Raw genomic sequence first — 288,358 nt, forward strand, 5'->3', positions numbered from 1 at the left:
CACGTCCGACCAGTAGGAGGCCTCGGAAGACCCAGGACACATTGGAGAGACTATGTCTCTCAACCGGCCTGGGAATGCCTCAGGATCCGCCGGGAGGAGCTGGACGAAGTGGCCGGGGACCTCGGATAAGTGGTAGAAGATGGATGGATGGATGGTTAGCACATCACTGATTACTATTTATCCCGGCTATGCCTTTCCCATGATGTCAGCCTATAACGATATGAAATGTGTTAAGCATGTTGCTTCATCAATGCACCTCTCAGTGGCCTTTATTAGCCTGCCATAAATAATGCAAACAAATGATAGAACATGAAGGTCATGCTGACACAAGGAAGCATGTCACATGTCACAGCGCTTTCTTTTGTGATGACACAAGTGTTTTAGCATTCAAAAGGTGCTCTTATTATGACTGAAATATGCACTTGTTCCTTCACAGACATTAAAAGCGCAAAAGTCAGAGTTTTCATGAAAATGTCATGGGTATGCAGGATGAATAAAGCACTGTTTAATTCATGGCCCTGACATCAGTCCGCATAATTAGGAGAAGCCAGGCCTGTGAGTGCATGAGGACGTCTTGTCCCAGGAATAGTATTATTAATAGCAATATTAAGTCCAGGCTCCCTGTGTCCATTTTTCAAAGTAACTCGGACGCCTGGATGAAAATTTTAGTGGCACTGGAATTTTTAAAAAATGTACTTCCAGGTCTTCTTGTGTGAAAATGACAGATCAATTGCAGATTTGGTACTTTGTCTTTTGCCAGTAAATATGATTCATTTGGTTACATTTGCAACAAGCTATACAGCAACTCCAAGCTTTACCTTTGTTTTATTTCACCTTTAGATGTTTTTGTTATTAATGCTGTGTCCACTCTGCATGGGCTCTTGTGAGATGGCATACATGATGATACCATGCAGCAGACTGAGTAAGCACGTGTTTGGTTGGTAATCACATCAAATCCCATCCTCCTAGTGGTCTGTGGATAAACAAGCACTTGTTGTTTATGTCGAGATACATGCGTATTGTGTGTGTGTGTTAAACTGATGAAAGGAGTGCTATTTTGCTTCGAGATTGCATGTGTTTTTGCTCTTCAGCATGACTGCTTGATGAATGTATTCATGTCATCGGACATGGAACAAACAGGATGAAGTTACCTCATAGAATCAGCGTATACGGTATGATCCATGTAGAGGGAAAGACAGCCTCTTCAAGCAGTGGGATACGTTTCTAAGGGTCATTCTGGGCAGAGAATGCTCAAACAAAGTCATTAAAAAGCCTGAAAGCCCAATGGGGGGCTGAGTGCATAAAGAAGTGGTATGCAGTGTGCTTCAGTTGAACAAAAAATGTAATTGACGTGAGTTGTGCACCGTCCAAGTGCAAAGGCCAGCATGTACGTCATCTAGCAAAGGCCCGAGGATGTTTTGGTGTGAATTTTAACATCAAATAAATAATGGAATATTCCTTCAAAGGCAGGTTTCATACATATTGCAATGTTATGGGGTGGTAGGACACCGCATGTACACAGCTAAATCTCACCCATCATGTTTCCTCCTCACTCCTGATGTTCCAGTAGTTTTGGGTTCTTGGTGGTTTCTGAACATCCTAACCTTTCATCTGACGGTGAAAGTAGGGGTCATCTTCCAGACCTTGGAAAAGCGGTGGCTAGTTGGAGCCACACTCCAACATGGCAGGTGCAGTAACGCGTTTCAGACGCAACACCACCATGCAGACGTGTCCACTGTGTACCAGAGTTTCACATTGGACCTTGAATATTGGGCCCATCCAGCAATTACTATCGTGTTGAAGAGAGTTTGTTTAAAAAGATGTCATGTATTCTAAATCACACCACAAATGGACCTATAACCATGGCACATGATTAGTCCTACCCTACAAATATTTTGCGCGCCCATTTTTTCAAATTTTACCTTTTATTGGATGGACTTTTATTGGGTCTTTTATTGGATTAGGTAGCTGACTCACCGAGGTTTGTTCCAAAAGCCAAACAATATTGTTGCTCATGCTGTGGAATCAAAAAGTACATGTGGCAATACTTTAGTGACATTATTTAAAATCTTTCAAAAGTTAGCTTGTCCAGTCATATTTTTTCTTTGTCTTTTCTGAAAACGAATGTTAAAATCTTGTCTCGTTTTGGTGGACCCAATCTCGTGCGTCGTTTCGTCTCGTGACACCGCTGCTTCTTAGCATATCTACATGTGTTGGTTTCCAAAACATCAAAGTGGCCCTTGCATCCTTTCATTTTTAGCACGCGGGCCTTGAACACCCCTGATCTAGAGATCAGATCCAATTCAAGAAAATGATGCCTTTGCAAAGATAATATTACTCAGTTTTGATGGACACTTCTGTTTGGACTCTCGTGTCTTGCGGTGTGACGCCGTGTACCTCAGAGACGTCATATTTCTTCCTAATCTGCGGGTGCAATATTTTTGAGAACAGATCATGCACAGCTGGAGCTGCCGGCGGCTGAGCACAACACCTCACGTGGAAGATGATAACGCCTGCGGAGCAATTACCTTGGCCACACCGTGGTACCGGGACACGTTGTTGCTGTACAACACACAGTCGCATGAATTGTTCCAACACTCGTGCAGGTCTCTGCCTCTTCACTGGAGTACGACTGGAAGCAGCAAGCAACGTAAGAGCTCGATGGTCTATTCTTATTCTTACGCTTGATTACATTTGAATAGCAGAAAAAAAGTTCTGTTCTCCAATGTGATAAAATTGCTCCCGACCAATTTGACACACCGTAAACACAAACAACGGCGGTATTAAGAATTAACGCCTAATCAATTGATGAATCAGTCAGGGGCGGGGTTAAATGTCCCTTAGTTCCCTCTTGAGCTTTTAATGCAGCTTTCTTTAACATTTTCACTTCCATTTTCGGACAGGCCATTTTCTGTTCCAGCATGACTGTGCCGCCGTGCACAAAGCAACAATTGCAACAAATCCTCCTCCAAGTCCAATGTTTTCATTTTGCCCGGTTTGACCCCCAGCCATCCACTTTGCCGGACAATTCAGACAGGAAAAAACCCAAAACAAACTCTGTAAAGATAAAATAGAAAATATCAAGAAAGGCACGCAAACACATCCCTAAGGGGACTAAAGGGAAGGGAAGAAGACTGAATGCACTCTCATTTCCTCTTTGTTGTTCCATGATGGGCTTTCATGGTGCGTGTGAAGGAGTTGTTTTCAGTCCCAAACAAGGCTCACTGTGACCCCGGCATTGAAAGACTGCATCCAATCAGGACAAATTCCGTAGTTCATCGCTGTATGTATGTCATACGTAGTGGAACCTCTGTTTTTCTACACCCTGGTCTTCATAGGATTCGGTTTTTGCGAGTGCCCAAACGAAGCAGCCAAACATTGGTGACTCGGTCCCTGTGAAGAATGAACAATGGTCCTTTTAGAGTTGGGACACTACAGACTGATTCCGGTCAAGGAATCCTTTAGTCATTATTAATATCAGGTGGTTTATTTGTTCATAGAATGCACACAGAATGATGAACAACTCGTATCAGTCTCCTTTGTTGCTCCTCATGAGCACCGAGGCATGCCCTAACGAGGTGTTCAGGTGCACTGCACATTTCGATGAATCTGTGCTTTTCTTGAAATTAAATACGGATGCGAACAATATTGCGAGTGCCGGCATTTTAATAAAGAAGTTGAGAAACTAGAGCCTGGGAACTCCACGGTGGGATCTCCTATGTCTGGAGCTGATGTTGCCGAGGTGGTTAAAAAGCTCCTCGGTGGCAGGGCCCCGGGGGTGGATGAGATCCGCCCGGAGTTCCCTAAGGCCCTGGAAGCTGTGGGCGTGTCTTGGTTGACACGACTCTACAGCGTTGCGTGGACATCTGGGGCGGTGCCTCTGGATTGGCAGACCGGGATGGTGGTCCCCCTTTTTAAGAAGGGGGACCAGAGGGTGTGTTCCAACTATCCTGGGATCACACTCCTTAGCCTCCCTGGTAAGGTCTATTCAGGGGTTCTGGAGAGGAGGATCTGCCGGATAGTTGAATATCGGATTCAGGAGGAGCAGTGTGGTTTCCGTCCTGGTCGTGGAACTGTGGACCAGCTCTACACTCTCAGCAGGGTCCTTGAGGGTGCATGGGGGTTTGCCCAACCAGTCCACATGTGTTTTGTGGACTTGGAGAAGGCATTCGACCGTGTTCCTCGATGAATTCTGTGGGGAGTACTCCGGGAGTATGGGGTAGTGGACCAGCTAATTCAGGCTGTTTGTTCCTGTATGACCCATGTCAGAGTTTGGTTCATAGGACCCGTTTCCAGTGAGGGTTGGACTCCGCCACGGCTGCCCTTTGTCACCAATTCTGTTCATTATGTTTATGGACAGAATTTCTAGGTGCAGCCAGGGCGTTGAGGGGTTCCGGTTTGGTGGCTGCAGGATTGGGTCTCTGCTTTTGCAGATGATGTGTTCCTGCTGGCTTCATCGAGCCGTGACCTTCAACTCTCACTGGATCGGGTCGCAGCTGAGTGTGAAGCGGCCGGGATGACAATCAGCAGCTCCAAGTCCGAGTCCATGGTTCTCACCTGGAAAAGGGTGGAGTGCCATCTCCGGGTCGGGGATGAGATCCTGCCCCAAGTGGAGGAGTTTAGGTACCTCAATGTCTTGTTCACGAGTGAGTGAAGGATGGAACGGAAGATGGACAGGCGAATTGGTGCGGCGTCTGCAGTGATGCAGACTCTACATCGGTCCGTTGTGGTGAAGAGGGAGCTGAGCCCAAAGGCAAAGCTCTCCATTTACCAGTGGATCTACGTTCCTACCCTCACCTGTGGTCATGAGCTTTGGGTCGTGACCGAAAGGACAAGATGGCGGGTACAAGCGGCTGAAATGAGTTTTCTCCGTAGGGTGGCTGGGCTCTCCCTTAGAGATAAGGTGAGAAGCACTGTCATCCAGGAGAGACTCGGAGTAGAACCGCTGCTCCTCCGCATTGAGAGGAGCCAGATGAGGTGGCTCGGCATCTGGTCAGGATGCCCCTCGGACACCTCCCTGGGGAGGTGTTCAAGGCACGTCAAACGTCAAACCTAGCTAGCTAGTAAATTTACAAAGCTTATTTGTAAATTTACTTCTCCTAATATTATTAAATTCAATTTGTTTATATGGCGCCAAATCACAACAGACATCTCATGGCGCTTTACACATGAAGGTCACACTCATAAAATGCCTTTTATGACCCACATTTGAACTTTCTCCCCAGCCTGATTTTCCAAAAATTACAACTGTTTGTTTCTTGCAATATTACTACTTTTGGGAAAAAAAAGTATTTTTCAACTTGATGCTATTAAAATGACATTATTGTACCGCATTATATTTTGAGTTTATTTTTGTAAAACGTAAAATGTTATCGTTACAATAGGACTTTTTCCTTTTAATATTTTGACTTTATTCTCGTAAAATTACTGCTGTGTTGTCCATTTGTGCGTTTTTTTTTTTACATTTTCCAACCATATTGCATTACAATTTTTTGCGCAACGTAGTTTTCCAAAAATGACAACCTTGTTCCTCATTTGTTTCTCATAATATGACCTTTTCTTCAATATTGCAACTTTCTGCTTGTAAAATGATTATTATTTTTCCTCACAATAATGTTATTCTTGTATAATTACTGCAGATTTTTCCAATTTGGCTGCGGTTGTTTTTTTTTCTTTTTTTTTTTGTTAAATTATATTTTTAGAACGTGCAAAAACAGCCGCGGGAAGCAAACTTGGACATCCTTGCTGTCTCTCTTCCTTCTCCTGCTCTTTGTTAACCAACAAGTCTTCAATCAAGGTAAAAGTGGTGTTAAATGTTTATCTGTTTGACTCGTCATTTCTAAGTACTATTATGTGTTTTTGTGTATTTGTAAGACATTTATTTATGAATGTACTCATTGTACATGTATTTCTTACCACCAGACCCCACAATGACTTGGAAGTTGTTCATGCTTGTGCGTGTTTGTCCAGAAGGTGTCAGTGTTGCCTAACAACGTGGTGACGCAGCTGCTGTATCTACGGTATACTTCTCCCCATTATTTGATCATGTGTTCCTTGTGTAAAGTTTATGACCATACGTATGTTGCACCGATAAACCATCTGAACTGAACCTCGAAAAAAAATTCAATGTGTTGAATTCAAATGAAGGAAGGTGAGAGGAGATGCAGCATCAAATAGGTTCATTGAGGATCTGCACCTGGAAAACAACATCATCTAGCTAATAGCTGAATTTGTAGTTTATCTGGTGTTTCTGGAGGGGGGGTCGATGTAACATCCTTGGTAAGTCCTCTCTGCATGAATCTTTTGCTGCCATTTCTCTGCTCCCAAGGTCGCAGCCCATCTTGTCAATAACAGACATGATTCAGCACGAAACAGCACAAGTGAGAGTGCATGATTAGTGGTCATTTGACAGTTTGCCTGAAAACACGATGAATGGCAGAAAATACTCTTTGTCATAATTAGGCCTGTCACGATAACACATTCTGCTGGTTGATAATTGGGCTACAAATTCTCGTCGATAATCAATATTATCGACAACATTTTTGAGGCCATATTTTCATTAATTATTGTCATAGGAGGTGTAATTCACATTTGAACCAGTAGATGGTACGCAAGTATAGCGTACTTGTGTGAGACACATTAGCTTGACATAGAAGTTGCCTGTATGTATGTTGTTGGCTGAGTTGCAAGCTGTTGACAGGCAAAGACGTTCGAAATCAACCACGTTGGTGTTCCTAATGTTTCACGGAAACATCATAATTATACGGCATGAAATTATAATATAACCATACTGAATCATTGCATTTCTTTTGCAATGTAGCGAGTGACACTGTCTGTGAGCACGCACCATTTTGCACTGTTTTGTTTATATTTACTTTGCCGACCAAACACCTCAGTAAGCGTTGACTGTCGGGACGAAGGCTCTGCTGCACCGCCACACTGGAGCTGTGGCATTTGGGGCTCACTCTCTCCGCTCATTCCACTATAGAACCAATTCACACAAGCAGAGTGAACCCTCTTGTCATCCAGCCTGTGTGGAACAGAGAAATGATGACAACAAACGGGCATACATGCACATGTCAATTTATCGAGGCGGCAAAATTATATATATATATTTTTTTTTATTGTTGGATTCATTGATTCATTATCGTGACAGGCCTAAGCATCACACACCTCAGCCTCCATGGGAAAGACTCCAGAGGGCTGGAGAGGGGAGTGCAGCTGGTAATCAAACCTCGGGTACAGGAGGTGCAATGTGGTTTTCTTCCTGGTCATGGAACACTGGAGCAGCTCGACATCTGTTCCAGGGTAGGAGGGTCATGGAAGGTTGTGTTTTTTGGACTTGGAAAAGGTATTCAACTGTGTCCCTGGTGGCGTTTTGTGGAGGGTGCCCAGGAGTACGGGGTTCAAGGCAAGCTACTAGGTGCCATTCTGTCCTTTTACAATTGGAACATGATCTTGGTTCACAGTTCATCAAACCACTTCACAATCTAGCAAGGCCTCTGCCAAGGCTGCCCTTTGTTACCAGATCTGTTCATTTTGTTTATGGACACAATCTGGACGTGCAGCCAAGGTGTTCAAGGTGTCCAGTTTGGTGGCCTGAGGATCCCATCTCTGCTATTTGCACATGGCGTGGTCCTGATGGCGCCCCTCGGGCTATACAATGAACCTGGAAGCCTTGTTCATGAGCAAAGGTAAGACAGATTGTGAAATAGAGATAGGGTCATGCCCAACCCAGGTTGACCCAGGACACACTTCAGGGACTTTGTCTCACAGCTGGCATTTGAATAACTCAGAGGTGGCCAGAGGCAGGGAGGACCGGGCTTCCCTACTGAGACCTGGACCCGCATAAGTGGAAGAAAATGGGGCACTAGAGTTGGGAAACACGATGTCAAGACAAGTTGGAGCGAGAGAGAATGAAAAGCAAAGTTTATGATCTTTGACTGGAAAAGCAGAGATGTAAGCGGGTGACGGTGACAAGCAGTGGCATCAGTAAATACGACAGACTGATCTCCATGTCACAGTTCAAGATTGACGTCCCCAATGGACGTCTGTCTTCGTCTGCCATCTGCTTTTGAACAGATTTGTTTTGTGTCTTCCGACTTTCAATCGCTGAAGTGTTTTTCTTGCTGTCAAACAACCAAACCCAAACTTCTGAAACAGTGCTAGAAAAGAATGTTAGCTGCAACTGATGTTGTCATGCTTCATTCTCTTCCTCACAGAAAATACGCCTGCACTCAGTGGAAGTTAGCATGAAACGGTACATTGTGTCGAGTTGGCCTGGACTGACCCTTCCCCCCATGGAGGTAACCTCTACTCCACTGTATACAATACATGTTCTAATTATGTTGGAATTCTTCCCAAATGTATTTAATGGGCTTGAAGTCAAGGTTCTATTCGACATGATTAGTCTTATGATTGCACTATTAGTCTATCAGTCTCATAGCTCAGTGCGTTGTCAGTCTGATTGCTTCTCACAATACACACACTCACATAGCACAATCAGAGTTATGCAACACGTAGATATGACAAATGGAAAAATACTGCAAGAGGCAGAAACACAAAAGATGCATTGTTTTCACGTCCTCACACAAGCTTAGCTTTCACGTTCACACAAACTTAACTTTCACTTTCTGGCGGGGCGCCGCAACTGCTTTATACAGTATGCTCTGTACATCTGTCATTCTGGGCTCTTCAATCCCATCAATCTTCCTCGTAGATGCTAGAGTCCAGGGGTGCAACCAAATATATTGCTCTCATTGTTTAAATACAATTTGAAAACCTTCTAAAATTGTGCAATCATTGACTACTCCTCCTAAGAAGAACAAAAGCTGAGGAAATTAAATAGCTTTTATAGTTCTGTGAAAGTTCTTCCTCGACTGAAAGTGTGCTAATAAACTCAATATGAAGTATAGTAATCTCGTTTATTGTGGTTAATTGGTTCCAGACCTGACCGTGTTAAGTGGATTTCCGCAAAGTAGGATTCAGCATTGATAAACGGAATATTTTCATAGTAAGAGCCTGTGTAGGACTTTCTAAATATGGGTTGTAACATTAGAGCACTGTAGACATGAAACATACACCTTAAAACACGCTTACACTTTATTATTCTTTTTTTGCATCACGTTGTGTAGGCTACGGGATCACTGCAGGGACAAAAGACAGCTGCCTCTAGCGTAGCAAGCTACTGAGCTAACTAGTCAGCCTCTCCAATTGACTTATTCTGAACTTAAAGTGTTTCAAAGGGAGTGGGGAAGAAGGACAAAGAAGCCAACAAACGTCCCACTTCCACATGAAATGAGAGGAGAACCTTTTTTTCCCACCCTCACTCGATCTCAGCCATGACGGCTCGGTTCTGCTGGCTCAGTAGCCCGTCTCCATGCAGTGTGAAGGGTAATGTAATCTACCCCCATGTCTCACACATAACATTACTGATGCCTAGTGATCAGAATGCTACATATATTTCAATATTTCAATATTTTTGGACTGATAATAGGCCATAGTCAACCACGAAACAGCCATCATTTATTAATTAATTACTTTTTGAAAAACAGTGATATAGCGAGGGACAACTGTACAAGTCATTTGTCCGTAACTTACAGTAAATAATTTCATTGACAATCAGTAAATAGCTGAGTGCACTTGTAAGAGGGCTTCACAAGCGAATCATCTCATGAATTATTCACACAGCGAAAATGTGCTGCTTGATCATGAATGATGACACAGTTGCATGCAAGCTAAAGCAAAGACACAATGCTTACAAACCAGTTTGATTAAAATGGACCAAAGGTGTTCTCGTGTAAACCACTGTAAGATTGAGGGGGGGGTGAGGGAGCTCGTCCAACACCTGGTTGATGTGGTTGGTCTCCAGATACTTGGTCTATGTATTGTGAATACGTTTGTTGTTTGGTTTGTCTCGTATGTGTACACCTCATCAATTGAACTGATGGCCACCTGCTGCTCTGTTGAAGCAACATCACCTTGTTCTCGCTGTCATCAGCTGCCCTGGCATGTGGAGCCCAGTCACAATCACTGGACCGTTCCAAATCATCAGTCTTACACATCATTTGTGACGTAAAGTGATCCTGTTCGTCATTTTGCTTCTTTAAAGCAGCCAGTCAGTCTATCAATTTGTTTACAAAGTGATGCATTACCAGTCTTTAATGAAAAACGTGTTTCGTGAGTATATTTCATGTCGTCATGCCGTTTATCTAGTTTGTGGTTTTTCAGTCGGAAACCCTCCGGGTTGGGAATGAGGTCCTGCCCCAGGTGGAGGGGTTCAAGTATCTCGGGGTCTTGTTCACGAGTGAGGGAAGGTTGGAGCGTGAGGTCGACAGGCGGATCGGCACAGCATTCGTTTTCTGACCATTACGAACACTGATAGTCAACGCCTTTTGAAGATCGGACGGTTGCAAGTGTTAGCTTGTCTTGTTGGCGATTATCGGCACTCGTGACTGTTTTTCCCCCGATGAGTTCCTCAGGCCAGACGGCAAACAGATGTGTAATTATGATCGAGATCAGTGGTCGAGTCCAAAACTTCGAAAGTTCTTTTCAGTCCGTCTTCATAGGAAGTAACATGAATTAATCATGATCAGTATTTTAATATCACCCTCACGGGGTTTTGGTAGACAACAAAAGCAATATGTGAACAGAATGGTTGTTTTTCCTTATTTAGCATTGTTTACCGCCGTTGAGTCACATGGAGTGTGCGTTTCTTTTCCATGAGATCCAATGGCTTTCAGAGACGACTGTACAAGTTCCCTTCTCTATGACACTGACCCACATTCACTGCCTAAGTCTTTACATTGTTAGATGGGGATAAATAGATTTGCCAAATGTATTTGTGGCTTCAGTCTGCAGAACAAGCGAGAGGTGATATGATAGCAACATGGCATGAAGATGATGGCAAAATGGCATGTTGGTCTTTCTAGGACCACTGCTAATCTGATTACTGAGTTCGTGTGTATGTAAGTCAGGGTAAGAGTGTTGTTTTGATGCCTGCCATTTTTCTGGGTGTGGGGGCTATGAGGGATGCTATCAGTGAAGACTAACTAAACGGCATTTCATGTTTAAATGGTTTATTTAGCGTCTTCAGTGGACAAACTGTATCAAAGTGGCCCCGTGACAATTGTACATAATGGAGAATTACCTGCCAGCAGTTTGCTGTGTTTTCGTGTTTTCTTTGAAAAATGTGTCGGCCCTTTTAGGAGCATTTATAGTGATGTCTCAACAGCACACCTACAGGTACAGAACCAGCTCGGAACCACAGCTGGCAGCTTATCCAATTACGACCGCTGAAAGGTTTGCTCACAAGGGAGTCGATGCTGAAATTGCCTACGGAGGTTGGACATGGCCCACACAACATGTGTAAAATTGACAGTGTGGCTCTCCGTAGACCTTGCCGCACGCTTTTTCAGAAGCCGGGCTCTGTGCCAGATGAGGGAGGTGCCGCAGACTGCCGGGCCTTCGAAGGCACAAATCTTGCGTGAAAGCCGCTTAACAACCAAGGGTGGTTTTTATGGATGTCTTTATGTTGGGGATTGTAAACAGCGCTCCTCATCCCATTCATTCTTAAATGAGATTGGGCCTAAATTGATTCACAATTGAATCTGACTGCTCATTTCATTTTAAGACCTAATTAAAAAGGCATTTCTTGTAACGAGCGTTTTATATAATTACGAAAGCCTTAATTGGGCGTTTACCACCATCAAATATATTTACAATTTTGTATTTCATTTCCTGTCATGTTTTAAAAAACCACATATATTAAATCACTCACAAGCAACAGCATATTTAGTCAGTTAATGATCTGTTATGCAATCGGCTGTTCTGCCCCTGTAATGATTGTTGTATCAATAAGAATGATCCAATAATGCAACACGCAGGGTTTGGTCTGCATCAGACTACGTTAGTTTGAATTCAATTACAGCGGAACCTCCAAATGGCACACAATGTGACCTGGTTGACTTCCAAGTTGTTCTAATTATAAAACCATAAGTTCCCATGGAAAAAAAAGGAAAATAAAGTCATTTGGCCCCAAACCGATCATTAAATTGAATTGTTTGTGGGTATATAATTGATTTCGGGGCATCCCGAGTGACGTCATAGTACACGTTACTGCCTTTCATGGCAGAGGGCGTGGGTTTGAGGGCATCCGGCGTAAAACTAAACCAAAAACCGTTCATGCGGTTTAGAATCTGTGACAGTGTCTGAGTATTATCATGGCTGTCTCATCAGGCAGACTGTTTAACAGGGCTGTCGCAGATGTGCCTACCGTCGTGGCTGGTGAGTGATAGATTTTGCTTGTTCATGCTGACTGAGGCATGGAAAACAATGTCCCCATTGATTGGTTCATCTCACACAGTCGGTAGTGCATGTGTCAAGATACATAATTGATCACTCAATGCTGATTTACTGTCACTTTTTGTTTGTGCTGAATACTTGAGGGAGAATTGGGGTACCCCGGCCTTGCTATTGGTGCGTTGGTGGTTAACCAGGCCAACCATGCCTTCTTTGAATTTCCCTCAGGAGCACTAAAGTGCGTCTTATCTATTTATCGCCGTGTTTTAACAGTGCTGATGTTTCACGTTTTCATATTCCTCCGCAAGAAGGGCCGGGGTCCAACACAGTTCATCCCAGATGGTCAGATGCTGCGGCAGCCATCAGAAGTGTCCCATGATCAGATTTCATCCGTCAATGTTTCTTCATTAATGCAACGATGATTAAAAAGCCAAAGGTTTGCAGTGAATCTAGAGAATGAAGACCTGATGCTGGTTTGAGTTTTGCAAGTCTGAGCATGATTCATGTCATAAAATGCAAACGATGCTGAGCAGCATTCCCAATAAATCACATAAGAAACAAGACGGGGAAAAAACACTCCACACATCTACTAAGTCAAGTCAGTCTCGTGTCTTATGGCAGCCATCTTTTTTCATTCATACGTTCACAACGAGTGGATGCCAGTTGGACGGTCCAAGCGTGACATGATTGATCTTGGCTCAGGAGGCTATTTGCTTGTGATCCATGAATAATTATATGTGAAGCCAATCATTCCTGACGGTCTTTCTGTTTTGGCTGCTTTACCTTCCGTGCTGATGTTTCAACGGTTGATTTCCAGGCTGCAGGTTTAGGCGAGGGATGTCCCGATCCACGTTTTGGCTTCCGATCCGATTTTTCTTTATAGTCTTGCTGATCCGATCCGATCCCGCACCGATCCTTTTTCTTTTTTTAATATCTTTTTTGTTACAAACGTAAATTTGTGGAATTGAATATGGTTATGAAAATAGCTCCTCAAAGCATTAAAAATAATCCAACTAAAGTATTGCTGAACTGACTTTTGTGTTACAAGGCATGACCAACAATATTGTTTTCCTTTTTAACAAACCTCTGTCAGTCAGCCCCCTAATCCAATAAAAGATCCAATAAAAGTCCGTCCAATAAAAGATAAAATTGGAAAAAATGGGCGTGCAAAATACTATTAGGGTAGGACTAATCATTTGACATGGTTATATACTGTATATACTCTCTTCAATGCAATAATAATTTGACGGTCAGCAGTTAGAGCAGCACTTCCCGTGCCAGCTCCCCGCACCATGACACAGCAGTCCAGGCACAGTGAGGGGGCGCTACCGCTGCAGCTACGGAGCCAAATATCCAACGTCTTACGTGAAACTAACTTTGCCACGGTACACCACGGGCATGTCGGTCGGGTGGCAACCAGCTTTGAGGCGCATTACCGCACCTGCCATGTTGTGAGTGTGGCCCAGAGTTACGAACGTTATACGCCAACCGGATCAGCCCGATCTCGTGGCGGATGCCGATATTATCCGATCTTCAAAATACAGCGGATCGCTAGCCGATCCCGATCCTGAAGATCGAATGGGGACATCTCTAGTTTAAACCAACGTGCATGACTTTAAAATCCAAAAATGGCCAGCACACATGGAAGGAGATGACTTTTATGCTTAGTATTCGTTTTGGCTGTTTTTTTGGCTGTGATGCCCACCTGATTGTTGTTATGGGCGGCCTGTGAGTGAAAATGACTTCAGTGATATCCAGGAGTCGTGGATAAGCTTAAAGCTAAAGATACTGTAGGCCTGTAATGAACATGACAGACATGATAAAGAACTGTCTGGTGTGTCAAGGCACGGCAGCAAAATGCAGCAAGCAAACTGAACTTGTTTTTGACCTGAGGCAAATTCTATTCTGGCAGGCAAAAAGCGAAGTGTCAGTGTAAGAAATATAAACACTATTAATATGTACAGTATATATAAGAAACAGAAAATGCAGAAAATAATTCACAAAGCAGTGATCTTAAACATTAAGTGGAACTGAATACACGCACAACTCAACACCACAAAAGACAGAGGCAGGCAATGAGAATGGATTTTCCAGCAATCCCTCGTTTATCACGGTTAATCGGTTGCAGACCCAATCGTGACAAGTGAATTTCCACAAAGTAGTGTATATAATAGCAGTATTTTTGGAGTTACAGCATACAAAACCTATTTACAGCCTTCTAAATATAGTTGTTAACATTATTAGAACCCTCTAGACATATTATAACACCCCTCTAGTCCCCTTGACACTCATATCACCCAATATAGTAGACATAATAAGAGTAAATGAGGCATAGAAGTAGGCCTGTCATGATAGCAAATTTTGCTGAATTGTTTATTGATTTTTAAAATTATTATTACCGATAACGGTATTTTGGACTAAACAAGCGGGCAAACGCAAGCCAAGGAAAGATGTTGGCAAAAATTTGGGATGTTAACCAAAATGCGCGCTAACCGGGGCGGATGTTAACCAAGGTACGACGCTATACTGCATATATATGCAGAAAAAAAACAGCCTGCACCTCAGCTTTGTGTTATGGGTGACTAAGTGTATTACTACCTTATCTCCACTGCTCATTCTTCCATTCTTGCTGTTGTTTTGTAATTTTACAAATATTTCAACTGTCGTCTTGTATTTTTTTACTGTGAGTTTATTTCCATACTATTTTGATGTAATCCTTGTAGTATCACAACTTTTTTCCAACCTAATTAACGTTCTGCTTTGTTACAAATTTTTGCAAAAAATGTATTATGAAAATTAATTTTTTTCCTCATAGTTTTACGATATTATGTTTGTCAAATTTATCTTAGAATTTTTTAATGTTATTATGATGACTAATGAAATATGTCTACTTCATTATTTTGAATTCACTGTCCTTTTTCCATTTTTTTTGTTAGTTTTCTTGTTTGTGTTTTTAAAATGGGCCGAGGGCCGATAAAACAAATTGGACACGGGCCGCAAACGACCCCCGGGCCACACTTTGGACACTCCTAGTTTAGAGGATCAAAAACTGGCAATTTTAGGGCATTTTATGAGTGCATTCATAATTCGTGGGGGGTCCAGCGGGGGGTGTAGCGCGAATCTCATGTGATATTATGGCAGGTGACATTTCAAGAAGGTAACTGCTACTGACAGAGCTTTTTTCTTATCGTCCACTTTACAAATATAAAATGGAAAACGGCCCAAAAAAAATACTATGCAGACATGACAGTACCGGTACGAAAATAGTCACACTTATCCATTTCAATAACACAAAAAATGTCAAGCCCATATGCCAAAGAGCTTTTTGATCACGTTTTTTGCATCTGTTCTTCTTAATGCTGATATCTATTTTGGGGGAGGAACCGGACGGTCTCTTTTTGCTCTCGTTCGACCCATGTCGCTCGCATCTCCCTTGCTTTCATAAGGACTTTCAAAGGCGTTAGTGAGACCTCAAATCGAAAGACACCATTTGAATTTCAAAGGCCTGACGGAACACGACACTTCTATCAGCAGAATGAAGGTCCTCTTGACAAGAGATGCCTTCAGAATTAATCATCCATGCTGAGAAGCCTCCTGGATGCTGCTTCCTCCGCCTGCGAGGCCAAGAGCCAAGGAGGCGGTCCCGGAGAGCATCTTTAGAGCCGACTTGGTTTTTTTAAGTCATCTTCCTCGCATTGAGCTCTTTATTCAATCTGTTGTCTGCATGGGAAAAAAATATTGAATTGCAGAAGACAGAAAACAGAAATAAAACCAAAACAGCAACCAGAAAGCAGCCACCATTTCTGTGAGCTAATTAGGCGTCACTAATGCGACTCTGCTTCCACTTTTACTCACTTTGATTTGCAGGGCCCCGTGCCCAAACATCTCCATGGAGATGATCTTTAGGGCTGTTGAAGGCTGCACACTAAATGATCCCATTAAAGAGCATTCATGCCTATTAAGCATCATCAGTCCACGTCGGAGGGGAGACCTGCATGCAAACTGTTGGGGCCGTATGTTCTCATCATCAGCCAAAATATTCCGTTTTAGTGGTCACACTCGTATGGGAAGCGAGGCTTTGCAGCAATAACTAAATCTGTGAACTGGGGTGACATAAATGGGGGAATGTGGAGGTAAATGAAGAATGGTTCATTTTTAGTCGGGCCTGCAGCAGTAGCCTCATTCTGCAGCACCGCTGGTGGCTGTGCGGCCAAACAACCGTCGAATTCTGACTCTGAAGAGGAGAGTGCTTAGGAAGGCGTGTACTTTAAAATGACAAAAAAAACACAATTAGTTTTTGCTGGTTTGGTGATTATCCTTTTTTCGTCTAGCTTATAAAAGAGCCTCGCTACAAATGCATGTACAGTATTTGGTAGTTCATTATTAACATGACTGTTTTTAACATTAATTGATATTGTTTGGGCTTTGAATCTCGTAGTACCTTTTTATGGAGAGACTACGTTGCCATCCGAGTAGTTGCTTAGGATGAAAACAAAAATGAGAGTTGAGGGTACAGCCCTCTGGTTGGAAGGTGGATCTCGCTCGTGATGTTTTCATGGCTTCAGGTCTTTCGATGGTGAGGTCGTTTCCCAACTCGATGGTCGCCGGTTCGATCCTGGATCTCGTCAAATTCAATAAATCATGACATTGATAAAATGACCTTTTATTTGGGCGACACTAAACAGTGCTCATGACTCGTAAGGACTCAAATATGTCAAGCCCTTGACTTCAGACTTGACTCGACCTAGCTGTTCTTGACTCGGACCTGCACGTTATTACTTGAGACTTGGCTCGAGATTAAACTGACTTTCTCCCACCTCTGTTTGCTTTCCAACATTTCAAATTCCACCCTTTCTAGTCTGCTAAAAATGACTGGGCAAATTAAGTAGTGCCCCCCACTGGTGAAAAAATGAAATGTCCCGTGACTGAAACATTCTACTTTTTCTGCAGAGTGACATGGCTCAGGTGGTAGGTTGGTAGTCTCCCAACCCGCCGGTCGATCCTCGTGTAATCGTTCAACATATTTATACATTTCAACAATCCATCCATCCATTTTCCTGCGCTTATTCAGTTGGGAAGCCCAGACTTCCCGGTACCCGGCCACCTCCTACAGGAGGGCACCAAGGCGTTCCCAGGCCAGCTGTGAGACATAACCCCTGCAGCGTGTCCCCGGTCTGCCCCGGGGCCTACCCCTGGCTGGGCATGCCCGGAACATCTCCCCAGGGAGCCATCCGGGAGGCACTCGGACTAGATGCTTGAGCCACCTCAATCGGCTCCTCTCCAAGGAAGGAAGGAGCAGAGGCTCTACTCTGAGCCCCTCCCGGATGACTGAGCTTCTCACCCTATCTCTTAGGGTGAGTCCCGCCACCCGATGGAGGAAACTCATTTCAGCCGCTTGTATCCGCCATCTCATTCTTTCGGTCAGCGTTTTTTTGTCCACTAGCACCTCCCACATTTCTCAACCAGCTCATTTGGGACATGTAGGCTGTCTATCAGGACTTTTTTAAAAGCTCCCACATAATTCAATAGTTTCTGTCACATTTCTCCCATTGAAAATGAATGGACAATTTCAATGTCGCCCCCTATTGGTGACAATTCATCTTACATTTAACATCACGTGTAATTCTGCTTATTCTGTGCAGGGTGACACGGCTCAGGTACGTAGTAGTAGAGTGGTTGTTTCCCAACCTGATGGTTGCTGCCTCAATCTTCGGCCGGTGAATTTGACATTTTGACATCCGTGCTACATTTCAGTTGTTCAAAAAAAGTGATCCTAAATAATCGTTATGTAATAAGACATGTATAGTAATCACAGTACAGTGCATTACTGGAATTACGACATGAATGCCTTCTCTTTGTTAAGGATTACAGCAAACATTCTTCATATGTACTTCATTGTTATAGCCTGATTATTAAAGACGGATAAAGTGAGGAAATAGCATGCACTTTTTGCATAAATACATATACATTTGATGGATGGAAGCCAATCAATTGTCAAGATAACTTTAAAGACAGCCCCTATGCACTGTGACAACATCCCAGTAAGACATTCCGCAAGGACGCCTGTCGCCATATTGTTTTCTGTGTAATCGCCTGAAACATCACGAGAGTTTTACGCGAATATCTGGAAGTTTTTGGAGAGAATGCCAAGACTCCGTGTCGCGGGAGGGTGCAGTAACGGCACGGCTCACGGTGTTCGTCTTTTTTTTAAGTGGTCGTTGTCATGCTCGGCGCATTTCAATGATGATTGCTTTGACGAAGTTGGCAGTATCGCCAGCCAGCTGGGATACAAGGCAAGACTGAAGCCTTCATGCATACCTTCGTACATTACAGCCATCTAATTCATGTGTCTTATGTAGACAGTAACAACATCCAATTAAAAGCACAAAATGAATACAGACCCACCATCCACCAGTACAGGCCTGGACTTTGTTTTTCCAAAGAGAAGATTATTACTTTGCTGTTTGATGTGTGTGGTAAAAGGCAGTGTGCTTGAATGAATTAAATTGAGGTTGTGCACCAACACATATGCACATTAGCACCCAATAATGTCATCAAAACTTACCTTTATGCATTCCCACACGGTATCAGCATTTGAGACAAAATACGAGGTGAAAGAAAAACGGTAAAATTACAGTATAGTAGTCTATCTGTGCAGCGTGGGAAAAAGTTAGCACACGCACAACGGTGCTTTCAAGGACCGTCGAACAAAGTGGGACGTGTCGCTGTTCGCAACAAACAACATATACATGCAAAAACTATGGGATCTGTAACTGTATATTGTTTTTTAAAGAAAATAATGGCCCATATTTCCAAAATGTACAGGATCAGGCAAAATGATCTGACACATTTTTTGGTTAAACAAAAGTGTTTTTATTTTCAAAAAGTACATATACAGTAAATAATCCGTTCCGAGAACCTTTATGTTACAGGGTTTTTATGTTATACGAAGCGTAAAATATATGTAAATAACCTAATCCGTTCCAAGATCTTCCCAAACTCACCCCTTTGGCCCTTCAAAATATTCAATGTCCACCAAATATGGTGGGAAAATATAAGAAAACGTTAGCATAAACATAGTAGAGTAACATTCCAATATAAAATAAGGTAATAAATAAGATTACTATAAATGAGTAAAGCTGAAAAACAAAAACAATCTTACCGTTCAGGAGATGTCTTGATCAGGAGCGCAAGTGGAGGCAGGAAGGAGGAGGAGGACTAGCCTGAGTCGAAACGCGACTCAAAGAGTCTAAGAGTCAGCTGGTCTCAGACAAACGCACACGCACTACACGATAATGCTGTGTGCAACATTTTAATTTGTAACTTAACGTAATTGTTTAAGTTAGTTTCAGGGGGACTACGAAGAGGAAGGAGGTTGAAGGGAGAAGCCTGTCTCTCACACAAACTCACATACGTGCTGTATAACTCAGCCAATTAGATGAGAGCGTAGGCGGTGCCCCGATAATCAGCCAATGAGATGAGAGCGTAGGCGGTGCCCCGAAAATCAGCCAGAGAGCGTGATGTGTCAGAAGGCGTCACCAAGTGTTAGTCTGAACTTGCACCGATTCTTTACGTTCAGTGGAATTTACGTAGAAGGAGGTTTACGTTATGCGAGGTACTACTGTAATGCCATTTTTTTCATATAATGCCATTTTGCTTTGTTTCTTTATAATGCCATTGTTTTTCGTTTCTTTTTCAGTCGTTGCCATGAATTGGACTGCTGAGCATCACGCTTTCATTGTGGAAACGTTTATCAAAACAAACGAATCTGTAACTGCAACACAACGAGCGTTCCGTTTGCACTTCAATCTTGGTAGACATGATCCCGTACCAGCTCCAAACACCATCTTGTTATGGTGACCAACTTCACAGCTACTGGATCTGCATTGAGTGTGTGGACAAGAATGGATCCCATTGGACTGATTTCATTTTGAAAACATAATGAAACAGAATGGCATTATATGTACTTTTCCAAAATAAAAACACTTTCTTGTTTTACTTTATTTGCCTTTTATTTAACCTACAAATGTGTCAGATCATTTTGCCTGACCCTGTATATGCATTTACAGAATTTGTTTTAATTATCCCAGCCCAGTGGTTGGGGACCTCCCCCACTTAATAAATACACCTACCAATTTATGTTTTGCAGACGGCCACTTCTCCCATCGTCTTTGTCCCACGTGTCAACCCTCCCTCTTCCATGTCACTCTCGACTATCTCTGCTTCAGACTGATGCAGCTGTAGACACGATTCCCTGCCCCCAAAAGAGCCAATTTCTGTTGCCTTATCAGGGAGAGACATTTCTTCTTCATAGTCGGCTAAAAAAAAAAAAAAAAAATCGGCGGCGTCAGACAAACTATCTTCACTAAAATCACAAGCCACCAACTTTTAAATGAAATTGCTGAAGTTCCCGGCGGCAAACAACATTTTGGAACCTGTTTACATACAGTATATGTAGGCAGGTACTCAGGTACTCAGTATGTGTTTTATATACTCAGAAAAAAGCTTTAAAAGTCACATAGAATAGTTCTCATCAGGCGAATGCACCAGACTTTTGTAGCCAGGCTGTAAAGCAGCCAACATGAGTGTCCTTCCCCCAAGTGAAGAGATAGTATTGATTATCCTTGAGCTTGCATTGCTTGACTCTGATGCAGTGATTGCTGTCTTGGGTGTCGATATATACACCTAATGTGGATGTCCTTGCGTCCAACTGTCAGTGTACTACAGTGTAGTGTAGTATGCAGTATAATATATGACACAATAGTGTTTTGAGTAATAACTGAGGGGCATCAAGTGTTGAAGTGTTTTTCCCATTGGAATTTCATGCTTTTCATTTACCATCTGCCATAACTCTGAGGAGCAGCATGGAGGCAAAATAATTGCAATAACAAACGTCCTGGTTCGTGTTGTGGGTTGATATGACCTTGACAATAATTGCTTTCCAGAATTCAAAATTGTCTTGTGATGGAGGAGACGGATCAGACATGCTGTTCATACAAAGGAGGCCCGTCTACTCTCTGCACTGAAAAAAAGCCAGCTTTCAAAATCAAGAGAAAGTACTACAAAAACAGTCGGCATAAAATTAGCACAAACAATCTGCCAGCACAGCAAGAAAATACTAACACAACTCACGACGTCAACATTTTTGGGTGAAATTTCAGGATTTATCGGTCCATTCGTGGATCACACACCACTAAGGTTGAATCTGAACGCACATCACAACATAGGAAGGCAGTTCCTCCGGACCCACAGTCAGCAGTTTATGTGCATCTCAGAAAGAAGGGACATTTCTTTGAGGACAACTACTGTATGTCCAAATTCTGGATGGGGAGGATGGATGGCTTGACAGAGGTGTGAAAGAAGCCATCAATGTCAAACTAGAAGGGTCGTCTCTAAACAGAGGAGGTTTGCCCCATCACCTGTCGTTTGCTTACAACGATGTCCTAACATCTCTCCCCCAAAGATTGTCTCATGCCACAGGAAGCATGGCCACTAACAAGGTGAGAATTTACGACAGCACACCCTTCTTGTGAATTTTTGCTGTTCGGCTCTTTGTTAGAGACCAGCAGAGTGTGGTCTATTATTAGTCGAAACATACTGAAACACAAGCGATATGTAGTATTCTGACGGCAGTAATGGCAGAAAACATTGAGATACTAGCTTACATGACATTACCTTAACAATGCATGAAGTCAGCCATGGCATGTCCAACATGACAGAGTGAAAAAAGGTTGTCTTGTTCCGTGTAAGTGGTAAGTTTTTGGCTTTTTAAGTTTAGACAAAATAAATGAGGCTAACTGGTTAGCCTGCTAGCGCCCATCGTGAGTCCTTGCAGCCTAAGAGTTGCGCAGCCTAAGAGGTGCAAACAATGAATAATAGGAGTGTAAGCGTGACTATAGGCTTGTTATTTCACGTCTACACGGCTCTGATAATGTTAAAACCCGTATTTAGAAAGTCAGAAACAGGTTCACTCCAAAAGGACAACAAAAAAATATTCAATGTATTAACACTGAATTCTATATCGTGGAAATTCAATTATCGTAGTCAGGTCTGGAACCAATTAACTGCAGTAAACGAGGGATGACTGCAGTACATTTTAGATTTTTCCTGAAATTTCCCCTTAAAAAGGTAAAACTGCACTTTTTGGGGGGAATTTTGCCCATCATCCACAATCCCTATGTGAGACAAGAGCACACGTGTTCCCCTTTTCTGTGCGTCCTTGGACGTAATGAGGATTCACCTATTTTGCCTACAAAGCCCTCTAAAAAACAGTCCAAAATCCGCCAACAGTGCTCGAGTTACATGCCGTAACCTGCACATTAAGCAAGCTATAAGCAACATTGATATTGTAGGAGCTAACACAGACGAACTACCGTGCTGGTGTGGTGACACCGTATATGTGGTACTATGTGCTGCATGTATCAGAATCAATATCATGGTGACTTACTCGATGGACAGTTGTCCATCTGGTCCAGCTGGCCTGCGGCGTCATTTCCACTTGATTTTGGGTACATGGGAAAAAGTTTTTTGTTAGCACAAACAATTCTTTGTTCGTTGTGATGCAGTCTCTTGGAGCAGTGTCTTCCTCGCCTGATCGCCTTTCCAATCGATGGTGACTCTGTGTGCCATTCAGTTCAGCAGAAACCCCCAGTTTCTGTTGGCACGTCTTGGCAAGCTCCACATTTACACCACCAAGTCATGCCGGCGTCCCAACTCTCCCGGTCAGCTTCTAAAACCTGCAGCTTCTCCTCCGTATTTTCAGCCTCAGAAAGATAAGGTTCTGGATCCGCATTTGTCCCAAAGTAATAGTCAGCGGCGGCTCTCACAAAGTCTGCCATGATTTGTGGCAGCAAACACAGAACACGTTCTCTATGCTGCCGAAATCAATGCACCCAGGCCAGAAGTTCCAGTCATGCATCATGACCAAAGTGTTACGTATTATCGTGACCGTGCTGTTACTTGTTACAGTTGTTGGAGATTTTTGGATGTTTTTAGAGGGCTTTATAGGCAGAATAGGTGAATCCCCATTATGTACATTGTTAGTGAAAAACTGCCAGCACGAGGCGGCTATCTAGTACGTTATGTTCTTGTCTCTCATGGTGACTGCGGATGAGCAAAATTCCGGAAAAAAGTGCAGTTTTCCTTTACAGCCTAATAGTAGTGTAGATTTGACTCTTGGTAATGTACCAAAACATCAACCATATGTACTGTTGATGTATAGATAAAAATGTATTCTGCAGCGTACTGCGAGTCTGCCTGGACTTGAATTTTAATGACACTTTAATAATTGCTGTGCAGAGGCAGACATGCTGTAGCCCCCGTTTTCAACTCTCAATCAACACTCGGGTTGTAACTTAACACCTCCGGCTATTCTCATCACGTCGACATAAATAAATTCTAAACTTTGCTCTCATTTTTCTCCTCGTAATGCCACTTAAACCTCCATTTTCTGTCTGTGTGCGCCCCTCCAAATAATGCGATACATCGGCCATGTAACCCCGAGAAGTACATCAGCTGTGTGGTGCATTTAGAACAAAAGTCATCTTGAAATCATGGTTTGAAAAATAAGATGAAAGATGATTTTATTTCATTTATTCCTCAATAAACAACATGTTTGTGTGTAAACCACAAAAAAGTAAGTGATTGTAGACATATTCTAGCAAGGTAAGAAATATTCAAGATGTATAAAGCCTTACAGTACATCAATTCACCTAATTGAGAACATTCGTGTTTCTGCTGCTGGTTTACAGGTTTAGTTGCTCTGCAAAGCCTAACTCAAACATGATTATCAATGTACAAAAAGTAAATGAAGTCATTGATACAACATTACATAGAAACTGCTCACGTTGTTCAATAGACAGAATATCGAGTCTAAACATACTTTGTCAGCTTACATTTGCGTTCTTCGACAAGTCGGTGTATATATTTCAGTGCACAACTGTCAATAGTGAAACGGCTTTACAAGAGAAGCTAACACTCCTGCTAGGGAAACAAGTTAGATCAGAAAGTGTGGAATTAACACGTCTACTGAAACTGTGACAATATCTCATGCTGTGTTCTCATAACCCGTACTAAAAATAAAACAAAGTGTCTACTTTATTCAGTCAGACAAAGAAAGCTGCCAGTGCCTGTCAAAATAGGCAGGGGTTAAAAAGGCAATGTGTTAAACTAAGGAGCCGAAATGACTGAGAGAACCAAAGAATATAAAGTATGAAAAAGATAAGGTAGTTTACGCTGACATGCACATATACCCCATGTGCTTGTGACAAATGTCTCTCAAAAAAGGAGCGTTCGCTCTCACCACATGTAGTAGCTGCGTGTGGTGTCCACCTGGCTGAGTTTGCTCTCGGAGGAGCCCTCTTTCTCTTTTTCACTGTCCGCCTCCCACAGGTTGATCAGCGGAGGATACAGTTCATTCAGGGGTATTGACGAGGTTTTCTGCATGTACTTTTTCAGGGAATGATGGTAGTTTTTCCTTTTCCACCGCTTAGCGATGTATACACACAAAGAGGCCAGGCTGATGATGGTAAACATTGTCCCCATAACTGCCGCAAGAGCGTTGTTGGTCACTTGGTCGGATACCTCTACGGCGAAGGTCGTTTGTTTTGTCGTCACGTTCACACATGACTTCTGTGTTTGTTGGTGGATGTTGGAGACAGTCAGGCAAACCTCGTACTCGGTTGCTGGTTGTAAATGTGTCAGGTTGTACTCATGTACATCCACAGGTACTTTGGCAGTGTATGTAATGTGTGGGTTGTCAATTTTCATGGTGGCAGATGACCACTTCAGATTGGAGGTCATCACATTGGAGTTAACCTTCCAGGAGACAAGAATTGAGTGGGACTCTGCCTGTTTGACATACATTTTCATAAGCTGAGTGCTGTCCAACAGAGTGCCGTTCACCCGTATGGCTGTCACTCTGGTGTCAGCTCCTTCTGAATTCTGAGCCACACAGGTGTACCTGCCAGAGTCTTCAACTTGCATATGAGAAATCCTCAATGTACCTTCACTGCTGAGACTGTACTTGTCAGACGGCGTGTCGATCATGACTTTGCTCCCAGTCGGTGTCACCCAATAGATTTCTGGCCCGGGCTGGGACATGGCTCTGCAGTCCAGATCTACAGTCGTACCGATATCTGCGTTGAAGTGACTGGGAAAGGTATCATGGCTAATCATCGGCAAGCACTTGTTTGCTAAGCTCTTCTGCAGAACCTCCTGCACATGCCTACCCCTTACCTCTGCTGGCAAGGCACAAAACATGGATAAAGGTTCCATGAGACGAACGGTAGTCTTGTTGACGGCCATCCACTGAATAACACAATCACAGCGAAAGGGGTTGCTGTGGACGCTGATCTCACGCAGGTTGGGAAGAGAATCTACAGTGGACTGGTAGAGGGCATTTAGGGCGTTGTTGTTCAGCATTAAACTCTCCAAGGCTGGGACATCATGGAAGGCATGACTGTTGATGAAGGAGAACTTGGGATTGTTTGTCGCTTCCAGCTTAGTGAGCTCAGGAAGATTATCCAGAGCACAGCGGTCTATTGAAACCAACTCACCCATGTTGTTTATACCCAGCTCTTTTAGCTTTAGCATGTTCTTGAAATCTCCTTCCTGGATCTTGTGCACAGGATTCTTGTTTAAATCCAAGAATTTGAGATTAGGTAGTTTTTGAAGGGCTTTTTGGGGAATTCTAACCAGCTTATTGTCGTAGAACGAGAGGCTTTCCAAGTTGTCTAGACCCAAAAACGCATTTCCAGGAATGTCTGTCAAATCCATCCCTGCCAAGACCAAGCTTCTCAGGTTGCCCAGAGGCTTGAAGTTAAAATCTATAATTCCACTAACAGGATTTTCCCCAATCATGAGGATCTCTAGATTTGGCGTTGATTCAAACCATTGGCTGTTGATGCTCTTAAGCTTGTTGGAGTTGAGATGAAGCCTTAGCAAATTGTGTAGTCCGGAGAAAGCGTTTGCGGAAATAGTATTAATCTGATTGTGGTTAATGTAGAGCTCCTGTAGATTGCTGAGGTCTTGCAGACAGTAATCGGGCATTTCTGTGATCTGATTCTCTTCTAAATGCAGTGTTGTGAGCTGTGACATATTGATGAGGCCAACATCCCGAATATTACTGAAGTTGTTCTGGGATAGGTCCAGCTCAGTGAGGTTGAAAAGCTGTTCCAGCTCCTCGCTGGTTCTGGCGATGTAGTTACTTTGTAGAAGAAGAACCTGAGTATCACTCGAGAGGTTCCCTGGGATACGTGTCAAATGTAGGTCATTGCAGTCGACAGTGATAGCTTCTCTGTATGTGGATTGTGGGGTGAACCAAGGTCGGATCTCACACACACACAGCTGGGGGCAATCACTGTTTTGGACAAGGGATATCCTTGTTGATACCACAATCAGTACAGCCAAAATCTGGCCCGGACCAAAGCAATCTAACATCCATCTAGCCATGCTGCGGAAGGACAGGTTGCAGGGCAGCTGACTTTTGGTGAGAGTACCTCAACAGTCATCAACCAGATCTTTCACTGAATCCTGAGCGAGTGAAAGTACCAGGAGTACCAGCCAAATGGTGTCTTCAATAGCAGGATTGCGGCACAGAAGACTCTGAAAAGAAAAGACAAATGCATGTCACTAAACCCACATTTTGTGTAGTACGTCATTGTTTTAATTAAAATGGATTGATTAGGCAAGCATATCATGTGTGAATCAAACAATATCATCAGGTAACAACCAGAACAACAATTATTCCTCGGTTTCTTTGGAAGTCTATAAATGATGTGCAGCATCAACAGTTTTCAGAGTGCAAGTTAGCTCATTACGATGCGAGGCCAAAACACCGCAGTGAACTACTTGGAAACTGATCAAATTCCTTAGAGAGCTTTCATCTATCCAGCGGGCCCATAAGGACTTGATCATTAACTTCTCCGAATCATCACATCATTAAACACAACAAGGCATTAGTGTGAACCACACTGAAAAGATGCACAACTAAAATTTTAATGCAATAACATCAGTGTTTGGAATTTAGGGCAAAAAGTTTCCAGCAGAGAACAGAGGTTTTGTTGGAGAAGTAACATTTTCAAAACTTTTGACAAAGCTAACTCAGACCAAAGAGTTTACTATGAGGCGGGGAGTTCAAATACTACACAGATTGGCAGGTGGTTACGACAGATTGTATTTTTTTTTTATATACTGTACCAATCACGTATCATACCAAACATTTTGCGAAAGGAAATTGGGGTATAAGTAATTGGAAAACTGGCCATGACACCAAAGTATGTGTAGTGTGAGCTAAAAAAACACAGACTTCCTCACCATTAAATCTAAAGTGGATATTTGTTTGCCACAGGTAAACACTATACAGACACACTGTATCTATGCAGCAACGTTATCCTTCCCAATTTCCCACAAACAGGATTAGTTTACCAGCACATCGTTAACAAAGCCATGTGCTTGCATTAACAGCAGCAACACTTAAGGGATCCCATTACTCAATTACTTGTATTTACTAAAGGAGTCTTCTCTCCACAGTCCCACGTCTCCATTGCACGGCATTATGGTCAACGTAATCAGCTGGACCTTAAGAGGCTTTCCAACAAGAGAGCTGACTAATTCGTCTGAAGGGAACTTGCCTGGCAACAGCACCAGGAAGACAGGCACGGTCGCCTCCCATACTCAGGATTCCCTCTGGGACTGGGTGCAGGAGTGGCGATGGAGTGGTGTATGTCTTCAAGCTAAAGTTTGTACAGGACATCGTGATGGCTGCTGTATTACTCTGGATTAGGAAAGTATTACTTTCAAACCCAGAGGACAGAAACAGAGTTTGCTCAAGTCAAATGTGAAGACTTTGGCACAAGAATGTCTTGGAATTTCTTTTTTTATATACAGTACTAGGGCTGCCGATCCGCTGTATTTTGAAGATAGGACAATATTGGCTTCCCACCACGAGATCGGGCCAATCCGGTTGCCGTATAACGTTTGGAACTCTGGGCCACACTTCAACATGGCAGGTTGTCCCTCGGAGCTGGTTGCCACTTGACTCCCTCCACCCGCAAGAGGAAGAAAACGCAGCACCATCATGCAGACATGTCCGCGGTGTACCATGGTGAAGTTAGTTTCATGTTGGACGCCGGATATTGGGCTCCGTAGCTACAGCGGTAGTTCCCCCTCACTGTGCCTGGAATGCTGTGTTATGGTGCGGGGAGCTCTTACGGGAAGTGCTGCTCGAACTGCTGGTTGTTTATAGTATGGACCGTCCATAAATTAATGTTGCGTTGCAAAGAGAGTGTAACCGAGCGGCTGAGGATTCCCACTAATGTTATGAGAGTGCTGAGTGGACAAAAGGACAGGAGCCGGAGCTGCAGGAGGCACATTGGGCCTCATTCACGAACATCTTCTTAAAAGTCTTCTTAAGAAGTGTACTTAAGAAGGCGCGGGTTGGAAACTGCGCCGCATTCATGACACGTTCTTAAGTAGGGATAATCGTTCGCACCAGTGTTCTTAGGTTGATGAATGCCAACTGCGATGCCCGTGCATGTGAGCCCTAATTTGCATAGGTCACCGCCTATTATTTCCCATACAAGGTAAAAAATGTGCCGTCGAAACGGGCACCTGGAGGCGGAGATGGCAACGCGCAAGGGCAAGACTGAGGAGCAGCTGGACAACAAACGAAAGAAAAACTTCAATCCTACTGAAATAGAGGTGCTTTTACAAGGAGTGAGCGAACACAAGACCACCTTATTTTCACGTGTATCCACCGGTCATCAGGCCATCCAAAAAGAGTCGGCATGGAGCACCATTGCAGGAAACATAAATGCCGTTTCCATGGAGAAACGCACCACCGCAGAGGTTAAAAAGAAGTGTTTTGACTTAAAATAGACTAAAAAAAAAAAAGATTAGACTGCACCGGAGTGATCTGGAGGAAACGGGAGGTGGGCCATCAATCAGAAACCAAACCATTTCGGAAACTCTAGAAAATATTTACACAATCATGATGGAAAAATAAAGTCAAAATGCATAGTTTGTGTGTGACAATGTATTTTTTCTGTGGTTACATTTGATAAGACGCTGCCTAATTAATACAGCAGCCCCGTGCTCTGGCTCATGACGTGGTTGGGGGCGCATGTCGTTATCTGGGGGTGCTACGTGCGCAATAGACACACCACGTTTCATTGCGATGTTATTCTGATGATCCTGCACACCTGCAAGAACAGAGAGGGAAGCCTGAAGCCTGAAGCGGGACATCAAATATTGGTGGCTTTCAGCAAATAAATCTAATGGTCCCTTTACATTCTCTCTCTGTGCAGCGCACGTCCAGACAGCTACTTTTTTTTTTTGATGAATTGGGATTTGAATATATATTTATTGATGGAGTATATTTTAGTTGTTTTGATGATAAATAATTGTTGGGATATTTTATTTGCACTACATTTTTTGGGATCAGGTTGCAAAATCCATCATGTGGGCGATTGCGCATTGAAAGTGCAAGCTTTGCTTGTGCGTAAGAGTCCTCCTGAGCGTTCGTAGAATCTGTTCTTAGATCTAAGAACTGTGAGTTAAGAACACGTTTCATGAATGCCATAAATCTTCGCAAGAAGGCTTTAAGAACAGATTTGTACGTAAGAACGTTTCGTGAATGAGGCCCATTATTCTTAGCCCGCTCATCTCTCCACTGACCCCCATCAAGTGACCCCAACACACACAAACAACACTTCCGGCCTTCAAAATAACAGCACATCCTGTGGGGGTACAAAATAAGGGCATCACAAAAATAGCTTACATGAGTTTGTTAAAAAAAAAAGGTCATATATTCTAAATCAGGGGTGCCCAAGCACTGGGCCGCGGCCCAGTACCGGTCCATGGGTGGGGCCGAAGAGGACCGCAGGAAGCTTTCAGGTGCAATGATTTAAAAAAAAACAAAAAAAAACACACATGCTTCTAAATAACCACATCAAATTTTATATAAATGCATATCAATTTTGGAAATAAGGGCAAAAAATAATGTTGCAATACAGTTACAAATCCTATAGTTTTTGGCATTTTTATGTTTGTTGCAAGCGGCGACCCGTCCCACTTTGTTCGACGGTCTGTGAACGCACCATGGTGCCTGCGCTAACGTTCTCTCATGTTGCACAGATAGATACTACTGCATTTTTCCCCTTTTGCTTTCACCTTATATTTGGTCTCAAATGCTGATACTGCGTGGGAATGCCAACGCTCTGCCTTTCACCACACATGTTGAACAGCGATGTAATAATCTCTCTGAAAAACAAACCCCAGGCTTGTACTGGTGGATGGTGGGTCTGCATTCCTTTTATGCCTTTAGTTTGATGTTGTTTGTGTCTTAGTTTTACACAATCCATCATAAATAAGATCAATTAGATGGCTATAAGGTACGAACTCCCCCCTGGTCCGTGGGAGATTTGTGGGAACACAAGCCGGTCCGTGGGTTGAAAAAGGTAGGGGACCACTGTTCTAAATCACACCACCCATTTTTCTGATTTTATCTTTTATTGGATTGACTTTTATTGGATCTTCAATTGGATTAGGGACCTGACTCACAGAGGTTCGTTACAAAAGCCAAACAATATTGTTGGTCAAAAAAAGTAAATTCAGCAATACTTTGGTTGCATTATTTTTAGTGCTTTGAAGAGCTATTTTCATAACCATATTCAATTCCACAAATTCATGTTTCTAACAAAAGCTTATTAAAAAAAATACGGATCGGATCGGAAGACAAAAAATGTGGTTCGGGACATCCCTATGTAAATCGGCACTGAATAACTAGAAATGAGGTTAATCTTAGATTCCCCATATTTGGTAAATGGCGCCAGCATTTTCTGTCCTCTTTGTTTGTCCCATTTACACAACAAAACATTAAAAAGTTCCTGACCCGACTTAATAACAGACACACGGACAACATCACAATGTTATAGAAAGCTAGCTTTAAAAAAAGTCAGTTCTAATGTAAGTACTTAAAACATCCCGTCAGGTCCATTGTCCCAGCCACAGGAAACTTTAAAAACACAAACCAGGAAAAGCTGGCGGGGGAAAAAAAAGACAACACCAGGCTGGAAGGCAGGAAACGGCAACGATGCTTTAACTCAGTGGTGTATGTGGACGATGTCTTGCCACTGCAGTGTGTGACACCCCCTGAAAAATGTGACGTCCCTTTTTGTTACTTTGTTAAATGACAGCAGAAATGGATACAGTCATAGTACTGGTACATATTATTATTACTACACCTATAGATTCAGTCTAATAGCTGCTCATGGAAGACCTTGTTGACAGACACACTCACATAGCACAATCGGAGTTGCACAACACACACATATGACTAATGGAAAAATACTGGAAGAAGCAGACGTAGATGCATTGTAGTCACTCTCTCACACAAGCTTAACTTTCACTTTCTAGAGGTGCGTGACAACTGGTTCATAGACTTTGTATACGTTCATTCTGGGCTCTTTTGTCAAGCTTCGTGGATCTCAAATGTTATGCCAACAAAAGCAGTCAACCGTGTACGTCGACGCCAGCTTCAGCGAGCACTAGTGACGAAGAACACAGTGGTCCAGGGGTCGAATTTGACACAAATCTTGCAGAAAAGTACAGAAAGAAAGAGTAGATGAAATCAGACACATGACTCGCGTTTTTAAATCTTATTCAACAACAGAACATAAAATTAGCGACTTACAGGTGTTGGTTTCATGCAGTGGTTGATGTGCGCACGTGTGCCTATTAACACGTGCCTTGTAACATTTGAAAAAAATAAAAACATTCAAAAATGTCCTGGGCTCCATGTAAGTGTGTGCTGTTTGTAAAAATAATGCATACATCATTGAACATCTAAGATCTCAGTACGTCATAGCATCGAGGGAGTTGCCCAGCATGCCTTGCGGGTACATTGAAAACACAGTTAAAGTTATGTGTTTGTTGGTAGTGCTTAGTTGTTGTTACCCACAAAGAATGGTACGTTATTGTTGTGCTTTACCTTACGTGTTACGTCTTTATTTCTTGGTTCATATTGTGAGTAAGGCCGTCATTCAGTTCGCTGTCCATTTGTTGTCAAGCTAGTTGTTGGCTATCTCTTGCACACTGAACAGCACCTTTTCTAAGCGAGCTTACGTGTCACTATGCAGTGCTACGATGACATCTACTGGACTGAGTTGTAACGACAGGCCATTCATTATAAAGCCATAGAGGGCGGGGGGTGAGCAGATAACGTTGAATCTAAAAAAAATAATAATAATAAAAGATGGTGCCAGATCTTTCAGTGGCGGGCGACCAGAAATGAATGAACATATGGGAAACATACATGAGTGTTTTTTGTAGTTATCAGTTCCTGAGCACAGTAAATAATAAAGTGGCAAACAAAGAAGAAGAACTGAGGTTTTGAATGAGCGTGTTTCATCATAGAAGTGATAGATTCTTTGATTATGAAGTGGGAATTCAGTTATCCTCCACTGAGTCGTGTTGCCATGGAAGCTTCTGGTCACACCTCCCACTATGACACAGAACATTTAGGTTGGTGCCACATCACGTCACTCCCATTAGTTCCTCCCTGCCTGAAGACAACATGACCACTAACCATCAGCAACGCTCGTGCTATTGATTTTACAGCCGCTTAATTGTTTGCCGTAAAGTAGGAAACGTACAGCCACAGTAAATAAACATCAGTGATGTGGACAGGTAGCACATACACAAACACTATTTGCCTGACATTCATACTACAGATTTACATCATAATTAATTGATAACGGATCATTAGGAAGATAGTCCCTTGTCTAAAGGTGATAACTGAGTCATGTGTTGAAGGAATTGAGTGCACAACCAACAGAGGTGCTGGTTTTTGCACAACTACTTTGCGGTTGAAAGAAGAAGAACACGATGTAATATAGGGAAAGTCGAGCGACATCCACAAATACCTGTTATGGCACAACTAGGGATGTCCCGATCCACATTTTTGGCTTCCGATCAGATTTTTCTTTATAGTATGAACTATTTGAAGTTTTCACCTTTGGAGCTAAACTGTGTGTGTGCGCGCATGTGTGTGCATGCGTGCGCGTGCACGTGCGTGTGCATGTGTTAAAATTTCCCTACAATGCGTAACCTTCTGCACGCTACACTCCTCCATGCTCTTCCACTTCCTCCTTGCTGTCGAGTGTGTTTTTACATGCAAATGATCCATGCCGAGCACTTATCAAATGAACTTCTGCCACCTTGTGGCCGTTTTTATTGCTTGAAACTGCTCTAAAAGGTGACATCTATTAGTGTTCAGTTGCGTCATCACCTCTTTTTGCCTCTCGCACAAAAAAAACTGAAAAGATCAGACCTTCAGGTTTATAAAACCGTATAAATATGTCTTTAGTATTGAATGAGTTAAAACGAAACGCAACCGATGTCTCACTAGTATTTTTTTTCCTTTACAACTGCACAGATTTTAGTTAAACATCTAATTTTGGGGTTAATGAGTGCAATTTCACCATTCAATTTTACTTTATTTGTTTTTATGTAAGCTGTTATAATGTTCCTCCTAAATTTCTTTAATAATCTACTCTGAGATTCACTTTGCACATGCATCCATCCATCCGCTTATCCTAATTAGGGTCACGAGGGCATGCTGGAGCCGATGTCAGCTGCCTTTGGGCGAGAGGCGGGGTACACCCTGGGCTGGTCGCCAGCCAATCGCAGAGTTTGCACATGCAGTTGTATGTACAGTATTTACATGTCCAAAGATGACTCAAAAATCTGGTTTATGTTTCTTCATTATGGAATCCTATAGCTTTGCTCCAATTTCATGGGGACAAATTGTTTGTTACATAATTCTGTGTTGTGTGTATGTTATGCAAGATTCAGCTTGGTTTGTCTGAGGGCTGAATTGACAACAGCTTAACAATACCAGGTAAGAGTATTGGGACAATGCCCTTGCTTATACTTATGGACCAGTGCATTAGTTAAAGAGTGGCACGATTAAGACTGCTGGCCGCTACAAAAGGATGTTAAATAATGTTTAAAAAATATACAGTTGCTTGCATTTGCAAAGAGAGAACGTTGCATTGAATTTGATCAGAAATGCATAATGATATTTCAAATGAACAAAACTAAATTGCTACATTCTGACCACACACACTCGCATACATACGTACACGTGTTATCCAAAACCACGCTGCAGCACAGGTAAATTAGCCCAGCCAGATGGTACCGACATATCAGGGTCAAACACCTGCGCGCACACACACGCACACGCAGTCCCGAGATTATAACATTTCTTCACTGTTAAACCATTTGAATCGCTGGTGCAGTGACGCCTAAGGAGATGATTGGAGGTGGATTGTAACTACATCTGTTGCCTCTGAGACCTCTAGCCCGCAGAGGACAAAGGGACTAATGCCTGAGCCCTTCTTTTATGAATAATGGTTAGAGGCTTTAGCTCAATATCCCTGCTTCTCCCCCAACAGTCTGGTCACTCTCTGCCTTACACCCACGGGACCTAAATGCTGCTTGGGGCGGTAGAACCCAGCCCCCATGAGTCCTGCTGTCTCCTAACATCCTGATAGAAACAGACACCTGCTTGCAAAGCAGACATGATTAGTCACGGTGTGAGTAAATAACGTGCATAATAACACATTTGAAAAAAAAAATCTATTTTAGTCTAGAATCTTGCCCTTTTTTGGATGGAAAAATCCTAAACAACTATACAGGTGATCCTCAGTTTATGGCGTTTCGTTACCGACACAATCACATAAATGACCTAAAACCTCAGTTTGTGTTCAAAAAGACAACGCTTGCTCAAGAATTAGTTTACACGTCCACGCTCTCCCTCGCCAGCCTCCCACCCTCGTGTGCCGCCCAAAAAAAGGAAAGCCACCACCATGGAAGTGAAGCCAGACATCACAAAAATACTCAGAAAGGGGGGGAAATGCAGATCAACACTGGCTGCGTACCCGGTCCAAGCCTCAGCCGCTGCGACCATCAAGGATGAAGACCGTGGCCTTGAACGTGTGAAAGGCTCTGCTAATTGACAGCCTTTTTAACCTTTTTATTGCTATATTTTATGTAACTTTCATGTGTCCTGTGTGCGGCTTAGGTGTTCATATAGGCATACAGTCGCCCCTCGGAATATCGTGTTTTGTCAAAAATGAATTCATTAATAAATGATGTGTTTTGTCGACTATGGCGTATTATTAGTACAAAAATATTGAAAGACAAAGATTTATGTACTATTCTGACCACGAGGCGACTGTAATGTTCCATTATTGAGACATGACATTAGATTACCATCTTGTCCAACATGATGGAGTGAAAAGAAGTTCTGGTCCCATTCAGTGTGGAAGTGGTAAGTTCTTGGCTTCTTTGCTACAGTAAATAAATCGGTGTCCCTGTGTCCCTGCAGTGATCCTGTAGCCTGCGCATTACAGTTGAGCAATGTGGTGCAAGCAAAGAATAATAGGAGCGTAAAGGGGTGTTATTTCACATCTACAGGGCTCGAATGATGGTAAAGATTGTATTTAGAAAGTCATAAAAATGTTTTCTATGCTATAACTACGGAAGTATTCCGTTTATTATCGAGTCCTACTTTCCGGAAATTCACTTATCGCAGTCAGGTGTGGAACCACTTAACCGCGACAAAAGAGGGATGACTACAGTGTTCCCTCGCTCCATCGGCGATCACCTTTTGTGGACTCGCCGTTTCCGCTTCCACCACGAGATCGGGCCGATCCGGTTGCCGTACAACATTTGTAACTCTGGGCCACACTCCAACATGCGTAATGCGCCTCAAAGCTGGTTGCCTCTTGACACATGTAGATTCATGTTGGACGTCGGATATTGGGCTCCGTAGCTACAGCGGTCGTTCCCTCTCACTGTGCCACGGTGCGGGGAGCTCTTACGGGAAGAGCTGCTCTAACCGCTGGTTGTTTATATTAGCGACCGTCAATAAATTACTATTACGCTGAAGAGAGTTTGTTAAAAAACAAGTCATATATTCTAAATCACACAACATATTGATCTATAACCATGTCAAATGATTGTATCCTTTATCGGATGGATCTTTTATTGGATCTTTTATTGGATTAGGGAGCTGACTCACAGAGGTTTGTTCCAAAAACCAAACAATACTGTTGGTCATGCTGTGGAATAAAAAAGTACATTCAGCAATACTTTAGTTTGATTATTTTGAATGCCTTGAAGAGCTATTTTCATAACCATATTCAATTCCACAAACTCATGTTTGGAACCAAAGCTTTTTCTTTTTTTTTTTAAATGTGGATCGGGACATCCCTACTCGTCACGTGTGTCCCATTCTAAGTAGCCATGCCTGAAGTCAGCATCCCTCCATCACAATAGTGCAACAGCTGCAGCGAGGAGCAGCACAATCCACAATGGACCCCCTGCCAACACACCCCCATCTCCCTAGAGCAGCATCTCGAAGAAAGGGCCTCAAGACAACTCCTCCTCGCGCAAACGTTGAAGACATCTGCCCATATGCACTTTAACATGAATATGCAAATGTCGTTGCGCACGCACGTAGCCCCTGGTGCGGCAAGGAGATCAAAGTTTGTTTTTGACGCATTGCCGTCTCGACGTGTTTCATTAAATTCGCTACTACGGCGAGCTGCTGTCTGATCACTTTTAATAAAAGTCTTGATTGTGAAGTGATCGGCTCGCGGGATAAATGGCTGCATGGAGAAATCGGTCGCCATGCCCTTGAGTTTGTCTGCATCCAAAATAAAAGCCCAACTCATCGCAGCAGGGGACAAACAAAGTGCTTCGTTTCGCGTTTCATTACACAGCACCCCCGCAACAAACCTAACTGTCCAACACTCGCCGCTATTATTAATAGCACAACATTGGTCAAAAACTGTGTATGAAATCATGTTTTTTTCAGGGAGTCTCACCTTGTTGTCTTTCCATGTCAATGTCGTTAAAGGCGTAGATCCTTCATCCCAAAAGGGCAGCCCGATGCCACCAAACGACAATAAATTCTCTAATTATCGTCAACAACAAAAGCAGCATGAACCGTGTATTCCTCTGCTGGCGGTGTGTCTTATCAGCCCCAAGGATGCATGGCGGTCAGCGGAGAGATGAGCCAACCTGCCGTTAGCCTCCACCGAGCAATTGTCACCCTGCTAGCACTCCCGACAGAAAAAAAACACAAACACAAACGATAAAAACACCTGGCGCTGGCCACACCGGTCAGCTGATTTCCCGGCAGCCTATTGGCGGAGAGCAGCTTTCTGTCAGCCACCACCAAGCCAAGCAGAGCACCATCTGCTCCCGCTTGGTGGGAGGAGAACAAAAGGCAGCAGAGGGCGGCGGGGCCAGGGTGGGGTGGGGTGGGGTGGGGTGGATGGACGGGCGGGTACTCCTGTGGAATGACAACAGGAAAAACAAATATACTTTTCACGTGGCCTATACGTCCTCATGAAATGATCCTAAACCAAAAAACACACAAACAAATGCAAACTGAAAATGCTGCTTAGCCAAAATACTACAATCACATAAACATTGTAAGATCCAAAACACAAACACAAACCCTAAAAACAAGCGCATGGGAGAGATGGTGCAAGTGCACACAACAAAATGGAAGTTTGCCAGGTTAGCAGGGGAGCCAGACTTACACTATGCTAGCATTAGCGATGTAAAGCAGGTGCTCTATAACAGATATTTAGGCTTTGCGATGCTATTTTTAATTTATTGTATGTCTTTAACTCATTCAATCCCAGCCAGTTTTTTCAAAAGACAAACGGCCGTTAGCGACTGATCTTTCAAGGCACACAGAATATTGTGTTTTATGGCTCTATAAACATGGAACCTACCAAAAGAAAGATTAGACTCACGTTTTTCATAAGAAAAAAAAGTTTCTTTCTATCTTTTTCCATTCCTTAGTAATCAGCAGTAGAATTTTTGGTGAGTTTCAGGAAAATATTGGTTCCCAACTAAAAAGGGGAGCGAGCATACCAGCTTTTTGTGAAAAGATACATTTCAAACATAACTTTCACTTTGACACTATTTGTCCCGATATAAGTGATTTTGGGCAAAGTCAAAGCCAAATATGCGTGTTTTATTACATTTTTAAAAAAATCTAATAGAAAATATAGAAAAAGTAAAATCTAATTTTCAATCTTAATCAGGCTGCAGTCACTGCCGTCCCTCTGCAGCCGGGTTAGCTCTTCCATCTTGTTGGGGAGAGATCTCACACAACTCACGTTCCCCCTGATGACAGACGGTAAACACGGTTTACGCCGTCTTTTCCGCTGTCGGTGCTATGGGCTCCGTAGCTATGCAGCCTCTCCTCCTCCGCGGCGCCATCAAATGCGGTCTACATTGATAGGAACGATGTGCTAGTTGTTGATATGGTGCGTAAAAGATATATCGATATTATAAAAATATGGAGATATCGCCCAGCCCTCGTGAGCAGCATCCTAAAGAATGGAATGGAACTGTGTAAATGAGTTGAGTGGAACTACACAAGCGCTTAGTTGGATTTACTTTCATCGTGAAGCAGTCCCACAAGAGGCCGAGATGAGGGGCTGAGCGAGAGCGTCAGTCCTCAGTCAGAGGGCTTTTATCTGCACACCTCTTGGCGTCCCACTCATATACCATTATGGCTTACACACGCACTCTTTAACCTTCGCGGTACGCTGCCGCAGTGCCCCAATTACACCGCGTGCATTCACTAGTTCAAGATGCAAACAGCAGTTTCTGCAGTTTTTCTGTCTGTGATGAGTCGTGTTTCTGCAGCCAATGAGAGGCATCCTATATGAACTATATGAATCGGAAGTCTCCATGCAGACTTTTGATCACGGCGTCAACTTTAAAGTCACAAACAGCCGAGCGTCTGGTGTATCTAGGCCTTGCACATTTGCGAGCTGCGGCTGGTTTCTATTTTTAGGGCCTTTGTATGTTTGAACAGCCGAGTCCTGTGATAGCGTCTTGCTTAAAATAACAGCCACTCTCCATTCAGGGTATCAAATACTGCTATTGATTGCCACTGTGGTCTTTCCAGTTGTGTCAACTCTAGATTAGCAGGCCTCGTCAAAACACTGTGCATTGTGCAAAAAACAGGGCTTTTGTGTTTGACGCCTTGTTTGGCGCTGATATCGAATGACTACTTTTTTATGGTGAAATCAAATGATCACAGATATCTGCCTGTACCGATTCACTTCCAGGTGAAACGTGCCACAAAGGTGCTGGTGGTGAAATGTGGTGTGAAAGTGACTGACCGGGTTGCAACGGGAGCCTGACGTGATGTGACATTTGGCTGTGGAGCCTCCTGGGGGTCAGACTGTCGGGACAACTGACAGTCAGCTGGAGTCCTGCCAAGAGATGCTACAGGGGGCCAGCAGCAGCAAGTGTAAAATAGTGGGATTTTTAATTATAGCTTCGTTCTAGCATTTCACCAGATTTTTGTATTAATACATGACTCATGCCACTGACGGACCTCTTTTTGTGGATCCTGGTTGGACTGTCATCAGTGAGGAAGAGTGAGGAAAGATCCCGGAATGAAAGCACACGACGTCTTTATAGCAGTTGCCACGCCCCTCTAGCCAGTGAAAGTGAAGTTTGTGTGGAAGTGAGAGTTAAGCTTGTGTGAGTGACAACACTACATCTATTGTGTTTACCAGTATTTTTCCATCAGTCATATGTATATGTATATGTCATATGTTGCGCAACTCTGGTTGTGCTGTGTGAGTGTGTGTCAAGAGCTACGTTCACACGATTTTTTTGCTCATATGTGACTTGTATCTGTTTTCTTTTTTCATGTCAGCGTGAACAGAACAATTTGTTTTTTTTTTTTCAAATGCGACTACGGCATACATCGTATATATATGTGATGCGACTGCAGTCGGAACAATCAGGTCGCATATATCGGACCTGTACGTCATCGAAAGACAGGTAATGGCGTGCTTGCCGAGACCGTGATAAAGGTTCTCACCAATGTCGGCAAAAAGCTCTTCTTGTCGTCTGAAAATTATTTTCAAAAAGTGTCAGTGAAGCTGCACGTAACTTCCCGAACGACCACATAAAAAATCCGAATCGGGCATCATCGCCTGCAGTGTGGGCGTAGCCAAGAAGGCCTTTCATGAGACGCTGATAGACTGAGCCTATGGGTGTAACAATAACTAACAACAGTCATACCTCTCCTCCGTCATATGCTTATGTTTACCTGTGCCAAGTGTCAGAGAATTTCCTTTATCTTCTGGAAAATGCAAACATCTACAGGTATGCAGATCACATTGTTGGATGTTGTAGGTATGGGCTGCTAACTTAGCAGGTCGTAGGTGGGAACCACGCCTAGGGACTGTTTACTGAGCACATGTTGTGCTTTTACACGTTTAAAGCCAGTCTCATTATTGTCACATCCCCTCATCTCCAGTTGATTCATTCTAGCATGTAGCATGCGTACATGAAAGGTGTTTTATTAGAGCGTCACCTTTCTTGCAATAAGACACAATTATAAAGCCTGCCCGCATTGAAAAAAAATAAAATTCAGACCTGTGGATAAAATGCACACACTACTGATCATGCTCTCACAAGATTTCTCTGTCTGAATGAGAACAGGGTCTGTGGAATATGCATAAGAAAACACACTGAAAGAGGGTTTCTCTGTAGCCTGTCGACCGTGTGCGACGATAACAGAGGAACCATCTGCCTCCGGAGAAGACCTCACTTATCTCCAGAGAGCACACGCCATTCGCACCACTGGAGAAGTGAATTTACACCACAACATGTACAAGAATGCCATCTTTAAATATTAATAACATCTGCCTGGTAACCAAACGTACAGTATGCTCTCTACGGGACACTGTCCACCTAGTAGCTACAAAGAGAGGTCAGCTGTTCACACAAGAGGCTGAGATGGATCATGAACTTCACCTGCATTGATTTATCGCAGGGGTCGGGAACCTTTTTGGCTAAGAGAGCCATGAAAGCCACATATTTTAAAATGTATTTCCGTGAGAGCCATATCATATTTTTTAACACCGAATACAACCAAATGTGTGTATACAGTATTTAAGGAATACTAGCAATTTTAGAATATCAGTCTCTGAATGTATTCTTTTTAATAATGTTGTTATATTGAAGCTAACCAATAATAAATAACTTTTTACCATTAATGCAACTTCTGGTGCTGCATGGTTTTGTGACCTACTCCGTATCTTTCTTTCTTTTCCTTTTTCATCAAAAGGGTTGTCTCTTCACAATTAGCTAGCTGACTATTTGATTAAAGAAGGTTTGATTAAATGAGGGACAACCCCAATAATAATCAAGTTTTGGTGTCTGACACGGAAAACATGGGAAGGACAGCTGGCATTGCGCTAGAAAAAAAAATGGATGGGTTAAAATGCATTACAATGCATATTTTGAATTTTGTAATGTTTTTGTTTCTGTAATGTTTTACTTTAAAATGTCAGGAAAACAAATTAAAATAAACACATTTTATGGTGTTAAGAAATGTCTGAGAGCCAGATGCAGTCATCAAAAGAGCCACATCTGGCTCCCGAGCCATAGGTTCCCTACCCCTGATTTATCGGCTTCAAATTATCGTCAATAATCGATATTATCGACAAGATATTTTGAGACCCTTTTTTTCATTAATTATCGTCATGACACGTGTATTTCACATTTGAACCACTAGATGGTACTCAAGTTTAGTGTACCTGTGTGAGCCACATTAGCTTGACACAGGAGTTGCCGGTATGTATGTTGTTGGTTGAGTTGCAAGCTGTTGACAGTAAAAGACGTTCGAGTTCGAGATCAACAACGTTGTTGTTCTGAATGTTTCACAGAAACATCACAATTAAATGTATGCCATATAATTGTAGTGAATGGTCTGATTTCTTTTGCAATGTAGCGAGTGACACCGTCTGTGCGCACGCACCATTTTGCACTAACCCTAACCCTACTAAAAAGTCGAAATTATCAGATAAAAAGTCATAATTATGAGCTTATGAGCTAGGAAAGTCATACTTATGAGATAAAAAGTCATCGTTATGAGATAAGAAAGTCAAAATTGTGACATAACAAGTCAAAATTATGAATTAAAAAGTTGAAATTATGAAATAAAAAGTCAAAATTATGAAATAAAAAGTCAAATTTATGAGATTAAAAAGTCAAAATTATGAGATACAAAGATAAAATTATGAATTAAAAAGTCAAAATTATGAGATAAAAAGTCAAAATTATGATACAAAGTCAAAATTCTAAAATAAAAAGTTGAAATTATGAAATAAAAAGTCAAAATTATGAAATAAAAAGTCAAAATTATAAAATAAAAAGTAAAAATTATGAGATACAAAGTACACATTATGAAATCAAAACTTGAAATTATGAAATAAAAAATTGAAATTATGAAATAAAAAGTCAAAATTATGAGATAAAAAGTCAAAATAATGAGATACAAAGTCATCGTTATGAGATAAAAAGTCAAAATTATGAAATAAAAAGTCCTAGTTATGAGATAAGGAAGTCATAATTGAGATAAAAAGTAATAATTCTGAGATAAAAAGTCATGTTTATGAGACAAAAAGTCCAAATAATGAGATCCAAACTTCGCACGTGCCGCCTTCTTCAGTGGCGCCTTGGTCACATGGCACTCGGCACATGCGCAGTTTGTAGCTCATCATTTGTCTCATAGTTATGACTCTTTAATCTTAAAATGTTGACTTTTTATCTCATCATTTCAAGTTTTGATCTCGTAATTATGACTTAGCATTGCGATTTCTTTTCTTTCGGTGATGGAAAGGAGCTTTCATACAGTATACTGTAGAATACACCGAATGATATGTTTGGATTATGGTGCTTGTTAAACACATATTAAAACCACATTTTACCGAGGATAAATCCTTTTTGTGGCCAAATGTCATGCTAAAATGTCCCTAATCCATATAATCTGATCAGTACGCTATCATGTAGGATAATACTCCACTTGTAAGCAAACAACATCCACTTTGCTTGTCATTGGTGTGCACTCACACACTACGCTGTTGCACTCATGCGTTACAACAGACCTTTTTTTAGCCATATACTCCATACATGAATTAAACCCAACATAGCAAAAGCTCAGTAGCGTGTTGATTATAAAAACTGAGCCAAAGTGAGCTACGCAGAATTAAGTAAGGCCGAACAAACCAGGGTCTGTATGACCTGCTACAGTTCTGTTCTGTTTGCATTGAGTGGCAGCAAAGCTGACATCTTAAAACAGTGACTGTCTACTTGTTCATTTGCCAGTATAATTCCCACATTTTTCACCGGTATGCCAAAATAACGCCCTCTGATACAACGAAACAACAGCGCAAGAAGAACAAAGAATTCAGAGAAAGTATGTGCTCAGACATAAGAGGGAGGCCAACACTGTGTGACGTTGCATATCCTTACGTGACAAGCACAATCACGCCGCCATTAAGCAGCAAACGCTTCACAAAAGGGGCGATTACACCTGCCGGTCCTCAGTCAGAAGAGCATAATAAAGCGCTTTTAAACACATTAGGGTGACATTTTGAAAAAGAGGATTGTTTATATGTTCCTCCCCCCGTCTCTCGACAAGCGCACTTGCAGGCAGATGGAGCTTAAAGGCGGACCTCATGGGGATCCAGCGTAAGAGTCCGTGCACTAAGCGGCAGCCTGGCTGACAGCGTGAAATCCCTCCAGTAGCTCAGCGGCTCCTGCAAAGAAGGACCATGTGAGCGTGTCGTTATTTTCAGTTTTTAGGGCTTTGTCACTGTCTGTGCATTAAGTGAAGGGTATATCAGTGTTATTCTTCTGCTTATCTTAGAGCAGCATTCCGTAGTTACTTTTATTTGCAACACAACACAGATTGTCCTAAAATTGGAAGCACAATCAATCTCCTCCCGTGTCTCCTGTGTCATCGCTAGCTTTTCTTTTTTTAAAAATTAATAATCTTTATGAACACAATCAACTATATAGTAATAGTATGCAAAAAAACAGAAACCAAAGAACACAGCTAGCGGTTACATCAAATAAAAACATGAACAAATTGTGACTGTTTTAAGAGCCTTTTTGTTGATTTGTTCATAAGTTGAATGTATTGTTCAATGTCTTTGGGGGCAAAAATGAAATTGGTTATATTTACATTTGTGGATGAAAAATGGGGCCAAGATGATCAATAGATTTACGAGAAAAAAAGCCTTTTTTTCTTTCTTAGATCTGTAAAAGCAAAATACAACATTTTCCCACGACAAAACAAAGCCCTTGAAGATGCGATCAATAACGAATCTGCTCAAATTCTTCCACAGCTTTTGTGTCATCGCTAGCTTGCTTGCTAGCTTGTAAATGAATCTTCGGTTTGAAGGAGGAGGACTGCAACAGGATGGGTACTGCAGCAATAGGTTTTAACAAGGATACAAAAACGCTACAGTACAGCAGAACAAGGAGTGAAATACGCCTGAGTGACTTCATCGTTTCTTGTGTCCGACCTGTAGGTTGATCATTCAATTTCAAACGAAGGTTGGAACTTTTTTTTGAGAGTGTTTAAACAAGAGAGAAATGTGATTGGTAAAAAACATCTGACTTTTTCACATCAAAACATTCAAAACAGCATGAAAAAAATTGCCTTGGTGTCCTCCCGGTGGAGCTGGAGGAGGTGTCTACTGCCCCCGCGACCCGGACCCGTATAAGCGGAGGAAAATAGATGGATGGAGTGCGTGATAAGAATATCCACTTCATGTTTTTCTTTAGCTTCATGTTTATTTACACACACACGTTATAAAGCTGTTTTTCTGATGTTGGGAGAGTCCCTGAATGCATCTCGCGCTCCGGTAATGAGAATGAGGAAGTCTGGTTCCCAGGACGAAGCGACTAGAGACGTGTATGAGTTGGAGGTACATGCGGTATATGGCTGTTGATGTGTTCAGGTCACAATGAAGTTAGAAAAGAGCGGCAGAGAGCCGACGTTTTAACGGAATTAGGACGCCGTTCAATTCTGACATGGATTCACCAAGCGTTGGATTGTTCACCCACTCATAGGGAACGTGAGCCGAGGTTAGACCGTCCTGAGACAGGTTGGTTTCACCCCATTGATGATGATCTGGTTTTTCCTCTAAATTTAGTGCCCGTATGCTCACCTGTTCACCCAATTCATAGCATTTTGCTAATCCTGTGTGTTGTGTTGCATGTCTAGCATTGCGCTGAGTTGTATTACTTGCCGGGTCATTTTTAGTTTGTATCCCACCTCCCTGAGTTTAACTTTTGCCTGATAATCTAAGATGGTTGTTTTTTCTGGTTATTTGACCTTTGAAATAGACTGCGTTACCCTTTTGTCTGACATTTTCAGAAAAAATATCGATCTGAATCAGTCTGCCTGTGCGTTGTCAGTGAGTATTTTGGGTCCAACGTGGCATACAAGGCAGATTGTTATTTTTTTTGTTTTCACCACTCAACCTGTCACAAATGTTAACCATCCGATGCAAGAATCCCTTCAAAAGATGGTAGCTCACTTTCAATGCATGGGTCAGCAGGCACATGTCGCTTTAGAGCATTTTTAGCTGAAGTCTTTCCATTTTTTAAGGGTGGACAGTTACTGGCTTTAACAGATTGATGAAGTACTGGCTCAATGTCCACTTTGTGTTGCATTTCTTTTTTTTCCCTTTTTGCCTGTTAGGATGATCAAACAAGAAACTTGGCATAAAACAATTAGATCATTTAGATCAGGAGTCTCAAAGTCAGTTTCAATGGGGGGCCACTGGCCCCAGAGTCTGTGTGAGGCGGGGCCCCATCAAGTATTGGGAGTGCCCAATGTTCTTTGGTTCCAGTGACTCGGCTCGCTGAGGAGGGACGGCGGTAAAAGATTATAGCAGCTATGTTTTAATAATAATAAAAAAACGCTACAAGGAGAGAGCACGTCGCTAATCAATAGTAGAGTTTAATATTGCAGTAGTTTGACATAAAGATGGTTTGTCACACCCCTAATTGGGACTGGTTCTTGGTTTGTAAAAGGTTGCTGACATTATGTGCTTAGAGTTAACATGGTTGTACATTAGTAGCTAGGGATGAGCGAGTACACGCTCTGGATCTGGATCTGTATCCGTTCAATCATCTACATGATCTGTATCTGTACTCGGAGTGGGCGGGTTAGGGTGTGGTTTTACCGGAAATGGGTGGGGCTTAAATCAGTACGTATTTTAAGTCTGAAATTGACATGGATTGATCAGAAGTTGCTACATTAGTTTATTATTCAGCTGTATGTGTACCGTGTATGTGTGGAAGCGATCTGTAAGATTTGACCTGATTCATGCAAACATTCAGTGATGGCAAACAGGGAACTAATCTGTCAGCCTTGTTCACTGTAGTTTTCTCAAAAGCACCGCATTCCGTGCTGCGAAGTGTTTCCAACCGACTTCGTATCACCAGCCAAATTACAAGCAAGCAGACGGGGAAAAAAAACCCCAAAAAAACACCGTCAGTGACTGACGCAACATCAGCCGTTCACAGCTCCGTCTTGTCAAAAGCCCCGCGTACGTGACGAAAAAAAGTCTACCAACTAACTTTAAATATCATACAAACCGAAATAGAGCGAAATAGAGAACGTGAGCTGCAGTCGAGCCAAGCAAGCAGGGAGTCTGTGTGTGAAAGAGCTCTGGCTGTAGCGAGTCTGTCAAGGGAGGGGCGGTCACAGAGCGTGAAGAGTGAATACATAAGTAGCTACCCAATGAGGATTTTCTTTCATCACGATTATGGATAATAACGAGCTGTAAAAGCTGCATTATCCGTAACGTCTGAAAGGAGTGTTTACTCACCTGTTACGTCTTGTGCTGTCACTTTGTGTGAGGTAGTGTTCTGTTTAGTTACACCCCCGGTCTCCATGTGCTCACGGCCCAGGCTGCAACTACGCTACTCTTGGAAGTCAAGTCACGAGGCGCAAAATGGCCCGCAGGCCGTGTGTTTGAGACCGCTGATTTAGATGAAATCCAAACCCTACGACCAACAAGTGAAAGTGATGTCACGTGAGGTCAACCAGATTTGGCCTTTGAGGCAGCCAAAGCGAGGAGGGAAAGAAGCTCGCGAATCCGCATTCGGCTTGCTGGCAGATGGAGGGTTGGTCATCCATATGCATGAGGCAGGCGAGTGCCAGTCTTGCACCTTGACGCTCTGGGTCATGTGACCTTGGACTCAGTGTCAGAGAATGGGTCCAGTCTGATGTGTAGTCTTATATTGGAGCTGGGAAGGGTGGGGGTGATTCATGACTTGCAGGTTTTTATTAAAACAGTGGCGGAATGTGGGTGTGCAATGAAAGTTAATAAATGGTGGATGGAAGGGACAAGACTTAAGACAACATGACAGAAGAACCCTTTAAGAGCCTTCAGAGAGGAAAAGTAATGTGATGATGGGTTTTTTCCGTAAGCTGGGGGGGGGGGTTTTAGAAAAAAATAAAAGAAGTAAAAACAAATATGAAAGCTCTTCTAAACTGTACAGGTGGTCCTTGTTTTCGACGTTTTACAGTTACGATTGCACGGCCAAAAATGATTCATTATGTACAATAAGAAAAAGGAAACTAGTTCCATGCGCACGGTGGTAGAATATGCACGTGCAGCGATCCGTAGGCGGGGTAATACGTACTCTGAGGAGGTCACTTTTGTACTGTCTAACTTTAACCTCCAAAGCTTGTCTCCAAAGCATGCGGAAGTAGCAGACGAGGAAAGCGAAAGTGAAAAGTGATGTGAAGTCAGGGATCATTAAACGTGCCCACACTGATTTCTAACATGAGGTTAGGTTTTAGAGAAAGAGTCTCAAGGTGGCGATCAACACTCTGTCTTTGTTTCTGTGGGCCAGAGACAATGATTTCACTTTTGTTTGACTTTAGCTGGAGAAAGTTGTTTTGCATCCACACGCTAATCTGTTCGATGATCTGTTTGATGTCAGTGACACGTGGGTCCGAGTGCCGTCTGCATAGTTGTGGTAGGACGCATTGCAGCTGCGTGTTAGTTGGCCTAAAGGAAGCCTGTACAGATTGAACAATAGGGGTCCCAGGATTGACCCCTGGGGAACCCCAGAGGTCATAGCCATTTGGTCTGCGGCACAGTTACCAATTCCAATTGTATGTCCTTCATGTGTTCTGTGTACAGTGTGAGAGACTTGGCTGTTAATTTACATCAAAACTCATCTTGCATCACAGTTGTGGGAATTGAACCACCTGTAGCGAACAGTTCCCTCGGCCGGGGGTGTCGCGAGGGCCGCATACGCCACAATGAAAGGACACAGGGGCCACTTTGATATTTTACATCTTGTAAACCGACCCGTTAAATATGTTTTCTTTAATATTTTAACTTTAATATCAGTTTTGTTTTGTTCTCATAGTATTCATACTTTATGCTTGTAGAATCATTTTTTCGGTTAATATCCTGACTTTATTGTAATATTTCATCAAATGACTGCTCTTTCTTACACTTCTGTTATTGTTTTTGATAGTTTTCTTTTTTAGTTGTATTTTTAATGTTGAAATTGATTTCTCTCAGAGTGATGAAACCGGATGTCCAATCTTTCAAACATACGTCCAGGACAAACATAGAATGCTTGAAAGAGTGACCTTTGACCTAGAGTGACCTTTGCATACAGAGGAGGGGAGAATGAGGCTTGGAGAAAAAAAGAAATGTCAGTCACAGGACAGGAGAGAGAAACAAGCACTGGTCTTCCCTCCGTCACTGAGTGTGGACTGAGCCCACGCTGCCTGCACAGAAGTCAGGGGAGTCAACTGCTGCACCATCAGCGACTCTCATTACAGCTTGAACCCCATTGCAGGGATATTACTGGCTATTTCAGTAAAAAGAAAAACACAAGGAAAATGCATATAAGTGGCGTAGTGTTAATCATCTATGAGGAACAGATTGTTATGGTGTTTTCTCTCAGGGCCTAATTAAAAAGTTTCCCTTGTTGCCTGCGGCGTACTGCGAGTGTGAATGTGTGTCGAACCGCATTGCCGACACGCTGGCTTGAAGCTGTTTCCATCTTTAAAGACAAGGTACAGTACTTACTGTTTTGGATGTACAGCGACTGTAGTCAAAGGTAATACAGTCCTGACAGAATGGAAGTGTAGTACAAAGTCACTGCTTGATGCAGGCACTTGAGGGATATTGCAGTGCAGCACAGTATTACGACCCAGTGGTGTGCAGTCAAGGCCTTCTCTGCTGGCCAGAAGCACTGACCTACATTTACAACTTCATTCAAGTATTTGTTCCACGAAATTGTATGAATTTATTCCCAACAGTCTATTATCTTCATCTTGGCTGTACTGCTTTGCAATTCATGTATGTGTATGTTTGACTTCTTTGTCCAATCAGGTTTCAGCTTGTGTGTGTTACCATGTCAATCCTATCCGCCGAGGGCCTTCAAAATCAGGAGTGCTGGCCCAATGACACTAAAACACTACTAGCAATGGTTTTTTTTTCAGATTCACCTCACGTGGTCTACCATAAGTGAAAGTGATATGTGATATGAAAGTGATATTAGCAATTTCCCATCCTCTGATTGGTTGATGTCTGAAACACTCAAAGTTACCCACATGAACACATTCAAGATTCAAGATTCAAGAGTTTTATTGTCATATGCACAGTAAAACTGGTGGTTCTGCTATGCAATGAAATTCTTGTTCTGTTCATTCTCCCAAGAAAAGAAAGAAAACACAAGAAAAAGAATAAGAACATAACAAACATAAATACCAATAAATTAAGCAACAACAACAGAAGAGACATTAATACAGATATATGAATAAATAAATAAATAAAGTGCTATGAGTGTGTGTGTGTGTTGCGTGCGGCGTGTGTGAGTGCTTCGTTGAGAAGCCTGATGGCCTGTGGGTAAAAGCTGTTTGCCAGCCTTGTGGTCCTGGACTTCAAACTCCTGTAGCGTCTGCCTGACGGTAGGAGTGTGAATAATGAGTGTTGTGGATGTGTGCTGTCCTTGATGAGGTTGTGTGTTCTGCGTAGGACTCTAGTTTTATAAATGTCTTGCAGTGAGGGGAGGGCTGCCCCAACAATGTTCTGTGAGGTCTTGATCACCCGCTGGAGTGCCTTCCTATCACGTGTTGTACAGTTACCGTACCAAACAGTGATGGAGGCGGTAAGGACACTTTCCATAGTGCATCTGTAGAAGCAACTCAGGATTGTGGTGGACATGCCAAATTTCCTCAGTCTTCTCAGGAAGTACAGTCTCCTTTGGGACTTCTTCAGAATTTGTTGGGTGTTGTGAGACCAGGTGAGGTCCTCGCTGACATGAACAGTGCAGCGCTTTATTGATCCAACACAAAGAAAAGAGAGAGAAACAGCGTTCTGTGTGTGTTCTATGAACGTGAAACGTGAGTTTATACGGTATATAGGTTCCTAATTGTGAAGCCTTAGCTTGACGCTCCCAATTCTTCCCTCGTGCTCCACTGCTAGCAGCAGCATGCAAAAACACTCCAGAAAACTCCTCTTAGTTTGGTTCACTTTACTTTCACAACAAACAACATTTTATCATGACAAAAATATAAAACGAGAGTTTTTAAAGACAAAAAAGAGAATGAGAGTGAGTGAGAGTGAGTGAGAGTGAGAGAGAGAGTGAGAGTGATGATGACACTCGGTGATGATGTGGCACCGAAAATGTGAACCAGCATTTTGTGTTCAACAAGCCCCAGCTTGTAGTTCTCATCAGGCCCCCAGAGAAATCTGAGGAGATGTGTGTCTTCATCATATACTCTGACCTGGTGAAACATGCTGATAAATTGACGGTCATCCTTAGACATCTCGATGTCTTCATTTTGTCCAGCGTCAGGAAAGTCCTGCTTGAACTGCAGCTGCCAAAGTTCTTCAAGCTTTACGACTGAGATTCTGTTTGCAGTCATTCCTGTTCATTTGTTTGTCGCCGTCCAATTACTTCCACCTCGGAGTGGTCCATTTCCTGTCCAGCCTAATATTGTCCTCACAGCGTATGGTCCATCATCCACACTGTTGACCACTTGTAGCGGTTCCATCGCCTTGGGGACGTGCTATGAGCAATCCCACTTTAGCTTGAACAGAAGGTATTCTCACCTCCTTTAGGTGGGGCCAATGATCAATATCCTCTTGGCGAGGAATATTGTCCTTAGCTACAGGAATGTCCTTCTGTGCGTACACCTCCTTTAGCTCAACAAACTGGTTCCCATCCAGGCTGCTGATTTCCAGACCAGTCATTTCCTGATGTTCGCAACATGATGCTGACATTGCGTCCATTCATGTTCAGTTGGTCTATCAGTGACTCTGTAGCAAAACTAGCTGAGCTACCCGGGTCCAAAAAGGCGTATGTTATCACTGTCTTGGTTCCCTCCTGCCCCTTGACACACACTGGAACGATGGAAAGAGCCCAGTCTTCTTTACCGGCCCCAGCGTCCCCACAAGTTTTGTTTGTTTGTACAAGGGCACTTGATGTGGATTGTTGTTCACACTTGTCTTTCACATCCTCTTCTCCTGAATCTTTGTGGTGAATGTGTAAGGTGGGAACAGTCTGGAACATTCTTGACAGTGAAGCTTCTGTTTGCAGCTGCTACTCATATGGCCGTGCTTTAAACACGCAAAACACAGAGCTTTGCTCCTCAAGTAGTCCATTTTGTCCTTGTGGAGCTTCCTCTTGAATTTCTTGCAAACTGTGAGGCTGTGTTGCTCTCCGTTACAATACACACAAGGTTTGCATCCACTGAGATAGGTTGTGTTGTTGTTATGGTCTGTTGCTCATTTTCCTTCTTGGGGGGCACAACGACCGTTGTGAAGACTTTCTTTGATTTCAGTGTTTCTCCATATTGTGGTTTTGGTTTCTGTCTTGCAGTATCTTTCATGGTCATGGTGGTTTCCTTTTCCTTTATGTTCCCATAGAGTGGATGCAAAAGATATTTAACTTGCCAATTTACAAAGTCGACAAAATCCTTAAACTCTTTTCTTGGTTCTTTCTTGCAGGTCGCAGGCAAACTTTCTCCAAGATCCCTTGAGTTTACATGGAAGTTTATTTGCCAGTGTCTTTATATTAGCTGTGTTATCCAAGTCCTCCATGTACTCAACATCCGTCATCGTGTTAGAGCAGCCAGTCAGGAACAATGCAAAGGACTGTAGTGCAACACCGTCTTCTGGCTTGATTGTCGGCCAATCCATGGCTTTCTTTGTGTAGGCTTCTGCTATTTTGAAGTCATCTCCAAAGAACTCCTTCAACATGTTATCTTCCAGCAGGATGGCGCTCCATGCCATACATCGGTCTCTACCAAGAAATTTCTGCAATAGAAGAAGATCAAAGTTCTCGAAAAGTGGCCTGCACCGTCCCCAGACATGAACATTATTGAGCACGTTTGGGGAAAAATGAAGGAAGACACCTGGAAGACAAAGCAAAAGAATCTAGATGACCTGTGGCAGGCATGTCAGCCCAGATGCCTTCATCAACCAGTTGCACGAGTCCCTGCCCAGCCGAATGTCTACCGTCATCCAAGCAAAGGGAAGCCACCGTCGATACTGAAATGATCAAATCTCTCATGGTAAAAATGTTCAGCATGCTTGTTGCTGATGCTTTCATGTTGTTCTGAAACAAAGAAATGTTTGTTGAATACATTTCAATAAAGTGTAAAACGTGACAAGACTTTTGTCCAGCTAATAAGCTGTCTATTTGGGACTATTACGTAACTGATTAACTGGTTGGAAGACACGTCGTGTCATTTTTACCAGAGAATGCCAAGACTAAAATGATTCATATGAACCATAATTCTCAACAATAGGAGGATTAGTTAGGGAGTTATGAGGTTTTTACTTCATACTGTCTACCGATGACAAGACTTTTGTCCATGACTGTATTTCACATAACTTTCTGCATGTAAAACTATGATCATTCTCTCTAAAATGCATTTTGTTGTTAATATTTTGGGCATCTGAAACAGATTAATTGGATTTGCTTTGGCTTTTGTACATTTCTCTTTCCGTCTGATGTTTTGGGATGAATTAATAACAAAAACAGAGTAACAAAAACTGTATACAATTCAACTACGGACAACAATGCATACCCTAAAACTGGACATGACACCACATGGCATGGCGAGGCCTGTCACGATAACACATTTTGCTGCTCGATATTTGTGCTGCAAATTATCATTGATAATCAATATTTTTGACTACATTTTTGGAAGCATTTTTACAGTACGCCTCAGTAAGCGCTGACTGTCGGGACGAAGGCTTTGCTGCCCGAGCACCTCCATCGGTATTTTTTTCCTCCCCAACTTTTCAGAAAGAAAAGTCGCTATTGGCTGTCCCAGAAGTCGCTAGATTACCTCATTTGCATATCATTTGCATATGATGTTGTACAACACTGCGGGAAAAAAGCATAATCTTGTAGGAGTGTGTAAAAAAAGTGAGTAAAAACACCCTCATTACATTTAGAACTACAAATAAACTTAATTCTTGGTTTGTTCATTTAAAATTGTCCATCATTTCATCAAAATAAAATAACGAATATTTTATGTCGTCAGTGCCTCTCAAAATTGAGAAGTTTTTTAAAATTAGCACCATTCAACAGCGAATAACAGATTATGCTGTGTTTCTTCTAGGATTGTCCGATAATATCGACCAATATTGGTATCGTTTTTTTCCCTACATTGAAAGCCGATAGAGAGCTTTTAGTGCAACATTGGTGAATCACGTGACTTAAAAAAACAAAAAAACAACTGATTTTGATATTTAAAAAAGAAAGGAAATGTATATCTTTGTCACTCAGAAGCACAACCAATCATTTCGATGCGTCAGTAGTTTCAAATAAAAAGCGAGGTTATGCTGCGATACTTGGATTATCATGTCAGAAGCATGATTGTCAATGTGTGCGCTGTTTGTGTGAGCGGGTTTCATGTGAACATTGGGCTTACATTGTCTGTCTAAGTGTTGAACTGCGTGAAGCCCTGACTAACCGTCTGTTTGTTTCCACATTTACGCCCAACTCGCATCACACTTACAGCAAGTTAATATGCCGACTGCCTCGGGAGGATGATGAACCCACTTGACTCCCGATTCAATTGGTGTGCAAGCTTGTCATGTGACTGAATCACAGCATCTCTGCAGTTGCCTAGCGCCAGTCAAGCAGGAGTCAATGATGCAGGGAGAATGCAAGCAGGGCGGGAGTCGCTCACGTCACCGCAATTGTATCCTCACGCTAAATGATTTAGGTTTGCCGATGTTTACAGATTAATACGAGGGATATGAGCGTCTGCTCGCCGCTTTTTGGTCGCGTTGGATGGATACAGGCGGCGAGAGAAGATGACTCCGGGACATCTGGGGTTAACTTGTCATGATTACGTGCATTCAGGGTAACAAATGCAAATGAGGGAAACTTTGAAATAGTCTTTGTTCTCCAGGCCATGCTGTTGAGTTCTTCACGGGGTGGGGGCAAATCGCAGGCAATTTGAGGCCAAGTCAATCAGCGGTGCAGCAGAGGGAGCGCTGGACTGTTGTTGATCATCCCCCTGGAGAACATGCTTCATAACGCCTTTGGATCATTAACTTGGAGGCTGCTTGCAGCGCTGGCTCATTCATGCCTCAGCTTCCTCGTGTGGATGTGCAAAAGGTCTCATGAAAGGCCCCTCTGTCTCATCTGGTGTCTGTTTCAAACCCCTGACCTGCAAAATATCTCAATATTAAATAATATATTATTATATGTGATATTTCCTAAACATAGTCATTAATAAAATTAGATGTTATACTTTATAATAATAGAAAATAGCTGAAAATATCTATAAAAATATGGTCTACGGTCACACATTTACTTTTCAAAGGCAGTCACCTATTTTTATTTTCTTCCTGACAGGCACGTAGCCGAAAATAGATTTTATTTTTAGCCAAGTGCAACAGTCTCAAAGAAAGCCCTTTATTGTCTCAGTGTTGGATTATCAAAGGTTTATTGTTATTTTTGTACGTCTCTGCAGTGCACTGTCATGGCATGATCCTATATGCCCCTGCAAAGAGTGATTCAGAAGACCCTATGAATAAACACAAGAAGAGGGATGTGGGACTCCGGGGCCTCACCCTGGAGGCAGGTCCGGGGGAGGGGCCTTCACCTGTGAGGCCCGGGCGATGTCAAATGATGTGCAATTTCAAAAATCTCTTTTACATCACTAACAACTGGCGTCCTTCATTTTGCCTCAGGAATGACATGAAGGCAAATTCTAAAAGGAAAAGCTCTGGTCACTTGTGTGCAGCATGGAAATGTCAAATGACAGCGTGACCTCCCCCCGTCTGCCACAGGGAGCCACTGGAGAATAAAGCAGCATATCAATTACACCTTGTGTCACGGCACCAGTTAAAGGTTAGGCATGCTCAAAATTCATAGTTATAACATCATTTTGAGTCAACAGGAAAAGGACATAAGCCTTGGGCCACGTCTCTTAATGGGTGAATGAATCAATCAGAGCTAGCAAGACACCTTCATTGTCTCCCATTCTAAGTGTGTGCTCACAGTAGGACACTGGACCCGTGCTGGACCCGTGTACGCTCATCCCCGATAGGGTATGCCAGGGCACAGCATGACTGGTCATTCATGTGCACATGCGTGGCAGGTTGATAGAATGACATTCATGTGATCACTCCTGGCCAGATCTTAAACAAAGGAAGGTCCTTTCAGGCGAAATGTGTGTGTTCGTAGCCCATGACTATACTGTATTATTAATACATATTCAACGTTGACTTATTTATTTATTTATTGTTTTTCCATGAAGTTATTCCACATATATATCTTGCAGTACAAGTTGCGTTCAGCATGGGACTTATTTTACTCTGCACAAGCCTGCCATCTGCTGGTGTAGACTGGCAGTCACTGCTGCAGCTATCGATTGAGGACCGAGTACAGACAATTAAACAAATGTCATGTTTTTGGTTTAAAAGTGAGATATGAATTGTCATAACATATTCAGATACTGGTTAACACAATTTCTCTACCGTCTGTGTCCCAGTGAGGTTCTGTTTTGGTCATGGCAAAACAACGTTTATCGTGTAATGAAGCCAGGTGGTCGCTCGAGGGAGCCCGTCTACAGCGAGAACACCGGAAGTGGCTGTGTGTTTTTTGGGGGTTTTTTTGTCTGACGGCCGGATACAAGAAGCTTGGGACGACAGTGGAAAGTTCAGTAATGGATGAGCGGAGCAGTTACGTTGTGGACTTGAGCAACGGCCTGGAAGATGTTTCTATTTCATTTTTGCCACATTCGGCCAAACAGACCCTTCCCGAGTTCAAGGTAGCATACATATATTGTTTAGTTTCGCGGTTATGCTGGAGTTTCGGCAGCATGACGTGTATAACTTGAGTTAAACTGACGCTTGTATGATTGCTTTAGTCGGTAACACTGATTTTAGTACATCTATTTGTGTGTAACTCGTCGTTTAATTGTTGTAGTTATTAATATTGTATGGGATTTTATGGGTTTCTGCAAGTCTATCTAATTGTGTCCAGCCCGGCTAACTCATCCTGACCTCAAGTGATGTGTCGGTCGTGAACGAATAGACTGTAAGAGCCGGCTCGCGTCGTTGGGAGCCAATTGAGAGCCAAATAGTTTTTTCCTCATCTTTTTTTCTGTTAAAGGCGACTGTTATTGGTCAAGATGTGTGGCGTCGTCTCTGTGTCCACATTGAGCAGTGGGAGGGGCGGGGTTAAACACGTTGTGACGCTCTGAAAGCCGATTCATTCATGCGAAATTTGCATGAAGAGATTCGACCTATTTTTACCAAATTTGTCGATTGAGATGGGTCTATGGGTCTATTTTTGTATTTTATAATATAACATTTTTTTGTATCTGCTCACAGAGGTTTATATGAATCCATTTAAATAATAAAAAATAATTTGATATCATGTATGTTTTACATTAGTAATTCATCCATCCATTTTCTATACCGCTTCATCCTCATTAGGGTCGCGGGGGCATGCTGGAGCCTATCCCAGCTGACTTCGGGCGACAGGCGGGGTACACCCTGGACTGGTCGCCAGCCAATGGCAGGGCACATATAGACAAACAACCATTCACACTCACATTCATACCTATGGACAATTTAGAGTCGCCAGTTAACCTCACCTGCATGTTTTTGGGAATGTGGGAGGAAGCCGGAGTGCCTGGAGAAAACCCAGGCACACACGGGGAGAACATGCAAACTCCACACAGAAATGCCCAGGGGAGAATCGAACCCAGGTCTTCCCGATCTCCAGGCTGTTCCTGTATTGGCCAACGTGCTAACCACTAGACCACCGTGCGGCCCACATTAGTAGTTCATTTTACACAATACACGTAATTTGGTTATAAATTCACTTAAGACAAAAAAAATCTGAGGAGCCACTTGGGAGCCGAAAGAGCCGTCTCTTTTTGGTGAGCTGAGACAAAAGAACCGGCTCTCTAAAAAGAGCCAAAATTTCCATCACTACCGACTACTAACCATGTTGGTGATGACATCGTTAGCTCAGGGGTGTCCAAAGTGGGCCGTTTTTTTTTTAAATTGGCCAGCGGCACATTCTAAAAATACAATTTAGCATGAAAACTGAAAAAAACCCTGAAAAAATTAACAATCAGCAGTAATTTTACAATAATAAAGTTAAGAGAATTAAGAGAAAAATGTTGCACTCTTGCAAGAAAATTTGTTGCATAAAGTTGATATGTTTAAGAAAAAAGACATTATTTTAAAGTCGTATCAGTATGAGAAACAAAACACCAAAAAGATGTAATTTTGGGAAAATTACATTGGGGGGAAAAGTTGTCATGTAAAGTCAAAATATTATGAAATAAAGTCACAATATTACAAAAAGAAAATTTACAAGGAGAAAGTTGAAATAGTTCAGAAAAAAAATGCAAAAATGGGGGGCGGGGGGGGACAAAGTTGATAATAAAAATAGGCTTCTTCGCTTACAGTCGTCCCTCGTTTATAGCGGTTAATTGGTCCCAGACCCGATCACAATTGTTAATAAATGGAAAATTCTTGTCGTTGGAGCATAGAAAACCTTTCCAAACATGTTTTTTCACATTATTGGAGCCCTGTAGACATGAAATAACACCCCTATAGTCACCTTTACACTCCTGTTATTCATTGTTTACGCCACATTGCAACTCTTATGCTGCAGGGACTCGAGACGGCCGCTAGATAGCTAAGCAGTTAGCCTCGAATTTATTTCTTCTAAACTTAAGAAGCCAAAAACATACCACTTCCACACGAAATGGGAGGAGAGCTTTTTTTTTATCGGGGCTACTTCAATAAAGAGTACATATCGTGTATGTAACGCCCATGCTTACACCGTTCCTGGACAGTTTTGTCACGTTAGGGGTGCGTTCACTCGGCTGTAGTCCGTTTGCTGTGCTAGCGTGGTTTGCTTGGTCAAGTGTGAACGCAGTCCTATGTTTCTATGCTGCAGGGACTCGAGACGGCCGCTAGATAGCTAAGCAGTTAGCCTCGAATTTATTTCTTCTATACTTAAGAAGCCAAAAACATACCACTTCCACACGAAATGGGAGGAGAGCTTTTTTTTTATCGGGGCTACTTCAATAAAGAGTACATATCGTGTATGTAACGCCCATGCTTACACCGTTCCTGGACAGTTTTGTCATGTTAGGGGTGCGTTCACTCGAACAAGTGTGAACGCAGTCCCGGGGCCAAACGGGGCGGGACTTATAAGTGGTCGGAACTAGGGAGATCCCGATCCACATTTTTTGGCTTCCGATCCGATTCGATTTTTTTATAGTCTTTCAGATCCGACCCGGTACAGATCCTTTTTTGTTTTTATAATACACTTTTGTTCTAAACATGAATTCATGGAATTGAATGTGGTTATGAAAATAGCTCTTCAAGGCATTAGAAATAATCCAACTAAAGTATTGCCGAATGTACTTTCTTATTCCACAGCATGACCAACAATATGGTTTGGCTTTTGGAACAAACCTCTGTGAGTCAGCTTCCTAATCCAATAAAAGATCCAATAAAAGTCCATCCAGTAAAAGATAAAATTGCAAAAAAAAGGTGTGCAAAATACCTTTAGGGTAGTACTAACCATTTGACATCAATTTGTGGTGTGATTTAGGATGTATGACTTTTTTAAACCAAACTCTTTAGCGCAATAGTGATTTATTGACGGTCCCTAGTATAAACAACCAGCGGTTACAGCGCAGCCAGAAATGTTTCATTGCGGTGGCCAAGGTGAGACCATTACTCCCATAGGGGTGGCAATAGATACCTGAAATGTCTAGATGGCCAGTGGGGTGGCCAAGTGTGACCACGTAGCTCCGCCACTGTGCAGCGGCACTTCCCATGCGAGCTCCCCGCACCGTGACACAGCAGTCCGGGCACAGTGAGGGGGAACTACCGCCGTGGCTACGGAGCCCCGTATCCAACGTCCAACTGAAACTAAGTTCACCACGGTACACGGCGGACAGGTCTGCATTGGGATGTTGCCTTTTCTTTTTCTTGCGGGTGGCGGGAGTCGAGTGGCGACCAGCTCTGAGGCGCATGGCCGCACCTGCCGTGTTGGAGTGTGGCCCAGAGTTACGAATGCTGTGCGGCAACTGGATCGGCCCGATCTCGTCTCGGAAGCCGCTATTATCCGATCTTCAACACCCAGTGGATCGGGACGTCCCTAGTCCGAACAAGAAATAGCGTATTACAAGCGTGAATGCAGCCTAACGCAAGTCCTTGTCATTCTTCAGTACGCTCCAGCCAACGTTCAAGGACCAGGATGCAGTGTTGACCCGAGTGAAGTTACACTTCCTGGATGCTCCTGCCTTTTCCACTCGTGCGTCAGCGAGAGCTGCTCCTGCCTGCAGGCCCACGGCCAAGCCTACTCCAGCAATGGCACGTTGGTGAGCTTTCACGTTGCAGATGCCGGCCGCTGTGCGCCGGTGTTTGAGTGTAACGCCCTTTGTTCCTGCGGTGACACTTGCGCTAACCGCGTGGTGCAGAGAGGGTTGAGACTGACTTTGCAGGTGTGTGGCACCGGCAGGAGGGGTTGGGGAGTGCGGACACTTCAGCGGATTCCGCGCGGGATGTTCGTGTGCGAGTACGCAGGGGAGGTCATCGGTTTGGAGGAGGCCAGACGCAGGCAACTCGCACAGAGACACGAGGAAAATAATTACATCATCGCCGTACGGGAGCATGCGGGCACAGGCTCCGTCACGGAGACGTTTGTGGACCCGACCGCTGTGGGAAACGTCGGTCGCTTTCTGAACCACTCCTGCATGCCCAACCTGTTCATGGTGCCGGTCCGTGTGCACTCTGTGGTACCCAGGCTTGCGCTGTTTGCTGGCCGGGACATCGATGCCCAAGAGGAGCTGACGTTTGACTACTCGGGAGGCTACAGAAACCAAGCACCCGGACAGATGCTTGATGCACAGACCGATGCTGCCGTTCAGGCCGGTGGGGCGGTCCAAAGGAAAGTATGTCACTGCGGTGCCGACAACTGTGAAAAGTTCCTGCCTTTGGATGTCTCTATTTTAAACTAACCTACATTCAGTGTTCCAGACCAAACTGATGAAATGTCGGGGTTTCACATGTATGGTGTTTCATTGAGCCACGTTCAACATGACACGGCACCATGAACGCAACATCATTACCTCCTGTTTAGGGAGACGTGAAGAATTCAGCGAACTCCTTGACATTCCCGTCTGTACCCTCTTTTACAGCGTTCGAGAATGGCTCGTTCTGCGGGGAGCCTGTCATGCTGTCCTCACACTTAATGTCCTGTTTCTCCCAGCGCACACGTTCGTTAGCAGCAGGAGGATCCTGAGCACAGGCTCATCATCATCTCAACCGAGCTGATATTTGTAGTCTTGATGACAGTAAAAGCCTTGTGCAAGAGAGCAATTTGATATTCCATGAAGCAAAACCAGAGTATGCAATGCCACATGACTCCATACACTCACTTCCGTCATCAGTGTTCTCAGCTCCTCGTCGCCCTTGGACCTCAAGAGAGGTACGGCCAATTAAAACAGGCCTCGGGGTATTTTGATTTAGAAACCAGTTTTATTCCCCAGTCAGAGGAGGAGGAGTGCGGGTGTCCCACTTTAGCGTGACCGTTTCTGAAAACAGGCCCTCCTCTCAATGTGGCCCACTTCTCGTGTAGACCCGCTTTCATGTTATTAATATCAACATCTGGGTTAATTAGAATGGAGACTGTCTTGAATCCAGACATGGGAACATTGCTTCAGCCACACCGGGGCTGGGAGAGATGGGAGCATTGGGGTGGAGAATAGTGAGCAGGCTTCACAGATACTGTAAAATACATTTTGATGTGAAAGTTCAATAAGAAGGTTGCTTTCAACAAACTAGAAATGCAAACCTCCGCCAAGCGCCATAGTTCCCCCCATATGGTGCTTTAGACCATAAACATTAGTCCTACACCATGAAAACATACATACCACGGAAGGCTATGACTTTGAATGCTAACATATTAACATTAGTATGCTAACACCTAGCATGATAGCGCTACATGTATAGTGCTTACCTTTGAAAATGCTAAACATGTTGGTATAATTATGTTAGCATGCTAACACCTAGCATGATAGGGCTATGTGTCTACTTAAATTCATATTCATAAAATTTGTAAAAAAAAAAAAAAAAAAAAATGTTAGTATGCTAACATGCTAATGTTAGCATGGTGACACCTAAAGCCTTTTCTACGGATTTAAATATATATAAAAGTAGAAACAAATTTTAAATTAAAAAATGTAAAAATAGTGGACCGAGGGCTATTTGTGGAATTTAAATATATATGCAATATATTTAAACAAATATATGTATTTAAACTAACTAGCGTGCGAAAAACGAGCACTGCTGATGGATAGCCTATAAAGTCAAAAACTGTAACCAGAAACCAATTATTTGCAATGACGACGATCCTGAACAAAAACTGCGTGCCATTTGAGGAAAAAATAGGGCAGAGGAAGACCAAATATTTTAAGAACTACTTAGAAATAAACACGTCATTCAGCAAGAGAGATCATAACTTACAGCAGAAAGCTTTTGAAATGCATGTTGTGTTTATGTGATTCTGTCATTCCCTCTGCCCTTTCATATCTGGTATGAGAAAAGAAATACATGACTCATAGTATTTTGTGTCTCTGGAATCCCCATGGTAACGGAGTGTGTGTACAGGTGGTGATCGGTCAGGGCTGGTTGTGTGTGACGTGGACAAAGGCTGTTCTCAACTACGCATTGTTCACAGGAGCCAGGGCTCCCAGCAAATAGCTCTTTTCCGGGGCGTCACCTAGCAACCAGGCGTTAATCACATGAGGTGAACAGCACGTGATGGTAAGAATGGTGCACCATGCATGAGACAATCACGTCCCACGGTGCTTTTGTGATCGACAGCTCAGGTTCATGTGATCCCAGGGAGAATAATGTGTGGATGAGTACAGCACATTGTTGCTATCAGTGACGTATGCTCGTTAACCTCAAAGCGACTATGAAAACGACCTGAGAGAATTACTTTTCGTTTGAAAGTGTAGCCACTTGACATTGTCTTGCCGGATACAAGAACTGTGTCATGCATATTTTACCTTACAACTTAGTTTTGGTCTCCGTTACCTTCACTGCTTGGGTTCAGGTCAAAATGACGAGGTACACCGTGGACTGGACTGAGTACGAGACATTCACAGGATTGACAATGGGGACAAACAATCTACGTCTGCTCTGGCAGGACAGCCTGACATCTGTGGCGGAGCAAAGGACACTGAGGAGACATCATGGACATCATCTCCCAACAGCAGCGCGGTTTCACTAGCAGATTACTATCACTGTCCTGTTCCACCGAGAGACTGAGTGGATCATTCCTCCCCCACGCCATGCGACTTTTCAAAAGAACAGGGGGGGGAATCGGAAGTGATGTGTTCCGTATTTATTTCTTCTTCTTATATTTTCTCATCTCTCCTATCTTGCCTTGTTTGTTTTGTTGTTACGTGATTACGTTTATTATGAGACTTTTGCGGATCTGCCGGAAATGTGAATTTTATCTATCCGTCTAGCAAAAGTCTTCAACTAACTGTGGGGACCCACACGACACAGGCTGAGAAACCTTAATTATCACAGGACCTGTTCCGGCAACAGAGTCTAAGTGTGGCTTTGCGTCAGTGTTTGAGGAAGGGGGCGTGTTCAGCGCCTGTCAGTGTTCTGATCGGTTGCCCCCATCGCAGATGTTGAGTTAAATTTGGCCTGTGACACCTGCAGCGGACGCAGCAGGAAGTTCCGGGGCTGAAGTTCCCCCCCACCAATGATCAGACCCATTCATGCAGTACATTCCTTTACTTCAGTGCTCAGCACTCCACAGTGTAAATATGGTAAATTACACATTAATATATTCAAAAACCTTGCAACATTTTAGTAGCAAACTAGCAATTGAGTGCGATGACCCGGCCTTTATTAAAGTGATTAAAATTAATTTATAAAGCCAAAACTGACTTGGAGCCATCGTAGTAGTGAAGAGCTGAGGATGCCTATGCAGTACATCTTGCAGGACCAAACCTTCATCCTTTCAGTCACACGTTGCATTCTGAAACACACACCCACCCCAGCTGTGAAGCAGTCAAGTCAAGTAGAATTGCCACATCGAAGGTAAGCCACACATCAGACGAGCATGTGAAGGCCAAACCTGGAGAAACACCGTCCTCAGTGTCCAACTGTCCACAACAATGGTCACTAACCTTTTAGAGGCCAAGAGCTAAAATAACATAAAAAAAAATTAAGGCTCGTCTCAGTTTTGCCAGAAAAAACATCTCGATGGTCCCCAAGACCTTTGGGAAAATACTCTGTTGTTGAAAAGTTTTTGGAAGGACACAACTGAACACAAATTGCAGTTTTAAAGGAAACTTTTTATTGTTAAGTGAGAAAAAAATCCAAGCCTACATGGCCCTGTGTGAAAAACTTGATTGACCCCCCCCCCCCCGTTAAAACATACTTAACTGAGATGACTTGACATCTATCAGTGTGGAAAAGGCTATAAAGCCATTTTTAAAGTTTTAGGACTCCAGCAAACTACAGTGAGAACCGTTGTCCACAAATAGCCGAAACATGGAACAGTAATGAACCTTCCCAGGAGTGGCCGGCCAACCAAAATGACCACAAGAGCACACGACAACATTACAACAACTGCAGGCCTCACTTGCCTCAGGTGTGAGTCCCATTACATCTGGCGTAAAAGTAAGGCCGCTTTTCAGAAAAAGAACATCATACCAGCAGTAAAATATGGTGGTGGTAGTGTGATGGTCTGGGGCTGTTTTGCTGCTTCAGGACCTGGAAGACTTGCTGCAATAAATGGAAGCATGAATTCTGCTGAAGGAGAATGTCTGAAAGCAACTTGGGTTGTGCAGCAGGACAATGATCCAAAACACACCAGCAAGTCCACCTCTGAATGGATGAAGACTTTGGAGTGGTCTAGTCCAAGTCCTGACCTGAATCCTATTGAGATGCTGTGGCATGACCTTGAAAAGGAAAAGCCTCCAATGTGGCTGAATGACAACAATTCTGCTAAAATTCCTCCCCAGCGCTGGAAGAGACTCATTGCAAGTTATCACAAACGCTTGATTGCAGTTGTTGCTGCTAAGGGGGGCCAACCACTTATTAGCTTTAGGGGGACATCACCTTTTCACACAGGGACATGTAGCTTTTTTAATAATAAAAAGCTTCATTTAAAAAGTGCATTTTGTGTTTAGTTGTGTTGTCATTAACTAATATTTACATTTGTTTGATGATTGAAGCTCTTAAGTGTGACAAACGTGAAAAAAAGAGAAATCACACAAACTGTATATCTTCATTTTTTTCAAGGTTTTTACAGTCAAATCAAAAGTGATACAAATTTAAAGCTTTCTCTTTAAGTACAAAGCTTTGTGTTATTATTGGTTGTTGCATCAACATTTCAGCTTTCTCTCATTGTGCCTTTTGCTCTATTTTTACCGTTTTTGGTGTTTCTGAAATGTTATTCTGTTTCTGCAGTCATGCAATGACAAATGAGCCACGGCCGCACTTTGGGCTCCTGGCTGTGTTGCCCGGACAGCGCCGAGGGGTACGGGCGTGTTCCCGCTTTCAGGGAGGGGAAGGCACTGATTTGTTTTCGACTGGTATCTCGCGACCAACGGGTTGGTGACCCCTGGTATACAAACTACGGTTGGGTGACTGCAAATTTTGGTATCAATCCCATACTGATGAAATGCAGTTTCGCTAGTGCTGATACCAACACTGATACCAATGGTTTTTACTTGACATTTTTCAAGATCATTGGAGGATTTTGTGATTTGAATGAATTTTGTTGTTCATGATTATACTTTAGATTATAAATAGATTTTAAGCAAACCCCAAACATCTTTTTATCAGCAAAGGTATTTGTGAACCATTTAACCATATATTAACACAACATTATACGACTCTACTGTGTAATAATATCAACAGAATAACACATTTATTACGTAGAATTCTTTGACCAAAATAAGGTCAATACTGTACTGCAAAATGACTAAACACAAGCAAAAACTAGTATTGACTTTCACTGATATTCTTTTACAATTTAAATGTGTAAATATAACAAAATCAACAGTGCAATTTGTGAAAATAGCCATAGATGAGAACTCTCATCACACTAGTACTGATACAATACTCATACTGCTACGATCGATACGATACCAACCATAAACTGAGCCCAGACAATCCCATGACTGTGACTGTCTCATCTTTGCTCTGTGTGGAGCAGATTTGGTGTTAACTGCAGAGATAGATAGATGAAAAGTCTTTCAGTGGAGCCGGACAGTGATAGTAATCTGCCACAGAAACGGCACTTCTGTCGGGAGATGATGCTGTGCACTGGATGATGCTGGTTGTCCGTGATGGAAAGGAGCCTCCTCCTTGAATATCACGCTTTCATTGAGTGGCTCTCATATGAACTGTAATTGCATCCTGGCAAATGATTTGCAGTGGAAGTCATTCTCCATTTGCTGTTTGCAAAGTCCGCACGCACTTTCTGCTGCACAGATAACATTGACAGAGCACAGAAACTTTGGAAGTCCAATAACAATCGTTACCCTTTGTGTCTGTCGCCATCACGCGTGTTATTTGCGTGGGAAGCGCCTTGAACGTCTTCTGTTTTGCTTCTAAAACACACCAGCTGCAAAACAAGAAGCTAGTCTGTAGTTACGGGGCCAAGTTACAGTTCATATGAGGAGTATAAATGGACAAAGCACAACTGATAGTCAGACAAGCATGCATTTGTAGATTTGTGTACATATAATAAGATATGCTACTAAAGGTACAAATGAACACTCGCCCAATAGGTTCCGTAAATAATAGCAGCAAGTGAAAGTGATCCCTCCCTCGTGATCGCCCCTGACGGATTATGAGCAGTGAAAGCAGCTTACAGAACATGTTCCACAGGTCGGAGGAGACCACTGCTTTGTCTGCTACTGTTCTTTTTCCATCGGTGATGGAGAAGAGGAAACTCATCCTCCGACATCTGGTGCATCATTCACCACGACGTGTGCGGTGTGTGTGGTGTGACATCATGATTGTGGTGCTCACAGTTCAGGAATACGCAAGCGTCTTTTAAGAGAGTGTACATTTGAACACAGAAACAGGCACATTTATATATGCAGCACAAAATGTGATGCATAGTTTCCCCACAACCACCTGGTCTAATTAGAATAACCCAGGTCTCATCAGTCTATTTCCAATGGGAATGTGTAGACCATTATACTAGCATAATTATCTTTTATTTTTAGTGAGGACACTAGCTATGTTAAACCAGGGTGCTGCCACGGCATCCTGCAGGCGGGACAGGGGTGTGACCTGTCTCTTGTGAGGGTATCAGCATACACATTGTGTCAGTAACAATACCCACACGCTGGAAGAACAACGAGGAGGAGGTCAATCAGCAGTCTCTCTGTTCAGCAGAAACTGGCTCTCGTCGGCCATAACCACACCACAGCAACATCACTTACCAAACTAGCTGTTCCCCCAGCAAGCAAGTGAGGTGTTGGTCACGAACTAAACGGCTCTTTGAAGTTGAACGACGGGAGCCAGCTCTTTGAAGTGAACGAGGTGTTAACTCTTTCAATCCCAGCCATTTTTCAGAAGACATCCCCTCCAGTAGCGACCATTTTAGCCTTTCAAGGCACACAGAATATTGTGTTCTTTAGCTATACAAACATGGAACATACCAAGCGAAACATTAGACTCCCATCTGTCATCACGAAAAATCTGTTTGTTTCTACCTTTTTCCATTCTTCAGTAATCAGCAGTAGAACATTGGTAAGTTTCAGGAAAATATTAGTTCCCCACTAAAAAGGGAGAAAACCAGCTTTTTGTGAAAAGATACATTTCAAGCATAACTTCCATCCATCCATTCTCTATGCCGCTATGCTAATTAGGGTCGCGGGGCATGCTGGAGCCTATCCCAGCTAACTTCATGCAATAGGCGGGGTACACCCTGCGCTGATCGCCGGCCAATCGCAGAGTATATAGATATAGACAAACCACCATTCACCTTCGCATTCTTACCAACAGGCAATTTAGGGTCACCAATTCACCTATGGTGCATGTTTTGGAATGTGGGAGGAAACCGGAGTACCCGGAGAAAACCCATCCAAACTCCACACAGAAATGCCCAACGGAGATTCGACCCAGGATGTCGGCATGTAAGGCCCTCTACAGCAGCAGTGGCGGCATCTCGAATATGTAGCCTTACCTTTTGGAAGTGTCTGGGCGTGAGCGCGACGCTGATGCTCTACGGGCGAGTCTGTGGCGAAGGTAGGTGCTAGCTGGCTAGTAGCTAGCCGGCGTGTTTTGGCTAAGTGTAAATACGGCAGTAAAGTGGTTTGATTGGCATAACAATGTCGCTGTAGCTTGGTTAATATGCACGTCGCTTTATACGCAAATTGAACTCTAAACACTAGACAAAACTTCCCGGTCGCTACAATATATCACGACAACTGCGAGGGCATTGCCTTGCGCTGGTCAATTCTATCGATGAGCAACATGAAAAGAATCAGGGGATTCTAAACTATGTTTTTACTGCGTAAGAACTGCCGGCAGGTGGAATTAAAGTTAAACCTCTTAAGTTGTGACTCTGCGACCCTGCAGGGACATGCTATTATTTGCAGTTGCTGCACGCTAATAGGCTGAGAAACAGAGAAGGTATTAGACTTCTGTTTGTATGACCTTCTGATACACTTTATAGGGCAGACCAGTGCTAGGAAAGTTCACGGTGCATTTGAAACAGCTCGTTGTCGAAAAATAGGGTACCTCACAACCCGAGAAAGCCTTGACTCGATGCTCCTCAGCCCCAATCAGAGCAGAGACTTTACATCGTAAAACGTAAAGTGCATGTGAGATGACTGAAGTGAGTAACACCATCCTGTTTTAGCTCAAGATGACAGATAAGCCATTGATATGCTTGTTTTCTCCCAGTGGCGCTGTGCCTTTAGTGGCCTTCTGTCCCAGATCCAAAATAGCAGTAGAGGCCACCGCACTGTTTATGATCTTGTGGAGTAAAAGAAACATTGCACAGGATCCCATCTGTTTTCCAGTCTTAATCATCAATACACAGCCTGGAACAGATGAAAAAAAAGAACACAACATCTCGGATGAAAGTCAGGGTTAGTTTGCAAACACGGTCAAAACAAAGGACCGTTAGAGACGCAGACAAGAACACTACCAGCCACTGTGCCCACACATGGCTGCCTGGGGAAGGCCTGAATGCGCACATGAGAATATTCTCTCTGATACATGCACGGTGATGAATTTCACAATCTGTGCACCCACACTCATGGTTGCTGGGTTTTTTTCATCCCTGTGTTTCTGGTGTTCTTGCAGATGCTGCAGCGTTGGAAACATGGGTCTATGTTTCCACGTAAAAACACAAGCACTTGGAAAACATCACTGTGAGTGATACAAATGCTTTCCCTAAAAGACTAGCAGTTGTCTATACACTTTATTACCCATTTCCCCTCTCTGTGGTGAGCGATAGCCTGCTTAGTACACTGTATCCATGACAACTGAATGCTCCGTGATCTGTAGCCGACATCACTTGGTGTCAAATGTAGCCGATATTGCAGTGTCATGATAAATGCACATTGAGAAAGCACGCCATTCATGCTTGATTCAGCCGCAGAACAGCAGCACGTTGATGTGGTTTGTGTAGAAGCTGGAGAACATGAATGGATCGATTTACAATGCATAATGTGATTTAAGCATCGGCGAGACATTGTGATTTAGAGGGTCACACTTTACAAAAATACAGTAGTTGCTGAGGAACTAATGAAGAACTAATGAGGAACTAATGTCTAAGGCACATACATTTAGACTAGTTACTGAGGAACTAATGACGAAGTAATGAGTAGAGTAGTTACTGAGGAAATAAGGCACATACATTTAGGGTAGTTACTAAGGAACTAATGAACTAATGAGCAGTGCTTAGGGTTAGGTAGGTTCCTTCCTGATTAACTGCTGTCATTTTGTGCACCTTATTGTAAAGTGTTACCATTTCAAGTGATTGGAAGACAGAACAAAAGACAGTACTTACCGTACAGTCTAAATATACAGTGGACTTGCTAACCACTAGGCCGCAGTGCTGCCTCGAGGAAATGGATTTTTATCAATTTTAATCAAAAAAGCAGAATATTAGAGGAAGATCTGTCTGCACTGGCTTAGTGTTTGAGTTGTATAATATACGTCCGTACTGAATATGGAGGCGTGTGCTCCAGTTACAGCAGTGGGTGTCACACTGGGATTTTAGTGGGTCAGCCGAACGAAACCAGATCACTCCAACTTGAAGCTGAAGTTACTAAATCCTGCATATCTAACGTCCATGATGACCTGGTTCATCAGCCAAGCAAACACAAAGTCTTTAGGAGCACGCTCAAACCAAAATATTCACAACGCTGTGGGAATTAGGGTTGGGCGGTGATTTTTGCCTACCGGTATAAACTGTTCCAATGATAAGAAAATGACTTATACCAGTATAAACGAAAAATGGAAACAAGCCGAGCTGATGACTGAGCGCCGTGGCGCACTGCATTGACGCATTGGCGCCTCACGCGCACCGCAGCATGGAGGGCCCTGTGATTTCCGTGTGAACGGATCGCAGAATTGGCAGATAAAAGCGTACCTGTTACTCGCGGAAATGCACATAATGCACATGAAATACTGTCATCGTGAGGACAAGTGGCGTGGCGTCCGTGTGGGGAAGTATGGGGAAGTGTGGGGACTGCTCAGTCGTGGCACAACCATTACAAACACTAAACCGCCTCCTCCGGAACTAACAGAAGCGAAAGTTGGCAAGGAGCGTTTTACAAACCCCGATGATGACGTGCAGGTTCTGAGTGGAAAAAAAGACGAGCAGCACGTTTATTCAAAATAAGTGTAAAATGAGCAGAAGTGGAGCAAGAGACCATATTATGCAAAGTTGGCAAAGCAATGGCGATGGCAAAAGGTGAGAACACGTTCAATTTATTCTACAACCTCAGAATTGGGTACGAAGAGCAGGTCTACAAAACGCTAATACAAAAAGCTTAGTTTGGTAGACACGAAATACACGTGCGGTGTTGCAGTTTGTTACCAATAAATCAATAAATGTGCTTTACAATTTGAGACCAGTGCATTTACTTACGTATATGGGTTAAGGTTTGTAGCTTTTTATACTAGATTTAATTATATCGTCATATTGCCATACGTCCCCAAAATATGGTGATACAGGCCAAGGTCCATATCGTCCAACCCCACCGGGAGTACAAAATCAACAAAGAGAAACTAACACTGACTGGCTGCACTAGCAAAATCCCTTTCATTCGCATCCTCCTAGTGGCTGCCAAGCACAGCATGACCCCGTCTTTGTAAGGCAAAGTGTGCTTCTGTTTTTGACATCATAAACAAAAGTGATCCGACGTCAGAAAAAAGAGCGATCGAACCAAGAGGATCCGATCAAAGTTCACAAGAGAGAACAGAAGCTCAGCCATATTGCTCTGTTTATTATGGCTTCCGATGTCCGCTCTCATCGTGGGGATGACTGAGTCTTCCAGTCCTCAGGTAAAAAAAAATGCTGACAGCAAACGAGCATCTTGTTGAGTCTTTGGAGCGAAATTGAGAGCCAGTAGTATCCACTCTTGCATCTGTCCCGTTGCCGTGGCTTGAGGCGTTGTGAGTAGTAGTGGCGTTACTCCGCCAGATAAATCTAGTTTTTCGTGTTTGCCTCTACAATAACAATATCACTGTAGCCTGGTTCATATTCAGGTCAGTTATGGAAATGGAAGACATTTTTAGGGCTTTATCATCAAAATAGGTGCCTCCCATGACGTGCAATTTTAGCTCATGCTAACTCATTTTATCTCATTAGAACGTACAGAAAAAGGAAAGAAATATGTGTTCATGCTTCACATAAGGAATGTGGATGATGGGCAAGATTCCAAAAAAGTGCACTTTTCCTTTAAGAGTACACGAAAGAAGACGTTTATGGTTCTAGTGAATATTACAGTTGTATTGATATGATATTTTCAAGTCATACTGGGAACCTATTGGGACATTGTTTCTAAAATTGTATGTAAATAAATGTGCGGCCTGCGCTTCATCGGCCCATGACACATTGTCGAAATAAAACTGAAGTAAAAAAACAACAGAAAAACTGGGAAAAATAGAGCAAAAAGTCACAGTGTAAAGGGAAAACGCTGAAATGTCATGCTATTAACTCAAGTTTACATCATTTTGTAAAAACAATCATTTTATATTTATTTACATTTTATAAATATGATTTTTTTTTTTTTTACAAATTACAGAAATATAAATATAATATACAAAATAAAAAACACATTTTTTTCTAGTATGTGGTCAATAATTATGGCAACTTCCGGCAACAACATTGCAAAACTTCATTGCCCACAAAGCAACACGCGGGTAAAAATACCTCCGAAAAGGGGGCGGGTCTTCGATGACGCGTGGAGGAGTGGAAGCGGATTGTAGCAGAGGAGAAGCGCTCAGCAGTCAGCGATAACGCCGCTCAGTCTCTCCCTACCTGGACTTCCACCACCATGGACTTAACCCAGGATAGAACGGTTGGAATGATCCGGCGCTGACCCGTTTTTCTCCGGTTTCTTTTGCTGCTTTGCCGCCTTAACTTCATTTTGAGCCAGGTGATGATTTGTCCATCTTTCGGCGGCTGATATACTTTATGTTTGAGCTGTCAGCATCCTCGTATGGGAAGTAGCCCACGCGCATGTTTCCATTGTTTTCATCCCTGATACAGTTGCTTTCGTGTGTGTATGTGTGTGTGTGTGTGTGTGTGTGTGTGTGTGTGTGTAGATAGCAAGTCACAAAAACGACCAGACTGATTTCATAAAACGTGTTTGAATCATGTCTCTGTCGTTGTTGTGTTAGCCAAAAATGTATGGCTAGCATTTATTTAAATTACATTGATGCAATAGAACTTGTTATTCCAGGTACCGTCAGTAAATACACACATTTATCATTTTTTTGGTAAAAAGAGGCTTTCCCCCCCCCATTTGTACTACAGCTGCCCATACAAAAGTTACCACTTAACCTAAGCAGACATTAAAAATGTCACATCCTTGAATAATGGTGACTTTCATTCATCTATTTGGGATGGCTTCCCATGATAATTTATAAACATCGGCTATTTAAAAAAAAAAGAAGCAATGTTTGCATGATGGCCGACACTTCTTCCTGGCTCCCCCAGCAGGTGTCGGCAGGGCAGCGGAGTCAACTCGCCCTGGCTATCGTTCATCAGCTCTCGGAAGAAGCGATCACATCAATGAATTGACTTTTTTTTCACTTTACTCTAGAGTGAGCGAGCGTGCCGTTTCTTTTTTACTTGATGGATTATTTTGTGTATATTCAGTTTTATTTAAAAAAAAAAGTCCTGCACTGGACTGGCCTTCTGGGACGTCCCCTCAAGAATGAGCAGAACAAGACAGTGAGGAGTCGAGTAATAATGATAATAATAGTAAAAAATAGTGTGTTTTCTAGAAAACAAAAGCCCATGGCCCCGAACGTGTGTGAAAAATCATCCTAGAGAACGGCGATCTCAGTTCTGTGCAAGAAAATTGTGATTTTAAGTTTTAATGAACACAGTCGAAAAGGTCTAGATTCAACAATATGGTTTGTTGTATTGTTATGGTGGCTGTACTTTGCAGTGGTGGACAACTACTCGAGTTGTGTAAGTATTTGGACTCTCTCAAGTGTCTAAACGTGGCAACCCAGAAAATCTTTCAGAAAAAGTACAGGTTATATTATATTGATTTATTATATATTGTGTCTCATTAGCTATCTAACCAACATGAATGGTCTCTAGCATTGACGGTTGGTCCTTTCCTCTAATGTGTATTAATGTTGCATGCAAAAACGATCACATCACGCTTTCTTTTTATTCTACGGCATCTGACCATGTCTTGCAAAATGCATGTTTTTTTTTTTTTTTTAAATAATAAATTGATTTTGATTGTGTACTTCTGGTGCTAATTTGCAGGAGCTGTCAAGCAGGAGGAGCCATGTCGGATAAAATGTCCAGTTTCCTCCATATTGGGGACATTTGTTCCCTCTATGCGGAGGGCTCCACCAGTGGATTTATCAGCACTTTAGGGTAAGTCCGCATTAAGGCTCAGCGAAATGGCCTAAAAGTCATATCTCGACAGCATGTAATATGTAACAAACACTAAACAATATAATGACTATATTTACCGTGGTGTGAAAAAGTGATTGCCCCCTAAAGCTAATGCAACAACTGCAATCAAGCGTTTGCAATGAGTGTCTTACAGCACTGTGGAGGAATTTTGGCCCACTCATCTTTGCAGAATTGTTGTCATTCAGCCACATTGGAGGCTTTTCCTTGTTAAGGTCATGCCACAGCATCTCAGTAGGATTCAGGTCAGGACTTGGACTAGACCACTCCAAAGTCTTCAGCCATTCAGAGGTGGACTTGCTGGTGTGTTTTGGATCATTGTCCTGCTGCACAACCCAAGTTGCTTTCAGCTTGAGGTCACCAACATTCTCCTTCAGCACAATTCATGCTTCCATTCATCACAGCAAGTCTTCCAGGTCCTGAAGCATCAAAACAGCCCCAGACAATCACACTACCACCACCATATTTTACTGTTGGTATGATGCTGGAGAGATGTAATGGGACGCACACCTTCCAGAAAGAGTATTTCCCCAAAGGTCTTCGGGATCATCAAGATGTTTTCTGGCAAAATTGAGACGAGCCTTAATGTTGTTTTTGCTCAGCAATGTTTTTGTTCATTGGAACTCTGCCATGCAGGCCGTGTTCTGCCCAGTGTCTTTCTTACGGTGGAGTCATGAACGCTGACCTTAACTGAGGCAAGTCAAGCCCGCAGTTCTTTGGATGTTGTTGTGGGGTCTTTAGTGACCTCTCAGATGAGTCGTGGTTGCGCTCTTGGGGTCATTTTGGTTGGCCGGTCACTGCTGGGAAGGTTCACCATTGTTACATGTTTTTGCCATTTGTGGATAATGGCTCTCATTGTAGTTTGCTGGAGTCCTAAAGCTTTAGAAATGGCTTAATAACCTTTTCCAAACTTAATGTCAGTTATGTTGTAACGGGGAGTCATTCTTTTTCACACAAGGCCATGTAGGTTTGGATTAAAAAAAAATAAAATGTTTAATTTAAAAAGTGCATTTTGTGTTGTGTTGTCATTGACTAACATTTACATTTGAAACATTTAAGTGTGAGTGTGAATCAGGAAGGGGCCAAACACTTTTGAACACCACCGTATGTGTCTAGGAAATCCAGCGTGATTAATGAATATAATTCCTCATACAGCCGTCCCTCGTTTATCACGGTTAATTAGTTCCAGACCCGACCGTGATCTAGTATGTAATAAAATCAAATATTTTTGTAGTTAGAGCATAGAAAACCTGTTTATGACTTTCTAAATACGGGTTTTACCATGATTAGAGCCCTGTAGACATGAAATAACATCCCTATAGTCACCTTTACGCTCCGATTATCCTTTGTTGACAACACAGCTCAACTGTAATGCACAGGCCATGGGATCACTGCAGCGACACAAGAGACGGCCGCCGCTTTAAACATAGCATGCTACGGAGCTAACTAGTTAGCCTCCAGTGGAATTATTCTAAACATAAGAAAGGGTTTCAAACGGAGTGCATAAGGAGGACACAATAAGAAGCCATAACTCGGGGATTTTAATCTGCACGGTGATGACGACACATCCAACCCAGCAATGGAAGGTTTGTCTTTATCTGACACTTCTTTTCTCACTGGGCTTACACGTCACAGGACGGCCACCTTAGTGACCACTGTGCAGTGTTTTTTTGACTTGTGTGTACCGCCGGAGCCCAAGCCTGCACCTGTAAGGGCCAAGAGGAGGATTGTTACTCAATCTTCAGCCCAGCGATTCAGTGCCTCGCTCGGTCCATGTCTCTTTAATGAGTGCTCGGATGTTGATGGCGTTATGTAGTGCATTGCTACGCACTGTACCTCTATCCTTGACCCAGTGGCTCCCTTGAAGTCAAACATGACTCCAAAATTTTGCTTGCCTCTCGATGAAGGAAAATATTTTAAACTGCGGGGGAGTATGTCTTAAAACTGAGCGCCTCTGGAAATCAACTAAGCTTGAAGTACACAGGCTATACCTTAAGGGTCATATAAGCTCTCCAAATGAAAGATCAAGGAGGCATAGGCCTGTCACATTTTGCTGGTCGATAATTGTGCTCCAAATTATTACATTTTTGCAGACCACATTTAAACCACTAGATGGTACTCAAGTATAGTGTACCTGTGTGACACAGACGTTGCATATATAGACGCTGTCTCTGTTAAGAAAAAAAGTACTTCGGGGTCTTGTTCACACGTAAGGGAAAGATGGAACAATGAGATCAACAGGCGGATTGGTGCGGAGTCTGCATCGGTCCGTTGTGGTGAAGAGGGAGCTGAGAGAAAAGGCCAAGCTCTCAATTTACTGGTCCAAGTACGTTCCTACCCTCACCTACGGTCATGAGCTTTGGGTAGTGACCGAAAGGACAAGATGTATACACTATGCTTTACTTTTGTTGCGTGAGTCAAGTCTCTTTTTGCCATCCCATCTCTATTTGTAGCCCAATTTGTTGTTTTTTTCCTCTCCCAACATGAAAGCGAGTTAAGCAGCGTCTGTGATTACCCCCCCCCACCCAATATCTTCTTTTTAAATACCACAGTCTTCCTCCTCTTGCCAGGTCACAGTTGAGTTTGCCACTCACCGAAGGCCACACTGAGCCGCCCTCCTCCTCGCTCTCAGAAAACACACGTTTCCACTCTGCAGTTGTGTGCGTCACACGCCATGGCAACAAACGTGCAGCCCTATTTGAAGAGCACGTCAGTGACCAAGCTCATTTGTCAATTCTTGCATCTGGCACAGTTATGCTTTGTGATCCCAGCACCTGCTGCAGTAAGCTCTCTCGGTTAATTAGAGTCGAGGAGAGGATGTGACTTAAATAGGGTAATTGTATCAGGCGTTGCTTGCACTGGCGAAGTGCTGAATGTGACGCCCCCCCGGGCCATCCTGTGAGTCTTGTGTGATCGAAACTGCAGAACAGGTTATGGAACCTTATGGACAATGATGTATAGAGAAGACTCAATAACCATCATGCGTTTTCTTATTTCATTGCCAAGGTTATCTTGTGGTGCTCAGAGTATTGTGGGAGTTATAAAAACGCACACTGACTGAGTGGGATGAAGCATGCTAACATTGTGTTTTAATAGTGCTGATCTTCCGCTTCCTAATGCAGTTGTGCTCATAAGTTTACACACTCTGGCAGAATTTGTGATTTCTTGACCATTTTTCAGAGAACATGAATGATAATACAGAAACGTTTCTTTTACCCATGGCTCGTGGTTGGGTGAAGCCATTCATTATCAAACAACTGCTATTTTTAAAATCACAATGGCAGCAGAAACGACTTGGGATGTCCGATATTGATATCAGTGCGCAAAAAAAACACACCACAGAGCAATTTGCAATGAGTATAAAGCATTGTTTATGCAAAGGCAGAGTAAGGCATCCTCCCTCGATACTACTAACCCACGGGTGTCCACAGTGCGGCCTGGCTTCCATTTGAGGCTTTTTGTTGGCATGTGGCACATTCTTAAAAAAAACACACAAAATAAAAAAAAAAAACAATAACAGCGAAAGTCACGGTATTGTGAGGAAAAGTAAAGTCATCTTAGTGGCATAAAGTTGAAAAACGAAACGAAAAAAAAAAAGTCATGATATTACAAAAAACCCAAAACAAAACAGGAAATAAAGTGGAACACGGTATTTGGTTATTTTAAGTTATTAATGCATTAATGCACAAGATGGATTTACATGTACGCAACTGTCATATGACATTTTGGGTAAATGTTTTTTTTTAAACATTTTAATGAAATGTTTCTTATGATAACTGTTTCCTCAGGCTTGTTGATGACCGCTGTGTGGTTCAACCTGACACAGGTGACCTTAACAACCCACCCAAGAAATTCAGAGGTGAGTCCTGAGTTTCAGTTTCCCCCCTCTATAGGGTGATCATTTTCATTTCTATCAAATGATGTGGCATCATTTTGTTACTAGTACATCACCCACTTATTATCAGGAAACATATTCAACATCATTTTTCCCCCAGTTTAGATCTGATGTGTTTTCCAAGTGTTCCTTTACTTTTTTTGAGCAGTGTATTTTACACGTGCTTCTACGTGACTACACATCAACATAAATGATTAGTCGTAGCGGCCACAACTCCCATCATTGTTTTAACAAATCATTTTCACTTTTTGTTTCAATTTGTGGAAAGAAGTTCATCAGTTAAAAGTAGGGGTGCACAATCATTATCAGACCAATAATTATCGGGCTGATATGAGGGAATTATGACGTCATACCAATAAATCCGGTAACATTAAAAAGTAGCTCTGTTAACCGATAATTAAATGCTCCAATGAGTTGAGATTACCCTTACTGCGTGGGTGAGCATATCAAGCGCTACTTTTTTCTGCTGCCTGTGTAACTTCCCCTGAGCTCACTTGTAAACATTCACTTTCCGAGGAAGACATTTTGCGCGTTAGTTGTACCAAATTCTCCGATGAGGGGTAAAAACATCCATCAAGCACAGAAAAATACCTCACCAGCCACCCGAAATGGCAGCGCCGCGGCGTTTGAAAAGTGCGATGGGTTTGCCAGAGATCTCCATGGCATCACACCGGCTGCTCGGAGCGTGTGTCCGAATATAAAGCACCTTGCTGGGTCACAGCAGGTGGCTTCCTCCGCTCTATACTTTGCTCCTCCTGGTAGTAGGGATGTGGTAGCAGTAATATCATGATATTTGATTGGGACAAATCAACAGGTACAGTTTGTCAAATCCCAATTTGTTTGAGTCCTTCTTACCTGCAGGTGTGCACAAACTACAGTTACATTTTAAAAAGTAGATACTAAAAAGAAGCAGAAGGTTATCAGTAGCGTTTTGAAAAAAATATTGTGCATCGTGCTTAGTTCACGCATGCAAAGTTTTAAAACATTTCAAAATGCACCTGCTTTGTTTTGTGACTCAGTTAAATAAACATCCAGTCCAATAGTTTGTCATTGTTTTCTTAAAAGTAATGTTCAGATATCGTCTGGTCTCGTTCTCGTGAACCAATGGTTAAGCATCGTCACAAAATATCAGCACCTTGCGACGTAGCTCTAGCATTGGTCAGTTCCGACAAGAAGCTTTCCATCTTGTATGGCAAGTTGTTATTTGTATGTACTCTGTAAGCAGTTCCACGCACCTTCTAATGTGAATCAAGTTCAGCTTTTCTTGTCCTCTCTCCCCAGACTGCCTTTTCAAACTGTGTCCCATGAACAGATACTCTGCACAAAAGCAGTTCTGGAAGGCGGCAAAACCTGGAGGCAACAGCACGACTGACGCTGTCCTCCTCAACAAACTCCATGTAAGGTCCTTCCTCTGCTTGACTGGACTGTTAGCGGCATCAAGCTATTGACTTGCAATCAAATGAGATCCAATACAAGAGATGCATCGCGTGTAAAACCGTGCTAGGTGCTTTTTTCAATTAAAAAAAGAAGTTCTCTCATGCACGCATGTCCACTAATGTCAGGGAGTGAGGTACACCAACGTACTTTCACCCAGCTGCCCCAGCTGGCATCACATGCGTTCTGAGATAAATGGATTTGTTGTAAGTATCGATAAAGGCCGAATTTTGCTACAGCTCTTGTGTTGGATCTCCTTAGACAGCAGAATTTCCAGATACGACTTCCTGGATCTGGCTGTTGTTCATCTTTCCCTTGTGTTGTAGCATGCTGCTGACTTGGAGAAGAAGCAGAATGAGTCTGAGAACCGCAAGTTGCTTGGCTCAGTCATCCAATATGGGAATGTCATTCAGGTGTGTTCCACAACCTGCGAGATTTCCACTTCCAGGTCTTCCTGCCCTTGCGTCTTTCGTGTTGTGGTGTGAGTGTCATAGATTGCAAATGCATGGGTTCCTCACTCCAGTACTTCTTGTTGAGGAGGCCCTTGCAACGTGGTATTGATATCAAATGTCAAATGCTATTGATTGCAATCATTCCAGCTGCATCATTCTTTCTTTGAGCGTTGTATCATCCATTTTCATTACTGTCATGGTAATATGATGTTTCATATTTATCCACATTGTTGATATATTTTGACTACGAGTGCTCTTGCCTCTTTGCTGGTCCTCCAGCTAGCTTGATGTAGATTTTGCCGTTGGTGGTCCAAGTGCTTTGTATCGTTCTCTGCTTCCTCATGTCTTGTGCGTTCTTGGCGATGTCAGCATTGCGTCTTGTCGGATGCTCATTCATGTAGACGTTTGTACCGTTTAGCTTCTTTCCCTGTTTCGGAAGTGCGGTTTTGAATTCCCTGTTGGTGAACTTAACGATGACGACGGGCGTGGTGTTGTTTCTGCCACACAGTGGGACACAAGTATCGATGCTGTCGATATCTACATCCACCTCCTTTGATTGTAGGAAATTACAGCATTATCGTCTTGTAGTACCTTCTTATCATCTCGTAGTGCCTTGGTATCCTTGCGCAGTGCTCTATTTTCCTCCTTAAGGTTTATGACTTCATCATGGATCTCCATGAGTTTTTCATTGAGGATGAGTGTACATTTCCTCTTGTAGCTCTCTCAGCTCCTACTTCAAGGTGTGAAATAACATCAGATTATGTCTATTGAGAAGTTAATCGAAATCTGGATTTTGTTTTACATTCGAGGTGTCATCCTCCTCACCCGACAGCCAGACGGGCCCTGTTTCTGATTTTGAACCTGGATTTCCAGGACTGATTTAATTTTGCTTTGTGTTTGGAATTGTTGCTAGGCAACCGCTTTGAACTTCAACAGTTAGTCAGTTAGTCGGTTAGCTTGGCTTGCTAGCAGCTGTCAGCACTTGTAATTTCAAAGAATCTGTACCTCCCGTCTGTCCGAGTTAATGTTGCAGGTGTCGGCTAGCTGTTCTGAGCTTGTGTTCCTGAAGTGTAGTCGGGAAAGCACCAAAATAGTTAAAAACTCTAGTATTGACAGCAGAGCTCTTGCCATGTACGTCCTTTCAGTCCGCAACAAAGAAAAAAAAATACTGAAACCCTCTTGCAGAAGTTATGAATAAATGAATGCTAAAAGTTGTGTTATTTTGGGAGAAATTTACTGCAAACATAATCTGGTCCATTAATTTACAAAATATGACATCTAGTTCATCAGTCATATTCCCCTCTAAAAACTACTGGTTCTTACGGGAGAAGAAAATCCCTGCTGCAGTAGAGGTCTAGGGAAGCATCTTCCAAAAGAAGATACGTGCACAATTAAGAGAATAAACAGACACTATGCGCTTATGGAGATGCATATTTTCAGTGAAGTGCTCCCCTGAGTCCTCTTGTACCAGCCTGTGATACATTTCCTTTCATGGTCAAACAAGTTTTTATGTTTGATATGGATTTTTTGAGACTGATGCTGATTCCGATAATAGGGAGTAAAAAATGTAGATAACCGATATATCAGCCGATTAAACTTTTGCAACTTTTTAATGGAAAAAAATGAAATACCTGCTTAAATATAGTTCCAAACACTTGTTAAAATACATAAAAATTGAAGGAAGAACATTTTACTAATAACGGTAGAACCCGTTGTTACGGGAAAGTCGGTCCGACTCGGACGTTAACCTAATCAATTTTTCCCATAAGAAATAATATAAATCCAATTAATCCATTCTAGAAAACCAAAAATGTTCACACAAAACATGTTTTTTTTAATAGTTTTATATTATAGTTTGACATACAGAAAACAGTTTGAAAGGCTACGTGCATGGCTCAGATCAAGGGTACCCAAGTGTTACATTTTGGGTAAAATTTCAAACTGGTGGATAGACCTTGGTAATGTTATAAACACAAACTTCAAACATTGCAAAACACACACCCAACATACCAGAGCTCGAGACATCTTCCATTTCCCATAGCAACCCTCCAAAGTTCACTCTTTCTCAAATGTAATGCACATAACTCAGTGTCCACTTTATGCTGTTATCTCTGCATAGATTTGACTTTTGTTAGAAAAGTAACTTATATTTGAGAGAATATCATAAAGTAAATAAAAACCAGTGACAAATCTAGATCTTGAGTTAAAGCTCTGAAAATATGGCAAAAAGAAAATGCGGACACCGAGTTATGTACATTACATCTTCCATAGTGGCACACAAACATTCTTGCCATTCTATAATCTGTGAACACATTACCCCACTACTGTTTTATGTTACAGAGAACAATACAACACACATGCAGAAAGTAGTTTTTTCAACTTAACAACCCAACTTCTATATATTTGCATGAAATGCCACTCATCACAAACTGTAATGTACTTAACTCGGTGTCCACTTTATGCCTTACATCACTCTAGAAATTAATCTTTTGTAGGTAAATAAAATTGTATAGCAAAATTAAGGTAAATGTAACAAATATGCAACCACAAACTTATATATAGTGCAAATACTGTAAACATATTGCGAAAAACAAATGCAGACACTGGATTATGGACATTACATGGAAAGATTTACCATTCTCAACCACCATACTTTTCTCCGCACATCCTTTCTCTGGGACTCTGGTAACTTTGAACAGATAACACTTACAATTTTCATGCATATTTCTACAGGTTTGAAAAAATATAAAGCAAAGAAAATAAACTTAAACCTACATATCCACATCTAACCCTGCTGTTATGGTAATTAGTCATTTATGTTTACACCCCAACCTTGAATGTTTTATGCACCTATATGTTCTTAACCACCCTCTTCAGCATGCTTGCTAGTTAATAACATAGCTGGATGGTGGAGGTAACTGCAGTAGTGCCCTTTCACCTTAATCTATTTTCCTTCTACTTATTCTTTCATTAAGTTTGCTTGCTGCACTGCTGAAATCAACCCTACTCTTCCTGCAAAAATGTTGCATCGTCGATTATAATTAAAAAAAATATATATCAGTAGTGTATTAGACTGCATGTTCTGTCTATCTGCCTTTATCACATTTCCTGTACATAACTCTGACACACATTCCCCTGCTGACTGCATATTTGGCGAATAACCGGCTGAAGGATACAAGTTTTGTTTGGCCCAAGAAGGCACTTTTTATTTTCTAATTCAATATTTACTAGCAATACGCAATTTACGCGGTGAGCTGGAAGTGTACGTACATAACTGGCCAGACTAGAAATCTGGGTGTGTTAGACCTTTGTTCAAATAATCTTATTTTACTCTTTTATACACAAAAAAATCACTTAAGTTGCAGAGTTGAATAATTATTCCATGAATATATACCATTGTGATCATCATGGGGTTTGTTTTTCCATGGAATTATGTTCTTCAAAATTTTCATTGGCAGTTGGACACGAAGGTTATGTACTTTTCACTAATGATTACACGACAGTTATTTTTTTTTACACTGAGAATATTGGAAAAAAACACATTAGAAACCAATTTCAGACATCATTCTTTAATTCCAAGTAGGAATCATGACAAAATTAGCAGAGAAAATATTGTTAATTTCACAACAAAAGTAGACATGCTTTACATGTAACATTTCAATGTCCAAATATAGACACTTTATTACAACATAGCCGTGCTAGCGCAAAATAAAAACATGAACAGGCTTCATTTATGTTTTGGTAACCTTCCTCACTCTATAAACGTCAGAGTGATACGGATAGTACACATTGTTAGAGCAACAATTTCAAATACTACTCAAGTGAAGTAGAAGACAGCAAAGGGTACCCTTGATCTGAGCCGTGCACATATAAATGATGAATGAAAAGAATAAATGCATATTTCAGGTTACCTTTACCTTCGTTGAAGACAGGAAGGTGGTGGTGGTTCGTGTCTTTGGGAACAGTCACGTCTTCCATGAAGGAAAAAGCAACCTTAAATATTCATTTGTCATTTTCATTCATCATTTATGTGCATTTAGAATTGTCTCATACATGTAAAACTATCATTGTAAAACTCCTAAAACGTTTTCTGTGTTAACATTTTTGAGAGTCAACCGCAGATCACGTCAGAGACAGGCGACGTAACGTAGCTCACTTCCTCTTGCCCTTTTGTTTAGCTTGTTAATAGGATGCTAACAAGGAAGGACGTTTTGCGATACGAATACATTAAGAACACAGCTGGACGCACGCACTGTACTAACAACATGACAAGACGCGCGCCATATTGTACGCTAACCGAAGAATGCACGCAAACCGAGGTGGAATAAACTTTGGCCGAAAGACACGCTAATCGGGGCGGATGCTAACCGAGGCTCCGCTGTACTTTTATCATCAGAAATTGCTTGGACTAAGCAGTATGTGATCAATTTGAACATAGAGTAAATCAAAAATACGATGTGCAAAAGGGCAGTAAACCTCTGGAAAGGTAAAATGATCATGCAAAGTCTGTACGACCGAAGATGTTTACTTTCCCATGCCCTCTCAGCACCAGAGTTCTTCTCGTTGTTGCCAGTCTAACAGTGGTGGCTTTAATCAGACGATTAAATTGGTCGGCCGGTCAGTCATTTCTAAGATAAACACATGCATTTTATTAGTGAAAAATAAGCGTTCAACATCGACCAACTTTTGGCCGATTACCGATTATTCTCTAACGGCTATCATCGCCAGTTGGGTCCTACTTTTCTGTGGCTGCTTTGTGCCGTTGATGGTAACTATTTGACCTGTAACAATGGAATGTTTTCTTTCCCCAAAGTTGCTGCATCTGAAAAGCAATAAGTACCTGACAGTGAACAAGCGTCTGCCTGCACTGCTGGAGAAGAATGCCATGAGGGTGACTTTGGACTCTGCGGGAAATGAGGGGTCCTGGTTCTACATACAGCCTTTCTACAAATTGCGCTCCCTGGGAGACAGTGTGGGTAGAATTCTCAGTTGGACCTATTTATGCTGCAGTTTGCACTTTATGTTTTACATGAAATATGCTTGAACTTCCAAAGACAAGGAAAAGCTGACACATATGCGGTGCTTATGTTGGTTCATGGATAGTAACCTTACCCGATGGAACCTTTCGACCCTTAGTAATATTGGGCAAGAATGGGCAATGTGATAATGTGAGTATGAGCCTTAAGATGTAGATTATGGAAGACTTTTCTGTAGCTGTGTATACAGTAACTTCATATCGATTGACTGATCACAGATTTAGCTCTTATGGGAAAGTAGGCCTATGATTTGATCAAGTTTGTTCATGACTTAACTGGGAAAAACAAGTGAAAGACTAACAACAAGACACAAATCAAGCAATTATTCATTTCAGGGGTATTTTTTCATTCATGGCTCAAAATGACTCCACTGTCGTTCTTTAATAGCTTTATTTTTTTAAGACTGCTTCTGCATGTCTCCCGTGGGGCGGAAGCATCAAAATGGGACTGGTTGGCCGGTTTCCTAGCCGTCACGCTGACCAAATGACCACTGCTTAGGAAGAAACATCTGAAGGCAGGATCCCAGCTTTTGCTTAACCATCCTACGGTCTGATGAGACAAAGTTGGAGATATTTGGCCGTATGGATGCTGCGTATATCTGGAGAAAAAAAGGAGACGCATACCAACGGAAGAACACTGTGCTCATGGTCACGTATGGTGGTGGAAACTGATACTGTGTGAAGGAGCCCACTGAGAAACTCCAGCTCAGCCACAACTGGAAGAACCAGCAGGAGAGAACTTGTGGCGAGAGTTGAGGACCAGAGTGATGGTTAGGAGACCGTCCAGCTTGAGGCTTTCGCCCCGCAGGAGACATGCAGAAGCAGTCTTAAAAAAATAAAGGCTATTAAAGAACGACAGTGGAAGAATTTTGAGCATGGCATTTTTTGAAAAGCCGAATAAAAAAAATACCCCTGAAATGAATAATTGCTTGATTTGTGTATTGTTGCTGTTCTTTCACTTATTTTACACATCTAAGTCATAAACAAAACTTGATAAAATCCATTTGTTTCATCACAAAAACAAAACATCTAAGGCGGCTATGAATAATTGTGTGTATTTAGCTGCATAGACCTACTTTCCCGTAAGAGCTACGGGGCACACACTTTGAAAGACACGCTCACGGCTATCAGCAGACATTGTGTGCACTCACAGATCGCAGTAAATATAATATAATATATATGTCTTTCTCTTTTCTGTGCATTTTAACGATATAAAAACTGCTCAGTAGTGCGCGTAATGGGATACACCTATACCGCCTACAATAACCACTATTAAAACACCTCCAAAAACCTCTAAAAAGGTTTTCTATGCTTGCTGTGACCATGTAGTAACAGGTACATGCACGATCTCATGTAATACTTACAGTATTTTGCGTATTTCGGCCATTCTAAGCATTGCCGGAACGTCCTTGCTCGCCGCATTGATTTCACATAGCAATGCCTACGCCTAGCGTTTACTTTTCCAAACTCAGAAATAAAACACAGCAGCACAGCCGTGATGGCATCTTGAATATGTAGCCTTACCTTTTGGTAGTGTGAGGCGCTGTGAGCGTGGTGCTGACATGCTACGGGCGAGTCTGTGGTGAAGCTAGTCGCTAGCTGGCTAGTAGTTAGCCGGTGTGGTGTGAACGTATTCAATAGCAGCCATTTTTCAAAAGACAACCCTTTCAGTACCGGGCATTTTAGACGATTTTGAATGACCTTTCAAGGCACGCAGAATATTGTGTTCTAGGGCTATATAAACATGGAACCCACCAAAAGAGCGATTAGACTCTCGTCTTTCATCAGACCTTTTTCCGTTCTTTAGTAATCAGCAGTAGATCATAGGTAGGTTTCAGGAAAATATCAGTTGCTGACTAAAACAGGGAGAAAACGCTGCTCCCGGTTCGTCATACGCTCTGTTGTTTTTCTCCGTCTATCCTTCAAGGATGACGGCAATTTGTTTCCAAAGCACTCCTCGAGTGTAAGTTGCCTTTTTCGTCCGTTTTTGCTCGGTCTCCATGTTTCTCCAACCTTCTGCACACTGCACTCCTCCACGGTCTCCCACTTCCTCTTCCTGTTGTGTCTTTCTCCTTCCTCGTGATCCCTGCACTTCTGCCACCCAGTGGCCGTTTTTCTGGCATTAAAATTGCTCTCAAGCCTCATCCATTGGTGAGGAGTTGCATCAGCACCTCCTTTAGCCTCTCGCGCAAAATAATGTGTAAATACGTTGCTGGGATCGGGCGTTCGGCTTTATAAAAACGTATAACTACGTCTTTGGTATTGAACGAGTTATGATCAACATTAATCAAAGTCACAAGCGGTGCTCATTTTCCCACCACAGCACACAAATGAGTGGTATCATTTTGTCGCATATACAGTTTTTCTCCACAGTTTCGAAAATGTCTATCTCCCCTTTTTTCTTCAATCTTCCTGCAGGTGGTGATTGGAGATAAAGTTGTCCTCAACCCCGTAAACGCAGGACAGCCTCTGCATGCCAGCAGCCACCAGCTAGTCGACAACCCAGGATGCAACGAGGTGCTGTTGCGTAATTATTTTAAATAGGGATGCTCCGATCAGGGTTGAATGCTGCCGATTCCGATACCGATCATCCAGGACTGAAATCAGCCGATCACATGGATTAATTATACATTTTTCACTGTATTTGTGATGCTATTGGCTAATTATATAATGCTAACAATGCTATCATTAACAGTGCTATTGTCCAGGGGTGCCGTATGAAGGGGAAAGGTAAGGACAAATCCTAGGTCCCTTGACTGCCAGGGGTGGCAAACATGATTTTTTTTTTCATGGGACCCAGAATTCCTGGCTGCACCCCTGCTACTGACGATATGATGTGAGAAAAGGAAGCATAAAATCACCTTCATTTGGACAAAAACATATTTGACTTACTTTTTGAAGAGAACATATATCACTGGTGAAACTTCCAGAGGATGACGCGCCTTCTTTAAGGAGACTTTGGATGTGAGAATACATTGGTGGAACTTCCAGGTACGCGTGAAAGCACACCGTGTCAATTGTTTGTTCTTCCAATGCCGTATTAAAGTTGTTTAACGTGTTCCACACGGCAGACATGATTGTTATTGTGGGAAAAGTGTGAGGACGGCGCTGCCAAAGACGACACTACACTACGTGAAAGGATGGCTGCGGGCTGCCACAGTGCTAGCCACAGGAATCGTTTTTTCTGATGGCCGTTCAAAGGCATTTATCGGCACATGCCGATCTCATGATTTTCCCTGGAAATCGATCGGTGGCCGATCGATCGGAGCACCCCAGTTTTAAATATTGGTCCTCATACACTGACTATATATGCGTGTTTGACAAAATGTGTCAATATAATCCACTGACGGCAGCTCATTACGTCCTCCAAAATGACCAATAGATATTTGTAATTCTGCATTATGCGATACAGGTAATGCACCTGTATAAATACCCACATCTCGTCTTTGATCCAGGTTAATTCTGTAAACTGCAACACGAGCTGGAAAGTGGTTCTGTTCATGAAATGGAGTGACAACAAGGAAACCATCCTCAAAGGGGTTGGTATATTCTACGCTATTGCTATATGTTATGTGCTGCTCATGTTACAGAAAGCGGTGTTCTCACCGTGCGTGCTTGTTGTGTGTACGCGTGTGTGTTTGCAACGTGCAGGGCGATGTTGTCCGCTTGTTCCATGCAGAGCAGGAGAAGTTCCTCACGTGCGACGACCACAGGAAGAAGCAATACGTTTTCCTCAGAACAACGGGGCGCCAGTCGGCCACCTCTGCCACCAGCAGCAAGGCTCTATGGGAAGTCGAGGTTCGTGTGTTGCGTGAGCTGTTGTCTGCTGTGTAAATTGTGTTATGTTTGACTGTGCACATGAGACAGAAAACGCGGTTTAACGCTGAAATAGGCTCATCATCACTTTGTTTGCTTTTTCCCTTGCCAGGTGGTCCACCATGACCCATGCCGGGGAGGTGCAGGTTATTGGAACAGCCTGTTCAGGTTTAAACATTTGGCAACTGGTTGCTATTTGGCTGCAGAGGTGGGTGAGGTGTGTGCCTTTTTGTATATTGTCCTAATTGGTTACAATGTCGTTCAGTTATTTGCATGAAATTGCTCTTCCATTATTAAACCAACACCTTACCTTGTGGGTAAATCCCTTAACCACTCAATATCTGTGGGGTTATTTGTTTGACAGATGAATCCTGACTTTGAAGAGGAGAGTGTTGAGCAGCGGTCGGCAGTAAGTCGGCTGGACTGCTTGGCAACATCATGCCGCTTTCCACTATGGATCACTGCACGGTGTTCAATTCTGTGGTGTATCTTTACTTTCTGTTTTAGGTGGTGGACTTCACACCCTTTAATTTCCAGGTACTACATACGATGATAAATATTCAATTACAGAGGATGGGTTAAATGGAGAAACAAAGTTCCCTGTACATTAAATATGTGATAAATAATGTTATAATAATTCTTAATAATAATTTTTATTTCCCAGTGAAAGTCTGTTCCAGGATTCTGGAGAGAAGGGTACGACCGTTAGTCAAACCTCGGTTACAGGAGGTGCAATGTGGTTTTCGTCCCGGTCACGGAGCACTGGACCATCTCTACACCCTTGCAAGGGCGCTGGAGGGTACTTGCGAGTTTGCCCAACCGGTCTACATGTGCTTCGTAGACTTGGATAAGGCATTCCACCGTGCGTGTCCCTCATGGTGTCCTGTGGAGGGTGCTCCGGGAGTACGGAATTGGTGGCGCGCTACGCTACGTGCCATTCAGTCCTTGTAGAACCGGAGCAGGAGCCTTGTTGGCACTGCCAGCAGTAAGTCCAGCCTGTTTCAGGTGAATGGTGGGCTCTGCCAAGGCTGCCCTTTGCCACCGATTGTGTTCATCATTTTCATGGACAGAATTTCTAGGCGCAGCCAAGGCGTCCAGGGAGTCCAGTTCGAGGGCCTTAGGATCAGGTCTCTGCTATTTGCAGACGATGTGGTCCTGATGGCCTCATTGGGCTGTGACCTTCAGTGTTTACTGGGGAGGTTTGCATCTGAGTGTGAAGCTTCTGGATGAGACTCAGCACCTCCAAAAAAGGGTGGATTACATCCTGCGGGTGTGGGAATGAGGTCCTACCCCAGATGGAGGAGTTCAAGTATCTCTGGGTCTCGTTCACAAGTGAGGGAAGGTTGGAGCGTGAGGTCAACAGGTGGATCGGCGCAGCGTCTGCAGTAATGCGGTCGCCGTACCGGAACGTCTTGGTGAAGAGAGCTGAGCCGGAAGGCAAAGCTCTCAATTTACCACCCCCCCCATCTATTTTCCCACCCTCACCTATGGTCATGAGCTTTGGGTCGTAACTGAAGAACAACATGGCGGATACAAGCGGCTGAAATGAGTTTCCTCCGTAGGGCGGCTGGACTCAGCCTAAGAGATAGGGTGAGGAGTTCGCTCATCCGGGGGGGGGGGGGCTCAGAGAAGAGCCGCTGCTTTATACAGTAGCTGAGGACAGAAAACCAAGGCAGTGTATGTTAAAATAAAAGTGATCTATTTAAAAAGTGTTGCCAGAAAGTAGAGCTAATTCTCTATGGTCAATAATACTTAAAAGAAAAGCTTGACAGTTTTCCAACATGGAGAGCTTCCACTTGATTTCATTTATCGTATCGCAATAATAACATACTTTCTGTGGGTTTTTATGTTTGTTTTTACCAATCCAAGATAAATACTACACAGTACGTTTAAAAAAGGACTTGATGAAGAAGCAAAGCCTTGCGCAGTCCCTTCTTCGGCCACAGGGTGGCATCAGATCCCCTCAAGTTGATCCGTTTGCTATTAGAAGCCGCTGCAAATGGGCAGACGTGTATAGATGTTTATGACCGTCAGCAGGTTTCTGTGAGCATGCGTAATCAGTGTTAGCAATCAAACAATAGCAATCAAAAATGCGTAATTTCTTTGATGTTTACACCTTGAGTTGCTTGGGTGGCTGCTGTACTTCTCTCACATTGAACATTTCTTCATTCAGCTTGATGCAGACAATGAAGCTTTACGTGGTCGTCTGCGGGCCCCTCAGGAGAAAATCATGTACACCCTTGTGCCGGTCCCGGATGGCATGGACATCTCCTCCATCTTTGAACTAGACCCTACCACACTGAGAGGCGGGGACTCGATGGTGCCCAGGTACAAATGAAAAACATTCAGAACGTTCCAGTTCATAGAATCAACTTCTTTACCTCCGTGCTTCCAACTATAGCAAATATGTTTACTTGCAGTCACGGAACATTTATTTGGCGGTCAAAAGTCGAGACTGTAGTACTTGTCAGGACTGCATTTATTACCTTGCATGTTCTTATCTAGTACTTGTGCAGTGCAGATATCATTTTTCTTATATTATATCATCAAGTAGCTAAGGTCAAAAGTGACATTCTTACTCAACGGAATCAAGATGGCTGAGGTATGCAAGGAAAACGGTCAGATAAACGGTTTCTATGTGTACTCACTGCACTTTTTAAAGTGTAGTTTGTCACCATTACACTCATAGAGCTGTTCATCAAGGTAATACTGAAGATTAAAGTCACTACAAGATAATAATTCATTAATTCATTAATAATTCATTCATCTGTAATACTGTCAAACCTCAGTTTTATTGCGCATGCTCCAATTTTGCCCAGGTTTTGTTTCAGTTTATGCACAATATTGCACTTAAAAAATGAGTTTGTTTGCCATGTACTGTACTGTATCATTCCGCGAAACAAAGTACCCGAAAAAGGCGCCCTATGCCTTGTTGACTCACCGTCACCGTGCATTTTTTCGAGTATGACTGTTAAATCATCCAACTAACTGTGAGCAATGCGCTATGTCACTACACAATGAAAGTAGTTCTTCGGCACAATAACAATGTCGCTGTAGCTTGGCTGATGTGCAGGTCACATTATGTAAATGCAACATTGTTGGCTTTTTTTTTTTTTTGGAGGGCTTTATAGTCAAAATAGTCGAATCCCATTACGTGCATGTTTAGCTGCCCCGTACCAGCTGTTTTTCTCTCTTTAGAACACACAAAAGGGAAAGGAATCAGGATTGTGGATAGAGGGCAAAATATCAAATAATAATTGTATTAAAAATACCAAATTGTATCAAATTGCAATTACAATATTGTATAAAAAATGTATATCGCAGTAATGTTTAGGACTGTATTACGTTATCCCAAATCACTCAGCACTTGTTTTAACCCGAGCATCCCCGTTTGGGGCATGGCAAAAATTGTCGTACATTGCGAGCGGCCCCCGAGATCATGACGGTGTAAAGTCTAGTTTGAAGAAATTCAAACAACACATCCTGAGGGACATGCTGTAGATACTATACGGACTGTAGCTGCATGGGTTGGAACAGTCAGATGAGCAATGTGACAATTCCGGTTTACGAGTCTAAAGTATTTACTGTATTACATCTGAACTACGAAAGCCTCCAAGCGTGAAACTGCAGTATTGTTCCCCTTTGGACAACATTATTGCCTATTCCACATGATTTAGTGTGGGAAAGTTCCTGCGCTTCATAAAGGAAGCACAGTCACGGCCAGTAAAGGAGAACGCTTAAAATTCCTAATCGTGATGACAGCATCATATTTCAATGAGTCACATGGACTCACATGGATCACAAGGATCTGCCTGTATGTGGTTGTTGACATCCACATACTTTCTGTAAAGTTTCTCTTTTGTAGGACACCAATCTATGTATCCACGTCCCTACACACACAAATTAACCTTAGATGAGTTTGACTGATCTTTCAAGGCACACAGAATATTGTGTTATATTGCTATACAAACATGGAACCCACCAAAAGCAAGATCAGACTCTCATCTTTCCTCAGGAGAAAAAAGTTTGATTCCACTGTTTTCCATTCTTTAGTAATCAGCAGTAGAACATACTGTAGGTATGTTTCAGGAAAATATCAGCTCCCATCTAAAAAAAGAGAAAAACAGCATTTTGTGAAAAGATACCTTTCAAGCATAACTTTCACTTTGACACAAATATTTTGCTTTTGCTTTTGCTTACATTATAGCGATCTAATTTATCTGATTTATTATGTATTGTGTAAAACTAAGATATGAATAACATCAAATTAAAAGCACAAAATGAATGCTGACCCACCATCCACCAGTTCAAGTTCCAGCCAAGTGTTTCCAGAGAGATGATGACATGGCTGTTTGACGTGTGTGGTAAGAGGAAGTGTGCTAGCATGAATTAACGTGAGACAAATGAGCACATTAGCACTCAATAAGTCATCAAAACTTACCTTTATGCATTCCCACATAGTATCAGCATTTACACCAAATATGAGGTGAAAGAAAAATGGTAAAAATACAGTAGTAGTCTATCTGTGCGGCATGAGATAAAGTTAGCACACGCACCATGGACATGCATCAAGTGAGACGGATGTAACAGAGAGAATCCGTCCACTTTTCAAAATAAAACATTAAAAAAGGAATAGTGGAAGTTATTTTTTCTTTCCGTGCGGCCCGGTACCAAATGACCCACGGCCCGGGTTGGGGACAACTGATCTACAGGTGCAGATTTAGTTTGAGCCGTTTTCAGCCACCCACGATTTTTTTTGCCTGATTCTGATGTATGTCCATAGGGACATGCATCTGCATTATGGGTGTGTGGTGGACGCATATGCCAGAATGCAACCAAGATGCATGCTATTGCTGAAGCCACTGTCAGGCTGATCATTGACATTGGACATTGAACGTGTGCTGTACATGGCTATTCAGGTGGAGGTGCAAAATAAAGGTTCTGGCATCATGACTATAAGGAAAACTGTTGTCTATTCTCAATGAAAATGAACCAGAAAAGCGATCCCCAGTGACATAAATTATACTCAAATCCTCGGAATTTACAGCTGCTTCAAATTGGAAAATATTTCAGGAAATTGAGCTAAAATGGGTTTCTCCTAGTACCGGTAATTTTATAAATACAATGTTTTGGCTTAGACGATATATTCCAAGGATAAAAATAACAAGAAAATCTTGAAATTAGGGACATAAAATTGGCCTCAGATATCACCAGATTGCAGGAAATGAGGTCTAATTTTAAAATTTTTTCTGGGGGATGGCCTCCAGACGCCCTGCTCCATTTCCAGTGCCTCGGCCTACGGCCTCGGCCACACCCCCCTTTTAAAAAAAGCTAGATCCGCCCCTGATCTATACCACAGCATAAATGATACAAAAAACATAAAAAATAACAACCTTTTTATGGCTTAAAACTCCTCTAAAAGTGACATCCATTAGTGTGCAGTTGCGTATAACGACGTGTAAATACGTCACTGGGATCGGGCGTTCGGGTTAATAAAAACTTTTAAAGACGTCTTTGGTATTGAATGAGTTAAAACCACTAATTAAAAAGCTACCATTATGTCACGTCATTAAGTGCGTGCCTGCAGGGCACCAACAACCGGTAATAGCTCCCATACTTAAAATAACCCTGCTCCTCAAACTTGATCTAATTAAGGCGACACTAAGCAGTTACGTAAGGCCCAGCAAGAGTATGGCTTCCGTCTGCCATCTGTTCGGACGGCACTTCACGGCGCATGCGCACGCAGATACCCGTGCACACGAGGAGTAGCTGCATGTGAACATGCCGGCTCAGGTGTGACTCGGTGCAGGAGAGACGAGGCTGTCATTGCTGGATAATCCGCATTCATGCCTTGCACTTGGCTGAGCATGTCGCTCCTGGCATCATTTCTCTGCTAACTCACCCTTTGAATCTCACATGATTGTATTTGTAAATTTTTTTTACTGTTTTTTAAACAAATATTTAGACTTAACCCTGTTAAGTTCCCATTCCCTTCCTGGGCGCATTGATCTTGAATAGCAACATAGAAAGGAACGCTACACCTAGCATTAACTTTTCCAAACGGTAGCGTTGTCCTTCGGCAGTGGCCTGAGGCCGAGGTGGCACTACCGTCTGTAACGTAGGTCTTGGGCAATGTTAACAATGTTAATAACAATAATAATAACAGTGTCACTGTCGCCGCCACCCGATCTCAAATGAGCGGTAGAAGATGGATGGATGGATGGATGTCCCTGTAGCTTGGTCAATATGCAGGTCACATTATATGGAACTGAAGTGTTGTTGGCGCTCATTGGAGGTTTTTTCAGGAGGCTTTACAAGCGGAATAGGTGCCACCCACTATGTGCATTCCTAGCTACCTCTTTTTAGCTGTTTTTATATCTTTAGAACGCACAGAAAAGAAAAAGTCGTGCGTTCATGTCTCACATCCGGATTGTGGTTGATGGGCAAAAGTGCAGTTTTTCTTTCAGTCTGCAGATAAATTTGATACCAAATGTTTAGCAAACATGAAAATAAACCAATATCTGCAGTACAAAAACACATGCAACTTCACGCTCTTTCTCCTTCCTGCTTTCTGCTCTGTGCAGCCACTGTGAGGTGTTCAGGTGCACACGTAATTGTGAGCGTTTGCCACTAATTGTTCTTATCTTTTAATGATGTACCGCTTATGATGTTTGGCATACCCCCGAGGGTACACGTACACCACTTTGGGAACCTAGGTTTTATCAGATCGTATTCAAGTCAAGGAAGTAGAATTGTGACTCCTTCTAGACCGTTCGAAGGTCAAGTTGGTTCTGGAGCATTTTAATAGAATTCAGCCGTGCCGTACCTGCTGCGCTCCACTTCTAATGATCCTTCCTTTCACTTCTAGGAGTTCCTATGTACGCCTAAAGCACTTGTGCACCAACACGTGGGTCCACAGCACCAACAACCCCATTGACAAAGAGGAGGAGAAGCCTGTTATGTTAAGGGTGAGTTAAACACTTGGTTGGTCATCTAACGCGTCATTGTGACGGTTTGGTCATATTCGCGTCCCGTGAAATCTTTTCAGATTGGGACCTCAGCAGTGAAAGAAGACAAGGAGGCCTTTGCCATCGTACCAGTGCCGCCAGCAGAGGTGCGGGACCTAGACTTTGCAAACGATGCTAGTAAAGTTCTGGCATCAATTGCAGGCAAACTTGAGAAGGGTACCATTACGCAGAACGAAAGAAGGTACGCTGTTAATAGCCGGTCTCCTTTTACTTGTTTGACTATTCACATGCACGTATTCACTTCAGGTTTGTGACCAAACTTCTGGAAGATCTGGTCTTCTTTGTGGTGGACATCCCCAACAGCGGGCAGGATGTATTGGAGATTATGGTGAACAAACCCAACAGAGAAAGACAAAAACTCATGAGAGAGCAGAATATCCTCAAGCAGGTTGGTTTTAAGCCCAACCAAGAGTTTTAAATACTACTCTTAAAGGGATAGTTTGGATTTTTTGATGTGCTGCTGTCACTGTTGATGTACTACACTGCTGATGGGGATGTCATACAACATCCCCATCACAACTATCCCGTGACAGTTATTCACTGCTGTCGCAGATCTTCAAACTCCTCCAAGCGCCCTTCACAGACAGCGGCGATGGTCCCATGCTGCGCCTAGAGGAGCTGGGTGACCAGCGCCACGCTCCTTTTCGCTACATTTGTCGGCTTTGTTACAGAGTGTTACGCCACTCTCAGCAGGACTACAGAAAGAACCAGGTGGGCGGACGCAAAAGCTTCCCGCCAACTCCCTTGGCTCTTGTCCTGTGGTGATCATCCCGTCTTGTCTTCTTTTCACAGGAATATATTGCCAAGCAGTTTCGTTTCATGCAGAAACAGATAGGCTATGATGTCCTTGCAGAAGACACAATAACTGCTCTGCTGCACAACAACAGGAAGCTGCTGGAGAAACATATCACAGCTGCAGAGATAGACACATTTGTTACTCTTGTGAGGAAGAACCGAGAGCCGAGGTGAGAAACGAGGGTTAACAAAATGGCTGGCGAGGGCGGTAGAGTCGGACAGACTACGTACATTATATTATTAATAGGGCTGTCAAAGTTAACGCGTTAACAAAGGTTTCCTTTAATGACACTATTTTCTTTTTTGGCGCGCGATTAACGTGCGGACGTCCTGTAGTTTGAGGACGCCGCGGGCACCGTGGAGCTACAAGCGGGAACAAATATTGAGCAGAAATAAAGAAAGAAAACCATAAAACCAAAATTATTTGATCATATGACGCACGCAGAACAATGAACAACTCTGTGTCTGTCTCCTTTCTTCTGCGCTGTACTCCCTGCTCTCTGCGTGCACTGTTCACGATGAGGCAATTAAGCGCACTGCGTAACTCTGAGTGTTTCAGACACCAGTGTAGTCATGCTGTTTTCAAATTGTATTCACGTGCCACCTATTCCCACTTTGGGAACCTGGGATGGTTGAACCCTAGTCGTGTTGTCCATGTCTTATTCTGTCTCTCAGTCATTCATTCAACTAAATATCTTTGTATTTGTTGTAATGTGTTCATAGGTTCCTGGACTACCTCTCAGATCTCTGCGTGTCCATGAACAAGTCCATCCCCGTGACCCAGGAGCTCATCTGTAATGCAGTGCTGGATCCGACCAATGCTGACATCCTCATCGAAACCAAGTTAGCCTCCTCATTTGTCTTTACTTGTTGACTGTATGTTGAAAACAACATTTACAAAGGGCCAATGTGCGCTTGTGCGTTAGATTAGTCTTGTCGAGATTTGAAATTGAAGCAGCAACAAATGGAGAGAATCCAGTAGAGGCTGAGGATGAAGAGGAGGTGTGGCTGTTCTGGAAGGACAATTTCAAGGACATACGGAGTAAGAGCGTTCGAGAGTTGGCCCAGGATGCAAAGGAGGGCCAGAAGGAGGACCAGGAGGTGGTCAGTTATTACAGGTCAGACATGTTTCAACATACACTCACGTATTCTGTGGAACCAACAACGAAACACTCGTCTGCCACAAAAATGGCTACATTGAAAAACCGCGGAACGCGTGCATGTACAGTTTTGTTTCCAAAAAGTTACAGCCGGTTCATGTATGAAATGTCTTGACAGATGCCAACTCAACCTTTTTGCCCGGATGTGCTTGGACCGTCAGTATTTGGCCATCAACAAGATCTCCGGGCAGCTGGATGTGGACTTGATCCTGCGCTGCATGTCTGATGAGGACCTGCCCTACGACTTGCGGGCCTCTTTCTGTCGCCTCATGCTGCACATGCATGTGGACCGTGACCCTCAGGAGCAGGTCACGCCTGTCAAATACGCCCGTCTTTGGTCTGAGATCCCGTCTCAAATCACAATTGATGAGTGAGTTCTTGTTAAAGGGAAAGTTGCTGCCCTCCAGAAGATGCTGGTTTTTGTTTCTTGCGTGACTCTGCTCTCGTCTTGCCAGTTACGACAACGACGGAACCACCAGAGATGAGATCAAGGAGCGATTCTGCCTCACCATGGATTTTGTGGAGAACTATCTGAGAGAGGTGGTGTCACAAAATGTTCCCTTCACTGACAAAGAGAAAAACAAACTGACCTTTGAGGTATTGCTTTGTTTGTCATCAACATATTTTGTGGTCACATTTTTTCTCACGCACAGTCTTGGCCAGAAGTTTTGAGAATGACGCAAATTTCGCACTTTTCACAAGGACGCGGCCTCAGTTTTTACGATGGCAGTTTGCACATACAGTGTTCCCTCGTTTATCGCGGGAGATAGGTTCCCAAAATAGCTCGCAATAAGTGAAATCTGCAAAGTTCCCAAATTTATTTCTTTACAATGATTGTATATGTTTTAAGGCACACACGCTATACACTGTTACAGCTGCAATAGTGCTAGCCACAGGGGGTTGGCGTTTATCAGCATACTGTATGCCGATCACGTGATTTTTGAATCGATCGGAGCATCCCAACTCACAACGTTTGGCCATGACTGTAGTATCAGTCATGATTGTCAAATATTAATATTATTATTCTTTGGCAGGTTGTGAACCTGGCGAGGAACCTCATATACTTTGGCTTCTACAACTTCAACGACCTGTTACGACTGACCAAGATACTGCTGAACATTTTAGACTGTGTCCATGTCAGCACCGTGTACCCCATCAACAAGATTGAGAAAGGCGAGGAAAACAAAGGTTGGCTTCTTGCGCCTGAGACTTCACTCACCTTTTTTTCACAGCATGGATGACATTCGTGTTTGTGTAGCTGGCAGTCATGTGATGAAGTCCATTCATGGGGTCGGGGAGCTAATGACCCAGGTAGTTCTGCGAGGCGGCAGCCTGTTGCACACCACGCCAACTCATCAGCCAGAGGGCGATGTGGTGAAAGCCCAGGTTGAACCGGAACGAGAGGACATCATGGTCATGGACACTAAACTTAAGGTCATTGAAATTCTACAGGTAGGGCATCTAAAGATGACTTCTTGCTGGAACTTGAACACCTGTGCTGGTTTCAAACGACATTGTCTCCCTTGCCTCAGTTTATCCTAAACGTGCGGCTCGACTACAGGATCTCCTGCCTGCTGTGTATTTTCAAACGAGAGTTTGATGAGAATAACCCTCAAGCGGAGAATGCCGCCAGCCACAATGGATCCAATAATGTCACCAGTCAGATGGCAGGTATGATACGTTCTAAAGTCCAGGGCCCGTATTCACAAAGCTTCATAGAGTCCTCTCAAGGAGCTCCTAACTTTGCCTAAAAATTCCTAGCAAGCTTCTTAAAAGTCCTCCAAGTCGTCTTAGTCCTCTTGTCAAGGAAAAAGTCTCAGAAAAATCTTGCAATCTGAGGAATTCTAAGCTTTTTTTTTGCCTTAGGATGCTTTCTGAATACGGGCCGTGATTGTTTGGGATTGTGGGAGTGCTCAAGCGTTCCGTGCTCAAGCATGGCACACTTCACTGGCCTCAGAGCAGGTGGAAAAGTGAAGGAAGAAGAAGGTTGCATAATTGCTCGGTGTTCGGACCACACAGAAAAATAACACGCGATGCTTCAGGAATAAACTCATACTGTAGATAGTCGGTTGGGCACAGTGCAAGGGACAGGTAGAAGGGGGGCGTTTGGACAGTTGGCCCACTGTGTGTGCCCTCAAACAATGTGCTGTCGTGCATATTTCTTTAATTAATAACGTTTGACTTTCTCCAGGAAATCTTGATTTTGAAAATATTGAGGAACAGGCTGAAGGAATATTCGGAGGAAGGTAACTCATGTCTCCTCTTGCCACGTCAACAACAGTTGAAAGCAGGATGCCGTAAAGATCATTGAAAGGACTTGTTTTGGACTGTTTAATTAGTGAAGAGAACACTCCGCTTGACCTGGATGACCACGGCGGGCGTACCTTCCTTAGAGTCCTGCTGCACCTGACCATGCACGACTACCCCCCTCTCGTGTCCGGTGCGCTCCACTTGCTGTTCCGACATTTCAGTCAGAGGCAGGAAGTCCTCATGGCGTTTAAGCAGGTATGTAGGCCTTACGCTGTTGTTTTTTTTCCTCTGTTATCGGACTTTGCATTTCTGCTCTGAAACTCAAGTTTGAAAGGTTGCACTGACTTGTGTGAAGCCCTCACCGTCTGCATCAACCCACAGGTGCAGCTCCTCGTGACCAGGCAGGATGTTGATAACTACAAACAGATCAAATCAGACCTTGACCAGCTGCGATCCATAGTGGAGAAGTCAGAGCTGTGGGTTTACAAAAGGCAAGGAGAGGATGGTATGGATGGAGATGGACCGTCAGAGTCCGATACCAAAAGGAAGGTAAGCAGAATAAGTACAATAATGGCTACAAATTAGGCTCTGTTAAGTGAGTCATCTAGTGCAGTGGTCACCAGGGTTCCACTGCGTGAGAGTCGAGCGCTGGCCATCAAGCTAAAAGTCCAAGCTGTCAACTCGATGTCGCACAACTTTTAAAGCATCAGGAAGTGAGGTCTACAACATTCTCTGGCACAAAGAGGCATAACATCCAATTCTAAGTACAAAATGTAGAAGTGATTATAGTGTTCCCGGTTCACCTTTTGCGGATTCGCTGTTTCCCAGATTTTTTTTTAGTGCTTCTTTTTTTTTATTACAGCATATGAACGCTGTTACAGGCTGAGCCTGGCCCTTTAAGAAGAATTGCATTGCGGGAAGTTGAGCGTCTATCTCTTCCCTCTCTCGTCTGTCTCACTGATCTGTATAATATATCTGGATAGCTCATACGTCGCACCCGCCCGTGCAAGCCGCTGAAGCCAAAGAGACGCCATCTTACTACTCACATCTCGACTACATTGGCACAGCGTACATAGTGTACAAAGCAGATGAAGAGGCTAGCAGAACATTTATATTTGACATTAAAAAGCGGGGAGATTCTCCCATTCCTTCAAGTAACGCAACCTTCGTCCCTTAAAAAACATTTGATACGTTATTCTCTATCTTTTGGCTATATTAAATGTACTTTTTCCCTTCCAATTCTCATTGCCTTTGGGACAAAATTCTACTGTGCACCCTGGCTCAGCACTCCCCTATAGCAATGATAGTTTTACTCCTCTAGAAAGAGATTTTCATTTGAACTGCATATCCCATCCCTTTTTTCCACTAAAATCCATGGTCATCATCCTTTACTTTTTATTCTTACTGTCATACAATTCACTATGCTCTCGTCTGTACAAAATATGAATCATCAAAGAGACAAGTTTTAAAATCTTTGTTTGTGTTATGAAATAGAAATAAGCTCTTTTCTGATATAGAAATATATTTGAACAAAAACCACAGGAATAACATGTAATATCATATGTAATAATATATAAACATTGTCTCCATATGGGGGTTCATTTTAAATTCGGGTAAACAAAACAAACAAAAAAAACTTATTTTTTTATATTTGCAAGCAACCGCAAATGATTTAGTAGTCTAGTTGTGGTTGTTTGTTTACATAGCGCCCATGGCCCCCTATGTAAAGCCCTTATGACTCAGGTATGGTGTGATAGCCACAGAATGTTTAAAAATGATCATATGAGTCCTTATGACTAAGCTCAAGCACACCTGTTGTGCGAGGTTAGTCTGAGGTTAGTCTGTTTTAATAAGGATAAGCGGAACGGTGCCAGGACAAAAATGCTCAGACGCAGGAGTGAAACATACGTGAGTCACTTAATAATTCTTGTGTCCAACCTCGTAGTTCAATCATGAAAATTCAAACGACGGTTTGAACTTGAGAGTGTTTAAACCTATCCACCGCGATAAACGAGAGGATGCACGAGGGGTGCTCACACTTTTTTAGCCTGCGAGCTACTTTTAAAATGACCAAGTCCCTAAAACTGTAACTATACTATAACTATAGAAAGTATATTTCTTTACTATATTTATTTAATAAAATATGAGTATGTATTTCTGTAGGTTATACATGTACATCAGGAGTGAACGCACTTTCTCAGCATGCAAGTACAAGTCTAAATAAAACATAAAAGTCTATAAAACATATTTAAAATGTAAGCAGTAAACTCTGGAATTCTATTGTAAATATTCATGATTAGTATTTCACATTCACATTTTCAAAGATGACAGGTCATCAAAGTAGTTGCTATCATAATTCACTTCAATATGGAAATAAAGATCATTGCACATAACTGCTGAGTAGTTGTGTACTAGTGAGTGAGTACTGCTAATATGTCAGTCACATTAGCTACGTCACGTTCATTAGCACACACTTCATGTATTACATCCAGTTAGCATTTGCTAGCAAACATTAGCATATACAAGAATGGAAAATGATGATGCAGCCCAAGTCAAGGCAACATATTGAAAAGGTTTCACCAATGGGCACATTTTTAATGTCATCATGAAATAATAGTTTAAGAAGCCAACGTGTAGAAAACACTGATTTCTGTAGTAGCGTTCATGACGCCAAGCAAAGCCAGTAAACAATACACTTTTTTTCTACGTAGCTAGCCGCTACAAGTGACCAGATAGCTTTAGTTATAGATATAGACATCTTAGAGCAGAGTTAGTTCATCCATCATCACAATCATAAAGATGAAAGTTGCATCTTGAGACACTGCGGGGGAGCCAGCGCGAATCAGGAGGGGAGCTTAATGTCAGCTGACTGATGTCACATGACAACTACAAAGTGACGTTTACACGATCGACCCAAACTACCTTGGCGATCTCCCGATCGACGTAATGGCCGCCCCTGCTGTATAACATACATCATTGTTTGGTGTGTGGGTGACAGCAGTGTGCCAGCAATAGTTAATAAATATGCACATTAGCACTCAAAGCCGACATAATAGCGTTCTCAAATCTCACCTCTATGCAGGATTTGGGAACACGGATGAGGTGAAAGACAGGAAAAACACAAGTCTGTATGTGCAGCGTCCGACAATAGAGAGAGAGACAACAACACCAGCAACAACAACAATTGCAACAATAACAACATGACAGCCATAAAGACCATCATGGAAATAACCAAATCATATCAACAGCCACAGTCCACAGTGATAATACTGTATTGAAACAGTCATACTTATCAGTGGTAACAGTGGTCATGAAAATATGAACCAGCTACCCGGTTTGGCTCCGCCCACGCACCGGCACCGGGCCCTGATCTGGTACACCATCAAAGGCTTCCCTGAGTGGAGTAAACATGTTGAGATGTGTTAGTCTAACAATAAAGGGGGCGCACGTACCTTTGAGAAACTATGGAGAGTGTGAACAGCTCACAGGTGATGAGTGACAGTACGCTGTGTTCCAAATGATGATGCAAATGATATTTTCTCTGACTTTGCTAAGCCGTCAAGATAAATGACATTTTCAAGCCATCGACCTTTAGAGGACAATTTGAATGTTATTGAACAAACCTCCCAATGATAAAATAAAAACCTGGAATGCACTGTTCCACATGATTATGCACAACAGAGTTTCAAAGCATTTCGCTGGTTGTTAAGAACCGAAAATGGTCATTTGTTGAATTTGCAGCAAAAGGAGGTCATATTTACTGAAAGCAAAAGCTATTTCAATCGCTAACATTTGAGCAGGCCAGGTTACATGTTAACATAAGATCCCTTCTTTCATATAACCTTCTGAACTTGGGAGCTTTTGGAGCGTTTTTGTTTGAATTTCTTTGCGAGATGTCAGAAGAGCCTCCCAGGGCTGCTGTTTTTTTGGGATCTGCCTCTGACCCTCATAGATTTTTGCTTGATGTTGCTCCGTAAGTTCTCAATTGGGTTGAGGTCAGGGTAAAAAAGGGGGGCTGAACCTTGAGTTTCCCTCCTTTTTGCCCATGACATCCAATGAGAGAGATGTAGGTGTTATTTACATCATGAGATGGTGCATTGCCATGCATGAAGGTGGCTTTGGTTCTTCATATTGTACCATGGAAGAAAGTGGTCAGTCAGAAATGCTACATGCTTTGCTGAGGTCATTTTCACACCTTCAATGACCATAAAGGGCCTACCAGCTCTCTCTCGATGATTCTGATCCAAAACAAGACTCAGCCTTGTTGAGATACGCCGGCCATACTCTACTTCACCCACCCGGACCACCCAAGGCTTCACGGCCCTCATCAGTAAACAGGATTGTTGGACGAGTCATCTTTATGTATTTGTTGGCCCGCTACAAGCTTGTGAGTATTGGTAAGGGGTGGACACATAGCAGGTTCATGCAGAACTGCAAGCCTCTGGAGTATCCTACACCTGGAGGGTCACGGGACTTCAGAGGCACCAGCAGCTTCAAATACCTGTTTGCTGCTCGGTAATGGCTTTTTAGCAGGTGCTCTCTGATTGCATACATGTGTCTGGCCATACCTTTCTCATTCTGACTTTAGTGTCTTAAAAAGTAGTTGCAATAACATTTTTGCTGCAGGAATGACACACATCCTTCATTGTGCTACAGGGAGATTCACTTGGTTCTGACAAGAACAGCACAGAAAGCAGCAGCAACTACAACTACAGGGTTGTCAAAGAGGTGCGCTCCTTTGTCACTTCTTTTTTTTCCTACTTGCATTGTGCCTGTTAGTGAGCTATTTGTTGCGTTTGTGTACAGATTCTGCTCCGTCTCAGTCAGCTGTGTGTCCAGGAAGGGAGCTCCGGGAAAAAGAGTAAGAAACAGCAGCAGAGGCTGCTGAGGAACATGGGAGCTCATTGCGTGGTGCTTGAGCTTCTGCAGATCCCCTACGAAAAGGTGCCTTCAGTGCCTCTGTGATTTAATGTCGTATCACCTGCATGCATACGAGGGGATGTGAGTGTGGGAAGTTGTGTGTTTTCCACAACAGGGCGAAGATGTCCGAATGCAGGAGATCATGAAACTAGCTCATGAGTTTCTGCAGAACTTCTGTGCGGGAAACCAGCAGAACCAAGCTCTTCTCCACAAGCATATCAACCTCTTTCTCAACACTGGGGTGAGTATCAGCTCTAAATCGGGGTTTAAACTCAATTATAAACACCACATACAATCTACCTATGCTATTTTTGATTCTATTGCGCTTTTCTTTTCCTTTAACCAGTTTTCTGCTCTCTCAGATTCTAGAAGCGGTCACCATGCAGCACGTTTTCATGAATAACTTCCAACTCTGCAGTGAAATTAACGAGCGTGTGGTTCAACACTTTGTCCACTGTGCGGAGTCACATGGTCGACACGTCCAGTACCTTAAGTTCCTGCAGACCATCGTGAAGGCCGAGAATAAGTTCATCAAAAAGTGCCAGGACATTGTCATGGCCGAGGTTTGGCTTTTTTTGTTTTTACACAACGCATAAATCATGTTTAGTATTTAGGCTAATTGTAATCCTGATATTAGTCCACTAAGCATACCATAATCATGAAACACTATATATTATTCACTGGCAAATGCACTGCAGTACATCATGTATTTTTAAATGAGCTATTACTTTTTAAGGGGGTGTAACACTGACATTAAAAGTTTTCTGGGGGTGCAGGGCATGTAAAAGTAGGGATGTCCCGATCCGATCTTCAGGATTGGGTTCGTCTGCCGATCGACTGGACTCCTGCCAGCCGCAAGAAGAAGAAAACGCAACACCAGCGTGCGGCATGGCTCAGGTGGTGGTCGTCTCCCAACCTGAGGGTTGTGGGTTCGATCCTCCGAAGTGTCCTCGGGCAAGATACTGAACCCCTAGTTGCTCCTAACAGTATAAGTACCCTGCGATTGGCTGGCGACCAGATCAGGGTGTACCCCGCCTCTCGCCCGAAGTCAGTTGGGCTCGGCTCCAGCATACCCCCGCCACCCTAATTAGGATAAGCGGCATAGCAAACGGGTGGATGGATGCTGTGTAACAAAAAAGTAAATTCAGCAATAATTTGGTCGCATTATTTTTAATGCTTTGGAAAGCTATTTTCATAACCATATTCAATTCCACAAATTCATGCTTTGAATGCTTATTATTAAAAAAAAAAAAAAAAGTACCGGAAGCGGATCGGATCGTCAAGACTATTAAAAAAATCGGATGGAAAAAAATGTGGATCGGGACATCCCTACATAAGAGGTCATCTGTCTGCTGTGGCTCTCACCCACTCAGCTTGTGAGCTCAGGAGAGGACGTCCTTGTCTTCTACAACGATCGTGCGTCCTTCCAAACATTAATCCAAATGATGCGCTCGGAGCGGGAACGCATGGATGAAAACAGCGCTTTAATGTACCACATCCACCTGGTGGAACTGTTGGCGGTCTGCACGGAGGGCAAGAATGTCTACACGGAGATCAAATGTAACTCGCTGTTGCCGCTGGATGACATTGTGCGGGTCGTCACACATGAAGACTGTATTCCTGAGGTGAGGGCATGTTTGGGGGATTTGGAATTCATTTAGTGGGGAAAATTGCTCAGATATACAATGAAATATTCAAAGTAAGAGATTCGTACTAGCCTTTGTGTGTGATGCCATCAGATCTTGGAAATTAATAGAATTGAAACTGCGTTATATTTTATATACTGCATACAGTAATCCCTCGTTTAGCGCGGTTAATTGGTTCCTTACCTGACCGTGATAAGTGAAGTATTGGTTTGGTTTAATTGTATTTGAACATGCATGCAGGTTACAATGGAAAATATCTCATCAATCATTAGCATTCCTTTTTCCTAAATGTAATATTTTTATAGAAAACCTGTTGATGACCTTCCAAATACGTTTTGTTAATCATTATCAGAGCATTCTAGACATGCAATAACACACCTTTGCACTCGTATTACGCAATATAGTAAACATAATAACAATAATAATAATATTAGACCTAAACACAGTGTCGGGAAGGCTGTCAATTAGTCAGCCTTTTTATTTGAAATAGACACAGGGGACAGGGGATGTCTTACAGGCAGATGCTGAAAACACAGCACGAGTAGTTCGACACGTCCGCGTTCCATTCTTTCACAGACTTAGCTCCTCAAAGCTAGCTCTAATCCAGCTTTCAGAAAGCCCATACTCTAAACAGCAACTACACAATACACCCGTTGCTACAGTAACATTACTGACACCTAGTGACCAGTGTAGAATACTACATACAGTAACACGTCCTTAAAGGCGTTTTCTGAATGCCCATTTTTAATTTAAGAAAAAGATGTCAAATTTGCTAGTATATGCATATTTTTGGACTAATAATAGTCTGTATTCAACCGCAAAACAGCAATAATTAATTTTTTTATTCATTTATTAGGGAACCCTGCCCCTCCAAGCTCTCCTGCAAATTGTGAAATCTCAGCGCTTGATGAAAAACATTGTTAGTGAAGTGTAAAAACATGGACGTGTAAAAATTGTGGGCTTTTTAAACAATGGTACTTATGTTATACATTTGACTCGTATTATTACATCATTATAAGTGACTGACAAGTTTTTCTCTGCAAAAAAAAAAATATATATATATACACTACCAGTCAAAGGTTTTCAAACACTGCAATTTCTCTGGAGGAAAAAGCAACATTTTGAAGTGTTAAGATGGTCTGTCTCTCTTCCATTGTTAATTCCCTTTTTCTTGCCATTGTTGAAGCAACAAATGGCTTTCTCCAGTACAATGCACTGAGTGTTCCGTGTGTTCCGAGCACCGTTTTTGTGCGGACAGAGGAGGTAGTAAGTACTCCTGTAGAAATGATTTGCACCGAGTGCCAAGGCTTGATCAACCTCCCTTTCTGCACAACAGCTTTACATTGTTGACCCATTTTGTGGTCCCTGAAATAGTATCATTCGGAAATACACATTATTTTTTTTACGTTTTGGGTAACCTTACCTTTTTTTTAACCTCTGGCGATTCACCACTTACCTTTGTATCATTTCAAGCCATTGAATTTTAATAAATAACTGGAAACATTGGGCTGTTCTAAAACTTTTGACCGGTAGCGTGTGTTTTTTTTTTTTTACCAAAAATCGCAGTAATAAACTGGTGTACACAGACAAATATGGCCCCAAAAAATGAACTCACCCTCTCTAATAAATGAGATTTTCACGTCTTCCAGGTGAAGATTGCCTATATCAACTTCCTGAACCACTGTTATGTTGACACTGAAGTGGAAATGAAGGAGATTTACACATCCAACCACATGTGGAAGCTCTTTGAAAACTTCCTGGTGGACATTTGTCGGGTAAGCAAAGTCAGACGCCTGGATATCTTCAAAAAACAAAGACTACTCAAGTGTAAATGACATTTTGCTATGCTTTATGTGTGCGTTTGAGTGATTACGCAAAGGTGACCCATGAAGGAGAGGAATGACACAACACAAGTTTTCTCAATGCCTAGGTGTGCAACAACACCAGCGACAGGAAGCATGCAGATACCATGCTGGAGTGTTATGTAACCGAGACAGTCATGAGCATCGTCACATGTTTCTTCAGCTCTCCTTTCTCTGATCAAAGCACAAGCCTGCAGGTAATTTGTACGGTTGTAGCGTTAATAACACTTGTGCAAACAGTGTTATTTAGCACACCTTATGGACAGCATGCTGTGCAAAGTCTGTAAATGATGCACTTTATGGATTACAAGGGAGTTCTATAATTATCTTCAAGTGCATATACAGTACAGTGGAACCTCAGTTTTTGTTACTAATTCATTCCAAAACCAAATCGTGCAAAAACAGAATTTTTATCCCCACAGGACGCGATTCAAATCAAATGAATCCATCCCAGACACCCAAAAATGTTAACACAAACCACTTTTAATATAAATCATATAGTTTTACATGCAGAAAACAAAGCAAAATGCATATAAATGACAAATTAATCAGGGCGGCAGTGGCCGCAGGAGGTAGAGCGGATCGTCCAGAAACGGGAAGGTTGGTGCTTCGATCCTCGCTCCCCCCACCCCAGTCACCGTCGTCGTGTCCCTGGGCGAGACACTTCACCCACCTTGCCTCAAGTGCTGCCCACATTGGTGTACTGGTGGTGGTCGGAGAGGTGCAAATTGGCAGCCACGTTTCCGTCAGACTACCCCAGGGCAGCTGTGGCTACAGATGTACATTACCACCACCAGTGTGTGACTGGGGATTGAATGAATAATGGCTTCACTTCGTCGTGAAGTGCTTTGGGTGCTTTGAAAAGCGCTATCAAAATGAAATCCATTGTTATTATAAATGGGGTAATGAACATTTAACATGACTTTTACCTTTACCGAAGACTCTTGTTGGCGAAGATCGATGAGCGGTGAGGGAGGACGGCAAGAGAGTTCCTGTTCCTGAGCTTATTCCTGTTCCTCACGTTATTTATTAAAGTGCTGCCAGTCGTCTTTTATCCAATAAGGGACAGACAACGACTGTGTGCTCACACAACTTTGTTTACATCAAGAGATTCGATTACGTGCACGCGCAAGACAGCGCTTTACAGCACAACACATCATTGTTGTGACTTTGCAACCCCACCGCAGTATGCTACAACTTGCAACTTTCCTCGGCTGCATGTTGTGTTATTTTGCAGTCATGCTCAATAAAAAAAGCAGCTGCTAAGTCTCTAGTGTCTAAAATCCTATTGTAACACTCAGTGTTACGCAGTGCGCTTGAACTCCTCATTAGATGAACAGTGCAGAGAGCACAGCGCTTGATACATCCTGCTCAGACAGGAAGAAAGGAGACAGACATGGTGTTACACGTGTAATAAAGATGATTAAAAGATTTCCGTACGATAACCGTGACAGTGTACGTAAACCATGGTATGTTTTTGGTGCTAATCTTTGCTGAATCCTATGAAAACCAGGGTGTACGAAAACCGAGGTTTCCCTATATATACACTGACCAGTTCCAACATTACGGACACCTATGCATTCTGGTGAGAACTGTCAACACTTCTGCTTTACGCTGGTTTTATTGACAGCGTGGTGTGACGCGTAGTGTAGTTAGCAGTAGTCAAACTGAGAGCTATACCTAATAATTTGGTTGCTTTCCATGCTTCACGAGCGTGTCAAGATTTTAGAAACCAGTCAGTTCAATTAACTGACTATTGTTATTGTTGTAAAGGCAGATTTTTTTTGGCAATTCTTGCTCAGGATCTCATTTGATTGAGCTCAAAGATGAGATATACTTTCCTCCCTCTGCATAGACGGCGTGCAGTGTGTATGTAAGTAATGATGGTTCCTCTCGTACGTGTTCAGTTGTAGAGATTCAGACCAAAGGATTACTGTATCTTCACTCAGTGGGTTTCTCGTGTCAAGTCAGCACACTGACTTTGTTGTTCCCAAATCTGTGGGTGTGTTGCACAAGGTTTAGCTGGAAGTGATGATGCAATGACACAAAACGGTCAAGTCCTTGGTGTCGTGATGTCCAGGCCAAATAGTTAGAAACTGTATGGTCTGTTGTCACTTGCAATTTCATTTCCCACTTAAATCCCTGTACCACGTCCATTTTAACCCTGGTAGAAATTGATTAGATTATTTGTTCTTTTACATAATCATTTTCTGGTGAGATTTATCGATTATATCACCACCCTCTTTTTTTCAGGCCGCCATTCTTGGAAAGATAACTGAGGTATTTATTATCCCCTAGGCTGAGACCAGCTGATAGATGGCTCTTTCACGATGTAGCAATCAGGTGTACTGTTTGAACAGTGGTGTGCAGACGGGTCCACGCAGCTGGCTTACCAAAATCTGTAGAGCCTTCCACTGTGCAGTCATATGAAAACATGTGGACACCTCCTGTTTTTCAACATAACTAAACACACTGACATTTGATCTTCATTTCATTATTATTAGAGATCAAAGTATACATGGTGTACAGCGGTCCCTCATTTATCGCGGGGGATAGGTTCCCAAAGGATTTAAGGCTGTAAAAGCCCTCACCATACAGTACACTTATGCAGTTTTATCAGACAGGCATGAACATTTTCTCACATTTTTCACTTGTTTAAACCCTCTAAGTTCAAACCTTTGTTTGAATTTTAATGATCAACCTACGAGGTCGGACGCAATAAATTATTAAGCCACTCACAAGTATTTCGCTCCTCTGACCGTGCCTCTTCGTCCCGGTGCCTTCGCTGAAGCGTTTTTATTATCTTTGTTGAAACATGTTGTTGCTATATCCTCGTCCTCCTCCACAAGGGGCGGGTTGTCCCTTAGCCAATTAAGGACGCAGAACACAATACACGTACAGACGCTGTAAAAAAGCACTACAATTGCACTTAAAAATAACACGAAACAGCGAGTCGGCGAACGATGCACCGCGATAGAGTAACAACACTGTTTCCAGTATATATAAATATATGCTCCTCATCAACATTTTAAGACCAGTTGAGAAGTTGCAAGAATTTACTGTTTTCACTGTTGGATCTTAAGAAGGTTCCAGGTAGAGCTTCAAAATGCAAAAAGAAGAAAGGAGAGTGAGACCAAAAATTATTTGAGTAAGCAAGTTATTGCAAACAACCATTAAACTGAAATAGGCTCATCAGCTGATCGATTGTTTTTGTCCATAGCTAAAAAGTAAAAACCCCGCCCTAAAATGGAAACACAATTTTCAAAAAGGACTCAGTAATGAGTAGCTGAGGCATTCTTGTTAATCACCTGAAATATTGGTTAAGGGATGCTTGAAGCCGGTGTTTCCAGGAGGCTAGTGGGAATGTTGCTCCGGGTGGTGAAGATGGCATGCCCAACGGATGTCAATTTTTGTAAACTTCCCTTGCCATCCATTCCCAAATGTTCTCAGTTGGATGTAGATCAGGGGAACATGCAGGATGGTCCAAAAGAGTGAGCTTATTTCTCTGGAAGAAGTCCTTTGTCATGCGAGCATTGCGAACTGTAGCGTTGTCCTGTTGAAAAAGCCAGTCGTTACCACACAGACGAGGGCCTTCAGTCATGAGGGATGCCCCCTGCAACATCTCCACATTGCCAGCGCCGTTTGACGCCCCCGCACAACCTGACACTCCATTGTTCCGTTGAAGGAAAAAGCACCTCAGATCATGATGGCGCCCTTTCCACAGTGTCGTGTGGAAAACATCTCAGGTGGGATCTCTTTGTAATGCCAATAACGTTGGAAGCCATCAGGACCGTCAAGGTTGCATTTTTTTGTCATCATCTCTTCCACCTTTCGATGTCCCATGTTTGGTGCTCTCGTACTTAAAATCCTTCTTTCAGAGATGCCGACTGATGGTTATTGGACTGCACTCGGCACCAGTAACAACCTTCATTTGGGCCAAGGATCACCCCGTGTCTTGATGTACTGCCAATCGGATCCTCGGGCTCAGGGCCGGTGAAGTGTCTTTGGGTCTGCCACTTGACTTATTTCTTCCAAAATGGCGGTCTTACGCGTCCATCTTCAATGGCGCGCTGCGAGAGGCCTTGCTTATGCAGCTCAACAATTCCACCGCGTTCAAAGAGAGAAAGCTTCTTGGCCTTTGCCATCAAGAGATCATGACAGTGTGAATACCTGACAGAAAATGACATTGAATCCACATTTCTGGCAAGATTTTATCTTTTAAAGGCTGTGGCCTTAAACTTTTGATCAGCTAATGAACAGCCTATTTCACTTTAATGCTTGTTGGCAATAAATTGCTTACTATGTGATTATCATTAGTACTACAGTATGTGATTATTCTGAGGGAATGAATGTAATCGCTGTAAAACGCCCAAATACTGTAATTTGTTCAATTTTACCACGTGAAGTGCATAATGTGTGCTCTGTTGCGTGGCATTAACAGTCGATATATCACATTTACTCTGCAACAACAGCATTTTGCAGCAACATCCGCTTTTGCAACCATGATCGGCGCAATTGATTACGCTAACGAGCTGGTCAGATAATGATTTCGGTTTATATGAGATCATTTGAAAGAAGATCAATGACTTCTATGCTTCTAGTTGTCATGAAATAACTGAATATTGAATAGGGTGTGCTAATTGTTTTCACATGGCTGTAGGTATTAGAATCCTCACATTGATAGTGTGAATACAAAAGCATTTATCAGTCCATCCTAACCAGGGAATGTGATTGTTATAATGCTCCTATTGTAACGTTATCACCTCCTCCGTTCCTTTACAATTCGGATTAATCACTATTACTATGTTTTATTTTCTGTTTTTCAGACTCGTCAGCCCGTATTTGTTCAACTGCTTCAGGGGGTCTTCCGAGTCTACCACTGTAACTGGCTTAACCCTGTGCAGAAGGCCTCAGTGGAGGCTTGCATTAAAGTACTCTCAGATGTTGGTAAGGTTGTCGGCCTCTGAACCACCGATCCATAAGCTTACCGCTTTTTGATCTGAAAAAATGTGCAATGCAGCATTTGTTAAAATAACGCAAAGTTAATGAATCAAGTGTCTTTAAGTGCACACATTTCTCTACCCAGCTAAGAGCAGAGCCATCGCAATCCCAGTGGACCTGGACAGTCAAGTGAACAACTTGTTTGTGAAGTCCAATAATGTTGTCCAGAAGAGCCTCCTTAACTGGAAACTATCGGCGAAGAACACTTCCAGGCGAGATTCCGGGATGACATCGTCCAAAGACTATAGAAACATCATTGAAAGACTCCAGGTGGGGCTGGATTGTCTCTTCAATAAGTTAATATCAGCAGAAAAACTGGTTCTTTTTTCAGCTCATCTCAATATTGACAATATTCATGTAGATTTCAGCATTTCATTCCAGTACCCTGGAAGGGTCGCTGTAAGTATTTGTTGTACTTTATGTCAGGCACATGTCGGTTGTATGTTGCTTTATGGAAGATAAATGGGAAGTGACAAAATGCAGTGCAGCAGACAAAATACTGCAGAAATACTCACTACACATTCACATTCTGGGAAACTGTTGCGTCTCAATGTCTTGTAGAGTGACTGTGCAAGCTGGACGTCTCCCACCTCCCAAGTTCAGGTCATCTGAAGTTCAAATGTTTGGCTAAAATGTGTGCGTATTGCTGACAAATTAAAATCCACACTACGGGTCCTTGGTCGCACACATCTTAGTGTAGTAGGAGAGTTTGTGTACATTTACATGTACCTGATGTTAAATTTCAACACTGCACACGTTGACGTAAACGTTTGCGAGCAAGAAAACTCTCGACTAGTGACCAGTCCAGTGTGTACCCCACCTGGGGTCAGCTCATCGTGACGTTGAGCAAAATACATAGAACAGAATAGAACATGAATTAATGACATGGCTCCGTGTAATACTCATTCAGTATATATAATTACATATCATAGCATCTCTACCAATTGTTTATGAGCAAAGTAGCATAGTTATGACTTTAGTTATGGCATTAGTTTGACCACTACTTCAATCGCGAGCTACCGGTAGATCGCCACGGTAGTTTTGGGTCGGCTGCGTAAACATCACTGTAGATGTCAGCTGACATTAAGCTCGCCTCCTGATTCGCTCTTGCTCCCCCGCAGCGTTTGACGCTACACACGGAGATGCAACTTTCATCTTTATTATTCTGATTACAGATAAACTAACTAAGCGGTAAGATGCTTATATCCATAACAGAAGTTATGTGTTCACTTGTAGAGGCTACTTATGCAGAAAAAAAGTGTATTGTTTGATGGCTTTGCTTGGTGTCATGAACTCCAATACCGAAATGAGTGTTTTCTACACGTCCGCTTCTTAAACTATTATTTCATGATGAAATGGAAAATGTTCCCATTGCTGCAACTTTTTTAATATGTTGCCTTCACTTCGGCTACATTGTCATTTTCAATTCTTGTTAATGGGTAATGTTTGATAGCAAATGCTAACTGGATGTAATACATGAAGTGTGTGTCCTAATGAATGCTACGTAGCTATTTTGAGTGACATATTACCAGTACTCAGGTTATGTACACAACTATTGAGGAATTATGTGTCATTATCTTTATTGGCATTTCGAATTACCTGTTGAATTACTTTTGATTACCTGTAAACCTTGAAAATGTTAATGTGAAATACTAATCATTCATATCTAAGTAGTAGTTTGCAGGTTAGTAGAACAACCGGTACCATTTGAGAGTTTCAGAAAATCATCCATGCTCTTGTAACATCCCATCCAATGGTGTAAGAAAGAGTGACGGTCGACTGTTTACTGAGATTAGTGTCTTGAACAATTTAAAGCGGAGCCGTGGTTTTCGTAATTAATCTGTTACGAAATGTCAGGCGAAAACCGAATACATTTTTCACTCGATTCTGCAGACTGTTTTTTTAGGCGCACCGTTTGACCGTATGAAACCCGAGAGATATTTTTGCAATAATTTTCATCAAAAACAGAATTACACAAAAGCCTGGACGTATAAAAACCGATGTATTTGTTTGTGTTACTGTATGCACTTTGCTGTGTAGGACATTGTCTCGGCGCTGGAGGACCGCCTACGGCCGCTGGTCCAAGCTGAGCTGTCGGTGCTTGTGGATGTCCTGCATCGTCCTGAGTTGCTTTTTCCTGAGAACACAGAAGCTCGCAAGAAATGTGAAAGCGGAGGCTTCATATCAAAGTAGGTCTGAAAACTGTTTTTTTTGGGAAAGTTAGCGTGTAGTTAGCAAGAACACTTGCCGTTTTTAAACTGATTTGCTTTTAACCCATGAACCAGTTCTCGCATGATGCGCACTCATGCACACATTCTGCTACGGTGTTATGCCTGAGAAGAGCTCAGACTGGATTACAGACAAACTAGCGGGGCACGTGGAGCCCATGCTGTTGTAGGGATTACAATGCCTTTGTAAAGTGTGTCAACTCTCTATATATTTATATACTGTAAATCTCTATATATTTATATATACAGTAAAGCACAGAAGAGTCTGGGCCTGGCGTATGTCTCTGACAGCTCATAACCAACTTAGGTTTATTGCATTTGTTTACATCCTGTAGCATTCCGCAAAAGTTGAAGACATGACACTTGAATCCAAAAGGCTTTTTAAGTTGTTCATTTTGAAGTACGGAGTCTCCTGTTTATGTCTCTGGTTGGTGTGTCCCCTGGGGGTGGTCACATTAAGGGTGTTGTTTCCTGGTGAACGATCGTCCTGCAGAACAATAGTCTTTCGCCTGCCTGGTGGTTGTACAGTCTTTGTGGAAGAGATGCCAGGACATTGTTTTAAACAGACGGTAGCTGAAGAGTCAAACCTTCTCCTCTGTTTATAGAAAGCCTACCAAGTTCGTCACAGATGTTTTCTTTCACAACTCTTTCAAACAAGCGGTTCTCTTTATCCAGAATTTGGACATTGTTGTCCTTAAAGGAGTGTCCCGTCTTTCTTGAGATGCAAATGAACTGCTGACTCTGGGTCCAAAGAAACCGCTCTCCTACGTTATGGCATGCATTTGTAAAGGGGTTGCTTGGTCTTTCCAATGTAGGGGTCATTGCACTCCTCACTACACTGCACTGCATAAACAACGTTGCTACGTTTGCTTCTCGGGATTTTGTCCTCGGGGTGAATCAGCTTTTGTCTGAGAGTGTTCGTGGATTAGTATGCCATGTTTGGAGAGAATCTTTCTTAGTTTTGTCGACAAACCAGCCACGCAAAGGACCATCACGTTGAGACCAAACTTATTTAAGATTTGTCAGATCAAAACACTATCACGGCATAAGACTTAAAACCATATGATATTAGCTTCTAAATGCACCACTTTGTGTTTCGGCACTCTAAGCATAATGGGAACTGTAGTTCTCTTAGCCATAAATTAGCTGCATCGTTGTGTAGGCCGCAGGGTTCAAAGCGTGTGAAGTAGCGGCTTATATTCTGGAAATGACGGTACTTTAAATTTCTTGAACTTATTATTTTCCTGGCGATATGGCTTGTGTCCATCCACCAAATCTCTCCAATAATTTTGGAAAAAAATCCCCACAATAAGTTTTATTATAATAAGTGTCATTTTCTGCTGAATGTAGTAGTTTAGTAATTGAATAATACCTGGCTGGAGACTCTGTGTTAAGTCTGTTTCTGTCTTTATCCTCAATGTCAGACTAATTAAACACACCAAGCAGTTACTGGAGGAGAACGAGGAGCGCCTGTGCATCAAAGTACTGCAGACACTCAGGGAGATGATGACAAAAGACCGCGGCTACGGGGAGAAGGTACCCACCTCCTTTTTCCAGTTACTCATAATCACGACCAACAGCAAATATGATGTTCATCTACATCCAGTTTTCACCAGCGTCTCAAGGTACCCTGACGTGCTACGTAGTACTACTACGTACTCTATAGACAAACGTTTCCAGATACACTTCATTAATTAATCAATCAGGAGATGGACTCGACCTCCTGTTTCCACCTGAATCTACCAAGACATTTCGCATAATTCTATGCTTCAACTTTTGGGGAATATTTTCTGGTCCAATAACTGGACTCCAGTGCGTAAAGCAGGAGCATGCTAGGATTGGTTTGGTGTAGGGCTGGGCGATATGGACCAAAAGTCATGTAACCCGCCTGCGTCACACTGCCGGCTCCGGAGCTTGAACACAGGACCTTCGTAATGGGAGATGAGAACGCTGACCGCTCGGCCAAAAGCCCCGACTGTCGACCGCGCGTTCAGTGCAGCTCTTAAGGCAGAGGGAGTGAGGTTTTACCAACGTACACTTGCGCAGCCATACAATATAGCCCGATATATTTAGGTTGAATATATGATGTATATGATATACCTGTAGCTGCCACTCAGGAGGCGCCATCTTGAAACATGAGACCTCCGCATCAAATCCAGTCTATATCGATATGATTGACATGCTTGTTTTTGATATTGTGCTTATATTTTAAACATATCCATATATCGCCCAGCCCTAGTTTGGTGTAAAAGAACTTGCATCACACTTATATGACAGTAAAGCTAGTGAAGCTGGACTTCCATTTTCACTTCTTGGTAGGTGCAATGATCACATCACTTAATACTTTTGTTGATATAGTGTGTGTTTCAAGGCCCTTACGTCTTTGCTTGCCTCTGAAGTGTGTGCAGAACACAGAAAGTAGAGTTCTTAATCATCCATTTGTACTGTTTATCATGCATCATGACATATTCAAGATGTTTTTTCCAATAATAACAAATGGTAACACGCAATAAGTGAAGCTTTATTAACACTATTAATAGCATGTGTGCTCCACTAACAGTATGTTTTTTTTGGCTGCATTCATATGCAAGATATAATCTCGAATTTAATTACCATGCTGCTCTTGTCTTTTTTCTGTTTTAAATTAAAACGAACACAACCACGACAGTAAATAAAGGGAGCTAATAAGGTATTCATTTTCAACACTTTAAAGCGGAATGTTTGAAAGGTCACAATCGAAGCACAAAAAAACCCAAATGATATTGGTACCAGTAAATATTGATGGGCAAAAAAAGAATAACAACAATTAATTCCAAAGCGCAGTATTTGAAACTCCATTAGTGTGCAGCAGAGATTTGAAACCAGTGATGACAGTGATGGGAGGATGCCAGGCAGGAGGCCTAGAGGAAGACCAAAGAGGAGGTTTATGGATGTAGTGAAAGAGGACATGAAGGTAGTTGGTGTGAGAGAAGAGGATGCAGAAGACAGGCTTAGATGGAGGCAATTGATTCGCTGTGGCGACCCCTGAAAGGAAAGGCCAAAAGAAAAGAAGAGGAAGAAGAAGAAGACAATGATTGGAGGAAAGCTCGGTATGACAGCATTTTACTGTCTAGTTTGATGATTTACTCTTCAATATTTACGTTTTACGTCGTATGCACAGCCAAAGAACGTTTTGACAACTTCTCAAAACCAATGTAACAACTGTATTAAAAATTTTTAAACAAGCATAAAAAGAAATCCACACTCAGTTAATTTATTAATACAGTTTAATATTATTGTTATGTTATTCTCTCTTTGGATTATATTATTATTATAATTATTATTATTATTATTATTATTATTATTTTTATTATTAGTGCTGTTGTGTGTTTGTTTGGACGGCCTTGACAGGTCATTTTTATAATGTTTGAAAGGGACAAAAAGTACCCAAAATAGGCAGTATGTTCTTAATATTCATGTTGACAAGGAACATTTGTTTGGTTAATGTATGTATGGATTGTTTCTGCAGTTTACTGATGTCTGCTGTTTCATACAAATAACATTGTTGCACTTATTGCTTGTCAAGAAACAGTAAAAAAAATATATATATACTGTATATATATATACACTGTTTGCCCCCTTCCTGATTTCTTATTTTTTGCATGTTTGTCCCACTTAAATGTTTCAGATCATCAAACAAATTGAAATATTAGTCAATGACAACACAACTGAACACAAAATGCACTTTTTAAATAAAACCTTTTATTATTTAGGGAGAAAAAAAATCCAAACTGCGATGGCCCTGTGTGAAAAAGTGATTGCCCACCCTGTTAAAACATAACTGACATTAACTGAGATCTATGAGTGTTGGGACTCCAGCAAACCACAGTGAGAGTCATTATCCACAAATGGCCAAAACATGGCCAACAACAGTGGTGAACCTTCCCAGGAATGGCCTGCCAACCAAAATGACCCCAAGAGCGCAGCGACGACTCATCCGAGAGGTCACAAAAGACCCCACAACAACATCCAAAGAACTGCAGGCCTCACTTTCCTCAGTTAAGGTCAGTGTTCATGACTCCACCAAAAGAAAGACACTGGGCAAAAACGGCCTGCATGGCAGAGTTCCAATGAACAAAAACAACATGAAGGCTCGTCTCAATTTTGCTAGAAAACATGACCAAACAAGACCTTTGGGGAAATACTCTTTTTGGAAGGTGTGTGTCCCATTACATCTGGCGTAAAAGTAACGCCGCATTTCATCATAGCAACAGTAAAATATGGTGGTGGTAGTGTGATGGTCTTCAGGACCTGGAAGACTTGCTGTGATCAATAGAAGCATGAATTGTGCTGAAGGAGAATGTTGGTGACCTCAAGCTGAAAGCAACTTGGGTTCTGCAGCAGGACAATGATCCAAAACACACCAGCAAGTCCACCTCTGAATGGATGAAGACTTTGGAGTGGTCTAGTCCAAGTCCTGACCTGAATCCTATTGAGATGCTGTGGCATGACCTTAACAAGGAAAAGCCTCCAATGTGGCTGAATGACAACAATTCTGCAAAGATGAGTGGGCCAAAATTCACTTTTTCACACAGGGCCATGTAGCTTTGGATTTTTTTTCTCCCTTAATAATAAAAGTTTAACTTAAAAACTGTATTTTGTGTTCAGTTGTGTTGTCATTGACTAATATTTAAATTTGTTCGATGATCTGAACCATTTAAGTGTGACAAAAAAAAAATCAGGAAGGGGGGTAAACACTTTTCACACCACCGTATGTAAATCACAAATAATAATGATGATACATTGTCACAAGCGTGAATTGTTAATATGGTTACAGGTTTTACTTTTTCGATCCCTTATCTTTCCAGGTGTGTGTATGTGTGTGTGTGTATGTGTGTACATGCACGTGTTTGTGAGCGTGTGTGGGCTTCACGCACTAATGGAGCTGTACTAACTCTTCCCCCATACTTTTCTTTTCCAGCTGATTGCCTTTGATGATGAAATGGATGTGGCTGAGGTTGATCTTTTTTTTACTTTTGTATTTTTACTAGTCCACATTTCACTCCTGCTCCCACCAACAGTGTACACATGCTTACTGGAAACTCTTTTTGTGATCCTTGTCCGCAGCTTAGTCCATCCCATCCCAGCTGACATACTTTAAATACTCCAGGCGTTTACATGGTGCAAGGTGTCATGATTACGATGGTGCTGGTGCTTGTGCTGGCTCACATTGCCAGTGTTCGAGTGATGTTTCAATTTCAGTCCATGTGAAACAAACAATGCATTTTTTGCAGTTTGCATTGTGGGCACTACTTGTGATCAATCATACAGGTGTGCTCAGTTGTGTGTCTGGCATGAACTCATTCAATACCAGCCCTTTTTCAAAAGACAACCCCTTCAGTACCGGCCATTTTACACGGTTTTGACAGATTTTTCAAGGCACACAGAATATTGTGTTCTATGGCTATACTGTATAAACATGGAACCCACCAAAAGAACGATTCGTCTTTGATCAGAAGAAAAAGTTAGTTTCTACCGTTTTCCGTTCTTTAGTAATCAGCAGTAGAACATAGGTAAGTTTCAGGAAAATATCATTCCCTGACTAAAACAAGGAGAAAATCAGTTTTTTGTGGAAAGATACATTTCAAGCATAACTTTCACTTTGACACATTTGTTTTTGCTTTTGTGACAGCTGAAATATCTAAACAACTACACCAACATAAACAACACAAAAGGGTTGTTTTACATTAAAATACCAATTTACTGTCATCACCTCTTTTGGCCTCTCACGCAACAAAAACTTAGAGATACGTCTTTGGGACCGTTCGGGTTTATAAAAACGTCTAAATACGTCTTTGGTATTGAATGAGTTGACATATTAAAAACATATAGGACCCCTACGCCGCTGTGGTGTTGCCCCATGTGTTGTATGTGCCTGGTGTATTTAAACTACTGGTTCCTAATTGTCATGTTGAAGTCTAGCATATTGCTACCTTGCACAGCTCCTTATTTCTGCTGTCCCTCCATGTGCTTAGGTCAACTGTACTTAATTTGCATACCCCTTTTCAGTATATGACCAGAGATGTCAGCGCACCCCTCGGTTCCTTGTAAAACCTCATAAACCTTCTTTGCTCCCAACTTTGTAGGAACCGTTTAGGAAAGGCCCCAGTGCACAAAACAAGGTCCATAATGGCATGGGGGGAGGAGTTTGGTGTGTAAGAACTAGAGAGCTGCGAACTCAACCTCATCAAACACCTTTATAGCTGTTCCTCTAGATCAAGGGTGTCCAAACTTCAGGGCCCCTTTGATATTTTGTATACCAACACATGTAGATATGCTCAGGTTTGTGATATAGGTGAAAAAGCATATTATTAATATGAACTAATATGAGGAAGTTAGTAATATGGACGTCTTTGCTCTTTTTTTACCCTTTTTAAAAATGTTTTTTATGTTTTGACCTTTTCCCCAACCTAATTTTCCAAAATGTTATTATTTTATTTTGCTTCTTATACGACTTATGAAACAACAACAAACTTTTTCCTTTAATATTTCAACTTTACGCTACTAAAATGATGTTATGTTTCGTCATCATATTACGGGTTTATTCTTGCAAAATGAAGACTTTTTTCTCGTTGCATTTTGATTTTATTCTTATAGAATCACTACTGCGTTTCCATTTTTGCTGTTTTCTTGTTAAATTATATTTTTGGAATGTGCCGTAGGCCAATATAAACAGCAGAAAAATCCCGGCCGCAAAACCCCTTTCGAGTTGAATGGCCGCAAAATTGCCCCGACACAAGGATGTCTGTCATGCAACCATTCTTTTCAATTCCTGTCTGTGGCCAGTCCCAATACTTATGTCCACATATGCCAAGCTTTCATGACAGGTGTGGGTGTATATATATTTAGCCGGGGATTCACCACCCAACAGACTCGTATCATCGGGTCAAGACAGCGTGGGGTGGCGTGCGTGTCATACATGGATGTTGCAAAAATATGTGTGGTCATGACCCGTGGCCATAAGGAAGTGGATACAACAAGTTTCCTCTTTCTGGTTGTTGTTATGAGTGGGTGTCACAGGGATGCTGGGTGTGACTACACCCCATCTCACATGTCATCACTGACTAATGTGAGACCGAGCCTGCAGCGGCCGCTGTGTATAGTTTGGAGGGCGTGTTTTTCTCTTGTTGTATTTCAGAATCTTTTGTAGAAATCGGTGTCTAATCCAACCCACTTTATTTATGCAGCACATTTGATAAACACTGTTTCCAAAGTGCAGCACAGACTAGTAATGCTAGAAATAATAAGACATTTAAAACATTCAAATATTTTTTTTAACAAGTGAAACAATGCAGGCAATAAATAAAAGAAATAGGTAAAAATAAGAATAAAAACTAGGAAAAATGAAAATGAAAAGAAAAGAGTAAAAGACACAGAGGACCACACAACTGAAGAAGAATGAAGGTGGATTTGAAGACGAGACTTAAAGCATTCAGTTGTGGGGGCCGTTTTTACATGAGGGGGGAGAGCGTTCCACAGCTCGTGGCCGACGCCGAAGAAGTTTCGTCTTGGGCACCGGTTGGGGCTGGCCTTCGGACCTCAATGAGCGCGCCGGAGTGTACATTTGGATGGGGTCTGAGATGTATTGAGGTGCCGACCCGTTCGACGCCTTAAAAACAAACAAAATCTTAAAATCTGTTCTAAGACGAACAGGCTAGAATTGGGGTGATGTGCTGCCTCTCTTTGGTCCGTGTTAAAAGCCGTGCTGCAGAGTTCGGGACCGACTGCGAGAGAGTGATTTGTGGCTTATTCCAGAGTAAAGTGCAATAACAGTCGTCCAGGCGGGACGAAATAAAAGCGTGCATGACTTGTTCGATGTGTCACAAAGATAAAAATGATTTCATTTTAGATAAAAGACGACGATGATAAAAACAGGATTTTAGAACGGCGTTTCTGTTTAGTTTATTAAGTTTAAGATCACCTTCTATTGTGACGCCAAGGCCAAGTGTCACACTTAACGTATAGTTAAGTAGCCCAAAGCCAATAATATCTGACCAGAATATTTTCTGTAACTTTTGTGGCATGTTTATATAGGCAGAGGCACTGCTTGGCAACAGCAGACCTGCCAACATGCCCGCATTTGTCGTACATGGCACGCATTTTGACCCTTCTGTGCTTCAGGTACATATTTTGTGCAGTTTAAGCACTGAGTTGAAATACCTATGGGTCTTGTTCACGAGCGGGGGAAGGATGGAACACGAGATCGACAGGCGGATTGCTGCGGCGTCTGCAGTGATGCCGACTCTGCATCGGTCCGTTGTGAAGAGGGAGCTGAGCCGAAAGGCAAAGCTCTCAATTTACCGGTCCATCAAATAACACGATGCTTCCACTTCCGGCTCAGTCCCCCAAGCATTTGCCACTTAAAGAGATAGTTGGTATTTTTGACATGAAGTTGTATGACATCCCCATCAGCAGTGTAGTACATCAAGGGTGACCTACCCCCCACTTGGTGCCGCCAACCCAGTTCTGGTTGGATTTCGGTGATGAGAAACATAGTTCCGGTTAGTTATCGGGGTTACTTAAGTGAAGTGTTTGGCTTCTCAAAACAACATTTGCCTGACAAAAATGCCTTCTAAAAAAAATCAGACCTCGCAAATCTCTCGGCTTTACTTTCTCTGGCGTCGTATTAATGCCATCAGCTGTCTGTTGTTGTGTATGCCATGAAAATGCACCCGCCGCGCCGCCGCAGCCATCTTGTTCACGTATGTGTTCCACAGCGGAAGATACGAGGGTCGCAGCCATTTTCATCACGTGCACAACAATGGACAGCCGACAGTGCGCATTAATACGACGTCAGAGAACGTAAAGCCAAGTGATTTGTTAAGTCTGATTTTTTTAGAGAAGGCATTTTTGTCATGGAAATGTATTACTTTTTCACCCCAATAACTAACTGGAACTACGTTCCTCATCACCGAAATCCGACCAGAACTGGGCTCACGGGACCAAGTGCGGGGTAAGTCACAGTTGATGGTCTACAGTGCATCTTCATGTCAAATAAAATACCAACTATCTCTTTAAGAAAATGGCCTAGTCTTACTGAAGGCGGACTGTGTGACTTGATAAAATTGTGGCAACAACACAACAGGTGACTGGTTAGCAATGGCGCTGGTTGTATGTTTGATCTCTGCCCCAGCCTGTTTCTGTTTGCAGTTTACTGTTCTCCCTTTGCTTGATTGGGTGTGAGTGTGACTGGTTATCTGTCTCCATGTGGTAGTCATGTGATTAGTCCACGGTGCGACTCTACCCTAACCCAATGTCAACTGGTTAGGGTCCAGCTTTTCTATGACCCCAAACAGAATAAAAGGGCTTAGATGGATAGAGGGGTGGCGATGGCAATCGATACTGAAACACAGGAACGGTGGTTTTCGTACGATTCAGTTTTTGACTAAAATGATTGCTGAAAATATTGTGTTTTTTGGACACTGTCTCTGTTATTTTATGGCTAAACAGCGTGCCTAACAAACTACAACTGAACCGAACCCAAACAAAACATCCGCACGTTGGTAACTCTCATGGATAGTGGTTCTTTTAGAGTTGGGACACTATAGACAGATTAAGGCCAGGGAATATTTTAATCATTTTAATTAAATACTGTATGTGTGGGTGTTTTATTTGTTCATAGAATGCACACAGACCGATGAACAAATTGTATCTGCTGCCTTCCGTCCATTAACAAGCATCCTCTTAAGTGTGCCGTATGCTAATGAAGTCTTTATAAACACTGCGTATTTCTGAGTATTAGATGAATTTGTGCTTTTTTAAAATGAAATACGGCTGCAAAACAAGTTGCAAATGCTTTTATAAGGAACTTTGACTACATCACCATGTTCACCAGCAACAGTCTTTCATTTATCAGTCATTTATTCATTGAATTTGTTATATATATATGGAGTGCGGCAACAATTAATCAAAGATTAATCAATTAATCAACAATTATTTTGGTATTCTATTAATTGTTTTTATGATTTAAACATGTAAATATCCTCTGATTTCACCCTCTCCATTCAGATTTTTTTTTTAGATTTCCTTAGATGTCCCTGAAAGCAGACCTATTATCTTTGTGTTTCAGGCAAAATAAGATATTCTCACATCGCTCCTGACTTTGGAAAACAGTGATTCACGTTGCCTCTTTTCTGATATGCTGCGGACCAAACCACTAACTGTTTGTGATTGTTTCATACTGATTTGGTCCATCTAGGGCAATGGTCACCGACCTCTTTGAGCCCAAGATCCCAGCCCTTAGCCATGAAGCCAGGCAAGATTAGATTAGAAGACATTAGCTGCCCTGCAAGGGGCCTCACGTGAAAAATATGAAGCCCGCCCTGAACGGTGCCTGTACTAAACATATACGTATAAGATCGACTTGGTAAGTCTCAAAGATCGACTAGTTGCTTGCGATTGACGGGTTGGCGACCCCTGTTCTAAGGCCAAACCGATTACTCGATTAATCGAAACAACAAGCTTCAGATTAATCGACTAAGAAAAAGATAGTTAGTTGCAGCCGTGAATATACAGTATGTATTCCACTTGGTTTTCTACATGTAAACCTGTAAAGTATTCTTTGTAAAATGTGTTTTTATGTATGGATTTTTGGGTGTCTAGAATGGATTCATTGAATTTGCATTATTTCTTATGGGAAAAATCTGTTTTGATGTTTTGAAACAATGAAAACCGGGGTTCCACAGTAGTTGTACGTTTGAACTTTTGTCTCCATTTGTTTGTTGTTTCGGGGCTGCATCAGTGGGACATGCAATAGATTATTGCTTTACTGGGTACAAAAATGTCTCACTGTGTTGATATGCCTGATCTGGAACCTTACCAAGATGTGTGTGTGATTGTTTCAAATCCAATCAAAAGTATCAATATGTGGAAATATTACAGTTAGGACTGTAAATCAAGCCATTAACCAAATGGCATCTTATAAAGGGTGTGGGTGCAAGGAAAGCAAAAAAGCTTTGCCTTTTAGGGAAATAGTTGGGTACGGCCTTTCCGGAATTACCAGGAGCCATTACGCATTCAGTTTCTCCCTTCGTCCTACTTTGAATTCATTCTGCCCGCTTACATACTGATGAACAATTTAGGAATGGAAATCCCCAGCCTCCCTATCACCGTGCAGTGATAACACTGTAGTGTGTTCTGTTTGCATGTTGCTTGGCATCACTCGCATAGAAAACAGACCAAAACCCCAACTTCCTATCACACAGACAAGGCAGACTTCTGTAAAGGCTGCAGTCGTCAACCTTCACGCCACTCCGTTTGACACCACAACACCCCCCACACGTTATTAATCGGGCTCCCAGAAATAGCAAGTTGATCAAACACGAGCCAGGGGGGAACAGCACATGAACATGCTGGCACTCGCGTAATCAAGCATGATTATATCATTCACTGCATGTGCTCACCCTTCCCTCACGTGCACATGCATCAAAATATGTGAGCTTTCATGCTGGTCATAGATTCACACTGAGATAATGTTTACGCCTTCTCCCGTAATTAGAAAGTAAATTTGTTTTCTGAGAACTCTTATGTAACTTGTGTACCGAAAGCGGTCGGCTGCATAAGGAACTGTTTTGATGCGATGCGAGTCTTTAAAAAATGGCATCCGCTTTTACGAGTCGTGCCACGTTATTGTTTGACAGCATTCTAGCTCATTCTGTGCGTTACATTGTATACTTTTTAGGTGTTTAATATGTACTCCCTCAGTCATGCTGCCTCGCTCTCCCCGCACTTCCGTCAGTACTCGTGCCAAACAACCTCAGACAGACCCTGCTTGTCCTCGTTTATCCTCCTCCCTTCCACGGCGGGCGAAGTCGGGAGGCTGCTCTTTTTTTCCACAGTCAACAGGGGGTGGTGCAGATATTCCCAGGAAACAAGCAGCACTGTCCCAGTTTCCTTAAGTTAATGTTGCACGGTTCTTGGGTCCAAGCCAGCTTCAGGAAGCCGTTACATAAGGCCCAACACTTTTTTCCTCCCCCCCCATTCTTTCCTGGAATCGAAGCTTTTCACCGCCATGGTAAATGGCGATAAAAGGGCAGCAGACGCTGTTTGTAATCAAACAGAGGAAGTCTGACATTCTGCAGAGGGAGAGGGAGACGGCTGTCTTGTAGGGTTCTTTTTATTTATTTTTTTATACGACACATTCTCCGAACTTGCTGACTAAAAAGCTGACAAAAAATGTAAAGTTGAGTTGAGCACTTAAACGTGCTCATTTTTTGCAGGTTCAATCACCACCATGTCATTAAAAAACATGTAATTGATAAATGTACAACGTTAATTTCATGAAATGTAGTGGCAAAAAAACCTTGTACTCACCGTAATATACGCCAGTGGTAACAGTCGTGATGATTGGACGCCACATGATTTGTAGATATGATTACTAGGGCTGTCTATCGAATAAAATATTTAATCACGATGCTAGCTCATAATTAATCACACTTAATCTATAATGTGTAGGGATGGAAATGTCTTTGTGATAAACGATTTGATATGCAACTACAATAACAACATAAAATTCTACGCAAAGAGATATACATTTTGGAAATATGGGCCATTATTTTCTTAAAAATAATAATATACATTTACAAATCCCCCAGTTTTTGCATGTTTAATGTGTGCGGCTTTTTGTCCCACTTTGGTCCTTGAATGTACCATCTAGCTTAGTCCCACGCTGTACAGATAGACGACTATACTGTATTTTTCCCTTTTCTTTTCACCTCATATGTGGTCCCAAATGCTAATATTATGTGGGAATGCATAAAGGTAAGATTTGATGACCTGATAGAGTGCTAATGTGCACATTTGTTCGATACACAACCTCTCTGGAAAACAAAGTCCAGGCTGGTACTGGTGGGTCTGTATTCATTTCGTGCTTTAAATTTAATGTTGTTCCTGTTGCACGGTGGTTAGCATGGCCACACAGTCAGGAGATTGGGAAGACCTGGGTTTGAATCTCCCCTTGGACATCTCTGTGTGGAGTTTGCATGTTCTTCTCGTGTGTGCGTGGGTTTTCTCCGGGTACTCCGGTTTCCTCCCACATTCCAGAAACATGCATGTTAGCTTCATTGGCGACTCTAAATTGTCCACAGGTATGAATGTGAGTATGAATGGTTGTTTGTCTATATGTGGGGTGTACCCCGCCTCGTGCCCAAAGTCAGCTGGGATAGGCTCTAGCATACCCCCGCGACCCTAATGAGGATAAGTGCCATAGAAAATGGATAGATGTAAATTAGATTGCTATAATGTGCGTATGTTTTACTGATGTGTTGATGACTAGCTACTGCGCTGCTAATGCTAGCGCTGCTATCTCTTCAACCATTGACACAGGCACACAAAGAGCTGTCTTTTTAGCTCGCAGTTCAAAGCAAAAAATCAGCCAAGAGACAGTTTGCATCTAAAAAAAACAACAAAAAAAAACAATACTCGTTAGTTGGGACACTCGTATGCCGAGGTACCACTGTATAAATGACAATAAATAAATACAGCATGCGTAGTTTGTGTTGCCCTGACAGCTTGGCGCTTATTGAAGAGCAATGTGCAGTCGTCCCTCGCTCTATTGCGGTTTTTCTAAAATGAGTTAATTGATTGCGGTTTTGTGGTTGACTATGGCCTCTTATAAGTAACAAAAAAACATTGAGAGACAAATGTTATGTAGTATTCTGGTCACTAGGCATCAGAAATGTTACATTGATGAGACATGACGTCGTATTGCATGACCTTCACACTGCATGGAGTCAGCCGTGGCATGTCCGACGTGACATAGTGGAAAAAATGTTCCTCCCATTCTCCCATTCCGTGTGGAAGTGGTGAGATTTTGGCTTCTTACTTTGTTTTCCTTCCCCACTCCATTTGAAACCCTTTCTAAACCCCTTAGGCGCCAGAGTTGTTTTCAGTTTCGACATGACTATTTCAAAAGGTTGTAGCTTGTAAATGGTTCGAGATAAAGGCACACTGTAAATGACCACCGGGCTCAGAATTTGTCAGATCCCTGTCTCCACGATACCGGCTCATCAAAATGTCTGATCCACTTGTGATACTCTTCCTCATCGCTCAAGCAAACCCAGCCATCATCATCGTGACTTACAGCAGGATCCTGAACACCACTGCTGCCTCAACCGCTATTATTACTGCTATTGTTACATAGACAGATGCTTTATGGCGATCTATCTGTTGTGCTTGTGGATATTGTCATTCACGCAGGTCATTGTATTCTCAGTCCATATCTATCTTTTAGCAGTGTATTTTTTTACCGAGCATTCACTATGCCGCTATTTCTTCGTTTTTTTTTTCTTTTTACATTCCTGCTACCCCACTCACCATTACCGGTGTTTTGACAACCCACCACGTCCCCACCTGCCTCCCCGAACACGGTTTAGCAAAGCATCGGCTCAAGTGTGCTGCGTGTAGACTGTCATGGCCGCAAGCACAAAGGGCTTCAAAGTCCATAGATGTAGAAACTTTGCACAGAAACACCCGCAAATGCTGCTCAGATTGAAGTTACAGATGTCCGCCATCTCCTGGTGTAAAGTGTTAACTACATGAGGCACCATCATTGCAGAAATGACCTGTTCAAATTCAGCAATGTCGCTCGTCGCAATTGTGCGACTTTGCCGCTTAAAGGGGTTAAGTAAACAAATTGGAGGCTAACTAGCTAGCCAGGTAGCATGCTATGATTAAAGCGGTGGCCGTCTCTTGTGTCTCTGCAGTGATCCCGTAGCCTGTGCATTACAGTTGGGCAATGTGGCGTAAACAAAGAATACCAGGAGTGTAAAGGTGACCATAGGGTTGTTATGCCCCAACTACAAAAATCCTACTTCGCGGAAATTCACTTATCGCAGTCAGTTCTGGAACCAGTTAACCGCGATAAACGATGGACGACTGTATTGCCGCATTGTTTGATAGTCGCCAGTAGCGGTAAGTCACGTGGCAGTCATGAGGCACCATCACTAATTCACCATCTTCCAACTCTTTTATCCCCACTTAGCTGGCGCCCCCGCCTGAGCCAGAAGTCCCCACTGAGGTGTGTGTAAGACCTGTATTGCCCAGGTGTCTACTTTGGGTCACCGCCGATGAGCTGTCATAGCATTTTTACTCATCCCACCCCGATCCAATGTGCCGTGTTAGTTGTGTTAGTTTGCCTTGTGTGTTAAGAAATTAGTGAGATGTTTTTTTTCCGGTTCCATGGGTATTTATGAGCTCGTTTCCCGCTAATTGCCGTGGTTTATGTGTCTTCCACACTTGCCAGCTTGTCACACACTTCACTAAACAAATGAGGACTTCTGCCAACAACATTCCAGATGTGTTCAATTGTTGAGGATGTTGTTTTTCTCTCCATTTGACCCGTGTGTTCTAGTGATGAGCAGTGCAGTGATTCCAGTGTGTGCGCTGCATGGAAGACACGCTCTTGAATGAAATATTACATGACAGTTTACAATTACTGACATTTCCCGCTGGTGAATTCTAACCAAGTTGAGCATCAAAATGCAAAAAGAAGAAAAATAGTTAGCAATTTACTGAAAACTGCATTTGAACCCAAACAGGCTGTCCATCAGCTGATCAAAAGACCACAGCCTCATAACGTTGAAATAAGCTCTAAAATTTGGCTCCGTCCATCCATCCCAAAACCAGAGGATCTACTAACAGGCTTGCCTGACTGACAGATGGAGATGTCGCAGTGTTGTCCTGCGCAGACGGGGGCCCTCAATCAAGAGGGAGCTTCCCTCTGCGACATCTCCACATGTCCAGCCGCCAATTCATGCCACTGCATCCAACCTCGGCAGCTGGGACGCGTCGCAAGAGGCCTTCTTTGCCGCGTTCAGAGACAGAGGGCCTTTTTGCCTTTGCCAGGTCATGACTGGAAATATCAGACAGAAAATGACACAAAAGACGGATTTTGGTGGAGATTTTGAATTTTAAGGCTGTGGCTTAAACCAGGGGTGTCCAAACCTTTTCCAGCGAGAGCCACATAGTGAAAAGTGAAAGCAACACATAGAGATATGCTAAGAAGCTACAGTAGATGTAGCTCAGGAAAAAACTGCATTCCACTTTTGTAATATAGGCGAAATGCTGCTAAAAAGGACATGTTTTCCATAACAATACAATTTTATTCTTGTAAAATTGCGAGGTTTGTTGATTATGAGTTTTTTCTTAATATTTTGACTTTGTTCCTTTAAAATGACAGCTGTTTTTTCCATTTCTGCTGTTTTGTTTTCATTTCAGCTTTCCTCTTGTAAATTTTCTTCTCATAATTCTAACTTTACATCTTCTAAAGCAATCATGTATTTTTCTTTTTTTCAGCATTGTTACAAAAATGATCATTTTCCTCATTTTACAAGTTTATTCTCATAAAATTGCAACTTTTTTCTCATTAGAAAACTTTTTTTTCTCTTAAAATTTTGACTTTACTCTGGTCAAATTTCTGCTGTTAATTTTTTTGTATAATTTTCTAAACATTTCAACTTTCTTTTGTATATATTTTCTTCTCCTCATATTTTGACTTTATTCCTGTGTTATAAATTTCCCCCAACCTAAGTTTCCAAAAATTACAACTTTATTCATTGTTGTTGTCTTAAAAAAACTAAATCTTTTTTCTTTTAATATTTCAACGTCATGCTACTAAAATGACATTTTTCCTCATACTATTACTTTATTCTCCAGAAATGATGGCTTTTTTTCCTTGCTAGATTACAGCTCTTCTCTTCATATTTTCACGTTTGATTGATTTTCCCATTTTTGCTGCTGTTGTTTTTTTTTTTTAAGTGTTAAATTACATTTTTAGACTGCGCTGCGGGCCGATAAAATCACAGCCGCGGGCTGCAAATGGCCACGGGGCCGCACTTTGGACACCCCTGCCGTAATCGTCTGATCAGCTCATGAACACGGTGTTTGAGTTTGAATCAAGTTTGTAATACATTGCAAACTCTGTCATGTTTCATGATCCTGAAAAATCAAAAGATGCAGGGGGCCACTATGATATTTTTATGGGTTTTTTTATTTTGTAAAAAAGCCAAGAAAAATGTTCACATTCTGCCTTTTAGCTTTATATTTGCAATTTTTTCCCGTTTTGTTTAATTTCCTTTCCACATTGTGCCACAGCCCAATAAAAAACAAGCCGCAGACCACAAATGGCCCCCGGGCTGCACAGATTCACACTACTAGTTTTCTTTACAAAGAGTATTTAAAAATATATTCATATTAAGTTACGCATTGCATTGCAAGAATGAAATTGTTTCTTTTAACCTTGTAATGAACTCACCTACTCACCAAACCTAATGACCAATTTTCCACAAGCCTTGAGATTTTGTTCAGGAGCGTATCCCCCCCCTTTGCTGCATGACCCCACCATCAAACCGCATGATGTCATTTGCACCCAATGCAAGTCAAACAACTAATGTGCACTGTATTAACAAATTCCTCCCCTTTTCTTTATTATTTCTGTAACCTTTGTTTGCTTTCTGCTAACTCAACTCACCCTTTAAAGGAGCTTGATCCCAGTCAGCCTCAGAAGCAACTGGAGGATCAGAGGAGGGTAGGTACTGAGTTTGGTCCGTTTCAGGCCTCCCTCTAATCGACCGCTGACAACTGACTCATTTTGGCAGCCTCCGTCACACTGCTTTCACAGCATGGCACTCACTTACCTCCCTGCCACGCAGCAGTTATGATATGATACAGTAGGTAGCGTAAGCCTGCACGTGCTCTCCTCTTTTGTGGACTCAAAGAGGGACCGTGTAGACGCCAAGACAATGCGCGTATTCTTTTATAGTAGCCTACATCAGTGTTAAGGCTTTTGAACACCACCGACAGAGGTCAGAAGGCAGAGAATAGAAGAATATGCTGTATGGTTTTATGTACTTTATGTTTATGTTAACAAGACATGTACAAATGAGAATAAAGTGAAAGTTGACAATGTAAACGGTCTTTTCACGAATACCTGGAATGTTTCATACTTGTTTGACTTGTAACATGTATCTTTTCCTGGTAGGGGGAAGCTTTGCGACAGATTTTGGTGAACCGTTACTATGGCAATGTCAAACCTGGTCAGAGGAGAGATAGCCACACGCCCTTCAGCAATGGTCCACTTTCTTCTGGAGCCCAGGGGAAACCTCCCACTGGTGGGTCTATTCATATTGCATGTGTGTCCTGCTGTTACCCTGAGAACTCAGTGCATTGCCATTTCAGAACAATTAAATGAATAGACCAATAAGAGTACGTCTTTCATGGATCCGATCGTGCAGTCAAGAAGCAACGCCTTAACGGTGGAAACTCATTCATTTGTGTTCAAATTTTTGCCGTAATTAATCCCAAGCTCTCTTATGACGGCAAACTACGGCAATTTTAGCGTCTTGACACAGTTTTTTACCTCCGCCAAGCCCAAGCTCAGCGCAGTTTTTGCCGGCGTTTTATCTGCAAGCGTTCTAACTACTTCCACATTTCTCTCAACCGATTCAGACCGTCCCAAAGTCAAATATCTCAACTCATTCGGGACATTTAGCCTTCGCGGTACATTGCACTATCATGCTAGGTGTTAGCATGCTAATGTTAGCATTGCTACCATGCTAACATGAGCATTGTAGTGTTTTTAGCCATTTTCATTTAGCCATTTTAGCCACTATTATGCTAGGTGTTAGCATGCTAACATTCGCATGTTAGCACTGCTAGCATGCTAACATTGACTACAGTCGCGGTGCCAACACAACACTGACAGCACAGCAGGTAACAGATAAGTAAACACACATAGTGAAAGTACTACTATGGGGAATAATAAACGAAAACTATGTTTACTCTAAACATGGAACTTTTTACAAAACAAGTACCGCAAAGCATGCTGGGAGCCGGCATCACTCCAAATATTTGATGCCACCCAACCTCTACCTCCAGTGGCCCCCGGGTAAATTGAGTTTGAGCCCCCTGCTTTGCAGCGTCTGTCTGCAACTCAGCATTAAGAACAGCTACTTGATACAATTGCAAATGAAACTGATACCTTTTTGCTCCACTCAATGACTACATCTATTCTACCTTCAGGACAAACTCAAGACATACTGCAAGTAGGTGTTTCTATTATGACATGATGTTGAATCAGCACAGTGAAAAACAGTCACAGGAAACCATCAAGCAAAGTCTGAAGTATGCAACGCTTGATAACACAGCACTTCTCCAATGTGCAACTGTTTCCCCTCTGCAGACTCCAAACGTGTCTGGCTATACTGTCAACCTTCGTCTTTTTCCGTGCATGTTTGACGATCTATTTGCAAGAATGCTCTGAACTAAAGTGCACGTTTATCTTCAAGGCTTGATCAGCGCTGACATTCTCAAGTCTTCTCCGACAACATTTATTCCAACTCGCGGCTCTGACTCTCTCACCGCGGATTTGACTCATCGTTCAACTCGATCGCAGCTTTGCAAAGAGACAAATAAGATCTTTGAACTGCTATAAGGTCACGGATGTCTTGCTCTTCTTGTTGAGAGCTGGCTGGTCTCCCTCTGCACAGCGTAGTGTGTGTTGTTGCCAGGCGAGCGCAGCGCCAAGCTCTGTCCAGAAAGGGCTGTGTTGTTGATTCAGTTCCCGTCCAGCCAGAGACGGCTCTGATGGTGCTGTTATCTCACCACAGATTGCCGGCGTACCTCCGTGGATTGAAGTCACTCATTGTTATTCTGCATCGTTATTCATTATTCTGCATCATGTCCGGTACCCCCCGGTTTTTGTAGGATTCGGTTTTTGATGAAAATTAAAAAATGGACAAATATGTGTCGGTTCTCACGCGACCAATCCGTGCGCTTAACAAACTAGTCCGTCGAATCGAGTGCCCAAGCAAAGCATCCACGCAGTGGTGCCTCAGTCACTGCATAGACAGATAGACAGACACAATATAGACTGACAACTTTGTGTCTGTCTCCTTACCTTCCTCTTCTCAAGCACTGCACTGTGCTGCTGCTGCTGACGAGGTGTTCAAGCGCACTGTGTATTTCTTAAGACGGCTGCAAAATAACATTTTTGCGTGTAAAACTATAATTCTCTGTAGAGTGTTTTGTTTTGTATACATGTTTTGAGTGTCTGGAACGGATTCATTGTTTTTTTTCTTTTCGTATGACCTTTTGGAACAGATAAATAGCGAAACTTAAGATTCCACTGGAGAATAATTTAACATTATGTCATTCCACATTGAGAGATAATTAAATGATTTTATTCGAGAATAAAGTTGAAACTTTACGACTTCAGTCTCGTAAATGTGCCCAATGTGTCCACATGCCCGAGGCCGAAGGTCACATAAGTGCCCACTTTTCATAGCTGTCGCAGGCATTGCCTCTTACGACGCAGTATTAAAAAAAAGAGATTTCGAGAATAAAGTCGTAAATTTACGAGAAAACACGTGTATCTTTATCTTACAGGCATTGGCTGAGACAGCTATGAAAAGGGGGGACTCGTGACCTTTGGCCTTGGGCATGTGGAGGGGGCGGGGTAAGGAAGGCGGAAGCGAGATTGCTAGACATGCTAATCTGTGCTTAACTGCTGTGTTTTGCTGCCACGCTATGAATAAAAGCTTTCCTGAAGCAAGAGGAAAGTGTCCTTCCGTCCTGAAGAGCTACGCTCTGTTTTCCCTCTGAAACGTACGACGCCATCACACCTCATATTAACACTTCATTCTCCTGAACTGACCACTTTATTCTCGAAATCTCCGGTTATTATTTCCTTAAAGAGACAGTTGGGATTTTTTGACATGATGTTGTATGACATCCCCGTCGGCAGTGTTGTCCATCAACAGCGACTTACTCCCCCACTCGGTCCCCTAAGTCCAGTTCTGGTCGGGTTTTGGTGAAGAAGAACGTAGTTCCAGGTAGTCCCTGGGGTTTGGCTTCTCAAAACAATACACGTTGAAAGGAGTAATACATTTGCATCACAAAAATGCCGTTCTCCGTCACCAAAATCCAACCAGAACTGGACTTAGGGGCCCGAGCGGGGGTAAGTAGCTGTTGATGTGCTACACTGCTGATGGGGATGTCATACAACGTCATGTCAAATCACCTGACTATGAGCGGGGGTAAGTGGCTGTTGATGTGCTACACTGCTGATGGGGATGTCATACAACGTCATGTCAAATCACCCGACTATCCCTTGAAGGAAATTGTCCGTTTTAAATGCATTTGGACTAGTTTTGTCAGATACGTTGAACCAGTCTAATTGATGATCTTTTTTTTTGTTTGTTTTTTTGGAGCTGTAGTTGTCAGTTCCGGGGTTGGCGGTCGAGGGGAACTGAGTTTGGCGGAGGTCCAGTGCCATCTGGATAAAGAGGGGGCTTCTGATCTTGTCATTGACCTCATCATGAATGCCACCAGCGATCGGATCTTCCAAGAAAGCATATTGCTTGCTATCGCACTGCTGGAGGGTGGGAACACCGTCATCCAGGTGAGCAGGGGGCACTGGGGTGTGTGGGACGGCCTGGTGGGAAGTACGGGTGAACCTGTAATTCCATTGGAGTTTCTAAGTGTGTTTTGCAGAATCTCTACAAGTAGATGTTAGCTGCATGTTTGAAACCTTAGTGTCAAGAATGCTAGTTACTGCTCTGCAATGTCAACCACTGAGAAAAATCAACTCAGTGCATCATAGAAATGGGTACAACTCACACATACAGTATTTTCAAAGCCTTCACTGTCAGACTTGGACGTGTTTTAACTCGTTGAAAAATGTAGTGAGTTCAGAAGGGGCAACGGGAGGTCAGGAAGGTCAGCTGTGAGCGAGTGTCTGCCCATTAGAGGTAAATGCAGCTGCATTACTTCATCGTTGCACGGACATGTGCGCTCCTTTGTGTCGTCTGGCATAAACAGTTGTGTTGCGTAATAGCCTCTTATTTGCATAGCAGCATTACCTGACAAGGTCTGACTTCCCAGAGAGCACACAAAGGCGCTCACATGACTCACGTTACATAAGCTGCTGCCCGCCCGGGGCAATGACGCCAGAAGCTCGGGCCGCCTAGCATTCCAGCTGGATTCTTAAATGGGTCATGCTTTGCTGGTGGAAAGAGGGCAATGAGAGGCCCCGGCCTCCTGGGGGCCTCGGGATAGATCCAGGAGGCCTGTGAGAGCTCCGCTGCTACCTGAGGAAAAGCCGTGTAGCTTTACTGAGCGCAGATGAACTCATTTGACTTCTTGACTGTGCGTGAAGGTCAGAGTACAAAGGGACTCAGTGTGCTCTGCAGGGTGGCGTGCGTCTTGTCAGGGATGCGTGACTATTGTTCTGCATCTGAGGCAGTTGTAAACGGTTTCGGATGCTAACGCTTCACGCAACACAATAGTTGCGTTGCGGAATGAACTTTGGCTTGCGAGTCTCCATTTTTCATGTCAGCTTTTAAAAATGTTGCTTCAATTTTTGGTTGGTACTTTCAATTGTTTATTGCCGGTAACAATGAGGTCTCATAGGTGGAACAAGTGAGCCTTGTAGAAAGATGGTGTATGGTCTGGAGTGAATTTGCAACACATCAGCAGATGCATCACATTTCCCCGGCTTACATAAGTTGCCTTGCCCCCATTTTTAGGACAGAAGGCTTCTTGTTGTCCAAATGAAAAACAAGACAAAAACATGCCCGTTGAATTCTCCGAGGAGGCTGTTTATTTGCTTTCGGGATAGTCCAGGCTCATTGCCATGACTACACATTTTGTGTGAACATGAAGACCAGAGAGAAGATGATGTGGGGTTTCACTTATAAAGCTTGCGTACGCACAAAATGGGGCCGAAAAGTTGCGTACGGCGTCTTCCACGCGAAGCATGGTACCTATAAAAACACAGCCGCTACGTCACCCTTTGTGGTGGGCGTACGCGCCTTTTGGAGACATGGCAAAAAGGCGTTTTAAGTGGTGAGATGAAATCATTTGTTAGAAATAAACATGCAACGGGAGCCAGTAAAGATTTATCCATCAATGCATGAAAACATCACACTGTTGTTGACTTAAAACATTTGTGGAAAGCGTTGTTGTTTGTGTTGTCTGACACGACACCGACGGATGCCGCTTGTCATTTATCATCAACCCCGTTACGCACCAGCGTATAGTCCCCCACTAAAAGATACATGAAAAACACAACACAGCGCTTGAATGCTTCATTACTTTATTTTATCATCATGATAATATTATCTGTTCTATTAATATTAATTAGAACAATCATCAGGTTGTCAATTGAATAATAAGTTTACAAGACACAGAGCTAATATGTCCTTAGTGCTCCGTTTCTCTCTCCGTTTCTTTTTGGACAATTTATGAAAAAAAAAGACATATTTTCATTGCATATGTTATAGTTTTACAGTTATTTCCTCATATCTCCACACAGTAAGTTAGATACGGTCACACCAGAGAGCAAGAGAGAGTATGGAGTGTTTTTTTTCTCTCTTGTAAAATTACTGCAGATTTTTTTACTTTTTAAAAATGTTCTTCTGTTTAAAATGTGAATGTGAATTTTTAGAATATGCCGTGGGCACCCCTGCTTTAACCATTCCTCCCTGAAAAAAACGACAGTTTGAATAAATCATTAAAATGCTCATGATGAGTGTACGTAAACTTCTGACCGCCACGTGTCTGCAGCCGACGTTAACATTCGCTATCATACAATCAATTTGTCATTTTCAGCATTTTCAGCAACCTTTGCAACATTTAATGCATTGAGTTTGACCTCGCATGTGCTGTCTTATCCAATCTCACCTTGTGTGGCTAACGTAGTCACCAAGTTAGTTTCATGCTTCTTAAATGTGTAAAACATTAGCTATTGAACAAGTGAAGTTGCTGTTACGAAGAGGAACATTGTGTGCACATGCTTAGAACTTCCAGGTTGCCACACGTGTAGCAAAAGCAGTCTACTGTGAAACTAGAGGTGTAACGTAAGCAGACATGCTGCACACGCAACGCTCGGCGGACGACTCTTCCTCTCCTCTGCACCCACCATCAGCACAGGCTGGAGGATCCACTTGTAGGCTAACCGAGAGGAGAGAGAGCGTGCGTGTTGTGTTATGTAAGGAAAGAAATGTAGACGCGCTGCTGCGCCATCTTCACAACACTGTCTTCACGGCCTCAGATCCTGTCACGGGAGCAAACAGGTGCCACCCTCTTACTCAATAGGCTTTTTGTGGCTCCCCCCGGTCGTCTGAGCATGATTTACCACTCGCCGCCGTCTCCTACCCCCTGGGGAGTTCAAGTTCAATATACAGTTACCTCCTGGAAAGCTTTAAAAAGCCTCTGCAAAGTGAGATTGTCGTCCTTGGCGTCATTAACATGCCACCTGTCCGCTAAATGCACAGCGGACGGGGAGTCTCCTTTGAAAGCTCACTTGTAACTTTATTTCAATCCGTCCAAGGGTTTGATTGCGCCTTTTGCAACGTCGCTCGGCAGTTCTTCTTCTTCTGCATTTGCTCATTGGGTGTTGCCTCGGCACGTCAGAGAAGAAAATCAATAACCTTTGTAATGTGTTTGGCAGTCAAGCGGGTGTCAGGTTGTGAAGGTGCTGCACGTTACGCAACGAGACTATCCTGATGCTGCGAGCTGTGACTATGATGTTTAGCAGCGGAGATGAAGGTGCAGCCGTCTTGTGGCGTGCACGATCACACACGCTGGGTTATGCATGCGCATGTCGTCTGTAAACAAACCAGGTGGCCACATGGGCTGGTTGAAAGCATGAAGCGGAACCTTTTGAATGAACTCAGAGGAAAATGCTGGTGACGACTTGCTGACGTTCTGTGCTCGACCGAAAATGTGGAAAAGTGGCAATTGGTTGTCATGTGATCAGCTTTATAGCAGCTACGGCACTGCAGCGTGCTTCGAGGTGCAACCCACATGCTCTTTTACTGATACTGCTGTGCTACCATGTTGATATTCCCTGCTCATGATAGCGTAATGACTAAGGATGTCATTACACCGACAAAACAATGACGCATCCTGCAGAACTAAATGGAAACGGAACTAAAACAGCAGCAGGTGCGAATGATTGAAGAAGAGTAAAGTAGACAGAAGACAGGACAAAGCAAAACGGAAGTAAGGCCCTGAAACCAGAATGGGAAAATGAACGACCTGTCACGCGGGCACGTGACAGTTCAGGGAGACACGCAAGGTCAGGTCAGACTCGATCGCCGGAAACAACAGGCTTTTAGTGCAGGCGCGAGTTACAGTATTTCACAACAGGCACAATAATCCCCAGTAAAAATCACAAATACAAACACGGGATACTTTTGTTGCCGTTACACACGCAAACCTGAAACACATCACTTCCTGTCCGCCTGTCTGTCACGTCCACATTTATAGTAACGCACACAAGCTCGAGTCTTATTTATGTTATAAATGGCTTATTTACTCTTAGTTTGTCTACCATATCAGGTAATAGGAGTGTAAAGTTGTCTATAGGGGTGCTATTTCATGTCTAGACGGCTCTAATAATGTTAACAACCATATTTAGAAGATCTAACTACAAAAATATTCCAATTATAAATAAGGAATCATACCTTGCGGAAATTCACTTATCACGGTCGGGTCTGGAGCCAATTAACCGTGATAAACAAGGGATTACTGTAGTATTGTGATGCTACCAATGGTATTTATTGGCATTTTTTGGTGTATATGACAGACAAGTGACGAAAATGTCTTCCTTTGCTTCAGTCGGCTGCTCATTGAAACTGTCATGAGGTCTGTTTGATGTGATAATCTTGCGAGACTGCAATCCTGGAGAGCAGTTGACTGACTGGACAAGTAGGTCTGCTTGCATAAGTCTAATGGTTCCGGAGCAGATCACTTTTGTTATGCCCCATTCTCAACTGATCCACTTAGTGCGTCAAGTATTCAGGCTAGATGGCGCGGATGACTTTGCAGTAATTTGCATTCATCTGCCGCCACTTTAGTTCTGTACGTGATTGTCACTATTTGCATATGCGACTGTTGTTCTCTCAGAAGTGAGCCTCTAACCCTGGAAATAGTCTTATATAATATCGTTTGCTTCCACTTAAGAAGCACCCCCTAACCTCCAAACATGCCCCCACTCCCACTGTCTCGCACACTACTTTGTTGAGTTCCGCCACCAAAAAGTAGGGCAGGGTTTTCTGTTATCCCCCCACTCCTGACACACACGCCACACCCTTCCTCGCTTCCCCCTGATCAGCTCCTGTGAGCTGATGTAACAGTGTTAGGCTGAGGCGGCAGCGTGCCCTCACCGCAACCACTCAGCTGATTACTGCTCTTATGTAAGGAGGGATTGTTGGGAGTAAAATAGGACAGAACATATGAGCCCCGTGCAGAACAACAACAGGTCCGTGCACACGATGCCATTGAACAAGGCGGCGGCTCTAACGGGACATTCCCTTCCTCACTTTGACGCTGCCACTCTCTTAATAATAAGGAAAAAAAAACTTCTGTGTTGCATAATTGTGCACCACATTGCTGTTACGTGATCTGCGGTCTGGAATCACAAGAAAAATAAATAAAAATGCTGTGTTCATTTTGGCATCTGCACGTGACCATGTGTGCAGCATGTGCATGTTTGGGGGTGTGGAACTGCCGTTCATATTTGCATAACATTTCCAAGTCGTGGGTAGCTGCATGGAAATCCCCCATCCGTCCTTTTTTTCCCTGTTGCTTGTCTGCTTCCAAATACGAAGGCCCGAATGACATAACTCTGTTGAGGCCGCCGTGCACGGAGCAGATGGGGTAAGATCAGGTGAGCACAGCGAGGTCTTGCTGGCGCTGTGAGAGCAGCCTTACATAACTGCTTATTTCAGAACCCCTGACAGCATCCTGGATAGAACTGCACACGCTCTTCTTAAGGCTACACGGTGTTTACAAAAATGACCAAGCCTTTTCATCTGTGGTCTCATTTCCATGTCAAACACCAACGTCATGCCCGCTTTACTTACGTTCCCTAGTCAAACCCGCAAAACCTATTTGAACACTAAACTGAAGGTAATGCTACTCATATTTCCCTTCAATTTATATCACATTCCGCTCTTCTTCCTCTTTTTCCTGATGGAGCGACAAGGCACACTTGTTGGCACCTGGACATGAGTCACGTTTCTTAAGATCGGGTGCAGGGTTATTCTCTCCCAAGCCGTTCTGTTGCCACACACCTCCTCCTCCGCCACTGTTCTCATTTAAGCATTTCCATGGTTCCGTATTTTGCTCTGTTCCATCCGCAGCTTGTTTATGCTGCTGCGTCGAGGCGAGCGCTGTCCTCCCCCTCCATGCCCTCTTGCGTAGCGTGACGTACACCTCCAAAGAACTCAGACCGTGATGGCTGTAATTCATCTGCTTTTATTTTCTGTGTTGATATGACTCACTGAGAGGGCGTGCAGCCCACCTTCACAAATGCCTTCTCCCGCTATTCCAGATTAAATAATAAAATAAATAAAATAAAACTGCTGTAACACATCAATTAGTTCCAGTTCCAGTATTCGTTAGCGCTGAAGGACGTTAACAAGCTAAATAGTTGACCAGAGTCATGGTTTCTCACCCGAAAACACTGTCCCTACCCCAGTTGCACCGCGTGCGCTCAACTCCGACGCAGAACTTTGAAAGGCTCATGACGATGTCAAAGGGAGCTTAGTGACTACACGGAAGCGTAAACCAGCTGGGGCCACGGCAGAAGGATAAAAGAGCCGCGGGTTGCAGACTCCCGTCCTAGAAGCTCTGCGGACTTTTGTAAGCAATATGACGCATTTTGTAAGACTTGGTAGAGGCTAGTGTCATAATCAGGCCGCACGGTGTTGGCCACACAGTCAGGAGATCTGTAAGATCTGGGTTGGAATCTCTGATGGGCATCTCCGTGCCTAGTTTGCATGTTCTCCCAGTACGTGCTTGAGTTTTCTCCCAAAAACACGCATGTTAGGTTAATTGGCAACTCGAAATTGTCCATGTATGAATGTGAGCGTGAATGGTTGTTTGTCCACATGGCTGGCGACCAGTCCCGGGTGTACCCTGCCGCTCACCCAAAGTCAGCTGGGATAGGCTCTAGCATACCTCTGCGACCCGAGTGAGGATAAGCGGCATAGCAAATGGAGGGATGGATAGTGTCATAATCGAAAATGAATGATTTCACTGAAACGTTGAACGCACATACTCCATAGTATATCTGAAAGTATTGTTTTATTTCATTTATTTCCACAGCGGTCATTCTACCATCGTTTGACGGGGGACAAGTCTGAGAAATTCTTTAAGGTGTTTTATGAGCGCATGAAGCTCGCCCAGCAGGAGATCAAGGCCACCGTGACGGTCAACACCAGTGACCTGGGCAACAAGAAGAAAGACGAGGAGCCTCCAGACAAAGACACTCCAGCACGCAAGAAAGGTGATTGGTCCAAAGCTTAAACCTGAGGGGTGCTCCGATCGATCGGCCATCGATCAGTGTCCCCCAATTTTCGTGAAAAATCCCAAGAAGGGCATATGCTGATAAATGCCTTTCAACACTGATCACTGATACCCGTGGCTGGCACTATTGCAGCGTGCAGCGATCCTTTCATGCAGTGGAGTACGTGTGTGTGTGACAGTCAGAAGGCTAGGCTAGGAACCCAAAAAATAAAACAATAATTGAATTCATCAGACTAGATGACCCGCCTTTCTCAGCCGTGGAAGTCACAGAGTTCTCCGAGATAATAGCATTATTAGCATTACATTATTAGCCAATAGCAATTCATCCATGTGATCAGTATCGGCATGGCCCGATTTCAGTCCTGGATGATCGGCAGCATTAAACCCTGATCGGAGCATCGCAAGTAAATGTTAACATTTTCACTACAACTTCAAGTAGAATACGTGAAGACTTTGTTGTGATGTTTGAATGCGATTGCTTTGGTCAGTCAAGGACGTGCCTCTGGTGGCCATGGTTACCGAGGAGGTGAAGGAGCAGCTGGCGGAAGCCTCAGCTGTCACCAAGAAGGCCTTCGCCACATACCGTCGCGAGGCTGAAGCCGAAGAGCACCAAGCAGCTGCTGACGGCTCTTCCATGCCAACCGCCGACAAGGGCCAAGAGGAAGGCGAGATGAGCGTTATCATCACCATCATGCAGCCCATCTTGCGCCTCATGCAGCTGCTGTGTGAGAACCACAATCGAGACCTGCAGGTCAGTCGTCACACTGGAGGCGCCGTGAAACGGGCTTCACGTAATCGTGTGGCGTGTTCAAGCTTGAGACAGTCGGGTGTGTAGAAATGAAACTCGGCTGAAAATAGGCACTTCTTGTCGCAGCTGTCTGGTTTCACTATGAGTGTTGGTACGCTGCAAAAACGGCCATACTTGAAAGAAGCCCAAATTATATTAAAATGAGACAATTTTTCTTATTTCAAGCAAAAAAAACTGCCAATGGGGTAAGCTAGAATGGCTAGCATTCTTGTAACCAGAAAATATTTATCTTGTGACTTTTAGGAATATCATGAGTCCTAAAATAAGCAGGTTGTTCTTCATCACATCGCTAGATTTAAGTCAAATGTTCAAGATGTACACTGCAAAAGCTACGTTTCATGAAAGTAAAAAAAGACCCATTTTCAGCAACCATTTCTTATTTTTTTCCTAAACTGAAAAAAATATCTTATGTAAAGAAATCACAGCTATCCATTTCTTATGAAGATATTGTTTGCAAGAAATTAATTATTTTGTCTAATAACAAGCTAAAAACCCTTTTTGCAACTACAGAATAAGAATATTTGTCTTAAATTAAGAATAAAACTGGTTTCTAAACTTTCTCAATTTCAGAATGGACTCACACAGAAAATAAATGTAAAGCTTTGCTGATTTCGGAGCAATGCGAAGGCTGCACAGCAAATTTCATAGCGCATACTAAGATTTATTAAATGAAATCTAGTCATAAAGTCTGTGACTTGTTTTATTGATTTCAGCTGCTTCCCTCTCCAGAACTTTCTACGCAGTCAGAATAACAAGAACAACTACAATCTGGTTTGCGAGACACTTCAGTTCCTGGACTGTATTTGCGGCAGCACCACGGGAGGTCTGGGTCTACTCGGACTTTACATCAATGAGAAGAATGTGGGACTTATCAACCAGACTGTGGAAAGCCTGACTGAATACTGTCAAGGTCCCTGTCATGAGAACCAGGTGGCCAACACACACACACACACACGCACACACGCACACACACACTAAAGACACGAGTGTACGGATGTGGGAGATGTTGTTTTCTATCAGTTGTGAGCCGTCAAATTAATTTGTGACTTTTTTTATATGTGGGAGTTCCAGCGTGTCTCTGTTTGAGAAATTCTCTCCATTTACGTCACAGTGACTTGTTCAATTTGGTCAACGCAATGCAAGTTTCGTTTGGGCTACATCGCACTCCCTCTCATCAGTGTTGCCAGGTCCACTTATTTTCAGTTTGGGCTTGTTTTATTCTAACTAATATTCTAATATTCTAATTTCAGGATTCGTGGGTTGCATTTTTTGGGGGGGAGCTTGTTTTTGAACATGTAGTTGCTTATTTGGGCTTGATTTTCTGTCTGTGTTACTGTTCCTCGACTTTTATCTCCCCAGTAAAAAGGTAGCCCTTTAAGTGCCAAAGTCGCAAAATCGCCACAAGCAACGTTGCTGAAACAAGCCATTTCTGCAAATACTTGCCTCATGTCGTTAATACTTTACTTCAGTGTGAGCAACTTTTGTTTCTATGCAAAGTTGATAGACTTTGTGCATGCTGCAGTGCATCCGCTCGCCGTGACCATGACGGTCCACATGCAGCATACTCGAGCCGATGCTTTGCTAAACCATGTTTGGGGTGACAGGAGGGGACGTGGTGGGTTGTCAAAACATCGCTAATGGTGAGGGGGGTAGTGGGAATGTAAAAAAACGCAGAAATAGCGGCTAACAGCGGGAGACTCCTTGGTAAAAAGATACACTGCTAATAGATATGACCTGAGAATACAATGACCTGGATGAATGACAATATTCGCAGGCATAATGGAGAGATAAACAGTGACTTTATATCTATCCCTCTAATAATAGCAGTAATTATAGCTACGGGTTGAGGCAGCAGTGGTGTTCAAGATCTCGCTGTAAATCACTATGATGATGACTGGGTTTGCTAGAGAGATGAGGAAGAGTATCACAACTGGATCAGACATTTTGATCAGTCGGTATGTATCCAAATTAGATGAGTAAATTCACTCCCAACACAAACTTTGGGCCATACTGATGATTTTTCTCAGTATGCGTTTGTTCTTGATCATTTTCAAGCTACACATTTTTGAAACAGTTTGATCAAAACTGAAAAAAAAAACCCTCTGGCGCCTAAAGGGTTAATGTCAGCCGGTCTGTGTGTCCTGTGGCATTTTTAAAAATCATTGTTTCTCATATGACGGTCATCCTCTGACCCCGGAGTCATTTTCTCACACGTGAGAAAACTGGCAGGAAGCAACCGACTGATGACATTTCTTACGCTTTCAATTTGCTTAAGCAGCTTTAAAGGGAGTGAAAAGCCAGAAAAAAATAAGTGCTAAAACAACTTGCCTGCCTTTCACCCTAATGAACGTTTACTATGGATGACAAGGCTTGAAAAACAGGACAGGGCAGTACAAAGTCAACCCTCAGGAAACTTGACCTAAAGTCAAGAAATGTGACCCTCCTCCGCAGCACATGACTGTGTCTGCAGGGTGTGTGATTTCCAAATTTGCACGTGTATCGGTCATTCATGTACGGCCTTTGGCTGCTATTTAAAATGTTTAAATATAGTTTCCGGGAACGCAGCAGATCGGCAGACATGTGCTTGCGGTTTCTAAGCGGATGTGCTCCACTAATTCCACTAATATCTGTGGAGGACTGCATATACAGTACGTAGCTGGTAACCCAGTTTAAAGCATTCAGTAAGTGTGTTTACTGTACTGGCATTGAGTGGAGTAAATTACAAAAATGCTTGGCTTACAATAACGCAAATTAAGGACAATCACAGTGGATGACTCACAAGATGAAGGTTTGGCAACAGGCTGGTGATGGTGATTCATTTGTGTTTCTACTTGAGAGTGTCTTCCTCACACATCTAACTACAGTGGTGTGAAAAAGTCCTGGCCCCCTTCCCGATTTCTTATTTTTGTGCATGTTTGTCACACCTAAATGTAAATATTAGTCAATGACAACACAACTCAACACACAATCCATTTTTAAAATGAAACATTTTTTTATTAAGGGAGAAAAAACATCCAAACCTCCATGGCCCTTTGTAAAAAAGTGATTGCCCCCCTGTTAAAACATAACTTACCTGTGGTTTATCACACCTGAGTTCAAGTGGAAAAGGTTATAAATTTCTAAAGCTTTGGCACTCCAGCCAACCACAAATGACCAAAATCCACAATGACCAAAACATGGAACAGTGGTGAACCTTCCCAGGAGTGGCCGGCCAACCAAAATGACCCCAAGAGCTTAGTGAAGACTCATCCGAGAGGTCACAAGGTCGCAAACACTTTTTCACACCACTGTATATTGTCATGTGTTTGTTTTGGAAGTGACTGCAGCACATCAGTGCGGCATTTTGATCGTTTATTCCTCACTGCTTACTAGTCTTCCTGCTAGACTTCACACTCTTACTTAATGTTTGATTGACTGTAGTCAACTTATGGAATCTTCAGGGATATGAAAACAGGTGGTAGTACTGTACAGGGTATGTACTCAGTGAGGTCACGCATGCGCCATTGATGAATGGATTAATGCCAATAAGTTCAGATCTATCTTTGTTTTCCCTGCAGAACTGCATCGCCACTCATGAATGCAACGGTATTGACATTATCATAGCTCTCATCCTAAATGACATCAATCCCCTGGGAAAGAAGAGGATGGACTTGGTGTTGGAGCTAAAAGTAAGTGATCAATGTATTTATTTTCCAGCCTGTTCAGTCACCCCTGGTGAAACTGCAAAGTAATCCACATCATCTTGTAAGAAAGAAGAGGATCCCATACAGTGGATCCTCGCGCATTTGCGATTCAGCATTCACGGGCCCGAAAAAAACCAAGCAAACACGTCTCATTCACTATAAGTCAATACTAAGCTTGTCCAGCGTTGAGATTTTTCACTTTGTTTGGTGGTTCTTGAACACATCATCGTTGTGTTTGGCCATGGAAGTGTCGATCGTCAGTCTGGCTTCAAAACTTGTAGCGACGTAACAAGCAGTGTGGGTTATGTAGACGCGGCTTGGGGAAACGTCTTCTCTAGCCTGCTTGCCTCTAGCACGAGCCTGATGACCAGGCTGAAGGCTACACGATGACTAGGGGTGGAACGATTCATCCACTACACCAATGTATCGATTTATATTCCTATATCCAACTACATCGATCTCTGTCCAGCAAGTTGCCATTCTGGACGACATATATCGATCTAACATCTTTGAAAAACGAATCAATCGATTGCATCCATGCTAGAAATGAAGCATTGGATTTAACCACGGCAGGCTTTACTGTATATGGCTGTGTGTTTTTTGTTAGACCTTTTAATGAGAAAGACATTAAACGTTACTCGTGTAACAGTTTGATTTGGCGTAAGTTGATTAGTCATGCCTGTTGAGCGGGGGCACAGATGACGCTATGTAAAGGTGACAGAGCCGACACTTCCCTCCAAAGAGCACAAGTTTGTGAGTTTTTGTCCTGTAAAGAGTGACTCTAGACGCCCTACACTTCGCACGCTACACTCGGTTCAGTATACCTGTGATGTCATCGCCATGCTTTATCCTGGATTTATACTGGAGTGTTGGACCACATCGAGTCATACGAGTGCTTCGAAAGTTGAGTCCGACTTTAAGCCTTGCAAACTTTCAAACTACTTGCCAAGGTCCGTGGGTCAATCTTAGCTTTTGTCTTGACTCTAAGGCACTATTTCCCACTATGAAATTTGCTCTAACTTCTTTAACACTTGGGGTAGAGAAGTGAATGACTTATGAAATTAAAGTTCAAATCATGTTTTATCAGATAGAATTAATCACTGACTTGATTTAATTCAACCTGTTAATTCATTCATTGTTAATTCAACCTGAAGTGTTGCATTTGCTATTAATTCCTGTTTACATGTTTGTTTATATCCATAATTCATGTATACTTGAGTCCCTTACAAAAATACAACAAACAGTCTAGGAAACTTCACCTGCACTGTCCAGTATCCACGTGTTGATTTCACAGTCAGACTGGTAACATTTTTGGCTAAAAAGTTACTGAATCAATTGAAAGTTACTGAATGGTTTTGGATCGTATCGTTCTAAATGAACCAATACCATCCTTGAATCGTATTGCCAACCACAAATCGGGATACGGATCGAATCGTTATTAAAATGAATCGTTACAGCCCTAACTGTGACACTGGTTCCATCCGTTCAGCGATCAACTAGGGAGAACTACGGCGCTTGGCGGAGGTCTGCGCTCTCTGAGTGCTTCTCTCGTAAACTCTGTGTGGCTTGTCATATTATGTTTTAATCTCCCCACAGAATAATGCCTCCAAGCTTCTTCTTGCCATTATGGAGAGTCGCCATGACAGTGAGAATGCAGAGAGGATTCTGTACAACATGAGGCCTAAAGAGCTGGTATATGTGTTACACCATGCAAGGCCTCAGAGTATTTAGATAGAAGATGCGGATTCCTTGTGACACAAGACTATTTTCATGCAGGTCGAAGTGATCAAAAAGGCATACATGCAGGGCGAGATAGAGGTGGAAGAGCCTCAGGAGGGTGAGGAAGGAGAAGAGGAACATTCCGCATCTCCACGGAACGTTGGCCACAATATCTACATCTTGGCACATCAAGTAAGAGAGCAATCAGCATTCACGTCCCCACATGCATGGCCACATGACACACATCTACTGTGACATTTGCGCCTGGCTTTCATCCATGTGACATGTCCTCATTGCTGTTAATTATGCGTGACACTTCCCGTTCTGCACACATGGACTTTTCCTTTTAAGCCCTCCATTTGTGCAGTGCAGTGTTAAGATAGCAGAATTCAAGTTAAAACGCCCACTGAAAATCAACACCCCACAGCCATGTGATTAAACAAACAAGTTGAGTTTGAGCAGCATACGGTATGTATTGCCGGGTTGCACGTGACATCTGGTTGCAGTCGTCACCAGCTCAAACACTCGGGGGGTTCGTAGCTAGACATCAAATGAAGTCAGAGCGAATATGTCCCATGCATGCGCTGAAAAATGCAGAGTTAGGTGGTTGCTGAACCTGTCTCTCTCGTCGAGTGCAGCTGTGTATGAACATACTTGAGTTTGACTGACAACAGCAAGCAAAATTGATCCTAAAACCAAAGTTGAAATATTGTTGAAAATGCTAATGAATACGGGAAATGCAGAAAGAATTGCCTTCCAACAGAAAACTATTGGTTCATCATTTCCTCATACCACTTCATCTAAATGCTCCAACTGTGCAAGTGCCCAATTATTCAAGGAACACCATAGATATACTGCCAAGACGTCCAGGACCACAAGGCTGGCAAACAGCTTTTACCCACAGGCCATCAGGCTTCTCAATGAAGCACTCAGACACGCCACACGCAACACACACTCATAGCACTTATTTATTTATTTATTTATTTGTATATTTACTTGCATTAATGTCTCTTCTGTTGTTGTTGCTTAATTTCTTGGTATTTATGTATATGTGTTTATGTTTCTTATGTTCTTATTCTTTCTTGTGTTTTTCTTTCTTTTCCTTGGGAGAATGAACAGAATAAGATTTTCATTGCATGGTATAACTGCTGTTTTACCATGCACATGACAATAAAACTCTCTTGAATCTTGAAGACTATAAAGCCTGGTCGCTTGCAAGAACATAAGATGGAAAAGTAACATATAAAAGAGGCGGAAAAGCTCTGCACCAGCCATAAATTGAACTTGTGACGCACAATGCTCTGGTCATTAACACTCGACTACGACAACACACACCTTCTCATGTTTAAAAGAAATATTTTTAGAAATAAGCAGGTTTTCTGGTTGAGCGACACATGCCAGAAGCAATTATGTTGCCCATGTCAACTGCAGCCTATTGGGAAGCAACTTAACAGGGTCACAATTCAAATGAATGTTAATACGCTGCGCCTTCATGCAAAAACAGCACAGCGAAGCGATGGACACATACAAGAATGTATTCATGCAGACTGACATGGTGCAAGAGCGCATATAGACAAGTTAGACACGCTATTTTTATCTGCTACATTCATAATGTCTTACGTGGAAGATACGCGTGATTTCATGCAGCACACCATGCACACTCACACAATTGAAGCAAATAATCCCAAGGACATGCACCGTCATTGTCATCAATCTGCCCACTATTGTACAGTGATACATACCAAGTGCATCTGTTAACGTATTGAACAAACACCGGACACCAGCTGCCTCGAGGTCATGTGATTGTTACAATACAGCAATAATATGCCGCATCCGGTTGTTAAATATGAAAACATGGGCATCTGTCATGTGAAGTGCAAAATGATTTAATGTACTGTCAAGTAATGTGTGTGTGAATATATGACATAACCGCCAGAAATGTCATGCTGCTCGTCGTTTCAGTTGGCGCGGCATAACAAGGAACTGCAGGGCATGCTAAAACCAGGGGGGACGTACGGCGAGGGTGACGAGGCCCTGGAGTTCTACGCCAAGCACACAGCGCAGATAGAGGTCAGTCACCTCGGAACTGCTCCTGACGCTTTTTCATTTGTTATTTATGTCACTGGAAGTACATCGATTCCCTGAGCCTGTGTGCGTCTTTTGGTTTGAACATTTTCAACAGTTTAAGTCACGTGAGTTGGCTCATGTTTTTCTTGGCTAGCACTCTCTCCAACATGACAAGAACATTTGGCACCTATTCACCTGGGTGTTGAAAGTACAAAATCACATGCCAGTTTTTCAGGTTAAAGTGTTGTGCTTTCTAGCAACCCTCATCATGTTTGCTTTAAATGCAAAGTTGGCGCTGATACATATTCCCTTAGCAGACATATCAATAGGTACACCTGCATATCAAGCTGGAACTGTATCAAAAATTGGGCTTTTTAAAGATAATAAATTATCAGGACTGATTGACATTGCAGGAGAGGTACGAATGTATTAACATTATGCAGCACTATGCTTATTATGTATGTGTTATTATGACACCACTGCAAAATAATAAACACATAGGTGTACCTCATACACTGGTGTGATAAAGTGTTTGCCCCCTTCCTGACTTCTTTTTTTTTTTGCATGTTTGTCACACTTAAATGTTTCAGATCATCAAACAAATGTAAATATTAGTCAATGACAACACAACTCAACACCAAAAGCAGTTTTTAAATGAAATGTTGTATTATTAAGGGAGAAAAAACATCCAAACCTACGTGGCCCTGTGTGGAAAAGTTAGTGATCCCCGTTAAAACATTAACTGAGATTAATTGAGGTCTATCAGTGTGGCAAAGGTCATAAAGCCATTTCTAAAGCTTTGTGACTCCAGCCAACCACAGTGAGAGCCATCATCCACAAATGGAGGAATGTGGAACAGTGGCGAACCTTCCCAGGAGTGGCCGGCCAACCAAAATGACCCTAAGAGTGCAGCAACGACTCATCCGAGAGGTCACAAAAGACCCCACAATAACATCCAAAGAATTGCATGCCTCACTTGCCTCAGTTAAGGTCAGTGTTCATGACTCCACCATAAGAAAGACACTGGACAAAAACGGCCCGCATGGCACAACATGAAGGCTTGTTGCAATTTTGCCAGAAAACATCTTGATGATCCCCAATACCTTTGGGAAAATACTCAAAAGTTGAGCTTTTTGGAAGGCGTGTGTCCCATTATATCTGGCATAAAAGTAACGCGCATTTCAGAAAAAGAACATCATACCAGAAAAATATGGTGGTGGTAGTGTGGCGATCTGGGGCTGTTTTGCTGCTTCAGGACTGGGAAGACTTGCTGTGATAAATGAAGGAGAAAGTACGGCCATCTGTTGGTGACCACAAGCTGAAAGCAACTTGGGTTCTGCAGCAGGACAATGATCCAAAACACACCAGCAAGTCCACCTCTGAATGGCTATTTTTTTTCCTCCCTTAATTATAAAAAGTTTCATTTAAAAAATGCATTTTGTGTTGAATTGTGTTGTCATTGACTAACATTTCAATTTGATTGATGATCTGAAACATTTAAGTGTGACAAACTTGCAAACCACTGTACATTGATTCAAGCCCAGTATCTTTAAAGAGATTGACTGGTGGCTGCTGTTCTGTCTAGATTGTCCGATTGGATCGAACCATGGAGCAAATAGTTTTTCCTGTTCCCAACATCTGTGAGTTCCTCACCCAAGAGTCCAAGCTGCGTGTCTACTATACCACAGAGCGTGATGAGCAAGGCAGCAAGATAAATGACTTCTTCCTTCGCTCTGAGGACCTTTTTAATGAGATGAACTGGCAGAAGAAGCTGCGAGGTACTCAAGAGGCGACTGGTAACACCAACACCGTTCCCTGTGCGTCTTCCTCTTAAACTTGTTTATTCTTTTTAGTTGTTGCTTTGATTGATTTGCTCTCATATTCCTTCAGGCGTCATTGCAGAGTACAGACAGGCCTGCTTTCATAGGGTTATCTTTTGATACTAATGATGACTGATCTGTCCAGGGTGAACCCTTGCTCTCATCCCATCAGCTGGGGGGAGACTAGTGTTGACAATGTAACCCATTGCTAGAAAATTCTAGATGGCGTATTTGCGGTATGCAATATGTTGGCAGTTCAGAAAGCACCATGAACAACCAGCTTTATTACAAAATAAACAGTCAGGCATTCACTCAAATCAAAACAAAGACTTTAATCATTAAAAAAAAGTGTTATACAGTGACATCTGCATTCCGGGGGCAAAAATACTTCTTTTTTACCATATTCAGTGTAATTTTCACCCAGTAGTGCAGTACTGTAGATATGTAATTGGAGAAAGCATGCAAAACTTCATAAGCCACATATCACATTTAAAGAACAGATGCAGCACACTGATTTGTTAGTCCCTGAATTGTTGTTTCTGTCAAAACAAGGGTGTTGTCATTTACGCTTGAGATCACTCACGCAATTTTGGCCGTGTTGATTATTGAAATTACAGTACCGAGTTGTCATTCTGTCTGTTAAGTTGCAAGGTAGTCATTTTGCTCTCACTATTCACCTAGAAGGTCGCCTTGCTCTGCACCATTGTTAAGTGACCATGTATTCTAATCAGGGATGCTCCGATCAGTTTTTTATGCTGCCGATTCCGATAACAATCATCCATGAGTCAAATCGGCCGATACCGATCACATAGCTTAAGTGTAAATGTTATTTATTTATGATGAGTGCTGTTGTGCAAGGGTGCCGTATAAGGGGGGGAAGTTAGGACGATTCTAAGGTCCCCTGTCTGCCAGGGGCCCCCAAAAAATAGTTAATTATTAAAAAATAAAAAGGGGGTGTGCCCAACATGATTTATTTTTCATGGGGCCCAGAGTCCCTGGTTGCACCCCTGCTATTGACTATATGATATGAAAAATCACCATATTTAGACAACAACGTATTTGACTTCCGTTTTCAAGAGAACATGCATCACTGGTGAAACTTACATAGGATGAGACGCCTTTTTTAAGGAGAGTTTAGACATACGAGTGCATAGTTTGATGGCGTTCCAGCAGGACTTCCAGCTATCATGCAGCAGGGCTCCAAGAGAGAGAGCAGTCGGCAAAGCCAGAGAGGCTGGTCATCTACTTGTAGTCTAATGAATTCAATTATTTTTTGGGTTATTTGTTTTAGACGTCTGACTGTCACGCTCATTCGAGCGAGTGTTGTCCAGCGTTTGATACGCTTTTACTGTTTCATTTTTGCGTTGTTCTCACATATAAGTGTTTAAAGTTCAGTTTTTTTTCCAAAGATCATATTTCTCCTCTCTTGTAAAAAACTATTGTATGATGATATGCTTATTAGAGGAAGGAAGGAGACAGATACGAGTTGTTCATCGTTCTGTATGCGTTCTATAAGCCATCTGCACAAACATAATAAAGATGATTAAAGGATTCCCTGGCCAGAATCTGTCTGTAGTGTCCCAACTTTGAAGAAAAACAGCTATGTCCATTCTTCATAGAGACTTAGTCACCAACGCGTAGATGCTTTGTTTGGCCACTCTGTTCCGTTGACTAGTTTGTTAGCCACACTGTTTCGCCGTACGATAACCTAGACATATTTTAGCAATAATATTCATCGGAAGCGCAGTCATACAAAAACAGTGGTGTACGAAAACCGAGGTTTGGCTGTATGAGGAAGAACAATACTCAATTTGAATTACATGTGACATGTCAGGTAACAGGCTCACTCAAGACTTCTTGGCTGTAGAGATGAATCTGTGCTGCTGAGTAGTCATGCATGTTGTCATGGGAAGAGAAGCGCTTCCCTCCTATTCGGATGAATAAGCATAACTGGAGGGCAACATGTTCCACTGGTGCTCACCCCTTGTCATGAATGACGTCTATTGCTAAACGTCTGAAAGTCCCCACCCACAGTTCCTCTATTCCTAATCAACAACAACATGATTTGACATTACGCTGATCCCCTGACTGACCTCTGAGTTGGCATTTGGCGTATGCATGCGTATGCATGAGCCAAATATTGCATGCATGTTGATTTCAGACCTCTGCAAAACAAATAATCACATTGTCTTGTGTACTTATATATATTACATATATATATATTTAATGAATTCTCACTGCAATGTATGAACAAACAATTTTGTGTTCTTGTCAGTGGTTAGAGACGAGACCTACTGAAACTGAGACTAAATACTGTATGTATACTGTATAACATGTCCATAATTTGAATGGCCTTCTTTACCAGTTTCACTGATCGGTCTTTCAGCCCAGCCCATCCTCTACTGGTGCTCCAGGAACATGTCCTTCTGGAGCAGCATCTCTTTCAACCTGGCTGTTCTCATGAACCTGCTGGTGGCCTTCTTCTACCCACTGGAAGGTGTCCGTGGAGGTTGGTCAGCTCAACACTACATTTTCCATGCATTTAGAAAAAAAAAACAGATTATAAAGCACTTTGCGGCTCGAGTTTTGCAGCTTCACGGTTTTCTCAAATTAAATTGATGAATAGATTATTTCTGTTATTGTTAATCAGAAAATATGCACATTTAATCAAATTGTATGTATTCTTGGCCTGAATTTTCAAGCATAAAATGGCTAAATGAACAAAAATGAAAATATAAGGTATTCAGAAGACGCATTCAAAGCTCTGTAGTAGTCCACACTGGTCACTAGGTGTCAGTAATGTTACATTGATGAGACAATAACCACCGCAGGAAGTACGCTGTCCAGAAAAAAGCAACAAGGAACTCCCAATGCTAACGTGTGAGTTTATGTTATGTCTTATTGATGTCTACTATTTGGGGTAAAACAAGTTTAAAGGTGACTATGGGGGTGTTATTTCAAGTCTGGAGGACTCTAATAATATTTAGAAGGTTGTAAACGGGTTTTCTGTGCTCTAACTACAGAAATATCCCATTTATAAAAAAGCAATCCTACCTCGCGGAAATGTGCTTATCACGGTAAACGAGGGATTACTGTATTCCATGTCTCTTATTCAGTTATTTGGTTTTCCATTTCACTTAAACGTACATTTGATGAACAAAAAAAGGCTAATGACTGACTGATGCCAGTGGTAATTTATGCTGCTTATTAAAGGTTTTGACTTTAAAAGCTCCACGTGCTCTCATGTGAGACTGATAGGTTGACTTCAAAGGACCGATTTAATCCATTGCAGAAAATCTCATTTTGTACTACAAAAAGTGGAAATCTAAGCAAGATGAAATATGTGAAATTAAGGTCAAAGGTGCTTCTTTTTGACTGAAATCGGCCGGTAACGATCACATGGGTTAATTGTACATTTTTCAATGTATTTATATTGAGTGCTATCCATTGGTAAGGGGTTCCGTATAAAGGGGGAAAGGCAGGACAATTCCAAAGTCCCTTGACTGCCAGGGGGCCCAAAAAAATAGGTAGTTTTTAGTGAAATTAGTAATTAATAGGGGGGGCTGCTCAAGGGTGGTGATAGTAATCTGCCACTGCTCTTGTTTTTTTCATGTGATCTAGAATTTCTGGCTGCACCCCTGCTGCTGGGGGTATAAGATATGAAAAAAGGGGCCGCGGGCGGGTGCGCATGGGGGCGGGCGGCGTGGTGTTCTTCTGCGTGGCGCTGGCCGGGATCGGCGGGGGGATGCTTGCTTCGGGGTGGGGCGGTCGGGGGTGGTTTGGTCGGGGGCTTGGGGGTGGGGCTGGCGAGGGGCTGGCGGGCGGTCGCTGCTACCTGCTGGTGTCTGGCTGGTCTCTGCTTCCTGGCTGGCGGTTGTCTCCCTCCCTCCGGGATTTCTCCCTTGGCGTGTTGGTGGATGGGTGGGGGGTGGGGTGGTGGCCGGTCTGCGGTGTGGCGGGGGGCGGGGCGGGTGGGGGTATCTGCTTGGGCGCCGGGCGGGGGGTCGCTCCTCTCGTGGGCCCTGTTGTGTGGTGCTTGCTTCTCTGTCCCTCCCTGGCGCCTCTGGCTTGCGTGCTTCGTGGGTGTGGCCGTGCTCCACTCTATGTGGGGTCCGGTGCTCTTGTGGTCGCCATAGTGTTGCTCCCTTGCCAGCCGTGGGGGTATGCAGGGGGCGCGTGGGCGTGGTTCCCGCTATTCTGGTGGCGGTCGGATCTGCCTTGGGGCATGTGGCTGGTCCGTGGTGTTTGGCGGTTTGGGGGTGGCGCTGTGGACGCTACCTCCGGTGGTGCCTCAGGCCTGTTCCGCGGCGCCTGCCCGCCAGGGTCGGGGGTGTGGCCGGGGACCTGGCCGTCGCGGTGGCTCGCCCGGGGTGGCCTGGCTTGTGGGATGCCTTTGTCTGGTTCGCCTGCCTTTCCCTGGGGTGACCCTCTGGGGCCTGTTGATGCCGGAGCTTGCGCCGGGGGGGTGGCTTGCGGTGCTTCCCCTGGACTGACACATTCCGCGGGCGCCTCTGCGCTCTTGGGGCGTGTTCGGCAGTCAACGGGGGGCGGTGCCAGTGCTGCGGGTGGCCCGCGTGCCGCCGCGGGGGCTTGTGGTTGCTGCGCTGCGGCGGCTGCTGGGTTGGGGCTTGGTCATGCTTGCGGGTACTGTGGGCCTGGGTGGCGGGTGGGGGGGAGGGGACGTGTGCCCTGGGGCCGGGCCCGCTGGTGGGGTTGTGCTCTGCCGGGCGCTTGGGCGTTTGTCACCGCTGCTCTTTGTGCTCTGCTGGGCCGCTGTCTGTGTCCTCGCCTCCCCCGGTCTGTCTGCGGGCTTGTTGGGGGTGAGGCTCCGGTGCGCGGGTGGTGCGCTGTCGGCTCTGGTGGCATGTGGCTGGTCTGGCTTCTGGTGGCTGGTGGGGTCCTTCGGCTGGTCTGCTGCTGGTCTCGCCTTCTCGGCTCTGGTGCTTGGCCTCCCTGCGGCTTGGGGTGCTCCCGCTCCCTCTCCGGGGTTTGCTGCCCCGAGGGCGTCGGTTGGCGCTGTGTGGCGGTTCGCCTGGCTGCTCGCCCGTTTGCCCGCCCGCTTGCTCATTTTCCCGCTTTCCTCCTCGCCGACTTCTCTGTCTACCGTTGGGAGGGTGTGGCCTGGTGTTTTCCTGCTCCCCGGCGGTCCGCGCTCTCCGTGCCTGGGTTCTGGATTGTATGTCTGGGACCCCGGGGTCCCAGGCTCCGCTGCTCCTTGGGTTACCAATGGGGGATAGGGCGTGGCTTCCGGGTGTCGGGCAGTCGACCACTGTGTGTTTGCGCGTGTGTGTGTGCGTGTGCGCGCTCACGCGTGTGTGTGTGCACGTGCATGTGTGTGTGTGCGCGTGCGTGCGTAGGAGTGTGTATGTGCATGCGCATGGGTGCGTAGGAGTGTGTATGTGCGTGCGTGTGTGTGTGCCTTTATTTATTTATTGGGGGGGGGGGGCATACAGGGGTAAAACATGTTTTACTTACTTTTTGAAGACAACTCCTGAAACTTCCACCGCTGAGAAGGGTGCTCTTGTCCGATGTATGATTTTCGGGTTATTAGCGTAGCCGTCTGACTGGCACACACATACGGGCGAGTGGCTGCGTTAGCTGCCGTGAGTCTCCAAAACTCACCATACTCAATGATGAGTATTGTTGTAATGCCAATTGTTGTTGTTGAAATGCCGTATGAAAGCTTTTTACCCCCGCATTAACGTGTTTGTGGAGTGCGTTAGCAGTTAGGTTCCACACGGCAGACGTCATTGCTTTGGTTTGAGGGAAAGTGAGAGGACGACACTGCACAAGACGTTAGTTACGGCAAGACACTACACTGCACGAAAGGGTCGCTGCAATAGTGCTAGCCACAGGTGTTCGGCTTTTGCCGATCATGCGTTTTTTTTTTTACTTCCTGATATTTGGATTAAAGAGCTACATTTCTTAAAGTATTCTGAAACATTGACTTGTTTGGAAACTTTGTCATGTGGAACCTTTGATAGGACTGAAAAAAACTCCACAAACTAAGCTAGCACCTCCCTAACCATTGTGACTTTCACCACTGAACTGAACTGTGGTAAATGTGCAGCCAGAAGGGATTTCTTTGCAAGTATAACTTTTTTTCTGGTTGTTTTGCTTTCTCTTATTCCGTTTTCTCATTAATCCTTGGGGGTTGCGGTGATAACCACAGACAATGAGGCCTCCATTGTTCCGGAGCAGAGCAGCAGAGAGAAGACGCACATTGTGATACTCATGAACTTTCAATTGTTCTGGTCTCGGGTCAAATGGTGAGATCCCCTTTGTTGGAACTTCCTTACAACACTATAGAGGCGGCCAAATTGAGATTGTTAGAGTAGCTTTCCAAAGGTTGTCAGTTTAGTGCAGGGTTTTAATTTATTTAGGGAGCTGATGGAAAAAAAAAAAAAAGTTCTTTTGGTTAATTCATCTGCTGGATACGCTTTCATAAAAATAATAGTAGCCCATTGATCTGTCTTCATTGTTTCCACCATGTTTGTATGTTTTGGTCATGCAAAATACTGACCTTTGAACTATACTAGGGCAGAGTTCATTTATAGTAAACATTTTGTAAGTGTTTTTAAATATATGCTGATTTCCAGTTGACCTGTAAGTGTAATTTAAACAAGAACAGCAACCAAAAAAAATGAGGCGCAGCTCACTGGCAAGTGGTGCTATTTCAGCTATTTTTAGAACAGGCCGGCGGGCAACTCATGTGGTCCTTAGGGGCGACCTGGTGCCCGCGGGCATTGTGTTGGTGACCCCTGATATAGCGTATTATATGGTAATGGTAATGGTTTAATTCATCCTGAACATGCATACGGGTCAAACTGGAGCACGTCACATCGTACAATTAGATATTAAAAAAAATATATTTAATGCTTAATTTAGTGTATGAAATGTAAATACATATTTTCTTAATTTGTGTAAAAGTTCTTAATTGTAATATATGTTTACATTATGTTATTTATAAAAAGAAAATATTTAATTTAAATGTATTAATTCAATTAATTAATTTAATGTATTTATTCATGTAACTGTCCTTAATTTTTATGATATTATTATGTAATTATACTGTGTATTAATTAAATGAACTTTATATCATATGTCCAGACTTATCAACACCCTGTATAAACACAGACAGGATGGTATGTGACTAGTATGGTTTATGGTCAAATGTTGCTTTACTGTCAGATAAATCATGATGACATAATGAGAGCCGCCATCCAAAGAAAACAGGAACGCCCCCGTTTTCTAGAGGAAAAACTCTGATTTGCTCAGTCAAATCTCCCTGCCTACAGTATATTTAATGTAAGTTCCACTGGCCTGCTTTTCTTTGTTGCAGGCTAAGCAAGAAGGTGGAATGAGTGGTCTCAAACAATGTGTGTGTGTGTGTGTGTGTGTGTGTATGTGTGTGACGTGCAACTTTCCCTGTCTGGCTTTGCTGCCAAGTCCGAGCAGCGAGGCGGCATGCTACGATGCAGCTCCCAGGTCCATCCCCGATGAAGCTTGGCTCAGCTTGAGCCAAATGTATTTTTAGCCTGCCGGGTTATGTAACAAGTCCGTGTCGTTGGATCTGAGCACAGAGGCGAGAAGGAGGCTTCTGGTAGAGCATTTTACGTGGGCTGTCGAAGATGTAAATGTTTCGCTGTGCAGTTGAAATGAGGTTTATTGATGTTAAGCGTCAGCTCGCAGAACACGCTAGTACACGCATGGGAAAAAAAGCATGAAAAAACAGAAGCAGCTACAAACACTAAATTCCATCGTATTTGGAAGTTTGACATTTGTCCCTGGTCTTCAGGTACCCTGGAACCTCATCTGTCTGCCTTGCTGTGGATGGCCATGCTGGTTTCCCTGGCTATTGTCATCATTTTGCCCCAGCCACACGGTATCCGGGCACTCATTGCCTCAACTATCTTGCGGCTCATCTTTTCCGTTGGCCTGGAGCCCACATTACTCCTACTCGGGGGCTTTAATGTAAGTTCCAAATAATGATGGATATATGTACCAAAGTCTTTGGAGTATCACACCCCTGTCAGCAGTGTAGTCCATCAACAGCGACTTACCCCCCACTTGGTCCCCTATGTCCAGTTCTGGTCGGGTTTTGGTGATGAAGGACGTAGTTTCATGTAGTCGCTGGTGTTCGTCTGTCCATTCTCGTGTACGCGATAAAGACGCTCACATCTTGCTTGTTTTGAGAAGCCAAACTCCTTACTTGAGCAACCCCAGCGACTACCTGGAACTACGTTCATCACTGAAATCCAACCAGAACTGGACTTAGGGGACCGAGTGGGGGGTAAGTCACTGTTGATGGACTGTCATACAACTTCATGTCAAAAAATCCCAACCATTCCTTTAAGCTTGTGATGAAGTGATACATCACACTTAGAGTATTTTTAGTGCTTCAAACAATGAGTACGTTTACATGCAGTCAAAGAACCCGATCATAACCGGAATATTAGCAATAAACCGGTTGCGCACGGCCATGTAAGCACCAATAACCGGTTAATTCTGTTTTTGAAAAACCTGAATCTTACCCCTGGGTTACTCCTTACTCCTTTTTTAACCCAAATATTGGGTCATGTAAACGCCTATCAGGATATCCCGAGCATCAGTTTGTGTTCTGTGCATGTTCTATTCGAAAGGTTTTGGCAGGAAGTACTTGTAAACGTGGTGACACGCAAAACCCCACGCATGTAAACGGGTTATTCCGAATGTTTCAGAAACACGAAGAGGGACTGCATGTAAACATAGTGAATGACAGTCAAGACAAAACAAGATCTGTCGAGCGGTTCCACATTTCTATTGATATCACTGTGATCTGTCTCCTGTCTCCTGTCTCAACGTGTTTTTTTGTGCTGTCAGTTATGTAATAAAGTCATCTTCCTGATGAGCTTTGTTGGCAACCGTGGAACATTCACACGAGGCTACACAGCCATGATCATGGATGTGGAGTTCCTGTACCACCTGCTGTACCTGATTATCTGCACCCTGGGGGTCTTTGTCCATGTCTTCTTTTATAGCCTGCTGGTGGGCGAACACACACACGCACACTTCAGAAAGCACATGCATTCATCTCCCAAGATGACTGGTCTTCAGTGTAAAAATAACATAAACCCAAAAACGTGTTCATATTTTCTTTTTCAGCTCTTTGATCTGGTTTACCGAGAAGAGACCTTGCTGAACGTCATAAAGAGTGTGACTCGCAACGGCCGCTCCATTGTTCTGACAGCGGTGCTCGCTCTCATACTTGTCTACCTCTTTTCTATCGTGGGCTACATCTTCTTCAAAGACGACTTCATTTTGGCTGTCGACAGGATTCCCAACAAGACCCTGGGTACGTCTCAGCACCGGGTGCACATTTCTTACAGAGAGCATCCATAACCACATGCACTTCCTGACCCGGACAGACAAACACGGGATGTTTTTCATGAGCATGCTTGTGAAAATGTCTTCAGTACTGCCTAGAAATACAGTATTAGTATCTGGACTGCAGATAAGCAATAATAATAGATAGATAGATAGTACTTCTTTGTATTTTATTTTATTACTCATACATTTTCATATATTTTATTTAAATTTATTTTCTTTTTAATTGTTTGATCCTTATTTCATTGATAAATATTTTTGTATTTTTTTATTACTCATTCATATAGATATATAAAATTAAATTTTGTACTTTTTAACATTATTTTTTGAAGTAATCATTATTTTATTGATAAATAGTTTGTATTTTTTTATTACTCATTCATTTTAATAAAATTTATTTATGGTTTCACTTTTTTTCATTTATTCTTATTTTATTGACTATTTATTGATTGTTAATTCAACAGACAAACATAGGAAGTTTTTCGTCAGCATGCATGTGAAAATGTAATAATAAATATTTGTGTATTTTTTATTACTCATTCTTTTTAATATATATTATATTTATATTATATATATATATATATATATATATATATATATAATTATAATTTTACTTTTTAACATTATTTTAACATTCTTTTTATTATTAATATTTATTTTATTATTAATTGAACAGCATGCTTGTGAAAATGTCTTCAGTTACTGCCTAGAAATACAGTGGAACTACTAAGACGGGATGCTGGTCAACCACCCTTGTTTGACTTTACAAGTATTTTTTCCCCATCTGAAACAGCTGAAAAAATCTGTGTCATCATTATCAAACCTTTATTGACGGTACATGTTTTAAGTCATATTTCAGCATTCTTAACTGTCACATAAGGTCCAAGACAAAGTTGAGGAGTTAACTGTTGTAAAAACAAACCAAAACAAACAAACTTTTTGAGTTAAATCTGTTCGAGGTCCCGCAAGATTTGCATTGGTATGTATTTAAACAATTCACACACTTCATACACCAAATATTGGTTTTCTGCACATAAACACCACACGATGCGAAACATTGTGTTTGTTTCCTGACAGGTCTTGGAGCCAGCGTTGTGGGAGAGTTTTTCTCGGGTGGTGTGTGTCACAAAGAAAACGCAGAGAACTGTTCAACAGAGGCGGTGAATGATGGTGAGTAGAGAGAAAAGTCAACACTGTACAGTGGTACCTCAGTTTTAGTTATTGATCCTATCCAAAGCGCCATTGAAAAAGGAATCGTACGAAAACTGAATCAGCTTTTCCCATAAATAATAATGTCAGTCCAATGAATTAGTTCCAGACGCATTTAGAGAGCGTAATTATTAGGGATGTCCGATAATATCGGCCCACCTGATATTATCAGTCCAATATTGGCTTAAAAATGTATTAGCGGTCAATATCGGCATCTGGTTTTTTGCCTATGATGAAAACCGATTTTAAAAATGCTGTATTTATAGGCCTGTGGGCTTCCGTATTTTCCGCATCTGAAGCGTGTAAAGAACCGTGTGTGGCTAGTAACAAGCTAACTTGTCCCTAACGTTATGTCTGTGGTGTCTCCTTCGGATATTAAACTTGCAATTTGTTATGCGAGGCAAAACCAAGACTTCTTCCTTCAGTACCTCCAATTCCCTGGGCGAAAGCCATCAATCGGGAAATCACGGAGTGTATCGCACTGGGTATCCAGCCCTTTTCTATGCTGCAAGACGCCGGATTCACCAAACTTGTGGAGTTGCTCGAGCCACGCAAGTATTTCTCAGATGTTTGCTTACGGTTGTACAATGTTGTTTACAGCCATGTCGAGACGCTAATTGCTGATGCTGTATCCATCAGCTTCACAACACATATGTGTTCATTCCACGATGGGAGATATGTGATGTTACGCATATCGGTATCAGTATCGGTTGACATCGGAATTGGAAAATGACAGTTGGACAATATCGGCATATCGGAAAAAAGCCAATATTGGACATCCGTAGTAAGTGCCAGTACGTGGGGTTTTCTGTTTGAGCACCTGAGCCTGCGGAATGATACACGGGCAAACGGACTAGTTTGTTAGGCGCAATAACCACCCAAGTGTACAAGAATGGGGACATTTTTGACAGTTAACTTTGTCAAAAAACAAGTTAGCACTGTATTTGTGCTGGGCTGTGTAGACAAGGTCAAAGGGTTCTTCCAAAGGCTAATTTTGTATTCAGGTTGCTGCGTTGGTCTGTCAGAACCACGCTTGTATGTGCGATGGTACGGTCTTCATGTCCTCACAGACGACTGAGTCACTCAAAGATGACTCGTCTCACTCAGCCGTAAATCTTGGTGAGACTGGTGGTCATGGGATTTAAACTGGCTGGACCTATCGGGGGCGTTGAGGAGTGGTGGATGGAACAGCAAGGCTCCTTGTTTGCGTCAGGGCCTCAAACATTAAATCAGGGCACGGGGTTGAAAGGTCAGGGATTATTTACCATTAGGAAAAGGAGGTCAGTGGGTCCACTCAGTGATGGCACAGAAGGCCTTTTATCTCAAAGAGCAATTTCTTGCAAACCCACTGACCTTGATGGGAGAACTTCCAATCTGGGAAGAACATCCATGCTGCCTTCAAATTGGTAAACCTACCGTGACGAATGCGCCATCGGGCTCAGACATAACCCTTTCATGTATTCCATTCAGGCTAATTACGGCTGTCATGTGACTTGTTTTGTGTGCATAGTTTAGATAAATTGTCACTAAGATTTTGACCTTAGCGGCCCTAATGTGGCCCAGTCAGGATACCTCTGCCACTGTTATGTTTATATTTGTGTTTTTATTTATTTATGTGTGTGTGCGTGTGTGTACTTTGAGACTAAGATCCCTGGTCTCGGCCGTGAACCCACACAAGATCTACCCTCAGTTTATTGATCAATTTTAATGCCTGATACAACTTGGACAAATATAATGATGATAACAAATACCTGTATAGCTCATAAGAGCCTAAATCAAGAGCTGATATCTAGCAACTTCCATGGTTTTCATGATAATAACCAAAATCACTCTGCTTACATGGATAGCTGTAGCATTGTACTGCCAAAAAATGTAATTCTTATGAGCTATTTTTGTCGTCGTCGTTATATTTGTCCAAACAAAGGTAGCTTTAGTTGTGTGAGGCATTAAAATGAACAAGACACTGAAGAAACAAGGGTATTTTTTTCATTTATTTGAAACCCCTGCATAACATTTAGACAAGGTCTCAATCATGTACTTACAATACTTTCCACTGTGTTCCTCTTAACGATGTACATTACTGAAGTATCAAAGTATTCATACTTTGATTTGATAATCGATTTTAGAGCCTGAAGGTCTGGTATGGGAGGTGTCGATATTTCTGTGTCCATCTGCACATCACTACTCGTGGAGAACACGTGGAGAGGTGCACGTGGTGAGGGGCTTTCAGGTTGATCTAGCAGCTTTTGCTCGGGTCTGCCGGTGGATCTTGGGAGCGCGTCACCACAGGGTTTCAGGGCACGGGGCTGATTTGCCTCAGGGCGGGGTGATCCTCGTAGTGACAACGAAAGAAGGAAAGAGACCGGCGGCACGTGTGCAGAGGGAATTGTGGTTCCGCTCGGTTTCAACACATGAAGAGGACGACTTTAGTGGTTTTAGTTCCCAGGAGGAGGAGGAGGACGGCGATGAATGACCTTTCTGGTTGGCTACTGTTTAATCAGCTGTGTTACACGCACTATTTGTAAAAAAACATTTATTTAATTAAGCTTTTAAATAGAGGCTTCTAGATCGGTGCGGCCTATATATGTACAAATCTTTTTTTCTTTTTAAATTTAGTGGTTGCAGCTTAAATACCAGCGCACTCTATAGTCCGTAAATGACGATCTTACATTATCTTAACCCACGTTCATTTACAGTACACATTTGGCACAAGCAGTGGAGCAATTTGAAAGTGTGGTTGAAAGGCTAATGTCATCATCTTGGAACCTTGAAGAGAAGACTTTAGATGACAGAACTCTTGCACCCTTCCACTTGGTCAGATGAGACTTATTTTGGTGTTTCTTTTGTTTTTCATGTTGATGCCTCCTTTGATACTTCTCCTGCATGGCATTAGTACTGTTTGAGAGGGAAAGGACAATTTCCCAATGTGCTCTTCTTTCTTCTCTGTAGGTTCTCTTTCCATCCAGCCATCTGCAGTGGTCATCGAGGACAAAGAACGGACGTGTGATTCCTTACTCATGTGCATTGTCACCGTATTGAGCCACGGCCTGAGGAGTGGAGGAGGTGTTGGGGATGTATTGCGAAAACCATCCAAAGAGGTACAACAAGAAGAAAGAAATCGCACCCGAGTGACATTTGGGACTGAGTGTACTAAAATGACATCATTCATTCAACTGAATTGTTTTTCCTAAAATCAATAACAACAAAACCGTCAGTACTGGATTAGGACTAAGTGGATTGTTAGATCTGCAAGCGAGGAACAACGGACTGACAAAGTAGGTAGGAAGGTACTTTTGTTACACTGAAGCACTTCCAGCTTAAAGTACCACCCTCACGGTCTACCTCTGACACAGCTGCCAAGTGGATTGCAACCAAAACCTGTAGAACGATTGCTATCATTGAGCACCCAGGCTTTAAAACGGTTGTGTCTCCAGATGCATTGTACGGAGCGCTAGAATGAAAACGCAACGCAATGTAATGTAATGTAATGAATGGCTAGGGATTGTGATTAATCCACTGCGTCCCTGTGATTAATCAGACTAAAACTGCCCAAAAAAACGCCATAAAAATTAATAAAACTCTCAAATGAAAGAATGATTGTGATTGTTTGCTTAAAAGATGGGTAATCCAGATGACTGCTTAATTGTTGACAAATGTAACCGCAACTTTCCATCACGGACAGCCAGCATCATCCAGTGCACAGCATCATCTCCTGACAGAAGAGCAGTTTCAGTGGCAGATTACTATCACTGCCCTGCTCAACCCAAAGACTGAGCACATCTTTCCTCCCCCACGCCATGCGGCTTTTCAACACAACAGAGGGGGAGCAATAAAAACACACACAGGACTGGACTTATTATCATGAATAATTAATATTATTATGTATTATTGCACTACATTGAGAGGAGACAGATGAGGTGGCTTGGGCATCTGGTCAGGATGCCTCCCTGGGGAGGTGCTCAAGGCAAGTCCGACTGGTAGGAGGCCTCGGGGAAGACCCAGGACACGTTGGAGAGACTATGTCTCCCAACTGGCCTGGGAACGCCTCGGGATCCGCCGGGAGGAGCAGGATGAGGTGGCCGGGGAGAGGAAAGTCTAGGCCTCCCTGCTGCCCCCGCGACTTGATTTCAGATAAGCGGTAGAAGATAGATGGATGGATGCACTACGAATTGGAAGTGAACCATTCCGTATTATGTACCTATCTGTCTATCGTTCTATCGATCTGTCGATCTGTGGGTCAATCTCTCTAACTATCTATCTATCTATCTATCAGGGACTTTTTTATACTTAACCAGACATTTTTTAAGACATATATAGACATTATGCCTACCTGTCTACCGTTCATGTCCCAAAACATTTGAATTTGCCGCCATATGACATGTAAATATTGAAATGGAAGCAGATGGAATTGTTAAACCTACAAAATCAGCGGTCAAATGCTTATCACCCCCACTGTTGGTATACTGTTGATCAGATCTGTTGGTGTTTGTTATAATTGTGCATATCATCCTTCTCTAGTGTGTGCACATAGTGTGACGGTGGCTAAAGTCTCTCTTCTCTCGGTTCGACCAGGAACCTCTCTTTGCAGCCAGAGTCATCTACGACCTGTTGTTCTTCTTCATGGTCATCATCATCGTTCTCAACCTGATCTTTGGTGTCATCATTGACACATTTGCTGACCTGAGGAGTGAGAAGCAGAAAAAAGAAGAAATCCTGAAGACGACATGTTTTATTTGTGGTGGGGAATGCATCGTTTTGTTTTTGCTAGCGCTTGCAGTGTTTGACACACAGTCTAATTATACTTGGCCAGCCTTCCCCGTCCTTCCGTCTTAACTGTTGTGTTCTCAGAAACAGAGGCAACAGATGTGATGCTGTGCAGCTTCTTTGCTGCACCGTAACACAGAACGCAGAGGTGATACCTCATGACAGAAGACTAGAAACAGGGGATGTTTTTCTGGGTAGTGTAAACAATGAAACGCCTCCTCTTCCTAGAATGAGTGGTTACTCACGTCAGGTGCTGCTGTGGAGGAGGAGAATGTTTGTTGATTCAAACAGTACAGCGTTCTCTTAATTATCAGCCTCGGAACACAATTACCTGGTGGTAGACACGGCTTTCCAAGTGAATATAAGAAGGAGCAGGACTGTCACATTGGGCTTAATTTGGTGCAACCAACAATGCACTAATATTTTTAGCAAGTCTCAGTTGTGACACTTTGTCTGCCCAACACTTGTGACCGTGTTTCCTCCTCCTTTTTCCCCATTTCCACAGAGGTCACATGCACAACTGTGTCATTTGTCGCAAGTTAACTCTGAGTTTTGAGAAAAAGATGCTAATTGTACATCTTTGTGAGCGTCCTTGGTTTGGTCTTATTTGTTTTAGGTCTGGAGAGAGACAAGTTTGACAACAAGACTGTCAGCTTTGAAGAGCACATCAAAGTTGAACACAACATGTGGCACTACCTGTTCTTCATCGTCCTGGTGAAAGTCAAGGATTCCACTGAATACACTGGTCCAGAGAGCTACGTGGCCGAAATGATCAGGGTAAGATTACTGAAATGTACCTCCCGTGTGGAGAGCCCATTACTGTGTTTGCAAAGAACTAGAGAATCGAGCGCTGATGACGCCACAGAGGGGCGATGCAGCTGCGGGACAATGACTTCCGGGTGAGAGTTGAGCGCGTGCTAACACACATGTTGCGAAGACAGTCGGATTCATAATAGGGGTGTCACGGGACACTCACTTCACGAGACACGAGATCGGGTCTACGAGAACGAGACGAGGTGAGATTTTACCATTACTAAAAAATTGTAAAATATGACAGCTCACTCTGTTCATGCCGTTGCTCTATGGAACAAACGTGCCAACGTGCTGAAACCAGTGCACAGACATGCACCTCTGTCTGCCTCTTTGGAGGAGAGAGACGAGGAAAACAGACATGCACGTGCCAATATATCGAAGCCGGCAAAATGATCGAGTTCATTTTCATTTATTGGGTGATTAATTAGTTTATTATCGTGCCAGGCCTAATTATTAACACAAGACAGAGTCACCATCTTTGTATGGGCGCTCGATTCTGCTGAATGATACACGGACAAACTGAAAAGTTTGTTGGGTGCAATGTTTGGCCGCACAGTAAACAATACAGCGTATGAAACCTAGACATATTTTTGGTAATGTGTACAAAAACCGAGGTACCACTGCAAATGCATTTTCTACATTGGTAGTGTACACGACACCGAGCCACCAATTTCTAGTCTTCATCCATCTATCCGTATTTGATTGTTTTTATCTACTTATCCTATCAACTTTTACCTTATTCAGGGTCACATGGAAGCGGGAGCCTATCCTTGCTAGGAACCGTGCCGGGCCCTGGCCTAACTCTTTAGGCCAGGTTTAGTACGCTCACACTGGTGTTAAGTTTAGGTGTTAAGTGGGCCCAGGAATGGCACGACTGACCTCGTGCGAGTTTGCCCTTACAGTGTCTCCAGTAACCTAACACGCACGTGGAGAGAACCGGCAATGTAGAGAACCCACACAAGCACAGTGAGAACATTAAACCTCCCAACTGAAAGCCTGGAGCTGTGACTGTGCAGACATATACATTATGTCACAGTGCGCCCCTTTTGAAAGGCAAATGAAAAACACATTTTTTCCCCCATTTGCACATGGCAAGTGTTAGCAGACTGAAAGAACACAAACTCTTTAATTCAGGCACGTTAACGCCACTTGTTCAAACCTCGCCAAGCTGATATCACAACTTCAAGACAAGAGCTGCCTGTGCCAAGTTGGAATGTCGCCTTCTCAACAGGACACATTTGAGTGTGAATGTGAGGAATGAGTGGGTCAGTGGGGCCTTTCACACAATGCGTGGCTGCCCTCCACCCCTCTTAAACCTGCTGATAAGAATGTACCCTTGACAAGCCCATTTGGGTTCAGCGGGGTGCAAGGTTAATGGGGAGAGGATGGGGGTTAATCCCAAATCAGGTGGTTGGTCACAAGACTGGGAGGGTGAGGTGGAGACAAAAGACAATGGTGCTGGGTCAGATGAGGTTCCGGGGAGAGACTGTGACAGCCGTACAGGGGAATCACTGATCTTCAAAAGTACATCAAAAGTCATGTTTTCATGTTTTTACATTCTATTCACAAAGATGACTACTGCAGTAGTCGTAGAGTAGAGTAGCACGGTGGTCTAGTGGTTAGCACGTTGGCCAACACAGTAACAGCTTGGAGATGGGAAGACCTGGGTTTGAATCTCCCCCTGGGCATTTCTGTGTGGAGTTTGCATGTTCTCCCCGTGTGCGCGTGGGTTTTCTCCGGGTACTCCGGCTTCCTCCCACATTCCAAAAACATGCAGGTGAGGTTAATTGGAGACTCTAAATTGTCCATAGGTATGAATGTGAGTGTGAATGGTTGTTTGTCTATATGTGCCCTGCCATTGGCTGGCGACCAGTCCAGTCTGTAACCCGCCTGTCGCCCGAAGTCAGCTGGGATAGGCCCCCGCGATCCTAATGAGGATGGATGGATGAAAATGGATGGATGGATGGATGGACTACTGCAGCAACATTTAATGTCAAGAGGACCGGATTACATAACGTTGTCTTGGGTCACAGGGTTCAAGACGATACTGTGCAGAAAATCCAAACTCTGTTGTGGAAGACTATAATAATAATAATAATAATAACATGAATAATATCTTACAGGTGGTCCTCAGTTTCCCAGAGGCTTGAGTCACGCGGCTTGGATGATCACTGTCACAATTTGAATGACTTCGGACCTGACTTGACAATATTATCAAAGACTTGCAACTCGACTTGGACTCAGGACTTAACTCGCACTTGAAAATGTAAAATGTGTCTCCATTCAAAGTATTCAACTGGCCTGATCGTTCTGATGTCATTTCCAGCAAGGCAACATATTTGACCTTTGAATGCATCTATTAGCGTTCAGGCAGGCTGAAGAACAAACCAGGGTGTGGATTACATTTCTGCACACTGACTAAATCCTGAATGCTGTGTCAGCACTCTTTCTCCGTGACTAAGTCTTATCACACTGGTCTTATTTTATTTCAAAAATACAACTATTCAAAATGTATTCAGTATATTTTTCAAACTGAATATTTTGCTACGTTGTTAAAATGGCATTCTATTTGGTAAGCACTAAACAGTGCTCATGATTCGGAAGGACTCGAAAATTTCAAGCGTGTGACTTCGGACTTGACTTGACCTGTCGTGTCTCGACTTGAGACATGATCTGGAATTGCGCATCTTTACCTGAGACTTGAGTTTAAAGACTTGAGACTTACTCGCAAAACACTGAACAGTGCTTATGACTTGTAAGGACTCCAAAATTGCGAGCTTATGACTTCAGACTTGGCCGTCTTGTCTTGACTGGAGACTTGTCTTGGACATGCAGGTCTTTACTTGAGACTTGACTCAAGACTTGAGATTAAAGATTTGAGACTTGCAAAACACTAAACAGCGCTTATGACTTGTAGGGACCCCAAAATCTCAAGCCTATGACTTCAGAATTGACTCGACCTGTCTTGTATGACTTGAGACTGGACTTGGACTTGAATATTGTGTCCTATGGCTATATAAACATGGAACCTACCAAAAGAAAGATTAGACTCTCGTCTTTCATAAGAAAAAAAAGTTTGTTTCTACCTTTTTCCGTTCTTTAGTAATCAGCCGTAGAACATAGGTAAGTTTCAGGGAAATATCAGTTCCTGACTAAAACAGGGAGAAAACCAGCTTTTTTTGTGAAAAGATACATTTCAAGTATAACTTTCAAATTGACACAAATATTTTTTGCTTTTGTGACAGCTCAAATAGCTAAACAACTATACCACAACATAAACAGCACAAAAAAGTATTGTTTTACATCAAAATAACATTTATTTACAAATATAACACCATGAACTATTTACAATTTTCATATTTGGAACTAAACCGGGTGTGTGCGTGTGCATGCGTTAAAATTTCCCTACAATGTGTAACCTTCTGCATGCTACACCCCTCCATGCTCCTCCACTTCCTCCTTGCTGTCGAGTGTGTCAATACATGCAAATGATCCATGCCTTATCAAACGTACTTCTGTCGTTTTTACAGCTTAAAGCTGCTTCAACAGGGACATCTATTAGTGTGCACCTGCATCACCACCACGTAAAAAAAATGTAAAAGACGTATAAATATGTATTTGGGATCGGGCATTGGAGTTTATAAAAACGTACAAACACGTCTTTCCTATTGAATGAGTTAATTGGATTTCAATATTTTGTATGGAAAAATTGATCGTTTGTTGGTATGATTGGATTTTTCACTGGCCCTTTGCAAACAGATGAATCATGAAAACCGAGGTACCGCTGCATTTGTTTCAACAAAGCAATCTGCTGTTATTTCATGTTCTAAAAGAGATGACCTTTTTTTCCTCAACTGAAGAGGGCGGGGGTTAACGTCACAGTCACACGCATTATTTGCATCACAAACTGTAGTTTAGTAGCCTCCTTCCTGCTTAGCTTCATTTTATCGAGTGATGCAATCATGCGAGCTAGACGGGGGGGCGTACGAGTCAGACCATTCTGACAATGACTTGGATTGACGTCAGCTGTGAAGGAGTCTGGTCGAAGTGTCACATGCGCGGTGTAAAATGATAACGTGTGCTCACTCATTGCCCTCATTTTTATTGCATCTGTGAAACCCAGCATTGGCGCAAGATGACAAATTCAAACCAGTTTTTTTGGGCGTTCCTCTTTTTGCTGGAAGAGTGCGTCGCTGCAGATGGGTGTCAGATATTTTGTTATTTTTGGCATATTTGTAGACACCTCTTTGGTGGCCTGTGGGACGACGGTGACTTTTTTCGCTGGCCAGTTTAACCACAGAGTGTCCTGTTTCCTGTGGCGTGGCCACGCTGACCGTAATGATGAAGACTAGAACTCTTTCGCTGTCACTGAACCAGTGTGATGAGTGTGAAGTCATGCCTGCGCTCATCAGTTGTAAGGCTGACAGATGCAGACGTGCTCTGTTGGCCAACGCTAGAATCCAAAATGGGAACATGTTTCTTATTAAGGACGTCCCGATGCACATTTTTTGGCTTCCGATCCGACTTTTTTTTTATAGTCTTGCCGATCCGATCCGCTACCGACCCTTTTTTTGTTTTTTAATAATTAGCTCTTGTTGAAGAATGAAAATAGATCTTCAAAGCAAAATGCAACCAATGTATTGCTGAATTTACTTTTTTGTTCCACAGCATGACCAACAATATGGTTTGGCTTTTGGAACAAACCTCCGTGAGTCAGGTCCCTAATCCAATAAAAGATCCAATAAAAGTCCATCCACAATACTTTTAGAGTAGGACTAATCGTTTGACATGGTTATAGATCAATTTGTGGTGTGATTTAGAATAGATGACATTTTTTAACAAACTCTCTTCAGCGCAACAGTAATTTATTGACAGTCCCTGGTATAAACAACCAGCGGTGAGAGCAGCACTTCCCGTGTGAGCCGTGGCGGAGCCGGAAATGTTTTATTAGGGTGGCCAAGGTGAGACCATTACTCACGTAGGGGTGGCAATAAGTTGATACCTGAAGTGTCTAGATGGCCGGTGGTGTGGCCACGCCCACCATCGGCCACCACGTAGCTCCGCCACTGCGTGCGAGCTCCCCGCACCATGACACACCATGACACGGAGCCGAATATCCAACGTGAAACTAAGTTCACCCCGGTACAGCTTTGAGGCGCATCACCGCAGCTACCGTGTTGGAGTGTGGCCTGATGTCGTGCGGAAGCCGATATTAACTGATCTTCAAACTACAGCGGATCGACATCCCTATTTCTTAAGATATTTTGATTTGCCTGTACTTTTTTAGCATGTGATCTGAAAGTAGGAGATATGTGCAACTCTTTTAAATGCAATGTTTGTGTTGAACTACATTGAGAAATGCTTTGAGGTGCCTTGGCTAGCAGGAAGTGGAGTGTAAACACATTGTAGCCCAGGTAAATGAAGCTTTTGCATCCAGGAAGTGCTTCCTGCACGCAGCATTTCTTTCGTTCTTTCATAATGAGTGTGCGCTACTCGTTGTCTTAGTATGATGTGATTCCCCTCTGGCTGCTGGCTGACCTCGGACTGTATGGACGCCCTACTCAGGTATCTCCAAATAAACCACCGTAAACAAGGGACTTTCCTTGCCGTGTTGCTCAGCACTTGGTGGTGTGGTTGTGTGATTGTGTGACTGAGGTCATGTGACAGCGACATACGTGTGTGGAAAGGTTGGAGGGTTAATCATTGACGCCTTCACATGACTCTGGCTAAGTTGGAGGTGCTTTCAGACGGCACATATTTCCAATGGCACGTGGTGTCCAAGTGCCCCACTGTCGATGGAGGCATGGGCGAAGTCCACATTGCACTTTGACCCCGCTAGATTGACTCTTCTTGTTGCATTTACATGGAAAACCAAGCCAAAAACAAAGGATATCTTGCAATGATTGCAGTGTAAATTAATTCTTTCTTAGTTTGCTCCGGCCTCAGGCATCTAGTTATTTTCAAAATAAAACCATAAAAGAATTCAAGTAGTTCACTGAGTGGCACTGCTAAAAAATAATAAAACTAATAATTGACATATTGCAAGTAGTTAGATATTGTTTTATTGTATTATTTATTATTTACTTCATATAAAATAATAGTTTTCTATTATTTTCGGAAGCATACAAAACAAACAGTTAATTGTGTGGCACTACTGAAGAAAAAATGATTGTCATCTTGCAGAAATTACAATTTACATTTATTATTATTACATGATGAACAAAAAACAATTCAAAACAACGAATTGAGTGGCGCTGCCAAAGAAAAAGTATTGCAAGTAATTCAAATGTAATCAATTATTTCTTGTTTTTATTTTATTATTTAATCAATTGTGTCAACATGTTATATTATTTTCTAAACAAAAGCATACAAAAAACTATTCAGAACAGTTAACTGAGTGGCACCGTAAGGAAAAAGCAATTGACATCTTGCAAGAAATTACTAATTAAATTAATTATTTTTAGAAGTTTTTAAAAAAGTTTTTTAATGAAAACCAAAAAAAACAATTCAAAACAACTCACTGAGTGGCACTGCCAAAGAAAAAAAATATTGACATATTGCAAGTAATCAGAAATTAAAATGAATTTAAATGAATTATTTCTTGTTGTTATTTTAAGTATGTCAGCATTTTATGAACGTTTTTTAAATTATTTTCAAAATAAAAGCATACAAAACCCAATTTAAAACGGTTAATTGAGTGGCACTGTAAAAAAAAAATTGACATCTTGCAAGTGATTACAATTTAAAATAATTACTTATTGTTTTATTGTCATAAATTTTGGACTATTGAGCGCACCTGAATATAAGCCACACCCATCAAACTTAAAGAGAAAAGAAAACACTGGATATAGGCCACACCTGTGGTAACGTGGGATATTTAACAGAAAGTCACACGTCAGACGTGGCAATCCTACCTACATCCATGTTCCCAGCGTCACTCGAGAGCTCCGATGAGATGTGATGATCTTTTTTTCATCGGCTCAAACAGTCCAAGCAGAAGCTGAGTAATTCTACACTTGATCAAACTTGCTGATGATTTGTCAGATCAAAACACAGTTTCTGCCTTCAAAACATGTGATATTAGCTTCTATTGGGGGAATGCAGTACTTGCTGTTTGGGCAAGCATATTAATAATGTTTTTGGCGTCCAGGGGTGTCCAAACCTTTTTTGGCAAGGTAGAGGAAGTAGAGGAAATTTCAAGCAACGTAAATCATTAATCAGATGCATGTGGACCTGTCCAAATTTCTGTTCACCAGGAGCACAACTTGGACTGGTTCCCGCGGATGAGGGCCATGTCGCTGGTCAGCAGTGATGCAGACGGGGAGCAGAACGAAATTCGAAGCCTGCAGGAAAAGCTGGAGTCCACGATGAAACTCGTGTCAAACCTCTCCGGCCAGCTGACCGAGCTTAAAGAACAGGTCGGTTGGGAAAAAGCATACGACTTTCGTCTAAATATTGCATACTGCAGACGTTGGGCTTTGTTTACTTGCAGCCCTTTGGATGCAAAACGTATTAAATACAAAAAGTCGCACATGTTTTTGTCTGGAATCATTCAAAGCATTATTTTATGCAACCGTTTTTGCCAGGCTGTGGAATGCATACGAAGACGTGCTCGAAAGCTGCCCGTTTTTTGCAAGCCCCTCTCTCAATCAAACAGTAAAACAGTCAAATGTCTTTGAGCCTTGAAATGAGAACTGCGTGTGAGGAAGTTACTGTCACGGAGACGTTTTGACCCAGACAGGAGGAAATGATTGTCACATCAGTCACATTGTACTTCACAATGTTTGCTAATGTTGTTGGGGCTGCTTTTAATAACCTACAAATACTGGACACTTCCTATACTTTCCTCTGGTGTTCCGCTCGTTACAATCTCAAGCCTTCCAATTAAAAGTATTATTTTAGACCACATTAAGTCCTTTTTTTTTTGCAACAACAAAAAAACCGCTTAATTGATACGCCCGTAAAAATTGTCGCTCGCTCCTGCCCCTCCAAATCTCCCGACTCGCTTGACGTTGACAGTCGACTCTGATTTTGAATCAACATTCGCAATAAATGCAAAAAGTTGAAATTATTTGATTAGATTTAGCCCGAGATCTCTCTCTTTATAAAAAGTATATATGATATGTATATTATAAATATCAATATTTATATATAATGCTTCTAAATGTATCTGTGGGAAAAACTATGGAGCGCCTGAGGGGACACGCAGATTTTTTGCGAGATTTTGCAAAATGATGTGAAGCTATAGGACACACTCACGGTCATAGCTTGCCTCCACATCGTGAAAATCGGGTGGAAATGCATCATTTTATTTCAATCTTCAGCATTTGCGCGTTCCTTACTGAAACGTAGAGGTATAAAGTGATACCGTAACTACAGGAACAAGTTTTCAATTCTGTGATGGATATTCGGCTGGTCCTTTGACCAAAAAATTTGCAAATTTGCAAGGCCGTCAATGCGAATGTGTGGGACAGGGTCGGCCACCCGCGGCTACGGAGCCGCATTTTTGTTGCAGCTCCCTTCGACGAGCACGGTGATTTTTTTTAACCGATTTCGAACATCCGCTCCGAGCTAGTGTTGCTGGAAGCACATCTCTTTGAGCACTGGTCCTCCAAAGGAAACACACTGATTGGCTGTACATGGGCTTCTTTCACTGGTGTGCACGGCTTGTCCTGTAAGTCAACAGTCATATCAGAAACTCAAGCAACGCGCTGCTCTTTATTTGAAGTTCAGCGCAAACATCCGCTCCGAACACAGAAGTGGCACAAGTACTTAATGGAAACAGTTTTGCAAAAGTTTTGTGAGGTCTTGCAAAAATCTGTCTTTTTTTTTTTTTATACCCATCAATTTTTTTTCTCTGTGTCCCCTGAAGGGATTTGTAAAAAAAAAAAAAACTGCCTATTTTCAGAGATTTTTTTTTCCTGACCAAAAAAATGGCAAATTTGCGAGGGCATCGATGCGAATGTGTGGGACGGGGGTCGGCAACCCGCAGCTCCGGCGCTTGCTGTGGCTCCCTTCGACAAGCATGTTTTGGGTTTTTTTACCGATTTCAAAAAGAATGTGAAATATCCGATTCACAGCAAGTCCGTGAATGCATCTAGACCGCATTCTGACTGCTGATTGGATGAGCAGGGGAGGGGGAGGTAGGCTGGTGTATGCAATGCGGGAGAGAAAAAAAGGTGAGGAGGTGTTGAGTTGAGTATGAAGCAAGTTACTGCGCAGGAACGAGAGCATAGAAATACAGTTTTACAACGACAAGCGCGCGCTGTAGCTACTCTATGTGCTCGGAGCTCGTGACGTGCTAATTGCCGAGGTGGTGACTCCAGGAGAGGCAGACAGCGTGCCGTGGGAGCTGAGAAGGCTCACGCTCTTTGACGTTTACGTCTCCAAATGCCAGAAAAAAATCTCCCAACAACGTCAGGAAAAGACACAACATTTGACGCTAGTCGCTTTCGAGAAAATAAGTCACCACGAGGGTTTGGAAAGTTGGCAACACTGAGATGGGACGGCGGGGGAAGCCATTCACAGATGGAGAGTACATAAAAGAATCGTTCATAAAAATATCAGAGCATCTGGTTCAGGGCAGGTTACACGTGTCAAGGTGCACTTACACAGTTCACTCACCACATACTGTACACCATATGCGCTATGACTCGTACTTTTCTCTCCACAGCTGACTTTTCATATGATCGATTTTCAGCATTAGCAGTGCCTGTTGTGCAGCCTTCGTCAGATGACGGGCAGGTTCCGAAAACATGGCTTTACCGGGCCGCTGCACTGTACTAAAGAGGAAGTGCAGAAGATGGCTCGTATTTCTACTGTTATTTATTTTTCTCTTTGCCCTCATTTAGATGACTGAACAGAGAAAGCAAAAGCAGCGGATCGGCCTGCTGGGACACCCACAGCACATGAACGTCAACCCCCAGCAGCCTGCGTAGGGCGTAGCGTGACAGCATCAAACTTACGTGCGGACAGAGCAGTCCTTATGCAGACGTTGCACATGATAAATGTGAGTAACGCATTACTTGGAAGAAAGCGCTGTAACATAGTAGCTCCACTGTGCACGCCGACACTCACCCACCCTGTACTTTCTAGTCCAGAGGGAGTTTGTGCCAAATGTTGACTTTGTATCACCATTGAGTTTATCCACGTCGTATGCTGGTCGCACCTGAACGTGAATTGAATTTGTTCTCTTTCATTCCCCTTCATTTATATTCCAGGCCCATGTTGTGCAATATATAAACTTAAATATGCAACCTCAACATCTTATTTCAGTGTTTACCTTGTTTTTAAGTGCAACTGGATCAAATAGGGAGGTGGTTGTTGCCGTTACTGAAACAGGTATAGAGACCATGTTGAATAAGCCTTTTTATGTGTTTCTTCAAATTGTGTGCACTTGAGTGTAATAATGTACTCAATAAGAGCAATGCACTGCTTAAGCTTGTATCACGGGGTGGGCAAACTGCGGCCCACGGGCCACATCAGGCCCACCAAGCATGGTGATTCGGCCCGCCGGGCGTTTTTAAACCACATTGAAACTGTGGCCGGCAACTTGACTTTCGGTGCTACTGTGGCACGCTTGAGGCGCCAAAATCATCAGATGCAATCTGCAGCTTGTACAAAAAAGCCACCCAAACAACACAACTCGTAACCAAAGTAACCTACAAATAAATATCTACGCACAACACCCATGCCAAAATAAACACCCGTATATTCCTGCCGCAAGGCATGCTGGGTAGCTTGTGGTTTGTCGCATTTTTGCTTGATTGCAAGGAGGTCGTCAGAGAAGTAAAGAAGGAGGAGTTAACACGCTGTTGATATCCAATGTTTATTGTTCACAGTTGATATTGTTGTTGCAGCTGGACTACCCAGCATGCCTTGCGGGCATTTGGAAATAACAGTTTGAAGTTGCGTGTTATGTTTAGCGCTTTGTTGTTGTTTATCACCCGCTTACAGTCGTAGTATCAGTTGAGTTATGTGATGCGTTAACTTGCTGTGGATGTGTTGTGTTTTTGTTGTTGTTGTGTTTGATGACCACCTATACACAGACGGCCTCGCCCCCAAATTGTTCTAACCCAATGTGGCCCGCGAGTCCTAAAGTTTGCCCACCCCTGAGAATGACATGATACAATGGATCATGTCATTCTCCGTAACAATAAATTATTTCGTTATTATTTTCCTCCATTTGGTCCAGGCGCCACGTAGAATGTGTGACTTAGCAGTCAGTACCGAGTCACTCGCTGAAAAGCATCACTAACCCTGTCATGGTTTACTGCGGATGTGGCGTAGTCTCACCTGAGCATTTCTGCTGGTGCGGTTTGTGCCTGCTTTTGTCCTCAAATGACCGTATTTCTGCTTGCACGTTCATTTTTTTATGTTAATTTGACTGTTTCAGTGTCTTCATATATTAAGATGTATTTTTGTATGTACTGTATGTATAAAGTTTGTTGCTTTTGTATAGAGAAATTGATGGGTGAAGAAGAACTGCTACTTTAAATGTTAGAAATAAATAAAAAGGTAGGCAATGCCTGTTTGTATATGAAAGTAGAGTTATTTATTAAAATCTGTGTAATTATCCTTTGCTTTGCATGCTGGTGTTGACTTTCTTCATGAGGTATCCTAACAGTCGTAACAGGAACCATACGGATACTTAACTTTACCAAACAATGTGCTTCTTTCAGTTTCCAACACCCGCGCACGTCGTCACACGCTGGCCCATCCGTGCCCGTCGTCAAAAATGACTAATTTTGCGTGTCATGTTCCGACGTCTGCAAGACATGGTTGCTATGTAAACATAACAGCAATGCCATCACCCTCATTTCGTGGTAGGAAGTGCCAAAACCACAACAGTTGACAAAATGAAAGTAGCTCATGAGCTAAATGTCTCTTAAAAAAAAGAGAACTTTGTAAATGACGTAACTTTATTGTCAACTGAGAAAAACAGTAACCCTCGCCCACACTACAGGACAGTGTTTCTCACAAAGAAACACAGGGCTGTGGAAAAGTGTTTGCCCCCTTCTTGACGTCTTATTTTGTGCATGTTTGTCCCACTTCAATGTTTCAGATCATCCAACAAATGTAAATATTAGTCAATGACAGCACAACTCAACAAAAAACACAGTTTTTCAATGAAACTTTTTATTATTAAGGGAGAAATCCATGGGCGGACTCCTTTCCGGTAGTGGGGGCGTCTATGGGCCTGCTGATGTGTGGCCCCCGGTGCCCGTCTACCCTTGTGGGGTGTGATCTCTCGCCGGCCTCGGGGGGTTGCTGTCCTCTGGCCTGCCACTGCCTTCCTTTTCTGGTTGGGATTACCTCTCTGTGGCCCCTTGCTGGCCTTCCCGGGGGAGGGGGGGAGGGGGGGGGGGGCTCTGTGGGCTGGCTCTTGGGGGGCTGATCTTTGCGCTGCCTGCCCCTGTGGGCCCGGTGGCTTTCTGGTGGTGGAGGCTTGGCCTGGCTGTGTGGGGCGGAGCTTGCTAGGTGGTGGGAGGCGGTCCCTCTCCTTTCATGCATTCTTAGTGACAATTACACGCTCACACATTCACACACATTTATATCCATGAAGACATGCACACATGCAGAGATGCCTGGACACACGTACATATGCACACCCGCAGTACATACGTACGATACTGAGAATAAAGTCCTACATGAACGAGAATAAAGTCGTAAATTTACAAGAAAATGTTGTAAATTTACAAGAAAAACAGTCATAAATGTACAAGAATAAAGTCGTAAATTTCCGATAAAAAGGTTGTAATATTATGAGAATAAAATTGTAAATTTACAAGAAACACGTTGTAACATCACAAGAATAAAGTCATAAATTTATGAGAAAAAAAGTCATAATATTACGAGAATAAAATTGTAAATTTGTGAGAAAAAAGTTGTAATATTAGGAGACTAAAGTTGTAAATTCACGAGAAGAAAGTTGTATTATTACAAGAATAAAGTCGTAAATTTACGAGAAAAAAGTTGTAATATTCCGAGAATAAAGTCGTACATTTACGAGAAAAAAAAGGAATATTACGAGAATAAAATTGTAAATTTACAAGAAAAAAGTTGCAATACACTAAGTCCCCAACTTACGAACACAATTGGTTCCAGACGACCGTTCTTAAGTCGAATTGTTCTTAAGTAGGGAAAAGGTAATATTAGCAATGATATAGGTACTACATGTACGTGTATACATATACAGTATATGTGTATGTATGTAAATATGAGTTTGGATGCAGTAGTAATATTAAACCAGGATAATTAATGAAAAAAACAATAATAAAAGTGATATAATAATACGTAATGATAAATGTTATTTACCTTTGAAGAGGAGTGGTCCAGCATACGTCGTTGTGGAGGAGGAGGAGGAGTTATTGAAAAAAAGGACAAATGGTGGTGGTGGTTAGACTCTTCTAAAAGAGGTAGTGTTCTGTGGGTGGTGTAGAATTAAGCAGGCCTATTAACTCTTCATAAACTTTAATCACACGCTCTGTCCGGGTTGTATCATTTATCTTTCCATTTAGCTTTACACTGTATCTCCCCAGTCTAACTCTTCCTCTGTTGGTCCCATTAGCTCTAAGGCTGCATTAGCAGTGTCACAGTGCCCCCTACTGGTCAAGCATGTACAGTAGCAGTAGAAATACTGATTGAGCGACTCCAAGGCAAAATAAAATAAAATATAGACCAGTCGGCTTGTGTTCGTATCCGCGAATGTTCGCTAGTCGGGTGTTCGTAAATTGGGGACCTAGTGTATTGCGAAAATAAAGTCGTAAATTTACGAGGATTTTTTTTAAATAATCTGAGATTCTAATCTGAAATTCTCGTAAAATTGACTGCTTTGTTCTCGTAAATTTACAACTTTATTCTCGTAAATTTATTACTTTTTTCTTGTAAATTTACAACATTTTCCTGTAAATTTCCGACTTTATTCTCGTAAATGTACGACTTTATTCTTAGTATCTCTGGGGGTTTTTTCAATGTGGCCCTAATACTCCGTGGTACTACAGTATATACTCCATGAGTATTTCATTGATTTGTTTATGTATTTATTTGTTGTTTCTACATGAACCAAAACAAGTCAGCAATATGAATACTGCCATTTGAAGTCACGCTACACGTGTCTAAGTGCAGCCTGGGGGCCATACTCAGCCAGCCGCTCCTTGTTTGTTTGAAATGTCCCTCTGCTTTCTGTACAAATACACGTGCTATATTGTATATTTATATAATTAATAAGACTCGTTTGCATCTAATTTCACATTTTCTGTGTGCCCTGGCTGGAGAACGTTCGGACAGCCCTGATGTAACTTTATTAGTCCCTTCAGTGTTCATCACGTGTCTTGCGAACCACCACAACAATAAAACACCTCGACGTCGTCTCTTTTGCGCTGCTGTCCGCCTGCGTAAACACATAAGCTTTGCACACTGTGTCCCGACAAAGGGGAGCGTGGTGGCACACGAGACTCTGCTCCCGTGGGTGGAGATTAGGGTTGGCGGGGGTCGATCCAAACATCGACCCCATCGATGCCACGGGTTGCATCGGTAGTGGACTGATAATGGCGCGAGGTGATGGATATTTTTCAGTTGTCACAAGCACGTTGCCGTGTGCATGTTGTTACATCGTTGATATTATTTCAACAGTGTAATTAGTTGTTTTGTACTACTGACTTTAATTGGCTATAATTGCATGATTTTTGTTCATATTGTTATCTTATGTATTTTGTTTGTTTATTTTAAAAATATTTGCTTAAAATCCTCAAAATCACTCAATGATAGATTTTGGGAAAATTGTCTGTAAAAAAAAGAAAAGGATCTGCATCGGAAATACTGGCCCAGTATTTACTTGTTATCAGAGCGATACCAGGGTTTGCCGTATCGCCCACGCCGAGTGGCGATAGACCGGTCTGTGTTTAGTGTGCGTGCGCGTGTGCGTGTGTCACGGGAAGCAGCAAGCAGAGAGTGGAGGGGCGAGGCACTTGAAAGCACCGTCCAACACGTGAGCTTCATGTGACTCGACTGCACAGTGTGTGTTTGGAGCCGAGGACGTGCCTGTAGTCACATGACTTGCTCCACACGTAGGCACGGACTCACCCGCCCATCACACGCACACACACGCACACTTAGCAGTCCACGGAAGCGCCCTGCTCATAACAGTCCGCACCTAAAGGGTGACAACACACTTTGGAGTCCAGCTCTCAGGGGATTTTGCGCGCAGTTGAAACGGGAGACACAACTTTGAATTTTTTGTGCATTTCTCTCACCGTGAAGTGCGACGACAGACACACGCGTGGATCGTTTTTATTGTCCATATATTTTTAGTTATTTAAGTTTTTGCATCAATATGGAGGGGATTACAAGGGCACAACCGCCGCCATGTGTGTCCAAACACTCCTCGCTGGATATGACTGACATGCAAGGGTGAGTTTTTCATTGTTGTTATTTTTACTAATTACGTTGATAACCCAAAATCTAAAACTCATTTCAACCAATCTTCCCTTGAAAGAATGGATTTTCCGATGTACGTGTATAAATCCAGGAGGGGTATGAAACGCGGGGATGAGAACAAGGTACTTGTTTTTTTTAATTCAATAGCACATAACGCACTTTTAAAGTAAAATTCATTCATGCCAACCTGTCCCTCACCTGCAGGAGACTTACAAGTTGCCACATCGATTGATCGAAAAAAAAAGACGGGACAGGATCAACGAATGCATCGCACAACTGAAAGATTTGTTACCGGAGCACCTCAAGCTTACTGTGAGTATTTATTTATGCAAAGCATGGCTTTTGTTTATGATGTCTTTTTTTAACTTTGGCTTTAAAAAAACAGTAATTAAACGGCCATAATATTGTGGATTTGAATTTGAATGGCAGGACTTCAAGGGTGTTTGAGGCTCGTCCTCATGTTTAGCTGCAGAACGCAGTTACATAAGCAAGATCAACATTCTTATCCAAGGTCTTCCTGTTTTAGACGCTGGGTCATTTGGAGAAAGCCGTGGTGCTGGAGCTCACTCTCAAACACGTCAAAGCCTTGAATGCCCTGCTGGAGCAGCAGCAGAAGAAAATCGTGGAGCTGCAGAGCAACCTGCAGATATGTAAGTCGGATGCCGTGAAATGTTTGGACGGGGGGTCTCCCTCGCGTCAGGACGCAAAGGAAACGTGGCGTTGTTGCCGTCGAGCTGAAGCGCATCTAAACTTTGCCTCACAAATGCTGGGAATCACACTGAAGATGCTGTTTGTTAATATTCCAATGAATAAAATGGTCATTTCTTGAAAATATGGCTTTTTGCGCACGTGTCCAGACTTCGAGGGACACCCTGTGCAAGGCCGCTGTTTTACATTTTGGGGTCCTGGGTAGGACTTAGCAGTTTTATGCACTTTTATGCGCACGTTTTATATTTTGCCTTACAAACCGTTTATATTGGCTGTTTGTTTTACTTTTTGTCGTTTCTAAAATCACCCAAAAACCTAAAATCCTACTGGGGGGGGGCAATGTTGAAAAATGTCTCATGTATAATGAACCCGTCTTACAACTTCAGATGCAAATACCAAATATATGCTTGAAAAACTCAACAAATTTAGACAACAACGTGAAATGCAGTGAAATACTCGGCCTCGGGTAGTTAAAATGTGTCCCATCACCCCCAAAAATGTTGTCTACCCCAAGAAAGTTTCATATAAGACCATTGAAGTGCATTGGCGGGCAATGTTGGCTTACCTTCCCCCTTCTCCCACTGCAACCGAACAGTCTTTGATCGGTTGATGGCAAGCTTTTTTCCATCAGCGGGAAGGCGATGTCATGTTTCGTTGCGTGTTTACTTTCGCTTTCAAAGCGGGTGCCTGAGAAATCAAATATTGTTGATCATAACTCTGGTTTTACTTGACGCATTGACACCGTTTAAAGACTCTTACGGAGTGTGAGATCTGTACTTTTGACGTTGCTTGAAAGGGCTGGTGTCTGCGCAGGGCAGATACCAGGAAGTGCAGTCTTGTGAAGATGTTTCTCTATTTGACCAGGTGACCATGGCGGTGACAGCACGGAGATCAGTGAGCAGATGTTCCGTTCAGGTTTCCACCTGTGTGCAAAAGAGGTCCTCCACTATCTGGACTGCCAAGACCGCGGTCGGGACCTGACGCCTTCCAGTGTCATCAGCCACATCCACAAGGTCGCTTCTGAGGTACTCCACCAGCAAAGCGGCGCGCACACCGGCGAGTCCTTCCCTCAGAGCTCGGAGAAGCTGAAGCAACATGCAGACGAGCCCCCGAGATCCACCGAGGGCCCGGCTAAGAACTGTGTTCCCGTAATTCAAAGGACGTACCCCAATGGGATGGGGGAGCAGAGCGGCAGCGACACAGACACCGACAGCGGCTACGGGGGCGAACATGACAAACGCGACCCAAAAGCCCGATGGTCAGACAGCCACAGAAAGGAGGCGGAGCTGAAGCACACTTCTGCGTCTGAGAGGACAGCCGATGGTGTCAAGCACGAGGGGGATGAGCCTCGGGCCAAGCGGTCTCGGTCTGACTCTGAGGACGAAAAGCTCTCTGGTCCCGCAGCCGGAAGCCCAGGCAGCTACATGGCTTTCTCCCCCAACCAGCACCCGCTCTGCCTCCCCTTCTATCTCATCCCTCCAGCAGCCGCAGCCGCAGCAGCATACCTGCCCATGGTGGAGAAGTGCTGGTACCCAGGGGGCATGCCAGTCATGTACCCAGGCATGAGTGGCTCCCCAGAGACACTGACCCCGTCTCCAGGTCCAAGGCAGATCCCCGCGGACTCACTTGTCCTTCACAAAGCTTTAAAACAGACCCCCCCTTTAAACCTGGAAACCAAAGAGTAAAAGAGTCACGCCCTCTGAATGTTATTGGAGTTGGAAAACGGGCTTTTCACTGAACTCGATATCGTCAACCACCGTCTTTCTGCTCCTCAGATGAAACGTGGCTTTCACGGGTCGCGCCTGCCTGTCGCGTGGCTCTGAAACACTGTGAAACTGTCGGAACGAGTTTTGTAGCAGAGACCAGTTTGTGTTGAATGTCAGAGGTTCACCCAGAATGTAAGGGACATACAAGCCCCCACACCCCAACAACAAGACCTATATATTGCACACACAGCAGTTTATCATGAATGTAATGATTCAACGACAGCCCGTGTCCTGTAGATGCTGCTGGGATTCACGTGTGGAGCTGTGAACGATGGGCCTCCTGATCTCGTGTTTGTGTCTCTTCTAATGACAACAAAAATAATAATTCCATTTTGTGTCGAACACACACAGTCATCCCTGGAGATGAATGAACTTGTGTTGGCGAAGAATTCAGGGCGTTGTCACCGTACGAGGTGTGTCACTCGTGTCTGCTGGAGTGATCGTGCATACTTTCATGACGTCTCAGTGAGTTTAGGTGTCTTTTTGTTGTGAAGTCCCGGTAAACGGTAATGGTCATGTCCTTATTTTGTCTCTACTACTCGCACATCTCTATTTTTGATACGTGACCTAATGAGTGTATTTGCTACCAGGGGAGGGCTGCGGTAGTCATGTGCTGTATGCCAAGCGTGTACATAGAAGCTTTGTTTCCACCCTCAAATTCCAGATCAAGCTCAGCCTGATCGCCGCTCATGATGTTGCCTTTTTACTTATTTAGTGCACACACTGAGGAATGACTTTTTAACTATTTGCTTGACACGTGTCTGCCGCAGAGAGAGTGAATGTCAAGTTGAAAATAAAAACAATAGTTTTATATAGAGAGATGGTACTTGGGGATTTTTTTATTTTCAAATGTAACATGTTTGATGTCCGCATTTTGTAAAGTATTATTAAAGTATTAATAAAGCCCTTTTTTCCCAGTCTCGTGGAATTCGCCGCCTGTTGGTGTACGTGTCGCAGCCAGCCACCCTGACAGCTCTCCAGAACAACACGTGCTTACATAAGACTTACATAACCCATAAAGCAGCCGAGCGGCTGTAAATCAGCGGCGCGTCTTAGATTGCAAGCTGTAAACATTCTCCCATTCAGAAAGACGTCGAAGAGAAAGTTTATAGGATCCTTGGCAGAAATGCGGAATCCGTAAATCGTATCTTACTCCTTATTGTGGTTTATTTTAAAATGAGGATTAACATCCTGAAAGCCCTGCTATTGCTTGTAACTTTTATGGTAACGATCGTGCTGTAGTTGACGTATTTCCGACATGCATGCAAGGTGAAGTACAACACATGCTTACAATGACAGAATATTTTTTGGTAATAAATACGTACTGCACAGCATATTTGATACATATTCCTTAGTTGAATCATAATAATACATGATACTGTAAGACAATGGGTAAGAATCAGGGTAGTGACAGCAAACACTGTGGCTTAGCGTTCTTCTTCGTCCTTAAATAAAAAAAAAAACTTTTATAGTGTTTCTCGGAAGTCTCCTATCAGTCCTGCACATTGCTTTGAGTTCTTTACTCAGTCCGTTCCTTATTTGAATACCATACACTGATTTGCTAAAGGTTTTTAGATTTGTTCCGCACACAAATCTTTTAAAATGTAGACGGACAAGATGTAATAATCTATCCATCATTCAGTTTTACCATACCGATACGGAAAGTATGAAAAGTGAGTGACAAGATAATAACAATGGATATATATCTGGTGGCCTTTTTGACCTTGTAGGTGTTGTCAATAAATTGTAATGTATCGTGGACTGTACATGAAATATTACCAATATTACATTCAGTTTTTTATCTGTCCTGTTACTTGCTGTTTCTTTTCAGCACAAAAATGAAACTTCACCGCCACCTGGTGGAATTCTAGTGCATCGCCCACTATTTCACAGTATACGCGCTGTTTGTTTTCTTTATGCAACATCTGACGTAACGAGATAACCCTCGCGTCTCACACTGAGATTGCTCCCTTTCAATGATTACTTATCAGAAGGTCCTTTCTACAAACAGAGGGTTTTTTTCATCTGGGCCACAAAGCAAATGTGGTTTCATGCAAGAGAAAAAAGGTCATGAGATGAAGTGTGGCTTCTAAGGTGGCGAAAACAAACATGTGGCTTGTTTCGGCAAACTTACATGAGAGTTGTTTTGCTCCACTTCCGCAATACCAAAAAACGACTTGACTGTGCGGTGGCCCAGAAGGGTAAAAATTGATACATTTGAGAAATAGTGAAAACCATCCCGACAAACCACACTGACTCTGACGCTGTTTTGTACGTTTTTTGACAACTTCCAAGTTCCAACGACGTAACTTTAACTCACATACACGTTTATCCGTCACCGTGGGGTAGCCACAGACCAGCAGCAACACTTCCTCGTTACCTATGACACGCTTACTGAGGTGCATTCAGGAACACCGGAATTCTGAAGCTCAACATTACGGCACGCAAAAACATGGTGTCGAGATTTGTTTCACGATATCAGCACTACTTCACAATGAAGTGCCGCTTAATATGCACCCATTAATAGCTCTCAATAATAATCCTCAATGTCACGTTTACGTGTGACGTTCAAATAACTCTACCCCAACAGGAAATTTTAACAGACAGTTTAACTTCCAAAAAGTGTCGCATCTCTAAGGTAAAGACTAAGACAATACATTAATTCTGAGTATGGAGGTCAAGTCGGTTAGGTTGACTCGTAACCAATGTGCACATGTTATGTAAAACATCGGTTTATTATGTTCACAATATAGTTTGGTTAGGCAGTTGTATGGCCGGGATTCTCCATGCGCCCTTTAATTGTGAAAAACCCAGAGCGGAAGTATTGTTTATCCTGTTTTCCTGGTTCTCACAGAGAGATAGACCACTCAAAAGCAGTGACTTCCCATTAAGTCCTGGTCATGATGGTCGTCCGTGCTGCTGCGCTGCTCCTCGGATTGGTGGTGTCGTGTAGTTCGGACTTCGCTCCTCCCACAATTAGCATAAACCTGGACGATCCTGCAACAGCGCGATGGGAGCCAATTCTGACAGTATTTGACGCAGACTATCTGAAGAGAGCAGCTGCAGAGGTCATAGAGTAAGTGTCAGAGAAACTCAATGATAAGTCAATTACTGTAATTCACAGGGACGTTTTTTGTTGTACTGTAATAAGCTCTTGACTCTTTTGTTTTTTTCAGCTCATCTATTCCGAAATGGCTTCACTATGTTCTCAAGCCTCTTGTAAAGACCTCAGAAATGTTTATTCTTCCTGAGCCATACGGGGAGGAGCTTCGCGGCTTGGCAGCCCACTTTGACGGAAGCCTCTCAGATGTCATCATGCTCAACTTTGCCTACGAAGTATCTGCGTACGTATGCTTCTGATTCTACTTTCACAAGATGGCACGGACAACTTTGGATCTGCCTGTCAAATCTGTAGCATCCGTTTTGCCATTTGTAGATATTGCACAAGCATTGTTGCTCAGGACACAGACGGAAATCTGTTCCATGGCAGGAATCTTGACTACCCACACTCACCAATTCTGAGGAATCTAACCATCAATGTAGACTTCCTGAAGGACGGAAAGGTACAGCATATCACCTTAAAGTTAACATATGGAAAATTAAGGGCGTACTCGCACTACGACAGCGCCTCAGGTCTCGCATGATGTTATTTATCTCCAAGACAAATTCACGTTTCCAACAGCTCTGTAAAAGTATCTATCTAATAAAGGTAATCACTTAAAAATTAAAAATAAAACACAACAAAGCAAAATAGGAGAGTTAAGAAATTTCAATAACACATAATAAATAATAATAACACATAATAAGAATACATAAGTTAATAAGTCCAGTCCTGTGTGTGTTTTTATGGCTGCTCGTCTGTTGTGTTGAAAAGTCGTATGGCGTTTGGGAGGAATGATCTGCTCATCCTATCAGTGGAGCAGGGCAGTGATAGTAATCCACTGAAACTGCTCTTCTGTGGGGAGATGATGCTGTGCGTTGGATGATGCTGGTTGTCTGTGATGGAAAGGAGCCTCCTCGGCGTCCTTTGCTCTGCCACGGATGTCAAGCTGTCCAGCTCAGTGCCAGCGACAGAGCCTGCCTTCCTTACCAGTTTGTGCAGGCGTGCGGCGTCCTTCTTCTTGAAGCTGCTCCCCCAGCACACTACGATGTGCAGGTGCTTCGTGTCGCACCAGTTGACAAAGTCCTGGATGAGTTTTCTGTACTCATCCTCCTGTCCATGTGTGCAATGGAAAAACATTGGGGTTAAGGTCTTCGGTATCTTATTTGTGGGTATGTTGATGTAAATGCAACACTGGACCCTTGCAGGTGGCGTACAGTGGAACGTCCTTTGCTGGCTATGTCGGTCTGTGGACGGGACAAAGTCCATACAAGTTCACTGTCTCTGGTGACCAGCGAGGTAAGACCACTTTTCTCCTACAAGTCGGCACGTTTGTCGTGAAGCGCTGCAAACATGACACAACGATGTTTTGCATCTGTGACCAGGCAAGGATCACTGGTGGAACTTCTGGAAGAATGTGGTGTCAGCGTTTCTGTTAGGGAGAAGCCCCGTCAGCTGGCTGATGAGAGAGGTGCGACGAGGAAAGACCACGCGATGACGCAAACTCGGTCTGCACCAAACATAATTGTTGGTGTGTCTTTTCTGAAGACTCTGGAAGAGGCAGAAAACTTTCAAGATGCTGTCATGCGTCTTGCCAAAGTCCCCATCATCACTGGGGTATATTATATTGTGGGCGGGGCACGGGCAGGGGAAGGAGTCGTCATCACCAGAGATCGAGCCAGCCCTGCAGACATCTGGCCTTTGGATCCACTGAATGGACAGTTAGTATTATGTGAGCTGGCCACACTCTTTGTTACGCGTTCATGCCTAACTGAATGTTTATGTTTGTTTAGATGGTTCAGAGTCGAGACCAACTTTGATCACTGGCGTCCACCCCCAGCCACGGATCATCGGAGGTAGGCTGGCACATGATGAATACTGCCGGAGCATGGCTGATACACAACATATTAGTTCATACTAACATACTTTGTTCTCTCTCATTCCTAGAGAAGCAGCCAACAAAGCAATGAATGCTACAGGTCAAGGTTTTATCAACATGCATACGCTTTATCAGGCAAGTCAGGACAAACTACTCAAAATACAGTAATCCCTCGTTTATCGCGGTTAATTCATTCAATCTCAGCCATTTTTCAAAGTTCAACCCCTTCAGTAGCGGCCATTTTAGACGATTTTGACTGATCATTCAAGGCAGGCAGAATATTGTGTTGTATGGCTATATCAACATGCAACCTACCAAAAGAAACATTACACTCCCGTCTTTCATCGGAAAAAAAGTTTGTTTCTATCAGCAGTAGAACATATAGGTACGTTTCAGGAAAATATCAGTTCCCGACTAAAAAGGGCAGAAAAACAGCTTTTTGACACAAATATTTTTTGCTTTTGTGACAGCTCAAATATCTAAACAACTATACCAACATAAACAACACAAACTAGGCTTGTTTTACATCAAAATTACAATTTATTTACACATATAACAATGAACTATTTACAATGTTCACATTTGGAAGTAAACTGTGTGTGTGCGCGTGCATGTGCTAAAACTTCCCTACGATGCGTAAGCTGCACGCTACACTCCACGCTCTCTCAATCCTCCTTGCTGTCGAGTGAGAAAAGATTCATGCCGAGCTCATCAAATGTACCTCTGGTGGCCTTTTTAAGCCTTTTTCTGGCTTAAAACGGCATGAAACGTGACCTCTTTTATTGTGCATCATCACCTCTTTTTGTCTCTCGCGCAAAAAAAAGTAAAAGACGTATAAATAAGTCTTTGGTATTGAATGAGTTAGTTGGTATGTGATATCTCCGCAAACTAGGATTCCTTCTTTATAAATGGAATGTTTTTCTAGTTACGTCAAAGAAAACCTGTTTATGATTTTCTAGATACGTTTTTTTAACATTATTATAGCCCTCCAGAAATGAAATAACACCCACATAGTCACCTTTACATTCAGATTACCCACTACAGTAGATATAATCAGACAAAAACAGCCATTTAAGACTTAAATACAACTCGTGCTCATGTGTGTTGCAGTAAATGTGTTCCATCTGGAGGACAGGAAGTGACGTTTGGGGGCTCAGTGGTGAGTTTTAGCTTGGCGTGGGTTACAGCCGTTACTGTAGTTAGTTACTATAGTTATAATTATGGTGATTATGTTATTATTACTGTGCCCGGTGTGAGATAATTTACTTTAAACCTACAATAAAAGCCTGTTGTTCCAGCGGTTAAGCCTGGTGCTTGTTATTGACACCTAGTGACCATTGTAGAATACTACATTCACAATTTGAATGCGTCTTCTTCATGCCTTGTATTTGTATTTGAGTTCATTTAGCCACTTTATGCTTGAAAATTATTAATCTAGGCAACAAAATACATATTTGCTTAAATATGCTTTTTTTTTTTTACTAACAGCGTGATTTAGTCATTTTTATATGTTTGGAAAACTGTGACAGAATGAAGCCACGAAAGTGGCGAGGGACGACTGTACTCGTGAAACCAAGACCAATTTCTGTTGTGATCCTTTTGCATTTGTAACTTGTGAAATTGCCTCTCCCCAGGTTTTGTCGCTGAATCCAGTGTGTAATGAGTAAGGAGAACACTTGATCATTATGCTCTCATCTTGGTGACAATACATCTCATGACACTTGATGTTGCTGGGACAGCGAATGCCAACACTGGCCCCCTTTGCGGCATGTCCTACCCATTTGTTTAACAGCGTAGTGCAGCTTAGAGCAAACGGCGATGCACTGCTTTGCTTGCGTAATCTATTTCCCCTTTCCTTCAAATCCTTCTTTGATAATAATAAAATGACTGCGTGCAGTATTTGTGGTCTTAATATGTTGCCTTTGTAAAGCTGTATATTCTTTATTTTCTTAACATTGTTCCCAACATTTCACAGGATAACAGTTTATACGACAACGATGAGCGCAGCAACGCCTGAGGAGTATACCACATTTGTCAGGCCGCAGGTACAGTATTGGCAGTAAAGGATGATAGACCACCCACTAAATTAAACCTTCTTTTTCAATTGTTTTTCAAGGGCTGTCATGGGAATCTCTGACCTGAAGTGCCGCAAGTGATCAGCAACTATTGGGGCTAAAATTGAAAGTATGCATCCTATGTCGACACCTGTCCTATGGACATAGTATGTGTATATTGGCCTATGTAGACACTTGCTTGAATCCAAATCACATTTATTTACTTTTAACATCAGTGTGTGTGTGTGCTATCTCATACATATGACCATCTTCAAATGTGCCTTAAACTTGTGTAAACACTTCAGATCTCAGACCTCCTTTGTCTTGGGCTTGGGTAAAACAATTTGAAATGGTTGACCCGGAAATAAACTGCAAGCAACAAACTCCCAAGACACCTGCCTTTTTGTTGTTACTCGACATGTGGATGTCCTTTGTAATTATCATCTGATATTGTTCTTTAAAACCATCAAGAAAACACCAGCACAATGATAAACGGCATTCATTTGATCCTGCACCCCATCCACAATACTGTAGTAGCTACAGTAATAGTGATGTATTGAATGTGTTATTGACATGAACGCATGCTAGCAAAAATTAAACTACTTTTAAGCGAGTGCAGATGTTGAGAGATTTTTTGTTAAAACAGTAAAAAAAAAAACGCATCTCTAAATAGCAAACATAAACTTGGTATCACAAACCATAGACATACAGTACAGTATATACGTAGACGCCGCATCGAGCGCTGAGCGGTACGTCAACGTCGCCGCCATATTGGATGTGTCAAGGCTGCGCTGTAAATGAATACAAATAATGTACTGACTTTCATAATGCGCCTTTCTACAAATTTAATTCCTCTCGTTTATACATCCACACACGCACTGATATACTTGGGAAACAGTTAGGCACCACAAATTTGAGAAGATCAAATACATTGTTTTTGGTGCCTAACTGTTTCCCAAGTACAAGTATATTCACTTAAATTTCTTTGTGGAAAGGCGCTTTGTGAAAGTCAATACATTTACTTGTATTCATTTACAGCGCAGACTTGACACGTCCAATATAGCGGCGACATTGGCGTATCGCAGCAGTGGCCAGACCCACTCGATGCGGTGTGTATCTATTGGCTATGTAACAAACAGCAATTTCGAGTATGACTTGAACACAACTGTACGTCACATGACGCGACAGAGCTGCTCGCTACTTCCGGTGTAGATTGCTAAGCTACTCACACCAGACCAGACAACCGCAGCGATTTTGACGGGTGTGTCATCCAAGATGCTGGCCCTCATAAACAGGCTTTTGGACTGGTTCAGGTCGCTCTTTTGGAAGGAAGAGATGGAACTCACACTGGTTGGACTTCAGTACTCCGGAAAGACGACATTCGTCAATGTGATTGCTGTAAGTTGCTAGCAAACATGCTCTGTCAGTGCGGGCCCAGTGCTGCTCCCGGGGAGAGGCTGCTTGTTACGAGGTTTTGTAACATAAAGGTTAATGTTTAGGACTTACACCTTACATCATTAAACACCTAGAGAATAATGACTCGACGGCCAATAGTTGGCTCGCACCCAAGTGGTTTTTTTTGTCTGGAATCACGGGAAGTGTACAGTGTGACTGGGCGCTTATTATAGCAGTCACGTGGACGGAACTGCCGGCGTGTTGTCATAAACTCATGTCAACATCATCCAGCATGACAACAAGGTCGTCCACTGTTGACCTGCCACATCTGGATTAAAGTAGCCTTGTATTGAAAAGTAAAAATTGCACCGTCATCTGCATGAAATAATTATCTTGGGTGGAACCAATATCCCACAAAAGGTTGTCAGGAAATATGCTTATTTATTTTGCCTGCAATGTGCTCGTGCCAGCTGAACTGAATAATTTTTTTTATAACATTTTTATAAAACAAACTAACATTATTTACAAAGCAATTTTACGGTTCTACAGGAGGTCTTCGCTGTTTTTCATTCTAACGACGGCACTGAACGTCAAGTTTTATACCAAACACAAACCAGCCTTCTTTTGTTTTGCTTTTGCAGTCAGGCCAGTTCAGCGAAGACATGATTCCCACAGTTGGATTCAACATGCGGAAGGTCACAAAAGGCAACGTGACAATAAAGGTAGGCGTGTTGCTGGATGTGTTTATGCTACAAACTGAGCTAGTTGGATGTGTCATGTCCCCTAGAGCACTATGATCACGTGGCTGCCGGATTCACTGTGTATAAATGTTACAGAGCTCCTTTCAGGCGGCTGAGTTGTTTTTTTCCCAAATGATTTGTGAATAAATGATTTCTCTCTTCAGATATGGGACATCGGTGGACAGCCCCGCTTCCGAAGCATGTGGGAACGCTACTGTCGAGGAGTCAATGCTATTGTGTAAGTCGTGGAATCTGTGTTTGAGTAGATGGTTTGTTTGCTTTAAATTACTGTGAACTTGAAAGGGGGGGGGGGAAGATGAGCACAGTGCCTTTTCGTTTGGAAATGGAACAAAAAAATCCCTGTTACATAACATATTCAACAGTACTTTCTTTGAACGTGATTGGATTTATTAGCTGGGTTTTATGTGAGTATTAACATGATTTTTAAAAATGAATTATGACCCCCCCCCCCAGCCGCTCTTGATGCTGCGTCGTTGTTGTGAATCAGCATTTCTATCCTTTCATGGCCAAGAGATGGTCAGAAGCACTTCAGCTTGCTGAAACAAAGTTGCTCTATATTTGGGCAAGCAGTAACCAATCTGATGCCGGCTCCCCAGCATGCTTTGCGGCACTTGTTTTGTGAAAAGTTGCTAAGGTTGCGTTGCTCCAATTATGGTTTGAATGAAGCAGTATTGCAAAAGTGCACTAACGGTAGAAATATGCTCTGTATTTGAAGTTGGCCAGACCTCACAGAGACTTGTTGTGTGTGTGTGTGTGTGTGTGTGTGTGTGTGTGTGTGTGTGTGTGTGTGTGTAGCTAAATGTGGGAAAGTGACGCGGGAGGATTTTCACTTCTCTTTTTAATGGCCTCTTTCTGTCTCATGACAAAATGGGACACAAATCCCATGACAAATTCAACTGAAACACTCGAGTCCAGTTCCCGAACGGTTGTGTCGTCAACTTGTAAGGCAATGCAGAAACACTACCGTAAATTCTGGTGTGTAAGCCGCTACTTTAAAAAAAACCTTTGAACCCTGCGGCTTATACAGTGCTGCAGCTAAATTCTAATCTCGTGACATCTCCTTTACTTCAGAACTACTGCTAATTGTTTAAATACTGTGCCGCTCACGTGTCGGTGAGCTCTTTCTTTGGCTGATCACGAACTATCAGTGCGCTCAGTCAACCCATCAGAAATGGCAGGAGGTCAGTGTATATATAGCACTGCAACAATATTACTAGGCCTGTCACGATAACAATGTTGAATTTATCGTTGATATCTGATTTTATCTGCAACCTTTTTTTAGACCATTTTTTTCATTCATTATTGTCATGAGAGGTGTAATTCACATTTGAACCACGAGATAGTACTCATTGTGAGACATTATCTCGACACAGTTGCCTGTACGTATGTTTTTGCAGTGTAGCCAGCGACACCGTCTGTGAGCGCGCACCATTCTGCACTGTTTTGTTTACATTTGCCGACCAAACGCCTCAGTAAGCGTTGACCTGTCGGGACGAAGGCTCCGCTACTCGAGGCACCTCTGTTGTTAGTTTTGTTGCCCAGTTGAGAAAATTGTCCATGTCGGTCGCCGGTGTTCATGCGCTCAATGATTGCTTTTGTGCTGTCATTCGTGTTAGCGTTCACTGGCTCACGAAGCTAGCTGCTGCTAGGATAGTAGGGTAGTAGCTCGTAGCCCCGCCTCCACAAAGAGGCTGAATGACATGAGAGCCCACTCTCTCCGTTCTTTCCACTATAGAACCGATGCCAGCCTGTGTGGCACGGAGAGACGAGCGGACATGCAAACACAGACATACGTGCACATCGAGGACGTCATAATTATCCACCTGTTTTTTTTTTTTTTTAATCGTTCGATTAATCGATATATCGAGTATCGTGACAGCCCTAAATATCACTCACGGTGTCATCTTACTAAAAACACTAAACTCATCACATAGCAACTTAACACTCAAAATGTATACCTTTTAAAACTATACAAACATGTACCAATATGAGTTTAAAATGAAGAAAAAACAACTCTAATATTCCTATAATGCATTGTGTCTGAGCAACACATTCATTGGGGTGCTGCAATGACGTTAGCCGCCCTCTGGGCTCCTCTCGCTCTCTTTGGTAGACAGAGGCACCACTGCAGCGCCATCAATCCCTTTTCTATGCTGCTTGTCCTCCAATGAAATGCTTTGCTCAAACGAAATACATAATAGTAAAACTTTAAAATGTATTTTTTTTTCAATTAAGCTCGGTTTGGTACATGTTTGTATATTTATTATACTTTTGAGTGTGATTGTAAGTTGCCGTGTGATGAGTTTAGTGTTTTGGAAGATGAAACTGTGAGTCAGACTGACCTCCTGTAAGCTTGTTTTTTTTCATTGCTCATGATTGGCTCCCATCGAATAAAGAGCCGCCCGGTCCTCACCGACCTGTGCGCGCCACAATATGCCATTTTAGGACGTCGACACATGCGGCTTATACAACGGAATTTATGGTAGGTGTGTTTATTTCTTATCACCTGCCACCCCCGCCTCGTTTTCTGCATCCTGATACTATTTTTTTGCTTGCATAAAAGCAGTCCATCGACAAATGAATCAGGCTGCTCTTGGACTGTTTAGAGTCGACGAACAGTGAAATGAGCTCCTGTCCTGCCGTGCAGTTCTGTAACGTCGACATTTTGACTTGCACAGTGCACAGTGCAAAAAAATTATTTATTGATTTGTTTTTAGGGTGGTTTGCTAAGACGGACATCACATTTTGACACAAATCTTCATTGGTCAGTTTGTATGTTTTAATGGTCAAGTCGCTCAATTCCAACTGTGTAATAAAGTTGATCTTCCTCAGTTACATGGTGGATGCAGCGGATCGAGATAAGATAGAAGCTTCCACAAATGAGCTACACAACTTGTTGGACAAACCGCAACTACAAGGAATCCCAGTAAGTCACTATTTCTGTTTTTTTTAATCTTGAATGTTTTCAGGGAAGTGCAGCCAAGGGCGGATTTACCTTTGGGCAAATACAGGCAATTGCTGAGGGCATCGGACAATATCATGATCTAATTGATCTTATTTATTATGTATTGTGTAAAACGTAGACATGAACAACGCCTGAATGCCGACCCATCATGATGACATGGCTGTTTGACGTGTGTGGTAAAAGGCAGTGTGCTAGCATGAATTACCTTGAGACAAATGTGCACATTAGCACTCAATAAGTCATCCAAACTCACCTTTATGCATTCCCACATAGTATCAGCATTTACACCACATATGAGGTGAAAGACAAATGGTAGAAATACAGTAGTAGTCTATCTGTGCGGCATGAGATAAAGTTAGCACACGCACCATGGACATGCGGCAAGTGAGACGGATGCGGAAAGTGAGACTTTTCAAAATAAAACATGAAAATTATTCAAAATTATACCAAATGACCCACGGGCCAATTAAGGAAGGAGGCACGGCCAAATCTATATGTGGCGGCCCATATTTAATTGTGGCGTGCCGGGAAACAGCGGCGTTTTAAGGTCGCGGTTGCGGTAAAAGCTTTTAATCGTCTGACATATGAGGGCTTAATCAGCCTTTTAATGTTGTTTTTCAGGTTCTAGTGCTGGGAAACAAACGGGACCTCGCCAACGCACTTGATGAGAAGCAGCTCATTGAGAAGATGTGAGACACCCATTTATTACCTGTGAACGCTCCTTATGTTAAAATCATACGTTGGTGGCATTTTTATCAAATGATTTCATATTGACTACTTTCCTTCAACAGGAACCTGTCTGCCATCCAGGATCGAGAGATCTGCTGCTACTCCGTCTCCTGCAAAGAGAAGGACAATATAGGTAACCGTCAGATCACTTTAGTCACCGTGTGCTGCGTGTTGGAAGCTGGTGCTGACAGATGTCCTTCTGGCAGATATCACACTGCAGTGGCTCATCCAGCACTCAAAGTCGCGGAGGAGCTGAAAGTGAAAGGCAGCTGTGCAGCCTCAGCCCCAAACACTCATGGGTCCTCCACAGTCATTCCTTCCGCTGCCTCTGTGAAGTACTTCAGCGCTCTCTGCTCTCTCCTGTCGCAAACGTGCACCACCAGTCACTACTACCATACTGTACCCGCACTGCTTGTCTTTGGGATCCTGAAATGTGTCCGCGCTAGATGGTGATTGGTCATGCCGTAGCGCCCGTCCCTGTGGGCCCTCCACGCGCGGGGCTTGAATGACGTTACAGTGAGCTGTCGTCGTATTTCCCATAGCGATCCCACGATCACAAGCATCCATTGTTTGGTGTTTACACGACAAAGTGCGATTGTGGTTTTTAATTGTTTGCCAAGTGACAACGGTTGCTGCAGCTAATGCCTTCAATCACAATGAGCTCTCACGCACGATCACCTGCATTTTATTTGGCAGTATGCTTGGGATTATTACTTGAATGAAATTGTACACGCCGATGAAGGTTGGGCGATGACGGATTGTTGCTGGGTCTGAGGCAGAAATGGGCCAGCAGACGTTTAAGTGCCTTTTGGCCGAGGGAGAGCGCCAGTCATTGCCCAAAGTGAGGCCTAACACGCTATTAGAAAATCAACCGCGTCCCTTGGTTACACAAATCAGTCTCTCGCTGTTTTCGAATCACCTCATGACCTCAGCGGTGCGGCACTAACGCAGCACGACGCAAACAAATTTACAAAATGTTACATTTTGCTCGGCTGATGTGGGGGGGCTTTGACCACCCGTGGCCTCCCGTGTGCCCCAGTTCCTCGTTTCTAATCATGCATTTGTTCAGGTTGAATAGCGGAAGGCCATGATAGTCGGAAAGCCACACACAACAAAAGCGTTAGACGATCATTGCCACTCCTGTCGTTGGAAATGCCGCTGAAGACTTTGATTGACGTGATTTTCATTTTCTGTCGTTGCCAAGACAGTTTCTACTTTGATCAATGTGATGCTTCAATCAAGCACGTGAATCTCCTCCATGTTGCCAGTTGGGTTCACGCATCTCTGTGTTCATGCGCTCTATATTACCTCACATTGTCCTCCTGTGTCTGTTGGTGATGAGCAGAATACTAATTAGCAACTGTTGGGACCACAGCAGCAGTGAGGGGGCTGTAAAACTGGATGACTTGTGGTTTAAAGCGGGGGTTAAAAGAAAAGCTTTTGTTAACTGTGTCATATTATATAGCCTATACTTGCAATTTGTACTTGCATGTGCTAAAATAATTCACATTCAATTGTAGACTTTGTAAATAAGAAGTTAGCATTTTTATTCCAACAAATGCTCCTGTAGATGTCATGCGTTCTTTCCATGTGATTGCTAATAAATTTGGTTTTATTTTTAAAAAGGGTTTCCAGGGGTTGCTCAGTCGGCCTGTTGCATGTGAAATGTTTTGCCACTAGGTGGAAGTAGAGGGCTTTGCATACGTGGAGTCTGCACAGAGCAGAAACTGATACAGGCCAACGTAAAAGTCTGTTTTGCAGGACTGCGCATCATCAACCTGGGGGAGAAAATATGCAAAATATACAGCAATGGTAAAAAATATATATATTGGCACCCTTCATGGAATCAAAGTTAACAAAAGCTAACATCTGCACAAGGCCAAATTAACATTTTGATGGATTTGTGGAATTGAAACAAGAAAAAAAGTCCTAAAAAAATGCAACAAGCAAAGTTCTTAGCTTTGTGATTATTAACTGTCAGTAGTGGGCTATGACCTTTCTCATTCCAAATGGAAAATAATCACTTCTGGTAGTTTCTAACTAACGTGGCACATGGCTCCTTCGTCCATTACACATTTTTCATCCAGCCTAACCTTGGACCCTGACCTTGAGCCTCCACCACAGATTCGAGATAGGAGTGAGATCTGGGCTCGGAGAGAGCCACGCAAGAACATTGATTTTGGTGTCCTTCAAAAACTTTCTGGACCAACTTGTATGGATGTGTGTTGTGGGTCCTTGTCTTGCTGGGAGACCCAGCAGCAATCCATTTTTTAACCGAAAGACAGCTGTGGTCTTACCTTTTGTATATGAACCTACCCACCGCCCCGTCCTTCCCCAGGAAAAGGTCTGATTCTTTGTTGTAAAAGTCTGATTAACTTTTGTTGAGTCGTCCTCCATCTTGACAGTAAAATTCATTCATTCGTTCAGCAGAGCACTAACATATCTTGCGTTTGACTTGCCATTCTCCAGCTGGTGCTGCTGGATTTTCCTCTCTATTGAAGGACGCCAGTGACACGCACCTTCCCCACCCCTTCAGGATGAGGAGGGTACTGCAAGCGCCTCCCGCATGACAGTATTTTATTGTCCGATTAGCAGGATTTAGGATGTCACACTTACTTTAAAGACATTCCACAGGCTGTAGGAAGCCGCAGTGTATCACAAATGTTTCTGCAACATTTTATTATTGGCCACATGCTGACCAACACAAAGTGGCAGGCGCCATGATCCATGAGGCATGACTTCGAGAAGCAGCCTCATCTTAGGTTTCTGCCCTGTTTGATCAGAGAGTGTGTAAATTCAGTGATTTTCGACTGTTTTTTATTTTCATCAAAACAAGCCGCATCCATAAAACTTACCCCCATGTTTCAGATCCACTCGGGTAAACGCCAGTCGAGCTTTTCCTGCTGATGGCCGTGAAGTCCACCATGTTGACGAAGCCTCACAGCAGTCTTACGTGAAACGTCAAGTCCGGAGCCAGTTCAGTGACCAACAAACACACAACGCATCTGCGGATTCTTCTTCACCACTTTTTTTTTTCCTCTCTGAAGTTTATTTTTGACAGAATTAGTTCCTTTGTGTTTTGTGACGGTGCAGACACGTGTTCAAGAAACACTGAGCGATGGCAAGTATCCAATGCAGCTCTGCATGAGGGCAACCTTCAATGTCAATCATAAACATGTTGTTACATTTAATAATCCAATTTATATAAAATAATGACTAAATAAAATAATGGCTCACACTTTACAATAAGGTACACAAAAATACAATAGTTACTGAGGAACTAATGAGGAACTATTCCATTCCATTTTCCTCCGCTTATCCGGGTCCGGGTCGCGGGGGCAGCAGTCTTAGTAGAGAAGCCCAGACTTCCCGGTCCCCGACCACCTCCTCCAGCTCCACCAGAGGACACCAAGGCGTGAGACGTAATCCCTCCAGCGTGTCCTAGATCTCCCCCGGGGCCTTCTCCCGGCTGGGCATGCCCGAAACACCTAATGAGGAACTAAGGCACATAAAATTTTAAGTAGTTACTGAGGAACTAATGAGTAGAGTAGTTACTAAGGAACTAAGGCACATACATTTAAAGTATTTAATGAGGAACTAATGAAGAACTAATGAACTAACGAGGAACTGACTAAGCCACTTAAATTTATACTAGTTACTGAGGAACTAATGACAAACTAATGAGGAACTAACCAGTAGAGTAGTTACTGAGGAACTAATGACTACAGCACATAAATTTAGACTAGGTACTGAAGAACTAATGAGTAGAGTAGTTACTGAGGAACTATATCACATAAATTTAAAGTAGTTACTAAAGAACTAAAGAGGCACTCATGACTAAGGCACATCAATTTAGACTAGTTATTGAGGAACTAATGAGTAGTTGCTGAGGAACTATGGCACATTTGAAGTAGTTACTAAGGAACTAATGAGTCACTAAGGCACATAAATGTAAAGTAGTTACTGAGGAACTAATGAGTAGCTAAGGAGTAGTGGTTAGGCTTAGGTAGGTTCCTCATTAACTACTGTACTTTAGTGTAAATATTGTAAAGTGTTACCAAATAATGAATAAATCAACTGATGGCTGACAAAACCATTTTTGTGTTTTGTGGCAGGAACAGAAATCTAACAGGCCTCCAAAGAGCGGGAATGTGCTGCAAGGATTATTTTGCGACCACAAAAAGGCTTATGGGTAGAAGTGGTCCAGCTGTTTCTGCAACACCACCTTGATTAATCTCATTTCTTGAACGCAGCATTGACCGAACAGCTGCTGGCATTTGTTGCGAGGCCGTGTTGCAGTTGTGGACAGATGGAGGTGTTTGCAGACGAGTTCCATAGGTTAGCGGCCTGCCTGCGCTGTGTGGGAGCGCGTGTGGTTCGCTGTTGCAGCGACCGCAAGGCATTAAGAAGTGGTTACAGACCTGCCATGAGGATTTATGTGGAGAACAGGTCATAAAGTGACCTCAAAGTGTGACATACCATTAATGTAGCTGCACTCTATTACCAATGTGCTCTTTATGTAATGCATGTTTCACACCCTGAACCTGCCACATCTGCACTATTTGCACTGCTCGTTGTTGTGAGTCTGTCAGCAACATTTGACCTGAAGTCACTGTAGCCATGAAATATCCTCTATGGACACTTCATTATGTATACTGTATGTGCACAATGTAATTACAGTGTTCCCTCGTAACGCCACTGACTTGATCTGATTGGATAGATAAGGCCTTGTCCCGTGATCTTGTGTGATGTGTGACTACGGTACATTGCTCCAGTGCTCTTGAATGAATAAGTTGGGGATAAGAGGTTTAGTGCTCCCACACTGAGAGGCCTCAACAAACACCTCATTCTGCTTGCCGCTGATGCCATCATTTGGCACTAATCGCCACGCGTGGAACGTTACAGCCAATACAGCGCCGCGTGGGCCATCACCGAACTGGTGCATGCCTTGTAAAACACAGACGGCTGCACGCATACGCCGCATAACGGCTTCATAAGACTCAGTGGACAAATATATTTGGAATGTCTGCTGTTTATCAGCATTCACTTTACAAGTCAGGTGTTTTTCTTTAAATCATTCAACATTAGCAACACCAGCACCATATTATGACACAAATCATTTTTTATCAACGTTGTTTTTATCATCTTGTGATCTTTTTATAATCCTATGCTGTTTTTATGAACTTCTCTCTGAAAAACAACCTGCAGGTTCGTACTGGTGGATGGCGGGTCAGTATTCATTTGACGTACCTGTCTTAGTTTTGCACAATACATGATAAATAAATAGCATTCGATTGCTAGACCCCCCAAACCCTGCCTCTACCTCCTGAGAATTTGTTTGTCTTAAAAAAAAAAAAAATAAATTCAATCTGCCTTTGTGAGGAAAAAGTTCTGTTTTGTTTTCAGCAGCCTGACTTTGTTGTCTTTTCTGTGGTCATGCAGAAAAGCTGCTGAGACCTCCAAAATGCAATAATTCCATTTGCGCTCAGTGAGAGTAATCTTTCATGTACTTGCTGTTATCCAGTATCCTGCTGCCTCGTGAAAGCTTTCATACTCTCACCTCCCGGTCTCAGCCTCGACATGCACCCTCCTCCCCTCGGATTCCATTAAAAACCATAACTTCAGCTTCCCGGGGCTCTGATCAAACAGGACGCTTCATGCATTTTCTCAGCGTACCTCATATTTCCATATAGATTGACTATTTATCAGGCTGCATTTTAAACACAGTGGTCCATTTTTATTAATCCATGTTGGATTTATGTCCATAAAAAGGGAAAGCTGATGTAGGGAGTGTAATTCTTTAAACACTGCGGTGTACCTGCTATGCAAGGTGAATTGTAATGCAGGGTGGAAGGAGTTAATAAGTGACTGGCTGGTCAGTTCCTAACGTTGTTGGCGTCTTGAAGATGCTGAGTATCAAAAGTGAAAGGTAGATGAAAGCGACGCGAGCGGCCATCGACAAGCTTCAGCACGTTTGATATCATTCCCATTCGCCGGCAGGCTGACTGGAAAGAAAAAAACACACAAGCAGCTTCACCTGCCGCTTGGGTGTGGTCGCTGCTGCGTTTTGTCTTCAGTGAGTGAAGTGAAGTGATTCTGCGGCTTCCCTCTAGCACAGGTTTTGAAAAATGAATCAATCATTCTGTTTCATGGACGGATACGGCCTATTATTAGTCAAAAATAGGCACATTTCAGCCAGCTTTTGTCTAAATGAAGCATTTCCAAGCATAAAATGGCTAAATGAACGAAAATACAACTGAAGGCATTCAGAAGACACATTCAAAGACGTTGTGATGTTCGTAGTATTCTAAACTGGTCACAAGGCATCAGTGATGTTGTGACCAGTGACAAGCAACAGACAGCAGGTGTTTACTGCAGGTTTCGATGATCTCACAACAGGCACAACAGCCTGTAACACGGCTGAAGTTCAACTCTGAACTGCTGACCTTACTTCCTGTCCGCGCCCCCACTCAGCTCCCCCAGCACTAGAACACATGAGCATGAGTCTTATTTGTGTTTTTGATGGCTTATTTTCTCTTATTATGTCTACTATGTTGGGTAACACGAGTATCAAGGTGACTGTGGGCTGTTAGTTCACGCCTAGAGGGCTCTAATAATGTTAAAAATGTATTCAGAAGGTCATAAACAGTTTTTCTATGCTCTAACTACGAAAATACAGTTGTCCCTTGTGTATAGCGGTTATTGGCTCCAGACCCGGCCGCGATAATTGAACTTCTGCGATATAGGATTCAGTGTTAATAAATAAAATATTTTCTTGGTTAGAGCACAGAAAGCATGTTGATGACTTTCTAAACAGCTTGTAGACATGAAATAACACCCCCACAGTCACCATCACACTCCTGTTATTCATTGTTTACACCGCATTGCACAACTGTTGTACTACAGGGACTCTAGACGGCCGCTAGCTAGCAAGACAGTGAGCTAACCTCAAATTTATAACCCTAACCCTTGACCCCAATCCTAACCTTATCCCCCACCCTATCCCCTAACTGTAACCCTAACCCTAACCCTCCCCTAACCCCCTAACTCTCCAACCCTAACAAAACAGCGATCGTTAATTAATTAATTTCTGAACAACCGTAATCTAGCGAGGGAGTGATAGGTGAGGGATGTCTGTATTTGGTTCATAAACTAGGAAATGCGTGGAAATTCACTCATCGCGGTCAGGTCTAGAACCAAGTAACCGTGATAAACGAGGGATTAGTGTTCTCCATTTATTTACCTTCAAAAAGTCTCCAAACAATGGCTCCCATGTTCTGCAATGAGAGTCCTTGGACCGACGAAACCAAGGTCAACCTCACAAAGGTGAGGCAACTGAACTCTTCTTGTTTGTTGGCGACATTTCACCTTTAAACCAAAAGGCTTCTTCAGTTCTAAATGTTTAGCTGTGGAGTCTCTGGGGGGTGTACCTCCCCGGGGGTGGTCACAATAGGGTTGTGGTTGTTGTTGCCAGGGGTCGCTGGCGAACGATCGTCCAGCATAACAACACGTCGTTTGCCTGCCTGGTGGCAAAACAGCTCATTAGTGGCCACTCTGCCTGTGGAATGAGACAATGTTTGGAGGAGAGATGTCAGGATGTTGTTGTAAGCAGATGATGGGTGATGGCCCACATAGAGGAGGGGGTTTCGTTGTGCGCTTGTAGACTTTCCTGTTTAAAGAACCTGTCCTTGGTTTGCGTGCAGCGTCGGGTACGAGTGTGTTAAGACGAGACTTTTATCTTCCAGTGACTGTGACTTGATCCAGACGGGCTGAACATGCTGTGGTTGTGAATAGAGAGACTGAAAGCATAAATGATGCCCTGCAGGCTGGAATGTTGGGGGAATTATTAACAGCCGGAAAAAATAATGGAGACAATAGTAACAAATCCATGCTATCTCCTGTTTGTATGATGGTGTGTTCACGCTGATTTAGGCTCGATATCGCAAGTGAAATCACACCACCATACCATCTCTTCTGTGCCACAGTGACAGATTGGGCTCAGGACAGATGTTCCCCACAGGCCTCATGAGCCAGGGACTTGCTGACTTTTGGACTCGGACCAAAGTACCCTACCTTTGATATCGCAGACAGACTTGGCAGCACGGCCATAGAAAAATTCAAAACCCGGTCCAAAGGAATAAACAGAGAGGAATTTAATGCTTTCACTCTTGAGACATCCACATAGTTCCTTTGGATAACCTCCATCCATCTTCTTCATCAAAGGGTAAAGGGTGACTCTCACCTTGGGTCGGTTGTCCCATGCAGTGCTGGAACCCACGACACGCACTCACTTGACTAGACTCAACTATGCCAGTTTGTGCACAATTCACTTATTTAATCGTGAAAAGATATTATCAATAGCAGGAGCAATCGTGACCGTACAGCACAGCCCATCCAAGTCTACCACCTCCTGTTTCGTGTTGTTAGGTCTGGACAGAAGCGGAGACGTGGGGCTGAAAAACAGTTATCGTCTCTTTAACGAGAGTCACACAAAGTATAATAAAGCCAACAAAGGAGGGAGCAGAAACCAAAGGCCAGGTGTACTTACTGGAGATGCAACCATTATTAGATGCCCAAAGAGTAGAACGAGTCCAAGCGAACGCGCCCGAGTGACGATGGAAGTGCCGTTGCTGTTTCTATGCTGTTGTTGACGGAAGTAGCGTTAGCTCCTATGGGCTACGTCAACTCAATGTGCCTACGAAACAAGTTCTGGTTATGTTTTAAATCCTCAAAATACAGAAAGATACTGCAAGTAGTACATGTTATCATCAATGTACTTTTAATGCCTGATCACAGCGTGGATATAAAACAATCAAATGTTGTTAGAGTTTCTTAACAGATACCTCCCATGACGTGCTCGTTTTCTCTCATTAGAAGGCACAGAAAACAGAAATAAATATGTGTTCGTGTTTCACTTAAGGATTGTGGATGGTGGGCAAAATACCCCCCAAAAGTGCAGTTTTCCTTTCACAGCACCCTGGACCGTCTGCAGTCCAGATGTCTACCGGAGCGCTCCAGCAAGTCCTTTCCAGACTCTGTAATTCACATGTAGCCTCCACAATTGTGCATTGAGTTTATTTGATTGTTTTTAACTGTTTTAAAAAGTACAGTATATTTACATGGATGTTTTACGTGTGCGTGTATGTTTTTCATCTACCCAATGCAAGGAGAAAAAGATGAAATGTTGATGCTAATAGCGCAGCGCTGACATGCAGGGTTTTTTAAAAAATGGATTCAAATGTACACTTGTCCTTCGCAGCTCAAATTTTGCGGTTTCACTCACGGTTTTTCCAAAATATATGAATTAATAAATCATGCTGTTTTTGTGGTTGAAAACGGCCAATTATTAGTCAAAAAAGATGCATATTTAAGCAACTGTTATGTATTTTGTGTCTAAATCAAGCATAAAAATGGCTAAACAAACTAAAATACAAATATATGAAGATGTGTTCAAAAGTACTGATGAATGTCATATTTTGCGCTGGTCAGTGGGTGTCAGGCGTGTTACTGTCATACTGGGTGCGACACACAAGGATCACACTTGATCGCCGCAACAACAGGCTTTTATTGAGCTACAATAATCCTACTTTTGCAGCCGTAGCTGAAACTCAACTGTGAAATCCGACGTCACTTTCTGTTCGCCTCTCTTTCAGGTCCCCTTGGGATCACATTTATTGCAACACACACGCACGAGTCTTCCTTATGTTTTAAATGGCCTCCTATATTGGGTATTACAAGTGTAAAGGTGGCTATAGGGGTGTTATTTCATGTGTAGAGGGCTCTAAAAATGTTAAAAACCCCATTTAGAAGGTTGTAAACAGTTTTTATAAGCTCCAACTACAAAAATATTACAAGGAATCCTACTTTGTGGAAAGTCACTTATCACGGTCAGGTCTGACACCTCCTGCCCGCAGTACGTGTGTGTGTGTGTGTGTGTGTGTCTTTCTGGGTGTTTTATGTGTGTGTGTATGTTTTTATGCTCGAACAAATCAATTTCCCCTTGTAGGGACTATCTAATGTAAGGAAAAAAAGTTGAAAGTCGATGCTAATAAAACAAAGATGCAAATGCATCCATCCATCTTCTATGCTGCTGGCCCTCACTAGTGCCGTGGGGGCATGCTGGAGCCTATCACAGCTGACTTAGGGCGAGAAGTGGGTTGCACCCTGGACTGGTGGCCAGCCAATGGCAGGACACATATAGACAAACAATCATTCATACCTGTGGACGACTGAGAGTCACCAATTAATTAACATACATGTTTTTGGAATGCTGGAAGAAGCCGTGTAAATTCCACACGGAGATATCCAATCTCCGGACTGTGGCCTGAGGTTGTCCTGGCGACGTTCCGCTGCAGCGTTTTTGTATCCTTGTTAAAACACATTGCTCCTGTCGTATTTTACTCCTCCTCCTCCTTGAACCGAAGAGTCATTTATTCCGTCATGGCGCCCGACAGCCGCAACACCTCCCTTGCTTCAGCATGTCCAGAAGTCCACCTTTTTGTGCGACGCTTGGCTTCCTCTGCCTTTCGGGTGCGGAGCGTTTGGTCGACATTGTGGGTTTTGTTGGGGAGAAAACTTGCAAGCATGCAGTGTTCAGAGTCACACTGTTAGCTTCTTCTTCTTCTATTGTTTATTGGCAGGTGGCAAGCAGCTTACACGGTTAGCTAGTTTGCTAGCGATGACCACAACAGGACACGGCCCGAAGGAGATGGATTGACAGTGGTCTACAGCCAATCAGGACGCACATGGCTGCAAGACCTTCCAGTACGTTCCCTGTGCAGCATGCCGGCGTTAGCGTCACTCCACATGCGAGGTGATTCACGAGGTGGTCCAGAGACGGGTCATGACAGGCCTTGACGGCATTTGTTGGAAGTTTTTTTTCATTCAGCGTTATATTACTTGAGGGAAATAACTGCATGGCTTGCTTTTGCTCATACAGCACAAGCAAAGGTTTCCCTCGTGGGTGTCATTCCAGGGCGCCTGATGAAGAACAGCTGTAGCCTCAGCTACCTCGGTCACAAACTCAAACAGGAAAAATAGAACTTTGGCAAATTTGAAAAACACCTGAGAAGAAGAGAAGGGAAGCATGCACGAGTTGTATTAGAATGAAGTCAGAGTGATATGAATATGGAACGCATCCATGATGGCTCTTTTTCCTTCCAACAACACGTTCAGGTTTTCCACGGGGGGAAAGATGAATGAATTGTCCGTTTTAATTTGACACGCTGGCCAGCAATGCTCTCTAAGTGGCAGCTTCGCTTGAGTGTGTTGTTGCTGACTGGCCTCCAAAGGAAACTTTACACTCCATGATTCTGTTGCCATGTTTCGTCTGAAGCACAGGGCCTACGACCATCTCCTCGTGCGTTACGGTACAATTAAAGAGGTGTTTGAGCCGCAAGTGATGAAGTGCGTGGATGCGCATGGAGGAAGATGAGGCACGGCAATGACAGCCGGGGAAAGAATAGCGTTCTTTGACAGAGTGTCCTTCACACTCACTCTGCTGCCAGCTTTGCAAGGAGTGCGATTAAATGTTGCCCGTGTGGCGAAGCGCGTGTACGCCTTGAAGCGGCAACGCCCATTTGTACAGAAGCACGACGAAGCATGAGAGGAATGCTATTGTTTGACTGGAATGCAGCTTCTTTGCTTGTTGGCATTTGAATGGCAAAACGAGGTTTGCAGATGTTTTGAAAAAACTCTGCAAATATGTGAGGTGGCACCTGCTAAATGGTAAATATCCACCAGACTTTTGGTACACCCACATTAAAATGAACGGCCAATAACAGTCATATAGAAAATAGTTGGATAAAACGGTGTTTCCTCGCTCCATCACGGTTCACCTTCTGCAGACTTGCTATTTCTCATTTTTTCAGTGCAATTGTTGTGTGTGTTGTTTTTTTTTGACAGCGTATGAACATGCATTGTGTTGTGGGTCCTGATTGGCTAACCCACTCATTGTGTTCTGCGTCCTGATTGGCTGGAGACCTTTGTTAATCCATCTCCTTTTTGCCTAACTGCCCTGTTTCCTGTTGTCCCACAATGTCCACAAAACACTCTGCACCCGAAAGGCAGAGGAAGATGCTAACCATCACACAAAAGGTTGGACTTGTTGACATGCTGAAGGAAGGGGACGTTGCGCGGCGGTAGGGCGCCATTACGGAATACTGTAAAAGAATCTTCCGTTGGAGGAGGAGGATACAGCAACAATATGTTTTAACAAGGATTCAAAAACGCTACAGCGCTACAGTTCGGGACAAAGAGGCACGGTCAGAAGAGTGAAATATGCACTTAATAATTTCTTGTGTCCAACCTTGTAGGTTGATAATTAAAATTCAAAAGAAGGTGTTTAACCAAGAGAGAAATGTGAGGAAATGTTAATGCCTGTCTGAGAAAAGTGTAAAAACGTGTATGGTGAGCCTTAAAACACATAAAATCATTCTTTAAAAAAAAGTTTGCTACTTTGCAGATTTCACTATTTTGGGAACCTATCCCTCGTGATAAACGAGGGAAGACTGTATACAATAATTATTTTAGGATACAGTCGTATTTGCGATTCAGCATTGGCATCCCTGCAAATTTGCATTTTTTTGGTAAAAAAAAAAAAAAATTAGGAACGCTCCAATCAGGGTTTTATGCTGCCGATTCCGATAACGATCATCGACAGTATGTGTGAAATCGTCCGATACCGATCGCATGGATTGACTGTCCATTTTTCAGTGTATTTATGATGAGTGCTAGAGACAATTCCAAGGGCCAATGGCAAATACGTAATCAGTAAAAAAGAAACTTTTGGCCGAATTGTGTTTATGTTCATTAAGCAACCAAAATAGAGTTTTGAGGACAAAACATAATTAGTATAATGACCCTAGTCAAGACTGGATGGATGGTTGGTTGGATGGATGGATGGATGGTTGGATGGATGGATGGATGGTTGAATGGATGGATGGTTGGATGGTTGGCTGGATGGATGATTGGATGAATGGATGGATGGTTGGATTGATGGTTCAAAGGATGGATGTTGGCTGGATTGATGGTTGGATGGCTGGATGGGTGGATGATGGATGGCTGGATGGATGGTTGGATGGATGAATGGTTGGATGGCTGGATGGGTGGATGATGGATTGATGGTTGGATGGATGATGATTGGATGGATGGGTGGATGATGGATGGATGACTGGATGGATGCGTGGTTGGATGTATGGGTGGATGATGGATGAATGGATGATGGTTGGATGGATTGATGGATGTTGGATGGATTGATGGTTGATGGATGGATGAATGGGTGGATCGATGGTTGGCTGGATGGATGGTTGGTTGGGTGGATGGTTGAATGGATGGATGCTTAAATAGTTGAATGGATGGTTGGATGGATGGATGGTTGAATGGATGGATGTTGGATGGATTGATGTTGGATGGATGATGGTTGGATGGATGGAACAACACAAAGTTGTTCAGTGACACTTGAAAAAGTTAGTACGTACCCCATAAAGGTAATATCCACTTCCCTGTGGGACAAAAATGATCTCCAAGATAACCGCATTGCTTGTTTGTTTTAAAAACAAAATGTCAATATGGACAATATGGACAGGAAACAGAGCGTGTACACAAAGATGCAAGAAAAGTCGAACACCAAAAGGTTAGAGGAAGATGAAACCTAAAACATTTATATGTGAGAACTACGCTGAAAAGCCACAGCATTTCCGTGTGTGGAATGAAACTATGGAAGGGATTGAGTAAGGAAGTCCAACAAAGTACAGAGATGAGCACATTCATAAACAATACAAGCAGTTGACGTTTGCTAAATACAAGCAGAAGAGTCTTCATCATCACAATGATGTTCTGTCATGCTTGTTTTTTTATTGTTTTTTTACTGTTATTTATTATTTATTATTACACTGATTATTATATAAAATATGAGATGGAAGTGAACAACATGTACTGTACTAGATGTAGATTTGGATGGGGGGTAGGATTAAATAAGCTTTGCTTCTTCCTACTCCTTTTGGACATGTGGAACTGTCAAAGAATGATTCATGAGATGTATTCCATTGGAACCTTCATGTTCAAATAAACTAAACCAAACTAAACCAAACCAAACCAATAGGCTTGACATGGGAGCGATCAAACACGCTGGCGTCGATTGGCTTCACCTGTGTTGTCAAAATGAAGCCATTGAGGGTCTACAGTGTAGTGTTCATTCTTGCAGCAATACAAAACCTACGTGACACAGCACACATGAACATTCATGTCACGTTTGTGTTGTCATGTCGCCACAGCACGGCGATCGGTTGTTGTGATCGGCTTTGGAAGGCATTTGTCGGCATTAGCCGTTCACGTGTTTTCACGGAAATCGGGTCATGCTAAATCAGTGGCTGATCCATCAGAGTATCCCTGATATTTTTATTTCTGGGAAAACCTGGCATCCTTCTGACACACAGCTGCAGATATCTGCTAGAGCCATAAAGAGATAGCATCTCAATGCTGCAGCTCACATTGTGTTGAGTACAGTCCCTTAAAATATAACATATATGAGAAGTCCGCAGATGTTCACCCCTCAATTGTCATTGAGGGGTGATGGTGCGTCCCGCAGCCAAACCAGTTGAGAGCCACTGCTGTAAACCAGCCTTTCCAAAATGTAGGTTCCAGATTTCATTCATGTATACATGATGTATATTTAGAAATTCAGGTCCTTCTAATTAGCTTTAAAAGTCTGGGAAATGCTGTTTAAATCTGTGTTCTAACTCTATTTAGTTAGGGTGTATGGCTCCTTTGTCCTATGATACTTATACAGCAGGTCAGCAAGTTTTTGGATCATGGGTGTATCCATCCATCCATCTTCTACTGCTTATCCGAGGTCGGGTTGCGGGGGCAGCACCTTAAGCAGGGAATCCCAGACTTCCCTCTCCCCCGCCCACCTCGGATGCCGAGGCATTCCCAGGCCAGTTGAGAGACATAGTCTCTCCAACGTGTCCTGGGTCTTATCATGGGTTTATATGAAGGAATAATTAACATCATTTTCACTTGAAGGTAATACAAATGGTATATTATTCTATGTGTAAATTGGTCAAAATAAAACAGAATAGCCAAAATGCTGTGTAATACAAACACCAAAGGTCACTCATGAGTGTTTCACAACCATGTTGGTGCATTTGCATTTTCCAACAATCAAACATGACGTGCAATTGGAGGCTCCTTAAGAGAAGAGGAAAATGATTTTGTTCTTGTGAAATTGCTGGTAATAATACTAAGGTAAAGTAAGGTACAAAAAATTACAGTAGTTAATGAAGAAAGTACCTAATCCTAACCCTAACCACTACTCATTAGTTACTCATTTGTTCTTCATTAGTTCCTCAATAACTAGTCTACATGTATGTGCCTTAGTTCCTCAGTAACTACTCTACTCATTAGTTCCTCATTAGTTCCTCAGTAGCTATTGTATTTATGTGTACCTTATTGTAAAGTGTGACCAAATTGCTCAGCTATGTCTTATGTTGTGTGTTTTGCGTTTGTTTGGACTTTGTGTTGTACCTTTCTGTGCGTTCATTGTGTGTTTCTGTTTGCCGAGACAACCTTGAGTGCTGAGTAGGGGCGTGGCAAGGAGACACACCTGTGGCAGATTGGCTGTTAGGCCTACTTGAGCCAGCTGTTACAGAAGGAGGATGCAGAGTTGTTTTTCCAGAACATGCGATTGCACCTGCACGCATACTCCCTAGTTGTGTTCCAGTTCACTCTCTGGCAAGTAGTTATTGTTTCTGTTTCGCTCTGGTGTCCTCCATGTCTCCTTTGGCCTACTGCCTTTTTTTGGTGCTAGCATCCTGATAGGTTTGTCTCTTAAGCCTTTTCGCTTGGCCCTTAGTTTTGCCATAACTTTTTACTAGCATTTTGCTGTGCCTTGTGTTTCAGAATTTCTTCTTTCAATTTTCGGACTTAATCTTGTTTGTACTTTTGATTTTTTTTTGCCACTGAGACTTTGTTGTTGCTGCGTACACCACTGCCTCGCATCTTGGGTTCCTATCTGCACCAAACGTAACATTATGTTTTCTTTGAAGGAGCTCCTCTTGGCTCAAAACATGACAGAAAAAACAGACATGAAGGTATGCTTCTTTTGAAGAGATGCTTTTCCTGTGTTCCTCTTGAAAAATCACTTTTAAGGGAGTTGTTTATGTGCACCGCTTCCAGTGAGGACAGAAAAACTTATTGAACCTGGACATCTTTTAAGAAAGGACACCTGGTTTATGCACCCCTTGTCCTTGGCTCAACATGTGGGAATGTAGTGTGAGACATGCACGACTTGCTGGTTGACCTGCAGCCAAGGTGGTCGCCACAGCCGGAGACACGTCGCGCCTTCGCCATTGTCCTCCACCCCTCAGAGACGTGGTACCTACACCTTCTTAACAATCTGTGTGACAGCCACTCCCGCTAATCTCTATGCATGATTTCTCCAGAGAGGGTTTCCCAACCATCTTTGTTGCCTGTTGAGAGCAAGAGGCTCGGCACATTCCTCCAGTAGGTCAGTCTTTGAGTTGCTTCTATTGAGGTGGTTCAGCTCTCTGGGCCCGGGCTGATGGATGGCCTGTCTCACTTTATCTGAGCCGGACGGACACTGAGCTGGCTGGGGCCCAGAGATTGTCACTCCTGACTGCTTTATCAGTGTCTGACTTATAGAGCTGTCATCCTCTTAGAGCAAGGTTCTCAGGCGCCCAGTCCAGCCAATCCTCCCTCCTGGGCCCAGCCTTTCTATATCTGCCCCCCACCTTCCTAGGGACGGATACTTCTGCAGACTGGTCTTGCAGGTTCTTTGGCCATTTCAGGTCATTGATGAACGTGTACAGGGCTTAATGCTGCCCTGTTAATCATTTCAGACAATCTACCTCATGTATGTGCTCCAAAGACATGATTTTGAAAGCGCTTTCAATAGAATTGCAGACTGTCCGGCCTTGGATTAAAAGATTTAAAAAAATGAAATAGCATTTTTTTCTTTCTGCAACGGCTTAGTCCACATTTGAGTCTGGCATGAAGTGGTTCCTTCCTCATTCTCACAGTGATGAGCAATTGAGGGCTTGGTGGAGAGCCAAGTGAAATCAGGGGCCTCCTGGTCATTCTGATGTTTTGTTTCAAACAGAGCCGCTTTTGTTCAACTGTCGGAAAAGGAGCGATTCATAGTGTGCCAGACAGTGTTTAGTAACCACAAACACATGACGCCCGTGTTTATTTTTCTTATTTAATTTTTCCTGAGTTGATATAGACACAGTTTGACATTTCAAGCTGTTACCGTGGATATCATCAGCGCGTTTCAAACAAAGACTCTGCAACACCCCTGTGAAGAGGTTATGCGTCTGCTGTGCATGTTTACATTGGCTCAGTTTTGAGGTTCTAGAATCAGTGATGCACCACGTACATGTACATTTGTACTTACTATGACATGTACTACGTGCATGGCAACTAAACAAATGACACGCTTGCCAGTGTGGCTCTGCAGAAGTACGCTGGTAAACCCACTCCCTGACGCCTTAAGAGTTGCGCTGGACATCGAGTTTATTGGCCAGATTAGGAATGAGGTTCCAGGGGTGGGAGTGTAACGGATGCAAGCAGTATGAAAGTTCAGTGGTAAACCACACCACTTGTCGCCTTAAGAGTCGTGCTCGACATCAAGTTGAAGCTTTTAGCTCGATGGCTAGCGCTCTCATCTCTCATTCTTCAGACCCTGCCCCAGGTGGGTTGCACTAGGAAAGGATTGTCCCAAGAGGAGATCATTAAAACAATGCTGTGAACCACACTAAGACATGTCTTGTAATAATAAGGGCAACATTGCAGCAGCATTCTTCTGTGTACTGTAATGAAGGTTTCAATGTCAGTTATGGTTGCTGATTATGATCTAGCATTGACTGAGGTCAAAAATCCTGAATGGAAAACAGGCACCTACTAAGGGCACCTATTATCCTGATGCCAGCTCATCAGAGCGCAGTAACAATAACGTCCATGCTGATTGGGCGTGTGTTAACTCCAAATCTGTGGCTATGTGTATTTTTCCACTGGTATATGAGTCAGCCAATAAGCTCACATTGCTTTATCAACCACCTCAACAACATATTTCATAAAAGGGGAGATGGCCTACACCCCCAACTACAGCATTCCACCCGTCAGGATCATATGCCTTTCAAAGGGTGTATTTCCCAAGAGCTGAGTACAGTCGTCCCTCACCGCATGACGCTTCATTTTTACTCTATCTAATCAATCACGCTATTTTGTGATTGACTACGGCCTGCTTTTAGTCAAATAATGTGCATGTTTAAGCACATTCTGTGTATTTTTGGCCTAAATCAAGCATTTTCAAGCATAAAAATGAGATTTTTACACAAGACATTCAGAAAATGAATTGACAGACACGTTGGTATGTGCTATTCTACGTTGGTCACTAGGTGGCAGTAATCTTACATTAAGCAAGAAGCCCCAGAAGTAAAAGAAAGAATCAATGAACTTTCCCAACGCTAACACGTATGAATCTGTATTATGTTGTATTTTCTGTCATTATGCCTACTGTATTGAGCAATACGAGTGTAAAGGTGACTATGGGGTATTATTTCATATCTAGAGGGCTCTAATAGTGTTAAGAACAACGTATTTAGAAGGACGTAACTACTACTAACTGCGGAAATAATCCAATTGTAAATAAGGAATCCTACTTTGCAGAAATTCACTTGTCGGTCTGGAATCAATTAACCGAGCTAAATGAGGAATGAGTATACACCAGCCATCATCATTCTCAGGAGCTACTGTATCGTGATCGCTTATTCCTGACAATAACATATTTCTTGACATTGGTGACATTGATTTCAATCCACAGCCTCGTTCACAATAACCGGATGAGACACTCCAGTATTGCAACAGGGTCAGCCTGTCAGGAGTTACATTCCAGGGCCACCAGCGACTTCCAAAAACATGCATTTAGGTTAACTGGCAAGTCCAAATCGTCCATAGGTATGAATGCAAGCGTGAATGATCGTTTGTCCATCTATATGTTCCCTGCTATTGTCAGCTGGGATAGGCTCCAGCTTACCACCGTGACCCTAGTGAGGACAAGCGGCACAGAAAATGGATGGACGGACAATGCCATGGCTATTGATGTAAGAACTGAAGTGATTTTAGGTTATTATCAAGAAAACCATGGCAATCGCTATCATCGCTTAAACACTTAAGAGCTATTTTTGTTATTTTTTTACATTGGTACATATATTCTATACATTTCACCTTTTGTATTATCACGTATTTGTTCATTATCACCGCCTTGGGGTGAATTAAATGTGATTCCTGTGGAAAAAAAATACCTAGTAAAAAAAAATATATATATATACATACATTTACCAAAAATGTGCAAAATTTTGCACCTTGTTTCTGGTACTGTATGTTGTCTCCAGGTGCCAGAAATAATAAGTGCAAAAAGTATTCTTTTGTGCTTTTGCTGAGGGCAAAACACCTCGTCAAGTCAGCCCGTTAACCTCAACTAGGAGACTGTGTTCCTTGTAACGTCAGCCAAGACTCCATATAGATAACAGCAGAATGTTTCGACCCGTAACACTGACAAGGACTGTCTAAGCTTCACCTTCTTCTTAATGGCGTCTCTGAACTTGCAGCCTGCCATTAATCTGTTGAGGCTGACTTTATCTTGCAATGGTAACTGCGTTCTGAGGAGATAAACCAATGTTTAGAAATCCGAAGAACCTTTTGGCGTCTCCGTTGGCTTTGTACTTCGTGATGAAGGACATGCATCTGTCAGCTTGGCCGATAGACAGCATGTGACAAGACTGGATGGAGTGAAATCCTTTGACCGATGTTTGATAACACACTCACAGAGGATAGATTTACGGGAAAAGGCAGAGACAATCAAACAGTGAGTCTAATGGTTAATTGTCATAAACGCAGTGTAATCACATGCACAGGCACCTGCTTGCGTATTCCGGTCCGGCGGCATGACTGGACACACGTTGGAACCCTTTGACCTGGCGGTGTGCTCAAGCGCCTCTTTCCGCCAAGGTGACCTGTCACCACAGGCTTTCACACAGAACCCACTCTGATCCGTTCGCTGCTCAGGGGAGCTGTAAATGTGTTAACGCCTTCTTCACTTGGCACTACGGCGTTAGAAGGGAAGGCCTGCTTACAGGAATGGCCACCTGTTCCCTTCTGGTTCGGGATGGCTGCTGCTGAGAGCCCCCAATGACACACACGCTCGTAACAGCCGCTATAGATGCCGACACACCAGAGCAGAATAGATGGTTCGATAGTCGTCAACCAGCAGAAACCCTCGTGGCATGAGATCTGACACAAAAATTGGGTAGCTGTACTTTTGCAATGGCAGAGAACTTTTACAACTCCTATACAGTATAGCTAAATGAGGTAACCAGAATATTAGAAACATATTCTCTCAGCATTGCAGTTCTACACCACTGCAAACTACAAGAACATTCTATATTGTTCAATTAAACGTGCTACTCAAACTTTTTTCTAATATTTGAACAACTCCTGTATTGGATTTGATGTGACTATATTGGACTGCATTGATAGAAGCACCATCTATAGAACACACATCCTATTCTTTACATGCAAATATTTTTTCACTTCATTATTTCATATTTGCCCATTCCCCAATTAAGGATTTTATATAAACCTCAATTACTCCACAGCTGTCATTGACCAGCAGACACTGCCGCAGTGTCCCCAGGCCTCCTCCACCTCCACACTCACATAAACACACAAACCCACTCATCGTGTTTCATGCAGACAGCTGCAACAACATGCAGATGTTGGCAGAACCTCTGGCGACCGAAGCTCCACGTTAATTGTATCCATTTACTTTTGAAAATAAAGTCAGTGAACTATGTTTAGTTTATGCATGAGGGCTGATTATTACTTCGCTGGTGAGTAATGTATATTTAGACGACTCACTTGAGACTGTAGCAGGATTTCCAGAAAACTCTTGTTATTTATTATTTCGGTCTCTTAACTACGCCATTAAGCTGTAAATCAAAGTCAGTAATGGCTAATTTGTTGTCTACATTTTCACTTTTTTTCTTCAGCAACAGCAACATCTGAACTAATGAATCGATATCATAGTCGTTAATTGGTTCCAGACGCGCCCGCGAGAAGTGAATTTCCGCTAAGTAGGATTCGATATTAATAAACTAAATATTTTTGTAGTTAGACCATAGAAAACCTGTTTATGACCATTTAAATACATGTTTCAACATTATTAGAGCTCTGTAGACATGAAATAACACCCCACTAGTTACTTTCACCCTCCTATTTCTTTGTTTACATCACGTTGCGCAGGCTACAGGATCACTGCAGGCTGGCTAGCACAGCAATCTAGCGAGCTAACTGGTTAGCCTCTACAATTTACTTATTCTAACACATTTCTTGCCCTTTTCTGTGTGTTCTAAAAAGAGAAAATGAGTTAGCATTAGCCAGCTAACATTGCATGTCATGGGATGTACCTGTTATGACTATAAAGCCCTTTAAAAAAAAAAACCCTCTAACAACGTTTTATCATTTTATATACATACTGTGATCATTAATGATAACATGTAATACTTACAGTATCTTGCTGTATTTGGATGATGTAAAACTTCTTTCCCAGACGCACTGATTTTGACATAGCCCATAGGAGCTAACACTACTTCCGTCACAACACTTCCAGTGCCCGCTGTCATTGGGATGGCTGTGTTTCCAGCACAAGACTTGCTCTCCAGTCCTCAGGTAAAAAATGCTGACAGCAAACGAGCATCTTTTTGAGTCTTGGTAGCGAAATGGAAATCCAGTAGTATCCACTGTTGCGTCTGTCCTGTTGCAGTGGCTCGAAGCGTTGTGAGTGACGCTGAGACTAGCGAGGTGTCGTGTTACTCCGCCAGATAAATATAGTTTTTCGTGTTAGCTGCTAGAATAACAATATCGCTGGAAATGGAACGCTTGTTTTTTTTTTTTTTTAGGGCTTTATCGTCAAAATAGGTGCCTCCCATGATGTGCATTGTTAGCTGGCTCATGCTAACTCGCATTTTCTCATTAGAACGCACAGAAAATGGTAAGAAATATGTGTTCATGTTTCACATAAGGATGGTGGATGATGGGCAATGTTCCCAAAAAATGCAGTTTCCCTTTAAGAAAGTGTTTCAAACGGAGTGGGGAAGAAGGACAAAGAAGTTAAGTCTCATAACATTACTGATGCCTAGCGACCACAATACTACATGTAACTTCTTTTAATTTTTTTCTGACTAATAATAGGCCACAGTCAACCACCAAACAGCCATCATTTATTCATTATTTTCTGAAAAACTTCTGACATTGATGGAAGAAATATTGATGGAAAATATTGTCCAGAAGCAAAACAAAAAATGTTTTTTTTCTCCGTGCACGATGATAGGCAGGTAGCTAATGCTAAGCCACCAAATTGTTCCATTATCGTGTTTGTTCTTTTCTCAGCACATTCATTTCAGAGGCTAGAGGAGAGAGGATTTGGAGAGGGTTAGGAGCCAATGTCATTCCCAGTGCAGCTGTTGTTGGAAGCTTCTTATATAGACGCTTACATCATCATAACGGGGTTATGGAAATATCATCACTGTATGTGTGTATGAGCAGAGCCGGCCTTATCCAGGCGCCCTAGGTGAGATTTTGTATGGCCCCCCCCTGGCCATCGGCATGTCTTTAACCGTCACCTTTAATCTGAAAGCTACCGTATTTTACATACAATTTACATAGTTCAAATTACAAATAAAAACAAAAAAATGTAAATACAATATACTGTAAATACTGTGCTTACACACTTACCCAGGTGGAAGAAAAAGTAGTTTCCACCAACCGCGTATCATTTGCACTGTGTTTGTTAATGATGTACATTACCTCAAATGACTGAAGTATCAAAGTATCGATATTTTGCTTTGAGAACTGATTTTAGAGCATAAAGATCCGGTATCGGAGGTATCAATATTTCAGTGTCAATCCACATATCATGAACATAAATTGGCCATTGCTTTACATTTGAATCAATGCTTTTCCATTTGAAGTGTTGATAGTACCGCAATTTCCCGTGTATAAGCCGTTACTGTTTTCTTAAACTTCGAACGCTACGTCTTATACAGCGGTGTGGCTAATTTCTGGCTATGTTGTAAACCCGTGACTTCTCCTTTGCTTCAGTACTCGTTTAAATACTGTGCCGCTTGCGAGTCACTGAGGAAACGCTAGCTCTTTCTTTGGCAGGAGCCGATCACGAGCTACAAATTAACTCACGACAAGCTCGTCAACCCACTGGAAACAGCAGGAGGTCATTACTCAAAATAACACTAAAATCATCACACAGCAACTTAACACTCAAAAGCTAGGTAAGAAATATACTAGGCAAGTACCAATACCAGTTTAAAATAAAAACAACAGCTATTTTAACTTCATCCCATAAAGTATTTAATTGGTTATTGCTGCCGGGGCGCTGCAATGCTGCCAGAGGAGCCCAGAGAGAGGCTGACATCATTGCAGCGCCCAATGAATGCTTTGCCTGGACGCAATGTGTTATGGGATGAAGTTAAAATCGCTGTTGTTTTTTTAATTTAAACTCCTGTTGCTGCCTAAATGATGAGTTTTTTATCGCTCGTGATTGGCTCCTCTCAAACAAAAGAGCTACCTGGTGCTCACGGACTCGCCACAATATGCCGTTTATGATGTGGACACGTGCGGCTTATATATGTACAAATCTGTTTTTCTTTCTAAATTTAGTGGGTTCGGCTTAAACACCGGCTTGTCTTATACACCGAAATTACGGTAATAACTAGTTTTTAATATAATTATATTGAAAGTGACATTTTTGGTGCCCCCTGGAGGCCACAGCACTCTGTGTGTGACCATGACAGGCAACACTTCACTCAGTGCTAAACCAACGATAATGATGGCTCATTATATTGCCACCTCTCTCAATATTTTTACCACGTCTGATGTAGTCATATTATATTGGTGGAAATAGCAGGAGCTGTTTTTTTTTCTCCTCAACGTGAATTTTCCATCCTACACCTTGACCTCACTCACTGCAGCGGATTTCTCATTTTCACATTTTTCAGACAGCTAATATTTTAAAAACAACAAGTAAATCTCACGGGGTGTTAAGAACTGCTCTCTGCACAGCGATAATCATGTCAATATATAATTTCCTGTGTGGCTGTTCAACACACCATGCACATTATAAGGCCTAATGACTCACTAAAAGTAAATGCCAAGTGCCAAACCTGCACCGCAATGCCAGAAGCCTGCACATAAATTTCAAGAAGAGGCGCGTGGGCTTGCAGTGCCGCTGGGGAAAATTGGACAGAGGTTGTGATCTGGGGCCCTGCGACCTGTCAGCCTGTGGGAGTGAGAGTGTGCTGCTTGGGAGTGACTAATTCAACCCTGTCTTGGAGATAGAGACAGACCCTGGACAGCAACAGGCTCCCTCAACGTGAGTGACCATGAGGCCAGGAAAGCAACCGGATCAGTGGAGTGATGAGAGTAAGTGGACCCTGGAGACTAAACACTCAGTGTATATGTGTGTGTGTGTGTGTGTGTGTGTGTGTGTGTGTGTGTGTGTGTGTGTGTGTGTTTATCTGTGTGAACGGTCAGATGTTGAGTTTGTAGCATAGCTTGTCATTAAAGGTCAGGGTTTCTCGTGTCTGGAACATTTAAAGTATTTGTGGCTCAAGTCGGCGTTATGACGGCAGTATATAACAACAGCTGTACACGCACAAGATGAATGTAACTTGATGTCGTCTTTCAATAAGCAATACAGTCACCCCACCACACTCTATCATGGTTTTTCAAAAATATAATCACTAATCAATCATTACTTAAATACAGACTATTACAAATGTTTTTAAGCAAATGTTACATACATTTATGCCTAAATTATGCATTTTCAGGCATAAAAATGGCAAAATAAACTAAAATACACACTGTATATAAGGCACACAGAAGACGCATTCAGAGACATTGAATGATATGTAGTATTCTACACTGGTCACTAGGTGTCAGTAATGTTACTGTAATGTTTGGTGAGACGCACAGACTTGCTTGCCGGACAAACGGGCTTTTATTGCTGGCTTGCAGGCACAATGATCCCTAAGAAAAAACCATAACAAAAATACTGTTGCTGTAGTAACCCCACTCCAAGCTGAAACTCAACTCTGAACCCGTGGCGTCACTTCTTGTCCGTCCGCCACTCAGCTCACCTGGGGAAGACATTTATAGCAACACGCACGAGCACAGGTTTTACAGTATTTCTTAAATGCCTCATTTCCTCTAATTATGTAATACAAGTGTAAAGGTGACTATGGGGGGGGTGTCTTATTTCATGTTTAGAGGGCTCTAATAATGTTGAAAACCGTATTTGGAAGGTCGTAAACAGGTTTTCTATGCTGTAGCCATGAAAATATTAGATTTATAAATAAGGACTCCAACTTCACGGAAATTCACTTATCACAGTCTGGTCTGGAGTCAATTAACCACAATAAACGAGGGATTACACAAACGACAAATTACTGGATTGAAATATACACAACTACACGCTATTATGTTTAATTCAATATCTGAGAAAAGGTTTATGAATTCGGTCTTTAATGAAATTCTGATTTCAGTGCTGGGGGAACACATCTGGTTTGAGTACGTGTTTAGTTCGGTATACACATACGCATGTAAAACAGACACACATTCAAATGTTAATGCAAATGAAACTTGTGACTAAAACCCAGGCTGGGCAAACGCCCAACATGTTAACAATTTACTGTATTTTCCGGTCTATAAGTCTCACATTTTTTTCATGGTTTGGCCGCTCCTGCCACTCATACTCCGGAGCGACTCATATATGTTTTTTTTCACACTGACAGCCAAGACAGGGCGTTCTCAAGTAAACATCATCTTATAAGACAACTGAGAAAGACAGAACACAAATGGCCCCTGAAAGAAAATAATATTCTGCAGATTACAAACTGCAAGTAAACTAGTTACTGTATGTTATGTTGTTTAGGCTGTAGTTATCTGACTAACTGTTCTTAAGTTACATTAACATACCACGTATTTAGCCAGTTGTTCTCCATTTTATTATTACTATGACTTGCCTTTCAAGATGAAATGTCTGTTCTTGGTCTCTGATTTGATCAAATTTCCCCCCAAAAATGTGATTTATCGTCCAGTGCGACAGTGCATCATCACACTGAGTAACCGTGCACAAATATACACGCAAGCTGAAAAGGATGAACTCCAACCGAAAGACCTGCCTTTAAATTTCACTTTGTGTTATTTGGGGTAGTAATTTCCCCTTTTTTCACTGTTGGCTCCAACTCATTGTGAATGTAGAGATTAAGCTTTGCACCTTAGCCATCTGGTCAGGAACCAGTGCATTCATTGTCATTTCCCTAAGTTTCATGAACCAAAATGTTGTGGATGCAACTGAAGAGACACACAAGTCAGTGCAATGAAACAGGCTAATGACTGGCACGCAGTCACAGGTACAGAGATAAGAACATGCTGACTTCACGTTCATTTGTTGGACTTTTCAAGAAAATAGGTCAACCACTTTGTGCTATTATCTGGCTGTAATTATGGAGGCTTCTTTGTTATTAAAATTCTTCAGCCGTGCTCTTCAATCATCATATCAAACCCGACCTACACAAATGGCTGTGACATCCAGTCACATTTTGGATAGATGTTAAATGTCCAAATACTTTTGACCCCTGAAAAGAAAATGGCTGTAATTCCTGAATGGTAAAAGTCATATTTTTATGAAATCACTGTGGTTAAAAAACCCACATCCATTCATTCATTTTCTTCCACTTATCCAGGTCTGGGTCACGGGGGTAGCAGACTCAGTAGGGAAGCCCAGACTTTCCAGTCTCCGGCCAAGTCTTCTAGCTCAACTGAGAGGACACAGAGGCTTTCCCAGGCCAGCATGTGAAACATAATCACTCCACCGTGTCCTAGGTCTACGCCAGGACCTCCTCCCAGCTGGGCATGCCTGGAAGACCTCACCAGAGAGGCGTCCAGGAGACATCCGAACTTGGGCGGCAGTGGCTCAGGAGGTAGAACTGGTCGTCCAGAAACCGGAAGTTGTTGTGTCCCTGGGTAAGACACTTCACCAACCCTGCCTCCAGTGCCCACACTGTTGTGTGAATGTTTGGTGGTGGCCGTGGGTGCGAATTGGCAGCCATGTTTCCGTCAGACTACTACAGGGAGATACAGGTGGATACAGATGCAGATTACCACCAGCGGTGTGTGACTGAGGAGTGAATGAATAATGGGTTTACTTCATTGTGAAGCGTTTTGGGTGCCTTGATGCCTGAGCCACCTCAATTGGCTCCTCTCGATGTGAAAGAGCAGCAGCTCCCAAATGGCCGAGATCTTCAGTGAGTCAGCCACCCGATGGAGGAAACATTTCGGCTGTTTGTATCCGCAATCTTGTTCTTTCTGTCACGACCCAAAGCTCGTGGACATAGGTGAGGGTAGGAACATAGATCATCGAGTACCTCCCTCTTCACCATGACGGTCCGGTACAGCGACCGCATTGCTGCAGACACTCTAGCCTTCCCTCGCTCGTTAACAAGACCCAGAGATACCTGAACTCCTCCACCTGGGGCAAGACCTCACTCCCAACCCAAAAGGTGCAATCTAACCTTTCCCAGCATTATGGTGATGTATAAAGGCAAAATCACAATGCTTTCCCATTGCTCAAACATACTCAAAAATATACGTACACCCAAAGGATGTTTTGCTCCCATTTTACATGAGCTGAACTCCATCCATCCATCCATTTTCTATACCACTTCTCCTCTTTAGGGTCGCGGGGGCATGCTGGAGCCTATCCCAGCTAACTTCGGGCGACAGGCGGGGTACACCCTAGACTGGTGGCCAGCCAATGTCAGGGCACATATAGACAAACAACCATTCACACTCACATTCATACCTTTTAGAGTCTCCAATTAACCTAACATGCATGTTTTTTTGTAATGTGGGAGGAAACTTCGAGTACCTGGAAAAATCCCACACACACACGAGGAGAACATGCAAACTCCACACAGAAATGCCCAAGGGAGAATCGAACCCAGGTCTTCCCGATCATGAGCTGAACTCATAGACCTAAAACTTTTTCTATGTCCACAAAAGGTCCATCTGTCTCAGCTATTGTTCACAAATCCGTCTCAAACATAATTCATCCACCTCACAGGTGTGGCATATCAAATGGCTGATTAGACAGCATGATTATAACACAGGTGTGACTTAGGTTGGCCACAATAAAACGCCACTTGGAAATGCGCAGGTTAACTTTATTGGGTTAACTTTATATGGGGCGGTCCAAAAACAGTTTCTGGTGTGACCACCATTGACCAGTGTTCCTTCGTTTATCACGAGGGACAGGTTCCCAAAAAAGCCTGCAATAAGTGAAATACGCAAAGTAGCCAACTTTAATTGTTTCCAATGATTATATATGTTTTGAGGCTGTAAAACCCCTCACCATACACTTTATACACTTTTATCACACAGTCTTTAACATTTTCTCACATTTCTCTTTTGTTTAAACACTCTCAAAGTTGATTTTTTTTTTAATTTTAATGATTAATCTACTAGGTTGGACACAAGGAATTATTAGGTGACTCCCGCCTATTTCACTCCTCTGACTGCCTCGTCCTAGCGCCATTCGTCTGTAGCATTTTTGTAACCTCGTGAAAACATTTTGCTCCTGCCGTTGTCCTCCTCCTTGTCCTACTCCTTCAACCAAAGATTCATTTAGCTGCTTAGCTTCTTCTCCGTCTTCTATTGTTTATTGGCTGGTAGCAAGCAGCTCACACAGTTAGCGAGTTTGCTAGCGACTACTGACCCAAACAGGAAACGGCAAAATGGAGATTGATTGACAATGCTCTACAGCCAATCAGGATGCAGAACACAATGGGCGGGTTCCCCTTTAGCCAGTAAGGACTGTTATGGCTCTATATTTAGCCAGCTATTGTTGACTGTGGGTTCCTAACATGCTCGTACAGGCACGTAAACACACACTGAGACTAGGTGGAGCAGCACACGTCTTCAGCTCTCTCATGAGTATACAACGCCTTCTACTGGTAGCAGTGGTAAATACAATAACAAACACACGCAACAGAGCACCAGTAGGTCGCTCTACTACACCACAGGGATGCAGAACACAATGCGCGTTCATTGCACTTTAAAAAAATCCATGAAACAGCAAATCCACGAAAGGTGAATCGCGATACAGGGAGCGAACACTGTACGCCGATTCAGAGCATCCCAAACATACCCGTAACCCCATCGTCACCATGGGCCACTTGATCCACAATACAGCCGCGATTTCTTAATCGTGTTTTGAATGCACGGACACACTGTGACAAAATCCTGAGGCCCACTGTTGTGCCATTCATCCACGACCATCACCTCATTTTGCAGCATGTTGCGAGGATCTGCACACACTTCCTGGAAGCTGAGAACATCAAAGGTCTTGCATTGCCAGCATACTCACCAGACCTGTCACCCATTGAGCAGGTTTGGGATGATCACTAATGTTACAATTCAGAATTGTGTGCAGTGCTTGTTGTAACCTCTGCCAGTGGGCCACTTCAGCTACAAGTAATAACTTTAAAATTCCCCTCTGTGCAAATCAAGACATCATCTGCATTTCCTGACAGTCATTATACTAGTTACTGCCCCGAGCAGCTAAAATGATACTCTTCATCAGGTCATTGTAATAAGTTGGCTGTGTATGCTTTCATATCTGGAATCAGATTGTGGTTTAAAACAGCGGAAAGTTCTGTGTCCTTCCACAATGCCTCATGCCATACATATGATGTCACTGACAACACAGGAGCCAACCATAATGTCACCATGATGGCGCTGCTTAAATGGGACTACTTGTACTTTATACACATTCTACAATAAAGTAATCCCTCGTTTATCATGGTTAATTGGTTCCAGGCTCAACCGTAATAAGTGAATTTCGGCAAAGTAGGAGTCCTTCTTCCTAAATGGAATATTTTTGTAGTTAGAGCATAGAAAACCTGTTTGTGACTTTCTAAATATGATTTTTAGCATTATTGGAGCCCTTTTGGACATGTAAAAGCACCCCTATAGTCACTTTTACACTTGTATTACCCAATATAGTAGAAATAATAATAAGAAATAAGACATCTTAGACAAAAATTAGAAATAACCGACTCTCACATTAGCAATGCACCTCCTGTGGTGGTCATTGTCCCATCAATGGAACGTTACTGTCACCTCGTGACCAGTGTGGAATAGTAGTGTAATGCTGCTCTTTGTGGTTAAGGACAGATTCACGATGCACTTCAGTCGCTTTATTAACAAGCAGAGAACACATAAGCAGTAAACATTTACACAGGAGCTGCTGTCGGCCACCACTCACGGCACTCACTTGCACTCTCCACACTGCCAGCACTCAGCTAAACACAGTCAACTTGTCTAGCTAGCAAGGTCACACACGTCACTTCCAAGGCCTCTCTCCTTAAAGGCACACACAACAATTCACAGATATTACACTACATAGGACGTCTTCTGAATGCCTTATATTTGTATTTTCGTTCATTTAGCCATTTTTATGCTTGAAAATGCTTAATTTAAGCCAAGAATACGTACATTTTTTTTTTTTACAAATACTAGTATTCAACCACCAAACAGGGATCATTTATTAATTAATACATTTTTAAATAAACACGACAGAGTGAGGACGCAGTATAGCTAATTGAATTTTGTGCTACAAAAACAAGCAAGGTGCCTCAGGCTGCTTTTTTTGCATCCCCGAGGAAGACTGTCTTAGTGAATTGGATCCAGCACCTCACCATTCTTTCAAGTTGGGCATTTTTCTGATGGGTCCACTTACAATGTTTGTTGTCGTCAGAATAAGACAAAACACAAGTTATCTGTTGGACATGATCACAGTCCAGACCGATGCTCCCATAGGGATGGAAGAATTACAATCTAAGTGGGCATCTTGATTACAAGCATTCTTTCATCTTTTTCAATGATGCCAGGCTGTGTGAGCAGAAAGCTCAGTGTCCCCACCAAGGCAAACCTGTTTCATTTCTACTGAGTGTGAGTGTGGTGTGTGATTATCTAAAACTTGATCTGTCTGTCTCTGGACATTGTTTTGAGTCTAGTCTACAGGGTGTCTACTGCTTGCGTTTCTTGAGGACAATTGAAAACAAAAACCAGAACATGAAAGACACCTCAACAAACCATAATTCACAACAACAACTTTTCTACGTCAAAAATGGTTGACTTATAAATTATTGTGCATATTTACTTGCATTTTTTTAGTAACACTTTACAATAAGGTACACAAAATTACAGTAGTTAATGAGGAAGGAACCTACCTAACCCTTACCCTAACCCTAACCCTAACCACTACTCATTAGTTCCTCATTAGTTCCTCAGTAACTACTGTATTTTTGTGTACCTTATTGTAAAGTGTGACCTTTTTTTAAAATAGCAAGCCATTCAGAGCACTTTTTCAACAGGTTTCATGAAAATATGGAATTTACTATTTAGCAATTCCAACTATAAACTTTTGATTGGCGTTTATGGCTTTCACTCACCGCTGTCTGGTTTTCACATACATGTGTGTCACGCGTACACACCCACACACAAAAGTAGTCTCAAAGAAGCGACTGACAATTTGCAGTCATTGTGTGGTTATGATAGGCTGACAAATTAGCTGACAACAAACATGACTAATGCAGGTGCATCTGTGTTGCGTGGCCTGCAGTGGCGGAGCAGGAAGAGCATATTTGAAAGTTAGCATCCCCCCCATGCAGTACCTAAGCAAGGCAGGTTTGGAAATTTGTAAAATCAGTTATTGGTCTGCTTTTATTGTAAAGTGCAGACCAAATTTCAAGGAAAATGAGCACAGCGTCTGATAACCACTGGGCCAATCGGCCTCCTCGTACACTGTACTTCTACGACGACCAACAAGGCTCGAAATCCGCCCCAACTCAAAACTTTCAATCTGTCTTCCTCACTTGTTAACAACCTTTTTTTCGATAGACTTTAGGTTAGCACTTCATCCGATTGTTCCATCCCCCATGTGTCTTTGGTGTACCACATTTATTCCCAGAAGGTTTAGGCCCGCACACTCCGCTGCCCACTGACACTAATTCACACTGAAAGTCAACGGGCACTACAAGAACCAGAAGCTAAACGCCAGTAGCTTTTTAAACCTCTACAAGCAACCGTTTTTTTCCAACTGAATGGACATTCACAAGATGTCTGTAATAGCTTTTATTGCGGCATCATTTCTGTTGCTTCAACGGAAAACAAAGATTCAGGGGTAAATGAAACAATAAAACAAAGACGAAAATACATCCGGACTACGTTGTTCTTCTTTTTGTTTACAAATAATCTCCCAATCTCCTTTGGAAAAGCGTAACTGCTCAGCAAGGGTCAAAGAGCAAATGCATGATTTGTGTCTCTGCAGACAGTCTGCTTTGAAGAGACTCCTTCTCCCCGAAGGCCCCCCCTGTTTAAACTTCTAACGCTTAAAAAAACATCCACAGCAGTCATTATTATGTTAGCGCACACGCAAGGCATTGACAAGCATCAGGAGACAAATCAATGCGGCTCAAACGTTGGCGGCTTTTTGACAAGATGTCGAGGCAGCTGAGATCAAAAGTAAAATATGAACACAAGCCAGCACCAAATGTGCCAATTAGCATTTTTAAACAGGAATTGTTGTTCTTTGTCATTACACAAAAAAGTGTCCTATTTGTTATGATTAACTAAAATGTACTCACATGTGTTGGTTGTGTTTGTTGCATTCTTCATTTCCGAGGTTTCAGCTCACTCGCTGCTGTTGTACTTTGACATTCTCTTTCCTCCCGCTGCAAATCAATTGCTTTCTGCCCTTGTGAGTCCCATTGCTGCCTGCAGTTTCATCTGTCCCTTTTCACCTTCCTGTCTGGTGGTGCAATGCTGATTCCTGGGGGGGTGAACTCTGCACCACTTGAAAAACAGATTCAACTTGAATTTCCTTCCTATTCAAGTGCCTCCAGTTTTAGGGGTTTGAAGGCAGAACAAAACAACAAAGCAAAAACACATTGATTATTAAATATGGTCAATGTTATTTTATAATTATCTATTGAAATTTTGGACGTTTTGAAAAGAACTGTTTTTGAATACTTAAGTGCGACTGTAGCTGTGTAGCTGTGTAGCTGTGTGTTTCATGGACAGAAATTCTGGGCGCAGCCAAGGCATCGAGGGGTTCCAGTTTGGTGGCTGCAGGATTGGGTCTCTGCTTTTAGCAGATGATGTGGTCCTGTTGGCTTCATCGAGCCGGGACCTTCAACTCTCACTGGATAGGTTCGCAGCCAAGTGTGTAGCGGCCAGGATGAGAATCAGCACCCCCAAATCCAAGTCCGTGGTTCTCACCCGGAAAAGGGTGGAGTGCCATCTCCGGGTCGGGGATGAGATCCTGCCCCAAGTGGAGGAGTTTATGTACCTCGGGGGCTTGTTCAGGCAGATTGGTGCGGCATCTGCAGTAATGCGGACTCTGCATGGGTCCGTTGTGGTGAAGATTGTTGTGTTTCATCAACGTTACAAAGGTCATGAGCTTTGCGTCGTGACCGAAAGGACAGGATTGAGGGTACAAGCGGAGGAAATGAGTTTTCTCCGTAGGGTGGCTGGACTATCACTTAGAGATAAGGTGAGAAGCACTGTCCTCCACATTGAGAGGAGCCAGATGAGGTTGCTCGGGCATCTGGTCAGGGCACGTCCGACCGCTAGGAGGCCTCGGGGAAGATCCAGGACACATTGGAGAGACTATGTCTCTCAACTGGGCCGGGAACGCCTCGGGATCTGCTGGACAAAGTAGCTGGGAAGAGGGAAATCTGGGCTTTCCTGCTTAGGCTGCTGCCCCCACAACCCGACCTCGGATAAGAGGAAGAAAATGGATGGATGGATGGATGGATGGATGGATGGATGGATGGATGGATGGATGTAGTTGTGGAAGAAAATTTGTTTAGTCATTATTGTGCTTCTATTCTAGCGAGATGCAGACACAATGTAATGAGTCACAGTCTGCATTTGGTCCCTTGGCCTTCAGTGGGGACTTAACTGACTTAATCCACCTCTTAATACAAGTATCACCACTATCATGTCACAATGATACAAACCATCGATAATATACAAACATACAACATGACAAGGCCTGGCATTACAAAGGGAGAGGCATTTTGAATATGAGGGATGAATAGCATTATTACTAAGGCACAAAACCCATTTAACCCTTTATCGTCTAATACATCGTCGGTGATACGCCTGGGTTACATTTCTGTTAGTAACTTTGAGCGTTACGTAACTTTTGCCAGTGGCGCTCAGCATAATTTAACAAGCGTAATACAACTCCAAACCTGGACGATACAAAATAATCTGGAGCACTTCTGAATATTTATCTAACAACATGACAAAAACATGAACAATTTCAAATAAAATACATCACTCTCATCAGAGAGGCTGATTATTTATAGACAAAACGCATCCTATTTTCCAGATCGCTGGAAGAATGGAAAAATGCTGCCATTGTTGTGGGCCTGCTAGCTGGCTCTGTGAGACAAATCTGAAATCTGATTGGGTAAAGAAACAGCCCTGTTGCCAAAAGTGTTTAAGTGACATCAGCCAGCACTACTTATTCTGAAGGCCCTAGGCAGATTAGATTGACATGGCAACACATAGAAGATGAAATCTGATTGGACAAAAAAATATCATATGTACGTACACCTATTGGACGTGCATATGTCCAGGAACATGCTACAAAATGAAGATAAACTGTTAATACAATTTCATGGTACAAATAATATAACTTTTACCACTTTAATACAAAAAATAAAAACACTAAACCTAACCCTGATGGTATATTCTATCACCAACACAAAGATTTATTATACACCATGACTTTCTACATCCTGTGTTCAACGTACGTGTGTGACATCATTATTCTTTCTGATCCACCAAATAAAAGTCATAAGGTACCTCAAGGGGGACGTTCGTGTAAATCTGACTGCAAAGGAATCAGCACCTCACCAGCCATGAACCGTATACCGCATGTCACTGAAATATCGTATTGTACCACCTTAATGGAAATCGTCCACTGGTACTTTTAGTGTTTCCAGATGTCTTTTTGCTGAATTTGGACAGGTGGACAACTCTGCTCTGCTCTTTTCTTAGAATTTTGGCTCAGCCGGAAAAGGTTCTGAGATATCCTCAACACAGAGCACCGCTGCTTCTGATCTCTGATGCTATCCTCCAGAGATTCGGTTTTCATCTCCATCTATGAGCAAAAACAAAAGATTGGGATGTTCTTCAAAGGAAGCAGAGAAAATCTATAACTCAACAGGGTAGAGTCTCCTATCCATATGACATGAGCACAAAGCAGGCTCATTCTGACCTAGAAGTAAGTGGTTTAGTACAGGTTTGGTATTGACAGTAAATCCAAGGTAAGTCCTGCAGGTTTAATGTCGCACACATTTGCGAGACTTTCAAGCTCTGTGTTAATTTCTGGAGAGCAGTGTTGTCCTATCTTGTATGTTTTATTGTTGGGCGCCTCCCCTGACTGCACTGATACGGACAGGTGACACAGTGGAAAATTAGTGTGTATGCCTGAAAGAAATGTTATGTTCAATAACATAAAAGGTTGCGTTTATACGTGTGTTCATGACCGTGCAGCATTTTAAAAGTCTCGTTCTTTTGACCACCAATCAAGTCAGTCTTTCAGAAAGGTCAAGTGTTATCTCCATGCGCAGATGTCATTCTTTTTCAACAGCAGCAGCCAACTACACCTGTGTGTCTGTCAAAGCTTTGACCTGCAACCAGACTCTCGTACGCACACAAAGACACGCTCTGTCTGCATGCACTGACCCAGCAGACGCACAACAAACAGCTTTATTCATCGTAGTCAACTCTACGTTATCCACCTCCAACCTTTGCTGTGGGCCGCCTTAAAATACCATCGGTCACAACGATGAAAACCAAAATCTGTCATTACAGGAAGCAGCAGTCCTGTGCACTGCTTTCTGCAGAACATTCTGGTTAGTTGACCTGGAACTGATACTGCTCAAGCTGCAACAAGGATGGTAAATCTTCTAGATGCAGAATAAAAGTTCACAAAGGCTGTTTCACATTTACCTTGTGTCAGTGAGCATTTACGTTTCTTTAGTCTTCCTACTTCCTGGCATAATCTTTGCGCTCGGCTGTGCACATTGTCGTCTCGCAGATTAAGCATGGAAAGAAAAACAGCAGCTGACCGCATGTCACACACCGTATCACTCTTGTGGTTCCTATTGCTACCTCGCTATTGTGTCCCATGAGAGGCGAGGCAGGATCGGCAGCATGAAATGGTCCTGGTATGGATGAACAGAGCTGGTATGTGTAGAATTTCTACAGAGGTTTCTATGTCTGAGTGGTGGCTTGACCTTTTTCTGGGTCTCATTAGGCGTCTTTTGGTTTGAGACAAGGAAGCGGGGGGGGAGGTTTAGAGGAAATGAAAGAGGCAACATTACCAAGTCGGCGTTGCCCTCCATCCCTTTACATTGTCACTTAGAACAACCTGAACAAGACCAACCTGCCTATGACTTGCATGTCTGTCAAAGGGGCCCCTTAACCACGAAACACCCATTGAAACACACAGGGGCTTTCAGATTAACTGTATGGGGGCAAAGAGTCTGCTGTCTACCAGGGCCAACATTTCCTCTCACCGTCTGACACTTGACAACGTAACACCTGGGTGAGACAAAACAGACCTTGTGGCCTTTACCCGTGATCATGCATGAAAGTTGTCATATTTAAATGTCAAGCCGACAGACTCTGGGATGTGAGCGCACATGATGACATTCAACCAAAACCTTTCGATCCCTGCACTGCCCCTTGAATCCTCCTTGGGTTTGTTTTGCGTTTGGAAGCAGTGAAATACGATTCCGAGAGGCCCCGAGGAGCAACAAGCATTAAAGCTTTATTGCTTCTTTTTGGCATTATATTATATTTGGCAGACGTGCATTGCTAAAGTTAATTCCGAGGTTTGCAGTATTTGGTTGTAGTCCTGCGTGCAGTTGCGTGCAGTCGACCACTGTGTGTGTGTGTGTGTGTGTGTGTGTGCGCGCTTGAGTAAGTAGGTGTGTGTATGAGCGTGCGCGTAGGGGTGTGTATGTGCGTAGGAGTGTGTATGTGCGTGCGTGTGGGTGCGTAGGAGTGTGTACAGTATGTGCGTGCGTGTGTGCACTTTTATTTATTTATTTATTTTAGTTATTTATTTTGGGGGGGGCATACAGGGGTTTGCTCCGTGGGGTCGGGTGCTGGGTGATACATCTCTGCCGCCCGTACCTCCGCCGGGTGGGTGGAGGGTGTGCCTCCTGCATCCCTTGGCGGGGCGGCCCTGTGTCGGGGGTCGGGCGGGAGTTGGCCCGGGGCGGGCCGGGCTCCGCTCCCTGGGGGTGTGGGGGGGCGGTGGGCTGGAATTGGCGCTTCCGGCGCGGGCGGGCTTCTTTCCGGTTGTGGAGGCGTCTCTGGGCCTGCCGGTTTGTGGCCCCCGGTACCCGTCTGCCTTTGTGGGGTGTGATCTCTCGCTGGTCTCAGGGGTTGGCAGTCCTCCGGCCCGCTGGCGCCCTGTCCTTGGCTGGGATTACCTCTCTTCGGCCCCTTGCTGGTCTTCCCGGGGGGGGAGCCCTCTGGGCTGGCTCTTGGGGCACTGATCTTTGTGCTGCCTGCCCCTATGGGCCTGGTGACCTTCTGGAGGCCGGGGCCCGGCCTGGCTATTTGGGGCGGAGCTCTCTGGGAGGTGAAGGCGGCCCCTTTCCTTTCATGCATTCTTAGTGACAATTACACGCCCACACATTTCTGCACCTTTACATATATATGAAGTCTTCCCCACATACAGAGATACCTGTACATATGCACACTCACAGTACATACGTACTTCCCCACATTACTCACTGAGTTAACCAGGGTTAACTCAGGGTTAACTCAGTGAGTTAACCCAACAACATAACTCAGGGTTATGTTGTTGGTTTTATTCCAGCAACGGTGATATCAGCAGTATGACTATATATATATATATATATATATATATATATACAGTATATATATGTATTTTTTTACAATGATGTGCATTACAGAACTTTTCATTCTGTTCACTATCATGGATAATCATTTCATTACTACTATTATGTGTGAATGTTTCAATGCAGTATTATCATTGTGATCACTATCATAGTTCATCATTTCATTACTACTATTATGTGTGACTGTTTCAATGCAGTATTGTCATTGTGATCACTATCATAATTCATCATTTCATGACTGCTATTATGTGTGATTGTCATTGACAGCTTTGTCATTGTGGTTGTTGATATTGTTTTGTCCTTATGTCCTTGTTCGTCTTGATAGTTGTCACAGACATTTATTTGCTGATGTCGTTCTGTATGTTTCTGTTGTTCTGTCACTATTGTTGTTGTTGCTGCTGTTGTCCTTGTCTCCCCCCCCCCCACTGTTTCCTTTTCTCTTCTTCTCTGTCCCCTCCTGCTCCGGTCCGGTTGCTCCAAATGTGCTTTATAACAAGCATCAAGGTTGAATAAATTTTGTATGACAGGGGAAGTGTATATCACACTTCTCCCTGGCAGAGTAAATCTGTTGAGCACTTGACGGCATTTAGATCTACAATTCTATCTGCTTTAAAGGCTGGACAGGACAGGGGTAAAAAAAAAAAAAAAAAAAAAAAAAAAAAAAAAAGTAATATGAACCCGACTGTATACTTGCGTTAAGATGACCACCGTCGAGGAACATTAAATTACACTTTAATCAAATGGTATGCAAGGTTTTTAAAAAATATATATATATATTTAAAATAAAACTGAACAATGTAACACGATGATGATGATTATTATTATTATTCTTATTAAGACTATTTCCCTAAAGAAGAAACAAAAATACAACTTTATTTTTGTAAAACAGAACTATGACTTTATGTTGTGGTCAGAAGTTTCATCATGGGAATAAAACACATATTAGGCTCTTGGAAATTATACCAGAAGCTTTTTGATGGCTACAAAAAGCATCTGGTGCAGGATCATGGAATGCATAGAAGCAGTACGCACAAGTGACACAGTGGATCAAATTGTAAATTAAAAAATATATATATATATATATATACGTATACACAACAGTGATGACACACAAAGTAGTTGAAGGGTGAGTGTGCAACACCATGAGTCAGAGTTTGTACTGTAAAAAAGGATGAATTGGCAAACACTGTTGCTTTGTGTGTCACTGGGTAAAGCTAGGAATCATCCGCCATGCCTTCTTTTTGCGGCCAAGACCCTCGTAAAAATAATGAACAGTCTGTCTTGAGATACCTACTCAGCAGAGCACATTTTATTCTTAAACCAAGTAAAACTGAAAAAGAACTACAGTCATTTCATATTAGTATTTTAAGAGCTCTCCTATGAATGGGCTTTTAAGCCATCGCAATGGCAGAGCGGCCCGTCGCTTGGCAAACACATGACACTGATTAATGCACAGCCAGGGTCGTTTTATGGGGTTAACTGTAATGCTACACCACAAGTTAGAGGGCATTAACTCTGCTTGTTTGACTTTAATGGAAACAAGGGAGAGTGGAGCCTCACGTTTGGAAGCATCCACTCCTCCAGTCTTGGCCTGCAAAACTCTTCAAACTTTTTCTTCCCTTTCCTCACCGAAGTCATAGATTTCCGCCTAATATCCACTAACCCTAACTTTTATAGGTCGGAGTAGTCAGGAATGGGTTTACACAGAACTAGATTTTTGTTTAGAGGTGAGTTCTAAACAGTGATGTGAGATATGTAGTGTTTACTGGGATCTTCTGCTGCTTACCCGAGGTTAGGTCGCGGGGGCAGCAGCCTAAGCAGGGAAGCCCAGACTTCCCTCTTCCTGGCCACTTGTCCAGCTCCTCCCGGCAGATCCTGAGGCCAGTTGAAAGATGCAGTTTTTCCAACGCGTCCCGGGTCTTCTGATGCTTTCTACCGGTCTGACGTGCCCTGAGCACCTCCCCAGGGAGGCGTCCTGACCAGATGCCTCAGCCAGCTCATCTGGCTCCTCTCAATGCGGAGGAGTGCGGTTCTACTGAGTTTCTCAGAGCCCAGCCACCACACAGAGAAAACTCTTTTCGGCCACTTGTACCTGCAATCCTGTTGTTATGGTAACTACCCAAAGTTTACGAGCAGTAAATTGAGATCTTTGCCTTTCGGCTCAGCTCTCGCGTCACCACAATGTAGAGAAGTGGAGGAGTTGAAGTGAAGACGTGAATCATCCCAAAAAAGCAGTCACCTGTCAGTCAGACGAGTATTCTGCTAGTTTACATGTTGCTTCCTGTAGAAGGGATCAATAAACTGAAGAAACAAGGGTGGTCATTTTTTCCATGATACTTTATTCATCTCCAAGAGGAATGTCTGAAACGTCGAACACAATATTGTGGGTCACACCACGTGTTAATTCCATGACAGGAGATGTGTGATGTTACATATGTTGGTAACGGGTGATCGCTATGGTATCGGCATATCGGTTATCTGCAAGAAAGCCCATGTCGGACATCCCTGTTCGGAATTCATTTGACACAATACACGGAATTTGGTAATCAATTTTAAAAAATCTGCTGCGCCACTTGGGAGCCAGAAGAGTGAGGCTTTCCATCAGCGTGCACGGGGCCATCATGATAGCGCATCGATGGCACGTCCGTGTACTTATGTCAACATTCAAAACTATTATTCGACATGCAGGCTCAAATTCATGATTACAGCTGAGAATCTCAAGTGCTTTCTTATTAAATATATATTTATGCAACTGTAAAAATAATATGAATACTACCTTGGATGTATATAGCAATTCTCAAGGCACCCAAGGATGCTTATAAAATACCCAAAATACATTTCATTTAACTTCTGTCTCTTGAGTCTGTCTGGTGAACTTTGGAGTCCACCCCTGGGACCAAGCTGCTCCACAATACGTTAGCGGATGCCAGGCAGCGGCTGCTTACACGTGCTGTTTACTTTGCTAATAAATATCATTTGATGCTTATGTTGGAGTAGAAATATCAAACTAAATATTGACCGGAATCTTTTTCTCTGTGAGGGAAGCTTGTTGAAAAACACACACACATTTTTCTGAGCATCGCTTACGTTGGTAAAACCTCCTCAGCCGTGAGAGCCCTGCTGAACGCTCAGTCGACAGACGCGTGTTTTGGCCGAGCGGTCAGGTCTCTCGTCTCCCGTTCCAAAGGTCGTGTGTTCGAGCCCCGTGCGGGCAGTGTGAAGCAGGTGGCTTACAATAAATAGCCTAACTGTTTTTTTAAAATGCCCTCTTGTCAACAAAAATAAGTATCATCATCAATATTAGGGCTGTTAAATGATTATCTTTTGAATGACATTAATGGGCATGAAGTCATAAATCATGCGCTTTTGTAGTTGAATAAATAAATATATGTATCTTTAAGCAAATTATACATATTTTTTGCCTAAATTAAGCATTTTCAAGCATAAAAAGGGCCAAATGAACGAAAATACAAATACAAGACATTCCTAAGACGTTACACTGATAAGTAGTATTCTAGGCTGGTCACTAGGTGTCAGTAATGTTACGTAATGTTCGGCGAGACACACCAGACTTGATCGCCGGAACTACAGGGTTTTATGCAGGTTTGAATTATCTCACAACAGGCACAATAATCCCTAAAACGGGCTACTGTTGCAGCCGTAACCCACGCCGGGCTAAAACTCAACTCTGAGACCCCGACATTAGTCCCTGTCCGCCCCCCCCCAGCTCCCCTCTCACATTTACAGCAACACACACGAGCATGAGTCTCATGTCTAAAATGGCTTATTTCCTCTTTTTTCTTTTCTATTAGGTCTATTGTTATTTCATGTCTAAAGGGCTCTAATAACGTTAAAAACGTATTGATAAGGTCATAAACAGGGTTTTTAATGGTCTAACTTTGAAAATATTTCATTTATGAATAAGGAATCTTACTTAACGAGAAATTCACTTATCACTGTCGGGTCTGGAAGCAATGAACCGTGATAAACGAGGGATTATTGTATTTAATTGTATTGTTTTATTTGCCTCGTGAGTTTAGCGCTGTGTATTTAACTGCTGTTTACATCCCACCACGAGCTAACACTGCTAATGCACTAGGCCTCCTGCATGACATCATTGATAAACACGAGACCAAACACCCAGACGCTGTATTCATTATATCTGGCGATTTCAACCACTGTAACCTCAGGACTGTCCTCCCCAAATATTACCAGCATGTGAGCTTTCCCACAAGGGAAAATAACATCCTGGACCAAGTCTACTGCAACATGAAAGGTGCTTTGAAGGCTGTTCCAAGACCCCACTTTGGAAAGGCTGACCACATCTCTATATTCCTTTATCCAACATACAGACAACTTCTTAAAAAAGCTCCCCCTGTAAGTACAGCAGTTAAAGTATGGAATGAAGAAACTGATCAAGTACTTCAGGACTGCTTTGGCTGCACAAACTGGGATGTGTTTAAAACTGCAGCGGGGAGGGAAGATTGTACTGTTGATTTGGATGAATATGCTTCTGCTGTTACTGGCTACATTAGCACATGCATAGAGACTGTTACCACCACCAAGTATTACAGAAAATACCCTAACCAAAAACAGTGGATGAACTGTGATGTAAGGGCTAAGCTACGTGCTCGTTCGACTGCATTTGTCATGGGCACCGCTGATGACTACAAAAAGGCCAGATATGACCTGAGGAGGTCCATACGAGAGGCCAAAAGACAGTACAGACAGAAGCTGGAGGGCTACTATTCCACCTCAGACCCTCGGCGCATGTGGGCGGGGCTCCAGCACATCACAGACTATCGACAGCAGAGTAGCGTAGCCACGTCCAGCCAAACCACACTTCCTGATGAGTTGAATGAGTTCTATGCCCGCTTTGACACCCAAACTCCTGATGAGCAGAGAGGGTGGCTGAACCTGGGGAGCACACAGGACTCACCTCTCATGGTGACATCAGCTGATGTGCGCAGGGTTCTAAACAAAACAAACCCACGAAAAGCAGCAGGGCCAGACAACATCTCAGGACGTGCACTTCGGGTTTGCTCATCAGAGCTAGCTGATGTGCTTGCTGACATATTTAACCTGTCGCTTGCACAAGCATCTGTACCGACCTGCTTTAAGTCCACCACCATAGTGCCCGTACCCAAGAAGAGCAACGTGACCTGCTTGAATGACTATCGCCCTATAGCACTCACTCCTATTGTTATGAAGTGCTTTGAAAGATTAGTCATGACCCACATCAAAAAGAGCATCCCGGCGGCAACCGTGGACCCTCTACAGTTTGCATATCGCCAGAACCGGTCCACGGATGATGCAGTCAACACTGCCATCCACACAGCCCTTTCTCACCTACAGGGCCAGGACACATACGTCAGAATGCTATTTATAGACTATAGCTCTGCTTTTAATACAGTCTGCCCCCACAAACTCACAAATAAGCTCCTCACACTTGGCCTGTCTCCCTCCCTCTGTAACTGGGTGTTTAACTTTCTCACAGGCAGGCCCCAGTCAGTCAGAGTCCACAACCGCACATCCAGCTCAAGAATTGTGAGCACTGGGACCCCACAGGGGTGTGTGCTGAGTCCGCTCCTCTACACGCTCTTCACCTACAATTGCGTGGCCTCCCAGAACAACACCAGCATCATTAAATTTGCGGATGACACTACAGTCATCGGACTGATCACTGGTGGTGTTGAAACATCATACAGAAGAGAGGTGGCGGACCTCATAGCTTGGTGTCGTGATAACAATCTCCTTCTCAATACAGATAAGACTAAAGAGATGATCATCGACCCAAGAACAAGGGAAAAGGAGCCGCATAGACCCCTGTTTATTGATGAGACTGAGGTGGAGAGGGTGAAAACCTTCAAGTTCCTTGGCACACACATCAGCGAGGACCTCACCTGGTCTCACAACACCCAACAAATTATGAAGAAGTCCCAAAGGAGACTGTACTTCCTGAGAAGACTGAGGAAATTTGGCATGTCCACCACAATCCTGAGTTGCTTCTACAGATGCACTATGGAAAGTGTCCTTACCGCCTCCATCACTGTTTGGTACGGTAACTGTACAACACGTGATAGGAAGGCACTCCAGCGGGTGATCAAGACCTCACAGAACATTGTTGGGGCAGCCCTCCCCTCACTGCAAGACATTTATAAAACTAGAGTCCTACAAAGAACACACAACCTCATCTACCGTCAGGCAGACGAGTTTGAAGTCCAGGACCACAAGGCTGGCAAACAGCTTTTACCCACAGGCCATCAGGCTCCTCAACGAAGCACTCGCACACGCCGCACGCAACACACGCACACACTCATAGCACTTTATTTATTTATTTATTTGTATTATTTACTTGTATTAATGTCTCGTCTGTTGTTGTTGCTTAATTTATTGGTATTTATGTTTATGTGTTTATGTTTCTTATGTTCTGATTCTTTCATTTGTTTTCTTTCTTTTCTTGGGAGAATGAACAGAATAAGATTTTCATTGCATGGTATAACTGCTGTTGTACTATGCACATGACAATAAAACTCTTGAATCTTGAATCTGAATCTGAATCTTAATGTTGTTTGGCCAAAACGGCATAAAGCAATGCACATTTTATTTGATTTAAAGAACAAATTTGGTTTCCACTCCACTTAAAGAGGCAGGCAAGTGTGATAACGTCATGTTCATGGTACACACATTATGTTGATGTGTACTGTGTGTTTCCATGTGTATGCATGTACAGTACATACTGTATGTACTCCATGTGTTTCAGTAGTGCAGCATGGCGGCAGGTGGCTTATAATGCAGATCTTAATTACCACCAATTCACTTTAATGGTTAAGTAACATTATTCTAAGTAGCATATGCAGTAAAAACAAAGTATTAGCACTACGACCTGTTCCAGTAAGCAAGCAGTGGCAGGGGCTCTTTATGGCTCACATGGGGCACGGGGTCACCGTGACTCATAAAACCAAATGGCTTCGGCAGCTACGGTAATAGGATGGTTGCGCAAGGGGGTGCGTAAAATGCAGATGCCCCGATGCTGCTAGAAGGCGGCAACCTGAATCGGGGAGGGGAGTAGGTGGGTGGGTGAGGTGGGGGGGGGCTTTGCAAGTTTACAGTACCATGGGAATGGACACTAACCATCAGGTAATTTGATCACCTTGTGCATTATCCAAAGACGGAAGTCTTTGGATATGTGTGTATGTGGTTGGATAACAACATACACTATCGCTCACTGACCACAAATTCAAGCGCTTTGAGTGTTAAAATGCGTGGTTTCTTGGTACAAATACGTCTACATTCCCTGTGGTGCAAGGACGGAAGGTTACACAGAGGGCCAGTCACGATATATGTTTGTAGTATGAGCAACACACCCGCATTCCACCCATGAATCATTCTTTGCAGCACAAGAGTCGAATGTGAATGACATCCTTGTCTTTGGAAATTTCCATTGTGGCAACATTTTGATGTGTCACGAGTAGGCCTGTCAAAAATAGCGCGTTAACTAATTTATTTCATAAATTGCGTTACATTTGTTAGCGTAGTTAAGGCATATGCCTGATGGCAAGTCACATCTCACTGTTACGACGACAGACGGCAGCACAGCGTAGCGCCCCACAGGGTCACACAGAGCCTCTTTTATAACTTTAATCTAACCTGAACACATTCTGACATTTGTGTATTTCCAACTCACAAACGCGTCTTTTGTCCCTTTGTCGTCGGAACAACACTTCCACATTGTCGCAACACGACCACGAAGTGCATTCAAGGACACTGGGAACATCACATGGAAGACTTCATTATCAAGTTCAAGTATCGTTTATTAAGTTTATTAGCCATTCCAACAGTATAGGTATACAGTTGCTAGGAATGTATTTGGTGTGCTCACAGTTTGACAATACAATCACAACAATACAACTCGAGAAACAAAACTAAGGAGGGGTCAAAAACAGCACATAGAAGACAGGAATGACGGCGTACGAACATTGAAAAAGTGCATTGGTAAAAGAGCATGGTTGTACGGGGCTGCTGGAGTAACAGCGTGCAAAATGAGCAGAAGAGCTAGCAGGTCGGTAGTGGAGTCCAGTAAGTGTTAGCGCATATTCAAGTGGCGGATGGCTTGTGGGTAGGTGCTGTCCCTAGAACGTGTGGTTTTGCATGTGATGCTGTGGTACCTTCTACCTGATGGTAGGAGTGTGACTAGATGGTGTGCTGGGTGAGTGGGGTCGGAGGTGATGTTCTTGGCTTTCCTGGCAATTCTGGTGTTGTAGTGTGAGGCTAATGTGGGAAGATTGTGGCCAATCATCTTAGAGGCCCTGCGTACCACCTTCTCCAGCTGCTGCCTATCTTGGCTGGTGGTATTGCCAGACCAGACCAGGATGGAGAAGGTGAGCATGCTTTCTATTGTGGCGGGTAGAAATGGATCATGCCTGTTTGACTGACCCTAAATTTCCTCAGCTGTCGGAGAAAGTGTCATCTTTGGTGAGCTTTTGAAATGATGAGACTGGTGTTCAGGTTCCATGACAGGGATTGATGGATGGTGGTGCCTAAAAAACGAAAGGAGTCAACTCGCTCCACTACGTGATCATTCATGCAGATGGAGATGTGCAGGCCTGCCTTTTTCCTGAAGTCCACTATGAGTTCTTTGGTTTTTCATATGTTGAGTGTAAGATTGCTGACTGCACACCACTGTACTAGGTGTTTGACCTCAACGCGATATGATGTTTCATCCTCGTCGTGTATGAGGCCTATAACTGTGGTGTCGTCTGCGAATTTTAGGAGTTTGACAGATGGAGAATTGGATATGCAGTTGTTGGTGTGTAGGGAGAATAACAGAGGTGATAACACACAACCTTGTGGCGCGCCGGTGTTCAGGACCTTGGTTGATGAAATATTGTTTTGGATTTTAACACACTGTGTTCTGTTAGACAGGAAGTTGAGCAGCCAGTTACAGAGTGGGGGGTTGACGCCCATGGACAGGAGAGTATTATACAGCCTGATAGGCAGGATGGTGTTAAAGGCTGAGCTGAAATCAATGAATAGGACACGGCCATAGGTGGACTTACAGTCAAGGTGTTGCAGAATGAAGTGAGTACAGAGTGAAACAGCATCATCGACTCCCCTGTTTGCCCTGTAGGCAAATTGGTGAGGGTCCAATGTGATGTGTGACAGGAGCCTGCAGACTAGACGTTCAAATGCTTTCATGACAACGCAGGTGAGAGCGACAGGCCTCTAGTCGTTGAGACAGGTGATGTTGGGTTTTTGGGCACTGGGATGATCGTAGCTGATTTAAAACAGGCACAGTAGCACCGTGAAGAGACCAGTGGAAGATGTGCTGACAGGTAGCTGTATGCGTCCAAATAAACAGAAAGACACAGAAAAACAATATGTGGACGTTCTTATCACTCACTTTAGAACTCTAAATGCGCAAGTACAATTAGCTGCATTTAATGATGCTCGGAAATCCCAGAAAATACTCTCAAAACGGTAATTTGACTTAAATGACATGGTGTGTCTGAACGCAACCCCTCATTGCTCACAATAACACGGTTAGATTCTTATCACTCACTTCATAACTCGTAATTCGGATGTACAATTTGCTACATTTAAATATGCTGGAGAATACACTGAAAACAAGCACATTTACTTAACTTACGTGATGTCTTTGAACGCAAACCCTCATTGTTCACAATAACATGGTTTAAATAAAGTGTGATTGAAATGTTCTGCTGCTATTAATGATGATGCAATGACATCATGTGAAGGAGGGTGCATGGTTGATGTTCACACATTTATGGTGTAGAAATAACACAGCCGGTCGTCTCGGTATGATGTGATGTTACATCTGACTTCCTCTAAGCCAGGGGCGGCCATTACGTCGATCGCGAGCTACCGGGAGATCGCCAAGGTAGTTTGGGTCGATCGCGTAAACGTCACTTTGTAGTTGTCATGTGACATCAGTCAGCTGACATTAAGCTCCCCTCCTGATTCGCGCTTGCTCCCCCGCAGCGTTTCAAGATGCAACTTTCATCTTTATGATTGTGATGATGGATGAACTAACTCTGCTCTAAGATGTCTATATCTATAACTAAAGCTATCTGGTCACTTGTAGCGGCTAGCTACGTAGAAAAAAAGTGTATAGTTTACTGGCTTTGCTTGGCGTCATGAACGCTACTACAGAAATCAGTGTTTTCTACACGTTGGCTTCTTAAACTATTATTTCATGATGACATTAAAAATGTGCCCATTGGTGAAACCTTTTCAATATGTTGCCTTGACTTGGGCTGCATCATCATTTTCCATTCTTGTATATGCTAATGTTTGCTAGCAAATGCTAACTGGATGTAATACATGAAGTGTGTGCTAATGAACGTGACGTAGCTAATGTGACTGACATATTAGCAGTACTCACTCACTAGTACACAACTACTCAGCAGTTATGTGCAATGATCTTTATTTCCATATTGAAGTGAATTATGATAGCAACTACTTTGATGACCTGTCATCTTTGAAAATGTGAACGTGAAATACTAATCATGAATATTTACAATAGAATTCCAGAGTTTACTGCTTACATTTTAAATATGTTTTATAGACTTTTATGTTTTATTTAGACTTGTACTTGCATGCTGAGAAAGTGCGTGCACTCCTGATGTACATGTATAACCTACAGAAATACATACTCATATTTTTTAAAAATAAATATAGTCAAGAAATATACTTTCTATAGTTATAGTAGTAGGTAGATCTTTGGGACTTGGTCATTTTAAAAGTAGCTCGCAGGCTAAAAAAGTGTGAGCACCCCTGCTCTAAGCAGTCAGAATCAGGGAAGTCGAAACAATAAATGACGTCTGTCGCATGCCAGCTGTCAGATGCTAGCTGATTTGGAAGAAATGTGGAGCTGTGGCTAGGCAAGTTTAGTATTGGCGCAGTGCGTCTCTGTTAGCAACAGTCAAGGGACCTTCTCAACCCACACAACACACTTCCGGCCTTCAAAATAAGAGTGTTTACCTGTTTACCTGTGTTCACAAAGTAAGGGTGTCATAAACAATAGATTACACAACATTGAGGCAGCAAACAAAGTATACTGCTTTTCAAAAGTAAACATATTTTGTGAACACAAACTCCTGTAAAAAGTCAATTTATATTCAAGTTGAATGGCTTGATATTTATACAATGGTTGAAAATAGCCCTGTAAGAAATGCAAAGTTGATTTTAAAAAGTTCATATCATTAAACAATTAATGGGGAAGTTCAATGGCTGGCTGGAGATCGGGAGGTCTGGACTTCCCTACTGAGACTGCTGCCCCCGCGACCCGGACCGGATAAGCGGAAGAAAATGGATGGATGGGAAGGTTCAGATGTTCTGTCCAAAAAGAACTCTGGTTAGCACCCTCAAACCTTTATGACCCTGGCTCTAACAAGCATCGGAATAAACATGTCGTAACCGGTACATTCATGATAACAAAATCATACTTGCAGTATTTTGTCGTATTTTGATCCATTTAAGCATGAGCGGAACTTCCTTCCAGGGTGCATTGATTTCACAGCCCCGATATGTAGCGTTACCTTCAGGTAGTGCTCTGAGGCAGTTAGCTAGCTGGTCGCTAGCCGGTGTGGTGCGGCAAGTTGTCAATACGCCAGGAACATGTTTTTTCAGTAGGTTTGATGGGTGGAATAAGTGTTTCCCATGACGTGCATTCGTATCTGTGTCTTTTTTTATCTGTTTTTATATCTTTAGAACGCACAGAAAAGAGAATGACATACCGTATGTGTTCATGTCTCACATAAGGATTGAGGATGGCGGGCAAAATTCCCCCCAGAAAAGTGCAGTTTTCCTTTAAGTGATTCAACTGACGTGCCGCAGTCATCATTGAATTCAATTCAATTCAAATTTGAAAAATGATAATATGATTTCATTGAAATTGTCTATCGTCTGTCTGAAAATGCAGTTCACGTCTTTTTTTTGTTATTAAGAGCAAATATTTGCGGCAGATGATCTGTATGAAACTATGATTCCCTGTTCCCTATGCTGACTAATCAAAGCTACCCCATGAGGTTTTAATTCATCGTTGCATCACGCCATGGCATCTGGGACCATTTGTTTGTGCCATTTGCAGCTTTCCTACGAGCGGAGGGAGCCTGAGACGCAGCTATAGTCCCATGACTTCATGATGTGCATCATCTCCCCTGGTCCTCCCCGCCGACGTGCCGAAAGCATCGCAGATGTTGTCGAGTCTGCATTTGTAAATATTTGCCATGGTGACGAGTCTACAGAGGGACACGCAGCAAATATTGGTCTACACTAAACTTCCTCTTCATCGAATGTTAAGTCCGACCTGTTGTCAAGCGATGAGTCCCTGGGGAGCACGGCCCAAAATGTTTTTAGCTCAAAGCTACCTTCTTTCTAATGAAGATAAAACACGCATGCTGACTCCAGTCTGCTTGGTTGCAAACCATTACCGCTGCTAATTACTAGATTCATCAGCAATAAGGGCTACCTTTCAAGGCTTTTGAATAAATGTTGGCTCCATCTGCACTGGCTGTGGACTGATTGGTACATCCTGTTCTTGTTTGTGCTTACACTCTGAAAGGTTGGTTTATTCCGAGCAATGGAATCAAAAGTGCTCATAAAGCTCTTCATGAATGTGATTTGTTCCATGCTAATAATAACTTGATGCAAGGATTTTTGTGTGCACTAAAGATGTACAAGTACAGTGGATCCCGTATATTTGTGTGGCTTTTTGGTCCAAAAAATAATAATATTGAAATATATATTTTTTTTAAACAGGCCATTTTTTTTTGTAGAAAACGTCTTATTATTAGTAATTATCCATATTATATGTAGCACTCTTAAAAATGCATCTTTGTGTTTACCGTATGCTTCACCAATAATGTCTTTTCATCAAGCGTTGAGATTTCACACTTTGTTCGGGGGTCCTTGAATGCACCGTAGTTGCGGTGCGATGCAAAAGTGAAACGTGTACAGTATGTAACTTCTCCATGTCCATGTGTTCATCAGTGTTACGTGATCACTCATCGGTGGTGAGTACCTACATTTAGACTTCAAATGCGTTCAACTCATTCAATCCCAGCCATTTTTCACAGTTCAACCCCTTCAGAAAGCCGTCATTTTAGACCATTTTGACAGATCTTTCAAGGCACACAGAATATTGTGTTTTATGGTTATATGAACATGGAACCTACCAGAAGAAACATTAGACCCTCATCTTTCATCAGAAAAAAAAGTTTGTTTCTACCTTTTTGCATTCTTTAGTAATCAGCAGTAGAACATTACGTTAGGTACGTTTCAGGGAAATATCAGTTCCTGACTAAAAAAAGGGAGAAAAAAAAGATACATTTCAAGCATAACTTTCTCTTTGACACAAATATCTTTTGTTTTTGTGACAGCTGAAATATCTAAACAACTATGCCACAACATAAAGAACACAAAAAGGGGCTGTTTTACATCAAAATAATAATGTATTTAAAATATAACACCATGAACTAGTTACAGTTTTCACATTTGGAACTGTGCGTGTGCATGCGTGTGCATGTGTGTGCATGTGTGCGCATGCGTTAAAACGTCCCTACAGTGCGTAAGCTTGTGCACGCTACACTCCTCCATGCTCTCTCACTTCCTCCTTCCTGTCAGGTGTGATTCTTCTATTGAAATGATCCCTGCCGAGCGCTTACCAAATGCACTTCTGCTACCTCGTGGCCGTTTTTATGGCTTAAAAGGGCTCTGAAATGTGAATGCATTGGTGGAGAGTTGCATCATCACCTCCTTTTGCCTCTGGCGCAAAAAACGTAAAAGGCGTATAAACACATTTTTGGGATCGGGCATCTGGGTTTATAAAAAGGTGTAAATACTCTCTTTGGTATTGAAAGAGTTGATAAGTGTGTGGGGCATTTTGAAGGGAGACGGGTCACTCTCATTGGAAATGTTGATCTGAAATCAGAGGAGAACGTCATCGCCCAGCTAGTAGGAGGGTTTGGAGGGGTAGGAGTGAGCTGTGTGTTAAAAATAGATTTTTATGGGTGTAATTATTATGAATTAAGGACTTGGATTTGCTTTGTACTTGGGTCCTCAGCCCGGTTCCCATACATGTACATGTATGTCCTTTTAGTGCGGTGTAAACATTTCCTTTGTCTTACAAGCTTTAAAACATGATGATGGAAGTCGTACATTGCTGGCATGATAGCTTAGCCAACATTAAGTAGTGAATATTCATTATTCATGACAGGAATTATAATACAAGCATGTAGCGTACGGAAGCACTGTGATCTTCCCTGTTGCAATAACATGTCTCATTAGCCCCTTTCCCACAGCTGGAGGAGTAGGCTAAAAAGATAGCTGACGTTAACGCTCTAATGAGTTCCTCTGGTGCTCCACATTCCCTGCTTGGAGCCCAGCGCTGGGCCTCACCATCGGGTCCTTTGCTGTGCCCTACTGGGACGGGTGGGTTATTGATTGCACTTCTTTAATGATAAATTCCCTTTGTGGAAGCCGGTTAGTTCGGTCTGCAGTAGCGGGTCGAGCTTCTCTCAGATGGCTTCGCCTCTGCATGTTGTCTGCAATTGACCTTGAGTTTCTGCGCCGTTAAGACTGCAGGGGGCAGGTCGGAAGACGGGCAGATAAATTGATGTATATCTTTTTCAGAACCACTTGAATTTGAAAGCTCCATGTGTTGTTTTTGTCCAGCTTGTCATTATTTCACATAAACTAATACGTCCATGAACTACATCCTTGCTAGGCGCAGATTATAACATCAAGTTCAGGAGGGGTGAAGGTATTAATTAGGATGTTGGATATTGTTTTTTGCCAATATTCAATAGGCAGATATTGTCCGACTCTCATTTCGGATTCCGATATCAACCGATACCGATATGTGTAACACGTCTCCTGTGGTGAAATGAAGACATTGCGGTGACCCACAACATTGTGTTAGGCATTCACCAAGTGTACCTTCTTTTGCGGGTCATGAGTTTGTTGTCGCCACTTAGCTGTTGTTGAAGAGTTGTTGCTTGTCGAGTTGAGAGTAAACCGATTGGTGCCACCTGCCTCGACTCCTGTCTCGTTGTGAATCTCGCCTCCATATTTGGTGACCCTCCATCACCGACCCTAACGTCGGTGCTATCTGCGCCAGCAACTCAACCGTGGTTTCAACACATCGAAGCCCAGTTCTGACTGCGAGGAATAACACTGGATGCCATGAAGTATTTCCACGTAGTGGCAGCACTGGTTGCCTTGACAACGATCAGTACAGGAGCCCATAGGCCTACATACAGCAGTTATTTAAATAAAGTTTTCATTATAGAGAATAAATAGGGACATTACATTTTTATGCCAATAGGCCGATAATACTGGTGGGCTGATAATATTGGTGTATTTCCCTGCATGAATCGTCACGTAGGCGACACAGGGAGCCCTTTACAGCCCCATACACGCAGGACAAGTCACAGCCTCTCTTATCACACAGGGGGGGGCACTACTCTGTCTGTGATGAGCCGAGGGCAGAGGCAAAGCCCTCTGTGAAGTTGTGAAGGAGGTCATCTATTATGTTCCAAGCAGTGACGTGCGGTGAGGTTCATGGCGGGTGAGGCACTGAGGCTCTTTTATGTTGATACAATAGAGGAGAACCAGAAAAAGAATAATTAACTTTTGTTATAGACTTTGTTTTCAAATAGTCTTACCTTTTATTTGTAACAGGAAAAGAGCTGATGCTTTGTTGTAAAAGTCTGATCGCCTTCTGTTGAGCTTGGATATCTTCCACTCAGTCCACTCCACATGAAAATATATTTAATGCATTTGACTTGTTGCTAAATATAACACTATAACTGGTGCAAAAAATGCAGATGTTTCCTTTCTATATAGTGAGCTTGAGTACTGCAGCAACTCCGCCTGCAACTTTTCGCTTTTTGCTCATTTCAGCCACATGTGTAGCCACGATCTTGTTGTTTCGGTCACGACCCAAAGCTCATGACCATAGGTGAGGGTGGGAACATAGATGGGGGGGTAAATTGACCCCCTCTTGACCACGACGGTCCGGTACAGCGACTGCATTACTGCAGACGCTGCGCTGATCTGCCGGTCGACATCACGCTCTGACCTTCCCTCCCTTGTGATCAATTATTGTTTATCAACAGAAATTCACAAGGAGGATCCAAGAGGCTACAGAAATTAATTGAGAATTCCCCCTGACTTTCTCCAAGAGGTGGCGGAACCCATTTATGTGAAGACACGCATGTGAAGACATGCATGTGAAGACACGCACGTGAAGACACGCATGTGAAGACATGCATGTGAAGACATGCATGTGAAGACATGCATGTGAAGACACGCATGTGAAGACACGCATGTGAAGACACGCATGTGAAGACACGCATGTGAAGACACGCATGTGAAGACACGCTGAGACATGTTTGATCCGCACCGCCCACATTGTTTAGGCATAAGTTGCGGTGTGTTTGCTGTGCGTTCACGACACAGAAATTATGTGTGCCACAAATTTTGAACATTTCGACAATTTTCTTTGCGCGCTGGCACGCACGGTTTACACATACGTCACGCCTGTTTACGACCAATTTACTCATTGAAATTGCGTACCACTGCGGGGCCAAAATGTGTGCACGTGTAAACGAGGCCATGTTCTAAACTTACCTGAAGTCACGCTTCACATGTTTCTGTGTGTACAATAATAGTCGCATGTTCATACATGCAGCTGATCAGATTAAAGTTGGATCAAATGGCTCTCTGCAGTTTTATCGGCATGACACATTTGCAATAACAAGCCCCACATGAAAATCATTTGCACTCTATAATGTGCTAAGTGACAAGCTATTTGTGAATTGGCCCAAGACCTCATCTTATGAAAAGCAGATGTACGAAACACTTTCCTTGTTTGTTTTGTTCCGTTCTGCTCTGTGTACTTTGTGTTCTGTCCTTGTTTATAAGGCGTGGTTGCTGGCGTGGGGCGGAACCATGAAACACACTTGGACACTGCCCACAATTAGTGCCACTCATAAGATTGGCATCTTTGCCTGGAAGATGTCAGGTTGTACCCTCCTTTGCATGTTGCACCGCTCCTGTCCGCTACCCGTCCATACGTCTATGCTTAGTTATTGGTGTGCTCTGACTCCCCTCTGTGGTAAATTTCACTTCCATGTGTTTTTATACAGCATGAACAGCGTCTTCCTGGGTGTCTCGTTGCACTGCATGTTTTTCGTTTCCTGCTGTACTTCGTTTTATCCATGGTGCCTTTTGTGTAGTTTTGTTACATTTGTTCCTTACATTTTTCTGCTGTTATTTCCTTTGTGCTTTCATTGACCTCTCAGTGCTGTCTGGCCTCCTCCCGACCTATTAAATATTCTTTTTGTACTAAACCTACGTATGATTGTCCGCATTTGCGTCCTGCGAGTGAACTCATCACATGAAAAGTAAGCTGTAAGATAGCATAGGACGTCACAAGTTCACAGGACGATAACTGAGGGACTATGAGGTTACATGCTCGTATGTGACCTACTTGGTCAGACTATCTCCATGTGGAAGAGATAACGCTCAAAACAATCCCAGCAAAAGAGTCACAGTACATATTTGCAAGGACCTCATCAGTCACAGTAATGAGGAGGACAGGTCCCCAGTGTGCACGTGTCAGGACACTCCATACCATACAGTTGTTTCAAAAATGATGCCTTTACAAATATATTATTTTAGTTGTCCGACTGGATCACGAGAGGCACTGCTACTTGTATTATAGAGAGCACTGTTATCTTTGTAAATGTGTAAACTTTTAGAAACACATGTGTATTAGCGGGGACATCCACCAAGGCCGAATTGTTAATTGTTGAAAAAGAAACGCAGTTTTGGAGCGTGTTTGGTTGTTCATCTGTTAGTTAGCGAGCACACCATGGTGGGGGGGCAGAACAGAAAGAGGGCCGCCCTTATATGATTTGGTGGGATGGTTTGTTTCTATGACGTCCTCGGGACTCCAACTGTAAAAATACATTCCGGTTAGGACACCCAACTCACGAGACGAGACGATGCACCAGATTGGGTCCGTGAGGAAAAAAAGATCAAAGACACCAACAAATTTTGCACTTTCCTGAGAGAGATTGGATCTTTAATAGGAGTTAATCCTCTCACGCTTGCTGAGTAAAACCCGGGACATCACGCACAACGGCGGTTCAAATTCCCATATTGTTGCGACTTTAGAGGGCACATTTTTACGGAAAATACTGGTTACATTCCAAAACTTAACAAGCATCTGACCTCACGTTCCTTTGTCATTTTGTTTTGAGAATCATTTTTGAATGTTCTTCCTTTGGAGTTAGTTTCTTTGGTTTTGCATTGGAACATCGGATTTCACTCCAGAAGGTCTGATGAAAACCAACGTGCAAAAACAGAGGCAACGTTTCCCACAGAAAATAATGTAAACCCAATGAATCCATTCCAGGCACCCAAAAATATTCATCAAAAATACATTTTGAAAAGCATAATTGCACTTTTACATGCAAAAACAATGCAAAAATAATTGTAAACGACAAATGGATGCAACTGATTGATGCGGACTTCCCTGGCGAGATGGAATTCAACAGTGTTTCTAATCTTCTTCATCAAAGATTTAGCGGTCAGACCCAATAAAAAATACACGGAGAGTGAATCAGCAACACTGTTAGATTTCACAGAATACAGCACAGGGCAAATGAACTAGTTTGCTACAAAAACGAAGGCGTACGACAACTGAGGTTGGACTGTAGATAGTATTTTGTTTTTAGTTTTAGTTTTAATTTTAAAAAGTTTTAATATAATCTTTACATTTAAAACATTATTACAGTACATGTTTTGTGTTTCAAATGTGTTCATTATTATTTCAATTGCAAACTACTGTACACGTTTGTGTGTATGTAACAGGTTTACTTGTGATTCCACTTGTTCTAACAGTGGATGGAATAATGGCTCAATAGCGCCCTCTCTCACTCGTGGGCTATATACACCTGTACGGCAGAGTGGCATTACAGCTTTAGTTCATCGACGGCTTTTTTTTGTGTCGAATACAGAAGATGAGGACTTTGATGGATTTGTGGATGAGGATTGATGAAAAATAACGTGAGTACATTCTAAAATACTTCAATTAAGTACAACCCAACTCAGTTTTGCTCCCGCTGACTTTTTAACAACATACGATAGCATGCATGCTAGCGTGTTTAGCGTGCATGCAGTATTGTATTGTATTGTATTGTAGCGTCGCTGGGAGCACGTCCTGTTCCCAGCATACTTTGCGGTAATGTTTTGGTGCAAATGCTCTTAAAGTTCCATGTTTGACCAGGAAATAGCAAGCTCAAAAGAAGACGGCTTTTTTATGTGGAACAACTGACAGTTTGTGTGGATCTTGTGAATGATTGTGACTGAGCTAGGACTCAGTAATTAAAGTCTACACACGACGGCTTCATTGATTGAAAAACTAAACTTTTTTGTGCATGAAGCTTCTACTTGAGTCGGTAATTTGGCCGCTATATGCGGTCAGATATTGACCAAGGGAGACAAAATGGGTGGCCGCTGGTCGCATTGGACAGGTGACTGCTATACACAGGGTCTATAACATGTAAATTTGCTGTGGGGGATTTTTCAGTGGCCGCTATAGACAGGTGGCCGTTCTATACAGGTGGCCGCTAAGACAGGTTTGACTGTGTATATTTTTTACATTTTAGGTAACATTTTGCAATTATTGTTGTGCCAAAATGTTGACAACAGTGTTGGTGCATTCATACCACTGCAGAGAGCTATAGAAAGCAATCACAGCCATCTCCAGTATGTCAAATACCCCTATTCTCCATCACAGCACAACAAAGGATTTCCCAGCAGCCACTTGGTATTCCGTGCGGACAACTTGCGTGAAGATGTCTGGACCCACAGCAAAGAGGAGGGCTTTTTACACAAGCCGTCGTTTTATATACGGCACGTCTGCCTTTTGTTTTGAAGTCCAGATATTGATCCTCACGCAGGCAGCTCGTCTTCAAAACAATTAAAGCGGATTAAAAGATGACATCAGTTCATGAAATGTGGTCGTTTGATATCAGCTATCACTTGGGATATAAAGGACGACTCCAGAGACATGCAGTAATTAACAGGGCATAATAGGTGCAAACACCGTGTGATCACATGGGAAACATGCTTACTTGGTGCTGTTCTTTTTCTTCTTACATGAGCAAGGAATCACAGTTCTGAGACGTCTTGTACGTTCCTTCCAAACATGCAAGCGTTGGCATCTAGTGAGAGACAATGTCAGTGTTTAACTTGCAGTTTTGGGCTGTGTTCACGCTTGTCACGCCACACCAAACTGAAGCAATCGTGCCTTTTAGTGGAGCCCGACCGATGGCTACAGCACACTTTGCATGTTGGTCGCATACGTTGTATGTACAGTATATCTCTGCAGGCTTCAGGTGATGTGGTTAAACAGTAACTGCACAGATACTGAGGTTTATTTTATACCTGACATGCTGTCTCTGCGAGTGGCTGCAGAAAAAGCTCTTACAGCTGGTCTCACATACACGTCAAGCATCCGTGGGAGTTGAATTGAGTTCTTTAAATGTCAACAGTCAGCCAACATTCAGAGGGAAGGTATAAAGGAGAGTGGACTATTTCCTGTGAAGACGAGCAATAAAATGATGACCTGCTGCTGCAATAGCAGTTCAATGCCAATCAGAAGAAGTGTAAAAGACTATGAAAAGCACTCGGAGAGCGCAGACCTCCACCAAGCGCCATATAGTGATTTACACCAGCAATATTAGCCCTACATTTCTTTCATCTACGTAGAGTATTTAGACTCCTTGACCATGAAAGCATAGCATTAGATGATATCCACATTAGTTCAGTAGTTATCCACAAAAATGGCATCTTCCGTCATGGCGATTTTCTTCTGGATCTATCTCCATAGCTTTTGAAGATGCAACAAATCCATTGGCACACTCCAGCGTCCACAGTGTCTTGGCTATGTGTGGTATTTGTTGCATGCTTACAGCTTCATTTGTTGTCTTCCTATGATGACAATTCCAAAGGTCGCCTATTTTTTCATATTCTGGATCATAGTATCTGGAAGTATTCCATGACCTGGATCAGTCTTTGATATTCTGTAGAACCTGTTGGAAACATGTCCTTTTTTTTTTTTCCAAGTGCTCTTACCATTTTTTGTGGAGTTATATGCACAAATGCTGAAAATGGTCCTATCTCGCATTGTTAAAGAATCCTTAAAAAATCCAGATGGTGATCGGGATCACCCCCAAAATTCAATCAGTTTTTCCATATCGCATTTCCGACAATTCCTGAAAATATCCTCCAAATCCATTCAGGACTATTCATGTTATTTTGAGCACAAACAAACAGATAAACATAACGTCATTGGCGGAGGTAATAAGACTTCAATAAACTGAAATGGAAACTTCTGTATTGTGCACAGTAGTCCCAGATGTGTAATGTCATTCAAAAGCAAGTCAATTCATTAAAAAACATGGAAAAGGTGAGCTACGTTTACTTTATTTTATTCAATTCTGGGAGTTGACTAAGAACCCGTCAAATGCTGTTGTTTTTTTGGAGGGTTGAAAAAAATCGTGGCCACGCAGTAAATAGTCACATCCACACGGGAATGTTTTCAGGTCGGATGGCTGGGTGAAAACGGCGTAATACATAAGCCACACCTCCAATTGGCGTTGCAAACAGACACACAGATAGAATCACGTAGAATCAAATCAAATAGAATCACGTGGCACGCAAACTACAGAAGAAAATGACCGCACTCGACCGAACTCGACTAACATCACGGTGCAGGAACGGAACCGGAGAACCAGTCGTATTCCTCAGCAGCTTAAAGATCAGGTGCTTCTACACTGACTATAATGACATAGCACAGGGCTGGGGAACAACAGTGACTTTGGTTGTGAAAAAACGCAAACACTTTGGCTATACCGGATGCTTTTGCAAAGAGTCAAACCAACATGGGGGACTTTCACACTGGTGACATGTTCTCTCACTGTCCATGTGTGGAAAGAATTTAAATTAAATTTCCTATCACGAGTAAAACTTCCAGGAGAACACGTTTGATATATGATCCAAAAGCCAACATTCTCATTTGTGTGTCCTGGCATCACTTACACACTGACATAATGCTTCAGTGAACCATAAAGAAATCCCAAGCAATAAAGCTCTACATTAAGCATGTGCTTGCCTTGTACCTCTGGAGCCTTGGTCACATGAACTGACAGCGTTATAAGACCTGCATGAAGAGAACATGCCAATGTCCATTTGTTCACAGCTTCATCTACTTTGTTGGAAAAAAACATGAAGAACATTTCTGTGCTAAAACATATTGTGTTGCTTAACATGGCCAAGCCATTGGCCACAGCCAGCACATAAATGTGACCAAATGTGGCGTTGGGTGAACTTTGCCTGGTGAGCTCATAAACATACGAGCGTGCCTTGGATTGTGACTTGAGTTGTTTGCGTGTCCCGCTGATAGGAATGGAGATTAAAGCTCTGATAGGAGGTTCTGTACTCTCAGCTTAAAAACCAAACAACTTGAGAAGCCGATCAGTGACTGCATGGAAGCATCCATCCATCCATTTTCTTCCTCTTATCCGGGTCCGGGTCGTGGGGGCAGCAGTGTCAGTAGTGAAGAAAAGGGGGACCACCACCCCGGTCTGCCAATCCAGAGGTACTGTTCCCGATTTAGTCAAGACAGTCCCTCAACACCCAGAGCCTTGAGGAATTCACGGTGAAACTTGTCCACCCCAGGAGCTTTGCCACTGGGGAGTGTTTTGATTACCCCAGATACCTCAGTCATGGTGATGGAACTGTCCCCGTTCGTGTCCTCAGACTCTGCTTCCTCTGTGGAAGGTATGTCAGTGGGATTTGAAGAGCCTCAAAGTATTCCTTCGTCGAGGTCAGCAGGCTTCCGTCCTTACTGTAAACAGTGTGGACCGGGCACTGCTTCCCCTTTCTGAGGCGTCCGACGGTTTTGCCAGAACCTCTTTGAGGCCGACCGAAAGTCGTGCTCCATGGCCTCACCGAACTCCTCCTTCACCTGACTTTTTGCCATGATGGCAGGAAGCATTTAATGGCAATAATAACGGTCATATTTGTGCATTCTAGACCAATTTATAGGGTAATAATTATTATTAATTATTATTAATATAATTATTTAAGCCACCTTTTGACTTATACATAAAACTCAGAGACATTTCTACAGTGTATATCTGATAGACTAAGTCCAAAATTTGTACAAGCTGGAATTCACCCAAAATCTTCTGGAAAATATGCCTTAAAAGTCAAAGAAAACTGCCGTAAGCAAATTCACCTTAGTAAATGTGCAAAGGATTAACTTCAACTTCATGAACTTCATCAATGTGTTTGGCATTTTCTACGGCTTTTTGGGCAGACTAACATACCACACGTATTAATTCCAAGACACCACTGGGTGACAGTATTGCTCTACGTGGTTTTAATTTCATTTAATAGTGTTAAACATTATTATTAATTTAATACAGTGGTGTGTTTTTATCATACATGTCAACCCTCCCGTTTTTTCTGGGAAACTCCTGTGTTTACCTTTCTTTACTGTCGCCCTCTTGTTTCAATAATTTTGCGTAAATTTCCCGTATTTAAAAAAAATGCCATTGCAGCTGACAATGGTGGCGTTTGAAGCACAGCAATATGGGAGGACAATGGACAACTCTTGCTTTGCCCCCTCCAAACACGGAAGAAGTGATGGAAATTATAACAAATAATAAATATTTAAGCATTCAAGCACACATCTAACACAGCAAATATGCCTTTCAATGTTATTTTTCATGGCGGAAATAAGATGAACGTGTTTTGGTGTCATGAGCACTTTAAAATTAAAGCAAGTTATGCTGAGGACTGAACTCAGTCACTCAATGCTCGAGCTTCACGTTATTCACGTTAAAGATAAAGACCAGCCAACCCCGATGTACAGTATATCACTTTCAATCCCACCCACTCCATCGGACAATAGAGCGGCAGCGAAGCTCATTCTCCAACAGACTCTTCCAGTTCCGTTCCCACAGTTAACGCTGCAGGACTTCATTCATTCCACGTACCATCCAGCTCTACGGTACTTCGTCTGTCTGTCCTCCCTTGTATAAAGTGTAAATTTACTTGTATTTAGTAGCAGTATATTTCCACACACGATTTGTAAATATTTATCTTAAATTTATCTGATGATTTATCTTATATTCTTTTATTGTGTTACACTTTATTCATATTGCATTGCATTTTACCTAAGAGTGTTTGTCTTTTTCTTCTTCCTTTTGTCATCTCTCCCATCAGATAGTGTGAACGTCACGCTGATTCTCCAGGAGGAAGAAAACACAAACTCATCTAAATGCTGGGTGAGGTCTCCCCCATCAGGACAGTTTTTCCACCCGCCCCGTCATTGTGACCCGACCTTTTCTCCCACTTCACCTTTCTAAAAAAAATTCAAGTACTTTGAACCGGTGTGGCGTGATCGGGCCTCAGCTCCAATGCATTCAATGCAGCTTGTTGCCCTCCTTTTATTTCCTTCATCAGTGACCTTGAATACAAAGTACCTGTTTATAGGATTTAGGGACACTCAGGAACACGATACTGACAGCCATGTCTTTTGCTAATTACCTCGTGTTGTTATGCAAGCTGCGCTCTTCCTCTACATCTGTTTTTCATTCCTCGAGGGGCAACAAGAAGACAAATGCTTTTCTATAAGTAAAGATTTAGAGGGGTTGTTGAGATACAGAAGTAGTATATATCAGGTTACCCAGACTGCAGCAAAAAGCCTAAAGTGTTTCATAAAGGCACATATTTGGCATAGGGCAATTTCTCACACACTTTGACATGTCACAAATTCAGAAATGGCTTAGTTTTCTTTCATTTCATTATTTTATAAACATAAGTTGTTGCTGGCTGCTGGCTAAATATACTCATCTCATTCAATAACAATGACACTGACACTGTTTCTGTTGCTGTCTTTCGTGCTTTCCCCTGGATTAGTGTTTCACAGTTGTGGTGGTGTACCTGACCAGGTGCCTCGTCCACCACTGTGGCTGCCAAGTTCTGTCACAGACACTGGGTCATCGGCTCTTCTTAATTTGCCGAATCTGTCACTGTTACTATCTCATGGATTACTTCAAAATGATTTTAATCAGCTCTGTTTATGGTGCTCTTTTGTCTTAAAAACCTGTTTTACCCTCACTGAAGATACATCTCTTATGCTTGTGAGGCCAAATAATATCATTGTGGCATCATGTATTACTAGGAAAAAATCTTCTTATCTTATTTTGCTTTTACTCTTGCTCTCAGGGAATGTCCAGCCAAATCCAGGGCCAGGCCTGAATAACATTAGCACTCCCGATGAATTCAAGGCTCGATCCGGCCTTGGTCTATTACATTTAAATGTAAGAAGTCTGGTCCCTAAACTGGATCTTGTCAAAATTTGGGTCCAATCGACGAATACAGATATCCTTTTCTTGTCAGAGTCTTGGCTCACTAAATCAATAACGGACAAAGATATTGCAATTAGTGGGTATAATGTCTTTCGATGCGATCGCCCAAGGAAAGGTGGTGGTGTAGCTATTTATATTAAAAATAAATATAACGTTACCCTGCTATCCTCCCTCTCTATAACTAAACAATTCGAAGTCCTTGCTCTGAGGTTGAATTTTGCACTTGGTCAGACTCTTACTATCATAGGGTGCTATAGGCCGCCCTCTGCATCTCCTGACGCTCTATCCTCACTCGAATCGTTTGTAGCTGGGTTAAACGTCAGTGAGCTGCTTTTGGTCGGAGATTTAAATCTCGACTGGTTAACCTCATCATCAGACAACCTTAAATCGTTTTGTGACACTCTAAATCTGACTCAACTTGTAAATTCTCCAACCCGCCCAAACACTAAAAATCATTTGAAATCATCTTTAATTGATCTGATTTTAACAAACACCCCCCATAAGTACACAAGTATAGGTGTATTTGCAAATGATCTCAGTGATCACTGTGCCATTGCAGCAACAAGAAATACTAAAATCCCCAAATCTAAGCCACATATTCTCTTGAAACGAGATTATAAAAATTTTTGTGTGCAAGCTTTTCGGCATGACTTGGCCGCATTTAAATGGAGCAGAATCTCCTTATTCAACGATGCTGAGCTGGCCTTGAATTATTTTTACGATGAGTTCAGTCGCATCATAAATAGGCATGCTCCCATCCGAAAATTTAGGGTGAAGGGACGAAAAAATCCCTGCTTTTCATCTGATTTAGGAAACCTCCTTAAGGATAGGGACGCTGCCTGGGCAAGGGCTCGAAAAACTAAATCAGAGGCAGATTGGTTCAGTTTTCGGCAACTTCGTAACAAATGCACTTTTTTAATCAAAAAAGCTAAATCAGACTTTTATTTGACTGAATCAACAAAATATCTAAAAGATCCCAAAAAATTTTGGCAGGTCATAAAATCAACTAATCATGAAAGGACTAGTGACCTGCCAACTTCTCTGATTTCTAATTCAGGACCCGTGTCTGATAAGAAAGCCATCTTAAATTGTTTTAATGATCATTTTATTTCTGCTGGCTCCTTGTTTGAGTCCTTACATCCCGAGCTGTCGAAAGCTGATCCAGCCTATGTGAACTCACCCCTGGTCCCAACATCAGTTAGTGGTGGTATGGCCTGTCTTTTTGAGTTCACTGCTGTGACTGCCTCTGAGGTTCTGAGTGCTCTGAGGAGACTGGACACAAAAAAAGCTGCTGGACCTGATAATGTTGACCCTTTTTTCTTAAATTTGGCTGCTGATTTCATTGCCGAGCCTCTAGCGCATATTTTTAATCTGAGTTTTATCAGCAATAAAATACCCAAAGTTTGGAAGTCTGCATTCGTTCTTCCCCTGTTAAAAGGAGGCGATCCTTCTAATATAAATAATTATAGACCAATTTCTAAATTATGTGTATTAGCGAAAGTATTTGAAAGGATCGTCAGTGATCAATTAACAGACTTCTTAGTGTCAAATAATATTTTATCATTGTTTCAATCTGGTTTTAGAAAACAGCACAGCACTGTTACCGCCGGTCTTAAAGTTTTAAATGATTTTATAGAGGCCCTGGACAGTAAGAAACATTGTTTAACTCTTTTTATAGATTTATCCAAAGCCTTTGACACAGTAGACCACGGACTCTTGGTTGAAATCTTACACAGCAGTGGTATTTCAAAATCGGCCACTGATTGGTTTTCTGATTATTTAACCAACAGAACTCAGTGTGTGCAGGCGGCAGGATCCACCTCCACTACTCTGGATTTGTTGAAAGGGGTGCCCCAAGGATCGGGTCTGGGTCCCATTTTATTTTCATTATATATCAACAGTCTGTGTACTGATGTGCCAAACGCATTTTATCATTTTTATGCCGATGATGCCATTATTTATTGCTGTTCACCCTCACTAACTCAGGCTTTTGACTTTTTACAAGCTGCTTTTATTGTTGTTCAGTCTCGTCTGAAGACCCTGAAATTGGTTTTAAATACAGAAAAAACCAAGCTCATGGTCTTTTCAAATTCCAGTGTGTTACCAACAAACATGCCAACCGTTGTAACGCTTCAGGGTAACACCATCGAGCTGGTTTCTAATTATAAGTATTTGGGGTTCCTTCTTGACCATGAGCTTTCCTTTAAGGCACATATTACAAAATTAATTTCTAAACTCAGGGTGAAACTCGGATTCTTTTATAGAAATAGAACTTGTTTTTCACTTGGAGCCAGGAAACTGCTTGTTTCAGCTACATTTCTCCCTCTGATTGACTACGGAGATGTGCTGTATATGGGGGCTCCTCTCAAGTGTCTCCAATCTTTAAACAGTGTCTATCACAGTGCCTTGAGGTTTGTCACTGGTGATGGTCGCCTTACACATCATTGTGACTTATATGTAAAATCAGGACTGCCCTCTTTAAGTGCGCATAGGTATACACACTGGCTGATCCTGATTTACAAGGCTCTGCTTGGCTTAGTCCCAACATACTTAAGTACTTTACTCCAGAGATCTGAAAGTCAGTATGCCCTGCGATCGTGTGACATCCTCCATCTCGCTGTTCCCCGTGTGAGAACTGAACTGGGGAAGAAAGCGTTCTGTTTTGCAGCCCCCACAGCGTGGAATCTTTTACAGGCTGAACTAAAGCTCTCGGAACTCATTCCTTTTGGAGCCTTTCGGTCCTTGCTGTTGGACAAAGAGCGTGAGACCACAGAACAGTGCCTTTGTTTTAAATAGCTTTTTATGGATTTTATTACTAATCACTTGCATTTTACAAAATATGTTTGTTAATATACATTGTATGTAATCTTTTAGATTTGTATATTTTATCCCTTGTGACGTGTGCTGCTAACCTCTTGGCCAGGTCACCCTTGTAAAAGAGATCCTGATCTCAATGGGTTTTTATCTGGTTAAATAAAGGTTAATAATAAACAGCTAAAGTTGTGCCAATTCATAAGACTGGACACGCGCGCCAAGTCACAAACTCCAGAGCAGTTTCCTTACTTCCAGAGTAGTTCCACAGTTTCTAAAATGATTGATCATTATTCAACAACAGGTTACATACCTCAGGGATTGGCTAGCGGCCAGTCCAGGGTGTACCCTGCCTCCCGCCCGACGTCAACTGGGATAGGCTCCAGCTTCTCTGTGACCCTAATGAGGACAAGCGGTATAGAAAATGGATGGATGGAGATTAGATACGTTGATAAACACAAGTAAGGTACTCTCAGACAGCCAGTGTGGGTATAGAGCAAACATTTCAACATCAGTGACACTCATTGATGTGTGATCGATTGCCGATGTGTAAAACTGAAAACAAAGCACATTATCAAATTAAAACACACAAACTGAATCCTCACTCGCAATTGGTGCATGCCTGGTGTTTTCAGAGAGAAGATGATTACGTCCTGGACTGATGTGAAAAAAACACTCTTACACAAGCAACAACGTCTCTAATGCCGTTGTGAAAAGTGCTAAATCATTCCTTTTTACTTGAAACCAAAATTACAGTACAACAAAAACTCGGCACACGTCAGACGGAAAAGTGTTTGAAGTAGCTGCTGTCATGTTGTCAGTTGGAATTTGCTTTCTCGTCTCCTAATCGTCTGGCGACCGGTCCAGGGTGTACCCCGCCTCAGTCAGCTGGGATAGGCTCCAGCATACCCCTGCGAACCTACTGAGGATAAGCGGCATAGAAAAAGAGTGGATGGATGTGTCCTAATTACCCTCATCTCCTAATTACCCTGGCAAGTATTTTCGGCTGCCCCGGTGAAAAAGCTTGGGAATGAAGTTTGTCTTTTCATGTATGTACTGGCCACCTTTGACCTTGAGGTGAGGTCAGAGTAAAACAAATTGATTGTATAGAATTATTAGGAATGAATTGGGTTTACGTTCATTTTTATGGGAAAATTTGCTTTGGTTAGAGTCAATTTTAGTTAGAGTCTGGACCTTCTGGGACAGAATAATAACGTTAACCAAGGCACCACTATATTTTATGTCTTTATTCAACACACCAAGCACACTCACACATTTACAGCTAATCATTTCATGGACATGCCTCCATTCCTGTCAATCTTTGGTATACAGTGTCCCTTTGCTCTACCTATTGTTTAGTGCTTCCTTTTTTATTATTACATTTATTATTTTTATTATTCTCTCTCTTCCCTCTCTCGTTTGTCCACACTGCCCACTGTTTTCTTTGTCCTGATTGGCTGTAGACCTGGACTGCAACAGGTGGAGTACTGCAGCAAAATGTTTTAACAAGGATACACAAACGCTACCGTCCAGCGGAACGGCACCAGAACAAAAAGGCGGTCAGAGGAGTGAAACACGCGTGAGTGACTTAAAGATTTCTTGTGTCGGACCTGCAGGTTGATCGTTAAAATTCAAACAAAGGTTTCAACTTTTTTGAGAGTGTTTAAACAAGAGAGAAATGTGAGAACATGTTATTGCCTGTCTGAGATAAATGTATGAAGTGTTTGGTGAGGGCTTTTACAGCCTTAAAACATTGTAAAAAAAATGAAGTTGGCTACTTATTGCGGGGCTATTTTGGGAACCAATCCCATAAATGAGGGAACACTGTATTTGTCTGATTGTAACTTGTTTCATCTTTTATTAATGCGTTTCCTGAAACGCTATCATTTTTTTCCACCCCATCTTAATTTCTTTTCTGAAACGTTAAAGTGCTTGTTAAAGTGTTCTACACTATTCGCTCGGCGTAGAATCGTGCACTTCATCTGTCAACAATAACTGGCAAAAAAGAAGCACACACTCATCAACAGTGCATTCATCGCATACGCCAACATTGCATCCGATTCAGAGAAGGAACAGACACACCAGTCCAGCGAAAGTAGGAATTTGACCTGTTAGACGGGTGACCCCGAGATGATGCCTCAAAAGCCATCATTATCGTCATAATTGTGCTCTCCACTTAAGTGAGAACCTGTGAGGCGGATGATTAAGGGCAGAGACAGTCCCGCTTTTTGGGTCAAGCTAATAACAGAGCACCTGAGAGCGAAGCCAGACAGGCCACAGTAAAGTCTCCGCAGATTACCATTTGTTGTCGTCACACCGCAAACACAAATGCAAACACAACACTCAAACACTCAAAGGCTCTCAGTGCAAATTTGACACGGCAGATAATAGTTTATTGAAGCCAATACAAGTTTGACATGCTTTCGGTGACATTCTTCACGATATATAGCTTTTAAAGGCTCAGAGTAGTGATTTGTGAGTAATTCCCACCAAACACTTCACAGCGCCTGCGCACGCAGGCAAAAGGACAAATTTGAAAAAGTAGATTGGACTCTAAGGTAAGAATTAAGTTAATGTTTGTGATATAGTTGGTTGATTACGACAGTCTTTCGGGTTTTATATGGTAGAAATGAATAAGTGAAATACTTGTAGCCTGTCGATGTAATTTGGAATTAACGGTAGCAAGTGGCTTCAAAAGGATTCAAACTTAATTTCTCGCTGACGTTTGAAAACGGCCCTACAGTCGTCCCTCGTTTATCGCGGTTAATTGTTCCAGACCACGATATTAATAAATGGAATATTTATGTATTTAGAGCATCGGACACCTCTTTAGGATTTTCTATACACTCTTTATTTTAGAGCCGTGCAGACATGAAGGAACACCCCTAGAGTTGATGACGTTCTGACCTGTTAACGCATAGCTTGCAGTCATACGACAGGAGACAACGTAACGCCGAGCGATTGTGAGGGCTGATCTTTTTCAAGGAGGCATTTTTGTGATGCAAATGTTTTACTCTTTTGAATGCATATTGTTTTGAGAAGCCAAACTCCTTACTCAAGTGGCCCTATACACTAACCGCAACTACGTGCCTCATCACCGAAATCCGACCAGAATTTGGCTCACGGGACAAAGTGGGGGGGTAAGTCGCCGTTGATGGACTACACTGCTGATGTGGATGTCATACAACTTGCAGTCATTATTGCCGCCCAGTCACCAGCAGACTACATGTTGTAGTATTATGTTGTATTTCAATATGTTTTGACCAATAATTGGGGATGTTAGCTTTTTTGCTGATATCCGATAAGCCGATATTGTCCAACTCTCTATTTCCGATTTCGAAAAGTGTCTCTTTAACAGAAAGCCTGCAACCGTGCATTGTTTACCTTTAAGGTAAGTAAGGTCTCTGCAGCAGAAGAACTCCTCCGCCACTCTCCTGTCAGGGAAAGACGTCGTTTTTGCTCCAATATCCACACAATCCTTAGTGAGGACTCATTTGCACCTTGCTGTGCTCTAAACAAATAAAACGGATTCAAATGAAATAAAAGTGATCAAATAGGAATTAATTAGCCATAATAAATAGAGATAAGTAAGTTGGAGTAAGTGGAGACATTAAGTAGGACAAATACATAAAAACATTGAGGATAAAAACATATTGGAGTAAAAATTGAACGTGGATGACAATGTGTGCTGTAGCCTGCTCCTCTTTCTCCGCATCTTTCACGCACAAAAAAGACAGCAGGTCTGGGCTGAGATGAAAGGAGATGTCATTCAGCATCTGCAACACGACAGCCCAGCTGCTCCAAATACCACACCGCCACAATGCTAATGGGATGCCAGCCTGGCGTAGTGCAGGGGTTACGGAGCAGCGGCAGAGCATGTGTGCGGGACAATGAGGCGATTATCACGTTGCTGCAAAATACCAGTGATGCCATGTTGATTGAGTCGTTATCAAATGCCAGGATCGGTGAGTATTCAGGGGAACGAGTGGTTCATTCTTATCACTGGGACACACACGCACGCACACACACACACACACACACACACACACTGATTATTGCACGTTTGAGGTCAAAGTCATTTAATCACACCGTTCACACTGTAAGCCTTGGCATTTTCTAACTCTTTGCAGACAATACTATCATCTGTTTGAATACGAACATTGTCAAATATATTTCGGAACTATTTGGTGTATTGCAATTCTGAGATAACTTCAGCAGTATCGTGCTTCCTGTGTGTGATCTTTATGAAGAAGTAATAAAGAGGATGGCCACCGGACTGTCACCAGCTCGTCTCAATAAAGACAACCAGACAAACAGAGGTCATTTACTCACGCAACGTCGGAAGAGGGGGAAAATTGCCAAACAACAAGCAAAAACTGCACATTTCTGATACGCGCTGTGATCCATGAAAGTACCTAAACAAATCTTTATTAAAAAAAAGAGGTTTTCTTGGCCAGCGTTGCAACTTATTACGTGTAATTAAATAACTGGAGATATTAACAGAAGAGATTCTTCTCTTTTCTTTCCCGTTCCACTGGTAAGTATGCCTCTGAGGTGGGGTTTTAGCCCTAACGTCCTCTAAATCATATATTTTTTTAATCTTACAAAAACATTTACGCTTGTGGAAACATTTTGGGGTAGGGGAACGCCCTTTTCGGTTCCAGCGCATGGCGCAAAGCAGCACAAGGTGTGGTAGAGTCATTATTAAATATCTTTATCAGCAACCGCAAGTAGAAATGTTGAAATTGCATGTTTACAATCTGTCAATGAAATGATTGATATGAATAGTGGAAATAATATTGGTAACAGCTAGGGATGCTCCAATCAGGGTTTTATTCACGATCATTCAGGACTGAAATCGTCCGATACTAATCACATGGATTAATGATACATTTTTCAATGTATTTATGATGAGCGCTGCTGGCCAGGGGTGCTGTACAAAGGGGAAAAGTCGGGACAATTCCAAGGTTCCTTGACTGCCAGGGGGCCCCAAAAATAGGTAATTACTAATAAATGAGTAATGAATTAATAAAGGGCTATATGGTATGAAAAAGGGAACCATAAAATCACCTTCATTTAGACAAAAACATATTTGACTTACTTTTTGAAGGCGATGAGATGCCTTCTTTAAAGGGACTTTGGTGAACTTCCGCCGCTGAGAAAGGCTCTCTCGTCCAATGAATTCAATTATTAGCTTAGCCTTCTGACTGTCACACATCACACATATACGGGTGAGTGTTAGCCACATGGCTAATAGCCATTGTTTGACGTGAGCCTCCAAAACTCACCATACTCAGTCAAGATGTTTTTTGTGGCATTTGTTAGCAGTTAGCTTCCACACGGCAGACATGGTTGCTTTAGTTTTGAGGGAAAGTGGGAGGACGACACTGCCCAAGACGTTAGGGCAGGACACTACACTGCATGAAAGGGTCACTGCAATAGTGCTAGCCACAGGTGATCGGCTTTTTTACGGAAAGCGTCCGATACTGCTCGGTGGCCCATCTATCGGAGCATCCCGAGTAATAAGCTTTCGGTAAAAGAGGATTCAGTATGAAATGCTCATAAAATGTCTACAGCAGGGGTCTCAAACTCGCGGCCTGCGGGCCATTTGCGGCTCACCAAATCATATCTAGCGGCCCGCCACTGGACATGAAAGAGTAGTGTAACTGCAGCCCACAACATCGGGGCAAGCTCAGTGTTACTTCCATACTTCCAGGGGCAAGTAAACCCCAACACTGAACCAACAGTGGTGTTATCACATGGATGTATTGTGAATGGTATCGTATCGTGAGGTACCCTGAGATTCCCAGCCCTACTCCCAATACTTGATGCGGCCCAGCCTCACCCAGACTCTACCTCCACTGGCCCCCAGGGAAATTGGGTTTGAGACCTCTGGTCTAGATGCAGATAAGAAGGCGTTTTTCTATGTTATAGTAAACATAGGCCAATAGCCTTAAAAAAAATCATAGAGTTTCGTGGTTGAATACGACCTATTATTCGTCAGAACATAAGCATAGGTAAGCAAAAGTTACATTTTTTTGGCCTAATTTAATTTTCAAGCACAAAAATGGCTAAATGAAGTAAATGCAAACATAAGGCATCCAAAAGACGAATTCATCGATGTCGACGTAGTATTCTACACTGGTCACTAGTCCGTCATGTTACTGTCATGTTCGGTGAAACACACAATCACCAGACTTCATCGCTGGAATAACAGCCTTTTATTGCAGGTTTGAATTATCTCACAACAGGCACAAGAATCCTTAATAAAAATCCCTAAAAAACACACGGACGACTGTTGCAGCTTACCTTTGAACCCCCAACGTCACTTCCTGTCTGCCACTCATCCTGCACCCCTCGGGAACACATTTAGAGCAACACACGTTATCTACATTCACGTCTTAAATGGCGTATTCACTCTTATTATGTCCACTGCATTGGGTAATACGACTGTAGAGGTCTGAAGGGCTCTAATAATGTTAAAAAACTTGTTTAGAAGGTCATGAGCAGGTTTTCTATGCTCTAACTACAAAAATATTCCATTTGTAAATACGTAATCCTACTTTGTAGAAATGCACTTATCATGATCAGGTCAGGAATCAATCAACTGTGATAAACGAGGGATGACAGTGTCTCCAACATGCAAACGCATCTCTCCGTCATTCTCACCACACGTATTATAGATGTATGTGTGGTCTAAATAAACAGAAAGACAAAGAAAAACAATACGTGGATATTCTTATAACTCACTTTGTAACTCTTGGCATCAAAGTACAATTTGCGGCGCTTAAATATGTGCGGAAATGCCAGAAAATACACTGAGAACAGGTGAACATGGCTTACATTACGTGGTGTCTTTGAATGCAACCTTTCATTGCTCATAATAACAGGGTTAAAGTGCGATTGAAATGTTCTGCTACTATTAGGGGAAATAGATAGCTTGATTTAAATGTTCAGTTTATTTGGCGCTGTTAATAAAATACAGTAAAACTTGGCATATTTTAGACATAGTTGCCAATGGTGATTAACTCATTCAATCCCAACAACGTATTTATACATCTTTTACGTTTTTTTGCGCGAGAGGCAAAAAGAGGTGATGACGCAACCCCCCCCAACCAATGCATTTCACTTCAGAGCCATTTTACGCCATACAAAAGGCCACAAGGTGGCATTGGATAAAAGCTTGGCAGAGATCATGTGGACGGTAAAAAACACACGTCAGGAAGGAGGAGGTGAGAGAGCGTGGAGGAGGGCGACGTGGAGAAGGTTACGCATTGAGGGGCATTTTAAAGCGCGCGCACGCGTGCACACACAGTTCAGTTTCAAACGTGAAATTTGTAAATGGTGTTATATTTGTAAATAAATTGTTATTTTGATGGAAAACAACCCTTTTTTGAGCAGTTTATGCTGGTATAGTTGTTTAGATATTTGAGCTGTCACAAAAGCAGAAAACATTTGTGTCAAAGTGAAAGTTATGCTTGAAGTGTATCTTCACAAAAAGCCAAATTTCTCCCTCTTTTAGTCAGGAACTGATATTTTCACACTTGCTGATCACTAAAGAAGGGAAAAAGGTAGAAACAAACTGTTTTTTTTCTGATGATAGATGGTAGAGTAGCGTCCATGTTGATATAGCCATAGAACACAAAATTTTGTGTGCCTTGAAAGATCAGTCAAAATCATCCAAAAAGGCCGCTTCGGAACGGGTTGTGTATTGAAAAATGTCTGGGAAAGAATGAGTTAATTGTGATTAATTAATTTGAAAACGGCGATTAATCACATTTTAATTTGACAGCCCTAAAAATGGCCAACATTGCACATTCTGATACTGCACAGACATCTCATACAAGCACATGTCAAGAATAATTTTGTTCCCCAAATAAACCACATTCATAAACCTCATATTGACATAATTGTACACCTCCAGTGACTGATACACACGCTCCCAATCATTTATATGAGCAGTGTTCACACTGACACTAAATGTTGCTTAGATTACAGGGTGGTGACAGTTTATGTGACAGACAAATGAGCCCGACATGACTCATGCGCTGAATTATAAATATCAGGGGGACTCCAAAGTGTGCTTGTTCAAACAGATGTGCATCTGTGTTGTTATGAAAAGGTGTGAGAAGGGAATACTACAACAGTGCAACAATGTGAAACAAAACCAAAAAGTCCATGCTCAAATAAATCACTCAATGTAACACAAATGTTTGTACATAACGGTGATTAAATATTTAGTCCTTCGCTTCCGAGTATACAAAAGTAATAGGTGACAGATTTAATGACTTGATGGTTTTGGCACCCAGACAAAAGCCTGAAGCATCACGCAATGACAGAATGAAAATGAGCCTGGGCGGGGCGGCGCCGCTGAAAGCGACATTAGCATGGCTCTGATCTATCACATGAAAACTCCCATCAGCCTCACCCTGCTGGTGAATGCTGACACGGTCTAGACACTGAATGCTTCGCGTTGGCTACAGGGTGGTCACCATGGATACCACATACTCAACATCAGTTTCTTCAACTGTGCACATGCCACTATTTGAAGGCCATGCTACCTCGGGAATGCAACTCAAAGCATCCAAAATGAAAGCTTTGACGTTGCCAGTGTGCAGCCTCGAGATCGATAGAAACCTCAAGCTGTTGTGTGGTTTGGAATGTGATTGGGAAAACAGGATGATGAGAGATTTGATTTGGGCTGCACTTCAACTCTGACGCCTCCTTTTAGCTTCTTAGTTGGTGTGACCCCAGTATGACATCTACATGTTTGTTCACAAGATTTCCCACATGGAGCTGCATGTGAACACAACACCACATGCACAGTCTAACCTCAAAGTGACTTAATAATTCAAAACCCAAAGTTTTTCCTGCCCTCCCCCACCCCTCTCTGTTTTATCAGCTATTCCGTTTGTTTGGGTACTCTCCTGGGAGGGAAAGTGCTTGGAAGGAGAAATCCAATGGATGCCATCTTGCTGTCAGTCTTGATGAAATAGTCCAGTCCCTTGTGTTCCAGTTCATGGATGTTTTTTCTTCAAAGATTGAAATCCTTCACTAATGAAAACAACCTACCTAACCCTAACCCCTACTCATTAGTTACTTATTAGTTCTTCATTAGTTCCTCAGTAACTACTGTATTTTTGTGTATCTTATTGTAAAGTGTGATCCAACTTCCTTAACTTACCAAATGAACATGCCTGAAAATAAGTCACGTTTATACATGTTTAGAGAATGACATGCATACCTAGTGGATATACCTATTTTTTTGTTGCTAAAAGTTAAAATAGGGGAACTTTACAGGAAACTATTTAAACAGGAGTGAGACGAGAAAAAGAAAGGAGTTTCACGAGGAAAACGGAGGGTTGACAGGAAGCAGTTGACGCTGGTATTTAAGTTTAATGAGCTGATGTTGTTTGGTGACTTTGAAAAAGTGTCACTATTTTAGCATGATGTAAGTTGCTCTCAAACATGCATCCCTGACCATCCATCCATCCATCCATCTTCTACCTTCTCCGAGGTGGGGTAGCGGGGGCAGCACCCTAAGCAGGGAAGCCCAGACTTCCCTTTCCCTGGCTACTTCGATTCCAAGGTGTTCCCAGGCCAGTTGAGAGACATAGTTTCTCCAACTTGTCCTGGGTTTTCCACTGGTCTCCCACTGGTCGGACGTGCCTTGAACACCTCCCCGGAGAGACGCCCCAGAGGCTTCCTCAGGGAGAGTTCTCTAGTGCCCACTATCTTGTCCTTTCAGTCACTACCCAAAGCTCAGGACATTCCATCCTTCCCTCGCTCACGAACAAGACCCCGAGGTACTTCAACTCCTCCACTTAGGGCAGGATGGCACTCCAGCCTTTGCCGGGCAAGAACCATGGACTCGGACTCGGACTTGGAAATGCTGATTCTCATCCTGACCGCGTCACACTCGGCTGCAAACCGATCCAGTGAGAGTTGAAGGTCAGCTCGATGACGCCAGCAGGACCACATCATCTGCAAAAAGCAGAGACCCAATCCTGTGCCCACCAAACCAGAACCCCTCAACGTCCTGGCTGCACCTAGAAATTCTGACCATAAAAGCAATGAACAGAATCATGCATACCTGACCTCATTTGAAATTTTTGTAATAGTAACAAAAGTACAATATCGTTTGCCAATTCACCAATAATCCGAAACGTTTTTTCAGAAGAGAGAAAATACATTCATTCATTTGCTACCGTTTACCTGTGCCAGCATGCAGAGGACATGTAAAACAGTCATTTTGACATAAGAAATTATCTCAAAGGTGCAAAACATATTCTATGAAACTTAAAAAAAAAATGTCAGCGACACCTCAGACGACCAACACAGCACAACACAACTTCAAGCGATAGTTTGGTTTTTTTGACATGAAGTTGACATCGGTATGACATCCCCATCAGCAGTGTAGTCCATCAACAGTGACTTACCCCGCACTTGGTACTGTGAACCCAGTTCTGGTTGGGTTTCGGGGAGGAGGAACTTAGGTCCAGTTGGTTGCGGGGGTTAAGTAAAGAGTTTGGCTTTTCTAAAGAATATGCGTTCAAAAGAGCAATACATTTGCATCACAAAGCCGTTGCTCACAGAAAGTCAGACCTCTCAGTCGTTAGGCGTTATTTCCTCTCCGTTTGTATCACTACGCGCTCTCGCCTGTCTACTGTTGTGTGTGTGTGTTCCACAGTGTTTACATGCGCAGATGGAGTCTTCCTCCGCTGGGGAACACACACACAACAATGGACAGGCGAGAGCGCGTACTGATACGAACGGAGAGGAAATAACGCAGAGCGACCGAGGGGTCTGACATTTTGTTGATGATTTGTACTGTAGATGCAAATGTGTTACTCTTGTGAACGCATGTTGTTTTGAGAAGCCAAACTCTTTACTTAAGTGGCCCCCGCAACTAATTGGAACTTCTTTCCTCCTCACCAAAATCCGACCAGAACTCCGCTCACGGGGCAAAGTGGGGGGGTAAGTCACTGTTGATGCACTACACTGCTGATGGGGATGTCATACAATTTCATGTAAAAAAAATCCAAACTATCCCTTTAAAACGGATACGATGTAGGTGCCTGGATTGACCTGTGAGAGGAAGCAATGTTCTGCAGACAAAAAAAATGAAGAAGAAGAAGAAGAAGGGGTAGGCCAGCAACTCCATTGCACTTCACATCTTTGCCAGCTCTTATGCGGTAAGGCTTGTAGGACACTTCACCTTCCGTCACCTTCCTTCCCGGTTGGCTTGTTTCTTTCCATTTGACGGCTTGGGCGTCCTGGGTGTTGACCACACACAACAGGATTTGGGATTTTTAAACACTGAACATGTTGACATCTACATGTTGACAGCCTCCGCCGTTTTCAGAACAGATCTTGGAGAAAAAAAAATCCTAACATATCCTACAACACAGGATAATCCGTCAGGAAAACCCCTAATTGCTAACCAATAAATCGGGCCTGACTTTGGTTGAGCAGCATGCAATATGGCTGAAAAATCAGACTGATTATGTTTGAACCCAGCTTGAGAATTCCCTTTTTAGTGACAATGCAGTCAACTGACAATTGAGTGAGAAAATGTATCTTATTTGGTCTCAATCTGTCACCACGCCAAACCATCAAAATATCATCCATGGAAGGATTGGATTCCTGACATTTCCTCCTGCTGGCATTCCGAGATTAAAAAAAAAGTCACAACTTCAGCAGTCAAATAAATGTGAAACTGTATCTTCCTGGCAGTGGTTGTTGATTACTAGACAGCGTAAAGAGGTCCTTATAGTCACAGCACACCCTGACAGGTTTGATGAGCGTGTTGGTACCTGGTACTGATGTGTGTTGACGTGTTAATCTAACATTCTGCACATGCATGGTGATTCAAAAAAGCCATGAAGTTTTTTTTTCTTGAGCATACATTCATTTCAGTCTTACAGCCACTAGTGTTGGAGGTTTTGCTTAGTTGTCAAGGTTGCTTTTATTCATTTATGTACCGTTAAGTTATGTGTTTGTATGTTACCGGTATAACTCAAAAATGGCTCAAATACTTTCTACAAAACTCTTCGGAGGGGTGTGACATGGGCTAAGGAAGAAAGCATTACGTTTGGGTACCGATCCAGAAGGCTCACAATCATGTATGTACAGTATGCATTATTTATCATCAGGCTAATTTGGCCATCTGAGAGATAGAGATAAGAATGAACTCAGTGGGGTCCTGTCGTAGAGGTTGGTGGTGTGGCACCTACTGACTCTGCATCCGTCTGTTGTGGTGAAGACGGAGATGAGCCGAAAGGCAAAGCTCTCCATTTACCAGTCAGTTGATCTACGTTCCTACCCTCACCTACGGTCATGAGCTTTGGGTAGTGACCGAAAGGACAAGACTGCAGCTACAAACGGCCGAAGTAAAGCCGCTGCTCGTCCACATCGAGAGAAGCCAGATGTGGTGGCTCAGGCATCTGGTCAGGATGCCTCCCACGTGCCTCCCTGGGGAGGTGTTCAGAGCACATCCGACTGGCAGGAGTCCTTGAGGAAGACCTGGGACACGGAGAGACTACGTCTCTCAACTGGCCTGGGAACACCTCAAAGCTGCTGAGAAGCTGGACGATGCAGTTGAGAAGAGGGAAGTCAGGGTCTCGCTACTTAGGCTGCTGCCCCCGCGACCGAACCCCAGATAAGCGGAAGAAGATGAATGGATGGATGGAATGTAGTTAAACTCCCCAAACTTTGTTAGCCACATAATATGATGCCTGACATAAATTGGAGCTCTTTTGTGTGTCTGTGTACTCAGTTAATCGTGGCTGTAGCATCTCTGCGTCAATGGACCACCAGTGTGCCCTGGATGCTTGTGATGTAAATATCTGCACAGCAGGAAACCCCGAAGTTGAAGGTACAGGTAGTGTTCCACTGACAATGGATGTGCATGCTTGTGTGTGTGTCACAGAAGGGGGTCTGTATTTGCACAAATGTGCATAAGAAAAGGAGAGATTGTGAAAAGAGTGTGAACAAACGGGTCAAAGGGACAAAGACGGACCTACATCAAGCACGAGTCGTCTAACTTACATGAGATTGTGTGAAAGTTTGATGGCCGGCATGCTAGCAGCCACTTCTGATGTCTGTTTGCTTGAACCCAGTGGGAATTTGTATCGAGGCGCTTAACCGAGCCAGGATTGTTGGGGCACCTTGGTACAAGTCGGTTTGTACATTTGGGCTTGTCAAAGTATGAATTTACTTGACTTTGAAATACAGTACACGGTGAACATAGTACTGTATATACACAGTACGGAACTTAGAATAATAGTTAACAAAATATAAATTATATATGAGGATTTTTGAAGAAAAAAAAAGACATTTTGCAGCAAATCAAGTCAACAAAAGATGTTTGCTTTTACAGTTAAGTCCGTGATCCTAATAGTTACTTAATGACATAATTTATTATGTGACGGCTCATCATTCATAGTATAAAAGTATATATATTTTAATAAATCTAACATCATGCATTTGAAGATAAATGACAAGTATTTAGGGGTGTCACGAGACCTGAGATGGGCCATGCACGACATTGGGCCATGCACATGGCAATATGTTGAGGCCGGCAAAATTATTGAGTAGATTTTCATTTATTTTGTGATTAGTTAATTAACTGATTATTGTCCCAGGCCTAGTGCCCGTGAAATGTTTTTTTTTTTTTTTCTGAACGAGTAATCTTGTCGTGTTTTAATCACGTGACATCACTACTATCGCACACCAACAACAAATAAGTTGTTCCAGGTGAGAATGCAGTCGAGTCAAGTCGCTCCATCCTCTGCAGCTTTTTTGTTCAGTGGCATTAGGCCTAATCTCCTGGTGGTCTATCTCTTTGCTCTCATCTCTCGGCTGCGTGCCACTATCCAGCGCTTCGTCAGTGAGGTGAATCAGCCGTGGAGATCGAGCGATTATCCGATCACCTGCTCCATGGTGTACTCCTTCACTGACCTACGCATCTGCAGGTGCTTTGGTTTTTCTATTTACTATTCCTTGTATGTCTTGTTCAATCACTAACAACTGAGGGGTTCAATTGCTCTTGTAAATGTTACCATTAAAGATAAATAACAGCTAGTTTGCTTATCACTCCCCCAGCAGTGCTGACGTACAGTAAAATGTACTTTGCAGCTCCTGTGGTAAACACAAAACAAAAGCTATTCTCTGACCTCCTCAATCTGAATACTGGCTGATTCAAGTTTGTACTTTGAAAAGTTCACTCTGCTGTCGGATGGGGTTTCCTGCCCTTGCTTTGATCCAATAGAAGCCAATGTCATTTCAAGGAGTGCCGTGTGACAACACCAGACAACAAAAAGTGTAAATATAAGCAAGAATAGATATTTGAAATTAGGATCAAAAGAGCTTATTTCACTCTGCATGTTATTCCAATTTGTTTATTTTCAGTAATATTTATCCTGAAATCTGTAATATATGATAAACTTCTATACAGTCTATTCAAATAAGCAAATTGTCAGCAGAAGACAATTTGACTCGTTGTGTTGCCAGATCACATCAGATGATGTACACGACGTGAAACCTTAACATTCAATGCTCGTATGCCGTGTTCGTGGAGGTGGGACATTTTCAACCATAATCAAAGGTGCTGTCTATCTTTGGCTTTTTTTCAACCAAAAAAAACCCATAAGGACACGCGGGTGTTACTAATAGTGTTTTAAAATAGCAGACTGAACAAGCAAATGTCTATTTGTCACAATTCAAAGTTAAATTTTGTCATAATTTAGTTTGGTAAATGATTGCCGTTAGTGGCTTCCACTATTGGTTTGGTTTGGTTTGGTTTGGTTTAGTTTATTTGAACATGAAGGTTCCAATGGAATACATCTCATGAATCATTCTTTAACAGTTCCACATGTCCAAAAGGAGTAGGAAGAAGCAAAGCTTATTTAATCCTACCCCCCTTCCAATCTACCTCTTGTACAGTACATGTTGTTCACTTCCTGCTTTCCATGTCATGTTTTCAGTGATAGGATAACACATAATAGATAACGGTGAGATAGCCCTCCCCCCGAAAAAGAAAGAACATTCATAATAATAATAATAATGATGACCATACTAAATAAATAAATAAGAACAAAGCTTTTTTTTTTTTTTTTAACACAACAAAGAAAATAAAAATAAATAAATAAATAAATAAAAAATAAAAATAAAATTTCATTAATAAAAAAAAAATGAATAAATAAAATAAAATAACAAACCTGACAGAACAATCAGGACTCTTCTGCCTTGTATTTAGCAAACATCAACTGCTTGTATTGTTTTTTGAATTTGCTCATCTCGGTACATTGTTTGAGTTCTTTACTCAATCCGTTCCATAATTTAATTCCACACACGGAAATGCTGTAGGTTTTCAGCGTAGTTCTCGCATATAAATGTTTTAGGTTTAATTTTCCTCTAAGATCATATTTCTCCTCTCTGATTGAGAAATACTGTATGAGGTTTTTGGGTAACGAGTTGTTATTAACTTTATACATTATTCTAGTGGTTTGAAAGTGTACTAAATCTGCGAATTTTAATATCTGTGATTTTAAAAATAAAGGGTTTGTATGTTCTCTATACTTGGCATTATGAATGATCCTCACAGATCTTTGCAGTACAGTGAGTGAGTGAAGATTGCTTTTGTAATTATTTCCCCATATCTCCACACAATATGTTAGATATGCTAATACTAAGGAACAGTACAGACTGTGGAGTGATTTTTGGTCAAGAACATATTTTGCTTTATTCAATATAGAGATATTTCTCGCCACCTTTTGCTGTATATATTTAATATGAGATTTCCAACTCATTTTTTCATCGATTATAACCCCGCTGTCTAACTATCCGCTGTCTTGTAAATATGTGAACATGTACGTCTCACGAGCACATAAAGCAGTCTCTCAGAGAAGCAACCAACAATTTGCAGTCTTTGTGTGGTTATGATAGGCTCTGTCATCACTGCACACGACACACACCACACTGTTGATTTACAACAATACTAGCAAATTCTAAATGTCGTGACATAACCGTTATAAAAACGTGGTATTGTGTTTACTTTAATTAGTTGTTAAAAACATTTTCCGTTGCATGAACTATAACAGTACTATAACAAGTATCGGATCAGGACGCAAAAGTGGATCTGAGGCCCAAAAAATCGGATTGGGATCGAAGACTAAAATTCCCTATTTATTATATATCAGGTGTTTAACTGGAATGTGTGGAATGTGCATCTTCGTTATCTCTTCAATTGTCAGATTTGGAGGTGTTTGAAGTTGCCATGTAAAATCCCTAAAATCGAATATGGGATTTTCAAGGTTTATCGAAATGTTTTTTGCTTATGTTGAATGTCAGATAAAAATGACTTTGCATCTCATGCAAGGTTCTGATTGACATGCTTCATTTTTGTTTGGTCAGTTTTACAGCTCTTCAACGTACAGGCTCAGAAATGGAACTCAACTGGAGTCTTTGTTGTTATGTGCCTGCTGAGGAAGTAGAGACCAAACGTTAGCAGGAGCAAAATAGACATTTACAGACAATTTTTTGTCAAAATAAATTGGAGTTTGTGGATGTTCATGAAATTTGCTTTGTATTATTTTGCACTACCTCAAATTCCAACTGCACGGTCCTTTCATTAGACGTAAGATATTTGAGTTGAAGTATTTCTGCAATTAGGGTCGCTGCTTGTCATTAAGGGTAGTGGTGGGTCCTGCAGCCAAACCAGTTGAGAACCATTGACATGAAGTACGTCATGTCTCCGATCCTACTGTTAGTGACCTATTGAAACATATGACGGACTTTCAGAACATTATTGTCACATTAGTGTACACGACTAAAATAAGGACACTGAAGGTGATCTAATGATCTGTTGTGCAGCCTCGTCCATTTCACTCTCAAAAAGAATCAATCATACCAAATCCTGTCTTAGCATATGCAAGATGGGGTGATCTGCTTGCTATTACAGCCCAACTCTCTCTACTTCTAGTTATAACATGTCAAACTCCAACCTGAAATAGTGAGTATCATTTTATTGTGTTGACAGAATTGCTTGGTTCCCAGAGAAGATAATTCAATCCAGGCTTTGGTTTTTTTGTTGAGCTGGCGTTGTGTAGTCTACATTATGTGAGGCAGAGCAGCCCAGACATGTTGGGCTTGACATGTCTGCCCCTCCAGCACTAGGCAGACTACACATAAAGACAAGGGGTTTTCACAGAGTTGTAACACAACGATCCCCTGCCACTCCTGTGCACAAATATTCATTTCATCCAAGTGTGTACAAGTAGTTACCACAATGTAGATGTATTGGACCATTTTGAGAATGAAAAATCTGATCTGACTTTAATGGAACAACCTAAAAATTGATGGGCGATGAAAGGTTTTCATCAACACAAATCGACTGTCGGTCAGTCACACAGATAGACGAAGCATTGGTAAGCATACTTGAAGTCAGTTAGTTTAGTTACTTACTTGGGAGTCCACATGAATAGCAGCCTGAACTGGAAGGACAACACCAATGCTGTCTCCAAGAAGGGCAGGAGCAGACTCTACTTCCTGTGGGAGCCTGCAGCAAGCTGCTGGAGATCTTCTACCAGTCTATGGTTGCCAGTGCGCTGTAATTTGCTGTGGTTTGTTGGGGGAGCAGCTCCAGCAAAAAGGACAGAAACCGGATGGACAAACTGATCCGGATAGCCGAACGAGTTATCGACACTCACTTGGAGGCGTTTGTAACAGTGAGAGACAGGAGGACACTGGACAACATGCTCTCCATCATGGACGACACCACCCACCCACTCAGTCGGACAACAGAGCTCATTCTCCAACAGACTCCTCCAGTTTCGTTCCCACAGTAAACGCTACAGGACTTCATTTATTCCACACACCATCCAGCTCTACGATACCTCACATGCCTAAAAGATAATTCACAACATCATTGCAGTGTTCTGTCTGCCCTCCCTTGTCTAACGTGTAAATGTACTTATATTTACCACATTTTTACAAACTATTGTAAATCTTGTTTAACTTCTATTCTTTTATTCTTTTTATTTATATTATGTTATTTTTATTTTATTATATCATATTCATATTGCATTGCATTTTATTTAAGAATGTCTTTTTCTTCTGCAATTGAGCTAAAGTAACCCAGCAGTTTCCCTCATGGATCAATAAAGTCTGCCTAAGTCTAAGTTTAGTTTCCAACATTGGTGCACCGTCCAACACAGTACGTATCGGGCACACCTGTAAATATTGGAACTGTAACCATGGCGCCGGTGTCCTATGAGCTTGTGAAGAGGAAAGAGGCAGACGTCAGCATGTAAGGAAAACACTTCAGCTTATTTCCTCTCTGGCTCCACTGAGCCAAATAGACGTCTCTGCACTGGATAAGGGACGCGCATAATGGGGTCGACATTGTGACGTCAGTTGACATGTCGTCACTCAGTTTGCATTTATTTTGGTTTGACTGGTTGGCTTTTATAGAATTATTTCTCCAAAAATGGTTTGGATTAAGTACTTTTTCTGAATTTAAAATTCTTGTTTCTTCGTGGGTGGTGTGACTGTGTCTGCTGGAGAGGAAGGGTGTATTCTGTCCGACGGGATACAAAAGCTGTAGTTGGTAATGTTAAGAGCTGTTTTGAGCTGTTTTGACTGGTCCCTATGGAGAGATCAAGATAACTGCCCACATATTAACAACTATTAAATACTGGGTATACACTGCAAACTGATTCTCAATTGGCCAACTTATTGTTAATTTGTCAGATGTCAGAGATTTGGTGATATCGCACCGTTATAGGAGTGAGGTACACTTCAAATGAGCAGGATTTCAGATACCACATAAACCAGTGACCTAATAGCCTACAGTTTGTCAATAAAGCTAAAAAACAGCAGGCTTTCTGTGTCTGTCTGGATTGATCTCGGCCAATGAGATCAGTGTAAAGTCTCTAAAGCAGCCATCACCAAATGGCGGACCTCGGTCTGGATCCGGTAGCCAGTGATGTCCCATAACGGACCCGTGACCAATTAGAGTGAATGGGAAATATAATAATAATAGAAAATCATGCTCGCGGACCGATCGCAGTGGCAGTTTGCGGGCGTAATTACTTCACTCAAAATGAGCCAATGAAATTGTTCTCTTGCTAAGGAGTGAATGAGAGATCCATGGCTTGCTCAAAAGTAAGAAAAGTTGAAAAAATGTGCAGGGACGGACCAATATATGTTGATTCTTCCAGAATCCAGTGCCAAACCGCTGTGTCTGATATGCTCTGAAACTGTAGCGCCAGTCAAAAGCGCAAATGTGATGCGACATTACCTGACAAAGCACCAATCGTTCGAGGGGAAGTATCCACCCAAGTCTGATGTGAGAGTGCGGAAAATAACGTCACTTAGAGGCCAGTATGAAAAATCTATGAAATTCATAACACATTTGTTTACAGCGCAGCAACGTGCAAATAAATGTTCACTCAGGATTGTATGGATTTTGGAGAAACCATCTCCCTATTTAAAAGTAAACGCAACACTCATCTCTTTGCTAAAGCATATAGTTAGAACTGACCCCTGATATGCTCATCTATACTCATGTGTTCCTTGGACTAAGTCTAAGACCTCTGGCTTGATCTACCATCAGTCCCTCTGCTCTATTTTTATATCTAAACCCGACCGGTCGAGACAGATGGCCACCCCACAGAGCCTGGGTTCTGTTCAAGGTTTCTTCCCCAGAGGGCGTTTTTCCTTGCCTCCATCACCAAGTGCTTGCTCATGTGGGGTTTCTCTGTTGTCATTTGTGACCTTCATGTTAAAGTGCAATGAAATAGCTGCTGTTGTGATTTGGCGCTATATCAATAAATTGAATCGAATTCCATTTCCACAGACGGCAGAAACGTCTTCTTGATATACCAACAGCCCAACAGCCCAAAGGTACAGTGACAAAGCACCAAAGACTGACTTAAAGAGTCAAGTCGGGCTTTCAGTCTCTCCATGTTGTCTAAGCACTTCAGTCGTAAACTTGATTTACTCACTCATTTTACTCACGGTGTGAGTTTCATAGTCTAAAAACTGAACCTTGTATGTATCTTTGCAGAGGTATGTGGTCAGATCTGACCTGTAAAAAGAGTTCAACAGTTTCTCCCCAATGCAAACATTGAAGGTCAAATTGGGGGGGGGGGTCGTGACCTATTTGTCTCACGGAAAGGAAGGAAGTGAGTGGAAAACCAAAGGAAGCATCTTAGCCATCAGGAGTCCCATGACATCCTCAGGAAGGATCCATAGAGCTAAGCAGTGACCAAGTCAACTGCGTGACGGATCACCCAGTGGTGAGGGCACAAATTTGATAACATACTGTACGTTATTGTCACTGACCTCCGCCTCAGTGAAGGTTCACTGTTGGAATGCCACGTGTTCACCTTGTGGAACAATCATCTCTGTTCTCACATCATCTCTGTAAGGTCAGAGGGCGATATCGTGGAAATGCCCTGAACATCCCTAGACTAGATCCTAGTCTTTTTTTTAGATTCTTGGAAGTCAAGGCATTATTGCAACTCCAAAAGATCTGTGAAATGTGCCCATTCATTAAGCCAGAATTTTATTTGGACTGAATTTGCAAAATGACTCTATCATGAACAAGGGTGCCGCCAGGAATTCTGGACTCCATGGAAAAAAAAACACATTGGTCCTTAAACCTGAATTTAGATAGTTGCATGTGTTGGAGTAATACGAATATATGGGAACAAATTGTTCAATAAATGACTTTCGAACACACGCCCTTTGTGCATTGGCCAAAATTAACAGTGAATTTAGGTAAATGATTGTTTTTTCACTCCAAAAGCTCCTTTGCAACCCTTAGCATGTGCCCGGATTTCCATTTCTCCCATCCTAACTGACTTTGGGCAAGAGGCAGGGTACAGCCTGGACTGGTCGCCAACCAGTCGCAGGGCATTTGCACAAACTTAAATAACAATATTCATTTCCAGACAGGTTATAGCGCGGACATTTTTGAAATATCAGATGTTAGTCAGCATATTGATGGTATGTAATGTTTGTTATTCATTTTTCTTATGAAGTCATTCAATACCAAAGACGTATTTGTACGTTTTTATAATCCCGAACAGCCGATCCCAACAACGTACTTATGCGTCTTTTACGTT

The 288,358-nt window shown here is 42.7% G+C and overlaps 6 protein-coding genes and 1 long non-coding RNA gene across 32 annotated transcripts; 5 read left to right on the plus strand and 2 right to left on the minus strand.

Annotated features, from left to right (window-relative positions):
• Window positions 1-23,856: 23,856 nt before the first annotated feature.
• On the minus strand, window positions 23,857-37,560 carry lrrn1 (leucine rich repeat neuronal 1). Its single transcript, XM_054785631.1, has 2 exons — window positions 37,197-37,560; window positions 23,857-26,904 (listed from the first exon to the last, which is right to left on the minus strand). Exon 2 carries the CDS (start codon window positions 26,749-26,751, stop codon window positions 24,598-24,600), a length of 2,154 nt encoding a protein of 717 aa, XP_054641606.1. The 5' UTR covers window positions 26,752-26,904; window positions 37,197-37,560; the 3' UTR covers window positions 23,857-24,597.
• Window positions 37,561-56,371: 18,811 nt separating this feature from the next.
• setmar (SET domain and mariner transposase fusion gene) lies at window positions 56,372-66,419 on the plus strand. The gene is made up of 2 exons (XM_054785750.1): window positions 56,372-56,509; window positions 59,948-66,419. Exons 1-2 carry the CDS (start codon window positions 56,405-56,407, stop codon window positions 60,737-60,739), a joined length of 897 nt encoding a protein of 298 aa, XP_054641725.1. The 5' UTR covers window positions 56,372-56,404; the 3' UTR covers window positions 60,740-66,419.
• Window positions 66,420-72,236: 5,817 nt separating this feature from the next.
• Window positions 72,237-182,361, plus strand: itpr1b (inositol 1,4,5-trisphosphate receptor, type 1b). Of its 24 annotated transcripts, none has more exons than XM_054785932.1 (64): window positions 72,237-72,394; window positions 73,747-73,860; window positions 77,688-77,758; window positions 79,076-79,191; window positions 79,555-79,641; window positions 84,494-84,652; window positions 87,134-87,232; window positions 88,171-88,254; window positions 88,367-88,513; window positions 88,644-88,748; window positions 88,896-88,940; window positions 89,039-89,068; window positions 90,705-90,859; window positions 95,400-95,499; window positions 95,580-95,740; window positions 95,806-95,947; window positions 96,112-96,270; window positions 96,352-96,524; window positions 97,078-97,197; window positions 97,281-97,472; window positions 97,633-97,884; window positions 97,970-98,111; window positions 98,549-98,702; window positions 98,773-98,966; window positions 99,047-99,185; window positions 99,706-99,760; window positions 99,854-100,019; window positions 100,146-100,313; window positions 104,421-104,492; window positions 104,571-104,708; window positions 104,800-104,925; window positions 105,047-105,247; window positions 106,058-106,309; window positions 107,980-108,105; window positions 108,261-108,389; window positions 110,048-110,065; window positions 110,446-110,472; window positions 113,019-113,139; window positions 113,279-113,463; window positions 115,234-115,382; window positions 116,846-116,957; window positions 120,382-120,417; window positions 130,441-130,476; window positions 132,937-132,984; window positions 133,438-133,567; window positions 136,667-136,857; window positions 143,574-143,754; window positions 144,263-144,525; window positions 145,312-145,512; window positions 148,140-148,250; window positions 149,862-149,957; window positions 150,042-150,176; window positions 151,947-152,054; window positions 153,637-153,868; window positions 156,258-156,380; window positions 161,670-161,845; window positions 162,734-162,898; window positions 163,016-163,205; window positions 164,315-164,407; window positions 167,396-167,544; window positions 169,019-169,184; window positions 169,827-169,987; window positions 177,280-177,441; window positions 179,875-182,361. In XM_054785932.1, the coding sequence occupies exons 2-64, from the start codon at window positions 73,769-73,771 to the stop codon at window positions 179,959-179,961; spliced, it is 8,403 nt and encodes a 2,800-aa protein (XP_054641907.1). In that variant the 5' UTR covers window positions 72,237-72,394; window positions 73,747-73,768; the 3' UTR covers window positions 179,962-182,361. The 24 variants fall into 24 exon arrangements, with proteins under 24 accessions (XP_054641907.1, XP_054641914.1, XP_054641908.1 ...); XM_054785939.1 differs by having other exon boundaries at window positions 153,637-153,829; XM_054785933.1 differs by having other exon boundaries at window positions 136,673-136,857.
• On the minus strand, window positions 90,253-93,121 carry LOC129187054 (uncharacterized). Its single transcript, XR_008572343.1, has 5 exons — window positions 92,973-93,121; window positions 92,828-92,879; window positions 92,514-92,638; window positions 90,648-92,421; window positions 90,253-90,572 (listed from the first exon to the last, which is right to left on the minus strand). It is a non-coding gene; the product is annotated as an uncharacterized LOC129187054 (long non-coding RNA).
• A 158-nt stretch (window positions 182,362-182,519) lies between the features above and the next one.
• Window positions 182,520-189,551, plus strand: bhlhe40 (basic helix-loop-helix family, member e40). The gene is made up of 5 exons (XM_054785958.1): window positions 182,520-185,434; window positions 185,520-185,583; window positions 185,666-185,773; window positions 185,988-186,111; window positions 187,034-189,551. Exons 1-5 carry the CDS (start codon window positions 185,358-185,360, stop codon window positions 187,852-187,854), a joined length of 1,194 nt encoding a protein of 397 aa, XP_054641933.1. The 5' UTR covers window positions 182,520-185,357; the 3' UTR covers window positions 187,855-189,551.
• A 1,215-nt stretch (window positions 189,552-190,766) lies between these two features.
• On the plus strand, window positions 190,767-195,576 carry LOC129186357 (N-acylethanolamine-hydrolyzing acid amidase-like). 3 transcript variants are annotated; one of them, XM_054784555.1, is made up of 11 exons: window positions 190,767-191,011; window positions 191,112-191,279; window positions 191,372-191,498; window positions 192,244-192,334; window positions 192,421-192,506; window positions 192,584-192,756; window positions 192,829-192,891; window positions 192,983-193,049; window positions 194,549-194,577; window positions 194,890-194,959; window positions 195,031-195,576. In XM_054784555.1, exons 1-11 carry the CDS (start codon window positions 190,836-190,838, stop codon window positions 195,049-195,051), a joined length of 1,071 nt encoding a protein of 356 aa, XP_054640530.1. In that variant the 5' UTR covers window positions 190,767-190,835; the 3' UTR covers window positions 195,052-195,576. The 3 variants fall into 3 exon arrangements, 2 of the variants coding, with proteins under 2 accessions (XP_054640530.1, XP_054640531.1); XR_008572233.1 differs by having other exon boundaries at window positions 194,025-194,959; XM_054784556.1 differs by lacking the exon at window positions 194,549-194,577.
• A 579-nt stretch (window positions 195,577-196,155) lies between these two features.
• Window positions 196,156-204,902, plus strand: arl8bb (ADP-ribosylation factor-like 8Bb). The gene is made up of 7 exons (XM_054785403.1): window positions 196,156-196,366; window positions 197,005-197,085; window positions 197,268-197,341; window positions 199,957-200,050; window positions 200,711-200,778; window positions 200,881-200,951; window positions 201,025-204,902. The coding sequence occupies exons 1-7, from the start codon at window positions 196,244-196,246 to the stop codon at window positions 201,072-201,074; spliced, it is 561 nt and encodes a 186-aa protein (XP_054641378.1). The 5' UTR covers window positions 196,156-196,243; the 3' UTR covers window positions 201,075-204,902.
• Window positions 204,903-288,358: the final 83,456 nt, after the last annotated feature.

Source organism: Dunckerocampus dactyliophorus, chromosome 8 (assembly GCF_027744805.1).
Source record: "Dunckerocampus dactyliophorus isolate RoL2022-P2 chromosome 8, RoL_Ddac_1.1, whole genome shotgun sequence".
NCBI classification, from domain to species: domain Eukaryota; kingdom Metazoa; phylum Chordata; class Actinopteri; order Syngnathiformes; family Syngnathidae; genus Dunckerocampus; species Dunckerocampus dactyliophorus.

What these genes read in the sequence shown, in the direction of transcription:
- lrrn1 (XM_054785631.1), bottom strand. Translation starts at nt 26,751, where the DNA reads ATGGCTAGATGGATGTTAGATTGCTTTGGTCCGGGCCAGATTTTGGCT.
- setmar (XM_054785750.1), top strand. Translation starts at nt 56,405, where the DNA reads ATGGATGAGCGGAGCAGTTACGTTGTGGACTTGAGCAACGGCCTGGAA. An exon ending in AGACCCTTCCCGAGTTCAAG is followed by an intron (nt 56,510 to 59,947) that starts GTAGCATACATA and finishes GTCATTCTTCAG; the next exon opens with TACGCTCCAGCCAACGTTCA.
- itpr1b (XM_054785932.1), top strand. Translation starts at nt 73,769, where the DNA reads ATGTCGGATAAAATGTCCAGTTTCCTCCATATTGGGGACATTTGTTCC. An exon ending in ATTACGCAGAACGAAAGAAG is followed by an intron (nt 95,741 to 95,805) that starts GTACGCTGTTAA and finishes TATTCACTTCAG; the next exon opens with GTTTGTGACCAAACTTCTGG. An exon ending in TCCTACTCGGGGGCTTTAAT is followed by an intron (nt 161,846 to 162,733) that starts GTAAGTTCCAAA and finishes TTGTGCTGTCAG; the next exon opens with TTATGTAATAAAGTCATCTT.
- bhlhe40 (XM_054785958.1), top strand. Translation starts at nt 185,358, where the DNA reads ATGGAGGGGATTACAAGGGCACAACCGCCGCCATGTGTGTCCAAACAC. An exon ending in GATATGACTGACATGCAAGG is followed by an intron (nt 185,435 to 185,519) that starts GTGAGTTTTTCA and finishes TTCCCTTGAAAG; the next exon opens with AATGGATTTTCCGATGTACG. An exon ending in GCAGAGCAACCTGCAGATAT is followed by an intron (nt 186,112 to 187,033) that starts GTAAGTCGGATG and finishes CTATTTGACCAG; the next exon opens with GTGACCATGGCGGTGACAGC.
- LOC129186357 (XM_054784555.1), top strand. Translation starts at nt 190,836, where the DNA reads ATGATGGTCGTCCGTGCTGCTGCGCTGCTCCTCGGATTGGTGGTGTCG. An exon ending in TCAGCTGGCTGATGAGAGAG is followed by an intron (nt 192,507 to 192,583) that starts GTGCGACGAGGA and finishes TCTTTTCTGAAG; the next exon opens with ACTCTGGAAGAGGCAGAAAA. An exon ending in CCAGCCACGGATCATCGGAG is followed by an intron (nt 192,892 to 192,982) that starts GTAGGCTGGCAC and finishes TCTCATTCCTAG; the next exon opens with AGAAGCAGCCAACAAAGCAA.
- arl8bb (XM_054785403.1), top strand. Translation starts at nt 196,244, where the DNA reads ATGCTGGCCCTCATAAACAGGCTTTTGGACTGGTTCAGGTCGCTCTTT. An exon ending in CATTCGTCAATGTGATTGCT is followed by an intron (nt 196,367 to 197,004) that starts GTAAGTTGCTAG and finishes TTGCTTTTGCAG; the next exon opens with TCAGGCCAGTTCAGCGAAGA. An exon ending in CAAAGAGAAGGACAATATAG is followed by an intron (nt 200,952 to 201,024) that starts GTAACCGTCAGA and finishes TCCTTCTGGCAG; the next exon opens with ATATCACACTGCAGTGGCTC.